The 287,646-nt window shown below is 41.2% G+C and overlaps 2 protein-coding genes and 1 long non-coding RNA gene across 5 annotated transcripts; 1 reads left to right on the top strand and 2 right to left on the bottom strand.

The window, feature by feature from the left end:
• Window positions 1–10,697: 10,697 nt before the first annotated feature.
• On the bottom strand, window positions 10,698–39,491 carry LOC138743675 (E3 ubiquitin-protein ligase NEURL3-like). 2 transcript variants are annotated; one of them, XM_069899249.1, is made up of 5 exons: window positions 39,062–39,491; window positions 38,535–38,660; window positions 19,064–19,609; window positions 14,970–15,092; window positions 10,698–13,640 (listed from the first exon to the last, which is right to left on the bottom strand). In XM_069899249.1, exons 2-5 carry the CDS (start codon window positions 38,566–38,568, stop codon window positions 13,396–13,398), a joined length of 948 nt encoding a protein of 315 aa, XP_069755350.1. In that variant the 5' UTR covers window positions 38,569–38,660; window positions 39,062–39,491; the 3' UTR covers window positions 10,698–13,395. The 2 variants fall into 2 exon arrangements, with proteins under 2 accessions (XP_069755350.1, XP_069755351.1); XM_069899250.1 differs by lacking the exon at window positions 39,062–39,491 and having other exon boundaries at window positions 38,535–38,834.
• A 14,019-nt stretch (window positions 39,492–53,510) lies between these two features.
• On the bottom strand, window positions 53,511–242,692 carry LOC138743673 (lysine-specific demethylase 3B-like). 2 transcript variants are annotated; one of them, XM_069899246.1, is made up of 27 exons: window positions 242,365–242,688; window positions 187,487–187,651; window positions 186,909–187,022; window positions 180,434–180,536; window positions 171,859–171,983; window positions 171,284–171,415; window positions 164,735–164,834; window positions 163,332–164,044; window positions 154,463–154,584; window positions 141,059–142,425; window positions 133,505–133,706; window positions 131,423–131,637; window positions 115,318–115,470; window positions 112,101–112,208; window positions 109,602–109,729; window positions 104,262–104,592; window positions 91,967–92,226; window positions 89,616–89,885; window positions 84,198–84,369; window positions 79,482–79,572; window positions 79,276–79,406; window positions 77,849–77,968; window positions 72,795–72,818; window positions 67,784–67,923; window positions 61,696–61,872; window positions 58,868–59,002; window positions 53,511–56,895 (listed from the first exon to the last, which is right to left on the bottom strand). In XM_069899246.1, exons 1-27 carry the CDS (start codon window positions 242,539–242,541, stop codon window positions 56,815–56,817), a joined length of 5,856 nt encoding a protein of 1,951 aa, XP_069755347.1. In that variant the 5' UTR covers window positions 242,542–242,688; the 3' UTR covers window positions 53,511–56,814. The 2 variants fall into 2 exon arrangements, with proteins under 2 accessions (XP_069755347.1, XP_069755348.1); XM_069899247.1 differs by lacking the exons at window positions 53,511–56,895; window positions 58,868–59,002; window positions 61,696–61,872; window positions 67,784–67,923 and adding an exon at window positions 67,931–69,117 and having other exon boundaries at window positions 242,365–242,692.
• On the top strand, window positions 242,168–264,859 carry LOC138743674 (uncharacterized). Its single transcript, XR_011345002.1, has 2 exons — window positions 242,168–242,806; window positions 264,732–264,859. It is a non-coding gene; the product is annotated as an uncharacterized lncRNA (long non-coding RNA).
• Window positions 264,860–287,646: the final 22,787 nt, after the last annotated feature.

The raw sequence follows: 287,646 nt of genomic DNA, 5'->3' as shown, positions 1-287,646 counted from the left end.
AGGTGGGCTTCAATTACCTCATTTTCAAAATTATTATGAAGCAGCCCAGTTGAAATTTATTAGTACTGAGGGATTTGGAACAGCCCCTGAGTTGGGCTAAAGTTGAGATGGCCTATGTTTCTGAAGTCAAGGAGTATCAATTTATATTTCGATGGAATGTAAATTTGTTGAGGGAATATAATATGCTGATATTAAAACAGTTATTAAAATTATGGATTAAAAAAATAAGATTTTAGGATCAAAAGGTAAATTGTCAATTTTAACTCCATTATATAATAATCATCTTATTTCTTTTTCAATGTTTAATAGTCATTTAAAGAATTGGGATTCTAAGGGTATAAAAACATTACAGGATTGTTTTGTAGAAGGACAGTTTCTTTCAATCAATTGAAAGAGCGTTTTGATATTGCTGAAAATTCTTTATTTGTTTATTATCAACTTCAATCTTTGGTGAAAAATATGTATGGTAGAGAAATTATTTTACCTGTATTGACAGAATTCGAGTCTTTGATTTCTTCTATACCAAAAAGGGGTTATATTTCTGTTATGTACCAAGTATTACAAGACAATATGGATAAGTCGGAATGGGAGAAGTCTAAGCTTAAATGGGAAAATGATTTGGCTTTTGTTTTTCCTGAAGACTACTGGGCAGATACATGTCATGATAGTGTTTCTAAATTGACAAATGTGCGGTATGGAATGGTTAATTATAACTTTCTACATCAATTGTATTTAACCCCAGAGAAATTGAAAAAATATGGTTTTAGTAATTCGAATTCTTGTTTTAGAAATGGTGTATGTACTGGAACTTTTTTACATGCTGTCTGGTCTTGTGTGCATGTACAACCATTCTGGGATGAAATTAAGTTAATTTTGGAAAAATTATATAATTTTAAGTTACCATTAGATCCATCTATTTTTTAATGGGTTATATGATTCCTTTAAGGGGATTAGGGTTGGATAAATTTCAAATTGCATTTATATATTTAGCATTGTCTGAAGCTCGAAAATGTGTGGCAAGTACATGGAAAGATAATATAGTGATTAATATAATGCGATGGTATAATGAATTGAAAGCTTGTATTGTTATGGAAAAAAATTACATATAATCTACATGACAAAGTTTAGCTGCTGGCAAGCCTTTTTTTGTGATTGCATCAACATGGAGGCTCCAGTACAGATCCTTGGAGATGTTGACACTCAGGAATGGGCGTGGGCATGTGGACATCTGTAGGGTGGATTATGAAGTTCACTAAAGTCAGAATGCAGAGAATGATCAATATTGAAATCTTGGATTACCTCTCCCATGTCTATTACAAAAGCAGTTGGCAACATCTGATCATCACTGCACACAAAGAGTTCTACTGAAACCCAGATCTTTGTCCAAATATTTCCAAGGCACTATGAATAAAATCTTGCAATGATTGGATCATTGCTTGTGGAACCAAGATAAACTGTTGACTGCTGCAGAACAAAGCCCTTGTCAACCTTTTTGGTCACATCTTCAAAAATCTCAATCAGATTTATGAGCCATGACCTCCCACTGATAAAACCATGCTGACTCTCCTGAATGGATTCATCCAGCATTTTTTAATCAAGACATCGTTCACCTGTTGTGGATTATGGATGATCCCATCAGGAGCGTTGCTTTCTCTCTTGTGCATGTCACACAGTTTATATCCCACAATATCACCTCCTTCACAATATTGTTCACTTTAATAAACGCGCCCATGTCCTCGATATTGGAACTGAATGATTCTCCTGGTAACGAGACAGGGCTTTCACGCTGTCCTATGTCTACCCAGCGGTGACAAGGCTAAGCATGGTGTGTGAGATATATCAATGTCACTTGAGGCTTATTATACTTTATCATTTGCCTAATGCTCCATGTCAATTTGAAATGATTTCACAAATAAATTGAGGCAGAATTAACTGACATTAAAATTGACAATGGTTAAAAGGCAAGCCAAATATTTAACCTTTTGAGTCAGGGGTCTGCTGCATCCCACATGTCTCAGTTAGTGTTACATTTGTTACAAGGTAAGAACAGAACTTCACTCTGCTGTCCAGTAGCTGTACTCATTGATGCACATGAAAACAGCATTTTATAGGCACACATCATCACAAATGATAGAGATTCCTGAATGGAAATTTTTTTGATGTGATAAAGAGGGTGGACATGGGAGAGACAGTGGATGTGGTGTACTTGGACTTCCAGAAGGCCTTTAAGGTCCCGCACAGTAAGCAAAATCAAGGAGCATGGTATTGGGGGTAAGGTGCTGATATGGAGAGAAAATTGGTTAAGAAATAGGAAACAAAGGGTGGGGATAAAGGGGTCATTTTCAGGATGTGATGAGTGGGGTTCTCAGTTTATCATTTATGTAAATGATTTGGATGAAGGGGTTATTAACAACATGAGCAAATTTGCAGATGATATTAAACTGGGTGGCAGTATAAAGTGTGAAGAGGATGTCAGGAAAATGCAGAGGGAGAGTGGACTGGGGAATAGCAGGAATGACATGAGGAAAGATTGCGCAAATTGGGATTGTACTCGCTGGAGTTTAGAAGATTGAGAGGGGATCTCATAGAGACATATAAAATTCTGGCAGGACTGGACAGAATGGATGCAGATGGGATGTTTCCAATGATGGGAAAATCCAGAACACGGGGCCATGGTTTGAGGATAATAGGCAAACCATTTAGGACCGAGATGAGGAGGAATTTCTTTACCCAGAGAGTGTTGAATCTGTGGAATTCATTGCCACAGAGGGCAATAGAGACAGGTTCATTAAATATACTTAAGAGGGAATTAGATATATTTATTCAGTATAAGGGTATTAAAGGTTACGGAGAGAAGGCGGGGACGGGGTACTGAACTTTAAGATCAGCCATGATCTCATTGAATGGCGGAGTAGGCTCGAAGGGTCGAATGACCTACTCCTGCTCCTATCTTCTATGTTTCAATGTGAGCAAATGTGAGGTTATCCATTTTGGAGGCAGTAATAAGCGAGCAGAGTATTATTTAAACAGAGTCAAGCTAGGGAGTGGGGTAGTGCAAAGGGATCTGGGTGGACTCGTTCACCAGTCACTAAAAGCTACCATGCAGATTCAGCAAGCTGTGAAGAGGGCAGATGGCATGTTGGCTTTCATAAAGAGGGGATTGGAGTATAGGAGCAGAGATGCCCTCCTGCAGTTGTACAGGGCCCTGGTGAGACCTCACCAAGAATATTGCATCCAGTTCTGGTCCCCAAATTTGAGGTAGGACACACTCCCGATAGAGGGATTAAAGTGCAGATTTACAAGGTTAGTTCCCGGGATGGCAGGACTGACAAATGCTGAAAGGTTAAAAAGACTGGGCTTCATCTGAGTTTAGAAAGATGAAGGGAGACATGATTGAGGTATATAAGATTTTCAAAGGGTTAGACAGGGTGAAATCAGATTACATGTTCCCAATGTTGGGTGAGACTAGGACTAGAGGGCATAGTTTAAGAATACAGGGAAGGCCCTTTAGGACAGAGATGAGGAGAATATTTTTTACCCAGAGAAGTGTGGATCTGTGGAATGCTTTGCCACAGAGGGTGGTAGGGGCAGATTTGCTGGATATTGTGAGAGATGGGAAAATTGACCTAAAATTATGAACATGGAAGAAACTAAAGTTCATCAGTAAAATGGCTGAAACCAGTTCAAACAGGATAAGTTTGGGGCTTAGGATGCAGGAAAGCAGAGTCAGCACGATTAACATAAGAATCTTCTATCCTTTGTGACAAGACCATAGGACTAAGATAAGGAATGGTAAGGTACAATAGAATGTAGGAAGTTGAGGTAGTCTGGATCAGATAAGGGTCTCCTAGCCCTGGACAGAAGTACCAAGTCATACATTTCTAATTAGCTAACCATACACAGATTTATACATATGAAATTAGCCAACCCTAGATAGAATGAGTCAACTCTGCATATTAAGAGACTGTAGCCCAGAGAATCAGGAAGGTGTGAATAAGGACAATGACATGATGGGGCACCCACAGGATACCCCCTGGTCCTCCAAGTGTACTGAAACTGCACGTAGGCAGGAAGAATTACCTATGCCAAACCCATCCAGGGGGCAGAAGAATGTAAGGGGGAGGGCATTCTGATACTGAAATTGACTGTATAAAAGTTGGGTGAGCCCCAGTATGTGTGTGTATTCCCAGGGTAAGGGGAAGCACCCAACTTTGCATTGTTGTAGTAATAAATGTTCTTTGTTCTCAATTTTTGTCTCGAGCAATTTCTTTAAAGGTACTTTAATTCCTAACAAATGGGGGCTCGTCCGGGATCACACTCCCTCCACTGACAGAGTACCCCGACGACGAGAGTAGGTGCACCCTGGCTGATTCAGCTGGACTCACGGGCGACGGGTGGCTGGTCAGTGGAAGAAGCGAGTGATATCCGAGAAGAGGCATTGAGAACAAACGGCGGAAGGACGCGCGCTAGAGCAGTACTGCCAGAACTCGGTAAGAGTATTTTACTTGTTCCTAAGTATGGGAATAGCGGGCAGTAGAGATGAGAGTCCTGACACAGGACGTGACCACCAGATAGCTACGTACAGCCCGCTTGGGATGATGTTATCTGAGTGGGGCACAGGAAAGACCCGCGGTAAAGACAAACTAGCGGGCAGTAGAGATGAGAGTCCTGACACAGGACGTGACCACCAGATAGCTACGTACAGCCCGCTTGGGATGATGTTATCTGAGTGGGGCACAGGAAAGACCCGCGGTAAAGACAAACTGACGACGGTCAGGTATTGTTGTAATGAATGGGTGGGATACCCGGTTAAAGGGAGCTCCGTGTACTGGCCAAAATTCGGATCCGAGGATGAATGGATGTGTGAAGCTTTGAACTCATGACTCTATCAAAACCAGCCAGACAATGTTGAGAGCAGGGAATATGCAGCCTGCTGGCTCAAGGGATCCATTGAACAGCTGGTTTTGAATGAGAAAGAATTCAGGAATAAGAGAGAGGAGGAACCTCTTGTCCCTGAACCACAGGGTTGGGATGTGTTACATTCCCTCCCTCCACCTTATGTTCCTCCTATGCCGGCTCCTATCTTTCCTTCCCCTCCTATTGCCTACCCTTCTGCACCTTCCCCACCTCCCCCACCACTAGAGAAGAGAGAAGAGAGCAGGAGTGGTATGATAACTTGCTCACAAAGCACTCGATTACCACCTCTGTTGGCAGGAGAGAGAGGTAACTTTAATTCAGAACAGCGTGAGACTCTTCAGGAAGAAAGGGCAGAACCCTTTGATTCATTTCCCAGGGAGCAGGAACCCAGACCTAATAAGCCAGAAACCAATTGGATGAGACCACTGCGGGAAGTTCCCATGAGAGAGGGTCTCGGTTTCGTAAATGTGCCCCTGACCAGTACTGAAGTGTGTAACTTTAAGAAAGAACTAACCTCCCTGATAGAAGATCCCCAGGGATGTGCCGAACAGTTAGACCAATTTTTGGGACCAAATATATATACAATATGGGGGTCTCGACATAGAATCCCCAGCAGGGGAACAATTGGTACTAACAGGTTTTGTTACCAACTCAGCCCCAGACATTAAGAGAAAATTACAAAAGACAGAAAATTGGCATGAGCAGGGAATAACCCAGCTTCTACAGATCACACAAAAAGCATTTGTCCAGACATCTGAGGATAAGCAGAAAGCAAAGGCTAACATTTTGATGCAAGCAGTTAAAGGAATAGTAGATGAGTAACATGAAAAAAAAAAAAAAAGAGGCAGGGACTGTGTGCCAGCTCCTGAATGTTGGGAGAAGTGCAGGGAGTGGGAGAGTAGAGACCAGAGATAATTTCATAAATCACGACTTCCCACTTCAGTCACTGACCAATATTGATTAAAATTCATGCTAAAAATTAAATGTCATAAATGATCGTTTTTCAATACTGTAGAATTAGCGAATTTAACTACCAGTTAATTCCAATTTATGAAATAAATTGTATTTAAATGTGATTTTGCACAGGGAGTACCTGAGAGTTGAGTGATGTTATAACATTTGCAGGGAGAAATGTTTGCGCAAATAGGGTGAGTTCTATACATCTTAACTTTAAGTGTATGTGAGATAAAGAAAGGATCTGATGTGTAAAGTGGCTGGATCAGCCAGTTGAAGGGGGAGTGTGCATGTCCCTTTAAGTACACTGTGGCACTTGAAATTGAGGCTTCAGGCTCTTGTCTTGCAGTTAGAGGTATGGAGCCCTATCAACACATTTAATACATTTCTTCTACACATTCAGCAGTCAAGGTCCGTGAGTTTAAAGATCACCCACCTCTGGAGAATAAAGATACCTCTGGGGATTCCTATGGGGATTCCTATAAGTTTAATCATTCATTTCTCTGGTGCATTTTCCTCTGGAGTGAAATTAATGCCTCAGCACAATTTCTCTGTATTGCCGCTGTTATTTAATTCATGATAACTTTCCCCCATTCATCAGGTTTATATTTAAATCCGGTAGTGCGGAAGTTACATTGTAAATAATCACGGAGGTAAATCCTGCGCAACTGGATTCAGCTTAATGGAGAAATAAACCTGCGAACTGGTCTATGGTGCTGTGTGAGTACTGCAATAGGTGGAATATGATTTAAATTGGTGGCATAGTTCAGAACAATTGGGTGCATAAGAATAATAATATCATTAAGAACTCACAGATCTTGTACCAGATGCTATTCAGTACATCTTGACTTAAGGACTGGAGAAATTGGCATGTTAGAATGAGATTGGCATGGTACCAATATTTCTTGATTCAATAATGACTCCACAAGCTCCAGGATTCATGCAGCAGAACTTTTAAGTGGAATATAATAGAAACTAGCCTGTACTTAAATTATTGTGTGTGCAATCTTCATAAGAACATCTTTTATTAACTTTTTTTGGTGCCTGTTTTACAGACTGTTTTAAATAAGGCCAGCTCCTGTGAGCTGTGGCACAAGGCATTTTACTTAAGGCAGAACTAAAGGTTGAATATGTTTCAAGTTCTCTTGCAGGGGCTCTTGTGCTGCAATGTCTGTTATGTACTCACTCTAACAAATTGGAGGGTTGTGCCCCATACAGACAAGCAGCTCCAACTGCATTTTAATAAGGTCTAACATATTCAAAACCCATGCAAATATGGTTTGTGTTTCATTTTACAATTTTTACACTAACACAAAGGAAAGTCAGATTGTTATTCATTTTATTAAAATCTAGTGATTGGTTATATGTAAAAGCATGGCAAGAGGATCAACTAAAACCTGCCTGGGATGGTCCCTTCTGTGTACTTTTAATTACAGACACAGCAGTAAGAACAAGAGAGAAAGGCTGGACCCACATTCAAAGAATTAATGACAAAGTGCCATAATGTTACAATTTTATTCGTTTTTTTAATGGTTTATTCAGTTTTGTGTATTTTATTGCTGTTTTCAATGAGCTTTACATTTATTGTGGTTTTATTCAGTTTTTGTGCATTTTATTGCTGTTTTCAATGAGCTTTACATTTATTGTGGTTTTATTCAGTTCTTCTTGCATTTTATTGCAGTTTTCAATGAGCTTTACATTTATTGTGGTTTTATTCAGTTCTTGCATTTTATTGCAGTTTTCAATGAGCTTTACATTTTTTGTGTTTTATTAAGTTCTTATTGTATTTTAATGAGCTTACATGTATTCTTCATTGTTGTTTACTAATTTCTTTGGAATATTGTTCGTTAATGTTTTAAGCCCCCCTGGAATAGGGGCAGCAGAGGTTACAATTCAGCTCCTTTAGAATGTAGACAGGGCATAGATTTAATGTATAGTCATAATGGGATATAAGGGATCCCAATACGGACCAGGGGAATTAAACAGCTTTAGTGGAGTACTCTCGATGTTTTAAGTACTTCTGGAGAAGGGGTAGCAGAGGTTACAGATTGTACTGTTTTACAGGCTAGAGAGGGCATAGAGGCAAGGTATTTAGAATACGGATCAGGGAAACACAGTGGGGATAGGCAGTCACACAGTGAGGCACCTGTGTACACAGACTAACCGCAAAACAAACAATGTACATTTCACACAAAGGGGGAAACTAACAAGCTAACCGCAAAACAAACAGACACTTCACACAACCACGAGACACATAATCCCCCACCTGGCTCTCTCTCTCTGATCATCCCTGAAGGGGAACACCTGTTTTCAGGGAGCTGCTGCTCATCTGGTGCTTATATAACGTGGAAAGGAGCGAAGTAGAGTGCAGGGTGTCAAAATCCTCACAAAGGACATTGGATTGTACATGTAGCAGAGAGAGAGAGAGTTGACACATATGCTAATGTACACAGACAGGCTGCAACTCACAAGTTCAATGAATGTTAGCAGACAAGCTGCAACACACAGTTAAATCACAAGAAACAATCCCCCCCCAGCTTGGTCTCTTTTCATCACCCCATGAAAGGGAGCACCAGTTTCCAACAACGTGAGCTGCTTGACACTTTAATATCAGGCTCCAAACAGCCTTCGGAGATCGGTGGCCCTAGGGTTCGGGGCTGAAGGGGACATCAGATACTAGCCACAATCAAACGGAACCGCCTGACTACTGCGACTCGTTCGCTGCTGAAGGCAGCGCTTCTCATAGACTGCGACTCGTTCGCTGCTGAAGGCAGCGCTTCTCATAGACTGCGACTCGTTCGCTGCTGAAGGCAGCGCTTCTCATAGACTGCGACTCGTTCGCTGCTGAAGGCAGCGCTTCTCATAGACTGCGACTCGTTCGCTGCTGAAGGCAGCGCCTCTCACAGACTTCGTCGGGACAACACTTAACAAAGGTCGTGTGCTTCAAAGACACTGCTTCCATATTTCAACGTATGGGATGGACTAGACTCTTTACTGAGAACTGGAGCCTGATACTCCAAACCCTAATAAGCAGCTGGACTCACTCCCCTGACCTTCATGGTGCTCCCCTACCTAAAGACTTTACACAGACATTACAATTCGGTTATTGACCAGCTGGGTAAAACTACACCTTACACTTGAAAGATCAGTGTTACTGATCTAAAAGAAAAGTGAGGAAGGGGGGGGGGGGGATCAGTCACACTGACACTAGTAACCAAAGATCAGTAACACTGATCATGGTGAAAGATCAGTATTACTGATCTAAAAGAAAAGTGAGGATTGTGAGAGATGGGAAAATTGACCTAAAATTATGAACATGGAAGAAACTAAAGTTCATCAGTAAAATGGCTGAAACCAGTTCAAACAGGATAAGTTTGGGGCTTAGGATGCAGGAAAGCAGAGTCAGCACGATTAACATAAGAATCTTCTATCCTTTGTGACAAGACCATAGGACTAAGATAAGGAATGGTAAGGTACAATAGAATGTAGGAAGTTGAGGTAGTCTGGATCAGATAAGGGTCTCCTAGCCCTGGACAGAAGTACCAAGTCATACATTTCTAATTAGCTAACCATACACAGATTTATACATATGAAATTAGCCAACCCTAGATAGAATGAGTCAACTCTGCATATTAAGAGACTGTAGCCCAGAGAATCAGGAAGGTGTGAATAAGGACAATGACATGATGGGGCACCCACAGGATACCCCCTGGTCCTCCAAGTGTACTGAAACTGCACGTAGGCAGGAAGAATTACCTATGCCAAACCCATCCAGGGGGCAGAAGAATGTAAGGGGGAGGGCATTCTGATACTGAAATTGACTGTATAAAAGTTGGGTGAGCCCCAGTATGTGTGTGTATTCCCAGGGTAAGGGGAAGCACCCAACTTTGCATTGTTGTAGTAATAAATGTTCTTTGTTCTCAATTTTTGTCTCGAGCAATTTCTTTAAAGGTACTTTAATTCCTAACAATATGGAGTTAAATAAGGCTTTTGTGGGCAGAGGAGTTAAGGGTTATGGGGATAAGACTGGGAATGGGTACTGATAGTGAATGATCAGATGTGATCTGAAAAATGGCAGTGCTGGCTCAACAGGCCAATTGGCCGACTCCAGTCTATTGAAACCTGAGACAACCGCTCAGGATGCAACTTACAAAGAAATCAACTGAGCTATGAGTTTTGGGTGCAAGGTGGGGAAGGGTTAGATTGTTGTAGAGTAGGTTTCCATTGGTCAGCACAACATTGTGGACTAAAGGGCCTGTTCTATGTTCTATGTTCTCCAGCAGTCACTGAGGAAGTGCATGGTTTGATTTTATAGTTTCTTTCTACATGAAACAGTGTTAGCAGATAAAGTATAAATCAGGAATGAAACAAACAGCCTCAAACCTCCTACTGGTTAAACACCTTGAAACAATCAAGGATATATGCTGCATTTTTCCAACTTCTCCAAAAGCCAGCCATTGATTCCTGGAGCTCATGGTCTTATTGAGGAACTAGGCTCCCAGCGTCCAGCCCATTGGCTATGTGAGTCCACGTATCATTGGCAATGGCCAGCAAGACTAAAGGATTCACACCCCAGCAGATGTTAACATTGGGAAATTGATTGTAACTTTCTGCAGCACAATTGGGTTCCTTTACAAATTCCCTGACCAAATTCCTATATCAAAGCCAAAACTTTCTAATAGCTTTAGCTTGGTCGCTGCATTGGTTAAAAAATTCACCAACAGGGATACCTGGGGAGGTTCAGAGCTTGGCATGAATTTAATAGAACAAGAATGATAGTTAACCCCTCTACAGACTCCCCCACTCACACTGAGGAACACACAATGGGTTAGCAGTTTCCCACTCTGAATACACAAAAGTATAATCCTTGAAATCACAAATTCTCTGCATACCTGAAACCAGAAATGTAATAATAAAGATGGCATCTCATGGTATCAAATCTATTTAATCAAAATATATATCCTTTGTACAAGAGCACCAAATTATAATACTACAGCTTCAATTACAAATATACTGCATGTGCTTGCATTATGAAACAAAATTTGATACAGGTGCAGGAGAGTTATTGGGCCAGATAATTTGGCCTGGCCAAAAGGGAAAGCATTTACAGAGTACTGGAAAGAAAGGTAATGGCTTCAGGGAGGAAATGGCAGAGATGAGAGTCATTGCAACTGAAAGACCTCGAGGAGTGAAATTAAAATTGGAATGTGCAAGATTGCAGGAGTTCACAGATCCATGACAGTTATGGGGCAGGCAAACTAATGACATGTACACAAGTCTCCAGTCATTAACATTTTACAGATGTAATGGTGGGTTTGTGATTTAAACCTAGAGCACTAAACTAAGTTTCCCATCATGATTGGTGATCCAGTATCAATCTCCAGTGTTTACAATACACACTCTAACAACCCCAGGCAGCTGAACAAAATACTATTGCTCAAAAAACAATTGCTAAGAAAATGCGTACTGGATGCGGGGAGAGTTATACCAATTGAAGCAGAGTCCACATTGTAGCTGGAAGAAGAGGGGGGAAGGTGACGATTGAGAATCAATAGGTATCATTTGAAATTCTGATCCAGGAAGGGTTGAGAAATATGCATTTCACATTGACACGTAGTGTAATCTATTTCCAATGAATGAGTACCTGTGTATGTGCATAACTGCATGCATTATTTTTTACCTCTCCGAGATCCCTCTTCAGCAATATCTAAACCACAGACCTCTTTTATTAATTCCTTGTAATCTCTTCCTCTTTAATAACATGTTGTTGCTTGCTCCAGCTTCCCTATCACCTCACTGACTAGGGGTACATCCTTTACCCCCTCACTAACCTTCCTGCTGCTTCATCCTCGGTTCATTTTGCAGCCTTCCCCTCTCCCTCACAACCTGTCCCATTTTTTCCACATTTGCTTTTCCGTCATACAATGTCAGAAGGTGTACTGTCTTGGACTTCAGTAGAAAAAAATAAAAGGCCAAACTGTTTTTGAAATGGGGAGAAAATTGAAAATACTCAGATTCAAAGGGACCTGGGAGTCCTCGTGCCTGAAGGTAAACTTGCATGGTGAGTGGGTGGTGAAGGCGGCAAATGCAATGCTGCCGTTCATTTCCCGAGGAATAGAAGAGCAGGGGTGTAATGTTGAGATTTTACAAGTGAGACCTCACTTGGAGTATTGTGAGCAGTTCAACATTTCTAAATTGAGACATACAGCAAGGTAACGGGCCCTTTCAGCCCACAAGCCCGTGCCACCCTATTAGACCCAATTAATCTATAACCCTGGTACATTTTGAAAGATGGGAGGAAACCTACGCAGACATGGAGAGAACATACAAATTTCTTTTAGACAAGGTGGGATTCAAACCCAAGTTGCTGTCCTGTAATAGTGCTGCACCAACTACTATGCTAACCATGGGTTAACCTTTTGGGTTCATCATTGAAAGATACGCTGACTTTGGAGAAGTTTCAGAAGTTCACAAACATGATTCCATCTCCAATGCCCTCTAGTAGTCAGGAGAACCACCAACTCCCAATCACCACATCCCCTTTCCTTAAGGTGTTCAATCTAGCAGAATTACATGGTAATTCAGTATTAATTTCAATTTAAATACATAAATACAAACATCAACAGCACAAATATTTTTTTTAAAGTGTGCAGTCCTCTTTCTTTTAGAGTTTTAGCCTGTCTGGTGCTTTAATAATGTGTGCAGATCTTCTAAACACAGGTGCTTGTGTCAGCTCTGATGGTCCACTACTGTTGAGCACTGGTGGTGTTTTCTCTGTTGCTGTGCAGGCTGGATCTTCAGCATGTGTCCATTCTTGCAGCATTACTTGTGTTTTCAGCAGGCTCTTTCAATTCCTCCTCAATATTTGACCCTCTTCTTTTCTGACCGTGTAGGATCTGGGATTTACTTCCTCCAGAGCAGTGGCCTTTTTGTCCCAAGTATTGGAATATCCGAGTCTCACATGTTGTGCCAGTGGCCCTAAACTTCTTGCTGACTTGGCATAGTTTGCTTTTGCATAGGGTTATCATTGGAGGAGCTTTTGACAGATTTGGTTTGTACTTGTTGGAATTTAGGAGAATGAGGGGGGATCTCATAAGAGCAATTTGCGACAAAGTAGAAATGTTATTTCCTATGGAGGGACAACTAGGGACAACTTCAGGATCAAAGAGCAGAGGTGTGGAAGAATTTCTTAGCCAGCGAGTGGAATTTGTTGCCACAGGTAGTTGTAGAGTCATTGGGTGTATTTAAGGCAGAGATTGAGAGGTTCTTATTTGGCCAGGGCATCAAAGGTTATGGGGAGAAGGCCACGCAGTGGGAATAATGAGAAAAATGGATCAACTCATGATTAAATAGCCTATTTCTGCTCCTGTGTCATCGTCTTATCAACCTCCACCTCATCCTTCTCCTAGCTTTTCTGTGTTTCGACCTTGTCTCTTAGGGTCACATTTAGAATACACCTTCATAACAAAGTGCATGGCCTGCATTCATATTGGTATCATACTTACTGGGTTATGTATCTAAATGTTAAATGCGGAATATCTTGATGATTTCTTTGATTGGTTGTCTGCAGATTGGGCATGAACATTTCTTGCTGAGGAGCTTCTGCCCACATCCATAACACGTACACATGTGTCCACATTTATATAATACAGAGTCTACTTGGAGAGAAAAACAAACAATGCATTCTTCTTCTCCTTCCAGGGACCTGGAGCTCTGGGCACAGTTACTCCCTGGTAGCTTGGAAACCCAGGGTCGGGATTCAGAATGGCCTGCAAATAAAATTTTAATTGTTGATTAGAGAGGTGCAGAACACCTCCATGACAAATCCACAATATTAGTGAAAGCAAATATTTGTACACACTGGAAATAACTTTAAAAAAAAATGGTTTCCATTTGTATTACCTGCTTAGCTGTCCTAGAGACTGGTCAATAAATATTTAAAATATGTGAAACAAGAGATGGTTCGCATTTTAGGAAACAATGACCTTTTCTGGGCAAAGGAGAAAATTCATCCATGTCTATTGATTCCATCCATGCTTATTTCAAATATTTAGAATTTGTAAATTAGCATGCATCTGGAAATAATATTGAATTCCATACAATTCTGTCAGCTTCTAAAGGATAGGGGTCATTAATCTATCCCCTGCATTGGAACTGGAGGAGTGAAGAAAGGGGAAAGACAGCTATGAATCACATGAAGGTGAGAGCAGGGTAGAAGTGGATAATTGTTGAGGTTATTGCTGAGGTGAACCATGGGAGATGGAATATCATTCAGAGACCAATCAGAAAATGCCTCTATTTACACTGTTGTCTACCTCTCGAGAGATGCACTATAATCTCTCCAGCCTGAGTCCTCCTACTCATTGAAGACCAAAGGTTTCTGTTCAATTTGTAGCCTCCAGGGATCCGCAGACCAGAACAGGGCACCAGAAATGAGGATATCACCCCCAAAAAGAAGGAAAAGCATGGGAAGGTGACCATGACAGTGGATCAGCGAGGGGCTCAGTGGAAGGACTCACTTGACTCATGGGAACCAAGTGTTGGAACCAGGATTCAGGAGGGTGCTGAGGGCAAAAAGGCTACTGAGCAACCTCAGATGCTGAAGGCTTCCTGGTCGTATCAGGGTTTTGGATCTGAAGCTCAGGCTGCCAATGGGTTTAACAGGAGTCTGTGTGGCTTCAGAGGCTGCAAGAGTGAATCCATGGATATTCAGTGTCTCCAAATGTAGCCTTCATTTCTTCTCTCTCTTTCATTGTTAGGGGCAATCCTCATGATGTCCCTTAGACTGCCTTACAGCAGTTATTAGTTGAAGTACAATAAAAGGAACCTTGAACCTTGAATTTAAAGCCAGATTCTTTATGAGATAGATGTTACTTTACATGATGCATCCCACCCCTATGTCCAGTCTAGTTTGGCAAGTTACGAAGAATGTGAAGTTCTATGTGTAACCTGATGAGAAGCTGGGGGATTCGGCAGGTTTCTGGTTGGGGGGTTAATTTCTCTCCGTGACCTGCCGAGTCCCTGCAGCTTCTCCTCAGTTTTCCACCATCAGCATTTCTTTGTTTCTAAAGCCTGAAGATTCTTCTAATTGCTCTCACCAATGTTGGGTATTGCAGGAACAACAGATGCCCGATTATGTAATGTCTGATGTTCATCTCTTCCAACAGCGATGGAAGGCTGTTTTAATAATTTGTTCTGGGATACAGGTTTCATGTAGGGATCTAAAGAAGCAAAAGGAAGAGAACTTACTTCAGCATTGTGGTAATATACAGTATGAGGCATTCATTAACACAAGAACAAGTTAGAAGCCTGGCAACGTGCAGTGACTGACATCAGGTGACTGACTTCCAGAACATTTCCAGCTTGCACAAGACTCGGTGAAGCTCTAACAACACTCAAGGCATTTGATACCATCCAGAACAAAGGGTAGTTACCATTCACTATTCTTTCCACTACTGGGCATATGGGGACTCTTGTTAAGGTGGGGGGGGGGGAGAGGGGTTGATTTACATGGGCAAATGCCCAGGCTGTTTTGCATCTCACCTCTGGGCCCAGACACAGGCCACTGCCTCCTCCGCGAACTGGCTGCCAGCACAGGAGGGCTATCCCCGACCACTCTGACCCCGCTCTGTCCAAGGCCGCTTCGTTGTCCAGAGGAAGGCCCCTTGGTGTGGGAATGATGCTACTCAGACCCTTTGATGTCATCACGCAGGAGGTTCACAGCAAGTTATTCCATCTGTCAGCAGTAGTCCTGCACCTGGGCTGCGACCGCCCTGTCACGTGACGGCCAGGCCCGGTGTATGCGCAGTGATGTCACACTGACGCTGAGAGCCATTGCCCCAGCAATGAGCCTGTTCCTGGTGGAGGCCATGGCCCATGTCTGGACCCTGGATTGGAGGTGAAATAGTGGTGCCCCAGCCGTGATGGTGTCCAGGGCTGGGACTTGGTGGGGTGGGCCACCTTTATTTTTAATTTATCGTTTTGCTTTCTCTGTCCAATTTTTTTTCTCCTTGCTTTACCCAAATTTTCTACACTATTTTCTCTGAATTTGGAAGGGCAAGTGTATCATTTTGGAAGGACAAACCAAGACATATGGTAAATGGTAGGGCATTGAAGAATGCTGTGGAACAGAGGGATCTGGGAATACAGATACATAATTCCCTGAAAGTGGCTTCACAGGTGGATAGGGTTGTAAAGAGAGCTTTTGGCACATTGGCCTTCATAAATCAAAGTATTGTTTTGGTAAAGTTGTTTAAGACATTGGTGAGGCCAAATGTGGAGTAGTGTGTGCAGTTTTGGTCACCAAACTACAGGAAAGATATCAATAAGATAGAGAGATGATTTACGAGGATGTTGCCCTGATTTCAGGAACTGAGTTACAGGGAAAGGCTAAACAGATTAGGACTTATTCCCTGTAGTGAAGAAGAATGAGGGGAGATTTGGTAAAGGTATTTAAAATTACAAAGGGGTAGACAGAGTAAATATAGATAGGCTTTTTCCACTGAGGGTAAATGAGATACAAACCAGAGGACAAGGGTTAAAGGTGAAAGGGAAAACGTTTAGGGTGAATCTCTTCACACAGAGAATAGTGGGAGTGTGGAATGAGCTGCCAGCTGAAGTGGTGAATTCGGGTTCATTTTTAGCATTTAAGAGGAAATTGGACAGGTGCATGGATGGGAATGGTATGGAGGGCTATGGACAGTGCAGGTCAGTGGGACGAGGCAGAAAATGGTTTAGCACAGGCTAGAAGAGTTCTAATCCTGCACCTGCTCTGACTATCATTTCTATAGAAGAGAAGAGTTCAAAATCTTTGAACAACAGCACTCTCTTGAACTGCAATCTCATTGTGTGAAACTTGGCATCTTCTAACTGGAATCTACATTTTGGGCTTCATGTTAGTTTTAGAGATTTGAAGTATATCAATCTACTTACAGGTTACGTTTTGCTAATTTTATCCTCCATTTAGCTTACAATCCAATAGTAAGAACATTGAGTTTTCTAGTTTCAGGCCTTCTCCCACATATTCTCATCTCTACTTTTATTCACCTTTCCCAATGCTTCCCCCATCTGGTTATCATTTGCCCATTATCCCCTCTTCATCTTGGTCCACCTATCCACTACCAACCTCTATCCCACACTCCTATGTACTACCAAATTCTGGTGATCTTTTTACTCCCTTTTCAGTGCTAATGCAAGGTCTCAACTTGAAATGTTAGCATGCACTTTCTAGCATTGACTGACTCAATGAGCTCATTCAGCATTCTGTATGCTGTACTCCCTTGCACAGGTATTGATCACTGAGAAAGTATAGTTCTGTGGTTCTCTGGAGGACCACTCAGATCCAGGTGCAAGTCTCCCTATGGTATGCCTGGATATCACAGCTGGTTGGTCATCACAGCTGAAATACTCAGTCAATATCTTCTTTTCATGGAGAGCACATGTACAGAAATGCAGGGCAATCACCCTGTTCTCGCCCAGAGGACACTCGATCTGCCAGAGGTGGTTTATCTGAAGTCCAAATTACTAAACTTGGAGCCTTTTACTCTCTATGGCAGGGGTGTCAAACTCAAATTCACGGAGGGCCAAAATTAAAAACTTGGACTAAGTCGAGGGCCGAACTAAATATTTATTGAAAATTTTCAACAACATCTGCATGTTTTCTCTTCTTTCAACATATGTAATGTTAAACTTTTTCTTATTAAAATAAATGTTTAATAATAATTTTGGATAAACTCTTTCCAGAAGCATTAACAAATGAGAAATAAAATATTCAATAAATAATATTTCTCTATAGAGGATTTGTCAAATGTTGCTAGTGTGCTGTCGAATAGTAAAATCTGAGGGCTATTGAGAATGTGGGAGAATAACATGATTCCTGAAACAATCAAATGGGTGACTGATTGTGGGCAATAACTCTAGCAGGATTATTTGCCATGCCCTTTTTCTATTGGTACAGATATCCTTTGATTTACACACTTTTCAAGTTTTATGCCTAATGAGCTTGTATCCAGGTGCAGGACCATTTTTAACCAGGAATATATTTATCACTGTGACATGAAACTATTGGAAGATCGTTTTATCCTGAGATTAAAGTTCATAATACTTACTCAGGCCTGTGTGTGGGAGGGCGGGGTTTGCGGGCGATCGAGTTGGACAACGACAGTGCGGGAGCATCGGCTCTCGCTGCAGGGCGGCATCTCAGCGGATCAGCGGCCCCGTCACCGTGAGTCGCGGGTCGGCCTGCGGCAGGGAGGGGGAGTGGGCAACGGTCCTGGCGAGGTCAGGCCCCCCCCTGAGTTTCTGCCGGACCCCCCTTGACCTGCTGAGTTTCTCCCGGACTCCCCTTGACCTGCTGAGTTTCTCCCGGACCTCCCTTGACCTGCTGAGTTTCTCCCGGACCCCCCTTGACCTGCTGAGTTTCTCCCGGACCCCCTTTTCTTTCCGTGCCGGTGTTCCAGGACCTTTCCAGGGCAATCTCCGCACTCAGGACCACGCTGGGATCCCGGTCAGCGGTGGAGGAGCAGGTGAGCGCGACTAATCCCGATCCAGCCCACGCCACTCCTGAGATTGGCGGGGGGTTCCACCAGCCTCGCTCTCCATGTGTACTCCGGCCACCCGCCACTGGTCCGGTGGGAAGGCGCAGGGCGGCCGGCGGCCGGCGCCCCCATCGCCCGGCGGGGAGCCCCAATCTTCCCTCCAGCATCCCGACTCCATCTGCAGCTCCAAGAAACGCTGTGCCACTGGGGTTCCGGGCACTGGGAAGCGGCCTTGGCTTCCCCTGACACCGGCCAGGTCGCGCTGCGGTGGGGGGGTGGGCGGGGGGACACGACAGCATGTTTATAAAACCACCCACCACTACTTTTCAAGTGCCAGGATTTTTCTCTCTCTCTCTCACCCTGGGACACAGCGGTTACTGTGCATGCGCTATACTGGCGCGGCGGCCAGCGGGCCACCTTTAATACATTTTTGATATGATCTTGCGGGCCAAATATAATTATATCACAGGCCAAATTTGGCCCGCGGGCCAGAGTTTAACATGTGTGCTCTATGGCTTAGCTCTCTATGCGTATTCCAACATGAATCCATCAGCAACATAACGTGAACCAATGTAAAACTCTCACATTATACAACACATAATGAAATATTGACTCAATGCATTATCACATCTTTCAAATGTCTATTCCCTCTTTACCTTGGAGCTGAACTCCTCGAGCTGTTCCATACACATCCATAATCACCCACAGAGGTTGGGCCACCAACAACCCTGTCATGAGAAGGTATTCTCTCCCTTCATTCACATTGTACAAGAAAAAGCCTTGAGTGTTCACCCAGAAAGAAATGACATCTCCCTCTTGTATAGAATCTCCTGGTAATGCTTTTGCCCAGAAGCCGTAAATATTCTCCAGGTCTGGGCAGATGAACTTTGGAAGTGCACTAAGATCCATAAGGGAAGGGTTGAATATGGTACAGCCTAATCGTAATGTTCCACTCCAAGTTAAGTCCATATTAGTGATCTTCAGTCTCACTTTCTCCTGGATGAGGATGGGACGGTTGGTGAAGGTGATCCCATTGCAGAATCCAGATTTTCTCCATGCAAACTTATGGAACAAATCCAGGTTTATCGCAGACCCTTTGGTGTATGGATGGAAGAAGAGAGGATTGTGTGAGATATTTACTTTTTGGCAATGCTTTGTAATTCTTTTACAAATGATCAGTTGGTTATTTCCTCGCTCTTGTTCTGCAAAAGAATCAGAGAGAAGCGATGGTTAATTCAGAACAACAGTTTTCTGTTTTACTGCTATTCAACAGTACTAATGAAATACAAAAGCAAAATACCATGGGTCCAATTTATGAAATACCAATCCCCAAGAATTGTCAGAGTATTCTGAAGACATTTGTGCCTTTAATGACCATTTATGAAAGGAGAAATAGTGTGAATGTTTATTAGAAATATAGGTGAATTTTCCCAGCAGGTTCTATTTTTAAGCAAAAATTAAAGTAAAATGAGTTTAATATCGTGCAGAATTGGGCTTTATTGATCATTTACTATTTGGAAATGTTACAGAGTTCTGTGTTGTGTATTGGCTTATGTGTTGTGTGGTTTTATGTTAAAAAGTGACCTTGGCCTTAGAGAGCCAAGGTGAAGATGGACTGCTGAGAGAGTGGGAGACGGACTGAGCATGTGCAGAAAATGATCTAAAAATTTCTGGACTTGGATGATAAACCGTCCAGTAGGGTGTGGCTGTGGAATGGAAGGAAGCCCAAGCAGAGTTATTGTCTGGAAGACAGTTTAGAATGCATTTTAAAAGGGATGAACATTTCGAAGGCAAGGATCCGGACCAAGCCAGTTCCTCTCTCTGCAAGCAACACAAGAAGACAACTTCGAATTTTGTGATCTCTCTCAAAGATCTTTTGGCTTCAGTTTACCAAACAAACTGAATTTTGTTTATGATCTTTGCCTTGGTTGAGATCGAAGTTTTGTGTTTGTTTTGTGTCTAAGTTTTTCTATGGGCTGGTTGGAAATATAACTTAGACTTTAATTACATATGTTATATTTAGGCTGGGGAATTTATTAGTTTTACACCGTTATAGAAATTTGCATAGTAACCAGTGGGCATTGTTATAAAAGGGGGATTTTGAATTAAAGTTTGAAGGTGAATTTTTGTTAATAAAGTAATTGTTCATCTTTACCCCTGTGTGATATGCCTTCTTTGTGGTGGCTAGTTTGATCTTGTAACAGGGAATAACCCAACAAAGGAAAATTAATGGATTCTTCATCAATGGAACATTTCACACTGATTGGCTTGGGAAAGCACTAATTGGAACAATATTTACATTGCAGATATAATATTATTAACTATGACAACATCATCCATCTTGCATTTATCCTTAGATTCTTCACACCACTTGTCCATGTTGATTGAATCATCCACCTAAAGTTGACCATTTGCCTGCATTTGGCCCCTTTCTCTCTCAATCTTTCCTCTGCATGTACCTGTGCAAATGCCTTTTAAACATTGTAACTGCACCAACCTCAACCACTCCTTTCGGCAGCTCATTTTGCACACCTATCACATTCCGTGTGAATTGGAGAAGTAATAAGAAAATAAATTCTCTTCATCATTTAATCATTGTAACTTCAACAAATGAATTGAACTAAGCCTTGTAATGACAAGGTGTGTAAAGTTTCCCATAAAGACTATGAGATTATATTTCTTTGGCTAGGCTTCGCGGACGAAGATTTATGGAGGGGGTAAAAAGTATATAAACTCCTGATAACTGGATACATTTGTGAAACTGGAAGTCAAAACAGATGATGGAGAAATTGAAGATTCTCAGAGAACCAGATGGAAGAGGGAAAGGGGGGGATCCTGAATACATCCAGGGAACATCTGCATAGGAGACAAGATTTAAACCAATTACATTGGCTAAAATGATTCCAGTCTCTGAGAAAAAGGATAAAAAGGGGAAGGACCTTGTTGACACACTTTGAGAAGTCAAGCTAATCATCAGGGGACGAGGAACAAGGACAGAGGAACTAGTGCCCAGCTCTGCGCATGGTCCCTGGTTTCTTTCATGTATCATTCTCAAGAATCCTTTGGAGTAACTTACAGACTTTATCTAAATATTAGTTTGCAACAAGAAAGGCTGGGTTGTAGTGGGTAGAAGGAAACTGGAATGTGTGATAACAAAGCCACAACCCCCTTGCATCTCCGCACTAGTCATTTGGTTGTTCGGTGGCTGGGACCCTTTACTCAGCTCAGCGCTACATGACTTGATGCCCGAGATTGCACATGGGAACCTGCAGCAACACCGAGACTGTATGCGGGGACCTGCTGCAGCTCCGAGACTGTATGTGGGGACCAGCAGCAGCACCGAGACTGTATGCGGGGACCTGCTGCAGCTCCGAGACTGTATGTGGGGACCAGCAGCAGCACCGAGACTGTATGCGGGGATCTGCAGGACCAAGACTGTATGTGGGGACCTGCAGCAACACCGAGACTGTATGTGGGAACCTACAGCAACACCGAGACTGTAAGTGGGGACCTGTAGCAGCATCGAGACTGTATGTGGGGATCTGCAGCAACACCGCGACTGTATGTGGGAACCTGCAGAGCCAAGACTATATGTGGGGACCTGCAAAAGCACCGAGACTGTATGTGGGGACCTGCAGCAACACCGAAACTGTATGTGGTGACCTGCTGTAACACTGAGACTGCACCCCTTTAATTGTGTGAAGACCTGAAGAGATGAAAATGTGTTTTACTTTGCCAAGGAACTCAAGGGGGCTTGGCAAATGTTGGTGGTTCTACGTCCCCTCTCTCCAGACACGTGATCTCCAGGACTTTGGTGCACTGTTAGCCAGAATCAGACACTACAAAGATAAAGACTGCACAACAGGCTTTAATCCACGAAGACTTCCATAGAGCCAGGCTGGCTGTGGCTGTAGCAACGCTGAGTGAGGCCTCGGGAGGCCGGCGCAGGCTTATATCCCGGAGGGTGATTGACACTTGACTGGGTGGGGCTTGATCCATTCAGGTGTTGTCCTGTCCCCTTACACTCCTGCAGGTACAAAGGTTGCCCCCTGCAGTAGGCCGGTGGTACAGTAGGCCAAAGGTTTCCCCCTGCAGTAGGCCGGTAGTGTACCACCACAAGGACCATGACTACAATTATCTGGAGGATTTGTATTTCCACAGGCATATTTTCATTGTCTCAGAACCAAGCAAGTGTGACACATTTCCTGAAAGCCTTGGGCATTGAGTACCATCACAAGCAGAAGAACCAGGTCTTTCTTCCCACTACTTTTCACTTGGGCACCTTCACACTGTCGATTGCAATAACAGGGACCTCCCAGTGGCCAATCATTTCAAATCCACACATTATTCCCACACCATCATGTCAGGGGAGTAGCCACATTCAAATGTTAGGGGGACTGAGCACCCCTCCCGTTACGCCACTGCAGCATGTGAGCCCACGGCCTCATCCACTGATTGTAAATTGGAGGAACAACACCTAATATTTTGTCTGAGCCCTCTCCAACCAGAGAAAATCAACATCAACTTCTCCAATTTTAGTTAACCCTCTCCCTGAGTCTCTCTCTCCCGCACCCCCCCTCCAGCTCCCTATCCCCTTCTCTTTCTACTCCCATCAGTGAGCTCATCCCTTCCCATTATGCCTCAACTCTTCTCACTTCTCCCCCTCCCACCTGTAATCATGTTAGCCTTGTGCTCCGCCCCCTGCCCCTTCCTCCCTCCCCCCACTTCATTATTCAGGTGCCTGCCTGGTTTCCCCCCCCCCCCCCCCCCCAGCCCCTTATACCTTGATGAAGGGCCCAGGCCTAAAACATTAGTCACCCTTTACTCTCTGTGGATGCTTCATGACCTGCTGAGTTTCTCCAGCATATTTGCATATTGGACTCAGCCCCCACCATCGGCACTTTCTTGTTGAACTTTGTTTCTCAGTGGGGAAGGACCACAGTCTAGAATCTTTCCGCTACTGTACATTAAGGGACAAGATCGGTAGAACAGTAGAAGGTGGACGAACATATTAGTAGCATGTGAATATTGTGAAATTAAAATAAGGAGCAAAGCCATTGAGGGTTGTGGTGAAACCATTGGGAGTGTTCAGATGAAAACTCTTTAATTTCCAGTTGTGGCAATGATTGCTAACAAAAGGAAATCGAGGTGTGTCCATCCAGAGTTTGTTGGGACACTCCTAGGGTCACCAAGGTGTCTCAGCAGATTTTTTTTTCTCCAAAAAGTAGACTTTATTCACAAGTTATTTACAAAAGAGAAAACTGTTCAACATTTCTTCACATCTTTGTGTCATGTCCACACATTCCCATCATGGTACATTGTAATATACACTCTCTATTTACACCATTGCCACACTGTGGCACCTTGTCATTTCTCCCCCCCCCCCTCTGTTTGTTTTGAAAAGCTTCTTTTTTGTCTCAGCTCCGCCTTCCCGACAAAGCCCTGAGGTTCATCTGCGCCAAGCCTCAGTGTGTCCCTCAGCACATACTCCTGCAGCCTGGAATGTGCCAGTCGGCAGAATCCCCGGCCCGACGTCTCCATATGCTGGAAGGGCAACAAGTTTTGGGCAGATGGAGTTAGTGGTCTTCCAGCAGTACTGGATGTTCGCTTCTGTGTGTGTTCCGTAGATCAGAGTCTACGCTGCGGCCGGGAATGAACCATGACAAGGACCCTTGCGTCCTTCTCCCCACGCTCTTAGCAACTACATTCTGCAAAGAGGTGGGCAAATGTCTCCACTCCACCGCAGTCATCTTGGGGACAACGCGAGTTGTGCGTAATGTACTTGTTGTACAGGAAGGATCTGACTGGGAGGGTCCTCTCAGCACCAGCCAGGCCAAGTCCTGATGTTTGTGGCAAATTTCAGATTTCTTGTCAGAGTACATACATGACATCATCTACAACCCTGAGATTCTTTTTCACAGGCAAGCACTTTTTTTTTTTAATTTTTTTTATTTTTCACACCATAAATCACATTAGCCATGATATACACTTTTTCTTTTTCACACATATACAGTGACTTTTTCTCCCTCCTCCCAGGCCACCCCCCCACCCCCCCCCCTCTCATCCATTTTAGGTATACAATCTAGGTTGCATTAAACCAGTCAGACAATGTTGTCATTCAACAAAAATACACCAGAAATTCTACTGAGTCCATTCTTTTCTTTCCTTCTCCTTCCATCAACTTAGGTAATGTTTGTCCCCGGTAGGTTTTCGCTATTGTATTTAATGTAAGGCTCCCATATTTGTTCGAATATTTCAATATTATTTCTTAAACTATATGTTATTTTTTCTAATGGAATACATTTATTCATTTCTATATACCATTGTTGTATTTTCAAGTTATCTTCCAATATCCAGGTTGACATAATACATTTTTTTGCTACGGCTAGGGCTATCTTAACAAATCTTTTTTGTGCATCCTCCAAATCAATTCCAAATTCTTTGTTTTTTATGTTACTTAGGAGAAAGATCTCTGGATTCTTTGGTATATTGTTTTCTGTTATTTTATTTAATATCTGATTGAGATCATCCCAAAATTTTTCTACTCTCTCACATGTCCAGATTGCATGAATCACTTTTGAGGAGGCATTCCACCAAATGATCTGGACAGTCTGCTTGGGCAGCCACCCCATCAAGCAGTCGTCTCTCAGTGTTTGCAGGGCCTTCCGCTGACCACTGCTGGATGGCCTTGTGCTTGAAGGTGCTTTCCTGGAAAAACCTGGTGTGGCAAAGTCCAGGTGACTGGGACATTGCGGAGCATTGGGGCCAGGCCCTTTCACCGCATTGTGTCATGTTGAGCCTCATCCTCATTGAGGTTTCTAAAATCATGTGGGACACAGATGAGTCATTGCCCTTTTCCCCAGAGTGGGTGAATCTGAAACTTGAAGCTTTAGATTTAAGGTGAAAGATTTAAAAGGGGCCTGAGGGGCACCTTCTTCACACAGAGGGTGGTGGGGATATGGGGACAAGCTGCCAGAGGAAGCGCTAGTTGCAGAATATTGCATCATTTAAAAGATGTTGACAGATTCATGAGCAGGAAAGATTTAGACGGACATGGGTTAGGTGTAAGCAACTGGGACTAGCTTGGCTTGTATGGAGAAGTTGGCCTGGTTTCTGTGCTCTTGGGATCTAAAAAATAGAACATTTGTTTTTCTCACAGGTCAATGATTGAGTTTACAGCAGGTCCAGATAATGAAGCATTAGTTTCAGGAGACGGAAGAGCCATTGGCAATTGCAGGAAGGGTCTCCACCATCAACGAGGCTGGGATCCCACCTTCAGTCAGCCTTGGTGAAATTCTGCCCAGACTTCATCTGGCTCTTTCACGTGCAGGTTTGCTGCAGCGTCTCGGTTTCCTTGGCAGTTAGTTATTTCCAGTGTCGAGGCTTGTCCTGAACTTAGGTTTTGTGCAACAACTTACTTCTTCTTTGAGTAACCGGGGCTAAACATGCACTGGCTGAAAAGTCATCATCACGTTGGATGAGGCAGTTATAATTGTGAGTTACGAGCTGGTCACCACTTTCACAGATGGAACCAACAACAAACCTGTGCATTACCTTCTGGAGAGGTTCCTTCTGATATTACTATCAATACTTCATATCCATTTGTGGAAAATCAACACTCACACCCTTGCAGTAAGTTGAAACAAGAGATTTTATTCTTTTACTTTCAGTGTGGGTGGAAGTGAAACTTGTCTGTTGAGGATGAAACCAACAGTTCAACATACCTGAGGTGTGGGGGTGGTTGATAGGAACACATGCCACACCATTCAGGTTCAAGGGTTTCCTTTAAATAGAAGAAAACTTCAAAGAAGCATTTTATTCCTGGAGTAAACCATTTCAAAACCAGAAAGCAAAACCAAAACATAGATTCTAGGAATCTGGGGGAGTCCAACTCAAGGGCACAAATTTAAGGTGAGAGGGTGTGGTGCACTAAGGTAGCAGCGAGCAAACACAAAACCCAAAAGACTGTACAACAGGCTTTATTCCAGTCTGAACACCAGTTCATGCCTTGGTGGTTCCCCGTGTGACTGGCTCAGAAGGGGCCGGCCCAGGTCCATATTCAGGTGGGCTGATTGACAGCTGGCCAGGTGGAGTCTGCCCCTTAGGTGGTCTTCCTGCAGGTACAGAGATCGCCCACTGCAGTCGGCTGGTGGTCGTATCGCCACAGAGGGAAAATATTTATGAAAGAACCAGAGGTGCAGCTCTTCACAAAGAACGAGCTCCCAAAGGAAGGGGTAACATTTAAAAGAGAGGTACACAGGTGGGAAAGATTTAGAGCGACGTGGCCGGACGCTGGCCAAACCAACTATCTTGGTCAGCACCGATGATGGGCTGAAGGGTCTGCTCTGATGATCCAAAAACTCTAAGAAAAAACCTTTTTCCTTCAGAAGTCAACAATGACAGCAGGTCCAGGAAATGAAGCATTAGTCCCAGGACACTGAAGAACCATTGGCAATTCCAGAAACGTCCTGTTTGTCACTGGAGTTCATTCCCAATTTCCCAGTTGAGAAACCAGAACACCAACTCATTCCACATCATTGCAAAATATGCTTCAAAAAGCAAGGCACACCAATCCTGTTACCTCAAGAATAATCTCATGACTCTTTAAATTTAGAGATACAGCATGGTAATAGGCCCTTCCAGTGTTTGAGCCCCCGTTGCCCAGTACACTCATGGGATCAATCAACTGACTAACCCCACCCCCCCTCCCCCACCCATGTGCGAGGAAACTGGAGCATCTGGATGAAACATAGACAAGTCTCACAGATACGGACAGTGGCGGATTCGACCCAGGTCACTGACACTGTCATCGCTAACTGTGTTGCCAAGGGCAGTGATTTGGTATTCCATCTCTCCCACAAGTCTGGGAAAAAAAGTCCCCCGTCTCTTGTATGAATAGTTTCCGTTTGTGGGGCCATTACTTATATTTAAGATGTACATTGGTTCTGAAGTGAACCCTCCTCCTCCAGCATTGCAGGATACTGGTTCTGGAGATATGTAGCTCATGTGGAGCTCATTTCCTATGGCCTCAAAATCTCACAGAATTGAGGATGGCACAGTTAGTGTAGCAGTTAGCGCAACACTGTGACAGCGCCAGCAACTTGGACAAGTTTGAATCCCGCACTCTCTGTAAGGAGTTTGTACATTCTCGCCGTGTCTGTGTGGGCTTCCTCTGGGTGCTCTGCTTTCCCTCCCACCCTTCAAATTTTCTGCGGAGGTGGTTGTAGGTCACTTGGATGTAATTGGGCGGCACGGACTTGAGGGCAAAAAGGGCTGCTGAAAAAAGAGACTGACAAATAGAACTGAAATGAAGAGAAAGCATAGATGATTCACAATCTCGCTGACTGGCATGTACTCAGTGACAATGCTCATCGGTTCAATATCTCCAAAGGTTGTATTGTACTGAGAGGTGAGAAACTGGAGAATTAGGATCAGAGATCTGTCCAGTCGATTCCAGTTGGTGTGGTGACACAATGCTTTGTCAGAACAATTTATGACTGGTTTGAACCAGAAATTGCTGTTTTTCCAAAGGCATAACATTGCTGCTGGTCATGCAACACTAAGACTTACGGTAAACAAGCAGCTGCTGTGAGCGTCTCTGTCTTTCCTGGGCTGTCACACTGGTTCAATCACACCACAGCTATCTTTGGTCAAAAATTCACCTAAAGTGTTCTACAAATTTGCCATTTGGCAGTTTAAATTCCCACTTGTTAACAGTTCCATGTTCAAGTTGTGGTTATAGTGTGTCCTCATTTCCCGTGTGACTTTCCTTCTACCTTGTTGAGCACATCTGATGTAATCCAGTTGGCAGGTGGGGAAATTCCAAGGCCACTATCCAAAATAGTGTACACAAACATCAATGAGTGGTTCTGTGTACACAATCAGTCTATTTTGATTGTGCAACAACCCCTTCACTCTTTCTACTTGTGCTTTCATTTTGTAATTAGAAATTACGTTATTGGTAATAATATTATCAGTGATAACATTATTCCACCAGAGGAAACAATGTCTCTGTTCTTTCACAAAAGCCTCTTTAAATGAATGGCCCTTGATTTTCCTTTGCAAATGCACTCTGAAGGAATCTTGGAATATGAAGGAATTACATGACTATCCTATCGATGCCCCTTCACGATGTTAGGGGCAGAGAGGTGCAGCAGGTAGTGCTGTTGTCTCCTCACCCCAACAATCCAACTTTGATCCTGACCTTGGCTGTGAGGTGTTTGCATATTCCCCCTGTGAAAGTGTGGGTTTCCTTGTGGTGGGGGAAGGAGGGCTCTGGTTTCCTCCCACATCCCAAGGTCAGTCACCCGGTTGAATGTAACTACATGTTAAAAAGTAGCTCTCCTGAGAGTTTCTAGGCGTGTTTTTTAATCCCTCAGTTATGAAGTAATATTGGCACAATTTCTGAAACTACTTTAACCAGCTCAAGCATGCTGCCAGGTTTTCCACATTTGTGAAACTCCTTACTTTGGTTTTTCCCCCGAAGTAATCACTCCCCCGAACGTGCTGTCCAATGCACGTGATGGAAGAAGACTGGAAGGCAAATTCCACACAGAACAGGTCATTCTCACAGCCTCATGAAACAGATGGAGGATTTACAAACAAAATCAAATGCTGGCCGTAGCCCTCGTGAGTTATACTGATTACATAGATCACACAGGGGCTTAATCTGTTAGTGAACTCAAAGAAAGATTTACTTAGCTTTTGCACAAATTAAATTTACAGGAAGGGACCTGCTGCTACAAATAACAACTCAAATAAGAAACACATGAATTTCTGCTCTTATACACAGTGGCCTCCACACTGTTTGGGACAATGGCATCTTTTTCCTTTATTTGCCCCTGTGCTTCACAGTTTTAAATTTGCAATCAAACAATTCACATGTAACGAAAGTGCGCATTCCAGATTTTATTCAAAGTTATTTTGGTTTGACCATGAGAAATTACTGCACTTTTTATACATGGTTCCCCCATGACAGGGCACCATAATGTTTGGGACATTTGGCTTCACAGGTGTTTGTGAGGACTCGAGTGTGTTTAATTGCTTCATTGGTGCAGGGATAAGAGAGCTGGGCTTGTTTCGAAGCTTTTGATCACCTCTAGAGTTTATAGTTGCCATTTTTCATCATGAGGACCAGATTTGTGCCAATGAAAGTCAAAAGAAGCCATTATGTGGCCGAAAAACAAGAATAAAACAGAAAGAGACATCGCCCAAACCAAAGTCAACAGTTTGGAACATCAATAAGAAGAAAGAGCGCACTGGTGAGCTCAGTTATTACAAAGGGACTGGTAGGACAAGGAAGACTCCACTGCTGATGACAGAAGAATTCTCATCATACTGAAGAAAAGTCCCCACACACCGATTCGACAGATCAGAAACACTTTTCATTAGGCAGGTGCAGATGTATCAATGATGAATATCCGTGGACAACTTCATGGCAAAATGAATTCTGAGGTGTTTCGAAACATCTCATCTACTAATCAAGTTTCAGCAAATCCCTCCAAACTCATTGGACGGTGCTTCACCCTACGATGATCCCAACCATACTGCCAAAGCAACAAAGGAGTTTTTCAAAGCTTAAATACTGGGAAATTATTGAATGGCCAAGTCAGTCACTCGATCTAAATCCAATTGAGCATGACTTCCATATGCTGAAAAGTTAAGGGTACAAGCCCCTGAAACAAGCAGGAGTTGAAGATGGCTGCAGTTGAGGCCTGCCAGAGCAACACCAGGGAATAGACCCAGCGCCTGGTGATGTCAATGAATCACAAACGTCAAGAAGTCACTGCAAGAAAGGGATATGCAACAAAGCACTAAACATGACAACTTTAATACACACATAATCGCTACATCCCAAATACTATGGTGCCTCGAAAGGAGGGAATAATATATCAAAAGTGCTGTCATTTCTACATGGTCAAACCAAACTGTGTACAAATACCCTTGAATAAAATGTGGAATGTGCATTTTAATCAAGTGAATTGTTTGATTACAATTATAAAACTGTGGAGCACAGGGGCAAATAAAGGAAAAAAGGTGTCTGGTCCCAAACATTAAGGAGGGCCCTTTATCTTGCACACATGTGTGCGCGCGTGTAATCTGATCTATTTATATTGAAACGTTTTATACCAGCTCTTAATGAGATGGAATGTATTTCCCCTGCCTTGCTTGCAAGTGCCCTGTGAGAACCCTGTGTGAAATGAGATCATTCATTTTAGAATGGACAGTCGATTTTCTCAATGATAGAGCTGAGAAGAATGTAGAGATTGGGGCTGACCATACTATATGGCCATTCTCAATGTCACAAGTACCTTTGACGTTAGATAATCTTTCTCATGTCTGATGGATCTCAGAAACACGTCTCCTTTCTCGCTCCACTGAATGGACATGCACATCATGATTCTGACCAATGGTTCCACTGCAGACAATCCAGATTGGGGTCAAGCAAGGCCATGCCTTCATACCAATCTGCTTCACAATCTCTTACTGTGATAGTGACGGTCACCTCCAACAAACTCTGCCTTGGGATAGAGCTGATCTACAGGATGGCTCTGCTCCAGAATCAAAGTCAATCATTTATGCAGGTCCACGTGCAGAGGTAATCAACGCTCACCAAGAGAAACGGCCTCCACAAAATAAAAGCCTCAACCAAGCTGTCCTCAACAGCAGTGCCATGACAATGACCCCTTCCCAATGTGAATCACTTTCTATATTTAGCGAGCCACTGTGAAAAATGAAATTCACTGCAGCCTTAGTACACAAGACAACACGGTTCGCGCAAAACTGTTTCCGTGCCGGCGAGTGAGACCTAGGTACAAATCCAGTCTGTAGGGGTTTGTACATTCTCTCCGTGTCCCCAGGGGCTCCGGTTTCATCCCACTGTTTGAATCGTACTGGGGTTTGTAGATTAATTGGGTGGTGCGGGCTCATGGGCCAAAATGGCCTGCTACCATGCTCTATGTCCAAATTTTAAAATTTAACTGTCTCATGGGAAAAAAACTTCAAAGATGTAGATTTAAACTTCTGTACAAAGTTGATGGTTTATCAGACGGCAGCGATTCCTGGTCTCCTCAGACAGACAGCTAAAAGTTCAGACAGTTCCACTAACACTGTCCCTCCAAATCCCCTGGCAGGGGAGGTAAACCAGTAACTCACTCCAAAAGGTCACTGACTGGTGGGAATGGCCTGCTATTCTAAGGCACATTGTTGTGGAGAGCATAAAGAGAATTTTACCATCCATCATGGTAGATACATCCTTGACCACCACCCCCACCCCACCCCCCCCCCCCCCAATGATGTAATCTCCTTGCCTCTTGGACAACATAAAACCAATGCAAGTGTTATTTCGAGTTAAAACATGTTTACCAGTACTGGCACACAAGAAATTAAACCCCTCCTATCCCTCTGCAGATGGTTCAGGAGCTATCAATACTTCACATTAAACAGAGAATAGCCAGGCAACAGTGTAAGATGAACCCAGGTAGGAGAAACAAACAAAAGCATGATCCAGATGCACAGTTTAAAGACAAGCACTGCCCAGTGAAAGCCTGTTAATGTTTAATGGGAGCAGCTGACAGGTGGTCAGTGACTGTTTCAGCCCAGTGAGGCATTGTTTCTCTGGCAGTTGCCACTGAGGTATCGACCATACCTGGGAACAGAACAATTTATTAACAGACATTATCAAAACTGCACCTAGATTTATGGTTGATAGCATTTCAGACCCTTTGAGATTTTCTATTTAACATCAATGGGGACAAGGTGTGCATAAATTAAAGGCTATAAATGTAACCAACATCATATGAATGTTATATTTACCAGAACTCCATAAATTGGGAGAACTATTAGATTTTTAAAATCAAATAATAAATATTATTTGTGTACTTATTTAATCTATCGACCACTGAAACTTTCTGATCTGTGTACGGATTCATTTTAGGTTACATTTTCTTGATCTCTGAGTCGATTTGCATCTATTTAGTCAAGGTGATTTGTCTTTTGTGGAAGCGATGGAGAGGGTGTAGAGGAGATTTACAAGGACATTGCTTGGATTGGAGAGCTGGGACGTTTTTCTCTGGAGCGAAGAAGAACAAGAAGAGACTTCATAGAGGTTGACAAAATTACGAGAGGCTGGAGAGCCAGCACCTTTTTCTAAGGATGAGAGCAGCCAATACCAGAGGACCATTGCACACAGTGAGGGGAGGAGAGACACAGAGAATGGTGGGTTCCTCGAATATATTGCCAGGGGCGCTGGTGGAGGCTGGTACAACAGGGGTATTTAAAAGACTCTTGGAGAGGCACATGGATGCAAGGTAGGGTCTAGGGATGGTTCAGTAGGTTTTCATAGGTTGGCACAACACCATGGGTGAGAAAGCCTGTTCTGTGCAAAATCATTGTTTAAAAAAAAGGAAAGGGTAGATACTGCTCCCCCAATCCAGAACAATGGCCAACTGAAGTACACACATAGTGGAACTGTCAGTAGTCACCCATCATTGAGGAAATATGACAATGGTTATCCCATTCCCAATCTCCCTCTGTATCTCTGTTTCTCCTTTGCAACTCTCCAAAATGAATCAGTGTATATGACCACGAGAAATATTAAAAAAAAATTAAAACAGCTTGCTCAAGTAGAGCTGCCTTCATACACTTCAGTGCTCTTGGGTTCAATCTGACCCTCAGTGTTGTCTGTTCAGTTTTCTTGTTCTAACTGTGATTGCGCTGGTTTCCACCTAGACCCCAGAAGCATGTGGGTCAGCAGGTTCATTGTCCTTTGCATGTAGCCCCTAGTGTGATTGAATGATAGAACCCTGAATTGTCAACAGGAATATGGAAAGAATCAAATGGGTTGGGTGGCCCAAATGAGGGCAGGATTCTGCCAGAGTGCAGTGAAATGGAAATTCTGATTCGAAAGGAGATCACAAAGGAATTTACACCAGTAATGAATTATTTACTTCAATCGAGCACTCCTCAGCGGGAGTGCTATAAATCAAAACAAAATGGGAATCTGACTCAAATATCATTATTGATGATAAGACTGGCCCAATTTATGTTATGACTGAATGACCAACACAATTAATGTAAGATATAGCCTGGTGCAATATGCATAAATTAAATTCTAATATACCCTGTCTATTTTTTAGTAGCGGGGAAGAAACAGGTACCATTTTACATTCTACTTGGACATGCTCTAACTCAAATTTAAGAATTTTATTAAACCAGATTATTCGGGAGCATTTGCCACCAAATCCAGAATTGTTTCTTCTTGGAAATATTGTGGACATAAGACCTAAAATGAGGCTGCCCAAGTGTTTTTAGAATTTATTAAAATTGCATTGACAGTGGTCAGGCAATGTACTGTGGTTACCTGGAAGTCTGATTCCCTTCCGGACATAGCCCGATGGAATGTGGAAATGCACAGTTGTGTTCCCCTGGAGAAAATCACTAAGAATTTAAGGAAGAAGTACAATACGTTTTTGCAGGTATGGCAGCCAGATTTACACAATGCAGGGTTGAATACTTTAGGCACTCCCACTATTTTTGAATCCCATATTTGAGAGCTAGGTAGAAAAAAAACCTGGACTTTCTGAACTGGATTCCAGATCCCAACAGTTCCTTTTTCCTTCTTTCTTTCTTTTTCTTCATTCTATTTCTTTATTATTTCTTTCTGTTCTTTCTTTTTCTTTTCAAGGGGCTTTTGTTTGGGGAGGAGGGATGGGGTCTATTCTTTTCTTTTATGGAAATTTGAAGAGTCTGTATCAGTGAGTCCTTTTCATTTATGTCTGACTTTGTGATGGTTAATTCTTAACATTTGTTTGATCATAAAACTAAAATAAAATATTCAAAAAAAATCAAATGGGTTAGAGTATAGAATGTGTGTAAATGGGTGCTTGGAGGTTTGCATAGATGTAATGGGGAAAGGGACTGTTTCCATGCTCCAACACTCCACAGTGGTGGAACAATAGAACATTACAGCACAGGAACAGGCCCATTCAGCCCTTTTTTTGCCTAGTCCCTCTGACCTGCACCCAGTCCATAGCCCTCCACACCTCTCCAATCCATGTACCTGTCCAAATTCTTCTTAAATGTTAACATTGAACCCATATTCACCACTTCACCTGGCAGCTCATTCCACACTCCCACCACTCTCTGTGTGAAGGAGTTCCCCTAAAAATTTTCCTTTTCACCCTTAACCCATGCCCTTTGGTTGTATCTCACCTACCCTTAGTAAAAAAGCCTATCTACCTTTACTTTGTGTATACCCTTCAATTTCAAATCCCTTGATCAAACCTCCCCTCATTCAGAATCAGACTATTGCATTGAACAAGTCATGAAATTCGGTGTTTTAGAGCAGCATTATAGCGCAAGCATTCATATTCTAAACCATTTTACAACATACCAAAAGCTCTCTTTATAACCCTATCCACCTGTGACATTATTTTCAGGAATTGTGTATTTGTATTCCCAAATCCCTCTGTTTTACCACTTCACAACAGAACTTTGATTCATTGCTTCTTGGCCTTTTGGCTAAGATCAAGTGCAGAACTTGGATTCAAATGAAATTGTTTGATTTGGGCACTGTATAAACAGGGTATTATCTAATTGTAGAGAATCACTTACAGTTCACATTCACTACCCTACCAGCACGATAGGTTGAGTTAGGTAAAAACAAGTTTCTTGCTGATACGTTATTGTAAGCATTTCACAACTAAAGGTGAAATGTTCAAGCAAAGACATTAATAAACATTGTTTGATCAAAGAGAAACTCAATTGAGAGAAAGTGAAGTCACTTTGAGAACATGTCAAAGTGACAATATTATCAGCAGCACAAATAATGATTTTATTGTCAAACATACAAATAAAATATAGATATTCCTGAAATTCATAGTCGCTGTTACCCAAACAGGTATTTGTAAAAAAAAACCTTCAGATAATTTCACCAGGAAAATCGTCTTTAAAGATGGGGAGTTTACTGAAGATCTGAAACCAAGGAGGGCCACTATCAAGGCCGTTTTATGGACAGAAATGGAGCATTTATTGCCCAGAGCAAGGTGATGATCGGCTGCCTTCCTGAATGCTGCGCCCCTCTGGTATAGGTACTCCCACAGTGTGGAGAATTCTATGATTCAGTACTAATGGTAAGGAAGGATGGTGATATTTTCCCAAATCAGGGCAGCAAGGGATGCTGAATGAGTCACTATGGTTACATTCACATGACAACTGGACATGAAGTGCATCAAGAGATATGGGGATAATGATTGAATAGAGATAGAAGATCAGGTGCAATTTCAATGAACAGCAGAGCAGGTTCAAAGAGCCTAACAGCTCACCCGTGTTCATGTCTCTGATGTTCTGATGTTCATAACTACTAAAATGGTAGTGGGTAGTCTTTTGTCCTTGCTGTAATAAGTCATATTCAAAGAAAGAAAAAAACATTTGAGCAAAATCATTGATGTCCTAATGTATTTTGGAATTAAAGGCAGAGTATATGGTTAATGGCAGGATTCTTAATAGTGGAGAAGGACTTTGGGGTCCAAATTCATAGATCTCCCAAGGTGGGCATGAGGGTTGATAGGGGTAGGTAAGGCAGCTAATGGGATTCTAGTTGGGGAATTGAGTTCAAGTGTCAAGAGGTAATGTTGCAGATCTATAAACGTCTGTTAGACCACACTTGGAATATTGTGTTCAGTTCTGGTCACCTTGTTACGGGATGTGGAGACTTTAGAGAGGATGCAGAGGAGATTTACCAGGGGGTTTCCTGGATTGGAGAATGAGACTTCTGAGGCAAGGTTAGCAGAGTTCTTTGGAGAAACGTGACTGTAAGATTATGAGAGGCCAGCACCTTTTCCCCCCAGGGCAACAGTAGCAAATTGTTAAAGAGAGGGCAGGAAAGTTTAAGGGAGACATCAGTGGTAGTTCTTTTTAAAAATACACAGAGAGTAGTTGGTGTCTGGAATGCTTTGACAGGGGTGGTGGTGGAGGCTGGAACAAATGGGAGATTTATGGGTCAGGCGCATGGATGCAAGTAAAATAGAGGTTTATAGGTGCAAGGTAGGGAAGGATTAGATTGTTGAGTAGGGCAGCATAACATTATGGGCTGAAGGGCCTGTACTGTGGTGAAACATTCTGTGTATTTCTCAAACCGTCAGAGGAACCGATCCTATTCTGCCAATGGAGAATCTAATTAATGACTTCCAAATTACACTCCGTTTCTTCACTTTGATTTGATACTTGTCCTGGAGTCTACAAAATCAAAGTTTTAGGTTTATTAGCATTTATGTAAATACAATGTACAAATGGAATTAAAGTCTTATTGTGAAGATGTTGCACCCGCAACGATAGATGCAGCGTTCAGAAGGATGTGCATAAAATCACAAGATTCTTTTTCGTGTGGGTGAGGCTACTTACTTCCATTTACACATCAGACTCAATGCTTACTCCAAATCAGCTCCCATAACACTGACATCATTTCTCAACAGCTGCACAAAATAAAAGATTTAGCCTGGGCTTAATAGTAAATTAGAAGCCCTGAGTTTCCATTCCACTTATGCTCCAAAGATATGTGTATATACTTTAGCACTCTAGATGTGTGTGTGGGGGGGGGGGGGGGGGAGTGTCAGAGAGAAAGAGAAAATACACATGCACCAATGTCATACAGTCACACATCAGGCAGACAGGACCTTCAGCCCTATAAGGTCTGGGCCGAACATCACTCACCTATATACACTTATCCTGTTTGACTCTCCTCCCGACATTCCCAAATTCAACCACTCTCCCATATTCTGGGGTAAGCAATAGCAGCCAATTAAGCATCCATGAGGGGACACTTGAACATCCAGCAGTACCCATCAGTCACAGGGAGAACATACTCCACAACACTGGTTCTCACCCTTTCTCTTTCCACTCACATCCCACTTTAAGTCATCCCTAGGCCCTTGGTGTTATGTGATTAGTCAGGGATTGCTTCAGGTGGGATGTGGGTGGGAAGCGAAGGTTGAGAATCACTGCTCTAGACCCAATTGTTACTGAAATATTTGGCTTGAGAAAAATGGCCATGGGCCCATTTCCTTTGGAGTTCTGAAACCGTGCACATGAAGAGTCAATGAGGTACAATTAAAACAATGGTTTTCAAACTTTCTCTTTCCACCCATATCCCACCTGAAGCAATCCCTTACTAATCACAGAGCACTGATAGCATAGGAAATACTTAAAGTGGGATGTGAGTGGAAAGAAAAAGGTCGAGAACCACTGTGTTACACCACCACAGGGACAGAGGTACTGTATTTCCAGAGAGAGCTTGCATTGTCCTCTCAAGGCCAATTAAGAATGGCTTCACCACAAGATTACATTCCAAGAATGGAAAAGTGCATTTGTCAGTTAAACAAACTAGTCATGTCATTGTTACATTGGCTTCCGGGAAGTTCCCCTGATGCAAATTGGTTCTCATGTTGGCATGGAAAATAACAACAAAAAAAAGAGACATCAAGACGCACTTATTTGACAGAGGGGCAGGTTGAGAGTCCCAAGGAGGTTCGATTCCTCGCACAAATGCAAATTCTTTAAAGACAATAAATAAGGGGAAGATTCAAAGGACGTTTCACTCACTACACTGGAATTTCCGTTGACACTTCCATTAAGGTGACCAATGAGACGTTTTTTGCAGAAAGTTCATTGTTTTTGCCAGTTTAATGGAACAGCAAAGACTTCTGCGCTAAAAATACTCATTTACAACTTTAAGAGCTTTTTAAATGACCATAGTTTAAATGCTGAGATCACTGAAGAATCTTTTAAAAAGTGCCTCCTTTTAGATTTCTTTATTAACGTTTGAGATTAGAACATTTCAAATGAGCCTGGAAATAATAATTAACAACAAATGTACTTGATTTGTACCAGGTCAAATAACAGGTTGTTACAAACCAGGAATACATTTTCAACACATTTAATACAGGTATCAAGGTGTGTAGCTCGATTCACACAAGCCTGCTGGTATCCATCCCCTTTGGAAGGAAGGTATGGATGGGACTAATGCAACAGAACTAGGACGATTTCAATGTCAGAGAGTTTTTTAAAAAACACGAACTTCCCAATTACACTCTGTATATTCTAACAGTCACGGATACCGCCCCGTCTTACCTCTGCGATCTTCTTTGACGCTGTTGTTCCCCATCGTGCGAGCGTGTCCCGTCCTCCTGTGTCGATGCTGCGGGCTGGCCGCGAACACTGAGAGCAGCAGTTACCAGCGGCCACGACGAGGCGGAGCTGAGTGCAGAAAATGAAACGCTTATTGTGCAATCAACGGCTCTCATGTTGAGACAGTGGGGATTTTCTGTGAGTGTTGCCTGCTGCCCACATCTGCCCCGGGGTGACCTTGTTGGAAATCTGTAAACCGGGCTGATTCGCTCCTGCAAAACGTGTCCCCTTTGCTCTTCCCCGCGCCCGGTGTCTCCGGCTCGACCCGCGCCGGTTTGCTCTCTCATCCCATTCACACGCCCACCCCGCTGCCAGGACCACACGTTTCCGCGACACTGTTGGCGAAATCAAGCCTTGCCCGCGCCCGGGAACCAAGTGGACGCTGCAGGTTCTGAGAATCCCACGACCAGAGTGTTTTCACCACTTTTTTCCCCTTTCCTTTCGGACACACCCGGTACCTGTAACTTTACCTTTAACGTTGCTTCGCTGCCGAATAATTCGGCCTGGTCTTCGAATTGGACCAACAGGGTCAACGCCGTGGTGAAGCCCTGCACCATCGTTAAAATAAAACCGTGCCTCTCCCTCAAGGTCCTCGAAAGGGATATTCACGCCTGTATCTAGACTACACTAATTCTCTGTAAACTGGGATTAGCCAGTCCTCCCCAACCCGCCTCCAATCGGTTCAGAATGCCACCAATAGGGTCCTGACAGGTGCCAAGAAGAGAGACCCCAATTCTGGCCCCCCTTCCAGTGGCTGTTGGTGCGGCTCAGAATCCACTGAAAGCTGCTGGTATTTACATACGAGGCCCTCAATGACCTTGCCCACCCCCAATATCTCCAATCTGTTTATGACCAACTCCACTCCCAAGCAGCTGAGGTCAGCTACTGCAGGACGCCTGGCTGTTCCACGCACACAAAGGGGAGACGGGCCCCCAAACTGTGGAACAGCCTTCCCCTGACCATTAAACCAGCTCCCTCCCTCCACCGCGTTAAATCCGGGTCATTAGCGTTTAACTTCTGAACCCCTATGTACGTTCCTGGCCGCCGACAGCACTGCACTATTCACTGCAAATATGGTCAAGAACATCTTAATCCGTTGATCGGTAAATAGTTAGGGTTGGGGTTGATTGCCTTGTTTTGAACAGCACTTTGGTCAATGCAAGTTGAAAAGAATAAATAAAGAACTTGAACTTGAACATGTGAGTGACCTGAGGTGGAGGGCTGCAGAAAAATCCCCCAGGGTGGAGTGAGGGCACAAGAGATCAAAGTGCAGCCAGTGGAAGAGATGGCATTGATGGTGAAGCTTCAGATAGGACTCGCTGTAAGAAAAGGATCAGACAACTCTTGGCCCATTCGGTTCAACGAATGGGGAGGCATATTTCCAATTACCCAGCTAAAATACTCAATGGACAGAAGTGGGTGAAAAAGGACAATTCAAAGGAATGAAGAAAGGGAGAGAAAACAAAATAATCATTTAGAAACCCCGACCTTTGGTATGTACTTACTGGTAAACAACAGAGCATGAATGTTCTGGTGGAGAGGGTCAAGAACTTCAAATTCCTGGGTCTCAACATCTCCAAGCTGCCAACCCTCAGGACAAGAAAAACTCCAGAGGGTTTTCAACTCACCATGCGACATCACAGGGACTAGACTTCACTCCATCGAGGACATTTACATGAAGCCGTGTCTTAAAAAAGTAGCCTCTATCCTCAAAGACCCCCACCACCCAGGCCATGCCCTCCTCACTCTGCTACCATCCGGAAAAAGGTACAGGAACCTCAGCGGCACAAGGACAGCTTCTTCCCCTCTGCTCTCAGATTTCTGAATGATCAATGAACCACAGACACGGCCTGACTTTTCATGCCCTATTATTTTATAGTAATGTTGAAGTTGGTCAATGATATAAACGTTTTCACTCTGACGCTGCCACAAAACTGAATGTCATAACAATTAAATCCTGATTCTGATTCTGATTCATGACCTGAATGGAGATCACAAAGCAAATACTGGCCGTACTTTTATAAAATCTTTTATATATGATTGCACCGACAATAAACTTCCTCAATTTAATATTTAACCCCACCCCACCATACACACACATTCTAAAAGTATTTTTAATGAACATAGAACCCTGATTTCTGAAGTTAGGGAAGGTTTTCAAAGTCACTATGTGGAAATACAAAATAACTTACACATAGAATGCACATTGAAGGCAGGCAGGAGGGATAAATGAGTTCAAGAAGAAAATTGCAGACCAGTGGAAAGTTTGCCTGCAGATTATAAGCACAGAATTAGGAGTGGATTTGAACCATTTGACCCACTGAGTTTGTTCTGCCATTCGCATCAAGGCTGATGTATTTTTTCTTTAACCTGATTTTCCTGTGTTCTCCTCATTACCTTTGACATGCTTACTCATCAAGAACCTATCAAATGAGCTAAACAAACTGGACAGAAAGTCTTCTTGCAGAACAAGTGGTACATTAGAGGAAATTTTAAAATTGTATAGATGGTTCAAGTTTAAATTTAAATAAAAAAAAATTAGAGATGCAGCATGCTAACAGGCCTTTCTGACCCAGATGCCCACGCCTTCCAAATGAACCTACAAATCCCGTACATTTTGGAGGGTGGGAGGAAACCCATGCAGACATGGGTGGAATTATACAAACACCATACAGACAGCGGCAGATTCGAACCCAGAACCTTACAGAATGTAGCTAAAACTCATAAAGAGGGAAAAGATACCTCCAAAAAACATGCTGTATTTATTCCCTAAGTTGTAAGTAATTTTCTCAAGGGGAACATTTCAGTATTCCAACAGGGTCTTTCCAAGAGAGAATCAGACTTCCAGGTAACTGCAATACAACATGGTTTTGCAGGTATGGAAACTCTACCAATTAAATGGAGGGTTGAATACTAAATAAATAAAATACTTATTCTATTTATTTTTCTTCCCTTTATTGAAATTTAGATAAAAATAATTGGGCCTCTTCTTTATTGAATTGGATTTCAGATGTAGATTGTTCCTTCTCTTTTCTCCTTCTTTCTCTTGTTTCCTTTTTCACCTTTTATTTCTTCATTACAGGTTCTGTTTGGAGAAGGGGATAGGGGTCATATTTAGAACATGCGTTAACTTACTTACTTATCTATGATGATAACTTGGTATCGGTTGTTGATAAAATAAAATATTCAAAAGAAAAGAGGGAAAAGATGAAGTATGAAAGTAGGCCAGGAAATAATATCAAAGAGGATTAGAACAGCTTCTTCAAGTATAAAGAGTAAAAGAGAGGTGAGAGTAGATATAGGCCCACAAGAAAATGACACTGGAGAAATAATAATGGGAGATAAGGAGTCGGCAGAGGAACTAAATGAGGATTTGCATCAGTCTTCACGGTGTAAGACACTAGCCGTGTGCCAAATGTTGAAGTGAGTGCAGTTACTATTTCAAGGGAGAAGGTACTAGAAAGCTAAACGGTCTAAGGATGGTTAAGTCTCCTGGACCAGATGGATTGCACCCTCACGTCCTGAAAGAGGTAGCAGTAGATTGTGGAGGCATTGGTAATGATTTTTCGGGAATCAATAGATTTTAGAGTGGTCCCAGAGGAGTGGAAAATTGCAAATATCACCCCATTATTCATGAATGAGGCAGCAGAAATGTAATTATAGACCCGTTAGCCTGACATCAGTGGTTGGGAAGATGTTGGAGTTGATTGTCAAAGTTGAAGAATACTTGGAGACACATAACAGGACAGGCCAAATCCAGCATGAACAGTTTCCTCAAGGGAAAATCTTGCTTGTCAAACTTATTAGAATTTTTTGAGGCGGTAACAAGCAGATGTTAGTGGAGATGCAGTGGATGTCATGTATTTGGATTTTCAGAAGGCATGGAATAACAGGAAACATACTAGCGTGGGGAGAGCACTGGCTGATTGGCAGGAAGCAGAGAGTTGGAATACAGGGATCATATTCTGATTGGCTGCCAGTTGCTCCTGGTTCTCCACAGGGGTCGTTGTTGGGGCTGCCTCTGCTTAAGTTGTAAATTAATGATTTAGATTATGGAAGCCATTTGGCTTTGTGGCCACATTGGCAGACAACACGAAGGCAGGTGGAGGAGCAGGTAGTGTGGAGGAAACAATGAGGCTGCAGAAGGCCTTGGACAGATTAGGAGAATGGGCAGAGAAGTAGCAAATGAAATATAATGTCAGAAAATGTCTGGTCATACACTTTGGTAGAAAAAACAAGTATTTTAAATAGGGAGAAAATTGAAAATGCCCAGATTCAAAGGGTCCTAGGAGTCCTCATGAGGGATAGCCTGAAGGTAAACATATGTTGAGTTGGTGGTGAAGGTGGCCAATGCGATGCTGGCATTCACTTCAAGAGGAGTGGAATATAAGAGCAGGGATTTGATGTTGGGGTTTTATAATGCCTGGCTGGCGTAGTGATTAGTGCAGCGCCTTTACAGCACCTGTGTTTGGGACTGGACCAGGGTTCAAATCCCATGCTGTCTGTAAGGAGTAGGTACGTGCTTCTCGTCTCTGCATGGGGTTTCTCTGGGGGCTTCGGTTTCCTCCCACTGTTCAAAAATGTACTGGGAGTGTAAATTGGGTGCATGGACCCATGGGCCAAAACTGCTTTGTTTCTGTGCTGTAGGTCTAAATTTAAAATAAAAAAGGCATTGGTGTGACCTCACTTGGAGTATTGTGAGCAGTTTTGGGCTCCTCCTTTGGGAAAAATGTGCTTATATTGAAGAGGGTTCAATGGAGGTTCACTTGGATGATTCTGGGAATGAAAGGAGTGTTTGACAGCTCTTGGCCTGCACTCATTGGAATTTAGGAGAAACATTTCAAATGTTGAAAGGTATGGACAGAACAGATGTAGAAAGGTTGTTCCCCATGGTGGGAGAGTCTAGGACAAGAGGGCACAACTTCAAGAGAGAAGGGCATCCACTTACAACAGGTATGCAGAGGAATGTCTTTCATAACAGGCTGGTAAATCTTAGGAATTTGTTGCCACCTCAAGATGTGGAGACCAGGTCATTGGGTTTATTTAAGGCACAGATTGATAAGTCCTTGTTTGGCCAGGGCATCAAAGGGTATAGGGAGAAAACCGACAGTGGGGCTGAGTGGGAAAAATGGTTCAGGACGTGATTGAACGGCAGGACAGACTTGATGGGCTGAAAAGCCTATTTCTGCACCTATGTCTTATGGTCTTATAGATCACTGGCACTGTAATAACATTGCACTAATGGCTGCAATAACAGAAACAACAGTACATGTTTTCTGGAAATAGAATAGAAGTGGTTAATTTCATTGCCTAATCAGCATGGACTTTGATTCTATGACATAGGCTAATTGACAGGCTGACAGTTCTTGACAGGTATATACCAACCACCTTTCTGACCAATCAACATAGATGTAAGTTGGATTTGATAAGTTCCAGCAATTTGTAAAAAGACCCCTTATGCAGAAAATGTCAAAAATTAGTATTTTCCCCCCCAATGCTATTGCCTGGTAATACCATAAAGGCCACCAAGGAAACCTTTTATCTTTTTCTAATGGTGCCATGATCTTTCACGAGATGAGAAGCACGTACTAACTCCTTACAGACAGCATGGGATTTGAACCCCGGTCCAGTCCCAATCACAGGTGCTGTAAAGTTCATCAAGACTGCAACTTTAACTGTCAGCAAATAGAGATAATCTAACTTGCATATTTAAATCCTGAAGTTGAACTTCAACTAAATATTCTCTAATTCCAGTGGCAACAGTCCTATCCCAAACTCTGGTATTCATGGCTTTTGTCAAAGAAATCAATTCTCGGCAGCTTGGCTGGCAAAGCAGTTAGCACAACAACTTTACATCGCCAGCGATCGGGACTGGACGAGGGTTCAAATCCCACGCTGTCTGTAAAAAGTTTGTACATTCTCCCCGTCTCTGCTTTGGTTTTCTCTGGTTTCCTCCAACCATTAAAAACTGTACCGGGAGTGTAGTTAATTGGGTGTAAATTAAACAGCACAGATTTATGGGCTGAAATGGCCTGTTACTGTGCAGTATGTCTAAATTTAAAAAAAATACTATCATAGGATCCTCTGGTGTTTCTCATGTTGTTAGTAGGAAAGTGTGTAAGTTTTTTTTTGACATGAAATGAGGCATGTGCAATTTCAACACAACTGGAAATAATATATGGGAGCAGAAGTAGGCCATTTGGCCCATCAAGTCAGCTCCATCATGAGCTGATCCATTTTCTCATTCAGCCCACTCCCCTGGCTTATCTCCATAACCTTTGTCCTGGTGCACTATGACAACAGACACACTGAAGCCCACTCCTGAAATATTGAGAGATGAAGTCGGGGCATATTACTCTTGTACTGAAAACTCTAATGTAGTTGACGTTAATTATACCCAGAGAAGGCTGGTTAGTGCATTGTAACTGAGCAGATCCTTGGAACTTTTACCAAATCAGTCAAAAGTCTCCACAAGTGCATTACACACCAACTATTAAATTTTTCTTTTTCTTTGGCTTGGCTTCGCGGATGAAGATTTATGGAGGGGTATGTCCACGTCTGTTGCAGGCTCGTTGGTGACTGACAAGTCCGATGCGGGACAGGCAGGCATGGTTGCAAGAGAAAATTGGTTGGTTGGGGTTGGGTGTTGGGTTTTTCCTCCTTTGTCTTTTGTCAGTGAGGTGGGCTCTGCGGTCTTCTTCAAAGGAGGTTGCTGCCTGCTGGTGAGGCACCAAGATGCATGGTTGGAGGCGATATCAGCCCACTGGCGGTGGTCAATGTGGCAGGCACCAAGAGATTTCTTTAAGCAGTCCTCGCACTTCTTCTTTGGTGCACCTGTCTCAGTGGCCAGTGGAGAGCTCGCCATAGAAACCAATCTTGGGAAGGCGATGGTCCTCCATTCTGGAGATGTGACCCACTCAGCGCAGTTGGGTCTTCAGCAGCATGGATTCAATGCTTGCGGACTCTGCCAGCTCGAGTACTTCGATGTTGGTGATGAAGTCATTTCAATGAATGTTGAGGATGGAGCGGAGACAGCTTTGATGGAAGCGTTCTAGGACATACAATAGAAAGTGCTGAAAATACTCCAGATTAGGCAAGTGAAATAGTTAATTCACCTTGTGGAGGTGAATACCAACATGCGCCATCTCCCTTGGACCAACAAACTTGAGTTGCAAGTCTTTGCTTTATCCTCTTTCAGTCTTCCCATGCAGTTCAATGCAAGTTTGAAGGATGATATTACACCCTGATGACCAGGAATGTTACCATCTACTTAATTCCATAATTCTTATTAACCTGTTACTTCCACATGCATCTTCTCTTGGATGAAGATTTATTTATGCCATTTGTTACGAGCCCAGCGGACCCCAAAACCCAACAGCAATAGATATTCCCCGAGACAAATGTTAAACAAAAGTTGCTTTTAATTATATTTAAACATGAAACCACAATCACACTTTAACTATCACTATTGACTTAACTAACCTACTTAACCCTCTTCTAGTTCTAAGCACACATGCATGTAATGTGTGTGTAAGTTCAGAAAGGTTCTTTGATTCACAGTCCAATCTCACTTCTCATTCCTCCAAGTTCACTGGTTGCAGGCAGTTCTTATACAGTGCACAGAATTTAACATTTATAGAATTCACCTGAAAGGTAAATGGTTACCACTCAGGAAGGTTCATCAGTTTTCATGGAGAGATTTGTTGTTCATGGGACACCCAGAACTGATTCCTTTTTAATCAGCCACTTCAGTGTCTTGCCGAAGAAACTTGTCCCCTCAGGGTTCTCCAGATGTAGGTCACCATAGAGTTCCTTTTTTTGCTTCTCTTATTTCATGAAACATTAGACAGCCAGTCCTCTCTTCTTGCATGGACCACAAGGGGTTTGATCAGGCTGAACTAAACACTCACAGCCCATCTTCCAAATTGGGGTTTCCACAAGCTTGCCAGCTTGTCCTGTTCCAGTCCCAGCTGCTGTTGCTGACTGTAAAACTGCAGAACTGATCTCTCTGTTTTACTCTCTCTACTTGCAAGACAACATGACCCTCCTAGAACACCAAGTTCCACTCCACAGTCTGCGGTTCTGACAAGTTCTTTCATCTATTGCCTTTTTGTAAACAACAATCCATTAGTGAAGTCTCATGGGCACTCTTCAAAGCTTTTGCAAAGGCTCTGGGGTCGACATGTCTAGCATTAGCAGAACTCCAGTATTTCAAATAATATCTGTTTTAAAGTGTTGTGACCTAAAAAAAAACCTTCCCCAATTTATCTCCCAAAAAACTATAAACAGTACAAACACAACACAACCCCCTTCCATCAACCCCCAACCCCCTGTAACATTATCTTTGGCATTTAATCTTTCCCATCTTCCACTCCACTTATTTTTCTTTTTTTTTTGTTTCATAAAAACATACCTTTAACTTTCCCACTTGATACAACTCTCTCCAGTATGGTGATCCAGTTGGTTTTGTTTCAAACTCTCTGCATGTGAACATTACTGTTAAAATTCCATTTTATGTGACAAAGAAATCGAGATGTGGAAAATGCATCTTGCCTGACAAATGTAGGTAGGTGTTGTTCGAGAATGTTGATAAATGAAACACAGAGGTCTGAAAATTTGATTGGTTTCATCCGGATTTTTTGGATTTTTAAAATTCAAATTTAAGGACGAATAAAGAGGCAAATTTTGATAGTTCATCCATTAACAAATACAGCTTGCTTCATTTTATCAAAGCATGCAATTTTAAAGAAAAATAAAGTCAACACTTCACAAAAATGTAAACAATTTTTTTCACTGCAAAAAAGTGCGTGCACTGCTTGAAATTATTAGAACACTATTACTCACACCATGTTCTAGTTCCTTAATTATTTCAAGTTTGTCACTCACTTTCAATGTGTTCTTTCACGTCACACCACAGTTTATCTACTTTGGTATCTATTATTATGGATTTGTAAACACATAAAGGGGAAATAGTAGGACACAAAATTATAGCGTTGTCACAGTTTGATTGGCTGTTTCAAAATGGCGATTGCGTGGTTGCTGTTGTGCACCTGTGGTACTTACACAAGGAAGCACACACAAAAGCTCGCTAAATTTTAAAAGATTGAGAGCTTTTAAAGTCTTGATTCTCGGGTGGTCAAGATTTCCGGACTTCTACTCTACAGTACAGGACAGACTACAAACTATAGGATTCCTTTTACTCCACAAGGGCTTCCTTCTTCCAATCTTGTATCTAGATTTTTAGATATTTGAGGCAATTTGTTCACAAAACAAGGATGAACTGCATTCAAATAAAAATGGAGAGTAATATTTATTGGACTGATGCTTTATAGTGTTCTTCTAGTGGCATATACATGTTTGTTGAATTTTCCTGTTGCTACTACTAAGCTACATGAAGATCCTCCATTACCCCTCCATAAATCTTCGTCCACGAAGCCAAGCCAAAGAAAGAAAACATGAAGATCTATTCCCCAGTGATATGCAAATAGAACTGTTCCAATACATTCCCAGTCCAGTGTCATTAATAAATCTGCACTTTTGATCCTCCTGTTTCCTTATCTCCCACTCTTAATCTCGACTCTATCCAGCTACATTTAGGGCTTCTCTGAGGTTGATTGCTACCACTGAACATTACAGATTCTCTGGCCATACAAATCTTCCCTTTACTTCGTGAATGTTAACAGCTTCCACCAGCATCAAACAGGGGTCCTCGCCAGGAGTAAAACACAAAAGAAACGATAAAAATACATAACTGATGATTCGGCTTGAGCCCTTCATCAGGGTACAAAGGGGTCTCAAGCCCAACATATCGGTTATGTATTTTTAACTTTGCTGTAAAAAGGACCATGGGTCCTCCCCACCTTCCTTGAAAGGCAGCTCAACTAGTTCTTCTTCTCTGATGCCTTCAAGTCTGGTTGAACCGGTTCTTGCTTTGAACACTGAAAAAAAAAATGCCACTCACTTTATATACTTTTCTGACTGCAGATATCCTAAACACCCTGTTCCACCCTCAACCAGTGTGCTGAAACTCCTCATTGAAATTAGAAAAGTTTCATGACCAAAATAGCATCCAAGGTAAAAATGTAAATGGCGGAGTTCAGGAAACATCGGTGGAAAGAGAAACAGAGCTAACATTTCAGGTCGGACTCTTTGGCAGAACCAGAAGAGATTGAAAATGATAGAGGGTGGAGCATTCTTTTCACGTAGAAGAGTGTCTAGCCTGAAACATTAATCGTTTCTCTTTTCCCTGTGATCAATTTTCCCTTTATCCTTCCTATCCATTGCTTCCTCCTCCTCTACAATTTTCAATGACCCACCTTATCTTCCTTTCTATGTTCTACCTGACCTGATCAGCATCCTGCCTTTATTTGTGATTCCCAGCTTTGGCAGATCCACCGCCCCCCCCACCCCCCCCCCCCCCCCACCCCACAGGTCTGGAGGAAGAATCTAATCCCACAAATTGATCTTCCCACCCTGCTCTTTTAGTCTGTACCACAGCCCACAAAATTATGCTTTTCATGTGAAGGAACCACATCAGAAACAAAGTTTCAAGTATACGTCTGTGGCCCAGTTCTACACATCCCTCTAACACAGGGGTGGCTAAAAATACAGCCCATTGTCCATTAGAACACAGTCTCCAACAATAAATTGCATTGTGTACACATTGCACTTAGTTTCAACACTAGATGTTGCTGGGATTTTGAATCTCTCCTCTTTCTGCACAATTAGATTCAGGGTGGGGGGGGAGGGGAATATTTTCTTTTTCTTTAAAGTGAGATGAACCTTGAGTGCAGGAAGCCATAGCTCTACAGTTCGCCTGGAGCTATGATAGGGTAACCCACCTCAAGGGAGGACAGGGCTTGGCTTGCTGTGTGACCTGATGCTGGCTGGGAGCCGGACCCAAGGCAGCTGCAATGTCTTCCCCAACTGAACGGCTCACTGGTGTTCCCCGCCTGGGTGATCACACAGAGAGCAATTGGTTTGTATCTGGGGGCTGAGCAAGGAGGGGCGAGAAGGATGGGGGTTAACTTCCGGTTTGTGCTGGTCCAACTCTGCTCCTGTTGCAAGCTCTCCCATCCCGGACAACGCAGTGAGGTGAAACAAGAGGTTGGGACACTGCAGATGTGCAAAGCCAGATGTGGGCGTGATGAGCTGGGAGGCTCCAGCAGCAGCTGGATCAGCTGTGTGGGTGCTCGAGGGAGGGCAAATGTATGAGAGGAACAGTCCAGGTAGGTCTCCCCGGATGTCCTGTAATCCGTACCTGCCAGGTGAGAAGCATAGAGGTGTGTGATCCACACACGATATTTCATGAGGCAGCTGTGAGGTGCCATGACACAAGGTGTTGGGTCTGTAATCGGTAGCAGTAATGCTGTGGGATCTTGCTGTTTCCAGGTTGCATTGGTGACCAGAACTGTGAGGTGACCAAGGGAATTGGGTCATCCTGGGGTGCACTGTCTGCTCTATTGACAGTCCGAACACAACACTCGATCTGGGTCTCGGGGGCGACAGATTTGGCAGTTCCACGTCTCCCACCCTGCGAGGCTGCCATCTTTTTGTTTTGAATATTTTATTTTTCCATACATGTAATTAATCAATCATTACACAAATGTTTAAATTGAAGCGTTTCATTCATTACATGGTTATGACCCTTCCCTCCCTCTCCAAACCCCCCAATCCCCCCATCCTTCATAAAGAATAATATATAAAGAATTATATATAGTATAAAAAGAGAAGAAACAGTGTAGTCTTGTGGATTGCCCGGAGCATCAGCCCCCAACACACTGGAAATCAACAGATTTTGTCTGATTATCTTTAAGGATAAAGGTTAACACAGGTCTTAAGAGGCTGGAGAACATATTTATACCTAAAATTCAAACATTTTGGGTATTTATTTCTCAAATTGTATGTAATTTTCTCTAAAGGAATATAGCTTTGAATTTCTGCATTGTATCTTCCCATATCTAAATAGGAGTCTGATTTCCAAGTCACTGCAATACATTTTCTTTCTGCTGCTAATGCCATTTCGACATTTTAATTTCAGTCTTGTTCCTTCTACATTTCTCAGTAGAAATAAATCTGGGTTTAATGGAAATACTCTATCTGCAACTTATTCTAAGAATTTTCGAAGATCCACCCAAAAAGGTTTTACTTTCAAATATGGCCAAGTTGAATGCAGGAAAGTTCCTATCTCTTCACCACACCTAAAATATTGATCTGATAAACCTGATTTCATTCTTTTTAATTTTTGTGGTGTTAAACATAGGTGATGTAAAAATATTATACTGAACTAATCTATATCTTTCATTAATAGTATTTATCATACTATCTTGACAGAGATCTGACCATCTTTGCTCATTAATTATAATATTCAGATCCAACTCCCATATCTGTCTAGATTTATGCACTGTCTAGATTTAGTTTCTTTTTGCAATAATAGATATGCTGCATAAGTTTTTGGTATTTCCTTGCCAAATAAAAGTTTCCACCTCACGACAAATAGGTAACCGCATTTCTAAATCTAACCTTTCCCTTAAATATGCTCCCAAATGGAAATAACAGAACAAATTGACAATCTTCAATATTTTTAATACACCTTACTAAACCAGATAATTAAAAATTGGTTATCCTTTTAAAAAGGTACAAGCTGATCTTGAATCAGGGGCATCTTAGGTCATGTTTCCTTTTATTCCAATTTCACCTTTTATCTTCTCCCAAACAGTAATGGAGTGTTTCAACTCTAACTCCAATTAATAATTTTGAATCTTATTTATATATAAATTCCTCTGCTAATCTTTCTCCTATTTTATCTAACTCTATTTTGACCCACACTTGTTTTTCTACTCCTTCAAAGAATCTCATTTGAGCCACTTGATAATAACTCTTAAAGTTAGGGAGTTGTAAGCCTCCCAATTTATATTCCCTCTATAGAAATTCTTCACATTTTACCTTTCCAAAGAAATCTTCATATATATTTATTTAATTCTTGGAATTATATTAATCTTTATGCAATTAACCTGTCCTACTAATGTTATAGGTAAACTCATTCATTTAAAAAAAAATCTTCAATTTTTTAAAAAGTGATTGCAAATAATTCAATTTACATAGACTTTTTTGGATGATGTCTACATGAATCCCTAAATATTTAATGCCATCTTTTGGCCATTTAAATTGGGTAATTCTTTGAGAATGATTATAATCTTCTGTAAGAGGCAATTTATTTTGTACCCAGTAATCTTACTATATCTTTGGCTTGGCTTCGCGGACGAAGATTTATGGAGGGGGTAAAAGCCCACGTCAGCTGCAGGCTCGTTTGTGGCTGACCAGTCCGATGCGGGACAGGCAGACACGGTTGCAGCGGCTGCAGGGGAAAATTGGTTGGTTGGGGTTGGGTGTTGGGTTTTTCCTCCTTTGCCTTTTGTCAGTGAGGTGGGCTCTGCGGTCTTCTTCAAAGGAGGTTGCTGCCCGCCAAATTGTGAGGCGCCAAGATGCACGGTTTGAGGCGATATCAGCCCACTGGCAGTGGTCAATGTGGCAGGCACCAAGAGATTTCTTTAGGCAGTCCTTGTACCTTTTCTTTAGTGCACCTCTGTCACGGTGGCCAGTGGAGAGCTCGCCATATAACACGATCTTGGGAAGGCGATGGTCCTCCATTCTGGAGATGTGACACACCCAGCGCAGCTGGATCTTCAGCAGCGTGGACTCGATGCTGTCGACCTCTGCCATCTCGAGTACTTCGACGTTAGGGATGAAAGCGCTCCAATGGATGTTGAGGATGGAGCGGAGACAACGCTGGTGGAAGCGTTCTAGGAGCCGTAGGTGATGCCGGTAGAGGACCCATGATTCGGAGCCGAACAGGAGTGTGGGTATGACAACGGCTCTGTATATGCTTATCTTTGTGAGGTTTTTCAGTTGGTTCTTTTTCCAGACTCTTTTGTATAGTCTTCCAAAGGCGCTATTTGCCTTGGCGAGTCTGTTGTCTATCTCATTGTCGATCCTTGCATCTGATGAAATGGTGCAGCCGAGATAGGTAAACTAGTTGACCGTTTTGAGTTTTGTGTGCCCGATGGAGATGTGGGGGGGCTGGTTGTCATGGTGGGGAGCTGGCTGATGGAGGACCTCAGTTTTCTTCAGGCTGACTTCCAGGCCAAACATTTTGGCAGTTTCTGCAAAGCAGGACGTCAAGCGCTGAAGAGCTGGCTCTGAATGGGCAACTAAAGCAGCATCGTCTGCAAAGAGTAGTTCACGGACAAGTTGCTCGTGTCTTGGTGTTAGCTTGCAGGCGCCTCAGATTGAAGAGACTGCCATCCGTGCGGTACCGGATGTAAACAGCGTCTTCATTGTTGGGGTCTTTCATGCCTTGGTTCAGCATCATGCTGAAGAAGATTGAAAAGAGGGTTGGTGCGAGAACACAGCCTTGCTTCACGCCATTGTTAATGGAGAAGGGTTCAGAGAGCTCATTGCTGTATCTGACCCGACCTTGTTGGTTTTCGTGCAGTTGGATAATCATGTTGAGGAACTTTGGGGGACATGCTTCCAAATTAAAGTGTAATTTCCACAGGGAAGTCTCCTGCTCTTTCATAGAATTAATTTGTTTCAGCTCCATCTACATCCAAAGTGAACTAAGATGCTTTTCTTCTCATTCACACAATATAAACAACTTTCAGTGGATACCACAAATTTTCAATTTTTTTAAAAAACATTGCAATTTTTGGTTTTGACTATATATATTACAGGCCTACACAATTAATCTGTAATGCCAACACCACACTTCCACTTCTGAATGTTCAGATAACGATGATGGTGCAACATTGTACTTACTTTTTGGAAGGTTAAATTACAGGACATTTATTCAAGTTACTCAATACCCTGGTGGACTTTGTTGGCTAAAACATTTTTAAATAAATCAACTGAACACAAATATTTTCTTTAACTTTTAATAAGAATATTGAAACCTAACCAGCCCTTCACAAAATGCTTGCAGTAAATGAAGACAAGTATTCTACATTATGTGACAGTATATTTTTTCTTCATTTTATCATTTTATTAAAAAGTCACAACAGCTTACATATCAACAAAAACATTGGATTTACGAATGGTACTATGGTACCTGCCCAAAACAAATGAAATAAAACACTTCTAGAGACAGTTTTGGTTTTAAGTACTGAATCCTGGAAGCAGTCTGTTTGGGAAAAATAAAAGTGGGTCTGTCAATGTGAACAAATGTCAAAGCTGAAAGTCTGTCATGTGATGACAGTTGATACCATCAAAGGTAATGTCCACATATTGTGCTAAATTTTTTCCTTTGAGCTGAAGTGATGTTTTAAGACTGCAGAGGGTATGGCCAAATGTACCTTCCCTCTGAAGTTAAAAAGTAGGAGAAATATATTGGAAGATGCTAGACTTGTAAAACCTTCCTTCATGAATGAAAGATTTTTGTTACCTGTAGACTTTTCAGTTTTCCTTTCAATGTTGTAAATAGTGCAAAGTATTTACTACAGTGCAGAACCTCACACTGACCCAGAGTTGACCTGTTTGTAAAGTGTGGAGTTTACGGTTAAAAGAAATCTTCTGGAAAATGAAAAACTTTTTTGATGGAGTTTACAGGCAACTGAATATAAAAAGTGAATGTCACATCCTACAACATCCTGCTAATATGCCCCATCAGGACGACATGGAAGTGAAGAATAACACTCACATGGAAGTAAAATATTTATTTTTAACTTTGAAGAAGACTGTTGAGAACTCTTTGCTTTTCTTGATTATTTTCACAACTCAGTGTTGAGAATTCCCTCACATACATTAAAAAAAAGTCTACTGAGCCAAAGATTTAAAATGAGTGGCAAGGTAACATTCCTATCTGTGAATAGGATGTGATTGTATGAATAGGGCAGGTGACCAGGTTTGCATTCTGCGCATGAACCTTTCTCACAGAAGTCAGCCACCATTCTGCATCCGGTCTCCTGCAGGTTGAAGATGGAAACCAAAACTTCAGTTTCCAGAATAAAACCATTCCTTGAACAACTAAGTATCATCACCCTTATCTCATAAATCCTGTGTTCTAACAATTCATTCCCAAAACAAAAAAATCCAAATGCTGCAGTAAAATAATTTTCAACCGTTGTAGGAAGAACCCCCACACTGATAATTACCATTGCAAGAATCAAGGGAATAATCAAGATGCTTCAAGTTCTCAATAGCCTCCTTAACGGTAAGATAATGTATTTTAAAGCCCACTTTACATAGCAATACTGAATCTTTAATGACTACTATTGGGAAAGGATCAGAATAGCTCACATATTCAAAATACTTCTGACCCACGCCTAGCCTAAACAAGTGGATAAAGGCTTAACAATGGCCACTTTTAACCACTAGATGTTATTTTGAAGCATTAGATCGGCAGTGGAAATCAGGTGAAGCAATGAGAGTGCAATACACAAGTGTGCTGGAGAAACTCAGGTCACACAGCATCCTGCTGAGTTTCTCCAGAATGTTTGTGTTTCACACAACTCCAGCATCTACAGACTTTCTTGTTTAACTCTACTGAAGCGATGAGGTCAATTTAAATTTTTTTTTGTCCTTCGTTTGTTCAGTGAGATTCACAATGTGAGTTTAGGTATCTTTGTCTTTAATTTAGGGACTAAGGAGGGAGGCACAATGTTGCAGCAGATAGTGCTGGCAACACTTGGGTCAATACTGACTGCTGGTGTCATCTCTGTGGAGTTTGTACATTCTCTCTCTCGGATCACTTGGGAGGCACAGTGTGTATCAGGTTCCTCTCACAGCACAAAGACATACTTCGAGCAAAACTGGCATTGTTAGAAGGAAATTGAAACACAATAGGGTGCAGAGAACATGTGGGAGAATGAGATTCTGGGATCTTGCTAAAAATTGGCAAGGATTCAATGGGCTGAGAGGCTTCCTTCTATGTTGTAAGATAAAATTATTATATTTTTGAAGGGGTCATGGGGATTGAAGGAGAGAAGTTGCAAAATGTTTTCAACAATCAACATTGCTTGGATATTTCTCTACAAGTTAACAGTTCAGAGGTATTACTTTAATAGCTGCTCTCCAGTATAGTATTGGGATTTTCTATGGTCATTCAAGACTTTATGTGGTAAACCCTCAAATTATGTGCACTTAGTTCCTTCCTAACTGCTCAATTTACTATCTAGTGACTGACAGTGAAATTGGTCATTTCTCCAGCTGACTAACCATATTTCATTAAATCGAAGGAACTTCAATTACATGCACCACATGCCAGTGCCTTCATGACCAGACTGTAGAGCACAATGTCTTACTGACAGAATCATTAGGAGCATGCCTCAAGCAAAACTGAGAGGAACATGAGGCATTTATGGTTTTCCTGCTTGAAAAGGTGAGGGAGCGGACTGCAGCATGCTGCTCACAAAGATTTATTTGGAAAGTGATTGCCCATAACATAACCTCTTGTTAAAAATGAAGTTGAGTCACAAAAATCCAATTTGGAAAATTAAAGAAACAAAATTAATTTCTGACAGTTCTACATTTCGGAAACCTTAACATCCACAGACATGACCAGAAATCTGATTCAGCCTCCCAACTATTTGTAATTGGGGTCTTGAGGGAATGGATATTGAGTGATCCAGATATTATTCTCAATAATAAATAGTAACATGCTAACATATCCCTTCACCTGATTTAGCAGTTAGTTTTTTTGACTCCAGTAAGATCTGCCTGCAGTTTTGAGTGACCAGGTACTATGCAGAAACAGCTTAGTAACGAGTTTCTGGAATGTTGTAAAGGTCTTTAAGAAAATTAAATTTAAATAAAACCAGGGATCATCTGAACATAGCTAATGTGAGCCAACAAAAAGTCTTGCTGTCCCTTTAAACTTACTTCTCACTCTAGGAACATGAATGAGTCTGCTATAGCCATGGGCTATGCTACTTTTTCATTACCCCAGCACTTTGTACGTATATGGATAAAGTAAGGGGAAAGGGACATTAAAAAAAACCACTAACTCAGTGCGAAACTAACTACAATGTGACACTCCCCAATCTGTTCCTACAGCTTGCTGGAGAAAACAAGCTGATACTACATTCCACTGTGATAATGTGGTGAACTTTTTTTTGAATTTCTTAACTTCCACCAAAACATCCTTTCCATTTTAAAATGCATGTAAGTCTTAATGAGCATATGTTACAGAACAGTTCCTCTGAGTCATTGATTTCCATCCGAGGATCATCTACGACTTGCCCAGTCTAGGCTCCTCAGCTTTCAGAGTCCCAACCGCATCTTTCACAGCATGGTAGATAATGTTCTTCACCTGAGGACAAGATACTTTATTCTAAACTATGGTCCACATAATGAAAACGGAACACCAACGTTCAGATCATCAACAGTCATAGAACATTAATGAGAAAAGCAACTGTTAACATTTAAATGCAGAAATTATAAATGCCTTGAGCATTCCCTCAATATTCAATTTCCAAGATAACGAATTTTGCCAATTCAGCAGGCCAATAATCTCGGCCTCGATAGCTGATTCACTAGCAGACTAATTTAACTGCATGTTCAAGTATGCTATTTTAGAATAATTGAAAGCAACTTACTCAAGAGAAAATCAGGGCATATGCAACCCCTGCATTATATGGTGGGCTTGGGGGGGGTCCCTAGAAAAATCTCCATAATCTCAATTTTCCAAGATGTGAAACCCTGCATTTCCCATTGAATCTCACATTAGAAGCAGGGATACATTTCTATGGGATGCTTTTCTCTCATTAAACCATTTTATGTTGGTGATGAAAGTGAGTCGGAGTCATTATTTAACAACTGAGTTCAACATTACACTCAGTGAGGGGTGGGTGCACTCCGAACAAGGCTTGTGCAAAAGAAACTATAAATTTGGCAAAATGTTACCTTTTGTCACTCAATATTGTGGGGCAATAAAATTTGAAGATGTTACTGGGTTAATATTGTTGTTCGTCCTTCATTGTCAAAGATGACCATGGCTTCAAAGTCAAATTGGAGATTGGTGGCTGTGGGTCCGGAAGTGACTGGTGAGGCCAATCCGGGAAGGCTCGCCCACATGTGGGACACAAGTGGGTGGGTGCTGTCGTGGCAGTGGATGCTGCTCAGGCCTTGCGCACTGCATGCTTTTGTTGCGCCTTGATGATGCACCTGACTTCAGCTGCATGGGCTCCTGTGGTGATCTTGCTGTGCCAAGCGTCTCCCACGTGTTGATGTTGACACCCAGGCCTTTGAAGGATGCTTTGAGGCAGTCTTTGTAACGTTTCGTCTGCCCCCTCCCCCCCCAACCCCCCCGACTGAGCGCTTGACCTGACACAGTTCTCCATACAGCAGCTGCTTAGGCAATCGGCTGTTTGGCATTCTGACCACATGTCCAGCCCACCTGGCTTGGGCTTTCAGCAGGAGGGTGTATGCCACTTGATGTGGTGGAATCTGTGGAGACAGCTCAGGTGAAAGTGGTTGAGCTGTTTGGCATGTCTGCTGTAGACAGTCCAGGTCTCGCACGTAAAGGAGGTTGGTAAGGACCACTGGGTTAATAGGAGTGGTGGCCACAGCTAGGTCCCTCCTTTGCTATGCTCTCTCCAGTCCAAGTACACATGAAAAGATGTCTAGTACAATGCTGACTCACCCATAATTTGTGAGGCATTTTCTCTGACATGCAATGCTCATGGATTAGTAAGGATTTAGGGGTTATCAGGGAAAGGAATGAGATTGAAGGATCAGGGATCGTGGAGGTGAGGTCGTGAATGAGTTCATAGGAGCAGTACTTTAAAATACAGTGACTATGTAGAAATGGGGTAAACGATGAGGGATTAGGCCATGGCTACTGCAGCTCCCCAAATTGCAGAATGTCAGAGAAGACACCTGTTCACACTTCTCTGACTGTGGAGGCCACAGCAATGGAGTGACTTGGCTGTGAATGCAAAGCTATTCAAGACAGTGGCATCATATCAAAATGATACTGCTCCACACTACTGAATGACTAAAATAAGAATTGACAATTTATTTAATTCCCATTTTGTGTTAATTTCCCATCCCACATAAATTCTGTAAGAGTAAATTTTATTCCATATCTCATATTTTTGTGCAATTATTTGTGAATTCCACGAAAGAAAATTTCCATGATCTTAATTGGTGTAATTTGTGGCATCATCTGGGAGGCAAGGGCCAACTTGGTTTGGAAAATTTACTCACCCACTCGGGTTTGAGGTTATTACAAAACAGGTGACTTAATTTGTTATTTGACCTAACCCTTTTTGGTATGTTACCTGCAATTTATCTTCATGGTTGGTGTGAGTGTTCGACAGGTGCCTGAATTCCTGAGTAAGACGGAAGCAGTGCTTGACGTGTTCTGGAGAGACAAAGTCTTCAGCTACTTTGATACAACTGTACAGATTGTGTACCTGAAAAGCAGATCCAGTCATTACAACATATTTTTGTTATGCATTTTATTCAATGAAAGGCTGAAGAACAAGCAATAACTTGCAATTCTTTATCCTACTCGAAAAGAGATGGGTCTTAACATTCAAATTTAGTGTCATAATACATAAACGACATCACTTGAGATTGAGACAGACAGTGGAGCTGACCTTTTAAACTACAGTGTCCTGTAGAAATCGTTCGGTGAAGGGATGAAGAACCACACTCTTCAACTTGTATGGAGAAAAAGAATGGCTATAGTGTTTAAATTTCATCCCATGAGCCCGTGCTGCCCAATTACACTTAATTAACCTAGACCACTCCCCCACCCTGGTACATTTCAAATGGTGGGAGGGATCTGCAGCCCCCGGAGGAAATCCACAGAGGGGGAAGAATGTAAAAACTCCTTATGGACAGTGCGATCCTGATTGCTGGCCCTCTAACAACTTTGTCAAACTGCTATGCTAACCGTGCCACCCCAAATGTAATGTAAAAATACATTTTTACCAACTAACTATATCATATCCAAAATATCACAATTTGTCTAAAACTAGGATTACACACAGTAAAACTCTTTATCCTGTTGGTGTTTGAATGGAAGGTTTTCTGGACTTCTTGTTAGTCCAAATTATTCATTTTATTTCACTTTTTTCAGATGTTACACGATACATAATTTGCCAACAAACCCAGTCACTTCCAAGGCGCCATGGAAACTGGGCATTGACAAAGATCATAGCTCACCTTAACACAATATTCCTCTATTTACCATATAACTGATTCCTCAAAGATCTGTTCAACATCCAAGTCTTCAAACCGCTCTTGAGTAGAGAATTTGAAGATTTACAACTATCTAGATAAATAATTTTTCTCGTCTCAGCCCTGAATGAGTCATCCCTATTTTGAGATTGTGACATTTGTTCAGTCAGGAGAATAGTCATCCCTGTATTATTTCACTACAATTCTGTACGATTCCATTAATTTTTCTCATTCTCAGTCCGAGAGTATCGACCTAGATTGCTCAATCACATTTCTCATTGGAATCAATCTAGTGACCCTCTGTAGTGCTTGGATATCCTTGATTATGTATGGAACAACGAATTATACCTCTACCTTATGTGTGTGCCTTCCATGATTTAATTCACAGAAGTACAGATACTATCATCTCTGGGGATCCTTTACCTTTTCCTTCTATAGTTCAAAAGTTCAGATTTATTGACAAGAGTACATACATGACATCACATACAACCCTGAGATTCTTTTTCCTGTGGTCTAGGCAGAATTTCTACTTATCGATAGTGTAAACAAAAACTGTACTCGAGAAATGATATTGTACAAAAAGAGTAATATAAACAAGAAGGAAGTACAAAAACAAATATTCAATAATAAACAATGTGCAAAATAAGAGTTCTTAATTGAGTCTCTGAGAGAGGGATAGCAACTACTTGTGAACTGGTGGTGCAAGTCTTATGGCACCTATACCTCTTTCTTGACGGCAGAAGTGAGAACAGAGTGTGTGCTGGATGGTGCGGATCTTCAATGATTGCTGCAATTCTCCAAAAGCAGGTAGATTTTCTCGAAGGTGGGGAGAGTTTTGGTTGTCATGTACTGGGCTGTGTCTACTACTTTTTGCAGGGGTTTCAACTTAGATGAAGAACCATAGAACGCTACAGCATAGAAAACAGGCCATTCGGCTCCTCTAGTCTGTGCTGACCATTATTCCGCTAGTCCCATTCACCTGCTCCCATTCCATAACCCTGCAGACTGCACCCATCCATGTATCTATCCAATTTATTCTTTTAAAAAAAAATTATTTAAAGTTTTCCATACATGTAATTGATGAACTTTTTAAATAAAAGCAATAATCAAGTTAAAAAAAATTACAATGGTTACATGATGGTTTTTACACCACCCTTACCCTCCCCTCCCTGCCTCCCTATACAAAAAAAATAACGATATATCAGTTATATCTAAAGTATATGAAGTATAGAAAATAAGAATAAAATAGCTTCCTGGATTGCTTGAAGGATTGATTCGCATACTGGGATCCCACAGTATTTATGGCCATTTCAGTGAAGAAGATTAACACGTGTCTCAAGAGGCTGGAAGTACATTCTTGCATATTTATCCCTAAACGGGCTCCAAATTTGCAAAAAGGTAGCGTATTTATTTCTTAACTCACCTCCCATGTGGGACGTAATGTGTTTCAGATCACTTAATGAAGCAGAGGCAATGGATTATAAAGGGTGGGGTTATTTACACTACTTTACCATACTAATTTAAAAGGGTATGATTTTAAGAGAAAGAAAACATTTATTTTGTGCTTTTTATAACTTTAGAATTCCCAAATGCGGTAGTGCATTCATTCATTTTTGCAATGTTAAAAAAGAGTGCTGGTAAAGAAGAAATGAAATGTTAAGAACTTGAAGAAGCCGCTAAAGGTGGCAGATAAATAAATCCACCTGAAAACCTTATGGTGCAAACAGAGACTTTTGATTGGAGATGAACAAGGTAGAGTGGAAAAAAGACTTAGATTTATATAGTATTTTCAAAAGCAACAAGTTCAGTTACCACTTTCCTTCTTTTCTAAATCTAAAGTTCATTCTTTTAAATATGAATATTCAATCCAACCAAAACCTTGCCTGATCAATGGAGTCTATTGCTCTTTGACACATCTTACCTGGTGAGGTGCTCCAGCTGGAATGAAGACAGCATCACCCAAGAATTGTACAATGGCCCAGCCCTGCACACCATACTCCTCATACAGCCGTTTCCGGAGGATCTGGTCTAAGTACCAACTCTGGTCATGAATAGGGTCATGATCAGGGGGGTTATCTTGACCTTGCTCTTCCGACACCTAGCGTAGAATTGAGCATAAAAATGCCACATTTATTCAATTTTATTTTATCAACGTGACCAAGGCACAGTAATCCAAAATAAAGAAAGATAAACTGGAAAAGGAAGAACTTGACTGACATTTAAGCCCCTTTCACACTGGCACCATATCCTAGTAATTAATGGCCAACGTACTGGTTAAGAGTCCAGTGTGAACCCTTGCGAATCAGCACACAGGGGTTAAATCACCCTGGGATGGAATGCCTAGGTAGACTGTATCATCCTCAGGGTCATATGATGCCTGTGTGCCGACTAGGCCAGCATGAAAGGGTCACGGACCATCCAGGAACAAAGTAGAGACGCGTTGATGACGTTTTTGTGTGAGTGCAGGAACATGAAGGAAACAAAAGATTCAAAAGGTATAAACTTTGTACTCAATTCACTAAATCTTGATCAATGTATTATGATCTTGTATTTAAACAAAATTAATCATGCCTAATTAGAACATAATTAAGTATTATGTACAGCACAGTATGAGCCCTTCAGCCCCTGTTGTTGTGCCAACCTAAACAATTTATAAAGAACCATAGGAAAGTGATAGTGGTAATAAAACACATAGGCACACAATTTATAAGACCGTGGGAAAGTTGCAGTGAGAGAATCAGAATTTATTGTCATGAACAAATCATGAAATTTGATGTTTTGCGGCAACATCATAGGGGCAAACATTCATATTATAACCACCTTACTATTAAAGAGTAAAAATAATAGTTCACAAAAAATAAGGCAGACTTTGGTTCATTGATTATTTAGGAATCTGATGGCAGAGGGGAAGAATCTGTCCTTGTGCCATTGAGTGCTTGTCTTTAGGCTCCTAAATCCTTTTTCCGATGGTAGCAAGGTGAAGAGGGCATGGCCTGGGTGGTGGGGGTCTTTGAGGAAAGAGGCTGTTTTTTAAAGATTTTTTGAGAGAGCAATGGCAGATCTGGCCTCCCAGAATTCCAAGTGGCAGAGAAATTCCTGCACGAGTTCTCTGTACAGACAGCCCTTTCTCTGCCACATGGAATTCTGGGAGGGGAGGTCCACCATATCCTTTTCTCTCAGAGATTTTCCCACGGTCTTTATAAATTGTGTGCTTGTGTGTTTTATTGCTGCTACCACTTTTCCATGGTCTTTTATAAATTTATAAAGGTGTATGTAGGTCAGCACAAGAACTGTGGCTGAAGGGCTCATTCTGTGCTGTGCATAATGCTTAATTATGTTACAGAACAATACAGCACTGTACATGCCCTTCGGCCCTCGATGTGTGCCGACCCATATATTCCTTCCTATAAAGCAAGTACTAAACCCTCCCTACCCCATAACCCTCTATTTTCTTTCATCCTTGTGTCTGTCTAAGAGTCTCTTAAATGCCCCCAATGTTTTTGCTTCCATCACCATCCCTGGCAAGGCATTCCAGGCCCCCACAACACTGTGTAAAAAAAACTTACCCCTGATGTCTCCCCTAAACTTCTCACCCTTAACTTTGTATGTGTTCTCTGGTGTTTGCTGATCCTGCCTGGGAAACAGGTGCTAGCTGTCCATCCTATCTATGCCTCTCTTAATCTTGTAGATCTCTATCATGTCTCCTCTCATCCTTCCATGTTCCAAAGTGAAAAGTCTCAGCTCTGCTAACCTTGCCTCATAAGATTTGTTTCCCAATCCAGACAACATCTTGGTAAATCACCTCTGCTCCTTCTCCATAGCTACCACATCCTTCCTATAATGAGGTGACCAGAGTGGAACACAAGTGTGGTCCTACCAAAGATTTGTAGAGTTGTAACATGACGTCTCTACTCCTGAATTCGATCCCCCTATTAATGATTCCCAGCATCTCATAGGCCTTCTTAACAATCCTATCAACCAGTGAGACGACCTTGAGGGATGTATGGATTTGGACCCCAAGGTCCCTCTGTTCATCCACAATCTTAAGTAACCGACCATTACCCGTGTACTCAGCCTTCTGGTTTGTCCTTCCAAAATGATCACCTCACACTTATCCAGACTAAAATCCATCTGCCACTTTTCTGCCCAACTCTACATCCTGTCTACATCTTCGACAACCTTCAGCTCCATCCACCACTCCTCCAACCTTCGTGTCATTTCCAAACTTACTGACCCATCCTTCCGCCTCTTCATCCAGGTCATTTATAAAGAGCAGGGGTCCCAGAACAGATCCCTGCAGCGCACCACTAGTCATCGATCTTCAGACAGACAACTTTCCTTCCACTACTACTCTCTGCTTTCTTCCCACAAGCCAATTTTTTATACACACAGCCAAGTTTCCACTGATTCCTTGCCTCATGACTTTCTGGATGAGTCTCTCATGGGGAACCTTGGCAAATGTCTTGTTAAAGTCCATGTAGACCACATCTACTGCCCTACCCTCATCAATTCCTTTTGTCATCTCCTCAAAAAACTCATTTAGACTTGTGAGGCATGACCTTCCCTTCACAAAGCCAAGCTGACTATCCTTGAGTAGACTGTACTTCTCCAAATGCTCACAGATCCTGGCCTTAAGAATCCCCTCCATTAGTTTAACAACACGGACATAAGACTCACCGGTCTATAATTTCCAGGATTCTCCCTATTATCCTTTTTAAACAAGGGGCCTACATTTCCCATTCTCCAATCCTATGGCACCTCCCCTGCAGCCAAAGAGGATTCAAAGATCATCACTACTGCCCCAGCTATCTCTTCTCTCACTTCACATAGAGCCTGGTGTATATCGTGTCCGGCCCAACGGATTTATCAATCTATTTTTATAAGATCCAACATTTCCGCTTCCTTAATCTCCACATTGTTCAGCACACAGGCCTGTTCAATTTCAACTTCAACCTGATCAAGGTCCTTTTCTTTTGTGAATACTGATGCAAAGTATTCTTTAGAACCTTGTCATCCTTCTGTTCTTCACATACACATAGAATGCCTTGGGGTTCTCTTTAATTCTACATGCCAATGCCTTCTCATGCCCCCTTCTAGCTCTCCTAAATCCTTTCTTAAGCTCCTTCCTGGCTACCATATACTTTTCATGAGCCCTTACTATTTCCTGCTTCCTATATTTAATGTATGCTTCCTTCAACCTCTTGACTAAGTTGCCTGACCAGTTTCGCCAGCCACAGTTTCCCTTTCCTACCATCTTTTCCTTGCCCCAGTGGGACAATTAGTCTAATTAGTTATAATTAGGCATGATTAATTTTGTTTAAATACAAGATCATAATTAGCAGATCATAATTTAGACATCACCGGAGGAGAATAGGTGCCCCTCTCCCTGGGGACGTGAGCATGCAAGGATGCAGAAAACTATCCTTGAGTAGACTGTACTTCTCCAAATGCTCATAGATCCTGTCCTTAAGAATCCCTTCCATTAGTTTACACACCACTGACGTAAGACTCACCGGTCTATAATTTCCAGGATTCTCCCTATTATCCTTTTTAAACAAGGGGCCTACATTTCCCATTCTCCAATCCTATGGCACCTCCCCTGCAGCCAAAGAGGATTCAAAGATCATCATCAACAGTGGTCCAGTGTGAACATCAAAAAGGGCTTCTTTAACTGGTTCACTGAACGACCAATTTACAGTTTAGCTAGTGTGAATAACAATAGCTAGATTGCATTTTCGAAAATTTTCTTATAAGTTAGATTTGTGATGAAAGTATTGAAATTAGAATATAGAACAGAAATCAAAATTAAAGTGAAATTAAATGTTACAGCATCACAAGACATATGAAACATAGGAAAGTACTGCCATGACAAAGCCACAGATAAGTTTACCAGAATAATTTGTGGGGGTAAGAGAAAAGATAAAAAATGGAAGTAAATCTGAAGAAAAGGCATCCAATTATCCTTTTCTCCAGTTAATCATTATGTGTTAACAAGGATGATAACATTTAAACATGGAGAGCATCACACTGTGCTCTTCTGAATAAAAACAAACGTGTCACAACTCTGCATTTGATTAATTAACTGTATATTATAGCTTTAAAAGGTCAGACAAAGGTGGTGAGATCGTGTTATGCGAAGAAATTTCAAACAGTAATTGTGATTTCAATGAAGGACTTCAAAACATGCCAACAAGATTGAAGCAGGGATGGTTAGATCTCAGAGAATTAAACATGTACATTTGTCAACAAATAATATGAGCTGGATTTCCATAATTTCCAGAAGCAAAACTAAATGCAAGATGCAGTAGTGAGTAAAACCTGGTTTCATAAACAAACAATTAGAAAATAGATTTTCATTGTAGAATGTTGGTAGACATTGTGTTTAGTACAGCCAAGGAAACTCAATTATTGCGATAAGGTGATTAAGGAAAATTAGGTTGGATTAGGTTAATAATTTCCCGATGGGCCCAACACTTGGTTATTCTAAGATGCCCAAATGTGAAAACAAATCTGCATAATCTGCATTCTAAGAATGTGGGAGCTAAAAAAAAGTCAATAAAATCATTGAGAGAGAAGATAAAAACAAGAAATGCAAGAAAGCGAGGTGGTGCTAAAAATTTACTGTGATCAAGTTGAGCAATAAAATCACATAATTGTACAGCATGGAAACAGGCCATTTGTCCAGTACTTGGTCCATAACTCTCTCTGCCCAAGTGATTTAAGGCACTTCTTAAATGCTGTCAGTGATTCAGCTTCAACCACGCTTTCAGGCAGTGCTTTCCAGGTACAATTAGTGGAATCTAGTCACCAAGGTATAGAAAGGATGTGCTGGAGAAGGCGGAGGAGTTTCACCAGCAAATAACGAAAGACTGGAGAAGCGAGGCCATTTTCCCCTGATGGTTAAGATGGGACATGATTGAGGTATACAAAATTAGGAGGGTATTGATTGGGAAGCCTATAAGACACTTTCTCCCCCTATTGAATATGAAGTACTATCTTGAATTTTGAAATCCAAAAATTATCATGTTGATATGAGAATACAGAAAGAAGAAGGGAAAATGCTAAAGTACATGAGTCTTTTAAGGTGTTATCTATTGCAGTCAACTTTGGTAAGGTTAAGGGGGAACAGTTGAAGAATTTACAGATAAAAAATATATTTAGGATTTCAGTCCGTAGCTCCCCTTATCCGTAGCGACTAGTGCAATGCCTTTACAGTGCCAGTGATCAGGACCAGGGTTTGAATCCTGTGGTCTTTGTAAGGAGTTTGTATATTCTTCCCGTGTCTGCGTTGGTTTTCCTGGGAGCTCCAGTTTTCTCTCATCATTCAAAACGTAATGGGGGTGTAGGTTAATTGGGTGTACAATGGGCAGCACAGACATGTGGACTGAAATGACTTGTTACTGTTCTGTATATCCAAATTAAAATAAAAGCCCAAAAGGCTTTTTAGACCAGCCATTCTCAACAGGGCCATATACCCACCCCTGGGGGCCATAGCACATTTAAGGGGACTGACGGACTGAAACCTTAAATATTTTCTGATGTAGTCAGCAGGAGAGAAGTACAAAGGAAACCAACTAAAACTTGACTGCTTCACAGGGAAGGGGGCCCATAAACTGAGCAGGTTCCGGGGAAGGGTGGGCGCCATAGCCAAAAGATTGAAAATGGTTGCTTTACACCAGTCGTTTTCAATCTTTTTCTTTCCACTCACACAGCACTTTAAGTATTCCCTATGCCATTGGTGCTCTGTGATTAAGGTGGTATGTGGATGGAAAGAAAAAGTTTGAAAACCACTGTTTTAATTGTACCTAATTGACTCGTTATGTACACGGTTTCATAACTCCAAAGGAAATGGGCCAATGACAAATTTTCTCAAGCAAAATAGTTCAGTAACAATTGGGTCTAGAGCAGTGGTTCTCACCCTTTCTTTTTCCACTTACATACCACCTTAAACAATCCCTTACTAATGAAAAGGTTTGAAAACCACTGTTTTAGATGTTTAATCAGCTCACCTTTCTCAGCAGCTCTCTAATCTTTTCAGCATCTTTTGCTGCATAGATGTGCCAGAGTGCACCTGCTTTCTCTTTGCTTTTGTGGATTCTTTTCTTTGTCACCTCATCCACATCACCTTCTTCTATGGTCTTCATTACCTCTGATCACATATAGAATAATAATGCAATGATACACAATAGAGGACATTCAGTATAAACAAAATATTATGCGATATTATTCAGAAACAACATTACGAAAAACAATGCAGAAGATACTGAGATAACGGAAAGACTGAGATAACGGAAAGACTGAGATAACGGAAAGACTGAGATAACGGAAAGACTGAGATAACGGAAAGACTGAGATAACGGAAAGACTGAGATAACGAAAAGACTGAGATAACGAAAAGACTGAGATAACGGAAAGACTGAGAAAGTTATACATTTTGAGGGACCGAATTGCAGACTGAGACTTTGGCAACAAAAGGTATAGCCAGTAGCAATGTAAAAAGCCACTGAAGAATTTAAATATGGAGCTGAGATTTAAATTGGCTAAGACTAAGAGCAGAGTTAGGACAACAGATTAAGTGATAAAGCAGGACAAAGAAAGAATAGCCAAGCTTCATGCACCTCAAAATGACATAGGGTGGAAGATGGCAAGATCACAAGACAAGGATTAAACAGGTTTATCTGAGGGTGAGGCATTGCATGGGATGCAACTTCCCTGTTGAGTTGACGGACTGATGCAGGTTAGGCTCTATAAAAGCCAGTTATGTCTGCAACAATAAGCTTGTGTTCTGTCATGCTGACTTTGTAATCAAGTATTGCAAATGGTTAAACAATGAAAAATATAGACACTACATTACAACAAAATTTGAATTTCAATTCTTAGTTTGATTCAATTTGCAAAGATTCACCATTGTTTTATTTAAATTAAATATAGTGCCAAACCTCCATCCAGTTAGTTGTGTAGCACAATATTGATGAAACATTGAGTATTTTTTGTATTTTAGATGACTAAGAATCTTAATCTTCATTATTTAATCACCTGAAATATTATTAAACAAACAAAATATAATAGAGATACAAGAAAAATTATGAAGGAAACATTCTCATGTTCTGCTTTCTCAAAAACTAACTCAAGATTCCAACTGAGTAAATAGAAAAGTTTTCCTGTGCGAGACAATGAACACTACATTGCAGCTTTTGAGAATCAAACACAACTTTAAATAAAGTGTTATCTGCTTGGGTTTTCTCCGGAAGCTCCGGTTTCTTTCCACCATTCAAAAAAGGTTGTAGGTCGAGTGGGTGGCACGGGCTCGTAGGCCGAAAGGGCCTATTACCATGCTGTATGTCTAAATTTAATATAAAAACAGGAAAGGTCAGGCAGCATCTGTGGAGAGTGTTACTTTTTATTATAAGTGGAAAAGTCAGAAATCAAGTTTCAAGCTGCAGGAAGAGTGAAAAGATTATAGAGAACAAAAGGAAGGTCTGCTACACAATGTAATCTGGCAGCAGTACCAGCTGAAAGCTAATGCATATTCAAAAGATTATGCAAGTAGGTGATGATAAATAAAATCTGAAATTACCAGAGGCAGACACAAAATACTGTCTGAAATATAAAATACACAAGCAGGAATGGCCAGTTTCTAACAATGTTAAGCCCTGAATGTGGCAAATTATCAAGTTTGCAGCCAAGGTTTGGTTTTATGATCTTCATCAAAACAAGGTAGGAGGCCAAAACAGACTGGGAATGGGATGGAGAATTAAAATTACAGGCAACTGGAAGCTCACCCTTGCTGACTGAACAGAGGTGTGCTGTAAAGCATTCCCCCTTCTGCATTTGATTTCCCCAAATGAAGAGACCACCATATTGTGAGCACTGAATGTAGTATACTGAATTGGTAGTACAAGTAAATTGCTGCTTCACCTGAAAAGATGGGAGAGTAATGTGGTAGTTAGGTTACTGGATCCGTATCCAGAGTTCTAAACCACTGATTAAGAGACAAGAGCTTTAATTGAACTGTGACACCTTCAGAATTTCAAACCAAATAATTAAATAAATTGGAAACAAACAAAAAAACTAGCTGCAGTATGATTCATCTGCCAGACTGTCATAACACACACTTGCTTCATTAACATCCTTCAGTGAAGGAAATTTGCCACTGACAAAGCTGGCCAATAATTGACTCCAGCCCTACCAATGTGGATGGGCTTCTACTGTTCTTTAGTTCTGGGGAATTAAGTATGGACAATAAATATGAGTATTGTATATACCTGATGGGTACTTGAGAAGATGTTGTGAAAGAGTGGGTTTGGGAGATGAAAGTATGCTAAAAGGGGGGAAAACAAAATGCATCCAGTGGGATGATTACACTGGAAGTACTGGAAATGACAGAGGATGAGTCACAGAATGAGAAGGTTGGTCACAGGTGAGGACATGAAGCATTATGCAAGTTCTGTATGAGAGTAGGAAGCCACACCAACAGTTTCATCAATATATTAGAAAAAGACATGAGGAAGGACTTGAATAAGGAATCTTCAATGCATCACAGAGTCAGGTACATCTTAGACCCACATGGGTCCCATGCTTTTATTGGAAGTGAGTAAAGGAGAAGTTGCTCAATATGAGAATGACTTCAGCCAGACAAAGCCATACACCAATGGTAGGGAAATTATTGGAGAAAATTCTAAGGGACAGGATTCATGTACATTTTGAAAATCTGGGGATGATCAAGAATAGTCAGTATAGCATTTTTGGGGGAAAATTCCTGTCTCACTAATTGAATTTTTTTTTGAGGAGGTAATGAAGATTGGTGAAGGCGGTGTGCTATATTGTTCATACAGACTTCAGCAATTCATTTAACAAGGTCCCACAAGACAAGATTTCCATGAAGGTACATGGGATCCAAGGTAATTTGGCCAATTATGTACAAAATTGGTATGTGCTACAAGGCAGTGAATAGTCGTAGGATACCTTTACATTGGAATTCAGTAACCAGTGACTTGGTATTGCAAGGACTGGTGCTGCAGCCTTTGCTGGCTGTGAATATAGGAGGCATGATTTGTGAACTTGTAGATAACAAAAGTTGATGGTATTGTGGATAGTGACTAAGCCTGCAGCAGGATACAGATGAGATGAACAGCTGAACAGATCTTTGGAGATGGTGTTTAATCCTGATAAACCAAGGTGAAGCATTTTGGCATATCAAAAATGGATGGGAAATGTACAGTAAATGGGAGGGAACTAAGTTGATGAACAGAAAATTCATGGGCTTCAAGTCTAGTTCCCTGAAAGTAGCAACACAGGTAGGAAGGGTGTAGGACAAATATGGCATGCTTGTATCATATGTCAGGGAACAGAATATGTTATGCTGCAATTTAAAACACTAGTTGGACCCGACCTGCAGCGTTGCGTGCAGTTCTTTCGGAACTGGATAGAGGATGCGAGTGCCCTGGTGAAATTCCAGGTGAAATTCACCAGGATGTGCCTATATTGGAGGATATTAGTTATTGGGAGCAAAAGGGCTTGTTTTCCCTGGAATGGAGGAGGCCAAGGGCTGAGGTGATGTGGGATGTAAAATTATATGACATAGATTGGGTAAATTGAATCTTTTTTCCATGGTAGGAGTATAAAAAACAAATAAAATTTAGCTTAGCACTTGGCAAGATTAAGACATAGTCTTAATGTGAGGGACAAGAAGGATAGAATTGATGCAATGAGCTGAATGGGCCAGTGTGCTGTAGGACTCAATATCTCTCTGACTCTAAAGAATGGTCATAGTTGAGGGCCTCTGTTCTCAGAAGAAACAAAGAACGCCCAAACTAACCTGGTGTCAAAAAGAAGAGTTGAAGGATTAGACATCCATTGCTCAGTTCGGGTCAGAAAACTGTAAAATATTTAGTGGTGGAGAGAGTCTAAAGTGTCAAGGATCTAGATGGGCAGTGACTAGATGAAGGAAGAAATAGGGTCAAGGTGGAAAGATAGATTTTATGGGATACCAGCAGGCTGACACAATTGGCCTGCAGGGTATGACCCATTTGTAGATTTTGAGAAGGAGTTAAGTTGTGCATGGTTGGGGACAATAGGGCTGGATCTGTGTAGGAAGATCTCAGAGAAAATGAGGACAGTAGCTTTTTAGTATCGCCAAGGCTAGGTCTAGTGTGGTTGGCACTCAACTATGCAAGAATGGTTTACCCAACAAAACATGGCTCTAGTTAGCATATTTGATAACAGTTATTGTTGGTTCTTAGAGAGTAAGTAGAGTGTTGCACATTCAGGAGTGTAGGCTAATGTAGGTAAGAGAATGGCTAACAAAGGACATTGGGATTTTACAATGTATAGCTCTGGAAAGGATAGTGGCTGTAGTCCATATGGTTTGGAAATTCTAACTAAGAAGGCAGTGGAAGAAAAACACAAGATATTGGGGTTGGAATTCACTGAGGTGGGAATGGAGGATGAGGCAGAGCTTTGGTTGAGGACTGGAGGCTGGGAACCAGCGGGAGATCAAAAGGGACAGAACAAAAAGATAGATTAGAAGAGTGTTTGAATTTAAGTTTAATTCTAGCATTTACAGACTCTGCTTTTGAGAAATATAGATCCAAGAAATCAGCTAGGGTTAATAGATAGATGTTATTATTAGATTAATAATAATTACTCCTAGTAGGACAGAGTGAGCACAATTTGAATCAAAATCAGAATGAAGAATTGGCCCAAGATATAAATTTGAGCTTTTCTAAATTTCCTGACAGACAGATTGCAGCAAAGATAGAAATGAACTTGCGTGATAGAGAAGGACCTCTTGACCTTTTAAGCCTGAGCACATAAAAACTGAAAAACACAATTCTCTATTTTCCAGAGAGAGAAATTGTTAAATATCAGAGATTGGTTGTTACTCAACGAAAAACAACTATTTTCAGTCAAATTTAGAAATGTGCCACCACCACCTGATCTTATGAGCAATGGAGAAAATAAATGAGAAAAGTTACAGCAATGAACTCTATGCCTCAAAAACAATGAAAATACACAGACCTGCTACTCCACTGTTATCTGTATCTGTGGAGGAGAAAATTCATCATGTGACTAAAACAATGAATTCAATTATTTTCACCCCTTAACCAAAAACATCCCACATCTTTACTCAATTTAGGCTTAGGTAACAAGTTTCCCAACTAATTCACTGCCTGTAGATCAGCCTGTTAAATAGTCAGAACCAAAATTTATTGTCCTTGTTTGCAGCAGCATCTTCGTGGAAACGTTCACATTATTATAACCATCTCACAACATTATTGTAAAAATAATAGCATACAAAAAGAAAGGTGGTGTCTATGGTCCACTGATCATTCAGGAATCTGATGGCGGAGGGGAAGAACCTGTCCTTGTGCTGTTGAGTGCTCCTCTTTAGGCTCCTGTATCTTTTTCCCTGATGACAAGAGTAAAGAGGGAATGGCCTGAGTTGTGGGGGTCTCTGAGGATAGAGGCTGCTTTAAGATACCCCTTCACGTTGATGTCCTCGATGGAGTGAAGTCTGGTGCCCGTGATGTCGCAGGCTGAGTTCACAACCTTCTGAAGTTCATTCTTGTCCTGAGAGTTAATGCCTCCATACCAGGCATTGATGCAACCAGCCAGAATGCTCTCAGGATATATTTCAAATTCTCCCTTTGCAAAGGTTCTGGTATTTAGCCGTACAGTGCCACAGGTAACAGCCAGTACCTCAGCAGAGTCATGATTATTCCTGGGTTTGCCTTGATCTTGCTACATGGGCATACAATATCCATTATGTCTTAAAGTTGATTCTATGATTTATCAAAATTAATCGTTTCCCAATACTAATTCTGCACTTTTGATAATCTATTCACTCGGATGAATAAATGATTTGCAAGTCAAACCCAATAGTAAAATCTCCCAACCGAACAGACAGCCCACAATCATGACGGATTAAAAAGAAAACAAAGTTGTAGAGTTCAACCACAAACATCAGAGCCATTGAGTTACAGTTATGTCATATTCTGCTTTAATTAATTGAAAATGTAGCATTTTTATTGCTTTTTGAGGAGCGACTCCTTTAACTCCATTCAGTAAAAAACGCAAGTCATTGGCCCTGACTGTGATAATGATCAGAGAACAAACAGCTATCTTTCAAAGTGCCACATCACTATATCAAGAAAGTGCAGCAAAATCTTCCAATTGGCATGATTAATAAGATGAATTTCAAACATTTCTAAATCAATCGTAAAATGCGATTTCAGTGTTGCAGTGATGGTCGATGAACTGATGAGGGGCAGTGGCACAAACTTTTCTGAGTCAGCAAATTCTAAAAAGTATAATACGCTTTATACGTCTTCCGACATCAGGAAAGAGGGCTTATGCCCAGCTGTATCCCAACTTACTCCGGAATCAACGTGTCCGAGGTATCAAACAGCGGTAGTTAATTAGAAATACAGAAAAACAGGTAAAACCATTTTTAAGTTGGGACAACCAACTCAAAGTTACATGCAAAACAAAATTAGCTCAGTACCTACCATTACCAGCTGGTCCTTAACTTTCATTATGTTCCTTGTAGTATTTAATAAATTACTTTCCCAAATAATTATTAAGAAAATAAGCAAAACCTTTTAAAAATCATTTTACAGTAATATGTGGGGTTTTTATTCCATATCTCTTACCCATTGTTGGAGTATCAGAATTAGGGAGTACTTCATTCAGTAATACATTCATGTAGTATTTACTATTTAGTAAAAGTGTCAAAACAGCTTATAGCTGCTAAATATGACAAGTTGAATAAAAAAATGTAAATAAAAAATACAAATTTGGACAGATAACCGAAAGATAATTTCAAGTAGCATCATAAAACCTATTCTGTTGGAGAAGGATGTGGTGTGAAAAACTGCAAAGCGTGGGGCTTAGCTGAAAACATCACCACCAATTACATCAAGAGATACAGAGTATCAGAGCCAGTACCACAAAGCTGAGGAATAGCTTCCCAGGGACAGTGAGAAGGCTGAACGAGAAAAGGAACTGCCCACACTAACCATCCAAGACTCTCAAATTAATGAAACAATGTTTATTTATCTGCAAATATGAATACTTGTCCTGCATATCTCCCTGTATCGTCTCTAGGTGTGTTATGTCTGGTTGTGTGTCTGTATGTTTTGCACCGAGGACTGGAGAACGATGTTTTGTGGGGTTGTATTTGTGTAATCGGATGACAATAGATTTGACTTGAGGGACATGCAAAAGGTCACAATCCAGACATCTTAGAGTTGCAGGACAAAATGATTACAGAACCAATGGAGGGTTTAAATATCAGAAACGTTAAAACGGAGACATTGCTGGAGTAGGAGCTAATGTAGAACAGCAAATTCACTAAGTTGGGTAAACAGAACTCCACACAAGTTAGTATCATGGCAACGGAATTGAAAATGTCCATGAAGGATGGAAGATGGGCAGTTGGCCAGTATAGTACTGAAGCAATCAAGTGCAGTTACAAACATGAAAAAAGATTCCAAAGTATGAGTTCAGGGAGTCTGTCTATGCTTTGAATGAAAAGGTAGGACAGGCCGCCAGGGCACAGTAAGCTACAGACCAAGTACAGTACTAGTCAATGGGATTAGCATGGAAAAGACCTTGATAACCACAGTCAGGTTGACATGCTTCTATAGAAAAGAACATTATGGCACTGTACTGGCCCTTTGGCCCATGATGTTGTGCCGACCTCAATTAATCTACTCAACCATCTAAACCATTCCTACCTCACATCCATAACCCTGTAGCGAGTTGTGCGCGAGGGCAGTGAAAAGACTGAGATAGCAGGCTGTGAACTCATTTAGCACAAGTGATTTCCTTTGAAGTTCGCGCCATAGGCTTTAAGGTTGTCCTCAGCCCGCCCCTTGCATTCCAAAACTTACGTCACGCTGACAAAAGTGAGCACATACTCTTACAGTCTGCACCGGAAGAGAAGGTCCCGCGACACCATCTTTGCTGCGGCTGCCCTGCTGACTGTGTGTGACAAGCGGGGCCAGTTTGTCCCTGCAACTATTTTTCTTGCATCCATGCACCTGTCAAAAAGTATTTTAAATGACCCCATTGTTTGACCCTCCTGGCAATGCATTCCAGACACCCACTGCTCTGTGCGTAAAAGAGAAACTTACCCCTGCTGTCTGTCCTAAACTTTCCTCCCCTCACCGTGAACAGATTTTCTCTAGTGTTTGTTACTCTCACCCCATGAAAAAGATGCTCGTCCACCTATGCCTCTCCTAATCTTGTAGATCTCGATTAAGTCATCTTTCATCCTTCTTTGCACCAGAGAAGTAGCCTTAGCTCTGTTAACCTTGCTTATGAAACACATTCTCCAATCCAGGTAACATCCTGGTAAATCTCCTCCACACCCTCTCCATAGGTTCCACATCCTTCCTGTAATGATGTGAACAGAACTGAACACAATATTCCAAGTTGTGTGATGAAGTGTGCAGTTCTGGTATTGCAGCTGTTAATGCCTAAATGATGACAGCACCAAAATGGCAAATGGTCTGAAATGGTTTCACACAGTTGTGATGGTGAGAGATAGAACTGGTGTCATGGGAACAGAAATTGTGACACCCACAAAACAATGGTTTCCTCTCTATTGAACTTAATGGATGAAATAATGGCACCCAGACAACCTAAATTATAGTACTAATAAAAAAAATCTGTTTCTGGGGAAAAAAACCCAATAGGGAAGATTACTTCATTTGCAATATAATGCTATTGTAATTAGGGTAATTAATTTTACAAATTTATGGTAATTAAGATGATTAAGCTAAACAAGAGGGGACTTATCAATATAAGAATTAAAGAAAACTTGAAGAAAGCTAGAAAAAACAAATGAACAAATCACAAATTAGTGCAAGCAGCAAACTAATAGGTTTCTGGAAAAAGACAGTAGCTTTGAAGAATAGGTTAGGCGGCGGGACTAAGATTCATTTGAAATAGCAAGTCATGGGCAAATTGGCCATAACCCTGTCTCCCAAAAGTCCCAACGAATGCCACAACCTTTTTTGTTAACCTCAGGAAAAAAGTACCAAGTATCAGAAAAATACAGTGGTTTTTCCAATTTGCAACAAAATATAGGTTCAATAAATAAACTTAGAATTACCTTTTCCAAGACAAGCAACTTCAATCCTCATTTTTAATTCATCACTTTGCCCTTTCATAAAACTTCCCTTTCTCCCTCATTGCTGTCAAATACCAGATGTAATAATGCTCTTTGTAATAATGATTTATTCCATTGATTTTTGTGTACATGTGCATTGACTTTTAGAACCATACAATACTACAGCACAGAAAACAGGCCATTTGGCCCCTCTAGTACCACTGACCTGCACTCATTCCATAACCTTCCAGACCTCTCTCATCCAATTTATTTAAAAACTGTATTTACCATGTCAGATGGCAGCTTGTTCCACACTCCCACCTCTCTCTGAGTGACTTTCCCCCTAATGTAACCCCCAAATCTTTCCCCTTTCACCCTAAAGCCATGTCCTCTCATATTTATTTCTCCTATTCTAAATGGAAAGAGCCTGCTCGCATTTACTCTGTCTAGACACCTCATAATTTTGTAAACCTCTATCAAATCTCTTTCTTCTATGCTCCAAGGAATAAAGTCCTAACCTGTTTAATCTATCCCTGTAACCTAACTCCTGAAGACCTAACAACATTCCAGTAAATCTTTTTTGCACTCTCTCATCTTACTGATATCTTTCCTGTAATTTGGTGACCAGAACTGCAGACAAAACTCCAAATTTGGCCTCACCATAACATCCCAAGTCCTGTACTCAATACTTTGATTTATGAAGGCCAAGATGCCAAAAGCTTTCTTCACAACCCCGTCTACATGTGACAGTAATTTTAGGGAATTATGTATCTGAATTTTGTGAGTACAAATTCATGAATGAAGCCACAAGGAACTGTTGATTTTGAGCACTATTAACATTTACATGGCTATGTATCAGCAGGAGATGCGACATAATGTTAGGGCTTATTGACAAATGTACCACAACCATACTAGAATAAAGTGGTTTAGGATGAAAAACCACAATGGAACTTACCCTCTTCGTGGTTGTTCTCCCCTATTGGTATACCAACATAAACCATCACATTCACTGCATCAGACACATCAAGATGGAGATTTGTTGTTCCAACTTTTCGATCTTCTGTGGTTATTAACCCTAAAAGAAACAGGGTTTATACTGTGTGCCACTTAGAATCAACAAAACCCACAGGCCCAAGGATCTGGCAAACAGCAAATATTATTTGGAAAGAATAGTGAAATGATGCTCCGGAAGTTTCCCACTTGAACAAGGATAGTTACAAACAACCCCAGAGGTTTCCTTCAACCTCCACAATATGTAGAAGATGTCCTAAAGGCTGAGAAATGCCTTCCCACAAAGATTAAGGAATTTGGCTAATTAGCAAAAACTAATTGCTCGAGAGCACCTTTGATGTTATCGTAGGAATCTAGTGAACGCAAATTAAACCATTCAACAATTAAAAACACATTAGTCACGGAAAATTAAAAGACTGACTACACTCAACAGGAGAGAGACTTGGATTTAGAATTAAAATAATTAAAAATTAAATTCCCCTTCAGCAGTGAATTCTGACAGCAGTGTCTAATGAGTTAAATCAGAACTTAAAAAGATTCTTGTCAAAATAATGCCATTGCATTGTAGGGCAACCCAGATATAAGATAGATGATACTCAACAAGCAAAATCTAAATAGAAATCACAAAAAAGAATATTGATTTGCAAAAGAATGAGTTTTCCCAATCAATTTGGAGCATCATGTCATCTGTATCATCCTACATTGATTTCTGTTAAAACATTCAACCTTCGAAAAATGAACAGCCACTACTCAGCTGCTATTTATGGACCAATTCTGAGGTACATTGTAGATATCTGTCAAATGCAGCTGCCATTCATATAGAGTGAAACAAGATTATCAAGAACCTGAGGTTAACAAATTAATTAAAATGATTACAAATGCTCAATCAAGGTTACAATATTTACATGATATAGAGTAGATGATTTTATTAAAATTTAGAATTAACAGGTCCTTTTGGCCCATGGATCCATGCCACCCAAATACATCAATTAATCTACAAAGCCCAAACGTTTTGGAGGGTGGGAGGAAACCAGAGCACCCAGAGGAACTACACGCACTCTCTTGGAGAATGTACAAACTCCTCACAGACAGTGCCAGTTTTAAATACAGATTTCTGGTACTGTGAAAGCACTGCACTAACCGCCACGCTAACCTTGCCACCCTTAGGTTTACGACTTGCCGTGACACATGGAGTCTGTTATATAGTTACTTTTGGTCTGATTGTTGTGCAAAAAACTTGGGTCGTAGGAGATTTCGTACATGGAAATTTCAGGCTTAGTAAGTAAATCTGCAGTGATCAGCAAATTTATGGCCAAGGCTCAAGATAAATCTGAACTAACAGAATATATAACTGGAACTCACAATACTTACCATAGGCATTGTACATCTTTGGCCCAAGATCAGGTCGCACAAAATAGTTTGGGAGTCTGGAAGCCAGATTTAACCTCCCATCTCTCTTTGTGTATTCAGGGAGAGGAAGGTTGTTCATCAGGTCATCAAACCTGAAAACCAAACAATAAGATTCTAATTTCTGCATTTAACATCCAAATGTTTATAGAAATTTCAAACCTTATTACCTGGTTGGCATCATATCCCTAAAATCTTCACCCGGAGGCCAATCTTTAAGTTTCAAGACCATCGGATGCCCTTCCTCAGACTTTAAACGTTCTGTTAAGACAAAAGAATTAAAATCAGGAACATTAATCAACTTAGTTACAATGGGCAAAATATTCTGTGTAACATGTCTCGATTTGCTGCTCACATAAAGCAACACACGAATATGAAAAGGGATTAGAGTACAGAAACTTCAAATTGTTATGGACATCCTAACTTCATGGACAACAATATGGCAGATGAAATACCATGTGGGAAAAGGCAAGGGGAAAAAAAACGTTGAGTATTTTCCTAAATGTGCGATTGGAAAATATGGGTTTTCTGGCACATAAGTTACCGAAACAGTCATTAAGAATTGGTATTTCTTTCAAGACGAGGATTTGATGAGATGTCTTCTTGCACTTTGCCATGGCATGGCCACACGTTGATATATGTGCAATTCTGCCGAGAAAAGAATGCATTTCGTGTGGAATGGAGGTCAGTAAAGACTCTTTTCTGGGATAGTGGATTTGCATAAGAGGAGAGAATGAGAAGGCTAGGCCTCTATTTTTCAGAGTTTTAAAGAATGAATGGTGACCTGATTGAAGTTTCTTGGAGGAATCAGCAAGATACATGGGGGTGGGGAAGGGGAAGTTATTTCCCCTGGCTAAAGATTTTAGAATTACAGATCAGTCTCAGGATGAGTAGTGTTAGGTCTGCTTTGTTCATGAATGAGTGAGACAAACACCAGACTGAGTCGAAATCAGGGTTCTTTGTTCTTTATTACCGGATTGTAACACTTGCGACTAACCATGTTAGTCGGAGAATGCATTCTGCCGTTATCAGCAAAATGGTGATTTTTTATACCCTTGGATATGTGCTTAGAACATCATCATATCATTACTTGTCCAATGACTAAAACTGTTGCTATCCTTTCCCTGCTAGCTTCCTGCCTCTCAATCCATCAATGTCTCTCTTATCTTGTAAGTACAAGGATGCATTCACATCTTGTTACAGCCCTGTACAGGGTAACTCCTTACACATTCCCATCTCATGATGTTTTACCTTACAGTAGGCCATTTATAACTGAAATAAGGTGGATTCTTCATTCAGAAGGTGGTGAATATTTAGAATGCCCAAGAGGAACTGGAGCTCTGTTGCTGATTTCAGTTCACATTCCTTGTTTTCTCCATCACTGAACTTGACTTAATGTGAACCTACTAGTAGGGTAGTATCCATTGTGTGTGTTGCCAAGTTTTATGTAGTGCCCCAACTGATGGCTGAACATGCCATACATTTTCTTTACCATCCTATTCACTTGTGTTGTCACTTTGGGGAGGAAAAGACTCACCCCAAGCTCTTTCGACACTTCAATGGTCTGAAGAATCTTGCCATTTACTGTATACATTCTTCTGCATTTGACCTCTCAAAATGCCACACCCACACTCACTTCTCCATCCACATTTCCAACTGACCTGCCTGCTGCTGTATCATTTGACAACCTTCCTCGCTATCCACATCTCCAATAATTTTCATGTCACGGAGTGAAAAATCTATCTGCCCTTCAACACAACTATTCCACGTTGATCGATCGGGTTCCATTTTGCTGCATATAATGCAGTATTAGTCTATTTGAAAATATGACAAAATATGTAAAAGGAGCAAGGCATTACTCAAATGTATTTCCTTTGAAAAACAGGTATTGTAAAGGAATGAAACTTGTAGTGACTACTCCATTAGAGCTACTAAATGAATACACATACACTGGTTTAGTCAGCAAAGACTGATTATTTCAGGTTGCTTCCTCCTTTTGTATCCCTCCCAGTCTGGGCTCCATGAGACCAGGAGTGATGTCACCATGTGCTTACCACTAATCTACAGGCTGGCGTGTTTAAAGTAAACGTTTAAAGTAAAAAGAGGCACCATGGTCCAGTGTGCCATTTCTTGGCTCGCAGCGCCATGTGCACACAGTTTCTTGCCCAGATGAGTGAGCAACGAACCAGCCCACAGCTCTAAGTGTCTATTCGGCGAGCCTCCCCGGTGATGGTTTGCAATACTGCGCTTTGCGCTCAAGCCAGACAGTCCAGGCTCCGTGCCTTTGTAAAAACTTTGAAGAATGCCTATAGAGACTTCACAAGTAGGTGTTCATTGGAAATGCTGTGGAGTAATGGATTATTGTTTTGGAAAGCAACAGATGAACAGATTAGAACAGGGGTGTCAAACTCAAATTCACGGAGGGCCAAAATTAAAAACTTGGACTAAGTCAAGGGCCGAACTAAATATTTATTGAAAATTTTCTGGGATCCCGGTCAGCGGTGGAGAAGCAGGTGAGCGCAGCTAATCCCGATCCAGCCCACGCCACTCCCGAGATTGGCAGGGGGTTCCACCCTACCTGCCCGACCAGCCTCGCTCTCCACGTGTACTCCGGGCACCCGCCGCTGGTCCGGTGGGAAGGCGCAGGGCGGCCGGCGCCCCCATCGACCGGCGGGGAGCCCCAATCTTCCCTCCGGCGTCCTGACTCCATCTGCAGCTCCAAGAAACGCTGTGCCACTGGGGTTTCGGGCGCTGGGAAGTGGCCTTGGCTTCCCCTGACACCGGCCAGGCCGCGCTGCAGTGGGGGGGTGATTATAAAACCACCCACCACTACTTTTCAAGGACCAGGATATTTCTCTCTCTCTCTCACCTTGGGACACAGCGGTTACTGTGCATGCACTATACTGGCGCAGCGGCCAGCGGGCCACCTCTAATACATTTTTGATATGATCTTGCGGGCCAAATATAATTATATCCCCCGCGGGCCAGAGTTTGACATGTGTGGATTAGAAGATGGGTCCGATGCCGCAGTCTGTCTGAATGCAGTTTGCTATTCTAAGAGGGTCATGTGGTTTTCTCTGTGTGTGAGAGAGAGAATTCAGTTCTACAGTTTAGCAACAGCAGTAGCTGGGACTGGAACATGTCAAACCTGCAAGTTTGTGAAAAAATCCCATTTTGAAGATGGGTTGTGAGTTCTTAGTTCAGCGTTCAAAGCCCTTGTGGACTAAACAAAAGGAGATATATAATGTTTCACCTGGGATAAGGGAAACAGAAAAGGAACTTTGTGGTGACTTGAAAGAAAGAGGTTATCATCTGGAAAACCTTGATGGGGAAAGTTTCTTCGGCAACGCACTGAAGTAGCTGATCGGAAGGAATCAGCTTGTGTCCAACGAGCCACAAAGCTCTCTGAAAAGCGACAAGAACTTTCCTGAGCAGTAACCATTGACCTTTCAAGCACCAAAGCCTGGTGAAATTCATAAATGTTAAATTCTATGCACAGTATAAGAATTGCCTGATATCGGTGAACGTGGAGGAGTGATAAATGAGATTGGACCGTGAATCAAAGAATTTTTCTGAATTTACACACACATTACATATGTGCGCTTAGAATTAGAAAGGGGGTTAAGTTAGGTTAATTTAATAGTAATAAGTTAGAGTTTGATCCTGTTTTCATATTTAAAGCAACTTTTGTTTAAGTAACCATTTGTTCTGGTGAATTTATATTGCTGCTGGGTTTTGGAGACCTCTGGGCCCATAACGGTACTGCTAAAGCAACAAAGGAGTTTTTCCAAAGCTAAAAACAGGAATATTATTGAATGGCCAAGTCAGTCACCTGATCTAAATCCAATTGAGCATGCCTTCCAAATGCTCAAGTGAAAATTTCAGGGGACAAGCCCCTGAAATAAGCCTGGCAGAGCATCACTAGGGTTGATGCTCAGCACCAAGTGATGTCTGTGAATCAAAGACGTCAAGCAGTCATTGTATGCAAGGAATATGCAACAAAAAGTACTCAACATTACTACTTCAATATGCATACAATTGGTATGTCCTAATTATTAAGGTGCCTTGAAATGAAGGGATTATGTATAAAAAGTGCTGTAATTTCTACATGGTCAAACCAAAATATTTACAAGTAACCTTGAATAATTCTGGAATGTGCACCTCAATCATGTGAATTGTTTGATTAAAATTGAAAACTGTGGAGCATATGGGGCAAATAAAAAAAATGTGTCCTGTCCAAAACATTATGGTATATTGTGTTCTTACTCTAATGCCACAATAGCACGAGTGATTTGAGACTGCTGCTTGGGCTCATGAGAACCAGGAATGAGGATTTGAGAGGGTGCTGAGGGCAAGGTCTCCTGAAAGGCCCGATATGCTGAAGTCTTCCTCATTGCGTCAGAGGTTTAAATCTGGGCTTAGCTGCCGACCGATGATTTGAACTGAACTGATGGCTGTGGGAGCATTGGAGGCAAATCCATGGGGACTCAGTGACTCTGAAGGGACTCTCTTTGTCTGCCTTATTACAGACCAAAGGCAATTTTATGTAATATTACATTTCATTATTTCACAATAAATAGTATCTGATCTGAGATTGACTGTAAACATTTTTCCAGTGCTTTACATTAAAACTGCTTCATTCATTACTATGAGTTTCTGCAAAGGGTTCAGATGTTTGTGAAGAATAGTGATTGAGGGGAAAAATCTCAGACATGGCAAGGTTACTCAAATTCATGATATTCATGCTCGGAGCTATTTACTGTATGTGACCTGTCCTATCATCTCATTTGTTGTACCTAACAGACACCAAATTTTCAAGAAATTCATTTTAGCCTATGATAATTTTAAGAAATTATTTATTTTGTTAAGGTGATTTTTGTACTTACTTGCAATTATCTCAAAACCATCCCAAAAGTCGCGAACTTTGACATCAGAGATAATAGCACAATTTCTACAGTTGACTAGATCAACTTCTTGGTCTCCAAACTCCTGGCTGAAAGCTTCAGGTTTCCAGAGAGCTGTGTTCAGCTTCTTGTGTACACCAGATACTAACACAGGCTGAGAAGAATAAAACATTGTAAGAAAATTGTTTGGTGAAAGTTCAGAGAGTTCTCTTATTATTTTGATCTTTCTAACCAATTTAAAGTAAATAATTGCTCCCTAACATGGTTAGTCAAAACCAAAAGAAAAACAGGCTCGTGTGTTGACCATATTTTTTTTAGCTCAATTATATTTAAAAAAAACATGTTTATTTGTCTAAGGAGATCAAAATAAAAAGCCTAAATTTTAATACACACACAAGTTAGTGTGCTTTGAATACAAAGATTACAAACTGGAAAAAATCCATCACTTCATAAGGCATTTAAAACACAATTTAAATTGAATCATAATTGAATAATTCTCAATGAAGCCATGTGAATTAATTCACACACTTGCATTTAGATACAGTAGAATCTCCATTATCTGGTACATATGGGAATGTAGATGTCAGATATGCAGATTTTCTGGTTGACCCTTCCAATGCTTAACTAATACACCTGCATTAAACACACACCGTTTAAAAGACAAAAGACAGTGCAAAATGGAAAGTAATTTGAAAAAAAAAATCAGAACAGTAGGTTTCCGATTATTCAAAATGCTGGGGACTGGACATTTTCTGGTTAACCAGATTTTTCGGATAGCTGAGAAATTACTTGTATCAGCATTTAAACAACAAAAAACTACGGAAGGTTTTTTCAAGCATGAAATAATGTTTAATTCTTACCAAGAAACATGATCCCTGCTTACAAAATATGATAAATGCATAAATTTAAGAAAAGGTCATTTTTTAAAAACTTGTTATGTTATGTCGCTGCCAAAATTTTTTAGGTAACGGAAAATTTTGGTTGCGGTTTTCGGATAATCTGAAACGTACTGTATTGTAATCTTCAATTATGTAAAGTTAATTTTAATCAAGTAATTCCCATAATTTACAAAAATTAAATTCAAACCGCAATGGCTGGCACTGTAACAGGGTTCTTGAAACTTCAAAACACTACTTCAAAATCAGGGTCATCTTATTTGCTGGTCTAAAATATGAACCTTGACACTGAAATCTCAACAGCACTACCATCTTCCCCCTCCCCCTCCATATCCTAACCCCAGCCCGCCAACTCTGACTCAAGTGTCTCGGCCAGGCTTTAGGTGCACTCACGCTAACCCAGCTCACCCCCACACAAGTGTCCCAGTCAGGCCCTCAGGACACCTTCCTCACACTGATAACCCAACTCACCCCCACACAAGTGTCCCAGTCAGGCCCTCAGGACACCGTCCTTACACTGATAACCCAGCTCACCCCACACAAGTGGCGACAGTGAAAAGAATGCGCACGCATTAAGAGGCATTGCTAGTTCAGCAGGGCAAATCTGTGCGTGTCCAATGAAGTCTCTGCCCCCTCCACCCCCTTTTGCAGGGTCCACATAACCAGTCTTATATACTTGAAACTTATTTATTTGTTTGTTTGTTTCTTGATTGTTTGCCTAGTGTTTGTGTTTCCAGTTCATTGAATTCTGAATAATGGAAATTCTATTGTATTTGAACATTGGAGAATTCTGAAACAGTCATCAAATGACAAGATTGATAATTGCTAAAATTGAGCAAATTATGTAAAGATGCCTAAGTGATTAAAAAGGTCTGAAAGCTTCAGAATTTTTTTCTATTTAGGAGGGGATTGCAAAAATACATCAAGTGGAAAGAAAAAATCCATGGGAAAATCAACAACTAGTATAATAAATAACATAACATAACAATTACAGCACGGAAACAGGCCATTAGGCCGTTCTAGTCCGCACCGAACCAAACACCCCTTTCTAGTCCCGCCTCCCTGCACAATGCCCATAACCCTCCATCTTCTTCTCATCCATATACCTGTCCAACCTTTTCTTAAATAATACAATTGACTCCGCCGCTACTATTTCTCCCGGAAGATCATTCCACACGGCTACCACTCTCTGAGTAAAGAAGTTCCCCCTCATGTTACCTCTAAACCTCTGCCCCTTAATTCTTAACTCATGTCCTCTTGTTTTAATCTTTCCTCCTCTTAACGGAAATAGTCTATCCACATCTACTCTGTCTATCCCTTTCATAATCTTAAATACTTCTATCAAATCCCCTCTCAACCTTCTACGCTCCAAAGAATAAAGACCTAATCTGTCAAATCTCTCCCTATACTCTAGATGCTTAAACCCAGGTAACATTCTGGTCAACCTTCTCTGCACTCTCTCCACTCTGTTTATATCCTTCCTATAATTAGGCGACCAGAACTGCACGCAGAACTCCAAATTAGGCCGCACCAACGTCTTATACAATCTCAACATCACCTCCCAACTCCTATATTCCATGCAATGATTGATAAAGGCCAGCATACTAAAAGCCTTCTTCACCACCCTATTCACGTGAGTTTCTACCTTCAGGGAACGATGTACCGTTACTCCTAAATCTTTCTGCTCTTCTGTATTCCTCAATGCTCTCCCATTTACCACGTATGTCCTATTCTGATTCTTCTTACCAAAATGAAGCACCTCACACTTATCAGCATTAAATTCCATCTGCCATTTTTCAGCCCACTTTTCTAAGCAGCCCAAATCCCTCTGCAATCCTTGAAAACCTTCTTCATTATCTACTATTCTACATTCACAATTCTACATCTAACAAGATTTTATTTTTTTCACTCTCATTATTAATTATAAAATATTTAAGTTAAATAAGAAAATCTCCAGACACTGTGAATGTATACAGATGCTGAAGAAACTCAGAAAGTTACACAGCATTCTTTAAAGATACATAACCAATGTTTCGGGCCTGAGCCCTTCATCAATGTATGAAAAAAAAAGCAGGCAAATAAAACGGTGGAAGGAAGAGCACAGGGTCACAGGCAAGAAATTTATAGGTGGATATGGGTTTGAGGGCAGAGAAAATAGTTGAGGTGATAGAGCGGGGGGTAGCATTAAATGGAGAGGGAAAGGGGTGGATACAGAAGGAAAGGAGACAGACAAGTGGGGGATCAGAAGAGTTGTAAATTAGAAACCAGAAAACTCGATGTTAAAATTAATGAACCATATCGGCTCCAGTCTGAGTGGCAATAAGGATCCATTCCAATTTGCTAACCGCAACAACAGGTGCAATTTCACTGATTTCACTGACTCGAAGTAAAACCTGGACAGCAAAGATGCAGACATCAAGATGCTCTTGATCAACTACAGTTCAGAATTTAACACTATCATCCCCTCAAACCTGATCAGCAAACACCAAGACCGAGGACTCAACACCCGACTGCATATTTGGATCATGGATTTCCTCACCTCCAGACTGCTATCAGTGAGGATTGGTAAGAACATCTCCTCTACAATCTCCATCAGTACCAGAGCATCACAGGGCTGTGTTCTCATCACCCTGCTCTACTCACTTTACACCTATGACTCTTGCTCGGTGCGACCATCTACAAATTTGCAGTCAATACCATGGTAGTGGGTTGAAAAAAAGAGGACATGAGCTAGAGGAAGAGAGATTAGAAACTTAGCTGAATGGTGCAGTAAACAATGATCTCACACTCTAATGTCACCAAAACCAAGGAGCTGACTGTCGTCTTTGGGAGGGGAAAACCAGTGGTGTACGATTCAGAGGTTGCGAGTTTGAGAAAATTTAAATTCCTGGGAGTCACCATCTTGGAGAACCTTTCCTGGACCCAACACATGAATGTCATTGTGAAGGAAACACATCACCATCTCTATTTTATCAGGAGTTTGTGAAAGTTTGGAATAACATTGAAAACCGTCGCAGACTTCTATAGATGTGCAGTGTAAAGTGCACTGACCAGCTGCATCAGGGTCTGGTATGGGGGGCACCAATACCTCTGACTGGAAAGCCCTGCATATCAGTATATCACAGGCAAAACTCGCCACCATTGAGAAAATCTACACGGAATGCAGCTGTCGGAGAGCAGCAGCAATCATCAAGGATCCACTCCACCCAGCACACGCTCTGTTCTCGGTGCTGCCATCAGGAAAGAGGTATCGGTGCTACAAGACTCATACCACTAGGTTCAGGAACAGTTGCTACCTTTCCGGAGACTCATTCAAAGACTCTCATTTTGCATTTTATTTATTTTTAAATATTTATTTGTTCGCACTTCTTTTTTTATTTACATTTCTCTCTTTTGTCGATGTTTCTTTTCTTGTGTACAGGTTATTACACTATCGATAGGCAGAAATTCTGCTTGGCCTATGATGTTTGTACTCTGACAATAAACTCGAACTCTGACAATAAACTCGAACTTTAAGTTTAAATCTGTGGGGGTCACCTACTGCATTTCAAATCTCCTGCTTCTTCAATTAAAAAAAATTAAATTAGAATACGATCTGAGAACACAGTCTTTGCCAACATCTCGGGAAGATTTAAATTCCAGATCACTATGAATCAAAGTTTATTGTCATGAACATGTCATGAAATTTGTTGTTTGGCAGCAGCGTCACAGGAACAAATATTACTATGAATTACACTTAAAAATAATACATGAGCGCAAAAAGAAGAGAAAGTGAGGCAATGTCTGGGGTTTATTGTCTGTTCAATGACAACTTCTTCTGAGGGGAAGAAGTTGTCCTTGTTCTGTTGGCTGTTCGTCCTCAGGTTCCTGTACCTCCTTCCTGATGGTCGTGGTGTGAAGAGGGCTTGACCTGGGTGGTGAGTGTCCTTGAGGATAGAGGCTGCTGAGAGATGACACAGACTTGGAGATCGCTTCTCTAATCACCTTTGCTCTGTCGGCAGCAATGGCGGGTATCTCTAGTGGCCAACCATTTCCATTCCCCGTCAACACTCCCAAACAGACATGTCAGTCCATGGCCTCGTACTGCCAAACCAAGAACACCCTTAAATTGAAGGAGCAACATCTAGTATTCTATCTAGGACTCTCTACTGGATGGCATTAAAAGAGTTCTCCGGTTTCCATTAGTCCACTTCCATCTCCCTCTCTTTCCCACCTTCTGTGTCTGGCTCCCTCCATTCAGAGAACTATCTCCTCTTCCCTACCAATTCTCATCTCCTCTGCCCTTGTACCCATATCTATCTCTGACTGCTTGACTGTGACCCTGTGCTCCTACCACCACTATTTTATTTAGGTGCCTGTCTACTTTTTGCTCATACCTTGATGAAGGGCTCAAATGTATATTTATCTTTGAGACAAAGAATGCTGCATGACTTGCTGAGTTTTTCCGGCATACAAAAAATTCAAAGACTTGTGTGCCAAATTAAGTAGGATCAAAAAAGTGTACCTGACCCTGTTTCCAGCACTCCCTGAAGATCTTCCAGTTATTTTTGTTGCTAGGGTCTTGCAGGCAGAGAAGGCGACCATCACAGAGCCAGCAGTGTTGTGTGTTTGGGTCGAGAACACTCATTTCCATTACACCTTGCTTCTTGGTTTCCTTCATTGCCTCTGTGGTATTCCCACTTCGCTTTGATGTGTCAGTAGACATTTTGTTCTCTACTACTGATGCAATTATGTGATCCAGGAAGTTTGGCAGCCCTCCCTTCCCCTTATCAGTCTATTAAAAAACAAACAAAAAAGGCTTGGAGTTTTAAAATAAAGGCAACAATTGTTAACAAAAGCTATTTCAAATGGTACAGCCCAACGTACAATATATTGTTTGGATCATTCTATATATAACAGGAATTAAAATATTTTAAATCCTTTAGATATTTATATCCCTTCCACTCTGGTTATCCCACTTGTAGCGGAGGGAACTGACGGGATTTGGACAACTCAAACTAATGCCACTCCCAAGCTAATACTGATATTGGATATTGAAGTCCACTCCTCAGAAGATATCGTGGAGCGCAGGAAGAATGAAAGCCAGTAATTGTGCCTATGTTAATTTGCCTATAGTATATGCATGAGTACAGTGATTATGGTGACTGTTGTAGTCCTGAATCTGATAATACCTGCGGATGGTGAGGGTGTTGGCAGAAAGGTATGAATACAAGAACATGAACGTGATATGCTATTGGCTGATTCATGCGAGGTGGATGAAAAAAATAGCAGTACTACTGCTGGCACAGATCCACGAGAGTGGGGTGTGGAAACACACCACTGCTTTACAGGGCCCTATGCTGACGGTTCCGCAGAGGCTTCAAAGGGTCTGTTAAAGGAGTCGACAATAGTTTTTTTTATAAAAGAAATGCTGCACCCGTGGGGTCTGTGACCAAGATAGCGATGCCTGTGCTGGGCAGTGTACCACGAGGGGTTGCACTCACCCGGGGGAACAGCACAGGGCACCAGAAATGGGAAGAACCACCACCCACCCCTATTAGAGAAGATGAAGCATAGGAGATGATGCTACAGGACAGTGACCATGGCAAAGGACCAGCGAAGGGATCAGCGGCTGAAGGACTCAAACAGGCTGTGGGCGACTTGCAGACAAAAGACTCAGAGGCTGCAGGCAACTTGTAGTCGAAGGCTGCTGGAGTCTGGCTCATTGGAACCAGGTATCAGAACTGATATTTGAGAAAGTGCTGAGGGCAAGAAAGGCTCCTGAAGGGCCTAGGCTCTGAAGGCCTCCTGATTGTATCGGAGGTTTGGATCTGGAGCTCTGATGGTTTGAAATGGAGTCTGTGAGGCGACAGAGGCTGCGGGAGCAAATCCATGCACTGTCTCTGAAATAACTCTACTTCTCTTTCTCCTATTGTTAGGGGCAACGAGAAATGCTCATAGCCTTAAAGCAGGTGAAAGTTGAAGTGTACCATGTATGTATATTACATGTATTATTATGTGACAATGAAAGGAACTTTTGACCTTTGGGTGACCCAATTTAAACAACATTCCTTAGATACAATTGAGAAGAATTTTCAAGTGAACTGGGAAAGTTCTGCCTTTCACTATCATTGGTTGATCTAGTTTTTTTAAATTTTTAATCTCAGAGTTGATTGTTGTGTTAAGTTCTATAGTTCACACATAGACCAGATTGGAAAGAGAGCAGATTTTCTTGGTTGAAAGACATTGGTGAAGCAGTTCAAATAAAAAAAAGTTCAAACACAAAAGAAGAGATGGAGTTGGCCACCAGGCCCCTGAAGTATACTCCAACATTCAATATCCCAGTTCCCCATAATACTTCAACATTCAATTATTTATCCATCTCTGCCTTAAATGCATCTAATGATTTGGCTTCCACCGCTCTCAGGGGGCAGAGAATTCCAGAGATTTACCACTCTCTGAGAGAACACATTTCTATACATCTCAGTCTTAACAGCTGCTCATTTAAAATGTCTGCTTGTTACAACTCCTCCACAAGTGAAAATTATGAATTTCATTGTCAATATTAGCACAAAAAAAATTAAATTCCCAAGCGGCTATGCTGGAATTTGAGTTGATCAGCTCCCCATGCCTGATCACTTGTCCAGCCACATAACTACATTTACAAATATGATAACCAAAACTCGACAAAGTACATTATGTGTGGTTTCAGAAACTTGTCTTTTTACATGAAAGTTGGCAGACTTTCAAATCAATATTTTTTAACTTTAATATCTGTTGTTGAATTATACAACCGTATGATCAATTATATCTACATTGTTCATCTATTTTTTAATTTCCAGAATTTCAAATAATACATTGTTTAGACATACTTACTGTTGGGACAGATGTGAAGGCTGATGGAAAAGGGAGGTTTGTTTCAGTAGCACCCCGTTGCAATTTTCCTGGGGCAGAATTTAGAAGATCCCTAAGGCTTGAGCCTTCAGTCTTGCTCGATGAAGGGCCTCCAGATAAAAGACTGCTGAAGGGTTCTAAAATGGAGGGAGGCTTGGACAAAGCATTAAATGAGTCCAGAGCTAAGGGAGGTTTAGAATCTTGATTCTGGCTCAGCACAGATTTCAAAGAATTACTGCTTTCTGGGAAGAAAGGAAAAATAAAATGTTGAACCAGCAAATCATAAAATGCATTAGTGAAAGCAATAAGGATGTGTTGGCCAACATTGTAATTACTGTAAATGAATGTGTCCTTTGCAGATGCTAAGCAGCTTAAAAATCTTTATGTACTTTGGAGACGACCTCCAGATAACTGATGCACAAGATCTGAGAGCGTTATATCATCACTCCCACAATAAATAGCTGCAAGTTACTGTTACCATGTCCAATCATCAGCGATGTTTGTCGTGAGCTGCCACATCAACTATCACCCAAAATACAGTACAACTCATTAAAATTTCGGATAAATGAGGATATCTGAAAGAAATCAAATATCCCCATTTATCCAAATTTTTTTTGGCGCCAAACTGACCTTACAAGTTGAAAAAAAATTCACCCAACATGAAATTAGAACGACGATTGTCCTCATTTCAGGTAACCCCCTCCCGTTTCTTTTCATTTCTTCTTTGCCTAGGCCTATTGACTTTTCTCTTCAAATCTCTCTCTCAAACTGCATACTACTGTCTCCCAGCTGCAAGTGGTAGGATTTTCTAGCAAAACTTGCCCCGTCGTCATTAAGGAGAATGGCCTCCTGGCAGCAGCGAGATGTCAGTGATCGGCGGTGGCCAGCAGTTTTTTTGGTGAGAATTAAACATTATTTTAATGCTTAAAAAGCCTCTGTTACAGCTGATGTTACTGGGCCGTTTTTAAAAAATGACCAGTTATCCAAAAAAACTGTTTATCTTACATAGGCCCGGTCCCGACCATTTCAGATAATTGGAGTTGTTCTGTACCTCTTAACACTTCTCAAAAGGCACAATTAACACCAAATCACCAAATTGAGTAGGCTTGCATTTGTGAATGATATTTGCCATTATCCTAATACCAGATTCGTCTAAATTTCTTTTTATGTAATTTGCTAGGTTGGTATAAGAATAAAGAGTCAGATATAGGAATGGAAATTTCAGTCTTTGGTGAAAAAATACAAAAATGCTGAAAATCTGAAATAAAAATACGGATGACGAAGCGGTTAGCCCAAAGCCTTTACAGCGCCAGCGATCTGGACTGGGAGATTGTACGTTCTCCCCATGTCTTTGTGGATTTGCCCGGAGGCTCCGGTTTCCTCTCACCTTTTGAAACGTACCGGGGGTGTAAATTGGGCGGCCCAGTCTCATGGGGCGAAATGGCCTATTACTGAGCTGTATGTCTAAATTTAATATAAAATTTTTAAAAAATGATGTGCTTGACATACTCAGGAGGTCAAATATGGAAACAGAAATACCACAGCTGTGCTCAGACAGGACAAACTAGAGGGCCCATCAACTGAGGCTACAAGGGAGGAGCTGAGGAATGAGAAAGGTATTGTCTGTATTAGTCAGTGAAAATTGGAAGAGCAAATCTGCAGAGAGGTAGGAGACAGATGATGGAAACAAAGTAGTGATAATTTACACAAAAATGCTGGAGAAACTTAGGATGTCAAGCAGCATTCTTTATGTAGTGAACATTTTGAGTCTGAGCCCTTCTTCAAGATAGGAGCTAAAAGCAGGCAGACACCTGAACAAAATGGTGGTGGGGTGGCGGGGTGGGGGGGGGGGGAAGCGGGGGCAGGAGGGCACAATAGAAAAACACTGAGTTGATAAGGGAGGGGATAGCTCTGATTTGATAGGGTGGGGATATCGAAGAGGGAAATGGAGGATTGGGGTGATGGGGAGGAGGGGGGGGGGGGGGTTGATTCACGGAAATGCTGGAGAAACCAGCAAGTTACACATCATTCTTTACATAGCAAAGATAAAGATACACAGCCATGGTTTCTGGCCTGATTCCTTCATCAAGGTATGAGCTAAAAGCAGATAGGTACCAGAATAAATGGTGAGTGCAGGGACAGGGAGGAGCACAGAGCCCATAGGAAAACAGCTAGGAAAGCTCAGAAGAAAATAGGTGAGGTGACAGGAGGGAATAGCTCTCTGAATGGAGGGAGTGAAGTGGAGGTTGGGTGTGGGGGAGAAATTGGGGGGGGGGGGGGGTGGAATAGATAATAGGTGTAATATTAACTTTTCACATATTGAATGGGACTCCCATACTGTAGAAGGGCTGGATAGCTTTAGAGTTCATCAAATGTGTTCAGGCAAGTTTTTTTTTAAATCGACTCAACGAGGTACCAACTAGAGAGAGTGCAATACTGGATTTCCTATTGGGGAACAAGTCAGGACAGGTAACAGAAGTATGCAGCAGGGAACACTTTGGGTGCAGTAATCAAAATGCCATTAGTTTCAAGATAAGTTTTAGATATACAAGTATTTAGACAGCCAAGGACTGATTAGGGATAGTCAGCATGGCTTTGTCTGTGGCAGGTCATGTTTAACCAAGGAGTTTTCAAAGCGATTTCCAGGAAAATTAATGAACGAAAGGCTGCAGATGTTGACGGCATGGACTTTAGTAAGGCCTTTAACAAGGTCCCACATTAGAGGTTAGTTACGAAGGTCAGTCACTCAGTATTCATGGTGAGGTAGTAAACGAATTCTAAACTGGCTTTATGGGAGAAGATAGAGAGTGGTAGTGGATGATTGCCTCTCTGACTAGAAGACTGTGACTAGTGGTGTGCTTTAAGGAACGGTTCATTTTTGATTGTCATTTCTAGATCAGTGGTTTTCTAACTGCCCCCTTAAACTCACATTTCACCTTAAGCAATCCCTATGCCATAAGTGCTCTTTGATTAGTAAGGATTGCTTAAGATGGTATGTGAGTGGGAAGGGAAGATTGAGAATCAATGCTCTGGATCCAATTATTACTGAAATAATTTGCTTGAGAAAAATTGTGATGGGCCCATTTCCTTTACAGTTATGAAATCGTACACATAATGAGTCAATTAGATATGATTAAAATCGTAGTTTTCATTCTTTTTCTTTTCACTCATATACCACCTTAGGCAATCTGTTAATAATCACAGAGCACCCATGGCATAGGGATTGTTTAAGACGAAATGTGAATTTAGACGGGCAGTTTGAAAACCACTGACATAGATGATAATGTGGTAAATTGGATCAGTAAGTTTGCAGATGACACAAAGATTGGAGGGATTGTGGACAGTGAGGAAGGCTTTCAAAGCTTGCAGAGGGATCTGTACCTACTGGTAAAATGGGCTGCTAAATGGCAGGTGGAATTTAATGCAGACAAATGTGAGGTGCTGCATTTTGGAAGGACAGGCCAAGAAATGGTAGGGCACTGAGGAGTGTGGTAGAATAGAAGGACCTGGGAATAACAGATACAGAATTCCCTGAAACTGGAGCTTTTTGCATATTAGTCTTCTTAAATCAAAGTATTGAGTATAGGAATTGGAATGTTATGGTAAAGTTGTACAAGACATTGATAAGCCATATTTGGAGTATTGTGTGCAGTTTGGTCACCTAACTAAAGGAAAGATATCAATATGATTGAAAGAGTGCACAGATTTGCTGGGATGTTGCCAGGACTTGAGGAACTGAGTTACAGGGAAAAGTTATAAAGGTTAGGACTTTATTCTCTGGAGCGTAGAAGAATGAGGGAATATATGATGAAAGTATACAAAATTATGATGGATATAGATAGAGTAAATGGAAGAAGGCTTTTCCCATTGAGGTTAGGCGAGATATAAACTGGAGGTCATGGGTTACGGGGAATTTCTTTCCAGAGAGTGGTGGGAGTGAGGACGAGCTACCAGCTGAAGTGGCGAATGTGGATTCAATTTTGGCATTTAAGAAAAATATGAATAGGTACATGAATGGGAAGGGTATGGAAAGATATGGACTAGGTGCAGGTCAGTGGGAGTAGGCATAACAATAGTTTAGCACGTACTAGAAGGGCAGAGGGCCTGTTTCTGTGCTGTAATGGAGGAGCGCTGGACAAAGTGACGACTCTTTGCCTGCCTTACAGTGGACAAAATTTAAAGAATTTCATTTATGTTACATTCTAAATGTAGAATTACATGACAATAATGAAACTTTTATCTTTAATGTTCTATGACTTTTTAACTGTTAATGTTTCAGATCTGAAACATTTTGTCAGAGGTTAACCAAGTCATTTGTGAATGTTGGTTGTCCAAAGGGAAAAATTAACAATGGTACAATTTCTTTAAAATATTTTAGACATTGAGCAGTCAACATTAGAAGAATTTTTAATTTCCTAAGAGAGGCAGAAACATAGTAAGTTTTTAAATAGCAAAATATTTGGACTTAAAAATCCAGTAAAATCAGGGATCTGAGATGGGTCAAAGTGTCTAATTTGTAAATATCTAAAAAAAATTAGATAAATTAAATTTTACCACCAATTATTCAAGAGATGCAAAATTGTTGCCAATAAAAAGGTCTTTGAAACATTTAATACCCGATCTGTGCCAGTCATCGAAGGCAGAGTCTTGTAAAGAAGGTGGAAAAAAGGTGTTTGGATATAATTGGGCTGGTGAGAGAAAAACTCTGAAATGCAAAAAAACCTAAACTGTGTCCATATTCGCAGACTGTGTTTAATCATCGGGTTATCAGTTAGTTTATATAAAGAAGAGGATAAAGGCCCTAGAATTTCCAACGTGGAAGTATCCTTAAAGTTCTACCCATGAGTGGCGGTCAACTCGATTATCAAATTGTAGCAGGAATCAAGTTACATATTGATTTTTCTGGAATCCACAAGGCGACTGTTTTTAACACTTTTGCTGATCTACAATCTTCCCATAAAGGCTTAACATCTCTTATTTATGATATTTGGCTGATCTAAGACCAGCTCCATTATTCAAAATCAAGAATGCCTGGGAGCAGGATTTGAATTTTTCATTGCCTGATGAGGTTTCCATTTTTAATGTGAGTAACTCTACTTCCTTTTGTGCACTGCCTTGTTTGCTGCAATTTAAAGTGGTCCATAGAGCACGTGTCTAAAGATAAATTGTCCCTTTTTATTCTGACACAAATCATTTGTGACAACTGTATAATTAGGCGATGCTTCTTTAGTTCATGTGAGCTGGAACTGCCCAAGCCTAAAATAATTTTGGAAAGATGATTTTTCAAACATTATGAGTAATTCTTAAGTTAAAATTGGAACCTTGCCCTTTAATTGCTCTTTTTGGACCACCTCAAGATGTTGACTTCAATACAAAACCAAATTTTATCTTTTACTTTACTGACAACCAGATGCGCAATTTTGATTAAATGGAAAGAGAATACCCCACCTACACATACACAATGGCTAAGGGATATTATGTCTTGTTTAACTTTAGAAAAAAAATTAATTTTTGAATTAATTTTCAAAAGATTTGGGGCCCATTTATAGACTATCATCATAATCTCAAGAATTAGTGTTGTTCTGGAATTTTGGCGCTGTGTTGTCCCTCTCTAAGTTGGTGTCACTTGATTTATATCTGTCAACTTTCAACCTTGCTTAGAGAATGGGGCTTAGAATTTTTTTTCTTTTCTTGTTGATAAATTTAACTTTATTGTCACGATTGTGCTCTGGATTTCCTTATCATGAGAATTATTTCTAACAATTAAAAAAAATCTTGCATCACAAAGTATAATTGTAATGTTTAATTGGATATACTGTAAAATATCAAGAAAATATTTTAAAAAGAAAAATGCAGTAAAGAAAATGATGGCTCAACAGAACAAAAATTCTACATCAGGTTCATACAGTTGGACCACATTTACATATTCTCTAATTATATCAAACTTATAATCCAAAGAATATCACAAAATACTACATCAAAACAGCAAACTGTGCACTCCATGAACTTGTTCTGGATTCGTGTTAGAAGGTGAAGTGTTCAAAATGACAAAATCATCTGATCGGATGGTGGGCACAAATAAACCATTTTCACTGGTGAGGGAATCCAAAACATTGGGGGGGGGGGGGGGGAGAAAAACCAGGACTAAAATCTGAAGATATTTTTCTTAAAAGGGGCAGTGAAAATCCTGAACACTCTCTGTGCTCAACTACTACCCATTCTAAATAATCAATTGTTAATTTTGAAGCTGAGATCAGTAAGCATTTTGGAAGCTAAAGGAATTAAGAGTTCATTTAAGGGGAGGAAATGAAAGACAAATTATATCTAATAAATGAAGCTCATAATCAGAATGGGCAATTCCTGTTCCTTAGTTCCTACACAAACCAAGCACACATAGGACAGTTATGTCCCATGAGACAGAAAATACTCGAATCAAGGAGATCATCTCTTCAAATTATTAAATACAAAGATTTTTCAAGCTCTCTCTTGCACTAGAATTTCCCTTAATTATTGCTGCAGTTAAGTGAGTTTCATTCCATTCCAAATAATCCCACAGAAGTACAAGACATTTTTATGAACAGTGTGGATGAGAAATGGGTTGAAATGGATACTTTTTTTCAGGCTTCTACCAACTATTTCACAAAATAAAACTAGAAGAGGTTTTACAGCAGGTAATAACTGCTTAATAAGTTTTAATTAAAAAAAAAATTAATATAAGGCACAGTAACAGGCCCTTTTGGTGCATGAGCCTGTGCTGCCCAAGTGAATCCAACTGACCAATAACCCCAGTACATTTTGAAGTGTGGATGGAAAGGACGAAATCCACACAGACACGAGGAGAATGTACAAACTCCTTACAGAGAGGGCCGGATTCGCACCCCAGTTGCGGTGCTGTAACAGCATTGCATTAACCGTGCCACCCATATTTATATTCAAGAAAAAAGAAAATCAATTTACATACCTTTTTCAGGGAACATAAGGAAAAGTCAAAGGAAGACATTTAAAATGATGGGCTGCAGGCAAAATGCTGGAGCTTAACTTGCAATGTGGACCAGTTAACGTAATTGGGCTGTCTTTGGGTTGTACTCTTACGTAATTAATTCCCAAACACTGGCAACATTTTTGACATTAAACTGCACTAATGTAATGGTGGTCTGATGGAGATAGAATCTACTAAACAAGATGTTGACCTGACGTCCAAATAGCCTTTCTGGGTACTCTTATAAGACTTAATGATGCTATTGAAAATGCAACGGAAAACCCCTTAAAAGCAGCAATGAAAAGCAGAAAACAAGTAACTAATTCTATTACTTACTGTGGGGCTTTACCCAATGCAGACTTGCTGCTATTCTATTGAAAAGTGAATACAGTTCCAAAATAATTTATCAAGTTATGCAGCACTTTTAGATATTTTGAGGAAGTCAGATATTGCTTTATGTCAAACCAAGACCACCCATAAATTGGAGGTGCTACACCTAATATTCCTCCCAGCCACTCTCTAACCAGATGGCATTAACATTGACCTTCATTTTTTTCTAGCCTACTCCCCATTCTCCCTCTCTTCCAACCATTCACTGAAGTACACCCCCACCCACACCTTGCTTGCTGGTGTGCTCTCCCTCCCTTATCCACCTATTACTTCCTACCTGTGGGATTGTACTCCTCTCTGCCCCACCCCCCTCTATTTTGTTCAGGCATCTACCTACATTTTGCCTTGATGAAGGGCTCAAGCCCAAATGTTGGTTATGTATCTTTATCTTTGCGATATAAAGTCTTTAAAACGAGTCTTCAAACCTTCCCAGTACCATGAGCTGACTTGCTTCTCAGTGACCACCACCTGGTGACTGAAGATAGGTAGTGCATCCACATAGAATTATCACACAGTTCATTCAACCCAATTTCTTGTTCTTTTCCCATAAATTCTCTCTCAAATATCAATCCAATTTTCCATCAACCATATAGACCACATTTCTAGATCATAACTACTTGGGAATAAAACTAGATTTTCTTATATTTTCCTTCTAATTTATCTTGGATTTTAAAATTATACCTGCTTGTCTCTGATCAAATCATTTACCAACCTAGTTTCCCTTTACTTATCTGATCTAATCCGAGCATTCTTGTCAATCATCTCTGCTGTAATCATTTTCTGCAGTTTCAATTTATATTATGTATTCCTCAACCATGGAACCATTCCAGTAACTCTCTTCTGAACCCTCACTCCCCATGACTTTTACAATCTTCCAAAGATGGATTGTGGCACTGGAGTTAGTGCTGTTATTTTGCAGCTTCAGTGACCTAGTTTTGAAACTCTCCAGCTTCCTCCCACACCAGTAGGTTAATTGCACAAACTAAATTATCCCTGGCAGGAGAATTAGGAGGAGAGGAGGGGTGCAGTTGATGGGGACATTATAGTGAAAATAAGTGGGGGACTGGAATTTATGAGAATAGACTGAGAGACAGTATGGATTTGATTGACCAATACCTAAAAAGATGAGAAAGATACTACAATATGCTAGTTGTAACAACAACTTGACAATGTTGAATATAGCTTCCTTACTTTTTAATTCTATATTTCTATTGCTGAATCCTATGTTTTCTTTCACCATGCCCTGCCCCTGAACATTCACGTGTTTTTTTGCATACTCTAGAAATGTGTCATTTAGTTCATACCGTCTCTCATTCTTTTACCAAAGTTATCACTTCACACTTCTCTGTATTAAATTTCATCTCCTTGGATGGCCCTTCAGTCATACAGTCTATTCTCTTCAGTTTACCACACTTCCAAGCTTGGTATAATCTGTACATTTTACACTATACATCCATGGTTAAGAACAAGTTTTGAAAATCAATCCAAGTAATAGTGGGAGTATTTCAACCAGCAAATTTTGTGGTTACCTCATCTGTAGCATCATCAAAAAAAAATTCAACTTTCTGTGAAAACATTTGTAGCTTCCCAACTTGATGATATTTTCAATTGGACCCAAAGCCCCTGTCCACTGCATTCCCACAAGAAGTCACAAGATTGGGGGCAAATTATTTCCCAGATGACTGGTTCACGATCGAATCAGAGACTAGGTTTATTCTCTGAGAGAGCAGCAAGTACCATATATACGTATGCAATTGTCCAATTTCGGGGAGAGTTTTGCCTGTGATGTGCTGGGCTGTGACAACAACCCAGGCCTTTCTGCTCCAAGGCATTGGCCCCCATACGTGATGCAGCCAGTGAGCAGACTTTCCACTATACTTCTGTAGAAGTTCACAATCATTCAGTGTCAAACCTCTGTGAACTCCTGAGGAAGTAGAGGCACTGATGTGCTTTCTTCACAATGACATTGACATGTTGTGTCTAGGAAGCGTCCTCCAAGATAGTCACCCCCAGGAATTTTGATTTGCTCACCCTTTCCTCTGATGATCACTAGATTAAAAAAAAAGAGGACGACCAGAAGAGTTTAAAGTCCACAATTAACTCCTTGGTTTTGATGATATTGAGTGCAAGATTGTTGTTGGTGCACCATTTAGCCACATTTTCAATTTCCCTCCTGTATTCCAACTCATTGTCCCCTTTTATACAACCCACAACCGTGGTATTGTCAGCAAATTTGTAGACGGAGTTATTGTCAAGACACACAGTCATCGATGTACAGCAAGTACAGCAGGGGGCTAAGAACAGAGCCCTACAGTGCTCCAATGATGATGGAGATTGTGGAGATGTTCTTACCTATCCTCATTGATTATGACTTGGAGGTGAGGAAATCCAGGATCCAATTACACAATGGAATATTGAGGCCCAGGTCTTCGAGTGCGCTGATCAGTTTTGAGGGGATGATGGTGTTGAAAGGTGAACTGTAGTTGATAAAGAGCATCCTGATGTATGTATTTTTGCTGTCTAGGTGTTCCAGGCTTTATATCTAGCCAGTGAGATGGCATTTACCATAGACCTATTGCTGTAGTAGGCACATTGGAATGGATCCATGTCACCGTTCATACAGGAGCTGATATGCTTTAATGCTTGTCTCTCAAAACAGTTCATCACTGTTGATGTGAGTGCCATAGGTTTAGTTATTTAGGCAGGTTACTACACTCTACTTGGGCAAAGACACGATTGAGGCCTATTTGAAACAGGATATCTGTGAATACATTGGCAAGGTGGTACGCACTGGTTTTCAGTACTTGACCGCGTACTCCGTCCAGACCGGATGCTTTCTTTGGATTTACTCGTCAAGACAGCCCGCAAGACATCTTTCAATACCAACTGCAGAAGATCATCAGGGAAATGGGGGATTCTTCCTTGTTCTGGTGGTCAAATTGGGCATAGATGCCATCGAGTTCATCTGTCTCCTACTCCACTGGTTTTGTAGTAGGCTATGTCATTTAGGGATTCTCATTTGGAATCTCCACTTTGCCCAGGAGATGGCTTTTCATAGGTTAAACCTAGTCCTTGTGTAGGGTTCTGGATCTCAGGACTGAAATTCCTGTGATGTGGCTCTCAACAGGTTCTGGATTTCAATGTTTATCCAGGGATTCTGATAGGGACACACTCGTCCACAACTGTTGTAATGGCCCTAGTGTAATCATTTAGATCCTCAGCTACTAAGTTGTTGAACACTGCCCAATCCAATGACTCAAGGCAGTCCTCTAACTGTTCTTTAAGTAGTGAATGAATCAATGCCTGGGCTTCTTGTATTTTGAGTAAACATTAACAATTTGGCAGCAGCTAGTGCACCAATTAACGTGGCTGCCTCACAGATTCATGTACCTGGATTCAATACTATTATTGTATAGGATTTTGTCAATTATTCTGAATTTCTCTAACATCTGAAAGTAGAGTGACAGATTTGCTTGGTTACTGCAAATTACCTTTTAGGCAAAAGCAGCAAAAGTTAGCTGAAGGACATACGAGCGAGAATAAGGAAACTGAAATAAGGGAAAGGAGAATAGAGAGAATTGCTTTGCTGGGAGCTGGCAAAAAATAATGGGCCACTAGGGGCTCTTTGAGCATTAATAGAGAGATGAAAGGACTATCAGTAAAGCTGGAAAGTGAACAGTGAGAAGGATGTAAAGAAGTTGCAATGTGCTGTTGACAGAGTATGTGACGTGATCAGAATTCAAAATTAGATAAAATGGTCATTTAAAGCACCCCCCCCCCCCACCCCACCCCATCTCATAAGAACAAAGTCAGATCGTGTAATGACCAGAAAACATCGGGCCTCAACTACAGGATTTTAAATTTCAAGTTTTACACATTCAACATGGTAACAGGTTCTTTTGGCCCATGAGCCTGTGCCCCCCAAATTGAACTACATTCTCTGTATGCTTTTTTTTGAAGGGTGAGATGAAACCAGAGCACCTGGAGGAAACGCATAGATACACAGGGAGAACACACAAACTCTTTACAGACAGAGTCCATTCGAACTTGGGTTGCAGGCGCTTAGGTTGTGTTAACTACTACACTAACTGTGTTACCCAATTTCTTATATAGGTATGCACCGCTTGACATCCTCGATACGTTCTGTGAAATTGGGCTTTGTGCGAACACCATATTATAAATTTAGCATAGGTATATGGGATATTGTAGTGTACCTGTAAACCTTTTATTTTTAAGTAGGGATCAGTGTAGGGACCGACAATGGGCTGTGGGGAGAGAGCAGGGCAGTGGGATCAGTGTTGGAATTGACACAGGGCTGTGGGGAGAGAGCGGGACAGTGGGATCGGTGTGGGGATTAACAAAGGGCAGCGGGGAAAGACCGGGACTGTGGGATCAGTGTGGGAATTGACAAAGGGCAGTGGGATCCATGTGGGGACTGATACAAGGCTGTGGGGAGAGAGTGGGACAATGGGATCAGTGTTGGAATTGACACGGAGCTGTGGGGAGAGAGTGGAACAGTGGAATCAGTGTGGGCACTGACATGGGGCTGTAGAGAGAGAGCAGTGGGATTAGTATGGGGATTGATTCAGGGCTGAGGGGAGGGAGCAAGGTAGTCAGATCAGTTTGGGTACACAGTAGACAATTTCCTATAACTGGTGATCACTTTTTCTAAATTGCTGCAGACTTGCTCACGGTAACTGAATAATTAAGGAACCACAGATGAATATGCGGTTGGACTTTGCCCGAATGGACGTTAAGCGACACATACCTGTACCTAAAAAGGTACCAATATCCTACAATTTTCACAGTACCCCAAAGAAATGATCAGCATTCTATTCAATCACAGAAGAGTCCAACTAACTATAAAGAGAATTCTCAGGACAGTTAAAACACAAAGTGAAACCTGACCTTTTTTCTCTTCTTTAGCTTTTTGTGTGGCCAAATCAGCCAACCAGTGCAATGCAGATGTAGTGTCTGCCGAACTCAGGGTGGTGTCCTTCAATGTCGATGTGGCACAGTACGCTTCATTATCGCTTGCAAAACTCACGCTATTGCAATTATCGTCACCCAAGTTAATATCAGTGCCTTCTCCAAGTTCACAGTTACTTGTGTCTGCCGACTCAGGTTTCACCCCTGCTAAGTTGCTATCTGATTGAGGTCGCATCAGAGAGCCTCCACCAGTGATCGACATTTCATTGGAAATAACTGTAGCAGCAGGGCTTTGAAGACTGCTTGAAAGCTAAAAGAGACCAGAATTTAAAATGACACATCAATCATATTTTTTTATAAATGTAATACTTAAATGCTCAGCAATTATAACACAGTAAAATAAAGACTATTCGGCCTCAAGTCAATGTTGGTCCCACACAAACATTAAAATAAATTGTTTAGGATTCAGCAATTAACCCTCAAGTGAATTCCTTAACCTCAAAAGTACTCAGAGGATTTTCCTCCTATTTTATTCTAAATCTTGCCCATTTAATCTTATATTTGGAGTCTTTCATTCTTAAACCCTTGTCTGGAAATCATCTTTTTCAAGCTACTTTGCTGCTCCCATTCAGAATTTCCAACTATTTCCCCCCCCCCGTCAATTTTTCAGTGTTTTAGAAAATAAAAAGTCATCGTCTCAAGTTCTTTTCACAAAACAATCTTTTCATTTGTCCTATAACTTGAAGCCCCACAAATATCAACAGTGTTAATATTGAATTAAACCAGCTGTGGCTGGTGGGTTTGAAGGAACTTAACAGGCAAGCTCCAAAAGTACAGTAGGATGTGAATGAACAATGCCTGTGTTTTCCAGCGATAAACTGACAAGCTCTAACAGGAGGTGAATTAGTGCCCTCACACAGGATTCCCAGACTGCACCTCAACACATGCTGTGTAATTCAGTTAATTTAGCTCTGCTCTACTGGCCTAGGCAGGTGTGTTGAAATAACTGGGGCAAGACTGGGTGGTGGAACGAACCCAGACTCGATGGGCTGAATGCCCTATTTCTGTTCCTATGACTTAAATCACTTTATTGCATTGAGCTTTTAGTTAGGACAACACCACCACTTATTTTTGTTTAAATCACTTCTCTGGAGGTGCAATCTGGAACTTGAGTTTTTGTACAGTGTAAAAAGCTTCAGGTGGTCTTTAAAGTTCATGAACATGCATCCATTTGGATTCTGTTTTTCCAAAGCATGAGTTTTATTTCCTTAAAGAAAATGCGATTGCCATTGCTTTTAGGAAAAATGCATTAAAAGGATCCTAAAATAATAAATATTTATCAGAATGGTTAGCAGTATTTCCCAACGCTCTTTTCCCTTGAACCAAAATGAAGCAATATTACCCGATTTTCTGATGCCGACCACCTTGCATTCGCCCATCTATATCCAGATCCTCCAAATCTATCATACTCATTACAATGTACCCTTTGCACAAATCCATCAGTGAATCTGCCATTATTTTAAATTTAGACATACAGCACACTAACAGGCCATTTTGGCCCATGAGTATGTGCTACCTAATTTACACCCAATTAATGTACACCCATGGTGGGTGGAAACCAGAGCCCCCGGAAAAAAACCCAACACAGACATGGGGAGAACATACAAACTCCTTACAGACAGTGTGGGATTTGAACCCTAGTCCCGATCGCTGGCGCTGCTCTTCCGTTAGAAGAAAATTGTGTAATTCCATACAAGAATTTCAGTGGTAACTAGTTGAACTAAATCCAATAGCAAAATATTCCAGCACTGTATTTATAGACTGCCCAATAGTTGGAGAAAATTGGAGGAGCATATCTGTAGAGAGATAGCAGACCGAAATAGAAACAGAAAGTTGTGATAGTAGGGGATTTTAACTTTCCACATATTGACTGGGACTCCCCTACTGTAAAAGGGCTGGACAGCTTGGAGTTGGTGAAATGTGTTCAGGAAAGTTTTCTAAATCAATATGTAGAGGTACCAATGAGAGAGGATGCAATACTTGATCTCCTATTGGGGAACACTTGATTTCCTATTGGGGAACCAAACAGTTTAAGTGACAGATGTATGTGTAGGTGAACATTTTGTGTCCAGTGATTAGCTTCAAGTTAATTATGGAAAAGGAAAAGTCTGGTCCGCATGATGGGATTCTAAATTGGAGGAAGGCAAATTTTGTGGAAAAGAGAAAGGATCTACGATTGGGATAACTTGTTTTCTGGCAAGGGTGTGTTCAGTAAGTGGAAGGCCTTCAATGGTGAAATCTTGAGAGTACAGAGTTTACAAGTTCCTGTTAGAATTAAAGGCAAAATTAACAGGCATAGGTTTTTAAGGGATATTTGTGATCTGGTTAAGAAGAAGAGGGAGGTATATAGCAAGTATAGGCAACAAGGAGTTAATGAGGTACTTGAAGATTAGAGAAAATGCAAGAACATACTCAAGATGGAAATCAGGAAGGCAAAAAGAAAACATGAGGTTGCTTTGACAGATAATGTGAAGGTAAACCTGAAGGGTTTCTACAATAATATTAAAAGTAAAAGGATAGTAAGGGACAAAATTGGTCCCCGAGAGAATCAGTGTGAAGATGGTGGTGCTGCTGGAACCACTGGAGCAGACCCACAGGGAGCAGAGATGCAGAGCACCCGCGGGGCCCAGCTGCTCAGTCGACTGTCAGTTGCTCCGCACGGGCTTTGAACAACCCATTGAGGAAGCCAATGGTGATTTTTAATTGAGATCCTGCGACCTCGGGGTCTTTGCCCAAGATGCAGCAGCCACGAGAGGCTTCAGATTTCAGGGAAGCAGAGGAATGGAACGGGGCACCAAAAAACTGAAAGACCAACCTCAGACTAAGAAGGAGAAGCTGAAGAGATGAGCCACAGGACTGTGACAGCTCTGTGCCAGGCTGCTGGTGACTCGAGGCAAGAAATCCACGGAAGCTGCAAGCTGCTGGAGAATGGATAGAACTGGGTGGAGGGGTATCAGGTATCGGAACCAGGGGATTTGAGCAGGTGCCAGTGGCGCCTGACTGAGCTGGAGGTTTGGATCTGGATTCTGGGAGGCTGCAGAAGTGCTAGACAAATCTGCAGACACTTGGTGATTCTGGGTGGGGGGGGGGGGGGGAAAGGGACTCTCTTTTGCTTCTCCTTCTCTGACTGTAAGTAAGAGGTACCTAAGCAATTCCTGTCGATGATGAATCTGTCGGCCTTGCAGCAGGCAATAGGACACTTTTTTATTACCATGACAATAAATTGAATCTTGAACTATGCATGTGTGGAGCCTCGTAATGTGGGAGATCTTAAAAGTTTTGCATCAATATTTACTCTGCAAACTGGCAGAGTGCATAAGGAAGGCAGGGAAACAAACAGAAGTGTCATGGAACATGTGGAGATTAAAGAGGTGGAAGTGAATAAAGGTAGATAAATCCTATGGGCCGGATATGATATTCCCTCAAACCTTGAGGAAAACTAGTGTAGAAATTGCAGGGGCAGAGATATTCAAAATGTCCTTAGCCACGGGTGAAGTGCCAGAGAATTGTTGTTCTGTTGTTTAAAAAAGGCTCCAAATATAAACTAGGTAATTATAGGCCGGTGATCCTGACATCAGTCATAGGTAAGTTATTGGAAGGAGTTCTGAGAAATAGGTTATATAGGTATTTGGACAGCATGGGCTGATTAAGGACAGTCAGCTTGGCTTTGTGTATGGTAGGTCATGTTTAACAAATCTTGTAGAGTTTTTCAAGGAGATTACCAGGATGGTAGATGAAGGAAAGACTGTGGATGCTGTCTCCTTTGACAAGGTATTACTTGGGAAGTTAGTCAGAAGATTCAGACACTAGGTACCCATAGAGAGGTTGTAAACTAAATTCGAAATTGGCTCTGTGGGAAAAAACAGAGAGTGGTATTGGATGGCTACTTCTCAGACTGTTATTAATGGTGTGCCTCAGGGATCTGTGTTGGGAGCATTGTTGCTTGTTATCTATAATCAATGATCTGGATGATAATATGGTAAATTGGATCAGAAAGTTTTCTGCTGACACAAAGATAGGAGGTGTTGTGGACAGCAAGGAACATTTTCAAAGCTTGAAGAGGGATCTGTTCCAACTGGGAGAATTGGCCAAAAAATGGAGTTTAATACAGACATGTGAAGTAATACATTTTGGAAGGGCAAACCAAGGTAGGATATTTACTGTAAATGGTAGGGCACCCAGGAGTGTGGAGGAGCAAAGAGATCTGGGAATACAGATAAATTTTTCCTTGAAGGTGGAGTTGCAGGGGGACAAGAGGGCAAATAAAGCTTTAGGCATCTTACCATTATAAATCAAAGTATTGAGTATAGCAGTTGGGATGTTATGTTGAAGTTGTTTAAGACACTGATGAAGCCAAATTTGGAATATTGTGGGCAGTCTGGTGGCACAACTACAGGAAGGATATCAGAAAGATTGAAAGAGTGCAGAGAAGGTTTTCTAGGATGTTGTAGGGTCTTAAGAAGTTGAGTTACAGGGAAAGATTAAACAGGTTAGGACTTTATTCCTTGAAGTGAAGAAAAATGAGGGGAGATTTGATAGAGGTTTACAAGATTATGAGAGGTATAGACAGAGTGGATGAGAAGGTTTTTTCCATATAGATTGGGAGAGATAAATTAAGAGGTGATAGTTTTAAGCTGAAATGGGTAAGGTTTAGGGGGTCATTAGGTGAATGCTCACTCAGAGAGTGGTAGAGTGGGCTGCCATCTGATGTGGTGAATGCAGGCTTGTTCTTGTTTTAAGAATAGATTGGATAAATATATGGTTGGGAAAGGTCTGGAGGGTTATTGAGTGGGACTAGTAGAATAGTGGTTGGCACAGACAAGGGCCGAATGACCGGTTTTCTGTGCTGCAGCATTCAATGGAACCACTTGTTTTAATAGCTATATTTTTAGATCCATTCTTGTTTTTAACGTGAACAAAATATTTATGTAAATCAGGTTGAAACCTAAAAATGTATTTTTACAGGAATGTATAAATACACAAAAATATGCACGATATGGTTCTCCTACATCTATCCAATGCCTTACCCTTCAACACATCTCTTAAGAAATCTTACATCCTTTCTATCAATCCTTTCACAATGACAAATCCAATCATGTCTAGTTCTGACAGAAACAGCTTCCAATCTCCCACTTGTAAACATGACCGGCCATACAATATGGGTAAACTAATAATGCTAATTTAATTTTGGTCACCAGAATAGAAACCCATGGATTTTAAAGTGGCTACCCATGAAAACCTGGTTCTGAGCAACAATACCTGTGATACTCCATTTGGTGGTGCTGGCTTGGATAAAGGCTTGAGTTGCTTGGTAATACATGGGCAATTTGCTTTGATACCCCATTTTCCCCTTGTTGCATGGACCATGTCTCCAATGTCATACAGAGCTGTTGATAAAAAAATTAAACTTTTTCAAAATTAATCAGATCAAGCTTTTTTTTTAAAATACAAAAGCAAAAATGTCTCAAATCTAATTGAGATTTTTGAAGATTTGACCAAGAAGATTGACAAGACATTCGATAACGTTCTGCACAGCAGGCGGTTTTGGAAGGGTTTGGTACTGTTTGTCATCTCTAAAAAAAATTAAATGGCATGATGAGAAAGTTAGCAGATGACATTGAAATATCTGGTATCGCAGATAGTTAAGATGGTTGCCAAAGATTGCAGTAGGATCTTGATCGATTTGGCAGCAGAGAGATGAAAGTTTAATGTAATTTAATACAGTAAAATGTGGTGTTACATTAGGGTAGTCCAACAAGGGTAGGATCTACATAGTGAAGGGTACGAATCAGGGGAGTATGGTAGAGCAGCAGGATCGCCAATCATCATATCTTAAAAATTGTGTTACAGGTAGATAGGTGGTCAAAATATCTTATGGCACATTGGCCTCCAAAAGTCAGTATTGAATGTTGAGGCTGGGAGGTCATATTGAAGTGGTACAGATGTTGGTGAGGCCCTATATGGAGCATTGTATTCCATTTTAACCATTTTGTCAAGCTAGAGAAAGTGCAGAGAAGATTTACAAGGATGTTACCAGGACTTGGGGCCCTGAGCTAGAGGGAGAATTGCACAAGCTTGGGCTTGATTACTTGGACCACAGGAGAAGGAGGGGTGAACTTGTAGAGGTGAACAAAATCAAAAGAGGAATAGTTTGATTCACCATGGAGAGCCTTTTGCCCAGAGTAGGGGTATCACTAACCAGAGGACTTAGGTTTAAAGTGAGGTGGGGGGGGGGGAAGATTTAACAGGAACCCGAGGAGGAACTTTTTTTTTTTACAGAGAATGGTGGATGCATGGTATGGGCTGCCAGATGAAGTGGTTGAGGCAGATATTATTGCAGTGTTTATGAAAAAACTGGATGGAGATATCAGGGGAATATAGGCCAAATGCTCGAAAGTGGGACATTTTGGTTGGGCAAGTTGGGCTGAAGCGCCTGTTTCCATGCTGTATGTCAATCAGATATTCTCTGTACTGATAATTATTTTCAGTGTGCATTTTCCTTTGAACCCCTGATTGTTCAATATAGCCCATCCTTGTAACTTTATAATGCCGTGTTGAATGCAATAAAATCAAAATAAACATTCTGCTATTCATGTAAAAACACAAAACTGCTGGAGGAAACTCCAGCATTTTTGTGTTTAATGCAATCACAGTCTGCAGATTCTTGGGGTCCACTCTTCTAATATCCTAAATGCACAGCCAAGGACATCTAACTCCTTCGAGTCATTGCAGCTTTGAAAGATTTAAGGAGAAAAATGCTCTGCAGCATGTTGGCATGCAAGCTCAAAAACTAATTTGATTTATTTTCTAAATTTAAATCACTGAAAATCAGAAATAGTGTTAAAGACTTTGCAAACAAAATTTAACTATTAATTTACTGAGAAGACATCAATATGTTGGGTGAAACATCAATATAAAGTTACTTTACATCAATATATAGTTGCTTTGACAAAGTAAAAATCCATTAAACTATCAGAAGATAATATAACAAAATCTAAAGAATTACCAAAATACAGCCATGTCGATGGTTTAATTTATCATGATTAGAAATGTTCATGCCCAAGATTAATTTAATAAAAATGTCAGTTCTTGATCTCGTCAGGACAGAAGCAAGCCCCAAAAAATTGAACACAAAAATCTGCAAAGGCTGTGATAGTAATTTACACAAAAATTCTGGAGAAACCCAGCAAGTCATACAGCATTTCTTATGTAGTAAAAAAATAAAGATACATAACCAACATTTCAGGCCTGAGCCCTACATCAAAGTTGGAGCTAAAAGCAGGCACCTTTGTGCTCCTGCCCCCCCCCAAATCACTTTTCAGCTTTCTTTTCTCTTGTGCCCTCCCTCCCCTATCCACCTATGAAATGTGCTGTACCCCTGTGCTCCTCCCCACCATCTCTTTATTGGACACTTGCCTGCTTTTAGCTGTTACCTTGATGAAGGGCTCAGGCTCAAAACGCTGGTTATGTCACTTAATATATGCTACATTAAGAATGCTGTACAACTTGAATTTCTCCAGCATTTTTCTGTAAATCAGAAGATAAAGGCTACCTCTACAAGCCTGAATGATAAGGAGAGGATTCCATAGACAAATTAATTAAAAGGTGAGACATTTATCTAGCACATTGCAAAAAGCAGAAAATAATTTGAAAAACAATGATCGAATAGAAAGAGGAAATCTCATGAATTTTATGAAAGTAAAGTTCATCAAAATCTTGTGGTAAGCCATTTCATGAACTTGCGATACATGTACTAACCAGTGCTGGGTATAATTTGTGTTGGCATTAAATTTGCTGGGTCATGGGTCTGTCCTTTAGCACATTTCAGCCAGGAGAAAACTTCATCTTCAAGAATGTCATCATCCACTGAGATATGGAGGAAAAAAAAAATCAGACAATGCAGAAAAGGATAAACAGACTTTGGAGCTGCCCTTTCAAACTACAGTGTCCTGTAGAAATCATTCAGTGAAGGGATAAAGAAACACTCGCATGGTCGTCCCATTAATGTTGGAGAAACAGAATTACTATAATGTAAAAATACATTTTTACCAACTAGCTTTATATCACATCCAAAATATCACAATTTGTCTAAAACTAGGATTACACACAGTAAAACTGTTTATCCCGCACACTTTGGATTTCCTTGATGTCTGATTGGAAGATTTTCTGGACTTTTTGTTAGTCCAATTAATTCATTTTATTTCACTTTTTTCAGATGATACACAGTACATAATTTGCTAACAACCCCAATCACTTGCAAGGGGGCATGGGAACTGGGTATTGACAAAGATCATAGCTCACCTTAACACAATATTCCTCTATTTACCATATAACTGATTCCTCAAAGATCTGTTCAGCATCCAAGTCTTCAAACTGCTCTTGAGTAGAGAATTTGAAGATTCACAACTATCTAGATAAATAATTTTTCTTGTCTCAGCCCTGAATGAGTCATCCCTATTTTGAGATTGTGGCGTTTGTTCAGTCAGGAGAATAGTCATCCCTGTATTATTTCACCGCAATTCTGTACAATTCCATTTAAGTTTTCTCATTCTTAAAAATCTGAGAGTATCGACCTAGTATGGACTGTCTCCAAAGCCAGTATATCCTTCCTCAAATATGGAGACCAGAACTGGACACAGTACTCCAGGTGCGGTTTCACCAGTACCTTATACAGTTGCAACATTACCTCCCTACTCCTGAATTCAATTCCTCTAGCGATGAAGGCCAACATTTCATTTGCCTTCTTAATAACCTGCTGCACCTGCAACCTAACTTTTTGTGATTCATGCACAAGCACTCCCAAGTCCCTCTGAACAACAGCATGCTGTAGTTTTTCAGCTCTTTTATTTTTCTTTGCAAAGTGGATAACCTCACACTAACATTGTACTCCATCTGCCAGACCTTTGCCCACTCATCCAGCTTAACTATATCCCTCTGCAGACTCTCCACATCCTCATTACAATTTGCTCTTCCACTCAGTTTGGTGTCATCCGCAAACTTGGCTACACCACATTTTGTCCCCTCCTCCAAGTCATCAATGTAAATGATGAACAGTTGTGGGCCTAACACCGACCCCTGCGGCACCCCACTTACCACTCTCTGCCAACCTGAAAAACTCCCACTTATCACAAACAACCCTGAGATTCTTTTTCCTGCGGGCCAGGCAGAATTTCTACCTATCGATAGTGGAAAAAAATGCACTCAAGATACAGTACAAAAAGAGAAACGAAAACAAGGAAGTGAAAACAAGCTGCAATACAGAAAACAGATATTTAATAAATAATGTGCAAAGTAAGAGTCCTTAAATAAGTCTCTGATTGAGTTTGTTGTTGAGGAGTCTGACAGTGGAGGGGTAGCAACTAGGGTGGTCACATGTCCGGATTTAGGCCGGACAGTCTGGCTTTTGAACCCTCTGTCCATCTGGCACCACCTTGAGCCAAATAGAGGACAAATTAAGGGGCAGAAAGGGCACTTACCTTTTAATTCTGGTGTTCGTGGCCATGATCTCGTGCACATGCGAGTGTAGGCTCACGGTGGCGCACGGTTGGTAAGCCTCACTGAGAGAGTTTCTGATGTTGCCCTTGCATGCCCTCTGATTTGGTAAATATGAAATGACCACCCGAGTAGTAACTGTTCCTGAACCTAGTGGGACGAATCTTGTGGTACCTACACTTCTTTCCTGATTGCACCAGTGAGAATATGATTGTTCTATTGTTATCAGATGAATTTCAAGGTTGATAGCTCAGAGGTACTTGGATGGTTTCCTATCACCAATCACTTGCAGTGCCTCATTTATCTTCCCAATCTTTCTAAACATGCCCACTAGTTGTTTGCCTCCACCCTCCTTTATATAAGCAATTGCCCATTCTATTCTTGTTTTTCCATTACGCAAGACATTTTTTGGAATGCAATTTTTAAGAAAATCCTTGTTGTGCAAAACGTTATAAATGGTTTCTATAAATGGGATACATCATGGGAAATTTCCACTGCCACCAGGTTGTTCCATATGCATCTTTTCTTTTTGTTCCCATTAATGACTATGGCCTGAATTATAAAATATCTAGACTTTAAAATAATTCTCACCTACCTCCCTTGAATAAATCTCTTCACTCCTAATGCTAGACTCCTTTTCAGACCAAGCAAAATTTCTTTTCTTCTCTAATAAAAACTCAATACATCAGCAACATCACAGGGTAAACATATTACTATTGAAAATTGCCTACTTTATGGATAGGATCCTTGACCATCAGACATAGTAACAAATACAAACCCTAAAATATCTTCTCCATAACAAGTTTAAATTAACTAATTACCATACTTGATGGCTTATAAGACTCCCCATTTCAGCAGGGAATAGTAAGATTTAAACATTTTTTAGTGCACATGTTTTATTGTATTTATGGTTAAGCAGGTCCATATTTTAGCATATTACAGGTAGGCCAGGTCTCCTTGGTGACCACCACATTTTACTTGGTGTTGTTTCACTGAGGGAGAGTGCTAGAACGAATAGGTAAATGTATGTTCTATGTCCAGGAAGGCAGGGGTGCTTGGAGGGGTTCGGCAATTGGGGGGGGGGGGGTTAGGGTTAGGAGCAGTGGTGCTCAGGTGGCTTCAACTGGTGCCCCAGGCCTTGGGAGGATTCCTCCATCCCTGACTCCGGGGCCAGGCAGCAATACTGGGCAGATAGCAGGGGATCTGTCCCTCCTTGATACAGGGGCCAAGCAACGGTACCGGGCAGACAGCAGGAGAATCCCTCCTGCCCTGATACCGGAGCCAGGGAGCAATACCATGCTCTCCAAAATGTCACCTTCACATGCAAGACCTGGGGCAATTTTTCAGGTGATTTTTTTTTGGGGGAAAGGGGGGGTGGGGTCTTATATTCTGAAAAATACGGTAGGTCTACATGTGGACACCAAAGGGAATGGCTTTAGCATAGCATCACAAACTTTCTCTGCATTTCACATCTTTGCCATACCTTGTGGCAGTCGACTCTTCCTCATCCTGTAACAATCAAGGCAAACACCAAAACCACATTTGCGACAGACCCAGTGGATGTTAAAGAGAGTTGTCTCACAAGCATCACACATCTCTCGAATACCACGTACTGCTCGTTTCCATGCCATTTGCTCTTAAAAATAAAAAGAATACTATAATCAATGCACATCAGAGAAAAGCAGAGCTATAAAACAATTGAAAGAGTCTGTGTAGATTGAATGCAGACCTTCAAAATAATAATTGGAATTGTGACTGCCGGATTTTCTTAAACAGTCCCAATAACTATGAACTATGCAAGATAGTACTGTTGTTACTTTATTCAACTAGTATCGACAAGTCACTACCATTGATCTTGAGAGTTGAGTTGAAATGTCACAAAGGCAGGTGGGGAATTTAAATGATAATTATTAGTGAAATGCTACCATTGGTAATGATGACCTTAAACCTACATATTTTTTTGAACATCTCCATCTACTTTACTGATGTAATTGAGGGAAGAAAACATCTTACTCAGTTTTGCTTAAAGTTACAGTAAATCCATCAATATAAATCACTCAACCGCTAACTCAGTTCAAGGGTAATTAGTAAAGGATAATAAACATCAGTATCGACAGCACTGTCCACAGTCCATGGACAAAAATAAACCACGAAGAATACTTTAAAGATCAGGATTCTCAATCTTTCTTCACAAACTGTTTTACAGACTAGTTTTTTCAAACTGCATATTTAAATATTAATTGCCTATGAATTCTGAATCATTGATCATCTCTTGTCTCATGCTGTTAAATTTAATTTGGATATTGGGAAGGCCATTCCAGTATCACTTCAGTCATTATACCAGCCATCAGATAAGCAGGCAAATGTTTGTACCTGTTATGAGCAGTGGGAACCACAAGACATCATTGGATCAGGATGCCCAAATTTGTGTTTTTTTAAAACTTCCTGTATCATAATTGTGACATATTCTTACTCTCTGAAAATGTGCTGGTACCTGAAATCACACCCAAAAGTAATGTCAGGTTACATTACCTTCCGTAGGACGCATCACCTCTGCAATACTGATCTTGATTCTTCCACATCAGGTGGTAATACTGCCTATTTTTAGCATAACTGCATCTAATCAGTAGAAGCCCTCAGCTCAAACTTTCTCACTCTCAATTAGTCAACAGACATTTCAAATTAGAAGCTTGTATACATTTTGATAATACACTCAAAATTGTTTTACCACATCATGTTTATCAACTTTCCTCCTGGTGCCACTGCAATACAACTAATATTGATAATCTAGTCTCCAAATGTTTAAAACATGTTCTTTCCCTACCTGAAAAAATTCCAGATTTTATCCCAAAACCATATAATACATCTGCAAATACTCACTACTAATCTGAATTTGAAACACTCACAATCAAGATTATATATATTTACTTAACTAGGATTGAAAAGGATAAACAATCATGAGAGGGTTAGCAAGAGATGAGAATGGAAGGAAAAATAAAAGGAAATTCAAAGGATGAATTGAAGGGTGTTGGATGAAAGCACGAAGCTGCAAGGTGTGACTGCAGCAGAAATGTGCCATGGAGACCACAGTTGGCAATAGGGTAAGTAACTGTGAAAGGGAAGTCAGCTGGAAATAGTCAGCATGAAATGAAATGCAGATAACCACATCACTGAGCAACCAAATTTTGTTCAGCGGAGGTTGATGTACAATGTGGAGCATTCAGGATTTATTTTAAATGAAATAGGAGGGCAATTGATAGCTAAAAATCTTCAATGGTTGGTTAAGTTTGGAGGGGGATACAAGAAAAGAAAAATTCAAAGCAGAAGCCATTTGGAAGGTAAGAGGGAAAGTTTTGTTCATATTGCAAGGAGAGGGGGAAAACCAAAAAGTCAATTTTATGCTGGGAAAAAAATGGATGGTTCAGGAAAAACTGTTGTTCAGTTGAGTGCACTTGCATTTGTTTCTCCTTGTTCCTGTTGGATAACCATTTCCTTAATATAGGATGACAGTGTTGCCCATGCATTTAAAGTAAGTGCCCAATTTAATTCTATTCTTTACACTTTGAACTTCCTAGATTTATGAACTAAATATTTTCTTGGGATAATCAATGTACTGGGAGATTTTCTAGTTAATATAACAGCTGTATTTCATGTGCTATACTCTCATCAGCCATCATAGTTTGAAGTTCAAAAAAAGAGACATTCTTTGATCAGCAAGCTGAAATGCACAAAGTGAAATGATCCAATGGCAAGTTTTCAAATACTGTAACCACTTCTAAATTTAGAGCAGTAGTCATTGAAGTACAATGTCAATGGCATCCCAATATCAAATGATGTATCCAGCCAATCATTAAGTTCCATAGGAGCCTTACTCGTGAAACAAAACAGCTCTATATTATTCCAAGCCAATGGAAATTGCCCTTGCCAAGTTGGGGGGAAGGGGGGGGGGGTCTGGGTGGTGATATTATAATTAGTGATAGAGGTTCTTTCAAATGATACTGGCAATGTTGTCTGCAATGGATAACTCCCACATCATTCTTGCAATATTCATACAAAATTATGCACAAATCCAAGATCCCTTTTCCTTGCAAAACAATAGGCCATTTCAGATCGGGACCGGCTATGGGGTGCATCTTCAGGCTGCACCCCATAAAGCAGGGGTGTCAAACTCAAATTCACGGAGGGCCAAAATTAAAAACTTGGACTAAGTCGTGGGCCAAACTAAATATTTATTGAAAATTTTCAACAACATCTGCATGTTTTCTCTTCTTTCAACATATGTAATGTTAAACTTTTTCTTATTAAAATAAATGTTTAATAATAGTGTTGGTTAAACTCTTTCCAGAAGAAGCATAACAAATGAGAAATAAAATATAAAATAAAGTTTGCTGTAAAACCAGACTTCCTTTCATCTCCTCCATCTTCTGAAGCTTTTGCTTCTCGTTCAGATCCTTTTACCTATTCTGGTGTTTCGTTTCATAGTGTCGTCGTATGTTATATTCTTTAACTACAGACACGCTGGCTCCGCACACAAGACAAACAGGGTTGTCTTTTAAAATGATCAACATATAGTCTGCCTCCCACCTGTCTTGAAAGGTCCTGTTTTCTGTCTTTCGTTTGGCCATTTTTCGTAAGGGGTTTATTACATGTGAGTTGGGCGACAGGTCGCAGATGCTAATGAAAGTAAAGAGAGGAGGTGGGGGCGATTAGCGGGCCAACGGGCCAAAGCCAAAGCCAACGCATTTGCAAAGTATTCTGGGATTTGTAGTATTAGCTGTACATGTACTGGTGTGGTGGCCAGCAGGCCAGCTCTAATACATATTTGATATGATCTTGCTGGCCAAATATAATTATATCACGGGCCAAATTTGGCCCGCGGGCCTGAGTTTCACATGTGTGCCATAAAGGCTCCTCTTCAAAGGAGAGGTGCCTCGAAGCGCCCTCCCCATCCCCGTGGAGGAGGGCTGATTGGTGCTGTAGCACCAACTGCCATCAATATGCAGAGAGCAATGGCCTTCTTCCCTACCCATAATCCCCCACACAGCTGAAACCACCCTATGGTTCCCAGAACAGTTCCAGCTGCGTGGGGGATTATGGGTAGGGAAGAAGGCCATTGCTCTGCCGCGCTTTGAGCTGCAGAGAGCAGCCCCGAAGGCTGAAGTGGCCCGGTATGGCTGTCCCAGCCTGCACCGGCTGCTCCCCGACTGTCCTCGCTACCCCCACTGGTCCCCGCTGCCCTGACGGTTCCTGCTGCTCCAACGTTCCCCGCTGTCCCGAGGGTTTCCCAGCTCCCCTGACTTGGAGGGAGAGGGGTGAATGGGGAGATGAGTTGCGGGCCAACAGTATCATCAGCCCGCCCCCAAACAGCCGCCTAGCGCAACTGCCAATTCAGATTGATCGGCAGAGGGCTGAGCCATGGAGATTATCCCTCTCGGAGAGGGGTTGGATTGTGTGGCTCGGAGACCGTCTTCGCACATTCAGAGGTAGATCTTTATGCGTTTTGACGGATTTTTTCCGCCTTTACATCCCGAGTTTTTGCCTATCTGAAATGGCCTAGTGTCAAAACATTCAACCTTTGAACCAGAAACTTGTTCAGATCAAAGAGTTGTCACATGACTGCTGCAAAAATCAGCTGACCCATGAGTTTCTCAAGCCAGCTTCTAGTCACCATAAAACGATATGAGGGATATATTGGCCAATTTAATTCCTATTCCTCAGCAAACGCTTGTTAAATTTAAAAACTGACATGAACTACAACCCCTTCCATAATGTTTGGGACAAAGAAACATTATTTCCATTTTATTTGCCCCTGTGCCCTACAGTTTTACATTTGTACTCAAACAATTCATGTCATTAAAGTGCACATTCCTGATTTTATTAAAGGATATCTATATACATTTTGGTTTGACCATGTAGAAATTACAGCAGTTTCTATACATCATCCCCTCATTTCAGGGCACCATAATATTTGGGACATAGCAATGGTATGTATATAGGTATTAAAGTTGTCACATTAGGTACTTTGCTGCATATCCCTTGCATGCAATGACTGAAGTCTGTGATTCATGAGCTTCATCAGGTGCAGAGTATCTTCTCTGGTGATGCTCTGCCAAGTCTCTATATTGCCATCTTCAGCTCCTGCTTGTTTCAGGGATTTATCCCCTTTTGTTTTCACTACAACAAATGGAAGGCATGCTCAACTGGATTTAGATCAGATGGCTGAGTTTGGAGGCACTTGCTTGAATTTGAGGAGTTATGATGTTGTTGAGCAGGTAAGATACACCTGAGAATTAATTTTGCTACTGCCATCAGCAGTTACATCATCAATGAAGGTAAATGTGCCGTACCTGTGGCAGCCAATAACATTCCCACTACCATGTTTCATGGATGAAATGGTATGCTTGAAATCTTGGGCAGTTCCTTTATGCCTCCACATTTTACTCTTGCCATCAGTCTTGATACAGGTTAACCTTGGTCTCATCTGTCTACAAGACCTTTTTCCAGAAATCTCCAGGCTTTTTAAAATACTTCTTGGCAAAATGTAATCTGGCCATCCTGTTTCTATGGCTAACCAATGGTTTGCACTTTCCATTATATTTCTGTTCATGAAGTCACCTGTGGATAGTAGTCATGGACACGTTGACACCTGCCTCCTGAAGAGTGTTCCAATCTATCAGCCAGGCGTTTGAGGGTTTTTTTTCCCACTGTGAGGAAAATTCTTCTGTCATCAGCAGTGGAGTCTTCCTTAATCTACCAATTCATTTGTGATTACTGAGCTCACCAGTAGGTTCTTTCTTCTTAATGATGTTCCAAAGAGGGTCAGGGCTGGGGGGGGGATGGGGGACATCTGTGGGCATTGCCCCCCCAATATGGTCATGGCCATCCCTGGCTGTCAGACCTAACCCATTCCCTCCCGCGTCAGTAGCGTCTAGATTGATGCATGCTAGTGACATGGCCAGGGGCGGGTGGAGAGTCATTAGCATGCGACAAGCTTGACGCAATAAAAAGAGCGCCCTCAGCACCCTCTTGTCCCATGTTGGATGGATGGCCTCGATAACAGGTAGGCTTCTATGCACCCCCCTCTAACTTGAGAATGCCCTCCTCTATCATATGTCCTGACGCCGACTCTAATTTCAAAAAATTGATTTTGGTAATCCTCAGGTTTGGGTGATATCACTTACTGTTTTATTCTTGTTTTTCAGACTCATAATGGTATCTTTGACTTTCATTGGCACAAATCTGGTCCTTATGATGAATAATGGCAACTACGGACTTCAGAGGTGATCAAAAACTTAGAAGCAAGCCTAGCTCTCTTATACCCGCACCAATGAAGCAATTAAACATGTCTGAGTGCTCAAAAACACCTGTGAAGCCAAATATCCCAAACATTATTACCCTGAAATGGGGGAACTATGTATAAAAAGTGCTGCAATTTCTATTACAAGATCCTGTTTTAGTAAAATCACTGAGGGATAGTATAGACAGCAGGAACTGAATGGTCACAGTTAACATTTCACACAAGCACCATCACAAGCCACAGCCCAACAGTTTGATACATTGGAGGAACTGAGGAAAGGTTTATCTCAGTCTGTTCCAGATTCGATACATTTGCAAAGCCATTATGATTTTACAGCAGTCCTTGTATCTCTTCTTTGGTGCACCTCTTCTCGGTGGCCAGTGGAGAGCTCGCCATAGAACACGATCTTGGGAAGGCGATGGTCTGCCATTCTGGAGACGTGACCCACCCAGCGCAGTTGGGTCTTCAGCAGCATGGATTCGATGCTTGTGGACTCTGCCAGCTCGAGTACTTCGATGTTGGTGATGAAGTCATTCCAATGAATGTTGAGGATGGAGCGGAGACAGCGCTGATGGAAGTGTTCTAGGAGCTGTAGGTGATGCCGGTAGAGGACCCATGATTCGGAGCTGAACAGGAGCGTGGGTATGACAACGGCTCTGTACACGCTGATCTTTGTGTGTTTCTTCAAGTGGTTGTTTTTCCAGACTCTTGTGTAGTCTTCCAAAGGCGTTATTTGCCTTGGCGAGTCTGTTGTCTATCTCTTTGTCAATCCTTGCATCAGATGAAATGGTGCAGCCGAGGTTGACCGTTTTGAATTCGGTGTGCCCGATGGAGATGTGGGGGGGCTGGTGGTCATGATGGGGAGCTGGCTGATGGAGGACCTCAGTTTTCTTCAGGCTGACTTCCAGGCCAAACATTTTGGCAGTTTCCGCTTAAGTTTCTGCTTAAAGAAATCTCTTGGTGCCTGCCACATTGACCACCGCCAGTGGGCTGATATCGTCTCCAACTGTGCATCTTGGCGCCTCACAGTTCAGCGGGCAGCAAACCTCCTTGAAGAAGACCCCAGAGCCCACATCACTGACAAAAGACAAAGGAGGAAAAACCCAACACCCAATCCCAACCAACCAATTTTCCCTTGCAACCGCTGCAACCGTGCCTGCCTGTCCCGCATCGGACTTGTCAGTCACCAACGAGCCTGCAGCAGATGTGGACATACCCCTCCATAAATCTGCTACAGATTCAAGCCAAAGAATGATTTTACAAGGGAGAACCATTCTGACTGCTGAAGAGAAAACAACCTTTTGAAGCAGCTCTTGTGGCCAGTCATATTTTGTGGAATTCAGAGCAAAGCATGGTCTGTGAATGACTGGACCTTTTCGGTGGATTGACCTGTGCCAGGAGGGTCTTTTGGGAAGAAAAGTGCTTCATTTTGAGTGTGACTAACAGCGAAGGTCACGAAGAGACTGCTTCATTTTGAGAGATGGGTGCCAGGGCCTTGGAATCTTCGTGGAGGCTGCCCAGTTCGAGTCTTGCCTAGGAAAGGACCAGGAGTGTTATGACCACAGCTCACATGGATGGACATTTCTTCAAAGGCCATGCAAGGAGAATTTGTGAATCTGTAGCAGTCACAACTCCAGTCTTCCCATTAGTTCAACATTAATTTTGGGCATCAAATTTCAAAGGCCTACGCTTCAACACTGAATTTAAAAGACTGAATTTTGAAGTAACTTTCTAGATTTTGCCCTGGATTATAATAGTTTAGCTATATCACACACACGCACTAGTACAGCTGCGCATAGTTTGGGAATAGATTTATTGTTAAGGATAGTTAACACTATAGTTTAAGAGATAGAAATAAAATTAGTATTTTAAAATTAAACAGTCTGGTTCATTGTCTATTGCTGCTCGTTACACACGGTTCATAATAAAATTGGGAGCTCATCCATGATTTGATCACATTTGGAACAAATTGGGAAGTTTATATTGTAAGTACTACAGAATTTGAAGCTTTGTAATCGATAAAATTTCGATTGGGTGGTTAAATTCCTTTTTAAAAGCTAATTCAGAGGCTTGGGTGTGTGTGTGTAAAAGCAGCAATGGATATTGAAGGATTTTTGGAGTCACCATCTCCTGCAGAGTTGCAGAAGGAAAAAAAAATGATGATTTGGTGAATATTGCTCAACAGTTGGGACTTGCTGAAGGAAAATTATCCCTGAGAAAGGAGAGAAAAAAGAAATTATAGTAAGGAAATATGTAGAAGAGGGAAAGTTTGAAGAGGCGGAGTTAGAGAAATTTACTGAGAGTAAATCCATAAAGCAGCAGCTGGTGTGGGAAAAGGTTGAATTGAAAAAAAAGTTGAGGCAAAGACAGTTTGAGTTAAAAAGAATACAAATGGAGTTAGAGGATGCAGAGAGACAAAAGTGGTATGAGGCAGAGGAAAGAGAGACAGATGGTTAAAAACAGCAGACACAAAGCAGAGTTCTACCTTCTAGTCCAATTGAGGTTTTTAGTCAGTAGGGAGGTGAGGCTAGTTCCTCCATTTGATGAAAGTGAAATTGATAAATACTTAGAGCATTTTGAAGAGGTAGCTGAAAGTTTAAAATGGCCACGAGAACAATGATCCCTCATGTTACACAATGTAATTAAAGGATAGGCAGAACATGCCGGTTATTGAGATAGTAAAAAAAGCCATGCTTAACATTTATGAATTGGTTCCTGAAGCTTACAGACAAAAATTCAGGACTTTGAGGCGATAAATCAATCTTTTATGGGTTTTGCCTTTGAAAAAGCTGTGTGCTTTGTCCGACGGTGCACATCAAAAGAAATAAAGAATGATTATAACAGATTAAGAGAACTGATGTTAGTTGAAGAAATCAAAGGATGTGTTCCTAATGATAATAAATCATACTTAGATGAAAGAGAAGTAGGAACTTGGCAAGAATCTGCAAAGTTAGCCGATGAGTATGTTCTGACCCACAAGGTTAAATTTATACCCAATTAAAACTTTAAAGAGGTTAATGTGGTTTATTCCAGTAAATTTGAAAATAAATCAGGAAATAATGTGAGAATTAAAGATGAAGGGAAGCAGGAAAGGGAAAAGCCTTTTGGTCCCTTTTGTCATTATTGTTGAAATTCTGGTCATGTGGTGACAAATTATTATAAGCTGAAGAAAAAGAAAGAGGCAGCACCAGATGCTGGTATTCAAGAAGATGAGAGACCTGGAAACAAAGAAAGTTTCAGATCTGCTGACAACATTAGGGATGAGTTTAAATAAGGGTTTGGTTTCGGTAAAGGAAGGAACATCATAAGTGCCAGTGAACATACTTCGAGATATTGGGGCTGCCCAGGCACTTGTTGAATAGCATTTTGGAGTTTAGTAATGAGACTGCCAAGGGTGAAATAAATTTAATCTAAATGGAGCCAGTATCTTTTCATAGGATATTGTTGAAGTCAGAAATAATTAATGGGATTGTTACTATTGTGCATTCCAGAGAGTTTACCAATAGTTGGAGTTTCATTGATTTTGGGGAATGACTTGGCAGAAGATCAAGTGGGTCCTGTGGTGAAATTGAGAGAGAAGCCAGTTATTGATAAGGTAAAGACAGATGTTGAAATCTATCCGGCCTGTTCAGTGTCTTGGGCAATGGTAAAGAAACTTGATAAGGGAAGTTAAAATTATTGATAAGGCAGAACAGTTTTTAGATTGTGTGGATTTGTCAGAAACTTTTCTTGTAGACCGAGCTATTGATGTTGAACTTGAAAGTAAGGATTTTTCTTTATCATGAAAGGAATTTATAGGAAAACAGAAATTGATCTTACTGAGGTGAAAAATAAGTTTTTATCTGAGGAGGAAATTGAGAAAGTGGATATTATTTTAAAGATGGTGTGCTTATGAGAAAGTAGAGACCAATGAAGAATGGATATTCATCAGGTTATAGATCCTAAAGCATACAGGAATGAAATTTTAAATTTGGCCTTTTACACCCTTGGGTTGTCATTTTGGAGTAAAGACTGCAGGTAAAATAACAAAATACTTTCATTGGCCTGGTTTAAGGAGGGATATTGTGACATTTTGCAGGATGAGTCACATTTGTCAGGTTGTGGGTAAACCTAATCAGGGGCTGCCAAAGCCAACATTACAACGTATACTTGTTTCTGGAGAATCCTTTTCTAGAATTATTGTGGATTGTGTTGGTCCACTGCCCCAGACAAAAGCTGGAAAACAGTGCTTGTTAACTGTTATGTGTGGAGCTTCCAGGTTTCCAGAAGCTATTCCACTTAGAAACTTAAAAGGTAAATCCATAACCAAAGCTTTGGTGGGATTGCCTAAGGAAATTCAATTGGATCAAGGAAGTAATTTTATGTCAGGACTTTTACAACAAATTATTTATAAATTGGGAGTTTTACAAATTACATCATCTGCATATTATCCTGAAACTCAAAGATCCTCAGAGAGATTTCATTTGACACTCAAGACCATCCTACCTATTGCTGTGATAATGAGAAGGATTGGGATGAAGGTGTCCATTTGCTTCTGTTTGCAGTAAGAGAATCTGAACAGGATTTTTGAGTTGGTTTGGACCATCAAGTTAGAGGACCTTTAATGTTGTTGAAATAACAAGGGGTTAATGAGGATGTGCAGTGAAATTTATTGGATTATGTTTGTAACTTCAAAGACCAGTGGCATAGTCTGGGAATTGGCTCAAGAGATTTTGAAAGTGGATCAAGGAAAGATGAAAACCTGGTGTGGTTGGAAAACTAGAGTGAAGAATTTTAAGAAGGGAGATAAAATGTAAATTCTTTTCCCAACAAACTCTAATCCACATAGGGCTAGATTTTCAGGACTGTATGAAATAGAATCCAAGATTAATGAAGTTGATTATGTGGTTTAAACACCTGATCAGAGACACAAAACACAAAATTGTCACGTAAATAAGTTTAAACCATATTTTGGGAATTCAGGTTTTAGTAAGGAACAACCTTCCACAGAGGTATTGGTTGTTGACAAGATTAAGGAATCTACGTATCATGTACAAGCTGACTCTTGTGAGAGTCACTTTAAACAAAACATTGTTCCAGTTTGATTGTCTAATTCAACCATTTTGCAGAATCTGGATGACAAGTTGTTTCCAGATGTGCCTCTAAGAACGTCAGTGATTTGTCATGATGTGTTTGTATGAGAAGCTCGTCCTATAAAACAACACCCCTATCGAATAAACATTGAAAAGAGTAAAATAATAGATACATGTCGGAAAATTATATTATTAGACCTTAAAACTCAAATTGGAGTTCTTGTGTTCTGGTACCTAAAACAGATGGAACTGTTTGTTTCTGTACCGATTACAGAAAGGTTAATGAAGTATCCAAAACAGATGCTTATCCCATTCCTAGAATTGATGACTGTATTGATAAAATTGGGAAAGCTAAATTTCTAACTAAGGTGGATTTGCTGAAGGGTTACTGGTGCGTACCACTAACTGAAAGAGGAAGGGTTATTTCTGCATTTGTGACATCATCAGGCTTGTACAAATATAATGTGCTACCTTTTGACATGAAAAATGCCCCAGTGACGTTCCAGAGGATGATGAGTTCTGTAATCCAAGGTTTAAAACATGCAGATGCTTATATTGATGACGGCACAAAAAGTGATACATGGGAAGAACATCTGATGGAATTGGAAAAATTGCTTGCTGAAGCAAACTTAACTGTCAATTTAGCTAAAGGTGAATTTGGACATGCTACTGTGACATACTTAGGACATGTAGTTGGTCAGGGCAAAGTTGCACCTATTTTCTTTAGCCGTGGAAGAGCTGAGTGAAGAGGCTACAGGAGCAGTGTTAATCCAGAAAAATGAATGTGATTGTATTGATTATCCAGTGGCTTACTTTTCCATGAATTTCAATAAACATAAAAAAAATTCTACCATTAAGAAAAAAAACTATTGTATAGACTTTGCAGCAGTTCGATCTTTATATCTGCAAAGCTCAGGGTGTACACTGACCATAATCCCTTGGTGTTCTTAAGTAAGATGAAAAGCAAATATCAAAGATTATTGAACTGGAGATAAATTCTGCAATAATATAATTTAATAACCTACATTAAAGGCAAAGATAACATAATTGCTGATTGCCTTTCCAGATGTTAAGTTTGCAAATGTTTCACAGCAAAATGAAACTTATTAGTTGTATACACATAAAAGAATGTTACTCGTTTGTATTATGTAACATAGTAAAGGTATTATTTAATGTTGTTGATTGTAGTTAAAAATTTTGCTCTTACAACTCAAATTTTTCTTTGTTGGGGGAAGTATTATGAGCTCTCATTTTAATAAAATGGGATTATCACTGTAAGGGATAGTATAGACAGGAGGAACTGAATGGTCACAGTTAACATTTCAAACAAACACCGTCACAAGTCGCAGGCCAGCAACAATTCGATACATTGGAAAAACTGAGGGAAGGCTTGTCACAGTGGTTCCAGAATTTAATACATTTGCAAAGACATTGTGATTTTGTAAGGAAGAACCATTCTGACTGCTGAAGAGAACACAAGGCTCTTTCAGGTGGACCCTCCACCTTGAGGGCGGTGGCAGGAGCAAATCTTAACTTGCGGACTCACCTTTCAGGAGGCAGCCTGAAAAGGCTGCTTGCAGCATTGCTTGGTCCGCCTGAAAGGGTCTATTCATATCCAGAGGTAGCACCTCCGGATCTGATGGAAGCGGGGCAATTGGTGTCGCAGAGCCATCCATCAAAAATGTGACATAGCAGAGGCCATCTTCCCTACCCATAATCCCCCATGCAGATAGAACAGCTCTGTTTCCCTAAAAGTTCCAGCTGCATGGGGGATTATGGGTAGGGAAGATTGCCATTGCTATACCACGTTTTGAGCAGCAGAGGAGCAGAAGTGGCCAGCAAGCCTGTGACTGCCTACCGGCTGCCCCCTGATGTCCCACACTGACCGCTCCCATTCACCACAGACCACCGCCGCCCGTGTTCCCCACCAACCCTCGCCTCCCCTGCGTTCCCCACCGGCCACCCCTGTGTTTCCCGCCGGCCACCCCTGCGTTTCCCGCCGGCCACCCCGCATTCGCCACCGGCCACCCAGCGTTCGCCGCCGGCTGCCTGTCCCTGCCGGCCGCCCCTGCCCCAATGGCCCCTGTTGATATCCCCTCCCCAGTGGGGCGGGGGCTGTCAGGTAGTGGGGTGGGGGGGGCTGTCAGGCAGCGGGGAGTTGGGTCGTGTGCTAATGGAGTCATCAGCCCACCCTCAGGCACCGCTTGCAGCAGCTGCACATTCAGGTGCGTCGGCAGAGCGTGGCACTCCACCGATTATCCCTCCTGGAGGATGGTTGGCTTTGGCGCTTTGGAGGCGCTTCTGCCACATTCAGGTGAGTAAGTCTTTAGCTGCAAGGGGGGAGATTATGCAGCTTTACAAGAGGGTGTTTAGGCCACCTGAAAGGGCCTATAGCCTTTTGAAGCAGCTCTTGTGGCCAACCATTTTTTTGTGGAATTCAGAGCAAAACATGCTGTGACGCAATGGGCTAATTCAATATGTGTTTATGAGGGATTAGAATTGGATTAGCTGTTAGGTTGCATGCATTTCACAGACATAGCCTTGCAAGTTCCAAGGGCAGATATAAACAGAAGGCTCTAGGCTTTAGCAACATTTGCAAGCTTGGAAATGACAACATCTGCAAACTGAAACCAAAAAAAAGAAGTCTGAAACATCAGGAGGGGAGGGGCAGAGAACGAGAGAAGGCAATTAGCAGGAGGCAGTCTGCTAAGGGGTGGGCTGATGACAATCATTCCCCAAGCCTGGCAGCCCCCCCTTCCCGCTGCTCCTGCCCCCGGGGAACACAGAGGTGGCCAGCGCTGGACTTTGGGGCAGGGGCAGCCGGCGCGGGACGGTCAACTGATCAAGTCATCAGAATCTCGGGAATTTTGTAACTCTCCACCTTTAACTTTTCCACTGTGTCAATGGTCAAACTTCTACAACAATCAGTTAGGCCCAGCTGAAAAATCATGAGCTAAATATTGTGAACCACAGGTCCTGCTGTACATGATGAGCTCAAAGTTGACAAATAGGATCCAGTAATCTGTATCTTCATTAATTTGAGGGTGATGGCAATGGAGACAGTGGAAACTTTGGGCTAGGGGACGAAAATACTAGAGCCTAGAATGTTTCCTCGATAGAAGGAAGCAAATGTAAAACCACTAATTAAGAAAGGAAAGAGATTCAATTATAAACCAGCGAGCGCAAGGTAAGTAGCTAGGAAAAAGTTGGTATTTATTATTATGAACTATATATCCTGTTAGTTAATAGCTCAAAAAGATTCAACAGTTTTTTCAAATATACAGTGCCCTCCATGTTGCTTGGGACAAAGACATTTTTTCCTTTATTTATCCCTGTGATCCACAGTTTTAAATTAGAATTCAAACAATTCACATATAATTAAAATGCACATTCCAGATTTTATTCAAGGTAATAACCCTGTATACATTTTGATATGACCATGTACAGCACTTTGAATAGTCCCTCCCCCATTTGGATTCACAGGTTTGCAAGTATTCAGGTATGTTTAATTGCTTCATTGGTGTAGGTATTAGAGACCAAGATTAACCGATATCAGAGTGATGGCAAGAGCAAAGTGTGGAGGCATAAAGGAACTGCCCAAGATCCAAAGCATAACCATCTTTGTATGATTTGCAGCTTGCATTGAAGCCTCTGTATTTCTGTTCATGAAGTCTTCTGCAGACAGTGGTCATTGACACATCCACACCTGCCTCCTGAAGTGCAATTCAGATCTGTTGGACATAGGTTTGAGGATTTTTCTTCACGATGGTGATGATGATTCTGTCATCAGCAGTGGAGTCTTCCTTGGAATACCAGTCCCTTAGTGATTACTGGGCTCACCAATATGCTCTTTCTTTTTAATGATGTTCCAAACTGTTGATTTTAGTCATCCTTACTGTTTTATTCTAATTTTTCAGCCTCATAATGGCTTCCTTGACTTTCATGGCACAACTTTGACCCTTGTGTTGAAAAGTGGCAACTGGACGCAAAGTTGATCAAAAACTTAAAAGCAAGCCTAGCTCTCTCATACCTGCACCAATGAAGTAATTAAACATACCTGAGTGCTCACAAACACCTGTGAAGCCAAATGTCCTAAACATTACGGTGACCTGAAATGGGGAACTATGTATAAAAAGTGCTGTAATTTCTACGCAGTCAAACCAAAATGTACACAAATAAACTTGAATAAATGTGCACTTTAATTACATGTGAACTGTTTGAATCCAAATTTAAAACTCTATAGCAAAGGGGCAATAAAGTGTCTTTGTCCGAAGCATAATTGAAGGCACTATATCCCCATCCACGATGACACACGCCAATCCTGTTAATGTTTCCTGAGATTTCTTGTTACCAACTGATAGAGAATGGACAAAACATTTGAAGCTCTTTGGCTTATGAATGAATTGGCTGAGAAAAATCTGATTTTATACAATTATCACATACATTATAAAGCATTTTTTCAGGCTAGTAATAAAACGTTTCATTATATTCACTCTTGACTAGATTTAGCAAATTTTCCATTAATTCAGGGCAAAGAAACAAAATGGAAAGTGAGCATAAGTGATGGGATGTGCTACTATGGAAGATGGATTTTTGTGACTTTAGAAGAAATCAACTAATGGAAAATTCCCAGAAACAGAATCCTACCTTATATTTGTTATGATTCTTTCAAATGAATAATCACTCAAATTAAATCTTTAATTAAACCCAGTGTCCTGCATGCAACTTTGATATATTCACATTAGAGGGAATGCAGTGATAGTTCATTACATGACTACAGTCTTGTCATTCACTCAGTCCTGACCCACCTGGAGAATGACACTTCACACGCCAGAGTGCTGTTCACTGACTAGCTCAACATTTAATACAATCATTCCCCAGAGGCTGGTGGAGAAGGTGTCCTTGCTGGGACTCAACACCCCTCTCTGCAACTGGATCCTGGACTTCCTAACGGAAAGACAACAGTCTGTCCTGGTCAGAGCAGAATGTCAAGCACCGTCATGCTGGGTACTGGTGCATTAAGGGCTGTGTGATTAGTCGCTCCTGTTCATGTAACTGACCCACAACTACATTGCCAGATCTAACTCCAACTCAATGAAAGGCAAAGCCTTTAAGGATAATTATCTATTGAAATCAGCCCATGGAAGAGTTGATTTAGCTGGTGGATGAGTAATCCTGTCAATCTACAGATAGCATTGCCAATAATAAAATTAACTTACGGTGTGGTTCTACCAGAAGCATTGCTTCTTTCTCGGACATCACCAGCTGACAGAATTGGTCACCGACATTTGCCAAGATGTACTTGGATGTTTCGAGATCAAGGCCTTCAGCAGGTGTACGTGATGGAATCCAAAGACTTAGAGCTTCAGTATCACACTGCCTAGGATTTAGAAACCCTCCTACTCGGAGGACACCTGTTCTTGTAAATGCTAGTCTGGAAAAAGAATGAAAAACTGTTCAGTTCATACATAATATTTAATTTCTATATTTGTGAGTTGGGAACATTTTCAAGAGTAGCATTTTAAAACAGATGAAATATACACCATGTGTGTGTGTGAATCTATGTGTGTGCGCACACATACACATAATCTATATTTGTACTGTTTTAATACATATATTGGCTAGTGAACGAAAATAAAACCCTGCTATATTAAAGTATGCAATATGCAACAAGTAACTTATCAACCAAGGTAAAGCTGTGATTGCATTATATGCTGAATGGGGAAGAGCCACCTCATTTTGCTTTTCTGATTGCACGGTAGACTGAAATGAAAAACAAGGCAGTTAGATTATTCAAATTGGTATTAAGAGGAAGTTAGCTCTGAAGAATTTAAGTGTTGAAATAAAAAAGTTGCAAGGGCAAGCTTTAGGTTTCATATCCACAATTAGTCTTGAACCACTTAAAACAACACTGAAAAGTTTTCGAATTCATTTGAATGGACATGCTGGGCTTGACAGAATTTCATCCACAACTATACAACCGTTTATCACTACATCACTGGTTAGTATTCATTATGTGCTTAAATCCTCGTGGGAGCATGAGGCAAAGAATGCTCTTAAAAATGTCCCTCATTGCAGTAAACGTCTGAATAACTACAAGAAGCAAGTCTTCTACTAATTTGACCATGAGTTATACAAGCAAGCAACATTCTACACCACCACCAAAATGAAAGGGCTCAAAACTGTTAAGGTCCCCTGTAAAATGATGGAAAATACAAATAACCAAGTTTTAAAAAAATCTTAAATATATAATAATGTGGAACCTACTGTATAGTTTTCCAACATCAGAAATGTACACATTTATTGAGATGGAATGTTCAAAGTCATGAATTTGGTCTATTATTTGGGGCGGCGTGGTTCGAAACACTGTTACAGTGCCAGCGATTGGGACTGGGGTTCGAATCCTGCGCTGTCTGTGAGGAGTTTGTATGTTCTCCCTGTGGTTCTGGTTTCCTCCCACTGTTCTAAATGTACCAGGGGTTGTAGGTTAACTGGGTGTGATTGGTCAGCACAGGCGCATGAGCCAAAAGGGCCTGTTACTGCCTGTGTGGGTCCCTCAGACCCCGCTAAAAGTATTCATGTCCTCTGATTGGACCACATTTTAAAAAATTTTAACATTTAAAAGATGTGGTCCAATCAGAGGACTTGAATACTTTTAACAGGGTCTGAGGGTCACAGGTTGCAGTAGATGGTGAATGGGAACAACGTTATTGAAGCCAGAATTTGAGAGTATGCTGAGGGCAAGAAGGGCTTCCATCGGGCCTTTGGTGATGGCTTCCTGACTGGAATCGAACAGTTCGGTCTGTACGGCTGCAGAAGCTGCAGGAGCGCTGAAGACAAATCCACAGACAACCAGGCCTCTCTTTCTCTATTATTGTAAGGAATGTCAGTCGACATTGATGGTGACTCTATATCTGCCTTATGCAGGCAGAATGCAACTTTGTGTAATATTACATTCTGTACAATTACACGACAATAAAGGAATGCAGAGTCTTGAAATTCAGCTGAGTTTTCTTTGGACTTCAGTCTCCTATCTTGCAAATTTTATAAAAATCTTTACAGGGACACCCGACTTGTACTACAAATAGAGCTCCAGTTGTAATAAATGAAATGCTGTTTAGTTTATTGGTCAAGCTGAACATTTAAGATATCCTCATTAAAAAAAAATTAAATTGAATAAGGGTGGTGGAACAATCACAGAATGAATAAAATATAAAAATGGAAAAAAAATTAAAACACAAATAATTTTTAGAACAGAATGCACCAAGGACCTGTACTGTCTAATTTCCAAGTGGACTTACTTTCTAAAGTGAAAGAAACGACATGACACTGTTGATTCATCGTGATCTTTAAACTTTCTGTAACGCACCAAGCGGCATTCTCTGCACTTGTGAAGATGTGGAGCAACATTGATACAGGAACCATCTTGCAGGAAGGATTCTCCAGACTGCTTCAGCTTTCTGACCTTACATACATCCTTTAAAACTGACTGATCCACAGAAACTGATGGGTGGAAATAAAACCCAAGTTAGAAACCACAACTACATGGAAAAAAACTTCCACAACTCTTGCATTAGTTGATACGATAATTCAATCATCGATTTGCTACAATCAATCTGTATCAATTCAGTCCACAAGTGAGCCAGGCATGAAGTGTAAAAAAAAAACATCCAAGATAATGGAATCAAAGCTTTGGCAAGCAAAGTCACTTGTTCCTCTAAAGCAATAAGCTAGCAGATGGTGTGTCAAATTACCCAAACTGGTATTTCAAAACACTCATATTTAAACTTCTAAAATGGCAGCAGTTTCACAGTGCAATAATCATCAGTACCTGGAGCAGTTTCTAAAAAAATCATGGATTGGAGCTGTGTAAAGAAGACCCATGCTGCTCCAAATGGCTACAAAACTAACCATAAAAATTACTGTCAAAGTCAACTGGCTTTTAACAGTGAGTAATCCCCAATATAGGCTTATGTTTGTAGAAACAATTTTAAAGGAAGAAGAACGTGTTTAAAAACTCAACCCCAACCAACCAATTTTTCCCTGCAACCGTGTCTGCCTGTCCCGCATCGGACTTGTCAGCCACAAACGAGCCTACAGCTGACGTGGACTTTTTACCCCCTCCATAAATCTTCGTCCGCGAAGCCAAGCCAAAGAAAGAAGAATCCCCAATATAGGCTTATGTTTGTGGAAACAATTTTAAAGGAAGAAGAACGTGTTTAAAAACTCAATCTTTCATTTATATGCTGAATTTCTCCAACATTGTTTTATTTTCATTTATCTTGCATATTCCACTAAATAACCTGTTTCAAAAAATTCTCCCCATTTCCAGAAAAAAAATCTTTCTTAAATAAAAGCAGAATTCATTAACAAAAACCCTTCAGGTACATGGTAGCTGAACAGATCAGTTTAGATAACATGCATAAAAGCTAATCCTTGACTCATGAATGACCAGCGGGCAGTGTAGTTTCCTTGCCTCATCAGCTTTTCCACATTAATACACAACATCTCAAGTCTTCTACACTCTTTTGGTCTCTTGGTGCAAACAACCCAAAGGCCTTTTATTCTTAGATCGAGTTCACTGCATTCTCAAGAGGGAGGGTGAGCAGCCAGATGTTGTGGTCCATATAGGGACCAATGATGTGACAAGGTTGAAGGAGAGGACCTTCAGGGTAGTGATCTCAGAAATGCTACCTGAGCCACTTGCTAGTGAGTTTAGAGGATAATGCAGCTCAACATATGGCTAGAGGCATGGTGTGGGTGGGAAGGCTTCAGGCTTTTGTATCACTGGGATCTCTTCTAGGGAAGATGGGATCTGTACTGACAGAATGGATTGCATCTGAACTGAAAGGGGACAAATATTCTTGCGGGCAGGTTTGCTAATGCTGCTCCGGTGGTTTCAAACTGGATTGGAAGGGGGATGGGAACAAGTGTTAGAGTAGATAGTGAGATGGAGAAGGATAAAGGTCATGCAAGGACTACATGTATAGACAGAAAACAAAGGCTTGTAAGAGACAGAAACTTTCTCAGGTGTATTAATTTCATGCAAGTATTGTCGGAAAGGCAGACGAGCTTAAGGGGTGGATTGGCATGTAAGATTATGACATTATTGCTATTAGTGAGACTTGGTTGCAGGAGGGTCAGGACTGGCAGCTTAATGTTCCGGGATTCTGTTGTTACAGACATGATAGAGGGGGAGGGATGAAAGGGGGAGGAGTGAGATTGCTATTAAGAGAAAATATCACAGCTGTGCTTAGACAGGACAGCCCAGAGGACTCATTTACAGAGGCCATATGGGTGGAGTTGAGGAACAGGAAAGGTGTGACCACACTGATAGGGTTCCATTACAGACCGCCCAATAGTCAGGGTGAATTGGAGGAACAAATATGTAGAGAGATAGCAGACTGATGTAAGAAACAAAGTTTTAATAGTAGATTTTAATTTTCCACATATTGACGGGGACTCCCATACTGTAAAAAGGCTGGATGGCTTGGAGTTTGTCAAATCTGTTCAGGAAAGTTTTCTAAATATAGAGGTACTAACAAGGGAGAATGTAATACTTGATCTCCTATTAGGGAACCAAACAGGTTAGAGGACAGAAGTATGTGTAGGTGAACATTTTGGGTCCATTAGTTGCAAGTTAATTATGGAGAAGGATAGGTCTGGTCCTTGAGTTGAGATTCTATATTGGAGGAAGGCCAATTTTGTGGAAATGAGAAAGGTTCTAGGATTGGGATATGATGTTTTCTGGCAAGAATGTGTTCAGTAAATGGAAGGCCTTCAAAGACGAAATTTTGCATGTTCCTGTCAGGATCAGGATTAAAGGCAAAGTTAACAGGCATAAGGAACCTTGGTTTTCAAGGGATATTGGTGATCTAGTCAGAAGAGAGAGGTGTATCGCAGGCATAGGCAACAAGGAGCAAAATGAGTTACTAGAAGAATATAGAAAATGTAACAAAATACTTGAGGAAATCAGGAAGGCAAGAAGACATGAGGTTGCTCTGGCAGATAATGTGAAGGTAAACCCAAAGGGTTTCTACAAGTATATTAAGAGTAAAAAGATAGTAAGGGACAAAATTGGCCCCTTCAAAGATCAGGAAACTGGCATAATGTCTAAGGAAAGAAGAGAAACAAACAGTAGTGTCATAAAACATATAGTGATTAAAGAGGTGGAGTGCTTGCTGCCTTACAGTGAATAAAGGTAGATAAATTCTCCAGGCCTGACAGGATATTCCCTAGGTCTTTGAGAGACTTGAGTAGAAAGTGCAGGGGCCCTGGCAGAAATACTTAAAATACCCTTATCCACAGGTGAGGTGCCGGAGGATGAGAGGGGAGCTCACGTTGCTTAAAAAAAGCAAAAGTAATCCAAGAAATTACAGGCTGGTGAGCCTGACGTCAACAATAGGTAAATTATTGGCGGGTATTCTGAGAGATTGGGATACAAATATTTGGACAACCAAGAACTGATAAAGGATAGTCAGCATGTTTTGAGCATGGTAGGTCGTGTTTAACGAATCTTGCATAGTTTTTCAAGGAGGTTACCAAGAAAGTAATTAAGGAAAGACTGTGGACGTTGTCTACGTGGACTTTAGTAAGGCTTTTGACAAGGTCCGACACTGGAGGCTAGTTCAGAAGGTTGAGACACTAGGTATCCATGGAGAGGGTGCAAAATGGATTCAAAATTGGCTGAATGGGAAAAGACAGAGTAGTAGTGGATGATTCCTTCTCAGACGAGAGGCCTGTGACTAGTGGTGTGCCACAGGAATTGGTGCTGGGACCATTGATGTTTGTCGACTATATCAATGATCTGGATGATAATGTGGTAAAAAGGATCAGCAAGTTTACTGATGACACTAAGATTGGAGGTGTTATGGACAGTGAGGAAGCCTTTCAAAGCTTGCAGAGGGATCTGGACCAATTGGAAAAATGGGCCAGAAAATGGCAGATGGAATTGAATGCAGAAATGTGTGAAGTGTTGCATTTTGGAAGGAAACACTAAGGTGGGACATACACAGTAAATGGTCAGGCACTGAGGAGTGCAGAGGAACAAAGGGATCTGGGAATTCAGATACATATTTCCCTGAAAGTGGGGTCACAGCATGTGAAGAAAGTTTTTGGCATCTTGGCCTTCATAAATCAAAGTATTATAGGGGCGGGGTAAGATAGTGTAGGAAGAAGATGTGTGAAAAAAACCTCTCCCCAACTGAGTAATTAATACCCAAATTATAAAGACATTAAGAACTTTTTGAAAGTTGTAAGAAATGGATTAAAGTTTGATTGCAGCAAACAAAATGGCAACTAGTGAAGAAACTGACTTTTAAACGTGCAGATAATGCTGAAGAATTACGGCCTACCTTCCAGAAAGATCCACGGGAGTTAAATGGAGCTGTTCCCAAGCAGCAGAGGACCTTACTGAGCAAGTATAATACCGGCACCCTCCCCGCCGACACTCCTACTCCCTCCATGGAGCGAGCGCAAGGTCTGACACGTGCCCAAAGTGGCCGAGGGACGCGATCGCGCGTGTGTGTGGCCGGCGGCTCAGCTGCGTGCAGTGATGTGTCTGAGGACACTTGCTTGCATGCGTCAGGTGAACTGGGCATGCGTGAGGATTCACGCATGCGAGCGATCCTTGACTGGGTCCGGGCTGCAGTGGGGTCCAAATCCACAGCCAGGTCGCTCGGGCAGAGATAATGGTAGGTGGAGAGGGAGAAGAAAGCCCTGCTTTGTTGGATGAAGAAAAAAAAAGCAATACTTATGGAAGCAGCCAGAATTATGGAAGGTAGGCCTCAAACTTTAAAAATTATTTCTCCACAAACTTTAAACACTACTTCTGCTGGAACTGAAGCAGTTAACCCTATACTAGAAGATATTGCTAAACAAATGGAAAATATGGTTTTTCAAACGAATCAAGGTTTTTCAGATGACAATGTTCAATTTGATGAGATATCAAAGTACAGGACTTGGGATGCTACAGTGAGGTTGTATAAGACATTGATGAGGCTAGATTTGGAATAATGTGGGCAGTTCTGGACACCAAACTACAGGAAGGATATCAGAGAGATTGAAAGAGTGCAGAGAAGATTTACTAAGATGTTTCTGGGTCTTCAGGAGTTAAGTTACAGGGAAAGATTAAACATGTAAGGACTTTATTCCTTGGAGTATACAAGAATGAGGGGAGATTTGATAGAAGTTTACAAAATTATGAGGTGTATAGACAGAGTAAATGCAAGTAGTCTCTTTCTACAGATTGGAAGAGGACATGGGTTTAGGGGGGAATGGAAAAGATTTAGGGGGATCATTAGGGGGAAGTTCTTACTCAGAGGGTGGTAGGAGTGTGGAATGAGCTGCCATCTGAGGTGGCAAATACGGGCTCACTCTTAAGTTTTAAGAATAAATTTGATAGATACATGGATGACAGAGGTCTGGAAGGTTAAGGAATGAGTTCAGGTCAGTGGGCCTAGCAGTATGATGTTTTCAGTACTGACTAGAAGGGCCAAACGGCCTGTTTTCTGTGCTGTAGCATTCTATAGTTCTATTCCTTCTCTTATATATTGCCTTTTTGGGGGAAATTGGTAAAAACCCTGTTTTTTTTGTGTGGTTACCTCCCAATCTTTATGTACCACAAATTCTGAGTCTAATATCCCATCAGTATCATTCATCAAATGGCATTGTTGCATTATCTTAACTTGGGATTGTGATACAATCAAGTGGTGGAATTTTCAACATTTATTCATTTCTATACAATAACCATTTGCAATGAAATAGCAAACATTGACTAACATTGAAACACTTGTTATCTTCCACAAAATTAATCAATTCCTAGCTTTTGCAATTACACAAACTTTTCTCGAAACAGCAAGTGTGCATAGCTATTTCTTTGATTAGACTGGACCAGAAAGCTTTTGGTCGTATTTAAATGTTAACATGTCTATCCATACCAGTTTTAAACATTAGAACAATAGAAAACTAAATTACAGAAATACACCCTTCAACCAATAGAAATTCTATTGTCTATGTTGAACTACGCTGCCTCGTCTCACTGACCTGCACCTGGGCAATATTCCTCCCATACATGTACCTGCCCAAATGTTTCTTAAACATTAAAATTGAGCTTGCAGACATCACTTCAGCTGGCAGCTCATTCCACGCTCCCACTACTCTGTGTGAAAAAATTCCTCCTCTTAAACTTTTCCCCTTTTACCCTGAACCCATGTCCTCTAGTTTTTAGTTAAACAAGAAAATCTGCAGACGCTGTGATAGTAGTTTACACAAAAATGCTTGAGAAACTCAGTAAGTCATGCAATGTCTTTATGTGGAAAATATAAAGATATATATCCAATGTTTCACACCTGAGCAGTTTATCTGGGAGGAAGGGCAAGAGGAGCAGCACAGGCAAGAGGTGAATATGGGTAAGAGGGCACAGAAAAAAGATGAGTTGATGGGGGGGGGGGGGGGGAGAAAGCTCCGTGAATGGTGAGAGAGAAGGGTGGGGAGGGAGAGCTGGAGGAAAGGAGACAAGGGGGATGGGGAGACAGGGGAGTGGCCCAATAGAAACAGGAGAACTTAATATTAATGCCACCCACTGGAAAGTGCCCAGATGGAATATTCTGTGTTGTTCCTCCAATTTATGGGTGGCCTTGGTTTGGCAGTGGACAGATATGTCCGTGCGGGAATGGGGTGTGAAAATGAAATGGTTGACCACTGGAAGATTCCCGCCATTACTGTGGATAGAGCGAAGATGCTTAACGAAACAATCTCTCCACCTGCATCCAGTCTCTCTGATGTGAAGAAGGCCACAACGGGAGCACCAGATGTAGTCGATGTCCCCCAAATATTCACAAGTGAAGTGTTGCATCACCTGGATGGACTGTCCGGGGCCCCAAATGGTGCCGAGGAAGTTGGTGTGGCGCAAGTGCAGCATTTCCTGTAAATACGGAAATTGCAGAGGCTTGAGGAGTGGCTGGTGAGGAGAATCCTGTCCTTGTAGTGTCTAGGGGCAGAGGGGGCCAGGGCAGATGTGCAGGAAATGGAAGACATGCGTGTAAGGGCTGAGTTGATGGAGGTAAAGGGGAAGCCACATTTTTTGAAGGAGGACATCTCGGATGAATTGGTCTGGAAGACTTCATCCTGAGAGCAAATGCGACAGAGAAGGTAGAATTGAGAAAAAGGAATAGGGGACAGGGTTTTTATTTCACCTAACCGCAGTGGATAAAGCCTGCTTACATTTATCTGTACCATCCCAATTTTGAACACCTCTTTCAAATCTTCCCTCATTTTTCTACCCTCCAGGGAATAAATCCCTAACCTGTTTAACCTTCCAAATTCCAGAAACATTTTTTGAATCTCTTTTGCACTCATTCAATTTTATTGATATCTTACTTGTAGTTAAATGACATAATACTCCAAATTTGGCCTTGTACAATTTCACCATAACATCCCAACTACGATAATTACTACTTTGGTCTTTGAAAGCCAATGTGCCAAAATCTCTCATTATGACCCGATCTACCTGCGATGCCTTCTCAATTAGCATTTAAAACATGACAAAAAGCAAACAGACACACTGCTGAATCTTTTCCAATTAATGATGTGAACATGCTACCTTATTAAAGAATGCTGCCAAGTCTGGCTAGTTCTAAAAACTCTCTTCCATATTGAAAAAAAATAATTACAAATACTTTCAAGTCAGCTCATATGTTGTTGGTCCTGGAATGGTGCACTTGTGACCAGTAGTAAAGGTTTTATACTTTGTGAGTAATAAAAAAAAACAAGGCATATTATAAACTATTGTTTATAGATTAGTTATTTAGTATTATTTCAATTTTTACTTTTCGCTAATGGTGCTGTGAACTCACTTTTTGGAGGCCTTCCTCGGGGACGCCCTCTTCCACGGCCCCGTGCCTTCCCTATTTGTTCTTTACTTCCTTCACCATTTGGCTCTCTTCTTTCATGCATATAAGACAGAAATCCTTTCAAACCAGACTTTGATTGCAATCGCATATGCACCTCAGAATCACTGAGATCTGATAAATCGCTGTCAGAAGCAGAGTCTGACTCCTGCTTGATACCCAAGCTCCGTTCATCCAAGGAAAATCTCCTCTGATCAAACAGAGATTGCTGACTAGATGGACCATCGACACCATTATTAGATGAACTAAAGGCAAATGGAGCCTGCTGCTGCTTTCCAGAATGGGATGTGTCAGAGAATACCCGCAGATGTTGATTGTCTGAAGTCATGGAACTAGAAATCGGAACTGAAAGGCCTGGAACTTGATCTCCTGTTGGACTTGTGGATAAGGTTGGCATCTCAACATTGGTCGCACCAAACTGGGTTTCTGGAGAGTCTGGTCTAGCCGTACTTAAATAAGATGCCTTTTGAGTAGATGATGAAAATTGGGATGAAAAAATCTTCGGAATTTCAGTTTTGTTGCCACCTACATCTGACGTCACTGTATCAGTTTTCTTCCAGTTAGTTAGTAATGGAGGCTTCACAATAACTGATGCTGGAGTGGAAGCCATAGGCCGTGTTAAGTCACTTCTGAACAGATTTGACTGTGACCTGTTCGTCAAAACATCTCCATTTCCCTTGAGATCTGCAAACCCAAGAAATGGATTTGCTGGTGGAATAGTAGGCATTTCTTCCTTCAGAAGATCTGGTGGTTGTACTGACTGAAGAAAGTGAAGGCTTGATGTGCCCCTTGGAAAAGCTGGAGTTAGAGTTGGCATGACTTCAGAAGCTCCAAGAGGTTTTTTTTTCTCTGAGTCTTGTCCAAGTTTACCTCCAGGGTTCAACCCAACAGTGGGAGTTCCAACTGCCTGCCCCATAGCACTTTTCTGACCAGTAGCATTAGAAGCCACTTTGAAGGAATTGAAACTGAGAGGATCATTTGATAAGCTTTCGGAAATTGCAGTGAAGTAGTTGCTTTGTGGAACATTCTGAGGCATGCACTGGAAAAACAAATTATTTGATAAGCTACCCAAGTCTGTGGAGATTTTATTGTCAACTTTACTGCAAGGTGTATCAGCTACATTCCTGCCAAATCCAAATCCAAATGCTCTGCTTTCTTGGACAAGTGTTCCATTGGTTCCCTCATTGCCATTTCTTTTTGACTCATCCATAAGGATTTGATTCTTATCTGATAGTTGAACAGCATTATCTTCAGTTGAGACTGATTCTTTTCTAGTCTGGGTGGAATCTCCAAACCATTTCTTCATTGATTCCCTAAAAGTGTAACAAAACATCAGTGAATTAATCAGGTAGGTTTGAAATTGAACTAACAGACTACAAATACGCCTCAAAACTGCTTCGAGTACAGATATGCACCACTCAACATCCACAATACGCTCTATGAAATTGGACGTAATGTAATATGGATGTTGAGTGAACACCCTATTATATATAGTAAAACCTTGTTAGAACGCGGTAGTTGGGGTCCAAGATTTCATACTGCGTTACAGTGGAGTCGCGGAACAGATACATATATGTTATGATACAGGAAGCAGGAAAACAGAATACTGTGATTCAAACCCTATAATAAGATCTTTAAACTCCACATAATAACATGCATATCTTGTAAATGAGTCATAAGAGCCCATTTTTGAGTTTGTGGCTGTTAGCCACTGTTAGCCTAGCATCCTAAAATCAATGTTTGGGGTCCACAGACACCCGTGCTTATAAGTAATTCCGCAGATTAACGAATCGCGTTCTAACGAGGTTTCACTGTACTGTACAGGTACAGAATGTACCTGTAAACTTTTTATTTTTAAATAGGGATCAGTGTGGGGACCAATACGGGACTGTGGGGAGAGAGTGGTGCAGTGGGATCAGCGTGGGGACTGACACAGGGCTGTGGGGAGAGAGCAGGGCAGTGGGATCAGTGTGGGGACCGACACAGGGCTGTGGGGAGAGAGTGGTGCAGTGAGAGCAGTGCGGGGACCAACATGGGACTGTGGGGAGAGGGCAGGGCAGTCGGATCAGTGTGGGAACTGACATGGGGCCGTGGGATCATTGTGGGGACTGATACAGAGCTAAAGGGAGAGAGCCAGGCGGTTTGATCAGTTTGGGTATATAGTATGCAATTTCCTATAGATAGCAACGCCATTTCTAAATTGCTGTGGATTTGCTTGTGGCAACCGAATAATTAAGGGACCGCGGATAGTATATGCAGTCGAACATTGCCTGAATAGACGTTAAGCAGCACACATTCCTATACTGACAATGCAAGGATCTCATTAAAGCAAAAGTGTTTTTTTCACAAATTTATAGTGATGAGATATTGAAATTCAAATTTTTTGCCTGATTGAAAATTGGTAAATGGTACAGTACATTTTCTTGTGACAAATTTTCAAATGCAGTTGAGTATTAGGTTTTCAGATTAAGTAGTGAACAGTCAGCACCTGAGCCAACGTATCGCATGAAATAAGGTAAAATCTAAAATGAAGCAATGAATCCAATCCATTGGACCAACAATCATATAGACTTTCTTGATAGCATGTGAGCTTTGTTGTACTTATTAAGTTTTCCCCAAAACCTGTAATTTTAGCTTAATCAAAAACAGCTGAGATCACTAGCTTCTCGTGATTTGTACCTGAATCACTTCAATAGCAACGAAATAGTAAAATGATTCTAACATGGTGAGGAAAATATTTTTGATATCTTAAGGAACCAGCAGTAATTTATACGAATTTGGATCATTCACAGTCATCAAAAACTTAAAAAACTTCATTAAAGTATGAATAAACAAACATCTTTTTGGATGATTGCACTTTAAAAATTTTTTAATAATATGCCTGTGCTGCCCAGTTACAGCTAATTTACCTACACCTCCAGTCCGTTTCAAACATGGGAGGAAACTGGAGCATTCGGGGAAAACCCACGCAGACACAGGGAGAACGTTCAAACTCCTTACAGACAGCACTGGATTCAAAGCTCGGTCCCAATCGTTGATGTTGTAACAGCATTGCGCTAACTGCTATTCTAACCATGCCTCCTTATTTTGATAAAAATGGATTTGAAATAGTGAAAAATAACAAAAAGCTCAGGTTTCCCATGTTTTTTCTCGAGCCTCTTTCAAATGAATTACTTGAACATATATAGAATACACACCTTCAGACTACAATTATAAAGAGCAGCTTACAAATGTTTCAAGGTTTCAAAATTTGACCAACAACCACCATGCATGTAACTGAGATAAAAGATTATTTTTCAATCTACAGCAGGTATTTATTCTCTGGAAAAATATGACCTGGAGCCATATTTCAGTTTTGTGATCAGAAGGGAATTTTTATCCTCTTTGGTGGGAGGATGCACAAGCACAGCAATCGAGTTTATTGTCATCTGATTGTACCAGTACAACCCAATGAAATAGCATTCTCTGGTCCTCAGTGCAAAACCTGCAGACACAACCAGACATAACATACATGGACAAACAATACATATGCAGGACAAGTATTTCATTGATACAAATACATTTTTTTGAACATATGAGTGTCTCAGGTGGTTGGTGTGAGCAGTTCCTTTGGTCGTTCAGCGTTCTCAACGCCTGCAGGAAGAAGAAGCCTAGTGGTGCTGGCTCTGATACTCCTGTGTCTCTTCCCTGACGGAAGCAGTTGAAAGATTCTGTGTGCAGGATGGAAGGGGTCCTCAATGATTTTGTGTGCCCCCTTCAGACAACGATCCTGGAAGATCAATGGTGAGAGGGGGAAACTCCAGTGATCCTCTCTGCCACTCTTATGGTCTTCTGGATTGACCTTTGATCCATTTCTCTGCAGCAATTTCAGGACCGTCACTGAAAAGAGGAGCGAGGGACTCGGGATTGCTATGAGTGTTGGGAATCAGTTAGAGGAGAGTACAGTTTAAAAGGGAGTGGAGCAGGGACTCGGGCCATTGTAATTTTGGACCATTTCTGAAAGAGGAAGAGCAAGGGACTCAGGAGAGCTGTGGGTATAAAAGGTTCCATTGTTGTCACGTAATACTACATTTAGAATGTAACATGCATGAAATTCTTAACTTTATCTACCTAAGGCTTTGTCTGCCCCTTTCCAGCACCCCTTGCAGAAACCTTCAGTCTCCCTTCCAAGTACTGACTAGTGCTGTGCCTGCTTAGCTTTCAAGATCAGATAATCCCAGTATTCAGCTTATTAAGTGCTGTGAGTGTTGGGAACCAGCTGGAGGTCAGTGCAGTTTAAAAGGGAGCAGAGGGAAAGTTAAGGGTTACAGAGAATGGTGATTGGTGGGAGGAGTAATAAAGATAAGGGCATGACAAATAAAAAGAGGGCTAGTTCAAGTGGAGCGGCCAGTACATGAATGCCCAGTGTAGGAATGGGACTTAAAGGCTTTGGCTCACTAGGTTTTGGCAAGACTGAGGACAAGCTTGATTCTAGTGAGGCAAGGCCAGATATTTGTATTTAAATTAGGAAGAGTTAATGGAAACAGCTAGGGCAATGGAATGCTCCAACTGCAGGATGTGGGAAATCTGGTACAGCACAATTGTCTCTGATGACTCCACCTGAAAGAGGCGTAATCAGGCTGCAGCTCCTGGGAGATTGAGTTAGAGAGCTGGAGTTGAATGGACTCCAGATCATTTGGGAAGCAGAGGCAGTGACAGAGAGGAGCTTCAGGGAAACAGTCACCCTCAAAAGTCAGGAGGCAGGTAACTGTTAGGAGAGGGCCTTTTCCCTCAACAATAAGTATTCTGTTTTGGATACTGCTTGTGGGGGGGGGAAGGGGAAGAAAAGAAAACCATCTACCAATTATGGTGCAGAGGCTGGCCCCTCGGCTCAGCAGGGGAAGGAGGACAAGAGAAGAGCTATGGTGATTGGGGATGAGTGGGTAGGAGGTTATGTGAATGAAATGGAGGATCCCTGATGACATGTTGTTGCCTCCCAGGTGCCAGAGTTAGGGATGTCCGTCATTCTGGAGGTGGAGGGAGAGCTGACAGATGTCGTGGCCTACGTAGGGACCAATGTTATAGGTAGAAGTAAGGATGAAGTCAACAATTTTACTGAAGTGGAAAGATGATTCATCCCCCTACTCATACACAGTGGTTATATATGATGTAATGTCCAAGATCGTGTTATATGGCAAGCTCTCCACTGGCCACCGAAACAGAGGTGCACCAAAGAAGAGGTACAAGGACTGCCTAAAGAAATCTCTTGGTGCCTGCCACATTGACCACCGCCAGTGGGCTGTTATCGCCTCAAACCGTGCATCTTGGCGCCTCACAGTTTGGCGGGCAGCAACCTCCTTTGAAGAAGACCGCAGAGCCCACCTCACTGACAAAAGACAAAGGAGGAAAAACCCAACACCCAACCCCAACCAACCAATTTTCCCTTGCAACCACTGCAACCGTGTCTGCCTGTCCCGCATCGGACTTGTCAGCCACAAACGAGCCTGCAGCTGACGTGGACATTACCCCTCCATTAATCTTCGTCCGCGAAGCCAAGCCAAAGAAGAAAGAAGAATGTCCTATTTAAGTTTGGAGAAAATTAGATATATTAAAGATAGAAAGTTTCAATTTATAAAGTTGTGGGGTCCATTCTTAGAATTTTATTAGAATTATCATGCACTCCAAGAGTCACTGTCCAATGAGCCGAGGGGCCAGCCTCTGCGCCATAATTGGTAGATGGTTTTCTTTTCTTCCCCTCACCCCCCCCCACCCCCAAGCAGTATCCAAAACAGAATATTTATTGTTGAGGGAAAAGGCCAAAGGGGTGCTCTGCTCCCCTTCCCTCTCCTAACAGTTACCTGCCTCCTGATTTTTGGGGGTGACTGAAGCTCCTCTCTATCACTGCCTCTGCTTCCCAAATGACGTTATTTATTACATAAGGTAACCTTGATTAGAGGGAGGGAGTAGATTAGATGTAGATTTCAGGTTTTTTTCCCCCTTTTTTTCACTTTCTAAAGTATGGCTCAACTCAACAAACCTGTTTAACATGGCTATACAGATCAATTCAAATGATTGTTTCCAATGTTTATGAAGGAATTCTATACTTTGTTTCATCTTATTTTTTTCTTTTTTGTGTCCTTGTATGTATACAAATGATTTGTAATGTTGTTATGTGCTTTCTTTTCTAAAGCTCTGGAGTAAGCTTATATGTTAAACTCAATAAAAATATTTTAAAAAGAAAAAGCAGGACCTCAAGGGTGGTCAACTCAGGATTGCTGCCTGTGCCACATGCCAGAGAGGGTAGGAATAGGAAGTTGCGGCAGATGAATATGTGGCTGAGGAGTTGTGCAGGGGCAGGAGTTCAGATTTCTGGATCAATGGGATCTCTTCTGGGTGAAGGTCTGATCTGTAACTAAGGACGGGCTGCACATGAACTGGAAAGGAACCAATATCTTGATGGGCAGGCTTGCTAGAGGTACTGGGCAGGGTTTAAGCTAGTTCGGCGGGGGGGGACCAAAATGTTAGTGCCAAGAATAGGGCAGAAGGTCAAAAGTATGAAGCTATGTGTTTTGAGTTTGTGAGGAAGATCAGTGCATGGAACTACAATGTTGTGGCCGGATTGGCTGATGCTAACTTAGCTTTAGAACCTTTGGCAATTGCTATCAGAGAAGCACCCAATATTACTGGTATTATTCGTTGCAGGGATATTCATAAAGTATCACTATATGCAGATGATTTATTGTTATATATTTCCAATCCTGAAAATTCTATTCCTGCAGTTTTATCTTTATTAGCCCAATTTAGTAATTTTTCGGGATATAAACTGAACTTAAATAAAAGTGAATTATTCCCTTTTAATGGATGGGTTCCTATTTATGATAGTTTGCCTTTTAAAATAGCTAGAGACCATTTTATATATTTAGGGATTAAGATTACTAAAAAACATAAAGATTTGTTTAGGACTAATTTTTTCCCTTTATTGGACCTGATCGGCAGTTTACTTACCAATTGGTCACCATTATCCCTATCCATGATAGGCCGAATTAAAGATGATGATCTTACCTAAATTTTTATATATATTCCAAGCTATACCTATTTTTGTTCCTAAATCTTTTTTTGATAAGGTCGATTCTAAATTGTCCTCGTATATCTGGCAAAACAAGAATCCTAGATTGGGGAAAAAATATTTACAGAAATCTAAACTAGAGGGAGGGTTGGCATTACCCAACTTTAGAATTTATTACTGGGCAATTAATATTAGTTACTTAAGGTATTGGTTGAATTATTCAGAATTATCTCTAAATCCCCATTGGGTAAATTTAGAAATTAAACTGATACAAAATTTTTCAATTAGCTCTATTTTGGGAGCTGCTCTCCCTTTTACTCTTACTAAATTATATAAACAAATTGATAATCCAATGGCTAAACATACACTACGTATATGGTTTCAATTCCGGAGATTTTTTGGCCTAAGTCATTTTATCTTGGAAACTCCTATTATACTAAATTTCCTTTTTCATCCCTCTCTAATTGATCAAGCTTATTTACTCTGGAAAGTTAAAGGTCTAACATGCTTTTCGGATTTATTCTTGGATAACTCTTTCATGTCATTTGAACAATTATCCATGAAATATGATTTACCTCGATCTCATTTCTTTTGATATTTGCAGATTAGGAGTTTCTTAGTTTCGACTTTATCCTCTTTTCCCAATCGGGAGACTACGACTGTTTTAGAGGATATACTATATTCAAAATTCCCTCCAAAAGGTGTGATATCTAAATTATATAATATAATTACAAAAATAAATTCTGGGACTTTTGAAAAATTTAAAAATAATTGGGAAAGAGAACTCAACCTTCATATTTCCAATGAAAATTGGAATAAAATTCTGCGACTGGTAAACTCTTCTTCTCTATGTGCAAAACATTCACTAATACAGTTTAAAGTTGTTCATAGAGCTCATATGTCTAAAGATAAACTCCATCGCTTTTATTCTCATATCGATCCTATATGTGATAAATGTCAATTGGAAATAGCTTCCCTTACACATATGTTTAGGTCCTGTCCCTCTTTACAGAATTATTGGAAGGAAATTTTTTCCATTATATCTACTGTTTTGAATATTGATTTACAACCACATCCCATTACTGCAATTTTTGGATTACCTATGATAGATTTGACTTATTTATCTCTTCCTGCGGATCGTATGATTGCTTTTCTTACACTAATGGCTAGAAGATCTATACTATTGAATTGGAAAGAGGTTAATCCTCCCACTGTTTTCCAATGGTTTACCCAAACTATACTATGTTTAAATTTAGAGAAAATTAGAAACTCTGTCAATGAATCCCCTTCTAAGTTTGAGTTAACCTGGCGACCATTTATTCAATATTTTCATTTGTGGTGAGTTGATCTGGCTCTGTTTTCTTTCTATGATTATGTATGATAATTGGGCTGTAAGATGAGATCGGAGTGATCGGCGTGGTTTAGCTATATCTGTAGGTTTTTTTTTCAAGTTTTTTTTGTTTTTTTAATTCAGATTTGTTTTTTCTTCTTTTTTGGGTTTTTTTTTCTCTTTTTTCATATATTGTTATTAATTATATCTTTTTTTTAGAGATAGTTCACACCCTAAACTGATCTAAAATTTTTTTTTATGATATATTTTTATTCTGTAATATTATTGTTTAATATCTCTGTATTAATTCATTACTTACTATGTATTTTTTATATCTCTTTGAACTGTATGTGTTTATAAATTATAATAATAATAAAAAGATTGAAAAAGAAAAGGATTGGCTGATGCTGGTATCAGGTTTAGATTGTGGGATGGGGATGGGGGGGAGGGGGTGTTGGTGAGAGGAGTCGTATTACTGGTCAGGGATAGTATCACGGCTATAAAAAGGGAGGAGGCTTTGAGGGAGTGTCCACTGAGTCAGTGTGGGTGGAAGTCAGAAACAGGAAGGGAGCTATCACTGTGCTGGGAATAGTCTATAGGCCCCCAAATAGCCCTTGGTACATAGGAGCAGAAAAGCAGGCAGATTTTGGAATGGTGCAGGAAATACAGGGCTCTAGTCATGGATGATTTCAACTTCCCTAATATTGACTGGCACCTCTGGACTGCAAAAGGGATTGATGGGGCTGAATTTGTCAGGTGTGTCTAAGAAGCATTCCTGACAGTATATGGACCAGCCGATGAGAGGAGAGACCATACTGGATCTAATTTGATCAAGTGGAGGACCTCTCAGTGGTGGAGCATTTTGGTGAGAGTGACCACAACTCCGAGCTTTAGCAGCACTATTGAAAAGGATAAAAGTAGACAAAATAGGGAAGTGCTTAATTGGGAAAGGCCTAATTATGAAGACATGAGGCAGGAACTAGCGAGTGTTCAAGGGATAAAGCACAGAACTAATGTGGAGAAAGTTTAGGAACCACTTGTGCTGGGTTTAGGATAGGTTTGTCTCATTGAGACAAGGAAAAGATGGAAGGATAAGGGTTGATGAAACAGGTGGGGCAGCTAGTCAAGAGGAGGAAGAAAGCAGACATTAGAGATAGGAAGCAGGAAATAGGAAGGGCTCATGAGAAGTATATGGGTGCCAGGAAGAAGCTTAAGAAAGGACTTTGAGAGAGGAGAGCTCAAAGTGGGCATGAGGAAGCCTTGGCACATAGGATTAAGGAGAACCCCAAAGCTTTCCATGCATTTGTGAAGAAGGACGATGAGAATGAAGGTGGGCCGCTAAAGGATAAAGGAGGCAACATGCGCCTCGAGAACGGAAGGGGTTGTGGAGGTCCTAAATTAATTCAGTACTTTGCTTCAGTATTCACAAGTGAAAAGGACCATGATAAAGGTAAGATCAGAATAGAACAAGCTTGTGTGCTGGACAGCGTTGCGATTACGGAAGAGGAAGTGTTGATCTTCTTAAAATCTTCAAAATTGATGTCCTCAGGGCTGGACGTGATATACCCCAGGTTGCTGTGGGAAGTGAGGGTAGAGATAACAGGGGCAGTAGTTATGATCTTTGAGTCTTCTTTGGCTGCAGGAGAGATGTCAGAGGCTTGGAGAAGGTAATAGGAAGAATCCTGGGAATTATAGACTGTCAAGTGATATGCAAACTATTGGAAAGGATTCTTAAGGATACGCTCTATCAGCATTTGGAGAAGTAGTCTACTCAAGCATAGTCAGCATGGCTTTATGAAGGTAAAGTCATGCCTCACGAGCCTAATTAGGATTTTTGAGAAAGTAACAAAAGAAATTGATAAGGGTAAGGTGGTAGATGTGGTCTACATAGATTTTAGTAAGGCATTTGACAAGGTAACCCATGAGAGACTCGTTCAGAAAGTCATGAGGCACGGGATCTGTGGAACCTTGGCTGTGTGGATAAAAAATTGGCTTACATGTAGAAAGCAGAAAGTTGTAGTGGAAGGAAAGTATTCAGCCTGGAGGTCAGTGACTAGTGGAGTACTGCAAGAATCTGATCTTGGACCCCTGCTGTTTGTGATATTTATAAATTACCTGGAATGAGAAGGTGGAAGAATGGGTCAGTAAGTTTGTGGATGATATGAAGGTTGGAGGAGTTGTGGATGTCAAAGGTTACAAAAGGATATAGACAGGTTGCAGAGTTGGGCAGAAAAGTGGCAGATGGAGTTCAATCCAGATAAGTGTGAGGTGATACATTTTGGAAGGACAAACCAGAAGGCTCAGTACAGGGTTAATGGTTGGTTACTTAAGAGTGTGGATGAACAGAGGGACCTTGGGGTCCAAATCCATATATTCCTCAAGGCCGCCCATTGGTTGATAGGATTGTTAAGAAGGCCTATGGGATGCTGGGCTTCATTAATAGGGTGATTGCGTTCATGAGTAGAGAGGTCATGTTGCAACTCTACAAATCTTTGGTGTGACCACACTTGGAGTATTGTGTTCAGTTCTCATTACATGAAGGATTTGTAAGCTATGGAGAGGGTGCAAAGGAGATTTACCAGGATGTTAACCTGGATTGGAAAATGTCGTATGAGGCAAGGTTAGCAAAGCTGGGGCTTTTCTCTTTGAAGCACAGAAGGATGAAAGGAGACTTACTAGAGGTCTACAAGATTATGAGAGAATCGATAGGGTGAACAGCCAGCACCTGTTTCCCAGGGCAGTATCAGCAAAGACCAGAGGACACGAGCTCAAAGTGAAGGGAAAAAAGTTTAGGGGAGACAACAGGGGTAAGTTTTTTTTAATAAATGCAGAGTTGTGGGTTCCTGGAATGTCTTGCCAGGGATGGTGGTAGAAGCTGAAACATTAGGAGCATTTAAGAGACTCCTAGACAGGCACATGAATGGAAGAAAAATAGAGGGTTACAAGATAGGAGAGCTTAGTCTTAAGGAATATATGGGTTGGCACAACATTGAGGGCCAAAGGCCCTCTACTGTGCTACAGAGTTCAATGTTCTGTGTTCTAACAACCATATCACACTGTGATGCAGCCGGCCAGGACGCTCTTGATAGAGCTCCTATAGGAGGATGACATAATGGTAGCTGGTAACCTTACCCGCTTCAGTCTTCTCAGGAAGTGCAGTTGCTGTTGTGGCTTCCTGACAAGTGAGGAGATGATGAGTGACCACGATAGGCTACTAATTAAGTGAACTCCAAGAAAGCTGGTGCTCTCCACTCTTTCTACTGGAGTCGTTGATGTATAGTATCCCTAATTCGCAAGGTTGACTTGCAATCCGTAATAGTCTTGATCCCTTGCCACATGTGCCTTGTGCTGCCGAAGTTGCACAGCCGTCTGTGAATCTTCTTTGCATACCCTCACTTTGCCTTCTGGATTACACGAGAGACTTCAGCCTTGGCTGATCTTAGTGCCATCCCATCCCCTGTCCTAAAGGCAACAAAATGAGGTCTGAGAAGGGCTGAGACCTCTCATCTAGCCATGGTTTCTGGTTGGCTCTGGTTGTGAAGTATTTGATCTCAGTGACATCGTCAATGCACTTGCTGATCAAGCCAGTCACTGAGCTTTGTTTACATGACCATTGCAGGTGTTCGCCTGTCTGAAACAGCTCCAGTCCGTAATCTCAAAGCATTCTTGCAGAGCTGCTATGGTCCCTCCCCTTCCCAAACCCCCACCCCATCCATGGCCACGTCCTTATCCCCCTGTGAACTGACCTAGTTTGCTTTGCTTGCAGTCTGTATGCTGGGGTTAGCAGGACAGATATGTGATCCAAGTAAACAAGTTGAGACGAGGTGCAGCCTTGGATACACCAGGACTGTGGGATGTTTCATTTTCAGATAATAACCAACCCAAAGACTCAATTACTTTCTCTGGTATATAATAGACACACAAAACTGACAATGGCTGTGATTAGGGAAATAAAAAGTAAGAGTGGTATATTCAACTCCTCCCTTCCGACTGTGAAATATAAAGTGTTCACGATCACTACTCTGGAGACAAAGTCTTGGAGAACAGGTTCAGCTTTATTTTGAGTCTGCAGTCGGGTATCCCCGGTCTGGAGACACACCGGAGGTTCAGAATCATCACTCCTTTGTACAGTCCCGCGCGCAACATCACCCCACCTTCATTTACCTTCTTCCAATCAGAATCCCAATATATTACAATATTCTCAGTTTACAATATCACTCAGTTCCTCCCTCTTCATACATCGCATGTTATGTTAATTAGTTCTTTCCCTCCTTAGGGGCGTCTAAGTTAATATTCACGTCTCTATTAAGCAAGCGCAGTACTAGTTATAGACTACCTTAGGTCACTGTACCAGCCTGAACTAGATCCTTGCATCCTCAGGGCTCGAGATAAGAAGGGGCCCACTAGCTAGTACTGCCTACTCTCAAGCTCTAATCTACATACTTTGCATTCCATCACTTTTCACAGAATGGTACGAGTTTAATTACTTTCAACCATTTTTCACACTACTAAATCTTACAAAACTTTATTATGATATAGGTTCTTCAGAAGGTTTACTGAAATAAGTACTATAGTTGATGCTGCAGGTGGTTGTGACCAAGATTTGATTCTAGCCTGCAATGTTACCTGCAGATAATTTGGATCTTACAAAGTTCCGAGAGGTGTTCTGGTGTCCTTGCACATCACAAAGAAATGTAAATTAAAATGCCACTGCACACTATAGTGTAATGACTGGTGGGAGAATCAGGGGCATTGATGGGCATCTGTAGAGAGTTGGTTACAAGGAAATAAATGGGTGATTGTTTCAAGAGTTGGTCTAGACTTGATGGACTGAATGACTTCCTTCTACGTTGAAAAAAAATCAGACACTTGTTTGACAAATGATAATAGAATTACAAATGAACCCAAACCACAGAATTAAAGAATTCCAACAACCTCAATACAAAGGCTACACAGAGTAACAGGGTTTCCCTACCCTTTTGTAGTGTTGCATGTCACTGCCTGCTGCCTTATTGAAGACTCCAATGGTGAAGAATTTCCCAAAGAATTCTCTGATCCAATAGTAGCTGAATTGGATGCCTGTAGACTTTTAACTCCCTGAAATAAAGAAAAACATTAAGTATCAAATTAACTAGGAACATCAACAAAGACAAATATTTCTTATTTTCAACCCATATCAACATTTCTGAATAGATATTAAAATTTTCAAATTCCTTAACATGCCCAATAAATACAAAGATCAAAAATTGCATAAAAGAAAAAAAACATGTTTAAGATCTTTCACTTATCATTTTCACAGTATCCAAAAAGAAAGGTCGATTCAAAATTAATGACATTTTGGTAAGGGACTGGTATTGGTTTCTTATCCAAATCAGAGTTCATATGCGGTCATCAGCAGAGAAAGATTTCAGATTTATTGTCAGATACATACATGACATTCACATAAAACCCTGAGATTCCTTTCCCCCGCAGACATGGCAGAATTACCATTAATTGGTCGCGAAAAAAACCAAGCAAAAGAACTGTAAACAGATACTGAATGTAAACAAACTGCAATACAGGAACAGCAAAAATCAATAAAGCACACAAGAGTCCTTAAATTAGTCCCTGATTGAGTTTGTTGTTACCAATCTTTACTGATTTCTTTAGATTTTGCAAAGCTAAGATTATATTTCCCCTGCTTTGATTACAGCAATGGGAATCACTTCTGCATTAAATATAATTAACCAGTGGTTCTCAACCTTTCTCTTTCCACTCACTAGACCTAACTGCTACGGAAATATTTTGTTGAGAAAAATGGTCATTGGCCCATTTCCTTTAGAATTATAAAACTGTGCACACAATGAGTCAATTAGGGACGATTAAAACAGTGGTTTTCAAACTTTTTCTTTCCACCCACACACTACCTTAAGTAATCCCTTACTAATCATAATCACAGAGCACCTGTGGCATAGGGAATACTTAAAGTGGTATGTAAGTGGAAAGGAAAAGGTTGACAACCATTTCAATGAAGTGTCTAAAAGTTGACCTCAACCCCCCCCCACCCCATTTTTGGCTCCAAGCACCTGCCCATCTGAGCTCCCCAAACCCCTGACAGCAGACCCTTGTCCCAGCCGCCCACCTACCAGAGCTCCCGAGGCCCCAGCAGTGGACCCACATTCCGGCCCACTGAAGCTCCTAAGGCCCAGCCGCAGTCCCATGCATACTCCCAACCGCAGATCCTTCACCAAACTCCCGACTGGGGATCCTCACCCTGGTCATCTATCCATCCGAACTCCTGACTGTGGATCCTCGCCCTGGCCACCCATCTATCCGAGTTCACAATGCCTTGACTGCGGACTTTCTACCCAGTCCCACCATCTGAACTCCTACCACCTAAATGACACATAGGTCAAACGCTTGACCTATGTAAAAGTCGACCCCCCCCCCCTACTTTTTTGCCCTGAAAAAGTGGTCCAAAAAATTCAATGATTACCACATTATGACAGTGATTGCACTTCAAAGGACTTGCTTGAAACCTTGCATTCATTATCTAACCCAACATATTCAGTGAATATGTTACCACAAACCAGATACAATACACAGAAAAAAGTAAAGCCTGCAATTCTCCAGAAAGGGTCTTGGATGATCATCTTGACTGCACGTAAATATTCTAAATCCTTATCATTCCAACTTTTGACTTGACTGATGTTAGAGAGCAATATTGATTACAATAAAGGTACCAACCACTACAATAGTGGTCTCAAACTTTTTTTTAAGAATGCAGGACCATATTTTACATCAATTTGCTTAAATTCAATAAACTGGAAATATTGTCCATTGTACTTTACAATGGAATATAGTTGGATGACTGCTTTAGCAAACACTTCAACCAACTACACAATTAGTTTTCTGTGCTGTTCAAATAAGGCTCAATACCAAGTTCAGATTATACTTTTCCTCATTGAATATACAGCCTCTGAAGTTGAAAACTTTTTCTGTTGCCTTCATTTATTTAAAAAAATCATGGTTCCTAGTACTTTGGCACTGCTAGTGCAAGGGTTGGCAGTGAGGGGGCAGGGAATGTCGCTGGGAAACTGATGAACAGTTGGGATGGAGACACTAACTGAATTTCTTATTCTCACTTTGGCACCAAGATTTATCATTCTCTATTTTCAAAATTACTCCTAAGCCAGTTTATGAAAGAGTTATTGTGGGAGAGAAGCTATTAATGGATTTCTAAACCAGAATTACAGATGAGTAAATTCATCCGCATGTAAATACTTCAGGACTTTTTGCATTTCAAAGAAGTATCAAAGTATAAAGTTCATGAACTTCCTTCCTGATTTGCAGTCTATAAGAATTCTTCAATCTGAGTGACAGCCTGATTGCCTAATATCAGGAAACAAATTGATAACAGAAACAGGAAAAGCCAATGGTGGAGATCGCTTTATCATTGGGGCAGCTTTCTTTGAGATACCAGAGAAGGACTGGCTGCAAAATACAGGGCTAAGAAATTTCACCCTAATGTTTCTGCCATTAATCTGCCTTCAAAACATTGCAATTTAGAACCATAGAACATTACAGCACAGAAGCAGGTTCATTCAGCCCTTCTAGTTTTGCCTAGTCTCACTGGCATGCACCCACTCCATTGCCCTCCATTCCTCTCCCATCCATGTACTTGTCCAAATTCTTATAAAATATTAAAATTGGGCCAGCATTCACGAATTCAGCTGGCCCTCCCAACACTTTCTGTGTGAAGAAATTTTTGCCCTAAACTTTTTCCCCTTTCACTCTAACCCACGTCCTATAGCTTGTATCTCACCAACTTTCAGTGGGAAAAAGTCTATCTACATTTACTGTATCTAGCCCCCTGTGTATTTTTAAAATACACTATAAAATTATGAGGGGGATAGAGTAAATGTTGACAGAGGCATGGTTGGTGCAACATTGTTTCATTGCCAGCGATCGGGACCGTGGTTCGAATCCAACGTTGTAAGAGTTTGTATGTTCTCCCTGTGTCTACGTGGAATTTCCCCTGGGCGCTCCAGTTTCCACCCACTGTTCGAAATGGATCAGAGGTGTAGGTAAATTGGGCGACACAGACTTGTGGGCTGAAATGGCCTGTTACCATGCTGTATGTCTAAAAAATCTCCTCTCATTCCTCTACGTGCCAGGGAATAAACTCTTAACTCTTTCCCTTTAACTCAGTTCCTGAAGTATGGGCAAAATCCCAGTAAAAGTTCTTTGTACTCTTTCCATCTTATTGATATTTTTCCTGTAATTAGGTGACCAAACTGTACAGAATCTTCCAAATTTGGCCTACTTTACCATAACATCCCAACTCCTATACTTCGTACTTTGATTTATGAAGTCCATTATACCAAAAGCTGTGACGCCACTTCCATGGAATTATGTATCTGTATTCCCAGATCACTCTGTTCTATCGCACTGCTCAGTGTCCTACCATTTACTGTACAAGTCTTTTCTTGGTTTGAACTTCCAAAATGCAACACCTCACACTTGTCTGCATTAAATTCAATCTGCCATTTTTCATCCCATTTTTCCAGCTGGTCCAGATCCTTTTGCAAGCTCTGAAAACATTTGCTGTCACAAAGCCTCCAATCATCATGTCATCTGCAAACTTGCTGATCCACTTTACCACATTATCATCCATATCATTAGATCCAAATCAATGATCCCAGCACTGATCCCTAAAGCATACCACTGGTCATTGGCCTCCAGTCTGAGAAGCAATTATCCACCACTACTCTCTGGCTTCTCCCATCCAGCCACTGTCACTACATCATGAATACCCAGTGTCTGAACAATCGTAATTAACCTCTTTTGTGGGACCTTGTCTACATGGACTTTAGTAAGGCTTCTGACAACACCCACAGCCTTTCCTTCATCAACTTTCCTAGAACCTCCTCAAAAAGCTGTATAAGATTGGTTAAACATGACCTATCACACACAAAGTCATGTTGACTATCCCTAATCAGTTCCAGGCTATCCAAATAATTGTATATCCGATCTACTGACATCAAGCTCACCAGCCTATAATTTCCAGGGTTACCATTGGAGCCTTTTATAAACAATAGAACAAGAGCAGCTACTGTCCAATCCTCTGGCAGCACACTCATGGCAAAGAATATTTTAAATATTTCTGCAGAGCCCCTATAATTTCTACACTAGCCTCCCTCAAGGGAATATCTTGTCAAACCTTGGGGATTTATCCAGCCTTATTTGCTCCATGTCACCTTTCACCTTCTGAACCAGATCCCAAATATCCCTCAAGAACCAAGGTTCTCTGTGCCTTTGCCTTTAATCCTGTCATGAACATACAAACACTGTACTCTCAAAATTTCACCTTTGAAGATCTTCCAATCATCTTGCAAAAAAAAAACAATCAACCCCAATCCATGCATTCTAGATCCTTTCTCATTTCATCAAAATTGGCCTTTCTCTAATCTAGAATCTTAACCCAAGGCCCAGACCTATCCTTCTCCATAATTAACTTTAAACTAATGGAATTATGATCACTACACATTCCCCTACACATACTTCTGTCACCTGTCCTGTTTCATTCCCTAACAGGGGATCTAGTATAGCACTCTCTTGAATTGGCACTTCTATATATTGATTTAGAAAACTTTCCTGAACACATCTGACAAACTCCAAGCCATCCAGCCCTTTTACAGTATGGGAGCCCCAGTCAAAATATAGAAAATTAAAATCTCATACAATCATAACCTTATGCTTCCTGCATAATCTCTACAGACATGTCTCTCTACAGATTTGCTCCTCCAATTTTTATTGACTTCTGGGCAGTCTATAATACAACCCCATGAGTGTGGTCATATCTTTCCTGTTCCTCAGCTCCACCCATTTAGCCGCAGTAGATAAGCCCTCTGGTCAGTCCTGCCTGAGCACAGCTGTGATATTTTCCCTGACGAGCAAAGCCACTCCTCCTTCTTCTTTCACTCCCTATTCCATAACATCTAAAGCAATGGAACCCCGGAACACTGAGCTGCCAGTCCTACCCTTCCTGCAACCAAGTTTCACTAATGGCAACAATGTCATAATTCCATGTGCCAATCCATGCTCTAAACTCGTCTGCCTTTCCTACAATACTCCTTGCATTAAAATAGATGCATCTGAGAACATTTTCATCATGTACAACCTTTTGACTTCTAACGGTCCATGCAATTTTCACATCACCTTTCCCCTTCTCTCTGTGTTCACTTCCCCCTCAAATCTAGATTAAACCAACCAGAGCAGCACTAACAAATTTTCCTGCAAGGATATTAGTCCCACTCCAGTTCAGATGCAAATAGTCCCGTCGGAATATGTCCCACCTTCCCTGGAAGAGAGCACAATGATCCAGAAACCTGAACCCCTCCCTTCTGCACCATGTCTTAGCCACATGTTAAGCTGCATTATCCACCTATTTCTAAATGGACTAGCATGTGGCATGGGTAGCAATCTTGCGGTCACAACCCTGGAGGTCCTGTCCTTCAACCTAGCGCCCAACTCCCTGAACTCTCCTTGCAGGATGTCCTCACCCTTCTGACCCATTTCACTGGTCCTTATATGGACCACGACATCTGGCTCCTCACCCTCCCTCCTGAGAATACTGTGAACTCGATCTGAGCTATTTCAGACCCTGGCCCCAGGGAGGTAATATAACACCCAGGATACTCAATCTCTTCCACAGAACCTCTTATCTTCTCCCCTAAGTATGGAATCCCCCTATTACTACAGCTCACATCTTCTCCTCCTTCCCTTCTTATTCACAGGACCAGACTCCATGCCAGAGACCTGATCACCAAGGCTTGTCCCTGCTAGCTCATCCCCCCAACAGTATGCAAAATATATACTTGTTATTGCTTAATTTGTTTAGGATTGGTTGACTTTTACCCATGGGCCACTGAGATCATGCCAAGAATATTCAAATGCACCAGCAGGGCCCATAATTGCCTGTGTCTTTTTCTTTGGCTTGGCTTCGTGGACGAAGATTTATGGAGGGGTATGTCCACGTCTGCTGCAGGCTCATTGGTGACTGACAAGTCCGATGCGGGACAGGCAGGCACGTTTGCAGTGGTTGCAAGGGAAAATTGGTTGGTTGGGGTTGGGTGTTGGGTTTTTCCTCCTTTGTCTTTTGTCAGTGAGGTGGGCTCTGCGGTCTTCTTCAAAGGAGGATGCTGCCCGCCAAACTGTGAGGCGCCAAGATGCACGGTTGGAGGTGATATCAGCCCACTGGCGGTGGTCAATGTGGCAGGCACCAAGAGATTTCTTTAAGCAATCCTTGTACCTCTTCTTTGGTGCACCTCTGTCTCGGTGGCCAGTGGAGAGCTCACCATAGAACACGATCTTGGGAAGGCGATGGTCCTCCATTCTGGAGATGTGACCCACCCAGCGCAGTTGGGTCTTCAGCAGCATGGATTCAATGCTTGCGGACTCTGCCAGCTTGAGTACTTCGATGTTGGTGATGAAGTCATTCCAATGAATGTTGAGAATGGAGCGGAGACAGCGCTGATGGAAGCGTTCTAGGAGCTGTAGGTGATGCCGGTAAAGGACCCATGATTCGGAGCCGAACAGGAGCGTGGGTATGACAACGGCTCTGTACACGCTGATCTTTGTGTGTTTCTTCAGGTGGTTGTTTTTCCAGACTCTTTTGTGTAGTCTTCCAAAGGCGTTATTTTCCTTGGCGAATCTATTGTCTATCTCTTTGTCGATCCTTGCATCCGATGAAATGGTGCAGCCGAGGTAGGTAAACTGGTTGACCGTTTTGAGTTCAGTGTGCCCAATGGAGATGTGGGGGGGCTGGTGGTCATGGTGGGGAGCTGGCTGATGGAGGATCTCAGTTTTCTTCAGGCTGACTTCCAGGCCAAACATTTTGGCAGTTTCCACAAAACAGGACGTCATGCGCTGAAGAGCTGGCTCTGAATGGGCAACTAAAGCAGCATCGTCTGCAAAGAGTAGTTCACGGACAAGTTGCTCTTGTGTCTTGGTGTGAGCTTGCAGGCGCCTCAGATTGAAGAGACTGCCATCCGTGCGGTACCGGATGTAAACACGGTCTTCATTGTTGAGGTCTTTACTGGCTTGTTTCAGCATCATGCTGAAGAAGATAGTAAAGAGGGTTGATGCGAGGACACAGCCTTGCTTCATGCCTTTGTCAATGGAGAAGGGTTCGGAGAGCTCATTGCTGTATCTGATCCGACCTTGTTGGTTTTCGTGCAGTTGGATAACCGTGTTGAGGAATTTGGCGGGGGGCATCCGAGGCGCTCTAGTGTCTAATTCTTGTTAAATACACCCATTTCATTAGATAAAAACATTGATTTGAAATCACCAAAATTAATCCTACATTGATGATCTCTTTCATTATTAACACAAGCACTAAATGTGACATTTACACCCTACCCAACCTGAGAGCCTAGAATTATGATTCAACTTAATATTATTTCACCTCCTCTTCTGTGACCAATGAATCTAAAGAATCATAAAAATCAATCTAAAATAGAAAACAACAAAGGGGTGGTCTTGCAAAACCTCCAAGAGGAAACCCAGAACCTCATGGAGAGATGTAAAAAATTTAAAAGAATAGAAAATTGTTTTTCAGGAAGTAGATTCTTATCCTTTGAACAAATGAGAGATAAGTACAATATAACTGGAGATACAGCGCTGGCATATTACCAACTGAGATCCTACTTGAAAGATAAATTAGGAAGCAATTTGAGTTTACCAGAGGGAAGTAACCTTGAATATGTGATTACAGATACAATGTTAATCAAAAGATTTATAACAAATATGTATATTAAACTGCAAGAAAAGGAGAATGAGGAAACAAATGGTAAAACTAAACAAAAATGGGAACAAGATTTAAATATAAAGATAAAAAAGGAAACATGGGAGAAGTTATGCTCTGGAACGATGAGAAATACAATAAATACGAGGCTGCGTATGATACAATATAATTGGTTACACAGATTATACATTACACTGCAAAAGTTAAATAAATGGGACCCAACAGTATCTGATAGATGTTTTCGATGTAAAAAAGAAAGGGGAACAACAATTCATGCAATCTGGACATGTGAGAGAGTAGAAAAATTTTGGGATGATCTCAATCAGATATTAAATAAAATAACAGAAAACAATATACCAAAGAATCCAGAGATCTTTCTCCTAAGTAACATAAAAAATAAAGAATTTGGAATTGACTTGGAAGATGCACAAAAAAGATTTGTCAAGATAGCCCTAGCCGTAGCAAAAAAATGTATTATGTCAACCTGGAAATTGGAAGATAATTTGAAAATACAACAATGGTATATAGAAATGAATAAATGTATTCCATTAGAAAAAATAACATATAGTTTAAGAAATAATATTGAAATATTCGAACAAGTATGGGAGCCTTACATTAAATACAATAGTGAAAACCTACCGGGAACAAACATTACCTAAGTTGATGGAAGGAGAAGAAAAGAAAAGAATGGACTCAGTAGAATTTCTGGTGTATTTTTGTTGAATGACAACATTGTCTGACTGAATTAATGCAACCTAGATTGTATACCTAAAATGGATGAGGGGGGGGGGGGGGGGGTGGGGGGGTGGCTTGGGAGGAGGGGGGGGGAGAAAAAGTCACTGTAAATGTGTGGAAAAGAAAAAGTGTATATCATGGCTATTGTGATTTATGGTGTGAAAAATAAAAAATTAAAAAAAAAAAAGAGATGTAAAAAATATTTTCTTAATTAATTCAGACAACTACCAGTAGAAAATACAGATAAATCACAACCAATAATTGCTCATAATAAAATTGAGGGTTCATTAGGGGTTGTGAAAGACTGTTGAGAGTCGAATACCTGAAACGTAGCCTGCAACCGATCTTGAGGTGCTGAGAAGTTGCTAGGATTCACCAAAGCAGACGTAGGGCTTTCATTCTTGGATTCAGGCGTTACATTCTGCAACCTTTGTTGGGATAATGAATTTACACCATAGTTTTCTTTTATTCCTTGTTCAGGCATTCCAGTACCCATTATCGTTTTCCTCTCTGCATTTGTTGTATCTTTAGAAAAATGTGAAGGCTCCATAATCGGTACTTCAGAGATTCTTCCAGAATCAGAAGTTAGTAAACCCTTCTTGCTCTGAGGGTTCAGAGACTCTGCATTGGAAAATGGCACTCCAGTTAGCCTGGGTACAGCAGTACTAGCAGCAGCAATTGGCACAAAAGGCTTCCCATGTATTGGTTCATCCTGGACAACCAAGGTCCTGCCATTCTCTTTGGTATAGGTGGCATAACGCAAGCCTGCTTGTGGCTGAGGTACAAAACGAGATCGATCAGAAGCACTGTCTGCATTTCCCCAGGACAAATCTCCAATTTTCTTGGAGTCAAAGTTCCCTTGCTCCACATCAGGATTGTCAGTCTTTGGCAGATTGTGGCCATTTCCTCCAGGACCATGAGAGCATACACTACTGCTGTCAGACTCTATTTCTTCTTTGTCTTTCACTTTTTTTTGTGCAGGTTCATTCTCTCCATCAGCTAAATTTTTTCTTCTCCGACTATCCTTATTTTTATCTAAAAAGAAAACACAAATTTTGTCATCTTATAACTGTGTTTTTAATTATTAGATCCAGGAATTAAAATTTTATAAGCCATTGCTGTCTAAAATGTAAATACACTTATTTCAGCATTCTGATTTGATTACAAAATTTCAATATTGCATAATTTATCAACAATTTCTCACACTGAATAATTTCTGTACAATAAAGACTATATGGTTCATCAACTTCATTCCAGTGATTTCCAAGTATGTAGTAAAATTACAAACACAAAGAGTAAAATTTAAAATGCTTTCAACAAATAAACCAAAATCCTAAACTGACGTCCATAGTGTTTTCAATTAATATACAACATTGAGTGTCATTTAAAGAATTTTTAAATACTAATTAAATTGCTGGTACAATAATTTCCTAAATACTGACTCCTAGATTATTAATATATATTTTTTTTAAATCAAGAGGCTCTGCAGGTCCACCAAGATTCTCTCTGTTCACTGATCACACCTCACACATTTGTGTTGGTGACATGGTAGTATTGTCGGAAGTCCAAACATATGTGGTCCAATAACTCTGGTGCAAACCCTTTTGCTTAGTTGACAAAGTGAGCCCCACACATTCCCTCCCTCCAACATCAGTAAAGACCAAAACAAAAATCAATTTGCTTACAGATGTCTGAATAGTAATTTTCAGGAAGCTCTTGCCTTACCCCTCTCATCAACTTCTTTAGTTGGACTATACGGTGGACTTCCTTCCGTTCCTCTCTTCCGCCTATTTCTGTAGTTTTGAGAAGCTTGTTTTTGAGCAACCTGTTGAAATGAAAAAAATTAACAGTGAACTTACAATACACAAAAGTGCAGCATCTAGAGGACAAAGGGTAACAAAAACTGAGCCTGAGCCCTTCGTCAAGGTTTGTGCAAAGAGCAGACGGGAGCCTTGAAAGAAAAGGAGAGGAGTAAGGGGCAGTGGGAGGAGTACAGGCTAACAGTTGAGAAGTAATTGATGCATATGGATGGGAGGGTAGAAGAGAAGAAAACTGAGGTGATAGGGTGAGAGGGGAGCTCTCTGAATGGTGCTGGAACAAAAGGAAACAGAGAGATAGGGAAAGAGAGGGTAGGGGAGGGGTTTAATGAAAACTGGTGGTTGATGTTAATGCCACATCTGGTTGGAGAGTGCCCAGATTCAATATGAGGTGTTGTTCCTCCAATTTATGGGTAGCCTCAGCTTGGCAGTGCACGAGGTCATGGACAGATAGGTCGGTGTGGGAATGAGGTGAAGAATTAAAATAGTTGGCCACTGGTAGGAACCTGTTGTTGCTGTGGACAGAGCGAAGGGCTTCAGGTTTCTGGATCATTGGACTCTCTCCAGGGAAGGTGGGACCTGTTGAGACAGAACAGTTTGCATCTGAACTGGAGGGAGACAAATATCCTTGCGGGAAGGTTTGCTTGTGTTGCTCAATTGGGGGGGGGGGGGGGAGCGGAGGGTTTAAACTAGATTTGCGGTGGAAAGGGAACCAGAGTGCCAGAGCACATAGGGGAGTGGAGGAGGGAAAAGATTATGTGAAAATTGCATGCAATGTCAGAAGCCAAATGGTTGTTTGTGGTGGAAATGCTCTCAGGTGCATCTATTTCAATGTAAGGAGTATTAGAGAGTGGATTGGCACATGGAATTATGACACTGCCCAGTTGTGAAAGGAGGGGCAGGACTTCAGCTCAATATTCTGGGCCTCTATTGTTCCAAGCGTGATTTGGAGGGGTGGGGGGGGGGAGGAGGAGGAGGAAAGGAAAGGGGGAGTATAGAAGTGGTTGGTTGAATATAGAAATGGTGGTTGAATTAAAAGCACAATGCTGGAGAAACTCAGCAGGTCACAGTGTACTTTATATAGCAAAGATAATGGTACATAACCAACGTTTCAGGCTTGAACCTTTCATCGAAATGCAAAAAAATGTCGGCAGGCGCCCAAACAAAATGGTGGGGGAAGCCCAAAGGCAGGAGGAAACAGGTGGATATGGGAGGGAGGGCACAGGAGGAAACAGGTGAATAAGGGAGGGAGGGCACAGCAGCAAACAGAGGGAGGAGGGATGGCTCTGGGAATAGAGAGGGCAGTGGGTGGAGATAGGGGAATTAAGGCAAAGGAAAAGGCAAGGGAGGGAGAGCAGAGTCAGTAAGAAGAAACTGGAGAAGGCGACATTAATGCCATTGGGTTGGAGAGTGCCCAGACAGAAAATCAAGTGTTGTTCCTCCAACTTTCAGGTAGTCTTGGTGGGATTGTACACAAGACCATGGACAGACATGTGCCATGGGAGTGGGGATCAGAATGCAAATGGTTAGCCACTGGGAGATTCCTGTCACTGATGTAGATAGAACAAAGGTGCTCAGTGAAGTGATCTCCCCAGTCTGTGCCAGTCTCTCCAATGTAGAGGTCACAAAGGGAGCACCAGATTCAGTAATGACTCCTGCGGACACACAAGTGTTGCTTCACTTGTGTGGACTGTTTGGGGCCCCAAATGGTGGTGAGGGAGGTGGGGTGGGCGAAAGTGTAGCACTTCCTGCATCCATGTGGGAGGGTGGGTGGGGGTGGAATTGTTGGGAAGGGATGAAAGGTCAAGGAAATCATGGAGGAAGCAGTCATTCGGAAGGCAGAGAGGGGAAGATGCATCTAGTTGTGGGATCACGTCGTACTTGGCGGAAGTTACGTAGGATAATGTGTTGGATGCGGAGGCTAGTGGAGTAGTAGGTGAGGACAAGGGGAATCCTGTGTTTGCTACATCTAGGGGCAGAGAAGGCCTTGGTAGATGAGTGGAGGGGAAGCCTTGTTTCTGGAAGGCAGACATTTCAGATGACCTGGAGTGGAACGCCTCATATTGGGAACAGATGAGGAGGAGGAGTGGCATTGCTTGTCAGGGAAAATATCAAAGTCTCAGGCAAGACAGACCAGAGGGCTTGTTGACTGAGGCCACATGGGTAGAGATGAGGAACGGGAAAGGCATGACCACATACATTGATGTATTAGAAGACAGCTGCAAGAAACACAAGGTTGCGATAGTAGGTGATTTTAACTTTCCACATATTGACTGGGACTCCCATAGTGTAAAAGGGCTGGACGGTTTGTAATTAGTCAAATGTGTTCAGGAAAGTTTTCAAAATCAATATATAGAGCTACCAACTACAGAGAGTACAATACTGGATATCCTATGAGGGAAGGAGACAGGACAGGTGACAGACGTATATGTAGGAGAACATTTTAGGTCCAGTGATTATAATGCCATTAAGTTCAAGTTAATTTTATGGATAAAGGTAGGTCTAGGCCTCAGATTGAGATTCTAAACTGGAAAAAGACCAATTCTGAGGAAACGAGAAAGGATTTAGAATGCGTGGATTGGGAATAGTTATTTCCTGGCAAGGCTGTGTGAGGTAAGTGGAAGACCTTCGAAGGTGACATTTTGAGAGTACAGTGTTTGTATGTTCCTGTCATGATTAAAGACAAAGTGAGCAGGTACAGATAACCTTGGTTTTTGAGGGATATTGGGGACCTGGTTTGGAAGAAAAGAGAGGAAATCAGGTACTTGAGGAGCATTAAAAAAATGCAAGAAAAATCTCAAGAAAGAAATCAGGAAGACAAAAAGACATGAGGTTGCACTGGCAAACAATGTGAAGGAAAATCCTAAGAGCAAAAGGGTAGTAAGGGACAAAATTGGTCTCCTGGAAGATAAGAGTGGTAGACTATGTATGGAGATGGGGTTAATGGGTTTTTTTATGTATTTACTCAGGAAACTGGCACAGAGTCAAGGGAAGTTAGGAAATCAAGCTGTGAGGTCATGGAACCTATGCAGATTAAAGAGGAGGAGGTGCCTGCTGTCTTAAAGCAATAAGGGTCGATAAATCATCAGGGCACGACCAGATATTCTTTCAGGCCTTGCGGTACACTCGTGTAGAAATTTCAGGGGCTTAGCCATGGGTGTGGTTGGGTAGCTACTCTTGTTCCATTGTTTACAAAAGGCTCCTAAAGTAACCCTGGACATTACAGGCCAGTGAGCCTGCATTGGAGAGACTGGATTCACACCATAGAACTATAGAACATCACACCACAGAAACAAGCCCTTCGACCCGTCGAGCCATCAGTAGTAGGTAAATTATTGGAAGGTGTTACAAGAGATCAGATATTCAAGTTTTTGGATAGCCAGGGACCGATCAGGCTAAGTCAACATTGCTTTGTGCATGGTAGGTCATGTTTAACCAGAGTTTTTTGAGGAGGTTACCAAGCAAAATGAAGAAGGCTGTGGATTTTAGTACAGTCTATGACAAGGTACCACATGGGAGGTTGGTCAGGAAGGTTCAGGTGTTCATGGTGAGATAGTAAACTGGATTCAACATTGGCTATATGTGAGAAGTCAAAGAGTGGTGGTGGATGATTGCTTCTCAGGCAGGAGGCCTGTGGCTGGTGGTGTGCAAGTATGCAGCTGACACAAGATTAGAGGCATTGTGGACAGCGAGGAAGGCTTTCAAAGCTTGCAGGGGGATCTGGACTAGCTGGAAAAATGAGCTGAAAAATGGCAGATGGAATTTTAATGCAGACAAGTGTGAGGTGTTGCATTTTTAATTTAAATTTCTACATACAGCATGGTAACAGGACATTTTGGTCCAAGAGTCCTTACCACCCGATTACACCCAATTAACCTACAACCCCCAGTATGATTCCAACAGTGGGAGGAAACCAGAGCCTCCGGAAAAAACTCACACAGACACAGGGAAAATGTACCAACTCCTTACAGACAGTGCGCCGCCCCTGACAAGCATGATGAATGGTAAGGAACTGATGAGTGCAGAAGAAGACGGATCTGTGAATGCAGATACATGATTCCTTGAAAGTGATGTCACAGGTTGATAGGGTTGTAAAGAGAGCTTTTGGCATCTTGGCCTTCATAAATCAAAGTACTGAGTGTAGAAATTGGCATGTTATGGTAAAGTTGTAGTCACTGGTGAGGTCAATTTGGAATATTATGTGCAGTTTTGGTCACCTAACTACAGGAAAGATATCAATAAGATAGAAAGAGTGCAAAGAAGATTTACTAGGCTGTTGCTGGACTGTTACAGGGAAAGGATAAACAGGTCAGGACTTTATTCCCTGGAGTGTAGAAGAGGGGGTGATAGGTTTTTTAACATTATGGAGGGTATAGACAGAGTAAATTAAGGAGGGCTTTTTACAGATAGGTGAGATACAAGCCAGAAGACACGGGTGAAAGGAGAAAGTTTAAGGAGAAAGTCTTCACACAGAGTGTGGTCGGAGTGTAGAATTAGCTGCCAGCTAATTTTCACATTTAAGAAGAACTTGGGAGAGGTTCATAGATGGGAAGGCTATGGAGTGGGTGCAGATCAATGGGACTACGCAGAAAAATAGTCAGATGAGAAGGGTCAAAGGGCTTGTTTCTGTGGTGTGATGTTCTATAGTTCTATGGTGTGAATCCAGTCTCTCCAATGCAGAGGAGGCCACAACGGGAGGACCAGATGCAGTAGATGACCCCTGGAAATTCACATAATGTTGCTTTACTTGGAAGGACTGTTTAGAGCCCCGAATGGTGCTGAGGGAAGAGGTGTGGGGCAGAAGTGTAGCATTTATAGAAATCACAAGGGTATGCACCAAGGCCACGAGGCATGGGAAACGATGTGGAAGAGGGAGTCCTGGAGGGAGCGGTCCCTGCGGAAGGCGGAGGGGAAGATGCATCTGGTGGTGCGATTATGTTGTAGATAGTGAAAATTGTGGAGGATATGTTGAAAATGGAGGTTGGTGTTGTGGTAAGTGAGGACAAGCAGAATCTCGTCTTTTGAGTCTTATTTTATTTATAAATTTACTGATTCTTATTAACCCAGTAGTATATTGGGAACAATCCTCAATCCTCCCCTTTTACAGATCATTGTTTATCGAGTTCTTACTTTTTCCTTCTCTTCCCCCACCACTGCTGTCATTCACCCTCCCTCCTATTCAACGCAGCCAAAAACGTATCCTTGAGTCTTGGGGGTGCGGGGGGCGCTGGAGAGGGAGGCATGGCATATGTGTGGTAAGGGCCGAGTTGATGGCAGTAGAGGAAAAGTCATTTTTTTTGATGCACGAGGAAATCTCAGATGTTTTGAAATGGAAGAATTCATCCTGGGAACAGAAGCAACGGAGGCTGAGGAATTGAGAGAAAAGAACATTATCCTTATAGGGGACAGAATGCAAAGAGGTGTAGTCGAGGTAACTGAGAGTTAGGTTCGTAGAAAATATGTGTGAGAATTTGTCTCCTGAGTTGGAGACAGAAAGATTGAGAAAGGGGTGAGTGTTGGCAGAAATGGATCAAGTTGAAAGTTAGCAGTAACATGGATGAAGTTGACTAGTTCATCATGGGTGCAGGATGTAGCACCAACATAATCATCAATGTAGCAGAGGAAGAGTTGTGGAGTCTTGCCTGTGTAGGCTTGCTCTTAAATGTTTTTTTAAACTTTAAATTTAAATTTAGACAAACATCATGGTAACAGGCCCTTTCAGCCCACAAGCCCATGCCACCCAATTACATCCAATTAACCTATAAACCCTGGTACATTTCAAACGGTGAGTCCCCGGAGAAAATCCTCACAAACACAGGGAGAACATACAAACTCCTTATTCTTACACAAAAGTGCTGGAGAACTCCACAGGTCACACAACATCTATAGAAAACATTACACAAGTGTTAGAGAAACTTAGATGAACTTATAATGGCTTACATTTCCCTCAAATGTTTGTCAATGATACCCCAGAAGCAAAATAAAATATTTAATATTCCAGACAAGTTTCTTTCCCACAGCTACATTTTCTCCAAAGAGGCCAATAAAGAATGAATGTCAAGAACCCAAAAAAATAGAGAATGTAAGAAGTATAAAGGATCAACCTAAAGGAAGATAATGTTTAAAAAAATATCTACAGTTTTAACATCAATTAGGCCAGAAGAAAATATCTTCAATTTTAATTGCTTTATAATACATCATCATACTTGTTATAATTTAATGTACATGGAAATGAGGTGCTAAGTTGCTTAATGTATTCATCTAGCACAAAGCACCAAGCATGAGTGGAACAGATCAAATCCATTGTTACTCATAGGAAACCAAAAGCTTCATCATGTGGAGGAAGAAGTTTCAATACTAATTTTCTAAAACTTGGATAACTTGTAAAAGCAAAGGGCCAGGCATTCACTTTATCCAAGGCTAATAACAGAAAATAGAGCAACCTGCAAACACTCACCATTGATGGATTGATCTCACTTGTCCCAAAGCTTTGAGATGGTATGTCAGTTTCCCCTTTCAGTAATTGGAGTGTTTCATCCAGAAGTGTAATGTAGATTCGCATAGGATCAATAGTCTTTCTCAGCTGCTCCTATTAGGAAAGGCATGTCGAAATGTGCAAACAAATTTATTGAAAAATTATACCTTTTCTTTCTCTCTGTTCTTAACACATTCTGTCAATTCTGCTTTCTCCAGAATAATGAAGGTGCACAATCTGTTTTTTTTTAAACCAGCTGTTTTTACAACTATTTTGTTTATGATTCAATGATATCGTTCTTATTTTATTAAAATTGTTGCCTTAAAATTGCAAACCCACAAAATCTTAAACAAGGAAGGTGTGAACAAAGATTTCTTTAATACCAACATAATTTACTTTTCACACACTTTCATACCCACCGTAACAAATGCCCGCAGTTTCTAAAGATACTGCCAAAGAAATTCAATCAAGTGCATATGATCCCAACATTCAAATTTGTACCATCTCCATAGATAGAATAGCAAAAGCACATGTTTAAAGTTAGCACCATTTTATACCTGTTCTGTTGTAACCACCATTGTGCGCGTACTTGGGTCATGATGTGCGACAACTGCGAGAATCCATTCTTCTGAAGAATCTGGTTGGTAGATTTTAACTCTGTGCCCTTGCAAACTGCATGGACCTAATAGACCATAAGAGTATAATAAAATTAAAGTGAAATGGTTATGGAAAGCATGAACATCTTGCCAATATTTAAATTATAATAAAGCAACAAATAAATGTAAACAAATGGCAGCCATCTAAAACAGGTTTCAACTTCTACTGATATGGTTTCTCAATTCAATGTAATTTTGTACTGTTTGTACAACAAACATCTTTCATATAACACATCACAACAGACTATGATAGGTGGCCAAACTACAGCTAATGAATCATATGCGACAACTTGTAATATGCAGCTTGCAGAAATATGTTGGCTGGAGGAGATACCAGCACACCTGAAGCTGACCCAGGACACTCAGCATCCCTGCAGCCATACCAGGGAGTTCCAGGTCAATCACAGCAGAGGCTGCATGACAAGCAGAGAGAAGAGGGAGTGGGCACAGGAGGAAAGGCCCCTGCAGTGGAGTGGACAGCACACGCCAGTTAGATTTTCCTTGCTTGGGCTGGGCCACACCACAGCAGAGCACTGCCAACATTGGGTAAGCGGTAGGAGGGTCGAGCAAAGCTTTGGGTCCACTGCAGAGAGTGGCCGTAGAGATTGGGAAGCCGGGGATGGGCCAAGAGAGCTCTGAGGCAAGGCATGACCCAGAGGCGGTAGTCTGTCTAGGCCCTCTGGGGGTGGGGGTGGGATGCAAGATGATGGAGACAGGGAGGAGAGGCTGGAAGGGGGTCCCCAATGAGGACTTCATGCTGGTGCCATTAGGACAGAACTGGAGCTGACAGCAACAGTGAAAATCCTGTCAGTGGCCACGGACAAGCCCTGGTCCCAATGAAGAGTGGCAACAGGCGGTGGAAAGGTTAGACTGCTCCATACCCCAGGCTCCACTCCCCCCATCCCACTGGCAATTGGGAAGAGGGGAGTGGAGGGTGGAATGGAGAGGAGCAGGGCTGTGATCCCCCTGGCCTGGCTCCCTGCTGCAGGAGGCAGCTTCCCACATTGTGTGTTCAGCTGTGGACGCTGCAATGGTGCAGGTATCTGCAGAGACCAGTGGCAACAGCGTTCCTGAAGAGAACACATCAGAAACCGGAATAGGGGTCATCCATCTGGCCTGTTAAGCCTGCTCTGATGTTCATTGTGATCACAGCTGATCTGGCCCTGGACCTAGCTCCACCTTTCCCCATAATTCCCCTATGATTGCAAAAATCTATCCTACTGTCTTTTAAATATATGTAATGAGGTAGCCTCTACTGTTCCCTTGGACAAAGATTTCCACAGAAAATCAGTAAGGTTTTTGAAAATATTTAGCATATATACTTTTTCATTATTGAACCATATACAAATTAGCAGTTTAAAAATGACATACATGAATGAAAATGAAAAGGGGGTAGCGGTTAGCGCAACATCTCTACAGCATCAACGATCAGGAACAGATCTGTGTTCAAATCCCAGGCGGCCAGTAGAGTTTGTACATTCTCCCCATGTCTGTATGGGTTTTCTCTGGGAGTTCCAGTTTCCTCTCACCCTTCAAAAACGTACCGGGGTGTGGGTAAATGGGGTGCAATTTGGGCAGCACAGATTCGTAGGGACAAATTGGCCTATTACAGAGCTGTATGTCTAATTTAATTTAAATATTATTACATACATGTATTTATTTATTCAAAATGTGCATGTACTGTGTATGTGATATTTTTTCATGTCTTGTGGCTCTCAAACATCAGAGGTTTATAATATGTGCCTCTTACATTAAGGAAGTTTGGCCACCCGTGATAGGGGAAAAAGACTGGAGAATTCAGACATGAAATAGTACTGAACTCTGGACTCATAATAATTGTAATCAGAAAGATGATCTTCAATCCACTGTGTCCATGTCGACCATCACATTAAACCGCATTTGTTCTGTGGTCCACTCTGCCTTGATGTTTCAAGTGCTCAATGAGATAAAACTTAAAAGGTTCATGTAGTGCATTCCAGATGACAAGCAATTTCTCAGTGGAAACAAATTATTCCTCAGATCTTCTCTACACCTGCCTTACCCCAAACCTTGTCCCTCAAGCTTTGGACACTTTGTTTAGAGAAAATCTATGTCATAATTTTGTATACATCTAATCACAAAAGCATCTCTCCGCCATCACCCCATCTCCTATTGCCAAGGCAACTCTAGATACAAATCAACAATTTGGCTTGGATGTCACAGGCCTTTTGGACCAGTCTCCCTGGGAGCTTCTCAAGCCCATGTTGACTGCACCAACCATACTGCCCTCATCAATATACTTTGTTTCCTCTTTCAAAAGTTCATTTGTTCAGGCAGGATCTTGCATTAATCCCTACTTTTCAAGGGTAGATGAATCCTGTCCTTCAGGACTTTTTCCAATAACTTCCTTATCATTAATTTAGACTCACTGGCATTTAATTACACTGGACAACAATTTTTCTTCCTGAACACTTTTGGGTGTGTTTTATTGGATTTTGGACTGCTGAACACAAAAATCACCCGAAAAATTAACCATAATATACTGTTTTCTTAGATTTAACGTAATAATATTAATATTTGGGGAGAATTTATAAGATTTAGAGAAGGTCACATACATACCCACATTTTAAAACAGATCTTTTTTGAAAGACTGAAGAATACACATTGCAGGATCTCTTGGAGAATGTAAGCACCTTTCACAAGTAGGTGTTAATTGAACTGACCTCATAAAATGCTTGATCATTGTCTTTCTGGAATCATGCTATCATATCAGTATCCTTTCTGTAACATGCTCATAGAAAAGTCACTCCTGGATTTTGTTTATCTAACAACAGAAGGGAGATGGGAGCAGAAGAAAGAACTCCTGCTCAGGAAGGTGGGGGTTTGGCAAGACATAAGTCACATGCTCTCTTTGGAGTTTCAGTTGGAAAGAGAGAGTTAACAGCTCAGTCAGTCAGTGTGTGGGACACTGACAAGTAACTGAAAAGTGTAATCCAAGGAAAACTGTTTGAAACTGATGAAAACAAGTTCCAGAGCAGTAGATGGCTGGAAGTGCTATCTGTCTGATGTTTCTCTTGAAATACAGGAAGGAATGGAACTCTGTGGAAGCTTGAAGAAAGAGGTTACCATCTAGAAGATCCCGATGGGGCAAGTTTCATCAGCAAGACCTTGAGGTACCCCAGTTGTGGAAATCCTGGAGCAACAACTATCTCTGCAAACCCTACAAGAACCTTCCTGAGTGGTAAACATTTACCTTTCAAGCACCAAGCCTGGTGAACTTTATACATGTTAAATTCTGTGCACAGTATGGTGATTGCCTGCAACCAGAGAACTTGGAAGAAGGAGAAGTGAGATTGAACAGTGAACCAAAGAACTTTTCTTGAATTTACACACACATATTATTTGCGCTTAGAATTAGAAGGGGGTTAATTTGGGTTAGTTAAGTATAGTGTTAAGTTAATGTTTGATTCTATTTTCATGTTTGAAGTTGATTAAAAATAACTTTTATTTTGAAAGCCACTTGTCTTGGTGAATGTCTGTTGCTGCTGGGTTTTGGGGTCCTTTGGGCTCATAATAATATTTCATCTATTATTACAGTATAATGTGCACAAAGCAAGCTGTTTTGGTCAGTCCAAGCATGCCTGGGCTTGCACTCAGTGCAGGTGCTATGCAAATATTGGCTTTAGGCCTGGGCATGCTCAGTCAAGGTAGATGCAGACAGGCTACAAAAGCAGATCACATATTTAGATGCTGTGCATTACATTGATTATTGATTGAATGCATGTTGATGCATATATTCTCCAGGCAAAAGCATAGTGAGTATACTTAACAATAGCATTTATTGTCTTCAGGAAGATTCAATACAGCTGAAATATCTCGTCAATACATTCTGTTATTCTTGAGGCGAATATATGCTTAAGGCTCAAAGTTGCAGTATGTTTGCACTTGTTAAGAATGCCTACAAGCTCCATTTCGGTTGTAATATTAGTGATCAAGACAAACCCTGGGCTCCTCACATTTGTTGTGCAACATGTGCAATCAACCTGAGAACATGTAAATTCAAAAAAAGTTAATTTAATGTTTCTCCAACTTCCTACGTGATATAGAAAATCTGAAATTATCTTTATGTTCAGGTTGAAGCTATCTATCATAATCCCCATTTTTTTTTGTCCAGAAAGCAAACCTTTTGGAAGAAAATTATTGCCTAGTGTTACCTGGCTTATCCCTCCATCCCTTCTTGAATACAGATACGAGTCGTCTCTTCAAATTCTTAACCATGGTTTGACATTCACATTTTCTTAGTTAAAAAAAAATCAATTCTTCCATTGTGTGCAAAGTGATTTGAACTGCATTCGATATTCAAACTGCTGTATAAATACAACCTCTTGTAAGCAATTCAAGATTCACTGTTGTTGGGAAGAGGGTGAAGATTTGTTGGTTGACTAGCAAGGTGGGGTAATGAAAATTTGTCTTTTAACGCATCTGTTGTCAAATCAAAATAATTGCAAGACCCAGCTTCCAGAAATTAAACAACTCAGAAACAGCCTAATGTTTATATGGCGTGTACCATCTCTTGATCTACTTTTGCAATTCACCAGTACATATTGCAATTTTTATTCATTGGCTCTCAATTAATTTTTCTCGCTAAATTTCATGTCTGCAATTTAAGATGTTAATATGTTAATAACTAACAAACACAGGTAATTACCAACAATGCATTAAACATATCTTGGATTAGATTCAAGCTTAGAGCCCTTACCCACAATTTTTCCTGCAAAATTCTGCAGCTCGGGTAACCTGAAATAATTTGTTCAGTTTTCTACTACATGTGCTGAGGAACCAGAGGTTTTGAGACAATTGGGAAGTCAAGACTGTGGTAGCTGGACTTGCAGAAATGTTAACTCTGTTCATATTGGTCACTTTTTAGAGCTATACCTCCAATCACAAGGCATAGATTTCAGTTTTTAGGTTTAGAATTTCATGCAGGAAAATAGGGCAGATACTGATCTGAGAATTATCAATCAGGTTCCAGGTGGCAATGGTGATTTTTTATTTCCTCCAGGTACAGAGATGAATTGTTATTTTCAGAGAGGATAAATATATATAAAAACTGTTTTGCAAACTAGTTTCACAGCAACTCAATCAAAATATTTACAATGGAAGAAATGTTTACAGGCCTGGGATTGGATACAATGGATATGGTATGAGAATTGATAGATGTATTTCATGCAAGTACTGGGCCCTCCATGATTGGAAAATTTGGTTTCATGGGTGTTTGTGAGCACTCAAATGTGTTCAATTGCTTCAATGGTGTAGGTGTAAGAGAGATTGGCTAGCTTTTAGACTTTTGACAACCTTTGGAGTCTGAGTTGCCATTTTTCCAACATAAGGGCCAAAGTTCTGCCAATGGAAGTCAAAGAAACCATTATGAAGATGAAAACCAAGAACAGTAAGAGATATCACCCAAACCTTAAGATGACCAAAATCAACTGTTTGGATCATCATTAAGAAGAAAGCGCATACTGGTGAGCTCAGTAATCACAAAGGGATAACCTGATGACAGAAAATTTTTCTTAATAATGAACAAAAATTCCCAAACACCTCTCCAACAGATCAAAAGGAGGCAGGTGTGGATGTGACAATGAATACTGACCACAGTAGACTTCATGAACTGAAATAAAGAGGCTACACTGAAGGATGCAAACCATAGTTAGCCACAGAAATAGGATGGCCAGATTAACCTGCCATGAAGTATTTAAAAGAGCCTCCAGAATTCTGGAAAAAGGTCTTATGTACAGATAAGAATACAGTAAATATTAGTGTATAATGTGTTCCGTGTAGAATGCAACCCCCCATTTTTGAGGGGAAAAATTTTACCCCCGTGTATAATACAAGCCCCGTCCCCTCCCAAATAGCACTGGTATCTCTCCGGTCACCTGGCCTCCCGAGTCACCCTCACGTCTCTCCGCCCGCTTGCCGCCTGAGTCGCGCTCACATCTCTCCGCCCGCTTGCCGCCTGAGTCGCGCTCACATCTCTCCGCCCGCTTGCCGCCTGAGTCGCGCTCACATCTCTCCGCCCGCTCGCCCGCCCGAGTCGCACTGCCGACTACCATTCACCCGCCCACCAGCCTGCAGAAAAAATTATTTAAAATTTTACTCTCGTGTATAATGCAACCCTCCCCCCCCACCTATTTTTGAGAGGAAAAAGGATTTTTTTTCCGCATTATACATGAAAATTTACAGTAACCTGTCTCAGAGTGATGGCAAGAGTGAAGTGTGGAGCATTTCATCTGTGAAACATGGTGGTGGGGGTGTGGTGAATCTGTGTCGTGCTGTCAGTCTCTTGCTGTGCTTAGTCTGATTTACTGACATTGGACGTTTATAATCTCTACCACTAAAGACACCCTCCCCCTTGGGTATAACTGTGTATGCACCCTTTATCTTTCATTACTGTACCACTAATTTCTGCTAATAAAAGCCATGATTCCTGGTTAACTACACAGCCTTCGTCTTATTCATTAACTGGCACTTCAGGGGGTGTTCTGGCCTGGGCATGTATGGTTGCCACAGGTATTGGTGCACATATCTTCATTGATGATGTAACTGCTGATGGCAGTAGTAAAATTAATTCTGAGGGGGTCTTATCTGCTGAAGTTCATGCAAATGCCTTCAAACACATTGATGGCGCTTCATCCTACATCATGACAATTATCCTAAACATACTGCTAAAACAACAAATGAGTTTTTCAAAGGTTAAAAACGGGAAAATTAGTGAATGGCCAAGCCAGTCACCCGATCTAAATCCAACTGAGCATGATTTCCATCTGCAGAGAGGATAAGCCCCTGAAACAGGAGCTAGAGATGGCTGCAGTAGAGGCCTGACAAAGCATCACCCAGCACCCGATGATGTCAATGAATCCTCTCCTATTCCATCTGGTCTCTTCCATTGGCAAGTATCACATCAATTGTCCTGTTCAGGTCTGACTCATTTCATTCCTCTTTATTCTGATGAACTGGACTATTGACTATCAGCATAATCTCCATTTTCTATTTCAAACTTGTTATTGCTACTGGGCTAATAAGCTACATGGAAGGATGGAACTAATTGCTCAGGCCAAATCATACTTTCCATTGATATCTGATAATTAAATTGCATCAGTTAGCTATTTTTCCGTCTTAACCTAAGCCTCTGATTAGAATAACGATAGCAGAGTTATTATTTCTTGTGTCAGCAGAACCAGCTGGCCATTAATATATAGTTTCCAGATTACTTGTCCTCCAAGTCCTTGGCTCTTAGCAATGCAAGCTGACTTACTTAATGGCTGACATTTCATGAAGTTGAGAGAATGTTGCATGGGATAACAGACAATATCCAATGTTTCTGATTCAAAATTTTGTAAATCTATTAATATTGGAGATACACTTAAATTAAGTTATCAATCTCCTTGCTTGTATTTTTACAACATTCTTAGAGAATTTTATATTTGATTATCCACTTTTACAAGGCAGCTTCTAAACATGTGTAAAAATAGTAGAAACCACCGAAGCTTTTAAGTTGCAATGGTCATTTTAACCTCCTGAGTTGTAAATCCAATAGTTCTATGGTAGATCCTATAAAACCAACAGAAAGTTGCAGAATGTCTGGCATCATCTGCTGCAATTTTCGAACTAGACTTTATAGCATGGAAGTCAGGAACATGCTGCAGGGTGTTTGCGCATGACCTTGACCTTTTCGCCTTTTGTTTTAAAAGGAGAATCAGGAGCTTTCGTCAAAAAGCCGTGGACAGATGCACTTCATTGTTTGTCCCTCAGCTACATACCTGCCATCAAAGTGTGACCCCATTCAAATAGTTGGAGTCTTTGGCCTTTATTTGAAAGGCTAAGTAATGTCATGGTGCTTTAAAAATAATTAATAGAATTTCATGCATCTTCAAACCAATATTTCTTTACATTTTCATTTTTTTCCCCAATTATTTCAGCAAGGGAGCCCTTTAACAGCTTGTGTGCCAGGAATCATTCAGTATCCATGCATCCATGAACAGGGCCCTACTTTTTGCCCCTGCAATCAAGTCTCTAATCGTAGTCCACCACACCTCTCAACACTGTGCAATGACAATGTTTCCAAAAGGACTGGAGATGTGCAGCCACAAAAATTTAGTTCAGTCAGAGGGTGACACAGCTGGTGGTCATGAATTACAGCCCCCTTATCACCATGATCCTGCCCAATGAGACCTTTCAAGTCAATTTACAGATCTAAATCTTAAATAAAAATGAATGCCAAACTTCTCAATGATTATGTCAATTAAAAATACATACATTTTAGATAAATGAATGAAAAAGGATAGAAATAATAGTTGTAGCAACTACCAATTGACAAATTTGCAAATATTTGCATACCACACATAAATTCAAAGAATTTATCAAAAATTTGTTTCCAAAGAAAAGCTTTCCGATAAACAAAATTGATGTTAGAAAGATACTATTTGCCTACAATTACCTCTGATGATTTCTTGAATTTTCTTTTCTTTTATCCAAGACGTCATTGCTTCCTGGAGCTTTTGGTTATCCTGAACAATGGGATTTTGGCTATCAGAATCCTCCTTCAAAAACAAATATAAATACTGCAGATAAGGTGATGGGAAAAGAAACAAACAAATGAGACTAAAAGGATTATATATGTCTAACAGCAGACTGTACACTGTCAGCTCTATACATATTTACACGAGGTTTGTAAAGACACTTTTGGTGTTCACCGACATGTACGTAACATTATCAGCAAAACTTTCCTCGCTTCCTTTCTTGCCTTAAATGGTTTTGTCAGTAGTGCAGCAGATGTGTTTGTAGCATGGTTTCAACAAAAAATAATTTTACACAAAAATTAGTCCACAAAAGTGCAGTCATAAGGGTAAGAGCCAAAAAATTTGGAAACACAGGTTAGTTAGAAACGCCTAAGTGAAATGAGAGGGCCCTTACTCTGAATTGTAAAACAAAAAATTAACATCCTGAAAGTAAAGAAGGTTGAAAACTAGTTAAAACAGATAACCTCAGGACATTTTTACTTATAATGATCTTATTGTCATACATTATGCAATGTACATTTGCATCAAAATTCTTACTCAATGTAAAAAGCTACAATAGTATACTTAAATTAATTTAAAAAGACAAACTCACAGATATTCAGTTATCTTAGTGCAAAAAAAAAGTGACTGCAATAATACAGACAATTCTTTTGTGGAGTTGGAACAGCCCATGTTAATGAAACAAGGGCAAGTTCAAGAACCTGATAGTTGTTGGAACAAAATTGTTCTTGAACCTAGAGGTGCTGGTCTTCAGTCTTTTGTAACTTCTACACAAAGGTAAGAGTGAGGAGAAGCTATAACCAAGGTAGCAATTGGCAGCATCTCAAAGATCCATTCAATGGATGGGAGATTGGAGCCTGTGATGGACCTGGTTATGCTTGTTACCTTTTGTGTTCCTGTGCTTTTCAATTCTAAATCCAGGCTGTGATGCAACCTATCAGTATGCTTTTGACAATTTGTTAAGTATTTGATGTCATGGCAAATCTCCTCAGAGTCTTTAGAAAGTATCTGTGTACCGTTTTCACATTTGCACCAAAGTGCTGGCCCCAAGAGAGATCTAAAATATGGACTTCCAACAATTTGAAGGTTCCACCCCTCTTTACCTCCATTGCAACAATGCAGACAGTTGCATGGAGCCTCAGCCTCTCCTTCCTAAAATCAACAATAAGCTCCTTGGTCTTGGTAACATTGGTCAACCAAATTTTTGATTTCTGATCTATATTCTGACTCATCACTTCCAGTTGCTTGGTGTTATTAGTGAATTTGTAAATCGAGTTGGAACTGGACCTGGCTATGCAGTTATGCATGTACAGTGAGTGCAGAAGGGGAATAAGCATGGCAACCTTGGGGTGTTCATGTCGAAGATCAGCATGGAGGTGGCCATATTGCTGATTCACACTTATTGGTGTCTGCTGATGAGGTGTCGAAAATCCAGATGCAGAGAGACAGAGTCGTAGAATCTTTTGGCTTGATCATGTTTTTTCTAGTGATATACCGTATTTTCACTCATTATAATGTGCACATATATAATATGCAGAAAATCATAAATTGTGTAAAAATATTTTTGTATAACACGCACACGCATATAACTCTGACTAATAAAAATCAATTTACATTTAAATGGGACATGAGACAAAGCACATACTCTGGTATCTGCCACAGTTAATCTCCCGCAATTTTCTTTGGCTTGGCTTCGCGGACGAAGATTTATGGAGGGGGTAAAAAGTCCACGTCAGCTGCAGGCTCGTTTGTGGCTGACAAGTCCGATGCGGGACAGGCAGACACGATTGCAGCGGTTGCAGGGGAAAATTGGTTGGTTGGGGTTGGGTGTTGGGTTTTTCCTCCTTTGCCTTTTGTCAGTGAGGTGGGCTCTGCGGTCTTCTTCAAAGGAGGTTGCTGCCCGCCAAACTGTGAGGCGCCAAGATGCACGGTTTGAGGCGTTATCAGCCCACTGGCGGTGGTCAATGTGGCAGGCACCAAGAGATTTCTTTAGGCAGTCCTTGTGCCTTTTCTTTGGTGCACCTCTGTCACGGTGGCCAGTGGAGAGCTCGCCATATAACACGATCTTGGGAAGGCGATGGTCCTCCATTCTGGAGACTTGACCCATCCAGCGCAGCTGGATCTTCAGCAGCGTGGACTCGATGCTGTCGACCTCTGCCATCTCGAGTACTTCGACGTTAGGGATGTAAGCGCTCCAATGGATGTTGAGGATGGAGCGGAGACAACGCTGGTGGAAGCGTTCTAGGAGCCGTAGGTGGTGCCGGTAGAGGACCCATGATTCCCGCAATTAACACCCAATCAACTTCCCCAGAGGTGTCAATCACCCATTATAGAGATGATATCCTGCTGCAACACTAACAATTTTTGGAGAGGAAATCAATTCAATAGATTGAAGACGGATTGAAGAGTTTAAGCAGGATTTTAATTCTAATGTTGTCTCAAATCAAGAGGCACTTGATATGTTAATCTCCTCCCTCAGGGATGGCACTGGCCAGAATGTCCTGTTTATAGGAATATCATAGCATTCAGTACAAAGAGATATTCCCAAGATCAAAATTACCCATGTCTGTCCGCTATAAACTGTTCCCATTCTTTCATTGCCACTATTATATTCTCATACTCACTATAATATTCCCACACTTGCTATAAATTGCATCTTTCCCATGTCCACTATAAATTGCCGTTTGCTATAAATTTCCAGCACGTTTCCCACGCCCATTATTAATTTTGTGCATTCTTTCAACATATAAAAATATTCTCATACAGCGCAAACATGCACATATTGCACGGGGGAACCTAGTTTGTAAAATACCCATATAACATGTGCATTATATGCGTAAAAATACGGTAGTGTTGAACACTGAGTTGTAGTCAATGAACAGCCTGATAATGTGAGAAATTACAGGAACAATGTAACTATCATCTCTGACCCTGATAGGACTCAGAAAGAACCGATTAGTCCAAATTCTTCAACTTTTACCCCCGTGAGATGGTTATTTCTCTTTTCAAGAGTTTCATCCTCTTTAGAAATTTACAGTATTTTTGGTACATATTTAGGATTTATTTCAAAATATAAAAATCTCTCTGCTGAAGCATAAACACTTCAACACTGAGGAAATTATATTATTTTGGAACCTTTCATACATTTCAAATTAACTTGCAATATCATTACATAAAAGGTACTAAATAATTTTTAGTTGTCACCCCCCCACATCCCTAACCCCTACAGATAGAAAAAGATAGAAAATAAAAAACACATTCATCGTAATAATTAAACTACATTAATAATACCATAACACATTTCTTGATGAAAGTACTATATTTTCGGGGGGGGGGGGGGGTGGTGGGAGGAATTGGATTAGAAGTTCTGGATTAATCTATATTCATAAATCTCAGATATGGCTCAAACATTTGACAAAATTTGTCATAATCATCTCTCATTTTATGTTTTTTTTTCTAATGGGAGACGATATTTTATTTCATTAAACCATTCTATTTTTACTTTACTTTCCAATTTCCACATTTTAGCTACACACTTTCTCGCTATTGGTGTTGCTAGTCTCAAAAATCTCTTTTTATATTCATCTAGTTCCAATTTAATGTCTTCATATATATTACCCAACAAAAAAAATTACTGGATCTAATTTAACCTTCATTTTTAATATCTTTTCTAACTTAATACAATTCTTTCCAGAAATCTTTTACCTTTTCACACAACCATACTGAATGCAAGAAAATACTATCCTCTTTTTTTACATCTAAAACAAGGAGCAGAAAAATTTAGATTAAATTTATTCAATTTATAGCATGTGTAATACATTTGATGTAAAAATGTATAAATTGAATTATGTACCACTTTTAAAAAGATTGAAGGAAGATTTAAAAAGATGAAAGGAATTACCAATAAAGTTAATAGGACAGGTGAATTGTGGTTAAATGAATATTTTTCCAAGAATTCAATACTTATTTCAAACATTATCAATTCGGGTGCCTGAAATGTTTTTTAGATGATTAAATAAGAATATTAGGGAGTTTTTATGGAGAGAAAAATCGGCCATGGTAGTATGGAAAAGTTGACATGGAAAAAAGATCAAAGAAGTTTGAGATTACCAAATTTTAAAAGTTATTATAAGGTAGCTCAATTGGGATTTTTGTCTTCTTGGTATCAAAGGGAAGAAAAAACATCTTGGGTAGATATTGAGATGAATAATATGGGAGAAGAAAGTCCAGACCAAATATTGTATAAATGGAACTATGAAAATTTTAAAGGTAGAAAAGTAGTACCAATTTTAAAACGTTTTGAATATGGAATGAGATACATGTTGAAAGAGGAATAAGGAATTATCAGTTGGCTCAAATGACTTTAAGACAAAATCAACTTCTTCCGTTTACAATGAATAATTCTTCATTTGACAATTGGTATGAAAAAGGTATACAGAAAATACGATTGTTTTAGAGGTTCAATTTTTATGACATTTGATCAATTAAAGAAAAAATATGGGATATTACAAAATACAATATTTATATACAGGTACCCAATCCTTTATCCGGACATCTAAAATCTGGAAAGCTCCAAAATCCGGCAAGTGGGACCGACGGTCAGGGGAGGCGGCCGAGGGACCGCGATCGGGGGAGGCATCCGAGGGACTGGAGGTTGGGGGAGATGTCCAGGCGGCCGAGAGACCAGCGGTTGGGGGAGGCGGCCGACTGGAAGGGGGTGGGGATGGATATGGCAGGACAATTAGGGTGGGCTTTCTGAAATACAGAAAATTCCGAAATTCGGAACACACCAAGGGCTCCGGATAAAATCGCGTACTTGTATTATCAATTACGACCATAATTGAAGAAGAAAGTAGGAATGGACTTGAAACTTCCGAAGCATAGTCAATTTGAATACATTATAACAGATATTTTTCTTATTTGAAGATTTGTAACTACTATGAAAAAAATTTACAAGAAATAAAGGAAAAGAAAGATTTGTATAAAACTAAACTGAAGTGGGAACAAGATTTAAATATACAAATTCAAAAAGACATATGGATGAAATTGTGTAGAGATAATGTAACTAATACAATCGATGCTAGATAGCCAATGGTTCAATATAATTTTTTACATCAGTAATTTACACTTGAATCTGCTTTTTCACAATTAGAAGCAATGCCTTCCAGAATATTTGTTCTCAAAATAGGGTCCTCTGGTTAAATGACCCTTCAAGCTTTGGATCAGTTGCCCCTTCGATCAAAACTCTTCTTGGCTTTGAACAGCACTCCTTAACCTTTGTTCTAGCGAAAGCACTAACAAATTCTTTAAGCTAGTAATTTATCATATTCCACATCACTGGACAAGATTCCAAACTATTTCTGTGCACCCAAGGAATTTTGGTAAAGTTGCTCTTGCAATGAGGAGATATTATATTAATTCTTGGAGATGCAAAAATTGTCATAATTGTAAAGAATTTGAGCAACACCTTTGTTGCCTCTCTTTGTCTTACTAGGTGTGACCAACAGTCTTCATTTTTAACTTTCTGCCAAATTTGCAGGCTAGATGTAATTGTTTTATTTTATTTCTTTTTGTATTAATCAAATGCTCTCTAACTAGAATTCTTTCTTTGACGCCTTACTGGACTGATATGCAGCACCACTTAACAAATTTGCCTTTCTTCCTGTCTTCTGCTCTATTTTTAATTCTCTTTTCCCTAAGTGAGAGTTTGAAAATACAGGTTCAGTTCTTAAGGGTGAGGCCCACCATTTCTATTTGTTTCAGATTTGATGTTCACTTTTTGCTTTCCTACTCTAAATGGGGAAAAGTATTCACATCATGGAGATGTGAAACATGATTGTCAAGCACCATCTCCAATCTTAAAAGAGTGGTGGGTGACTTTTGCAGAAGAGAAGTGCACTGCACACTGAAGAAATTCTGTATCTAAAGAGAAATAATTTTCTGTGAAGTAACACATCATTTTGGTCTTTAGCACTCCAATTAATGTGTCGTAACCATAGTAGTAAAAACATGCTGAGTTATCTACACTCACTGTTCAAATAATGAACCAACAACCTTCACTCCCTTCAATTAAAAATCTGAACTTCAACAATCTGGTATCATCCAAAGAGCACAATGTGAAAAGCCAACCATTTCTACTTTAAGAATCTCAATGAGTTATCAGAGCAAGATGGAAAAGTGAGTTGCATTGACTAGTCAGAATAGGACTTCAAAAAGGCAAAATATTATAGTAAATTTTTATATAAACATGTGAGAAATTAAAATCAAAATTCATTTTCTAATACGCATTGCAGTTTGTACGAACAAGTAAACAGGAAACAACAAAGGCTACAAAGTATGATGTTTATACAAAGCATTATGATTTAAGGTTGGTCAATAAGGGAACAAAATTACCTTAAACAAGCGGAGTTCAGCACCATCAGTGGCAAAGTTCTTTACCCTGTCACCAAAGAACTCAACTGGAATGATGGAACCCAATCCTATTTTATCCACCAGTGCCTTGTAGGTCTGCAAATACAAATCAAATTTGACAAAAGGATGATGCAATAATTGCAGAATGTTCTTAAACATAAACTGATGCTATGTGATTTGTTATGTAAATACAAGACAAACTCCGAGAATGTGCAAGCAAAGTTAATTGGAAACTGATAGTCATTGCTCCGATGCACTAGAACAGAATAGAACATTACAATACACTTACAGGCCCCGACAGCCCTTCCAGTCTGTGCCAAACCAGATTTTTTTTTTGCCAAGTCCCACTGACCTGTACCCAGCCCTCCATACCTCTCCCATCCATATATTTGTCAAATTCTTCTTAAATGCTAAAATTGAGTCCGCCTTTAACACGGAGTTAGAATTTAACATGAAGTTAACATTAATAGTTCAACCACCAGTCCAAATCAGTCAAAGATGCAGAGAACATGTATCATTAGAACATTATTCTTAAGTGGAGGAAAAAATAATTTACTCACCAATGCAGGCCACTGATTAGCATTAAGCCTTCCTCCTTGTTGGGCTGGTTCTTTCCTGGGCGCCCACACTAGAGTATGCTCCACGAGGAAAACAAGGACATCTTCAGCATAAACCTTCACCCAGGCATGCTTCTTCCACCGTGAATCATCAAAGTCAACGTAAACCTGCAATCCAAATTTAATTTCCACACCAATCATATTTAGATTCAGATTTATTATCAGACTACATTCATGACATCACATATAACAGAAATTCTTTTTCAATTTCACTGAGCCAAGTGAAGAATACATAATGATCCAAATTCTGAATATAGTTTATATAGGCTTTTGTTACTTCCCTCACCTCAATGTGGCGATATCAGGGACAACTAGCCCTCACACTGCCACAGCACTGGACCTCGCTGGCCTTGGCCTTCAGCGGACCCCTCCTGTACTTATTCATGACTGTCCATGGCCTCATGTATTATCCCACAAAGATTGCCTGCAAATTGAAGGAACAACTCCTGATTTTCCATGGGCACTCTCCAGTCAGATGGCATTAACATCTACTTTAACCTGCTCTCCTTCCCCCCTACCCCCCTCACTTACCACTGTCAGCTCTCCAACCCTTCCCTTCTCTATCCCCTTGCGTGGTGCTGTGCCCTTCCTCCCTATCTATTACCTCCTGCTTTATCCTTTTATTCAGATGCCTGCTGACATCTTTTCCATACATAGATGAAGGGCTCAAGCCTGAAACATCAGTTATGTACCATGACAGGTTATTTAGAGGTGGTTTGAGAGGAATTGTTAGAGCAGCTTGCACACACACATTTTAAAACACAGAATATTTGCAGGACTTTTGCAGAAAGTATCGACAGCAGCTTGCCTGGGAGAGCATGTGATCTTTGCAGGCAGAGGAGAAGAGTTTTACTCTCAGAGAGGGAGGGTGAGAAAGAGACAGAAATCTGTTCCAGAGGGGCAAGCTGGCAAACTTTGGAAGGCTGCCTGGTCAAAGGAGGAGATTGGCGGTCTGAAAAGTGACCTGAAAGAAAGAAAGAAGATCATCTGGGGAACCCTGAAGGGGGCAAGTTTCGTCAGTAAGGATGATTGAGAAGGAATCAGTTGCAGATGTCCTGGAAAAGGAATCTCTCTCTGAAAACCAGCAAGAACCCTCCTGAGTGGTAACCATTTGCCTGTTAAGAACCAAAGACTGGTGAACTTTGTTAAAGCTAACTTCTGTGCACAGTACAAGAATTGCCTGCAACCAGTGCAATTGGACTGTGATCCAAAGAACTTTTCTAATCTTAAATATACATTACACACACCTGCGCTTATTATTGGGGGGGGGATTAAGTAGTTAGGTAGGTTAAGTAATAAATTAAAGTTTAATTCTGTTTTCTTGTTCAATTATAATAAGAAAACTACTTTTGTTTAAGTAACCCTGTGTTATGCATATCTATTGCTGTTGGTTTTTGGGGTCCTCTGGACTCCGTAACAGTATTTTTATCTTGCTATATAAAGGACACTGTTTGACCTGCTGAGTGTCTCCAGCTTTGTGTTTTTACATCTAACCACTTCCTGCAAACTTTCATGTTTTAATTTTGTTACTACTTCATGATTAACTTAATCTTCATTCAGACAAATTCTAAATAATATCGAAGATGCCACACAGATAGAATTAGGAAAAAAAATCTTAAAACTTTTTAAAGAAATAGCCACAATGGTAGCAGTTTTAAAATATACAAAAAGATTTTATCAGGTGCATTACACAAAGTGACATTTTTCACTTGTATCTCATCTGCAGTTGAGCTTACTGAGAACTTCTGATTTGCATAACTAAACTAACTTTATTAAATTATTCTAAAATTTTATTCACATTATACTATGTCACTGGAGAGATGCTACAAATTCTTGAAGACACTGAATCAAGGAAAATGTTTTACTATCCATCAATGGCTTTATAAAACATTGGTAACCCTAATGTTATGCATAAAGATTAGGTTCTTTCAGGCTGAAGTGTAAAATGGGGTTAACTGGGCAATTTGCCTGATTAGTGCCCAACTCTCGCAGCAGCTTGAAAGGGTCCGACCCAGTCAGTGTGGTCCTAATCCACCTCTGAGGTAGTCAAGGAACCCAATTAAACTTAAACAGGTAGTGTCCACACTGGCGACTTGAAAACGTAAGTGGCTGACCAGATTATTCCCATGACATCAGCGCAAAAGTACTGACACCACAGGGAAACTCCTGGCTGAAGTGCCTTCCGCGATCAGGGGGAGAGAAGTCGCTACCATGGCAGGGGAGAGGGTGGAGGGGGGGGAAGAGTGGGGGGGGGGGGTATGAACTGCCACTGCTGCAAATGCCACTCCAGTTCGCAGTGACAGCTCAACATCCATGCCAGCAGGACATTACGGAGTGGGCGTGGTGACTGATGGGGGGGGGGGGGGGGAGAGAAGAGAGGGTGACTGACTGGGGGTTGTGATTGACAGTGGGTGGGGTGGTAACTAACGGGGGGGCCATGCGACTGACGGCCAGTGGGGGCGGGGTGCAGGGACACTTAGTCCCATGAGTACGTGACTTACCGTGTCATCGCGGGGGCAGGATCCCCCCTGTAGTTTAAAAGGTGCTTCCAGCACATTTGCCCCAGTAATTGCACCCAGGTTCCAGGAGGGCTACCCAGGTGCTGCAGTTTAAAAGTGCCTATTGAGATCTTCAGTTGCAAGTTTTATACATTCGCACAGTTGGCATAGCAAAATGCTGTTACAGTGCCAGCAATCGGGATCAGGGTTCGAAACCCACGCTGTCTGTAAGGAGTTTGTATGTTCTCCCCATGTCTGTGTGGGTTTTCCCTGGAGGCTCTGGTTTCCTCTCACCATTAGAAATGTACCAGGAGTTGTAGCTTTATTGGGTATAATTTTGGTTCATGGGCCAAAATGGCCTGTTACTGTGCTGTATGTGTAAAAAAAGAACATTGGTTTCCCCAGATGAAATCTTGTATTAACTTTCAGCACTTTACGTCTTAACTGTGATATTTGCAGATAGCTTTAAAGGGGACACACTTACAAGTAACAATATTCCAGCTGCGAGAGAATGTTGATAATGAATAAGCAAGATGTTGTAGTAATGGAAAGATGATAATGGATAGAACAGACTATAGGGGCTGAATTGCCTGGTTTCAGTGCTGTAGTGTTCTATGGTTCTAAGACAGAAGATCCTGTTCTCCACAGGAAGATTAAAACAGTACATGAAAAAGAACAAAGAAAAAGTTTTCAGCTGCTCCTGGAAAGATGTTGCTAGGAAAATGTTTCAAAGCCAAAAGTCCACTCTATACTGTTTGCACTTTGGAGAAACCTGCAGTGCTGACAAATGCCAATGGCAACAGTCTGGAATGATCCCAGTTAGGAAACTGAGAGCAACTGGAATGCTGTTCTCTTAGGGCAGATCAATAAGAGTCTGCTATCTGACTGAGGTCAAAGAATTATAAAGGTTGGGGATGAGGCTGTGTGTTGGCTCTTTAAATATCCTGGTTTCAGCAGAAAAAAGTCAAACTGTACTAAATAAACAAGCTCTTATTCCCACATCAACAAGTAAATGTTTTGTACCACTATTTACAATAACTGCAATGCAATAAAAAGTTGCAAGGTCAAACAAAATCTTGGTAAAATATTACAAGAATTAGACACTGAGAAATGTGTGCCAAATTGTATTACTCAGAATTAGCCAAACCTGTGAATTAGATGGATGCCCTAATAGTTCAAAGATTTTATTTGAAAATATTTTGTTTTGGAATGAAAGTTACCCGTATCTCGTCACCAATGGAAGACTAGCATTATGTGTCGATAAGTGTGGCAAGGACATTCATAAACTGGGTTACAAATCCCTTTTACACAGTCACTTCAGCTCAATGAACCAGTTAGAATCCAAAGATTTCCAAAATAGCTTGTGTACCACCAGTATAAATTTATGGACAAAATCTGAGGCCTGATGAAAAAAAAGCCAAATTTATAGTGCACTCTTCACCACTTCAGGATGCCTTAAGAACTTTAAAACAAGAAGTGTAGAAACTCTTGAGACACCACCCCACCCATTCTATCAATATAATTTCAGGAATTTATATGTCCACTAGTAGGGAGACAAGCTCTGTTGATCAACTCAGCCAGCATTTAGCGTTTCTTTATGTAGAATGTCTAGTCCTTAATTATCAGTTTCATCGCCTGCCTTACTTGAATTATTGAACCAGATTGTAGGATGTGTTCAGACAAACTGTTTGATTTGCCAGCGCAGAAACACTGCCAGCATCTCTGGTGTTTTCTGTAAACTGCTACATTTACTGGGAGAAAAAATGTACAGCAATAAAACTTCTATTAAACATCATGAAATCTGCGATGTTTACGAAAGCTCATAAAAATGAGCTAAGTACATACTGATTAATCAACCCACTTGTTTTTGTGAACAACAGAAGTAAGTGTCTTTGTAAAAATGGGTCCACATTGCTGTTCAAGCCTGATAGCTTTCCTAAACATTGAAGAAAATAAAGGCTGAGAAGTTTTCAGGGGCTTTGACCAAGCTACTTACATCAATTTGCAAGTTTTTATAAAGATAAACATACACACATCATAGTAAGAGCAAATTTATAAAGACTTGTCAAATTGGCAATGATCCAATACAAATGTGGTGTCACAAGCTATTTCTGACGTTTCAGGAGAAATTATATCATGTCCAATCTCTGTTGATGGTAATGGTGAACTAAATCCCCCCTCACCTTTACTTATTTCCCTGGTTCCTACAGTAATTTTCTCTGACAGGTCCCCAACTTCCCTTTGATTCTTTTGCAACTTCCCCTACACTAAGGCATAATTTATTGCAACTACCAGCATATCTTTCACAGTACCTAACAAAAACATGTAGAAACAAAGGGAGCATGCAAACTCCTTACAGACAGTACCAAATCAAGATCCCTGTGAGCTATGATACCATATTACCAATTACTCTACTATTATGTCATTTTAGCAGATTAGCAGTAATGCATTAAACACAGAAAACAAAACTGTTTTATGTTAAACAGTTTATCACCAAACTATTTCCAAGATTTCTTAATGTGGACATGTTTGCCTAAAAAAATATTTTAACTGTGACTTCCCATTGTCAGGAGGAATATGTGGTGTTTAGATGAGTTACTTAACATGAAGCAGCATCAAAAATGTGTTTTTAAAAAATATATTTAGAGATACAATATGTTAACAAGCACTTCCGTTTCAGGCCACCCAAATACATCAATGTAATACATTAATCTTCTAACCCAATATGTAAAATAATGTCAAATATTAAGGGAGGGAGCCTCTGCTTTGTGTGTAGACTAGTAAAGATTTGCTAGTCTTACAGATAAAGATTCACAAACAATAGAATGAGCAAAGTTTCATCAGTACAAGATTCCTTGCTATGTCTGAAAATAAAAAAAAAAGATATGGCTCAAATAGACAAATATAGAATGACCAAAGTTTTGCAAGATTAGCCTTTCTAAAGTCGATTAAGTTGCATGTCTAGAGAAGCAACAAGGACAGATGTTATGAAAACAGGAAAAATCAGTTGCAAGAAACTGTGCAAATAACTTCTGAAATTACATGTTTATATAAGATGTACCTAAATGGTGAATGAATGGAGTGAGGCTCAATGCAGGGAACGAGTGACATTGTCCACTCATTCTTTGTACCCTCATTCCCGCTAGCGTTATCAAGGCTGAATAAAGAAACAGTTGTACACTTAATTGGTTCTGCTGTTTGTCTTATTACAGTGCTGGATGATTTCCACACATGACTTTGCATTGTGGGAGAAAACTGGAGTGCCCAAAAACAACCAAAGCAGACACGGGGAGAACATACAAACTCTTTACAGTCAGCATCAAATTCAAACCCAGGTCTCTGGTGCTGTAATAGCATTATGCTAGCCACTACCCTAACTATGTCGCCCTTCTACACTAACTGTGCCACTTAATTTATTGAGACACCATTTGGGGTGATCCAGTGAGTCAAGCAGCTGACTGTATGAGGGCTCAGGTTCAATTGTATCTCAGATTCTGTGTAGTAACCATTTCCTCCAGATGCTCAGGTTTCCTTCCATATTCCAAAGATGTGCAGGTTGGCAAGTTAATTGGCTACCAACTGCTTCATAATGTCCAAATTAACAGTTGGACTGAGGGAAAATGGTGAGAATATGGGGAGAATGAAATGACATTAACGTAGGATGAGTGTAAATGGGTGTTTGTTCCAGAATTGGTATACCAAATGCGTGTTTCCATGTTGTATCTCTCTACAACTCAATAACCAAGAGTGAAAATATCACATATCTCCTTTGAAAATAAAATCTGAAAGTACTGTAAATACTCAGCAGACCTATCTGCAGCATAATTGCAGAAAGAAACCTGGTTAAAGTTTTGGATCACAAATCTTTCTTTCATAAGAACTCAAAAAGAGAATACATTTTTTAAAAAGGAAAGTTGGCAGTAAAACACAAAAGTCTGCAGACACTATGGTTGAGTAAAAACAAATGCTGAAGAAACTCAGCAGGTGAAACAGTATACTTTATATATCAAAGATAAAGATCATAACTAACGTTTCAGGCTTGAGCCCTTCATCAAGGTATATCTTTGGAGATTTACAGGGATTACAGATTGGGAGTTATAATAGAGAATCCGCCAGAACTCCCTTCGGAGAGCAAAGGAGAACTTCTTCAGGGTAGGCATCCCTTGAAGAGATTTCAGTTTTATAGAGACAGAAGTAAAACACAAAAGTCTGCAGACACCATGGTTGAAGTGAAAACACAATTCTCGAAAAACACAGCAGTTCCGTGTACTTCATAGTGCAAAGATAAAGATACATAACCAACATTTTGGGCTTGAGCGCTTCATTAAGGCAAGATGAAGGGCTCAAGCCAGAAACGTTATATTGTGGCAACCCGGCACGGCAGCGATCAAGCTGGCGCTCCAAGTGGCAAGCATAACCAAAGGCCAGCAGCCCAACAAGCGAATCGGTGGATGAACGGCAAGGGCAGATTAAAGGCACTGGCCTTGCTGCGCAGCCAACAGACAGGAACATCGCACAGGGAAGAAAGGCATTGTTACGTAGAAAAGTACCCATGCACGGGAAACCCACTTTGTTATACACGTTGTGACATCAGTCAAGGGGGCCATAGGAAAAGTATAAAAGTTCGGCCTCAGTCCTAATAAATCTCAGAGCTTAACCTGACTACACTACATGTGTGACTTCTTTTGAGTAGCACGCCATTACAATTGGTGTTGTAAACTCAGTGATGAGCGAACAGGCAGCAGTCAACGTGGTCACTTTCAAGCTGTCGAACTTCAGGACGAATCAACCATACATGTGGTTTGACCAGTCTGAAGCACAGTTCCAGATCTTCAAATCACAGCAAAATCCACGCGGTACTACCACGTGGTGAGCACCCTGGACCAGAACAGAGCAGGCAGGGTGGCCAACTTCATCCAGGAGCCCCCATCGGAAGGTGTGTGCACCGTCTTCAAGGACTTGCTGATTGAGACCTTCAGGTTCTCATGGAGTGAGAGAGGGGCATGTCTGCTCCACCTGGACTGGCTAGGGGACAGGCCCCCTTCAGCCCTCATGAATGAGATGCTGGCCCTCTCAAGTAGACACGAGCCATGCATCATGTTTGAGCAGGCCTTCCTGAAGCAACTGCCTGAGGACATCCGCTCCTGGCTGACATAGATTTCAGCGACCCCCAGAAAGTTGCAGCTCAAGTGGATGTTCTGTGGAAACAGAAGAGAGTGTGCTTGGCATCCATGGGGCTTGTCACTAAACCCAGCAGCCCGCCGGTGCAGGCTGTCATTCACATTTCACTAATAGCCATGGGGCCGTGGCAAGATGGCGTAAGGAACAGACGTGCCTTCCAGTCCTCTCCTGACTCTTTGTTAGTGTTTTGTCTATAAGTGCTCCTTAAAACTTTTAAAAAGTTTAGAAATAGTTAGAGGTGTTGAATTAGTTTCTAATGGTACAACTGCTGAAAAAAAGTAAAAAAAAACGACAACAGATCGTTAAGAAATTGCATTTCCCAAAGTTATCTGAGCCTACCTGTTTACAAGAAGCCAGGACTCAGCGTGGAATGGATCCAGGAAGAGAGGTACAAGATTCGGCAACGGAGCTCCGCTCTTTATCGGCAGGGCTCTTTAAAGATGGCGCCCGGCAGCCCTCGGAACAAAGGGTTGCCCAGGCGCGTGCGCGTGAATCAATGCCTGCTGTGAGCGCTGTCAGTGAATCTTTGACAGCTAGAACAGCTGGGACGCTGCCAGCTGAAGACCCGACTCTGAAAAGACACTTACCAATTGATGTAGCGGTGGCACTGCGAAATGCACCTCCAGTAATGAAGACTTCAACAGACATCGATGTAATGAAGGCATTTGATATAATATGGGTTAAGGATAACCCTGGCCACCAGCCTCCAGATACTGCTGAGGAGGTTGTGGCAGGGGTTTCCACATGTAGTCATACTATAAGAAAAGCAGTTAAACCAAAGGAAATAGAAGACCCTTTTGCTATACAGAAACAGCAAGATCCTACTGTGCCTGAATCTATTCCAGTAGATATGCTTATTAAGAATCTTGAATCTAAGTTATCCTCTACAATAAAAGAAATAGGTAAGGCTTTAGTTCAGGTTAATACAAAACTTAATACTTTGGTGGACATTAATACTCAACAGATGGTTAATTATGGAGCTTTTAAGCTTGAAACGAGTGAAAGACTTGATGGTTGTGATCAAGGCATAGTCGAGGTACAAGACCAAATACAAGATGTAAATAAAACAATTGAAATTTTACAAATTCAGAATAAAAATTTGGAGAAAAAGGTTGATTATTTGGAGAATCAATCTAGACGGAATAATATAAAAATTGTTGGTTTGCCAGAAGATATGGAAGGATCAGATCCAAGAAAATTCTTCACTGAATTTTTATGTTGATATATCTTCTATTTATAAGAATGTAATACAGCAAATTTATAAAACTTTTCAATTATCTGAATCTTGTTCTAATGCAATAATTACGGTTATACCAAAAAATATAAAGATCCTTTACAGGTTTCTTCTTATCGACCAATATCGTTGTTAAATATAGATTATAAAATTGTGGCTAAAGTTATGGCTAATAGATTGGCTCAATATTTACCTAAAATAATACATAAAGATCAAACAGGATTTATTAAAAACAGATATGCGTCTGATAATATTTTGCGATTAATTACTTTGATAAATAAATTTAAATCTCAAATGAATTATCCAATAGTGGTCTCATTAGATGCAGAAAAGGCTTTTGATAGAGTGGAATGGAAGTTTTTATTTAAAGTACTTGAGAAATTTTGTTTTGGTTCTTCGTTTATTGGATTGATAAAGGCTTTATATAATAGTCCGAAGGCTAGAGTTGCTACTAATGGACAGATTTCAGAATCTTTTGATTTAACAAGGTCTACTAGACAAGGATGTCCATTGTCACCTGCTTTATTTGCTATAGTTATTGAACCTTTGGCACAGTTAATATGTCAAAATGAAAATGTTAAGGGTATGAGAGTTTTGAATGAGGAATATAAGATTAATTTATTTGCAGATGATGTTTTATTATACCTGATAGATCCTGATATTTCCTTACCAGCAATCCAAGAATCTTTAGAAAATTATGGTCAATTATCTGGCTATAAGGTAAATTGGGCTAAAAGTCAAATTTTGTAAATTTGTAAAGAAGATTATTCGATTTATAAAAATATTACGAAATTGAAGTGGACAAAGCAAATTAAATATTTGGGAATTAACATCAATACAGAATATCAAGATTTATATTCAATTAATTACCTTCCTTTAATAAAAAAAGATTAAACTAGATTTGATTAGTGGAAGGATTTACCTTTAGGTTTATTGGGGAGGATTAATACTATAAAAATGAATATTTTTCCTCGGATGCAATATTTGTTTCAATCAATTCCTTATTTAAAAAAAAAGTTTTTTTAAAGGATTTATATAAAGCAGTTAGAGAATTTTTATGGAAGGGAAAATTTCCGAGGGTAGCAATGAAAAAATTGATGTGGGACTTTCAATTTGGAGGTTTGAGATTACCTAATTTTCAATATTATTATGAGGCAGCTCAATTTAAATTTCTTAGCGCATTAATGAATATGGAGGATCCGCCCAGTTGGGCAAAGATAGAACTGGCAGTTATTTTAGAAAAATCTCCACATGAATTTTTGTTTCGATGGAATAAAAATTTGTTACGAACTTATGATGTACCAATATTGAAACATTTATTGAATCTATGGACGAGTAAACTTGATAAAATGGGGCTTAAAAATAAATGGTCTGGGCGATTGCCATTATATAATAATCAACTTGTTCCTTTTACGGTCTCCAATATCATTTTGAAACAATGGGAAAGGAAAGGAATAAAAAACTTATCTGATTGTTTTTTTGAAGGACATTTTTGTTCTTTTGAGGAATTACAAAAGAAATTTGGTATTAGTGGAAATTCTATATTTGTGTATTATCAGTTAAGATCATTTGTAAAACAAATATGTGGTCATCAAATTACTTTATTGCCCGAAACTAGTTTTGAGAAATATGTACTTTCAATACCAGAAAAGGGGTATATATCTGATTTGTATTGTATTTTACAAGAAAATTAAAGTAAGAAAGATTGGGATAAAGATAAGTTGAAATGGGAAAAAGATTTAGGTTTTACAATAGCCGAAGAAGCCTGGATGGAAATTTGTCAAAACAGTATTCGGAAATTGATTAATGCTAGATTAGCGATGATTAATTATAATTTTATACATCAATTATATCTAACACCAGAAAAATTTGGTCTTAGTAAGTCAGATTGTTGTTTTCATTGTGACCAGACAGCTAGTACTTTTTTTTTTTTTACATACTGTTTGGTCTTGTGACCGATTGCAACAGTTTTGGAAAGGTATTCAATCTATATTTAATAGATTATATATTTGTGTTGTATTAGATCCTGATATATTTTTATTAGGGAATATGCAATCATTAATTGATTTAGGGTTAAATGATTATCAGATTTCTTTTATCTATTTAGCTTTAGCAGTGGCCAAGAAATGTATAGCATCTACTTGGAAAGATAGAAATATACTAACTTTGGATAGGTGGTATTTAGAGATGAAGTCTTGTTTAATTATGGAAAGGATATCTTTTTCAATTCAAGATAAGATGTCTTTTTATAAGTTGAAGTGGACTCCATTTGTTAAGTATATGCAATTAAGTTTGATTTAAGTATGTTCCTAGATGTGAAATTTTAGATCTGATAAATCTTTTTTTTTATTATTTTTATTTGTCATATTTTTCTTTTTCTTTGTGTGTGCTTTTTAAATATATAATATTAATTTTATTAATTCTTCACTCTTTATTTTGGGGGAGGGGAAGGGTGTTTTTTTTAATATATAGATTTTTTTAAGTTCTTGTATATGTGGGAGGGGTTAGGTTGAATTAAGTTAGGTTATTAATGTTGTATTGTAATTATATTATTTTATTTTATATCTTTTCTTTAAATGTAATTTTTCTTTTTATTCCTGTGATAAAATCTTTAAATAAAGTTTAAAAAAAAAACTAATGGCCATGATAGCTGGCCACCAAGATAGCCTCCTGTATATTTGGGATTGCCAGTCTGGGTGACGCTTCCTTGTGGACACAGGAGCAGAAGTCAGGATTCTGGGCCCAGCAGGAACAGACAGTTGGGCCCCATGCTGAGGGCTGCCAACAACAGCATGATCCGGACCTACGGTACCCGCAAGGCCCAACTACAGTTGGGAGGCAGCCTCTTCTTGTGTTGTGTCCACGCAGGCTCCCAGCATTCCACTTGGTCTCCATACAAAGATCAAAAGAGTACGCCAGGTCCTGGCTGAGTTCCCTCCAGTGCTCACCCCAAATTCACCACAGTGATGCCCCGCCATGGAGTACAGCACCACATCTTGACCCAGGGCCCACTGCTCTATGCAATGGCAGGACGCCTTCCCCTGGAGAAGCTCCAGCTGGCGAAAGAGGAATTCAGGAAGCTGGGGGAACTCAGCATCGTACGGCAGTCAGACAGCCCACGGGTATCCAAAGCAACAGGGGGTTGGGGGGGGGGGGAGAGACCATGCGACAACTACCATTGGCTCAGTAAGGCCACAACACTGCATCTGTACCCCCTGTTGCACATCCAGGACTTCATGGCTAACCTGCACGGCGCAAGAATCTTCTCCAAGGTGAACCTCGTGCGGGGATATCATCAGATCCTGGTACACCCCAATGATATTCCCAAGACTGCCATCCATTCAGCCTTGTTGAATTCCTCCGAATGCCATTCCAGCTAAAGAACGCCGCACAGGCATTCCAACGACTAATGGACGCAGTGGGCCAAGACCTGATTGGAATCTTCATGTATCTGGTCGACATCTTGGTGGCGAGCAAGACCCAACAGGAACACATAACGCAGCTCTGCAACCTCTTCACACGACTGAGCGACTTCTCCCTGACAATCAATCCAGCCAAATGCCAGTTCAGATTGGAGGCCATCGACTTCCTGGGCCACAGGATAACCAGGGAAGGAGCCACACCACTACCCAGTAAAATGGAGGCCATCTGGAAGTTCCTCAGACCTAACATGACCAAGGGACTACAGGAGTTTGTGGGGATGATCTATTTCTATCACAGGTTCATCCCCTCAGCTGCCCGGATCATGCGACCCTTGTTCGCCCAGATGGCAGGCAAGGCGAAGGACATTACCTGGGACTAGGAGTGAGCGGAAGCCTTCATGAAGGCCAAGGAAACCCTGGCAGACGGTGCTCTCCTGGCACATCCCAGGACAGATGCTCCAACGGCCCTGATGGTGGATGCCTCAGGAATGATCGGTGGAATTCTGGAGCAGCAGATTGAAGGAAGTTGGCGACCACTGACTTACTTCAGCAAATATCTGCAGCTCTAGAACTGAAGTACAGCATTCTCGACAGAGAGCTACTGGCGCTGTACTTAGCCATCCGCCACTTCATGTACTTCCTAGAGGCTTTCACAGATCACAAGCCCTTGACTTTGGCCTTGGCTTAGATCTCTGACCCCTGGTCAGCCAGCCAGCAACAACATCTGCCTTACATCTTGGAGTACACCACAGATGTAAGGCACATCTCTGGCAAGGATATAGTGGCCGATGCACTGTCCAGGCAAAGTATCCACGTGCTACCAAGGGGAGAGGACTTCATGGCATTGGCGGAGGCGCAACAGAGATGCCCCAATATAGGACTGCCATATCAAGAATGCAGCTCCAGGACATAGCAGTTGGCACAGGTAATACCACCCTCCTGTGTGACGTGACCACACAGGTCAGACCCATCATCCCAGCAGCATAGAGACTACAGGTTTTCGACTCCATCTACGGACTGGCTTACCCATTCATCAGGATCACAGCCAGCAAACACGTGTGACGTGGATTGCTGGAAACAGGTCAGTAGGTGAGAGTGAAGGCATGCACGCAGAGCCAAACAACTGAGGTACAGCAGCACACCAAAAGTGGGTTTCCCACGCACGGGTACTTTTCTGCATAAAAATGTCCTTCTTCCCTGTGTGCTGTCCCTGTCTGTTGGCTGCGCAGCAAGGCCATTTTGAGGTCACTGCCCTTGCCGTTCATCCGCCAGTACACTTGTTGAGGCCAGTGCTGCTGCACAGGCTGCTGGCCTTTGGTTGCACTCGCCACCTGGAGTGCCGGCTTGATCGCCAAGGCAACTTGCCGCCACATGACCTATCCACCCACCCCCCAAAACCGGTGGTATGTCCCACCTCAGCACTTTGAGCCTGCAGAACGAAGATTTAACCACATCCACATGGACATAGTAGGTCCCTTTCAGGCATCCCAGGGTTTCCGCTGTATGTTCACGATGGTTGACTGCTTCACCAGGTGGTCAGAAGCAGTCCTGCTGGCATGCACGTTCACAACCTCATTCGCCAGGCCCTCATCTCATCCTGGGTGGTAAGTTCAGGTTACCGACCAACATCACATCCAACAGAGGGGCCCAGTTCTCCTCCAATCTATGGACCAACTTCGCCAGCCTGAGGGGTGCCTAGCTGTATCACACAACCCACCCACCTACAGTCCAATTGATTGGTGCAGCACTTCCACAGGCATCTCAAAATCATGCTCATGACCAGATTTCAAGGACCCAACTGGGTAGACGAGCAATCATGGGCGCTGTTGGGCATCTGCACAGCACCCAAGGAGGACCTCAACACCTCTTCAACCGAACACATCTACGGAACTCCACTGGTGGTCCCGAGAGAATTCGTATCACCCCAGGTGGACAGCAGGACAACTCTGCAGCATTCCTCAGCAGGCTAAGGGAAAGAGTCAGCAACCTGGCCCTGATTCCACTTTCCAGGCACGGACACGCAAGGACCTGCAGGACTGTGATTATGTTTTCATTTGCAGGGGTCCACACCGTCTACTACTTCAGAGGCCATCAGCAACAACAGGGCCACGTTTGAGCTGGATGTCAGAGGCAAAGAAAAGGTCTTCACCACAGACAGGCTGAAGCCAGCACACATGGACCCGACACACCCAGTCGAGACACTAGCAGCATGCCGAATAGATAGGCCACCGAAGGCTGCAGAGACTTTGCCTCTGGGCCCCAAGGACAATACCACCGGTTTTGGGGGGGCGTGGATAGATCATGTGGCAGCAAGTTGCAAGCCAGCAGGAACAGGTATAAAAGACAGGCCTGAGCCCTAACCTGACTACCCTACGTGTGTGTGTGTGTGTGTGTGTGTGTGTGTGTGTGTGTGTGTGTGTGTGTGTGTGTGTGTGTGTGTGTGTGTGTGTGTGTGTGTGTGTTCTTTCGAGTAGTGCATGGCTACAATCTATCATTTTCTTTGCTCCATAAAGTGCACTCTTTGATCTGCTGAGTTTCCCTAATATTGTGTTTTTAATAAAGCTTAAGGTCTGTGATAGGGTGAAAACAAAGTGAAATAAAAAATGATGCTAATGCACAGCAGAAATTTGAAATTGAAACTCAATATTGAGCCCAAAAAGCTATAATGTGCATATTTAAAGGGCAAGATACCATAATTTGAGCTTCAACAGAATAAAAACAGAAGCTAAGGAAAGAGAGCTCACAGTGAGGGAGATGGAGAATGATAATGACCAGTAATTAAACTCTGGAGGTCATGACTGCAGAATGTTAGTACAGTAAAACGCCTGGTATCCAGAATTCATGCAACCAGCAGCCTCAAGCAACCAGTGAAAAAAATTGAGGAAAATAAATTAAAAAAATTAAAAACAAGAATAATCGGTAAAAATACACGCAAGTTTTAAAGTGGTAAAAGTAAATGTTCTCTGAGGCAACACACAAACCTTTGGTGAAGGTCAGACCAAATATCCGGCCAGCTGAGTGCCTTGGTCGTGCTTTGCTCATAGCAGCTGTTTGAATCATCTTCTTTCTTTTTTGGCTTGGCTTCGCGGACGAAGATTTATGGAGGGGTAATGTCCACGTTAGCTGCAGGCTCGTTTGTGGCTGACAAGTCTGATGTGGGACAGGCAGACACGGTTGCAGTGGTTGCAAGGGAAAATTGGTTGGTTGGGGTTGGGTGTTGGGTTTTTCCTCCTTTGTCTTTTGACAGTGAGGTGGGCTCTGCGGTCTTCTTCAAAGGAGGTTGCTGCCCGCCGAACTGTGAGGCGCCAAGATGCACGGTTTGAGGCGATATCAGCCCACTGTCAATGTGGCAGGCACCAAGAGCCTTCTTTAGGCAGTCCTTGTACGTCTTCTTTGGTGCACCTCGGTCTCGGTGGCCAGTGGAGAGCTCGCCATAGAACACGATCTTGGGAAGGCGATGGTCCTCCATTCTGGAGACGTGACCTACCCAGCGCAGTTTGATCTTCAGCAGCGTGGATTCGATGCTGTCGGCCTCTGCCATCTCGAGTACTTCGATGTTGGAGATGAAGTCGCTCCAATGAATGTTGTGGATGGAGCGGAGACAACGCTGCTGGAAGCATTCTAGGAGCCGTAGGTGATGCCGGTAAAAGACCCATGATTCGGAGCCGAACAGGAGTGTGGGTATGACAACGGCTCTGTATACGCTAATCTTTGTGAGGTTTTTCAGTTGGTTGTTTTTCCAGACTCTTTTGTGTAGTCTTCCAAAGGCACTATTTGCCTTGGCGAGTCTGTTGTCTATCTCGTTGTCGATCCTTGCATCCGATGAAATGGTGCAGCCGAAATAGGTAAACCGGGTAACCGTTTTGAGTTTTGTGTGCCCAATGGAGATGTGGGGGTGCTGGTAGTCATGGTGGGGAGCTGGCTGATGGAGGACCTCAGTTTTCTTCAGGCTGACTTCCAGGTCAAACATTTTGGCAGTTTCTGCAAAACAGGACGTCAAGCGCTGAAGAGCTGGCTCTGAATGGGCAACTAAAGCTGCATCGTCTGCAAAGAGCAGTTCACGGACAATTTGCTCTTGTGTCTTGGTGTGAGCTTGCAGGCGCCTCAGATTGAAGAGACTGCCATCCGTGTGGTACCGGATGTAAACAGCATGTTCATTGTTGAGGTCTTTCATGTTATGTTATTCTGTTTGAATAAAGTTGTATGAAACAGCAATTGCGTCACTCAGGATGAAAATCTGGTTGATGTCAGTTACCTTTGGGGTGACTCTCTAAAAGTCTCTCCTTAACCCTGCTTATCAAGAGTCGACCCAGTCAGAGGCTTTATCAATAAACTTGGGCGGGGGGGAGGGGGTAATTATCTATAATGTTATTGCTCTTCTTTCGGGTGGCTATGTGGAGGGGGCGGAATCTGTAGATGCACTGACAGTTAAATGTTTCTAAAAGAATCTGACTGAAAATAAAGTAAAATGCTTTAAGGTTTATATATTACTGCAAGTGCAGTTTGCTCATTGCAAGTACAGTATAGTGTTTTCATCTTTTAAACTGTTTATTCTTAATGCAGATATATTACTGAGGTATTGTAAGAGTAAGTCTCAAGTAACCAGAAAATACACTTATCAGGCATCTATCAATCCCCATAAGTGCCGGATACCAAGGGTTTTAGTGTATGAAACAAACAGATTTCACAATCAATTTTTAGTATCCCAAATGTAGAGAATGAAGAATAAGCAGCAGACACAATATTGTAACTGAAAGAGGTACAAGTAAATTGTTACTTTTCATGTGCTAGTTTTGTTGGGATCTTGGATTAAAGTTTGGTGTTTCATATACTGCGGTTGCAGGGAGAACTGATGAGTAGGAAAGCAGTAAGCTTTGTACTCAAATCATGAATCAGGAAGCCACAGAGGAAACAGTTGCTTGGAATGCTGAAAGTGAAACTGAAAAATATTTAGGCTGGTAGCACAACAGAGAGGCATAAGAATTATTTGCTGACTCCAGACAAAGGGAAATGTAATATTTGTTCTGACCAAAGGATCAATCAGGACTTTTAGAATCTTAAAACCATATGGCACAGACATGAAAATGGGCTATTCAGCCCATCAAGTCTGCCCTACCATTCAATCATGAGCTAATCCATTTTCCCACTCAGTCCCACTGCATTCAGTTCTCCCCATAACCTTTGAACCTCTGGCTAATCAAGAAACTATCAATCTCTGCCTTAAATACATCCAATGACCTGGCTGTCACAACTGCCTGCAGCAGCAAATTCCACATTTACCACCCTCTGGCTTACTCTTACCCTTGAGACTTACTCTTACAATACCTCAGTAATATATCTGCATTAAGAATAAACAGTTTAAAAGATGAAAACACTATACTGTACTTGCAATGAGCAAACTGCACTTGCAGTAATATATAAACCTTAAAGCATTTTACTTTATTTTCAGTCAGATTCTTTTAGAAACATTCCTCTGCATCTCTGTTCGAAGTGGATTCTCTTCAATCCTGAAATTGTGCCATTTTCGACTAAACTCTCCCATCATAGGAAACAACCTTTATACATCTGTTCTGTCTGTGCCTTTCAATATTCAAAATGTTTCAATGAGATCCCCCCCCCCCCCTTTCTGCTAAATTCCAAGGAATACAGACCAAGAGCTGTCAAATGACAACCCTTTCATTCCTGGAAATATCCTTGTGAATGTCCTCTGAAGCATCAGCACATCCTTTCTAAAACAAAGACCCCGAAACTGCTCATAATACTCCAGTGAGGTCTCATTGGTGCCTTATAAAGCCTCAACATCTTATAGAATCATTGAACATTACAGCAAAGAAAATAGGTCCTTAACAGCCCTTGTGCCTAATTAACATTCTACCCAGTCCACCTGAACCATCCATGTGCCTGTGCAAATTTTTCTTAAATGTTAAAATTGAGTGCATATTCACCACTTCAGTTGGCAGCTCGTTCCCCCTAAACTTTTCCCCTTTCATCCTTAACCCATGTTCTCTGGTTTGTATCTCATCTACGCTCAATGGAAAAAGCCTAGTTGCATTTACTCTATCTATACCACTCAATTTTTTTTACACTGCTATCAAATCTCCCTTAATTCTTCCAAGTTCCCAGGAATAAAATCCTAACCTGTTTAACTTTTCCCTGTAACTCAGTTCCTGAAGTTTGGGCAGCATCCTAGCAAATCTTCTCCACACTCTTTCAATCTTATTGATAGTTTTCCTGTAGTTAGGTGACCAAAACTGTACACAATATTCCAAATTTGGCCTCACCGATGTCTTATACAACCTTACAATAACATACCAACCCCTGTACTCAATACCTTGATTTATGAAGGTCAATATGCCAAACCTATCCACCTATGGCATCACTTTCAGGAAATTATGTATCTGTTATATTATATTTCCAGATCCTTTTGTTCCTCCGCACTCCTCAGAGCCCTACCATTTATGTCCTTTCTTGGTTTGTCCTTCCAAATTACAACACCTCACATTTGTCTGCATTAAATTCCATCTGCCATTTTCTGGCCCATTCCCCCCAGTTGGTCCAGATCCCTCTACAAGTTTTGAAAGCCTTCCTCACTGTCCACAACACCTCTAATCTTTATGTCATCTGCAAATTTGCTGATCCAATTTACCACAATCTCATCCAGATCATTCATATACATGACAAACAACAATGGTCCCATTACTGATCTCTCTGGCACACCACCGGTTACAGGCCTCCACTACCACTCTCTGGTTTTTCCCGTATAGCCAATGTTAAATCCAGTTTACCACTTCACCATAAATACCAACTGTCTAAACCAGTGGTTCTCAACCCTTTTTCTTTCCAATCATGTACCACTTTAAGTAATCCCTAAGCCATCAGTGCTCTGTGATTAGTAAGAGATTGCTTAAGGTGGCATGTGAGTGGGAAGGAAAGGTTGAGATTCACTGCTCTAGATCCAATTGTTACTGAAATATTTTGCTTGAGAAAAATTGTCATTGGCCCGTTTCCTTTTTTTTTTAAAAGTTTATTAAAAATTTTACAGAATACAAATGTAAAATACAAAAAACCAAACCCATCTAAATCTACCCCCTATACCCCACCCCACTATCCCACTCCTTACTATCACATCACCCTCCCCCCTCAGAGCTTAACATACAGAGAAAATATTCATAAACAAACAAAGTGGGTTAGGTTGCAATATATTAATTTGCCAGTCAAAATAAAAATTAAAAATTACTAGCGTCTCGACTGGGTGTGCCGGGTCCATGTGTGCCGGTTTCAGCCTGTCTGTGGCGAAGACCTTCGCTTTGCCTCTGACCTCCAGCTCATCTAAATTCATACATTTCAAATACGGGGTCCACATTTTCTCAAAAAAAAATTTATTTCGCAAATTATATAATTTTTTCTAAACATAAACATGATTGAATTTCATTATGCCTTCTTTGTATATTTAACTCCATATCATTTTTCAAGGTTACTGCTATACATTTCCTAGCCACTGCCAAACTCAATCAAATAAATGCAATCGAAGTTTATCCAAACGCATTGTTAATGGATTCATATAACCTAATAGACCTAATAGGTCTTCACACAACCATGGATGGAGTAAATCTTGCAAAAATGTTATAATCTTTACCCAAAAAGGATAAACTTTTACACAATTCCACACAGAATGAACAAAAGTACCTATCTGATCTCCACACCGAAAACACAAATCAGAATTGCTAAAACCATATCTCTTAACTTTTTGGGAGTTAAATATAACTGGTGCAGAAAATTATAATTAACTAAACTTTAATGCACATTAACTAATTTTGTAACATTATGCAAACACAAATAGAGGTAGATAACGCCTGCTCCCATTTATCTTATTCTCAATACACCTACCTTCCTTAATTTTACCTGCAACAACGAATACAAACAAGACAAATCCTTTCTTTCCCTTATCCATAAGTAACATTTCAAACTTCGATTGCGTTGGCAATAGTTCATTAAAAAATCAAAAACTTGATAATAAGCAAACAATGTGTTCTGTGATATGCCAAACTTCTCTCTAAGCCTAGGCCCATTTCCTTTGGGGTTATGAAACCGTGCACATAACAAGTCAATTAGTTACAATTAAAACAGTAGTTTTCAAATAACTTACAAAGTTCAGATTTATTTTCAGAGTACATACATGACATCACATACAACCCTGAGACTCTTTTGCCTGTGGACCAAGCAGAAGTTCCTTTAACTGTACACTGTACTTAAGATGAAAGAAATGTACACAAAATAAAATTAAACTGTCCAAATACAGAAATAAATAATGAGTAAGGTAAGAGTCCTTAAATTAGTCTCTAAGTGAATCTGTTGTTTAGGAACTATTCCTCCTTTCTGATGGTGGCAGCAAAACAGAGCATGTCGGGGGTTGCGTGAATCCTTAAAAATTGCTGTGGCTCTCCAATGGCAACATTCCATATTGATTTTCTTGATATTGGGGAGAGGTTTGCCTGCAATGCTCAGGGCTACGTCCAGTACCTTTTGCAAGGTTTTCTGTTCAGAGGTATTGGTGTCCCAATGCCAGGCTGAGTTGTAGGTTGTCAGCACACTTTCCATAACACATCTGTAGAAGTGTGCCAAGGTTTCGGATGACATACCAAACCTCAATCTCCTGAGGAAGTAGAGGTTCTGAAATGCTTTCTTCATAATAGCATTAAAATGTTCATCAAGGAACTATCCTTTGAGATAGTGACTCCACCCCCACCAAAAAAAATTAAGTTGCTCACCTTCTCCACCTCTGATCACCTAAAGATCAATGGATCATATACCTCTGATTTTCCTTTCTTAAAGTCAGTTCCTTAGTCCTGGTGACATTTGGTGATATCCAACCAAATTTTCAATCTCCCTCCTGCATGGTGACGCATCACCCCTTTTTATACACTTACCCACTTCTGATGTCAGGCTCAGCGGTCTACAATTTCCTGGATTCTTTTTGGAAATATTTTTTAAAACAATGGAACAACCCTTCGTTCTCACCCATGGCTAAGGATATTTTAAATATTTTTGCCAGGCCCCCTGCAATATCTACATTAGCCTCCCTCAAAATCAGAGAATACTTTATCAGGCCCTGGGGGTGTATCCACCTTATTTGCTTTAAGACATCAAGCATCTCCTCCTCTTTAATCTGTAGATTGCATGACTTCACTGCTTATTTTCCGAACTTGTCTCGACTCGGTTTCAGTTTTTTGAGCAAAAAACTATTTAAGATCTCCCCCATCTCTTCTGGATCCATATATAGATATCACTCTGATCTTCAAGGGGATCAATTTTGTCCTACTAACCTTTTGCACTTAATATACCTGTAGAAACCCTAAGGATTTTCTTTCACATTTTCTGTCAAAGCAACCTCCAGTCTTCTTCTAGCAGTCATGATTTTACTTATTAGGCTTTTTCTTGCATTTTTTAAATATTCCACATGTTTCTTATTTGATCAATGCCTTTACCTGCTGTACACCTCCATATCTTAACCAGATCCCCAATATCCCTCAAAAACTAAGGTTCCTTATGCCTGTTAACTTTGCCTTCAATCCTGACAGGAACATACAAATACTGTACCACTGTACTCTCAAAATTTCACATTTGAACACCTATCCAGGTTCTAATATGTCCTAATTTCAAAAGGTGTCTTCTTCAAGGAAACGCAAGGACGATATATTCCAAATTATTACCTTATTAATCCAATAAACCAAACTTTGTAAATGCAGCTTTGTAGCTTTAATTCATTGACAAAAAGGATAAACATTTTGCATAACTTTGCATTATGATTTTAATAACATGAATAAATAAAGCATTCAGCTCTAATTAAAAACATAATGATATTCAACTTCAAAGAGATATACAAGAAGAAATAAGACAACTAAGATGAATTCAAAGAAAATTATCTCAAGCTTACATCTCCTTCAGGATTCATTGAAGAATGAGAAGCAAGCTTTTAGTTTGCCTGGATATTACGACATATTACGTCATAGTCACTATGGTAACATTACATATAATACTCCTTCTTAAAAAGATAGGCACAAAATTAACTAAGAATCAAAACACAAGATTTTAACCTCTACATTCTGATCCCTAATTATAAGAGATTAATGATAAATATATATTAATTAATATTACAGATACAAAAGTAAAGAAGTCTAAGATTAGAAATCAAAACTTTCTGCTTCTTGTAAAAGACAGATTTTAGTAATAGGTCGATTTAAGTAACCAGTCTTGGTTTTAATCCGCACTTGCTGAATGAAACCTTTCTTGTCCGAAACTGTATCCACGATTTTCACCAGCAACCAAGAATTTCTTGGTGCAGAATCGTCCATGATAATTACAATGTCTCTGCATATAAAATTGCATTTAGCTTTAGACCATTTTTGTCTTTCTTGTAATAATGAAAAATATTCTTTAATCCATCTTTTCCAAAATAAATCTGCACTTGTTTCCATATGTGTCTTATATAAATATCTTCTTTCTGAAATTGACCCAGAGGCATTGAATGATTAGATAATTCTCATTAGATATTTGAATAGTGTTGATTAGTGTTTTGGATTTCTGGATACTCCATTGAAAATTCTTTTAGCTCTTCTGGATTTTGAAGCCATTCTTCTTGAGATTGCAAAAGTAACTGAGGACAGGACACCCAAGTGTTGGCTCTTTTCAGAAACAATTGAACTTTTGATCCTCGTGAAGCCATATGTTGGATTATTCACTGTTTTAACACATCTCCAATGATTAGCATGCAAAACCTTTTCGATCTCATTCATTCTATTAGTCACAAAGGTAGGAAACCTCATGGTTTTGTTATTAATGTGTTTAAGCACTGATGTACTATCAGTCCAAAATATAGAATCTGCTCACTCCATCTGTAATTCTATTCTTAACACAGTATCCATTTTGCTCACTATAGTAGCGGCAGTCAATTCCATTTGAGTTATGGTGACTGGTTTCAATGGAGCCACTCTGGTTTTTCCCATTACTCATCTACAGTGTACTCATTCTTGGTTACTTTGCAGCACTAAATAACTGACAGTAACAAAACCATCTTTGGTTGCATCAGCAAAGTGGTGTAACTGAGCAAATGTGGCAACTCCGAAGTCTGTTGGTTTAAAACATCTGTTGACTTCAAAATTTTCTAATATTTCAAGACTCTTAATCCAATTCATCCAATCTTGTGCAATGGAATCTGGTATAGTTTCATCCCATCCAAATTTTCTTCTGCACATTTCTCGCAGAATTTTCTTGGCTATTAATACTACTGGTGCCAATATTCCCAAAGGATCGTATATCGAGCTTACGATGGAAAGAATACCTCTTCTTGTTAAAGACCGTTCTTTCAAAACAATTTTGAATTTGAAAACATCAGATTGAACACATGTTCGACAGGTAGAACATCATAATCCAAGTCAAGATGTTTCACCTCCTTTGCTCTTTCTGCCTCAGGAATAACAACCAACATATCTCGACTGTTGCTAATCCATTTCGTAAGGAAGAAACCTGCTTTATTACAGATTTCTTTTAACTCATGATAAAGATTTATTGCTTCTTTTTCTGAAGCCACTGAAGTAAGATAATCATCAACAGATAAATTATTTCTGATAATGCTCATAGCTCCAGAAATAAATTGCTTTTCATTACCTTCAGCACATTTCCTGAAATCAAAATCTGCACAGCTTGGTGTCAAAATTGCTCGAAATAGATGAACTTTCATTCTATATTCAATCATATCTTTACTGTAATCGCCATGAGGCCACCAACAATCATAGATCATAGAAAATCACGATCTTCTGATGATACTTTCACTTGATGAAGCATCACTTCAATATCTGCAGCAATTACAATAGTCTCTACAAAATCTTATCAGGACACCTATTAAAGTACTGGTTAAGTCTGGACCTTGTAAAAGTTGAGAATTCATTGGAACTCCTTGAAATGATGCTCCACAATCAAATACTATGCGTAATTTCTCCTTTTGTGGATGTATAACTCTTGAGTTGGTAAATACCATTTTCTACCATCTTTACAATCCAAGATATCTTCAGACAGCTTTTCTACATAACCCTTGGATATCATGTCCGACATGACATTGGTATATTCCAAATGAAAGGAAGAATTTCTCTTGAATTTTCTCTTCAAATTCAGGATACGCTGCTCTGCAATTATTTTATAGTCTGACATACAAATTTCTCTTCTTCAAAGGTAATGCTACACAGTAATGACCATCAACACGTTTAACAGAATTTAAAACCAAATCCAGAAAATGCTTGTCCTCCTTCGAAGGTTCTTGAATATTTCTGAAATATTCAGAGAAATCAATTTTCAACTGTTGTTCCCACAGATCATTAAGTTTGACAACTGAAATTCTGTTGACATTTACATTCGATGTCTCTTGGTCATTATTCATTTTTCCTCCTAATGGTCCATTAATTGTCCATCCAAGCAATGGTCTCATGGCATAAAGTCTGTCATTTTCACTATTTAAACTTCTAGAGGTTCGAGAACTTTTGATACATCTAATTCAATTAACATCTCAATTTTAGAATCAATCTTGCATAAGCAAATGTTTTTAAAATGATCCCACTGTTTGATATCATCCTGAAAGGGAATATTCTCCTTATTCACAGGCATAGTCTTCTGAGTATATACACTTGGAAGATTGCAAAATTCATTGTTATTCATTCGGCAATCTGTAAACCTGAAACTTTATTAGTTTCAATGTTCTTTTCATCATTCATTGTCTTTAACAAAATATGTGCTCTTTATCAAGAAGATTAAGTTTATTCATTAATTCAAAAGTACAAAATGAGACGGTACTTCTTGGATCACGAAATTCGTAGGTCTTCAGTATGAAGTGTTACTGAGTCGAGAGGACCCCAAAAACCAGCAGCAATAGATATGCACCACGTCACAGAGTTACTTAAACAAAAGTAGTTTTTAATTATATTTGAACAAGAAAACAGAATTAAACTTTAACTTATTACTTAACCTAACTACTTAATCCCCCCTCTAATACTAAGTGTAGGTGTGTGTAATGTATATTTAAGATTAGAAAAGCTCTTTGGATCACAGTCCAATCTCACTGGTTACAGGCAATTCTGGTACTGTGCACAGAAGTTAGCATTAACAAAGTTCACCAGTCTTTGGTGCTTAATAGGCAAATGGTTACCACACAGGAGGGTTCTTGCTGGTTTTCAGAGAGTGATTCCTTTTCCAGGATATCAGCAACTGATTCCTTCTCAATCAGTCTTGCTGACGAAACTTCTTCAGGGTTCTCAGATGATCCTCTTTCTTTCAGGTCACCTTTCAGATCGCCAGTCTTCTCCTTTGACCAGGCAGCCTTCCAAAATTTGCCAGTTTGCCCCTCTGGAACGGATTTCTGTCTCTCTCCTCTCTATTTTACACCCACCCTCTCTGAGAGCGAAACTTCTGCTCTACCTGCAAAGATCACAGCTCTCCCAGGCAAGCTGTTGTCAATACTTTGTTGCCTCCTGCAAAAAGCATTCTGCAAAAGTCCTGCAAATATTCTGTGTTTTACAATGTGTGTGTGCGCAAGCTCCTCCCAAACCACTTCTAAATACTCTGTCACAGAAGCTTCCTTTTTTTTTAAAGCTTTAACCTGCACAAGAACTATTGAGAGAGCTTTGTCACTGACCCCAATAAGACTGTTTGTCTGAACCAAAGCTAATGCATCCTCTTTGACTCTCACACTAGTCTTGGAATCAGATTGTTTGACATCTTTCTCAACATTACTTTATTGAGTATGCAGTCATTTGGGATGTTTTAAACTGCATATATCACAACTGAGTGGCTTATTGCAAGTTTTGCTGATGTGTCCTTTACACAAGCAACCGGAACATATTCCATTCTTCTTAAAAAGGTTAATTTCTCATCATACGACTTTTCCTCCAATCGTAAAGAGCTTATCTTTGCAATACAAACAGCTTTCCTGAACAGTCTGATCTTATTTTTCCTTTGTTTCCTTGTTCTTTCTTGTGCTTGTATCTGACACAGCAGTAACAAAGGTACTTCCCTTTGGTTTCTGTTCAGACGATGATTTAGATTTCTTGACATCTCTTGGAACTATCAAAAGTGACATCCTTTCCAGGAATCATTTTAAGCTTTGCAGCTTTGGTTCTCCAGAATTCCCTCAGCTTATAAGGTCATTGTCCTGGGTAAACTTATACCTCTCATTTTGTTTGTTTTAGATTGGTCATAGTGTTTGAGCTACCGAAAGAAAATAGACACACACACCGAGAGCAGTTCAGATTATACAAATGTTTATTACAAATTCAAAAGCTGATTTCAAACTACAATATGCAAGCCCTTCCCAACTATACTTATCAACGCTTGGACTGGTCCCAACTGCCGAAGCGAGGCAACGACTGCACACTTGTAGTAGGTTGTCAGGGCGCCGGTAGCAGCTTCTCCACCTCCCCTGACCGGGACGTTGGCTGGACTCTAGAAGTTCTTCTTCTTGCTGAGAGATGTTGCCACCTCTCGGAGAGTCTCCCACTTCAGCAGCGGGACCATGGCTTATATTACCCAAAAACTGCTTACCGAAGCACCTATTCCCAGCACAGCAAGAAAGATAAGCGAGCAAGCTAGCATGCTAGGCTTCTAACGAATAACATAATTTTCAGCTTATCACTTTGAATACAATGGTTTATTTTGCATCAAGGCTAGGCCTCTGACAGTCTGTGACCAAAACAAGCAGGAAGATTAAATGTTCTTGGTACACAGATGTCCTTTCGTCAGATAACAGCATCTCTGGCCCCTTGGTGGAATTTAGCTTATGTCTGCTGATTCTAAAACACAAGCAGGTTCTCAGCTTTGCAGAACTCAGAGCTGCAAGTTTAAAAAAACAGGTTAGAATCTTCCATTACAGTCATTTATTGACAATAATCGACAAATTAGCAAGCAAATTTAGCTCTTGCAAATGTACACTACTTCCCATTAAGTTAAAACATCCTCTCAGAAAGAGTGCATATGCTTGTACACCCTTTGTGTTGCCTGATTTTATTGATGACCAAGAACAAATTTTGTCTATGTGGCCCCTTGCAATTTTAGGTTCATTGCCATAATGATGATCCAATAAGTTTTTTTCCCTTTTAAAATCTTGGTCTGGATTCATATATTGGCAATTTTTCACTAACTCCTTCACCTGTCCTCCAGTATACTGTTCCAGGTAATACAGACAATCTTTAACTTTTTTAGTATTACTTTCAATGAGACGTTCAAAGGATTTCATGAATGTCAGATAATGGATCTCCATTAAAAACTGGAAATTCCTTCTTGGATAAACCATATTAACTTTGTAGCTGTGATAACATAGCAGAAATTTCATTTTGTTTTGCCAGGAGTGATATATTGTCTTGTCCACCATGGCTTGCGACTGGTTGTCTTGTGAATGGATCTTGAACTGGTGCCATAGGTAGGACCTTGATATGTAAATGATGGCATTGGTGGGGATCCTTGGCTCATCGCTGGTTCCCCAGGAACACGAAGAGACATCAATGGTTGAGTATGATCAACTCGCATGGTTGAACCTTTTTGAAATACTCTCCTTTCGGGAAGATTCATAAATTGTGTGCTCTGAAGAGATTGAATACTGCTGGCTCTTTCCATAGGATTGGTCCTTGTCATTGGAGCACTAGCAACAACACCCGTGGCTCCTTGCTTGAGTCGACTCTGTTCTTGTGACTACGGTACCCATTGATCTGCTGGAAGGTTAGTGGTGACCCCTTTGGGTATTTCACTTTGAGTGATAGATCATGCAGAAGCCTGACCTAATGCTTTTACTTGGGCCATATTCGTAGCACATTGTTCCTCAAGCTCTAGTCTATTCTTTATTTAATAATCTATTTTGTTCTTCTTGCTGATTCTTCATTTCAGCTTCTTGCCTTTGTTGCTGATTCTTCATTTCACACGAAGCTGTACTTGCTCTCAATGCCTCTGAAGACTGAAGATCTTCCTGTGCTCATAACTTTGGAAATACTATTATCAGAATTCACATCGAACTTTCAGATACCACTGATTGAATCCATCTTCTGCATTTCGCTTGGTACAGCACCAATGGGGCTTTGCAATGTACATTCATCTGTTCCAGTTCCACTAACCTTTAAGTCGAAATAAGACGAATACGATGAATAAGACAACTAAGACAACAAAGAAAATTATCTCAAGCTTACTTCTCCTTCATGGTTCATCAAAGAATGAGATGCAAGCTCTTAGACTGTCTGGATATTACAACATAGTCACTACAAACAATACTCCTTCTTAAAGAGATAGGTACATAATTAACTAATAATCAAAAACACAAGGTTTTAACCTTTACAGGCCTTCCAATTACCAAACACATCCTTGCCAGAAAATAACTTATTCTAATCAACACTTTCTAGAGCCTTTCTCAAAATTGCCCTTTCTCCAATTAAGAATATCAACCAGAGGACCAGACCTATCCTTATCCATAACTAACTTAAAACATTATGATTACTGGACCCAAAATGCCCCCCTACACATACTTACTTCTACCACCTGTTCTGTTTCATTCCCTCATAGGAGATCCAGTATTGCACTCTCTCAAGTTGTTACCTCTATATAATGATTTAGAAAATTTTCCTGAACACATCTGACAAACTCCAAACCATCCAGCCCTTTTACAATATGGAAGACCAAGTAAATATGTAGAAAGTTAAAATCTCCTACTATCACAACTTCATTTCTACAGCTGTCTTGCTATCTGTAATGGAGGATTTAGACCATGCTTTTGCTTAAGCAAGGCTGAGTGTCAGTAACCTACTTTGAGAATAATGTAAGAATCAACAGATACAAGCTAAATTCCACCATGGGGCCCAGAGATGCAGTTATCTGACAAAAAGACATCTGGTACCAATAACGTTTAATCTTCCTGCTTGTTAGCCAGTTGCTGTTTGAGATTGATGGGATTTTGTTGGTCGCAGACTGTCAAGCGAGACCTCGCTTCAAAGTGATTCAAACTATTCAAAGTGATAAGCTATAAAGTTGTGGTATTTGATAGAAGCCTTGGCGTGCTCGGTTATCTTTTTTTTGTGCAGAGAATAGGTGCTTAGGTAAGCAGTTTTTGGGTAATATAAGCCATGGTCCCACTGCTAAAGTTTCAGACTCTCTGAGGGGTGGCAACATCTCTCAGCAAGAAGAAGAACTTCTAGAGTCCAACCAACGTCCCGGTCGGGGGAGGTGGAGAAGCTGCTACCAGCACCCCGACAACCTACTACAAGTGTGCAGTCGTTGCCTTGCTTTGGCAGTTGGGACCAGTCCAGGCGTTGATAAGTATAATTGGGAAGGGCTTGCATATTGTAGTTTGAAATCAGCTTTAGATTTAGTAATAAAGATTTGTATAAACTGAAGTGCTCTCGGCGTGTGTCTCTGTTTTCTTTCGGTAGCTCAAACACTGTGACCAATCTAAAATGAACAAAGTGAGAGGTACAAGTTTACCCAGGACAAAGTTAAAATCTCCTACTATCACAACTTTGTTTCTACAGCTGTCTTGCTATCTCCCTACAGATTTGCTTCTCCAATTCTCACTGACAATTGGGCAGTCTATAATACAACCCTGCTGGTGTGGTCATATCTTTATCGTTTCTCAGCTCCACTCCTCGCACCTTAGTAAACAAGCCCTTTGGTCTGTCCTGCTCCTCGTGAATATATTACACTACAATACCCCGTATCCAAAATGCTTGGAATCAGACAGTTTAGTTTTTTTTTGGAATTAAACAGCACAGTAGCATCAGCAGAATAACCTGTATCAGTGGTTCGACAGCAACAACAAACAAAGGCAGGCTTTTTGAGCGCCGATTTGATGCCACAAGTGGAAAATCCACATGAAATAATGTTTAGTACTTGCCAAAAAAAAACGTTCTCTGCTTACTGAAGATAAATGCACCAAATACTAGAAATTCTCCTCGATGCTTTTTCAAATGTTTCCTCCAGTGTCATCTGTCGCATTAACAATGGTTTTTGTCTTTTTCCACCACCAGTCCACACATCTCCCCACTGTCGGTCCCTGTCACAACCCCACCGCTGTCGCTTGCCCCCAATACCTCCCTACTATCGCCGTTGGTCCCCATTCCTGCCCGAAGCCCTTGATGACCTCTTTGATGTGGATGGCATTGCACCCAATGTTGAGAATGGAGTCAATGACTCCACTGCAGCCGATGGTGAAGACTTGGACCCGGCTCTGTAGACATTTTCCTGGCCAGAAGCAAAGATTTCAATTTTGTTACTGTTATTATAATCAAACTGGCACCAACAGTGCCCAAGAGTGGCAAGTAAGGTGTTGAATTTTTTTTCATTTGTGACATCATGTCAGTGATTTTAAAAAAAGTTCAGCTTTTGGATTTTTTCAGTTTTTTGAACTTCAGATATGTGGTACTCAACCTGTTTATTCTATTTTATAATTTGATCTTATACTCTAGTATTATTATATTCTCTTCATATAGTCTTGTATGTTATTCCTCTTGAAATGAATGCCAGTATTGCATTTACCTTCTTCACCACGGACTCAATATGCAGCTTTAACTTCAGGCCATCCTACACAAGGATTTCCCAGTTTTCTTTGCATCTGGGAATTTTCATTTTTCTCCCCATTTAGAAAATAGGGTGCCCATTTATTTTTACCTACCAAAAAGCATGACTGTACATTTTAAACTTTCCAAGATTGTATTTCATTTTCCTCATCTAAGTCCTTCTGTAGCCTCCCTTTCCTCAACACTACCTGCTCCTCCATCTACCTTCATATTGCTACAAATTTGGCCACAAAGCAATTCATTCATAATCCAAATCATTAATATACAACATAAAAAGCAGCAGCCCCCAACACCAACCCCTGTGGAACACCACTAGCAAATGGCAGCTAACCAGTATGTCATCCCTGTTTTCCAACTCTCTGCTTCTTGCCAATCAGCCAATACTCTACCCATGCGGGTATGTTTCCTGTTATACCACAAGCTCTTACTTTGTTAAACAGCCTCATGTGCGCCTCATGCCAAAGGCCTTCCGAGAGTCCAAGTAAGACTGAGTTAATCTATCAGGATAGTTTTCAACATTAGCACAAACATTTTTAGTTAGAATCAGATTTATTGTCATGAACATGTGTCATGGAATTTGTTGTTTTGCGGCAGCAGGATTGTGCAGAACAAGGTGGAAAAATTACAATTTTGTAAATGCAAGATTTTAAAAATACATAACTAGTGCAAAACAAAGAAAGTGAGGTAGTGCCTATAGGTTCATTGTCCATTCAGAAAGCCTTTTGTAACACTGAGTTCTCAGCAGAAATCCAGCACATGGGCAACTAATTCCTGGAAGACAGTTTCAGTATTTTGTAACATACTTGCGCAAAAGACAAAACACACAGGGATAGTCTTCAACATTGGGATCCTTGGGTTCTCAAGGGCAACATTTTCTGAGCACAAAATTAAGCCAGTGTGTGTTAGTCTGACAAGAAAATCATTGCTGCCTCAAGGCCACACGGGCTGGGCAGACGGGCATGGGTTATATCATACGGTTAAAGATCAAGGGTTTGAGCAATAAAATGAAACAATTTTCAAATAGGTAAACTGTATGAACATTAACATTTTGAAACTGTTGACAGTCCCATGCTACGCTAACAGATAAAAGAGTAAAATAAAAGATCTCCTGAACCCAAGGGGCAAAGTTAGCAATTACATCGCCAGCGATTGGGACCATGGTTCGAATCCCGCACTGTCTGTAAGGAGTTTGTACTATGACAGAATATAGATATGTTTTTGGGAGATAAGTTGGGGCAGGTTTGTTAGTATAGGTCACATACAAACACTTTAAAACAGATCTTATTTAAAATACTGGAGGTCTGCTCATGCTGGACATGTCAGGGCTAACAGCCTTTGCAGAAGCTTTGGAGAGTGCCCAAGAAACTTCTTGGGAGAGAGAGAGAGAGAGAGAGAGAGAGAGAGAGAGAGAGAGAGAGAGAGAGAGTTCTACAGTCAGCAGCAGCAACTGGGACTAGAACAGGACAAGCTGGCAAACTTGTGGAAAACCCCAGGTGGAAGATGTGTTGAGAGTTCTTAGTTCAGCCTGCTCAAAGCCCTTGTGGTTCATGCAAGAGGAGAGGACTGGCTGTCTAATGTTACACTTGGAATAAGATAAACTAAAAGGAACTCTGTGGTGACCTGAAAGAAAGAGGTTATCATCAGGAGAACCCTGAGGGGACAAATTTCTTCGGCAAGACACTGAAGTGACTGATTAAGAAGGAATCAGTTGTGGGTGTCCAACGAACAACAAATCTCTCTCTGAAAACTGACAAGAACCTTGCTGAGCAGTAACCATTTACGTTTCAAGCATCAAAGCTTGGTGAACTTTAGAAATGTTAAATTCTGTGCACAGTATAAGAATTGCCTGCAACCAGTGAACTTGGAGGAATAAGAAGTGAGATTGGACTATGAATCAAAGAACTTTTCTGAACTTACACACACATTACATACATGTGTGCTGAGAATTAGAAGGGGGTTAAGTTAGGTTAGTTAAGTCAATAGTGATAAGTTCAAGTGTGATTCTGTTTTCATGTTTAAAGATAATTAAAAACAACTTTAGTTTAAGTAACCATTTGTCTTGGTGAATATCTATTGCTGCTGGGTTTTGGGGTCCTCTGGGCTCATAACAATACAAGGTAATAGTTTCATGCTTATATTTAAAAGTAATTCACTGGAAGGACAAAGTAATGTGTACACTTTCAAAGTCGAAGATATTTTAAAATATTTTCCTAGAATTGTTTATCAGATTTCAGGTGTTGTCAGAGTACATATATGACATCACATACAACACTGAAATTCCTTCTTCCTGCGGACACGGCAGAATTACCGTCCAAAAAATAAACTGTATAAAGTGTAAACATGTAAATACAAGAACCTGTTATAGATCCAAAATATCAAACATTATAAAAGGATCAAACCACTACTAATTGCAAAACTCAATAAAAGAGCCACTAAAAATATAAATAAGCAAAATTGAAACTACTAAAATTCCAAAGTTGCTGGAATCTTGGGACTTACCTGGAGGAGCACTACAAAAAATACAAGTAGATCTGTTTAAAACATGAAAGTCTGCAGAAGCTGTGATTGTAGTAAAAATACACAGAAATGCTGGATGAACTCAGCTGGTCTTTCAGTGTCCATAGGAGATAAAGACATACATCAGCAATATATCTGTAGCAAGGAATGCAGATTCTTCATCAATCTTATTTTGAGGAAGTCACAAGGGTTTTGAGGACTTGCTTCCAGTTTTAGTGGTGACTGACAAGGTCACGAGAAGAAATGAGTGAACAAGAGAACCCCCAAAAAATGGGCAGATATTTTTGTGAAACAATGTGAGTAAACAATTTATGCTGGTCTTTCATGTGGCCCTGATGAATATACCTTTGTAACTTAGGGCCAAGGATTCCAAAGTCAAAGGAGATATTCCTCGAGAACATCCGTGAATTTTTTCCTGTCCGCCTGATAATCTTATTCCAGGACAATAATGGAACATCTGCTTCAGCAAACTGGTGTGAAAGACAAAAGTTTGCAGACACTGAGGTTGTAGTAAAAACACACAGATACCCTGTAAGAACTCAGCCAGTCTCACAGCGTCCATAGGAGGTAATGAAATATTGTAGTGGCTACTACAGTAGAGCTACTGAAGTAATACAGAAAAACTCGCCAGACTAGTCAACTCGAGACTAATTTATTCAGGGTTTAGTCTTCTTTTATATACTGCATGTCCCGGGCTCCACAGGACAAGGTATGACGTCACTACGAGATTGCTGCAGATCCACGGGACCAGCAGGTTTAAATTTAGCCTTGTAAATGTCCCATACCTTCCGGCAGGAGACTCACAGCTCAACGTGCCATTCCTCGGTACTCTGTATCTCTCACGTGCGGTCCATTAGGTAAGTGTGCAAACATCCGTATTATGGTTCCGCATGCCACAATTCATGTTGCTGCGCTGTGCGCCTGCTCGTCCCGCTGCACAGCTGCTACATCACCGCACCCCCCCCACCCCAGAATTGTCGCCAGAAATTAAAACAGCAGTTGCATGTGCCTTAGGAGGATGCCCACGCTGTCTGGGCTGGGAGCATTGAATGGGTGCAGTCGGATGCACATGGCAGGCTTGAGTCTGTCTACACTAAACAGCTGCGAATGTCCCCCAATGTCCAAAGTAAACACAACTCTGTCCCTCATACGGTCGTTATAACGGCACTCCTGAGACCTGTCTGCGTACAAAAACAAAATCAGTGTCCAGGAGTTGTGGGGGCAGATGTTGTTTAGGGGCTCCATGCCAGCTGGTAGGAACAGGTTTCGTGCTAGTGATACCGCGTTGAAGTTGCTGAAGGTCATCCAGATCAGAGTTGGTTGCAAAATGAATGTCCCCTGGAACAGTAAGGACCGTGCCATAAACCATCTCTGCAGATGATGAAGAAAAATCTTCCTTTTGGGGTTGTGCGAACTCCCAGTAGAACTCATGGCAACTCATCAACCCAATTGGGACCGGTGAGTCAGGCTTTAAGTGCGGACTCTAGTTGCAGGTGGAAACGTTCTACGAGGCCGTTGGACTGTGGATGATATGCCGTAGTGTGGTGCAGGTGTGTGCCACAAAAGCACATAAAGACAGACCATAATGCAGAGGTGAATTGTGCTCCGTGGTCTGAAGGTATGTGCGTTGGGACACCAAATCTAGTGATCCAATTGACGATGAACGGCCTAGCACATACTTCAGCGTCACTTGATGGCAAAGGGAAGGCCTCTGGCCAGCATGTGGAATGGTTCACCACTGTTAAAAAGTATCTCATGTTCTGAGATACCGGCAATGGCCCGACCAGGTTCAAACCTCCTGCGTACTGCTGGAAAAGGCTGAAGAGGTGCCTTGATGGGCCGCTGAATTTTGGCTGTCTGGCAGGAGGCGCAAGTATGTGCCCATTGAGTGATGTCGTTTCTTAGTCCATGCCATACATATTTATTTGACATGAGCTTGACTGACGTCCTGATGGATGGATGAGACAAGCCATGTATCTGGTCGAAAAGGCGTCACCTGCATGATGCCGGAATCAATGGTCTAGGGTAGCCCAAAGACACTTCACAAAGAAGGGTTGGGCTGCCCTGTTTTGGTGCCACTCATTGTATGTCCAAGTTAGTAATGGCCGTATTGTATGCCTGAACATCGGGCTCTATGGCCTGTGCACTGGCCAATTCAGGAATATTAATTCCACTCTGAATATGATATACGGTCTGACTGGACAGCATATCTGCGACGAGATTCTTTCCCTAAAACATGATGCACATCCGTCGTGAATTCTGAAATGTACAATAAGTGACGCTGCTGTTTTGCTGACCATGGATCAGTTATTTTGCTGAAGGCAAAAACGAGTGGCTTATTTCACTGTAAACACAGTGAAATGGTGATCTTCCAAAATCTATCGGAAGTGCCATGTGGCTAGGGACAATGGCAACAGTTCCCGATCAAATGTACTATATTTCACTTCCGCTGGCCTCAAATGCCTGCTGAAGAAAGTGAGGGGTTGATAATGGCCATTGACATACTGCTAGAAAACCACACCCATGGCCGTACTCAAGGCATCAATGGTAAGTCCCAAGGCAGCCTCAGGGTTGGGATGGGTGAGCATTGCTGCTTTGGCTAATGCCTCTTTGACAGTCGTAAATGCAACCTCCGCCTCTGATGTCCAGGTAATGTCCCTGAGCCTGGTGAAGAGGATCTGAAACAGTGGCCGAAGAATGTCAGCAGCTGCGGGAATAAACTGGTGATAGAAGTTTATTAGACCCAGAAATTTCTGCAGTCCCTTAACCGTGGTAGGTTTGGAAAAAGCACAGACTGCATCTACCTTGCTGGATAAGGGAAATATACCGTCCGCCGTGATCTTGTGTCCTAGGAAGTCAATGGGGGAATCTGCCAAATTGACATTTGCCAGGGTTGATGGTGAGACCAAATTCTTCTAGCCGTTGGAAAAGGTGGCGCAAATGCAGGTGGTGATCTTGCTCAGTTTGACTGGCTATGAGGATATCATCCAAGTAAATGTATGCAAATCCCTGCCTTAAGTGTCCATCATCCGCTGGAAGGTTTGAGCAGCATTCTTCAATCCAAATGGCATTCTAAGAAATTCAAAAAGCCCAAAAGGAATAATAATTGCTGTTTTAGGAATATCATCCTTATGGATCCTTATGGATCCTTATCCCTTGACCAGATCAACCTTGGAAAAAAATGTGTCAATGGTGTAAATGGCAGCAAAATCCTGTATATGAGGAATTGGGTACCTGTTGGGTGTAGTTATCGCTGCAGGGTCTCCATCCACCTGTTTTCTTGGATATCATGTGTAATGGTGATGCTCAAGGACTGTTGGAGTGTTGAATGATACCCAACTCCTCCTTCGCCGTAAACTCCGCCTTTGCTTGCAGCAATTTATCAGGTGGAAGTTGACAAGCTCTGGCATGAATTGGTGGGCCTGAAGTGTCTATGTAATGAGACACACCATGGACTATTTTTGAGGCATTGAAACTAGGAGTGAGAATATGGGGAAATACGTTGATCAGGGCAGCATAGGCATTCTTGTGCAGCGCATGTACCCCGAGCTGGGAAACACTCCCTTTGCTGCATGCCAACGGGCAAGTCTGAAAAGTGGAGGCATGAACCAATTTCTTCCGTTTCATGTCCACCAGTAAGTCATGGGATTGCAAAAAGTCTGCACCCAAAATTGGCTGAGCAACAGAAGCTAAGACGCAATTCCAATGGAATGCGGTCCCACCTATTCTAATTGAGATCTGTCTCGTGCCGAAACTTGGAATGGTAGTTCCATTTGCCACTCGGAGAGCCAGATATTGTCGTTTATGCGTTCTTTCAAAATAGGTAGGTGAGATTAGACTGACCTCAGCACCTGTGTCGACAAGAAACTTGCGCTTACCTGCTTTGATAAAATAGGCCAGTATTGCGCCAGCTGTTGAGACCACTAATGGCAGCCAGCTCTTTTCGTTTCTTGCCTTTTTCCTGCAGTAGGTACCTGGCTGGACACATTTATGGGCATTTTTTCCCCAACGGCGGTGGTAAAAACACCAATCCCGACGCACATCAGCACGTTCCTCCTTCTTTGATTGAACTGCCGAATCAGGAGGCTCGTATGACGCGGTAGATGTATCTGCTGCCAAAACAGGCTGTATTTGAGCAGACTCTTGTGTAGGAGTACGATAGAGCCTGTCAGTCTCCGTGCTATGCCATGGGGATGGCAGAAATCCATGCTAATGATAGGTATGGAGACATGGGCTGGGAGCTTTGATAAGAATAGAGTTTCAAAGAGCAGGAAATGAGAATGACCATCCGCCAATGCAAGCATTTCATTCATTAGGTCCAATGGATTCCTTTCACCCCGTCCTTCCATATTCAAAAGCCGCATGCCGCGCTCATGGTTGTTAATTCCAGTGTATCCAGAAGAAACTGGCGGAACCTGGTGTCCTCCGCCATTATGCCTTGAAGATGAAACTGGGTTTGAGCCTGAATAAGCCAAACCCGAGGTTGATGGGTCCAGAAAGAAGGCAAGCGAAGACCACTGTGTTAACTGCCGCCGTGGCGGCAGCTGCTGTAGTTGTGTCCATTATGACTGTAGACTCAGGCTTCGGATGAATCTTGCAGTCGGGGTCACCAATTGTAGTGGCTACTATAGTAGAGGTATTGAAGTAAGACAAAAAACACATGCCAGACTAGTCAACTCAGGATTGATTTATTCAGGGTTCACAGGCTTCTTTTATATACTGCATGTCCTGGGCTCCATGAGACAAGGTGGGACGTCAGTACGAGATTGCTGCCAATCCATGGGACTGGCAGGTTTAAATTTAGCCTTGTAAGTGTCCCACGCCTTCCGCCAGGAGACTCAAAGCTCAACGTGACGTCCCTCGGCACTCGGTATCTTTCGCATGCGGTCCATTAGGTAAGTGTGCACATGTCAGTATTATGGTTCCACATGCATGCAGAACCCCACCGGCGACAGTTCGCATTGCCGTGCTGTGCATCTGCTCGGTCCTCTGCATGGCTGCTACAATACTACCAACATTTCAGGCCTGAACCCTTCTTCAGCAGACTGATGTTGGATGTGAAAACATTCCAGCCTACGTCATCATTGATTCATTTATCCTTTCAGTATTTTGTGCAGATGGCACCTTCTAGCGTCTGCTGCAGTTGTGCAAGTCTCAGATGTTTATAGAAGGGAAAGGATCACTGTTACATTCGGTAAGTGATCACACAATTTTGTACCAGGTTTGAGATGTTGAACTTCAACCTCTTGGTACAGTTGGCGTAGCACTTAGCGCAAAGCTGTCACAGCACCAGCGATCAGGACCAGAGTTCGAATCCCGCGCTGTCTATAAAGAGTTTGTACATTCTCCCCATGCTTGTGTGGGTTTTCCCCAGGGGCTCCATTTTTCTCCTTCCATTCGAAATGTATTGGGGATGTAGGTTATCTGGGTGTAATTGGCGGCACAGGCTCATGGGCCAAAATGGCCTGTTACCATGATGTATGTCTAAATTTAACAAAAAATTAACAAATTTAACCAAAGCTGTACAAGTACCCTGAATGAGTTGGCAAATTTCATCATTGGTGTCCACCCTCAGTTGTTCCCAAGATAATGGAATTTATCTAAATTTTTTCAGGTCACAGTGAAGATTTGTCAGAGGGCAGCATTGCACAAGGAGAGCAGTACAGAAACGATGTCTTTGGAATTTTGAGCTTCCATCACTGATTTTTGTTCTCATGCTTCTATCCATCACACACTTCACTCACCAGATACCCCCCACCCCAACTCATTTCAACCACCTTCTCCTCATCCCTGATTATACTTCCTCATCAGATTCCCACACTGGCATTGCCCTCCTAGCTGTCTCACGCTTCAGCTCCCCTGGATGCTTTCCTTATCATTCTACCACTTGCCTACCTTTATACCCAAACAAATCCATTTGCTTGTCATCTGCCACCTAACTTTGGTCAACCAATCACTCACTTGGCCCTTCTGAAACACCCTATCCCTTTTCTCTTTATGCTGGTCATCTTTCCTCTCTACTACTTCTGCTGCAGGATCTCAAACTGGAATATCGACAGAGGGGAGTAACTTGGTGGGAGGGGGTACATCAATGCTAATGATGCTATCAATGGTTCAATGTGCAGTAACAAAATGAGCATATGGCATAATGTATGTTAAAAACCCGTTTTTCCTGTGATGTCAAGTATGTACTCTGACAACATCAAAGTGACCCCTATATTTAACAGGAGGACTAAGATTGTTATTAGATAAAATTCTTTCACTGGTTTACATAACAAAAGCAAATACCAGTCATTTAAGCACCAATTGCAGTAGTAACAGAAACACAAAAAGATTGGTTTTCTCTGGTTCCTTTATTTGCTCTCTTCCCTTCACCCAGATTTTTGCATAAATGAGAAATGCTTTTGGCTGGCTGTAGCTAACTAAAATGGATCTGAACCAAGCTTACACTTCACTTTAGATATTCCACTATGATCCAACTTCATGTGAAACACAAATCTTCCATATGAAATTATCTTGGAATAGCTCATGCATAGTGAGTTGGGAATTAAATACACAGAAAGAAGTTGGCATATTTAAGACTATGGTGAGGCCACTGGACAGTTTAATTAAAAAATACAACATTCACAACACACCAAGTTTGAAGCAAATAAATACAGAATTGTACATGTCAAAAAGTAAGCAAATAATATGTGGCAGTGTGGACTTTCAACAAGATTGAAGGTGACAGCTAAATTATCTATGGTGGATTGAGTATTTTTTTCATCAAATGGAAATTCAACTATGTTTTGTCATGACATTGCAAATGTATTCTGAAATTCAATCAAAAACTGGAACAGGATAACGTTGCCATAGCAATGGTAAATATTGACTAAAACTTGATAAAATACAAATGTAAAATGAGTTTATAGACCAAAAATCACACTTACAACAAAAACAAATTGCACACGTGGCCATTGATGAAATTTAGCACAGGTTTCAATCATTGCAATTCACGAACAAATGAAACATTTTAGCCAAGGGCCTAAAATTGACAAAAAGACCATCCAGTATAAACAGCAAGATTCTAAGTGGAATGGACCCTTTGAAAATAAATTAATACAAATTTCAATGCAGCTACTTCTTGACTTACTACAATGCAAAACAAATAACTTTCAAACACACATTCAAATGCCACAAAGTGCTTCAGTGAAATAACAGATTTATCTGAAATACAAGCAACTGACAAAAAAAATTGTGGAAAATAAATAGGTTAAAAAAAAATGGAACTTTAAAATTGGCGCACCTTGACATTAGTTTGCCAAGCATGCAACACACAACCTCAAGCAACTGGAAAATGCACTTATCTGGCATCTACCAATCCCCATAGGTGCAGGATATCTGGGGTTTTACTGTAGATTGCTTAGTTTATCATCATCAAATTATAATCAAACACTTCTTAATCTCTACCACCAAGCAAAATTTCTCAGCTTTTCCTTGACAAATGTAATTCTTGGTTATTTTAATAATAAAAAAGATGCTTTTAATCTCCTCTGTACTTGCATAGTCAAAAACATAATTGATCAAAAATACCACTCCACAAATACACATTGCCATGTCTGGAAAATAAATGGTGACGCTGCCAGAGACATGGTAAAGGCAGTGCTGCTGTTGGTGCGGACCCAGGAGAGTTTCTCAGGGTCCTAATGCTGCAGTTCCATACAGACTTTAAACAGCCCGTTAAGGGAGCCAACAGTTTTTTTTTAAATACTGGAACCACAGGGGCCGGTGTCCAAGATGGCAGCGCCTGTGATGGGCAACATACTACAAGGGGTTGCAGACTTTTGGAGGAGCAGGATATTGGCAGAGGCCACCAGAAACAGGAGAACCCCACCCCTCTCCAAGAAGCAATATAGGAGACAAACATATAGGACGGCAACCATGGAAGTAGACCAACAAGGGGTTCAGCGGTCAAAGGACCCACACAGGCTGTGGGTGACTTGCAGCTGAAGGGCACTCACAGACCGCGGGCAACTTGTGATCAAAGGAGCCACAGAGGCTGCGGGTGACTTGCAATCAAAGGACCCACGTAGGCTGCTGGCGACTGGGAACCAGGTATTGGAACCGGGACTAGAGAGGGTGCTGAGGACAAGAAGGGCTCCCGAAGGGCTTCAGGCACTGAAAGTTTCCTAATTTTATCAGAGATTTGGATCTGGAACTTGTGTTGAAAATGGTTTGAACTGGAGTCTGTGTGGCTGCAAAGGCTGCAGCAGCACTGGAGGCGAATCCACAGACATTCAGTATCTCTGAAGGGATTTCCTTTCTTTCTCCTATTAGGGGCTCTGGGCAATGCTCACGGCAACTCTTTGTTTCCCTTACGACAGACAAAAGTTGAAGCACATCATGTGTAAAAACTTACCTTCATGATCAATTCAATCTATTAAATTGTTTAATACCTGTATTAAATAAAAAATAATTTTTACATATTTTCTGTATCAAATGATCAAAGAAATCCTGCATGGAAATTTGTATTTATTTCCCCAAAAAAAGTTCAATATCAGTTTCAACTCTCATACTGGCCAGTAGGAAAATTGGCCATTGTGAAATGCCACTATTGTGAAGAGCAATGGTTAAATCTGAGGGGGGTGGTGGTAGAAATTGATGGGAATATGGCAAGAATTAAGAATGGGACTTGTGCACATGAATGCTTGAAGGATGCCATGGACAATGGCCTGAAGGACCTACTTCTTTGCTGTAGGCCTAACTTTAAAAAAAACACTCCATAAATATGCAGACTTTCCTGGAAGATAACTGGTGTCATGCTTTTTCATGTAATAGTTATCATTAAGTATTATTTGGTTAAACTGAAATAATTTGTATTAGAAAATATTATACTCCAACCCTGATATTAAAATTAATCCTTTTTCATAATTATTTAAGAAAATATTGATGAACTTGAATTGAATTGGGCAGCACAGCTGGCATAGCAGTTAGCGCAATGCCTTTACAGTGACAGCGATCAGCACCAGGGTTTGAAACTCATGCTCTCTGTAAGGAGTTTGTCCGTTCTTCCTGTATCTGTGTGGGGTTTCCCTGGGGGTACTGTTTCCTCCCACCGTTCAAAATGTACCGGGGTGTAAATGGGGTAGAATGGACTTGTGGCCGAAATGGCTAAATTATATATATATATATATATATATGTATAAAAAATTAAAATATGTAAATTTAACATCAGAAGTCTAACTTAATATTTATATCCTTAATTTTGAATTTGTTGTTCTAGCAGAATTATTGGTACAAGATACTCCAACCACAACTTCACTTAACCTAAAAGGTTGCAAGGGTTAATACAGATGGCAAAGAAATAAATAAATTTTTGAGCTACCTGCATAAACTTAGAAAAGATTTTTTTTTCCACAATAACTCCATTCTTCCAGACCCATTGGGATGCTTATGAAGAAACAGAAAATTAGACCTTATTTATGGATAGAAAGAAAGAGTTCAAGTTTCACCTTAATGATCAAGCTGTAGAGAGCGGAGCAATAAAAAGACTAATGACAGGGTGGAGACCTAGATTGTCCAAATGAATTTAAATTAAATTTAGACACACAGTATGGTAACAAGCCATTTCAGCCCATGTGTCCGTGCCAGCTAATTACACCCAATTAACCTACACCTTTGGTCCATTTTGAATAGTGGGAGGAAACTGGAGCCCCCGGAGAAAACCCACAGACACAAGGAGAATGTACAAAATGCTTATAGACAGCACAGGATTCAAACCCTGGTCCTGCTCGCTGGCAAAGGCATTGTGCTAACTGCTACACCAACTGTACCACCATGACGACTGCTTTTGATGTCATCTTTTTAATAGTTACTGAATTGTCTGGATAAGTAAACACAAGGAGAGGGGAATAAGAAAAGAAAATTGTGAAAGGCATAATACAAGTCGCTGCGATCCAAAATAACAGAGGATGCGAAAAATACACTGGGAAAACTAAGTCTACATACAGGCTGAAGAGGGAAGATCTACAGGAAAATAAAGTTATTGAAACGATTAAGGACCAAATTTCTCATCGTAACAGCATTACAACAGAATTGGTGGTGAAAATAAATCTATCCCACATGTTCCTGATATTAAAACTAACAATAAATTCAGTAATTACAACAGAGATAAGAAAATATGCCAGATTAGGGACTAAAAAAAAAACCGGACACACAATTCAAAATTCATAGTGGAAGTGTTCATATCCTTGTTTATTTTGTTTCCTTATTTTAAAATAACCTTCCATTTCATACAAGTGGAAATCTTTACTTTCATTAACAAACTTCAAGACAACTGTTTCTTAGTGCTCTCACTAGATTCATTAACAAAGTGAAAAGGGGATAAAATATATTCACAAAAACCAAATATTTACACATGTGCAAGTTGGTTTGTGTTTCTGTTACCTTATAGAGTCTTTTCTTTGAAGTAACTTTCTGGATTTTGGCCTGGATTGTAATGGTTTGGGTATATCACACACACACACAAACACACCCTCCCGCGCCACCCCCCCTCCCACACCCGCCCCCTCCCACACCCGCCCCCTCCCACACCCGCCCCCTCCCACACCCGCCCCCTCCCACACCCGCCCCCTCCCACACCCGCCCCCTCCCACACCCGCCCCCTCCCACACCCGCCCCCTCCCACACCCGCCCCCTCCCACACCCGCCCCCTCCCACACCCGCCCCCTCCCACACCCGCCCCCTCCCACACCCGCCCCCTCCCACACCCGCCCCCTCCCACACCCGCCCCCTCCCACACCCGCCCCCTCCCACACCCGCCCCCTCCCACACCCGCCCCCTCCCACACCCGCCCCCTCCCACACCCGCCCCCTCCCACACCCGCCCCCTCCCACACCCGCCCCCTCCCACACCCGCCCCCTCCCACACCCGCCCCCTCCCACACCCGCCCCCTCCCACACCCGCCCCCTCCCACACCCGCCCCCTCCCACACCCGCCCCCTCCCACACCCGCCCCCTCCCACACCCGCCCCCTCCCACACCCGCCCCCTCCCACACCCGCCCCCTCCCACACCCGCCCCCTCCCACACCCGCCCCCTCCCACACCCGCCCCCTCCCACACCCGCCCCCTCCCACACCCGCCCCCTCCCACACCCACCCACTCCCACACCCACCCTCTCCCACACCCACTCTCCCACACCCACTCTCCCACACCCACTCTCCCACACCCACTCTCACACTAGACACCTGCGCATAGTTGGGGATATATTTACTGTTAAGGATAGTTTAAGAGTTAAGACTATGAATTAAGAATTAAGAGTTAAGACTTATGCACGGCCTCAGCTCGCCGATCCTCCTGGGCCTCGACTTTCAGAGTCAGTTTAGGAGCGTGATTATGGCGTTGACAGGTTGGATTGCGATGAGGTATGGTCCAACCTAGGAGGGGAGGCAGGTCCCTTCAGCCCCGGTAAGAAACCTGCATATAAAACCTACGACCCAAGGACCTCGCTGCCATGTCGCAGCTTGCATGGCCACTGCACACGAACCAGGGGTGTATAGGGTGGGGCCAGTACTGCGCACACTGCACTCCACCTAAAACCTCCATTGCGCAGGCCCGAGGACAGGTCCACGTCCTCCCCCTCCACGTCCTCCCCCTCAAAAGATGCTCACAAACTCAAGCTAGCATGCTGGAACATCAGAACCATGCTAGACAAGGCTGACAGCCACCGACCTGAACGTCGGTCTGCCCTCATCGCACATGAACTCCTCAGACTTGACATCAACATAGCCGCTCTCAGTGAAGTCCGCCTTGCAGATGTAGGCAACCTCCAAGAACGCGGTGCGGACGACACACTCTACTAGTCTGGCAAGTCCATGGATGAACGACGCCTATCTGTCGCATGTCCATGCGACTCCCCCTTCAAAACAAGCGTCGCATCACCCTCATCAGTGTCTATGCTCCAACCCTCCAGGCGGAACCAGCAGAAAAGGACAAGTTCAACACTGATCTGCGCAACCTCATTCAACGCACCCCTACAGCCGACAAGGTTGTCATCCTTGGCGACTTCAACGCTAGCGTCGGCAAAGACTCAGAAACCTGGCCAGGAATACTGGGCAAGCATGGTGTCGGCAAGTGCAACGACAATGGGCGCCTCCTGTTGGAGCTCTGCGCAGAACAGCGGCTTGTCATTACAAACACCCTTTTTCAGCAGAGGGGCACCCTGAAGACTACCTAGATGCATCCCCGATCCAAACACTGGCACCTCCTGGACTACGTCCTGGTGCGAGAAAGAGACAAATGAAATGTGCTCCACACCAGGGTCATGCCCAGCGCGGAATGCCACACCGACCACCGGCTTGTTCGCTGCAAGCTCAACCTTCACTTCAAGCCAAAGTCCAGGAACAGTAAAGCCCCCAGAAAGAGGTTCAATGTTGGAAACTTGCAGTCAGACGAAGTGAGAGGAAACTTCCAGGCAAACATCAAAGCAAAGCTCAAAGCAAAGCTCAAGGATGCAATCCGCCTCACGGACTCGACCCCTGAAACCCTCTGGGATCATCATCACCCTGCACAGAAACAAGGGCGAGAAATCAGACTGCTCAAACTACAGGGGAATCATGCTGCTCTCCATTGCAATCCACTGAAGAGATACTGGGCTTCTCCTCCAGGAAAAACAAGGACTGGTTCGACGAAAACAACCAGGAAATCCAGGAGCTGCTGGCAAAGAAGCGAGCTGCCCACCAGGCTCACCTTGCAAAGCCGTCCTGGCCAGAGAAGAAACAAGCCTTCCATCGCGCATGCAGCCATCTTCAGTGCAAACTCCGGGAGATCCAAAATGAGTGGTGGACTAGCCTCGCCAAACGAACCCAGCTCAGCGCAGACATTGGCGACTTCAGGGGTTTTTACGAGGCTCTAAAGGCTGTGTACGGCCCCTCATCCCAAGTCCAAACCCGCTGCGCAGCTCAGACGGCAAAGTCCTCCTCAGCAACAAGATCTCCATCCTCAACCGATGGTCAGAACACATCCAATCTCTTTTCAGTGCCAACCGCTCAGTCCAAGTATCCGCCCTGCTCCAGCTCTCTCAACAGCCCTTAAGGCTAGAGCTGGATGAGGTCCACACCGGGGAAGAGACATAGAGGCAATTGAACAACTGAAAAGTGGCAATGCAGCAGGTATGGATGAAATTCCCCCAGAGGTCTGGAAGGCTGGCGGCAAAACTCTGCATGCCAAACTGCACGAGTTTTTCAAGCTCTGCTGGGACCAAGGAAAGCTGCCTCAAGACCTTTGTGATGCCATCATCATCACCCTGCACAGAAACAAGGGCGAGAAATCAGACTGCTCAAACTACAGGGGAATCACGCTGCTCTCCATTGCAGGCAAAATCTTCGCTAGGATTCTCCTAAATAGAATAATACCTACTGTCGTTGAAAATGTTCTCCCAGAATCACAGTGCGGCTTTCGCGCAAACAGAGGAACTGCTGACATGGTCTTTGCCCTCAGATAGCTCCAAGAAAAGTGCAGAGAACAAAACAAAGGAGTTTACATCACTTTTGTTGACCTCACCAAAGCCTTCGACACCATGAGTAGGAAAGGGCTTTGGCAAATACTAGAGCGCCTCGGATGCCCACCAAAGTTCCTCAACATGGTTATCCACCTGCACGAAAACCAACAAGGTCGGGTCAGATACAGCAATGAGCTCTCCGAAACCTTCTCCATTAACAATGGCGTGAAGCAAGGCTGCATTCTCGCACCAACCCTCTTTTCAATCTTCTTCAGCATGATGCTGAAACAAGCCATGAAAGACCTCAACAATGAAGACGGTGTTTACATCCGGTACCGCACGGATGGCAGTCTCTTCAATCTGAGGCGCCTGCAAGCTCACACCAAGACACAAGAGCAACTCGTCCGTGAACTACTCTTTGCAGACGATGCCGCTTTAGTTGCCCATTCAGAGCCAGCTCTTCAGCGCTTGATGTCCTGTTTTGCGGAAACTGCCAAAATGTTTGGCCTGGAAGTCAGCCTGAAGAAAACTGAGGTCCTCCATCAGCCAGCTCCCCACCATGACTACCAGCCCCCCCACATCTCCATCGGGCACACAAAACACAAAACGGTCAACCAGTTTACCTATCTCGGCTGCACCATTTCATCGGATGCAAGGATCGACAACGAGATAGACAACAGACTCGCCAAGGCAAATAGCGCCTTTGGAAGACTACACAAAAGTCTGGAAAAACAACCAACTGAAAAACCTCACAAAGATTAGTGTATACAGAGCCGTTGTCATACCCACACTCCTGTTCAGCTCCGAATCATGGGTCCTCTACCGGCATCACCTACGGCTCCTAGAACGCTTCCACCAGCGTTGTCTCCGCTCCATCCTCAACAATCATTGGAGCGACTTCATCACCAACATTGATGTCGACAGAGGCTGACAGCATCGAATCCACGCTGCTGAAGATCCAACTGCGCTGGGTAGGTCACGTCTCCAGAATGGAGGACCATCGCCTCCCCAAGATCGTGTTATATGGCGAGCTCTCCACTGGCCACCGAGACAGAGGTGCACCAAAGAAGAGGTACAAGGACTGCCTAAAGAAATCTCTTGGTGCCTGCCACATTGACCACTGCCAGTGGGCTGATAGCGCCTCAAACCGTGCATCTTGGCGCCTCACAGTTCGGCGGGCAGCAACCTCCTTTGAAGAAGACCGCAGAGCCCACCGCACTGACAAAAGACAAAGGAGGAAAAACCCAACACCCAACCCCAACCAACCAATCTTCCCTTGCAACCGCTGTAACCGTGTCTGCCTGTCCTGCATCGGACTTGTCAGCCACAAACAAGACTGCGGCTAACGTGGACATTACCCCTCCATAAATCTTCGTCCGCGAAGCCAAGCCAAAGAAAGAATTTATTGAGTCATAAATGCTTGCTCCCAACATGGTGTATTTGAATGTATAAAAAGCAATTACAAGTTGTACCTCTCATGCAGTGAAGTTGGGACTTGGCCATTGCCAGTCTACAGAAAATACCAGAAAACAGAAATTGACCCCAAGGGAACCCCCAATGTAAACATATCAAAGGTAACACAAAGCTTAAAACAGGAAATAATACTGTGGTTAGTGAAAAGGTTAGTTCAACACATTTACAGTGCTAGCGATCGGGACATTAGTAAGAGTCCTTAGAGATAACACGGGACTTGAACCCTGGCCGATCATGGCAGATTCAACTTTTACAGCACCAGCGATCAGGACCGGGGTTCAAGTCCCGTGTTGTCTACAAGGAGTTTGTACTAACAGCAGCAGATTCAAATGTGTCAGACAATGGGAGTGGCCACACCACAGAGTGTCAGATAAGAGAGGTACAACCTGTACTTCACCCCCCCCCCCCCCCACCACCAACCCGGAAAACAAGGATATGAACACTTCCACTATCAACACTACAACATAGAAATAGACCCCTTCCTTACCACTCCTATCCCATGCCTGTCCACATTCTTCATAAATGTTAAAATTGAGCCTGCATTCACTTCAGTCGGCAGTTCATTCAGCACTCCCACCACTCTGTGTGCAGTTCCCCCTAAACTTTTCCTCTTTTATCCTTAACCCATGTCTCTGGTTCGTATCTCACTTATCCTGAATGGTAAAAGCCTATCTACATTCACTCTATATATACCCCTCACAATTTTAAATACCTCTATCAAATCTCCCCTTATTCTTCTACACTCCAGGGAATAAAGTCCTAAACTGTTTAACCTTTCCCTGTAACTAAGTTTCAGAAGTTCAGGCAATACATCCTAGTCAATCTTCTTTGCACTCTTTCTCTCTTACTGAGATCTTTCCTTAAGTTTGTGCAAAACTGCACACAATACTGCAAATTGGGCCTCACCAACATCTTAAACAACTTTACCAGAACATTCCTACTCCTATACTCAATACTTTTATTTTTGAAGGCCAATAACTCTCTTTACAATCATATAACTGAAATCAGATTCTCCAAAATCTTAATTTATCCAAAATTTTATCAGAGCCAAACTGACCGGGAACGCTGGGCTCCTGGCAGCAGCGGACCTCAGTCTCCTGGCGCTGTCAGCAGCAGACCTCAGGCCCCCATCACCAGCAGCAGGGACCTCAATTTCCCAGGCAGGAGCGGGACCCTTGGCCTCCCGGCACGAGTGGGGCCTCAGTAGGAAAGTGTCAGTGATTGGCATTTTTTTGGTGAGAATTAAACTTTATTTTAGGCTTAAAAAGCTATACCACATCTAAGGTAGCACAAAGCTTAAAACAGGAAATAATACTGTGGTCGGCATGGTTAGTGAAGAGGTTAGTGCAACGCATTTACATTGCCAGCGATCGGGACATTAGTAAAAGTCCTTACAGATAACACGGGACTTGAACCCTGGCCGATCATGGCAGATTCAACCTTTACAGCACCAGTGATCAAGACCAGGGTTCAAGTCCTGCATTGTCTATAAGGAGTTTGTACTAATGGCAGGCCTTCAAAGGGGAAATTTTGAGAGTGCAGAGTTTGCATGCTCCTGTCAGGATTAAAGGCAAAATTAACAAGCATAGGAAACCTTAGTTTTCAAGGGATATTGGAAGGGAGAGAAACGGGAGGTGTGTACCAAGTAAAGGCAACAAGGAGCATTGAAGTACTTGAAGAGTATAAAAACATGAAAGGAAATCAGGAAGGCAAGAGGAAATGAGGTTGCTTTGGCAGATAATGTGAAAGTAAACCTGAAGGGTTTCTACAAGTATGTTAAGAGCAAAAGGATAGTAAGGGACAAAATTGGCCCCTTAGAAAATTAGAGTGGTCAACTACGTGTGGAGCCTAGCGAGATGTTTTTTGCATCAGTATTATCTCAGGAAACTGGCAGAGTGTATAAGGAAGGAAGGGAAACAAACAGTAGTGTCATGGAACATATAGGGATTAAAGAGGAGGAGGTGCTTGCTGCCTTACAATGAATATAGATCAATCCCTCTGGCCTGACATGACATTCCCTCAGATCTTGAGGGAGACTAGTATAGAAATTGCAGGGGCCCTGGCAGAAATATTTAAAATGCCCTTAGCCACAGGTGAGGGGCTCGAGGATTGGAGGGTAGTTAATTTTTTTCCATTGTTTAAAAAAGGACCCAAAAGTAAACCAGGAAATTACAGGAGAGTGAGCCTGACATCAGTTGTAGAAAAATTATTGGAGGGTATTCTAAGACATTGGACTTAGAAGTATTTGGACAGCCAAGGACTGATTAAGGCTATCAGCATGGTTTTGTGCATGGTAGGTCATGTTTAATGAATTTTATAATAAAGTTTTTTGAGGACGTTATCATGAAAGTAGATGAAGGAAAGGCTGTGGATGTTGTCTACATTTACTTTAGTAATGCCTTGGACAAGGTCCCACATGGGTGGTTATTTCAGAGGTTCAGACACTAGGTATCCATGTAGAGGTTGCAAACTGGATTTGAAATGGGTTGAAAGGGAGATGACAGAGAGTGATAGTGGATAATTGCTTCTCAGACTGGAGTCCTGTGACTAGTGGTGTGACTCAGCGATCGGTGCTGGGACCATTGTTGTTTGTTGTCTATATCAATGATCTGGGTGATAATGTGGAAAATTAGATCAACAAGTTTCCTGCGGACACAAAGTTAGGAGGTGCTATGGACAGCAAAGAAGGCTTTCAAAGCTTGCAGAGAGATCCGGACCAACTGGGAGAATGGGCCAGAAAATGGCAGATGGAATTTAATGCAGACAAATATGAGGTGTTGCATTTTGGAAGGGCAAAACAAGGTTGGGCATAAGTGGTAGGGCTCTGAAGAGTGCAGAGAAACAAAGGGACCTTGGAATTCAGATACATAATTCCCTGAACGTGGCATCACAGGTAGACAGGGATATGAAGAAAGCTTTTGATGTCTTGGCCTTCATAAATCAAAGTACCGAGGGGTTGGGATGTTATGGTGAGGTTGTATAAAACATTGGTCAGGCCAAATTTGGAGTACTGTGTGGAGTTCTGGTTGCCTATCTAGAGGAAGGATATCAATAAGATTGAAAAAGTGCAGAGAAGATTTACTAGGATATTCCTGGGTCTTCAGAAGTTGAGTTTCAGGTTAGGACTTTATTCCTTGGATTGTAGAAGAATGAGGGGAGATTTGATATAGGTTTACAAAATTGAGGAGTATAGACAGAGTACATGCGAGAAGGCTCTTTACACTTAGATTAGGAAAGAAAATACGAGAGGACATTGCTTTAGAGTGAAAGGATTATGGGGAATTTCACAGAGCGATGGGAGTGTGGAACAAGATGCCATCTAATGTTTTAAATATGGGTTCACTCTTAAGTTTTAAAATACATGGATAGGAGAGGTCTGGAGGGTTATAGAATGGGCACAGGTCAGTGGGACCAGTGGAATGATGATTTGGCACAGACTAGAAGGGCTGAATGGCCTGTTTTCTGTACTGTAATGTTCTATGGTTCCCTAAGCCTGCTAACATTGCTGTTAATCCTGACAGGAACATACAATCTCTGTATTCTCAAAATGTCACCTTTGAAGGTCTTCCACTTTCTGTGCATATCCTTGCCTGGAAATAACATCCCAATCCATCCATTCTAGATTCCTTCTCATTTCCTCAAAATTGCCTTTCTCCAAATTTATAATCTCCTCCCACATAGGAACAAACTCCTACAAATCCATGTTCATCATGTATCAAGTTTATTGTCATCTGATTGTACAAGTACAACCAGATGAAACTGTATTCTCTAGTCCTCTGTGCAAAACCCAGACATAACTCACATACAAACAATGCAAGACAAGTATTTCATCTACACAAATAAATAAATTTTGTTTCCTGAATGGTTCATGTCTTGGATGGTTAGTGTGAGGAGTTCCTTTGGTCATTCAGCATTCTACCTACCCATGGAAAGAATTTGTTCCTCAGCCTGGTGGTACTGGCTCTGATACCTCCATTACTTTCTGTAATTCATATTTTCTCCAAAAATTTGGAAGGTTCTTCAAGGAATTTACTAAAAAATGTTACTGCAGTGGAGTTTTATCTACTGAGAAAATCCAAATACAAATTTCAATGTAGTAGTAATTTACAACAGATATGGATCAGTGAGAACTCATCTTGTGTAGAATCAATCCTAAATATGTTCTCATACTACTACTAAAGGGGATTAATTAATTAATAAATAGCCCTCATTTCCACCAATAATATTCCCCTAATGAAACATTTAATCTCCAGAAATAAAATAGGATTACAGCTTCCAAATCATTAAAAAAAGCAAAAATAAGTTGCAAACCTCTCATTAAAAGAACACTGCTAATATGATTAGTGATTAGAATAATTAGAGATCTACTAAGTGCATGCAAATTCTGAATGATTTGATATATTTCTAGCAATATAAACATACCGAAATGCTGGAGAAACTCGGCTGGTCTTTTCAGTTGCTGTAAAAAGCAAAGATATATGGACGCTGAAAAAAAGCATCCGAGTTCCTCAGCATTTCGATGTGCTTTTACTACAATCACTGCAGACTTTCATTTCACCATGTATTTCTAGCAATTTCTATTGTTTCATTTCCACAAACAAATAAAATAGAATGACCATTATCAGGAATTCAATCAACTAGAAATTCAAACAACCGGCAAAATAATCAAGGAAATAAATAAATTAATAACAAGTTTATAAAATGGGCAGATGGACTCAGTGGGAGAGCGCTGAGACTTTGCTGGATGCGCGCAGGTTTACCCCACTGAACTAGCAATGCCCATGAATGCGAGTGCATTGTTTTTGCTGTCGCAATTTGCGTGAAGGTGAGCCAAGTTGCACCGAGGGCCTGAACAGGATACTGATGTGGAGGTGAGCTAAGTTGCACCGAGGGCCTGACCGGGACATGGACATGGAGGTGAGCCGAGGGCCTGACTGGGACCCTTGAGTCTGAGTCAGTGTGGTAGGGATAGGGAGAGGGGGAACATGGCAGTGGTGTTCGGCATATAAGGTGACCTTGATTGTGAAGCAATATTTTAAAGTTTCAGGCCATCATAGCTATATGCCAGTAAAAAAAATGTTTAAAATTGCCAGGGGTTACCGATAATTTTGATGGTGGCATGGTTAGTGTGGTGACTAGAGCAACTCTGTTGCAGTGCCAGCCAAGTTACAGGAATTACCTGATTTAAGTGAACTTTACATAATTAACAGATTACAATATTGATCTTTAAAAAAAAATTTCTTACATTTTGCCTTGTCTTTTAAATGGTGTATTTGTTAATGCAGTTGCATTTGTTAGGATCTGAAGAATGAATCTCAGTCAACGAGAAAATTTGCAATATCCATCATCCGTGATCTCCATTGTTGCCAGATAATGGGGATTTATATATACTAACTGATTCCTATGGTTTGAAGATTTTGATCAATAATGATCTAACTGTATTGTGAAACTAACTCAGCAGCTGTATGATCTGCTACCTTGACTACTTATTTTTCAGAATTAAATGCCCATTTTAAAACAGATTTCACAGTAAAACAAACATGAGTATGTGTCTGTGCTCTTCTGCTCATGTGACATCCCAATACAAATAGTGTGAACTGTAGGAAATAATCTTTTGAATTGTTTCCATGGTTTACACATACCCTGACAACAAATTCCAACAAAAAATCTTCTGATAACAACAGTGTTTTGCCATCAGTGAAGTCTTAAATCACTGCTGTTAATCAGGTGAGAACTTCAGTAAAATTCAGCTGAATTTCCACTTTCCGAACTTATGCCCAACCGAAGTCAAGCTAAAAGAACTAAGCTCACCAAAGACAAAGTGGCCTTCAAATCATCCATTGTTATCCAATTTTAAATCTAGTATGTGTTTCCAGCAGCTTGGAAGTAAATAATCTTCAACTGAAGTAATTTAGAATTAAATACTCCCTTGATACAACGTATAACAACAGACACTCACGAAAGCATACAGCAGAGAACTGATGTCCCTTCGCCTGAGGACACATTTGCAGTGCCCTTTGTTGTTTGTTAATTTGAATATGTGTACACACACAAGGTTGGGTTTGGGTGGGGGTACGACGCCAGTGTTCTCGTACTTCTCCCAAACCCCAGCCTCTAAGTTAAACCCAAGACTTTCACCAGTAGGGAGGCTCTAGGTGGACAGAACGTACTACACACCGTCCCTTCAGTGTAAGAGTCCATTACACGTTACTTTCAACAATGAGGAGGGGGGTGGGGGAGCCTTCCTTCCCATCAATGTGTGAATGGCGGCAGCTTCACCGCCTTATTCCACCTTCCAAACTATTCCCTCTCAGCTCAACTGAAGCACATCCTGCTCTCTCCCCCGCCCAATTCGTGACCCTCACAAATGTGTCCTCGTCCCAATGCTTCCACCGCACTGGACGGGCCGGGCCGGGCGCCGTCACTCACCGTTAGCGAAGGCCCCGAGATGACGGCCCGGATGAGGCCAGCGTGCCAGTCGCGGTCCCGGAGTGAGGGGGGTTGCTGGTGGCTGGGCCCAGTCCCGGCCCGAGCACCACCAGCGGCCGAGTCCCCGAACAGACACAGAAGCCGCTTGCCCGTCAGCTCGGTTCCCGCCGTCGCCATGGAGAGGAGGAGGGCTGGATTCGTCCCTTTTGCCCCCTCCCAACAGGCACGTTTACTCCCTATCAAAACCGATTCACAACCATTCCGCCATTACACTTTCTGCACCAACACCGCAGACGAATCGACGGAGCCTATCAGAACAACGCCCCACCAGGCTGGAGGACCTGTGTGCAGCTCGGCCGCGGTTGGCGTTGTCAGCGCCCCCTGCAGGGCTGGAGGATGACATTGATGGGAGAAAGACGAAGGGCCCCAGCAGGCTGCGCAGGTACGTGGTGTTCAACCTTTTCAACACCCTGAGCAGAAGCTCGATTCGAAATGTGCACATCAGTACCAGTTCCAACCGAATCAGGGCGTCTCTACCCTCTGTTGACGACGTTTACCGGGAGTGTGGCTAAAATAGGGCTCAAAGAATTATTGAGGACCCTTTGTCCAACGCACAGTGTCTGCGACCTCTCTCATCAGGAAGGAGGTCCAGGGGCATCAAAATCAGGTCTGGACAATGGCTTCCTCCCATAGGCAGGGAGATTGATGCTGGAACTGAGCAATCATTCCCAAAATATATTTGTATGTCTGTGTCCGTGCATATGTACCTATGTGTGTATACAGTATATATGTACCTATGTATGTGTGTGTGTGTATAATAATGATATTGGTCATGGTTGCAATGCCTCATCGGTGGATTATACTTGGCTGCCACCAGGGGCTGACACACAGCAAGATACAAAGTATGCAAATCTGTAATGGAGATTTGCAGCTTCATGGTACTGTTTACATCAACTTTAAAGTAAATAACCTTTTCCTTCATCCATGTGTTGTCTAATAACTAACACATACGAATACAAGATGAAACATGGTGTCAGAAGTGGGATGAAGGAAATACTTTAAAAGGTAAAATCTAAAGTCAGCAACTGATCGGTGAGGAGAGCTAACGCAATGAAAATGGAAGGATTACATCCACCAGTGAAACTTCAGTTGACAGGTAACGTAGCTGAAAATTGGAACAGATTTAAACAGCATTTTGGATTGTATTTAGTGGAAGTTGGAGCTGATGAGAAAAGTGATAAAGTCAAAGTGTCAGTTTTCTTGCATGTCATGGGTGATAAAACCCTGGAGGTGTATAATAACTTCACATCTGCTGCTGAAGGAGACAAAATGAAACTGGAAAAAATAATGGAACAGTTTGAGGCACACTGCATACCTAAACGTTATGTGATATTTGAGAGGCACAGATTTTTCACATGTATACAGAAAACAGAAGAAAGTATTGATCAAAATGCGACTAAATTGAGAAACAGAAGCAAAATATGTGAATTTGGTGGACTGACTGACTCGCTGATAAAAGACAGATATGTGTGGTATTCCAGATAATCTTCTTCTTCTTTGGCTTGGCTTCGCGGATGAAGATTTATGGAGGGGGTAAATGTCCACGTCAGCTGCAGGCTCGTTTGTGGCTGACAAGTCCGATGCGGGACAGGCAGACACGGTTGCAGCGGTTGCAGGGGAAAATTGGTTGGTTGGGGTTGGGTGTTGGGTTTTTCCTCCTTTGCCTTTTGTCAGTGAGGTGGGCTCTGCGGTCTTCTTCAAAGGAGGTTGCTGCCCGCCGAACTGTGAGGCGCCAAGATGCACGGTTTGAGGCGAAATCAGCCCACTGGCGATGGTCAATGTGGCAGGCACCAAGAGATTTCTTTAGGCAGTCCTTGTACCTTTTCTTTGGTGCACCTCTGTCACGGTGGCCAGTGGAGAGCTCGCCATATAACACGATCTTGGGAAGGCGATGGTCCTCCATTCTGGAGACGTGACCCACCCAGCGCAGCTGGATCTTCAGCAGCGTGGACTCGATGCTGTCGGCCTCTGCCATCTCGAGTACTTCGATGTTAGGGATGAAAGCGCTCCAGTGAATGTTGAGAATGGAGCGGAGACAACGCTGGTGGAAGCGTTCTAGGAGCCGTAGGTGATGCCGGTAGAGGACCCATGATTCGGAGCCGAACAGGAGTGTGGGTATGACAACGGCTCTGTATACGCTTATCTTTGTGAGGTTTTTCAGTTGGTTGTTTTTCCAGACTCTCTTGTGTAGTCTTCCAAAGGCGCTATTTGCCTTGGCGAGTCTGTTGTCTATCTCGTTGTCAATCCTTGCATCTGATGAAATGGTGCAGCCGAGATAGGTAAACTGGTTGACCGTTTTGAGTTTTGTGTGCCCGATGGAGATGTGGGGGAGCTGGTAGTCATGGTGGGGAGCTGGCTGATGGAGGACCTCAGTTTTCTTCAGTCTGACTTCCAGGCCAAACATTTTGGCAGTTTCCACAAAACAGGACGTCAAGCGCTGAAGAGCTGGCTCTGAATGGGCAACTAAAGCGGCATCATCTGCAAAGAGTAGTTCACGGACAAGTTTCTCTTGTGTCTTGGTGTGAGCTTGCAGGCGCCTCAGATTGAAGAGACTGCCATCCGTGCGATACCGGATGTAAACAGCGTCTTCATTGTTGAGGTCTTTAATGGCTTGGTTCAGCATCATGCTGAAGAAGATTGAAAAGAGGGTTGGTGGGAGAACACAGCCTTGCTTCACGCCATTGTTAATGGAGAAGGGTTCAGAGAGCTCATTGCTGTAACTGACCCGACCTTGTTGGTTTTCGTGCAGTTGGATAACCATGTTGAGGAACTTTGGTGGGCATCCGATGCGCTCTAGTATTTGCCAAAGCCCTTTCCGGCTCACGGTGTCGAAGGCTTTGCTGAGGTCAACAAAGGTGATGTAGAGTCCTTTGTTTTGTTCTCTGCACTTTTCTTGGAGCTGTCTGAGGGCAAAGACCATGTCAGTAGTTCCTCTGTTTGCGTGAAAGCCGCACTGTGATTCTGGGACAATATTCTCGGCGACACTAGGTATTATTCTATTTAGGAGAATCCTAGCGAAGATTTTGCCTGCAATGGAGAGCAGCGTGATTCCCCTGTAGTTTGAGCAATCTGATTTCTCGCCTTTGTTTTTGTACATGGTGATGATGGTGGCATCACGAAGGTCCTGAGGCAGTTTTAACTGCAGAAACTGTAAAATCACAGGCAAAAGAGCTGTTCAGTGAAACTAGCTGAAATGTGGATGCAATGAGCAAGAACAGACATAAACTGTTTAACAAAAGCTTGCCAAAGTGGAAAGAGAGGCATGGCCAGCGAACAAAAATGAAAGGGACAATCTAAAGCCATGTCATTGACCTACCAGAAAAGTGTCCAGCATATTGTAAAACATGCTATATGTGCAACAAAAGCAGCTATTATGCCCGTTGCAGTAGGAACCAAGTGCAACAAAGCAAGGTTCATGCAGTAGATGAAAGGGAGATAGAGGAATTCTATGTCGATGTGGTGACTGAAAACAAGAAAGAAAACAGAGACTGGATGTTGAGATTAAAAGTGAATGACATATACATTTCAGTTAAATTGGATACTGGAGCACAAATTAATGTAGTATCAGAGACTGATTTTAAGAAGATTAGACCAAGACCAAGGATGTATGGAACAAAAGTGAAGGTGACCGGGTATTCAGGTACCAATATACCAGTGTAAGGAGAATGCATGGTCAAAGTGAAACCTAAGGACAAAGAGCACATGCTAGCATTCATCATGGTACCAAAGGATGTACAGTCCATGGCTCCATTGAGAAGATTAACAGAAAAGAACATCGAATGGGAGTGGAATCATGAGCATGAAAAGTAATGGAGCAAACTAAAGAAACTGCTCACAGAGGAACCAGTTCTGAGGTTTTATGACCCAGCGAGACCCATCAAGATATTATCAGACGCATCACATAGTGGGCTCAGTGCAGTTCTTCTGCAAAAATATGATGACTGGCAACCCATTCTGTATGGATCACACTCAATGACAGACATGGAGGCGCAATGCACCCAAATTGAAAAGGAGCTGCTCAGCATCACAAACACCTGTGAAAGATTTCATCAGTTTGTGTCAGGACAAGCAATCAGTGTAGAGACTGACCATAAGCCCTTAATTGTATTGTTCCAAAAGCCATTAAATGAATGATGTAGTGTACACTCTGGGTAAGCTAATATACACAACAGGCACATTGTCTAGAGCTATTGACACGAGAGCCTGTAAACATAAAAATGAATGAAGACATGAATGGCTTCGTGGATATGATCACAAGTGCACTGCCCATATCAGATGCAAAAATGGAATTCATAAAGTCCAGAGACAAACAAAGGTGAAACACTGAGACAACTGGATGGATGGCCCAACATGAAGCAGGACTGCTCACCTAACGTTTCAGACTACTGGAACTGCAGGGCGAAACTATCAGTGGTTGAAGACATCATATACAAAGGAAGCAAAATTCCTATCCCAAAGAGTATGAGAAAAGAGATGCTGAAAAGGATCCATGGAGGACATCTCAGAATTGAAGTGTTAGAAAAGAGCACAAGAGGTGATGTACTGGCCAAGAATCAACAATGATATAACAAATGAAGTGTCAACCTGTACAATATGCTGGAAATATCAAGCAAGTAATCCTGCAGAACCACTAAAGCCACACCCAGCACCATACAGACATTACAGAAGTTAGGCACTGACCTATTCTTGTAATCACAGACTATTACTCCCTGTATCCAGAGGTGTGTAAACTGAACATCACCACTGCAGATGCTGTAATAACAGTTATGAAAGCCATATTCTCCAGACATTGTGTGGCAGGCGAGGTCTTCACAAACAATGGACCCCAATTTTGCAATTTAAAGCTCTGAGAGTTTGCCAAAATGTGGCACTTTGTACACACTACATCAAGTCCAATAGTCTAATGAAAAAAAATCAGTACTGACAGTGAAAAGACTGATGTAGAGCATGCTAGTGTACTGCACAATGCTACTCGAATGTGGTATGTCACCAGCACAACTCCTTATGGGACGTAGGCTAAGATCAAACCTACCATTCAGGAGTACCTCCTAAAACCAAAAGAGGGGGAGAAAGTGAGGAAGTTCAAAGAACAACAGAAAGAAAAGCAAAAGTATTACTTTGACAGAGGAACAAAAAACCTACCAGAACTCCACTCTGGTGACTAAGTAAGACTAAAAGACAAAACAAACTTATGGACTCAGAAGGGAACTGTCCTTAGTGAAGTCCAACTAAGATCATACACCATTCAGACAGATGAAGGTGCTGCTCTGCAAATAAATCATCAAAATCTTCAAATGCAACCAGTCACAGTAGATGGAAAGATGGATACTGTTGAACATTCTGAATACACAGCTGAGAAGACATCATCTGAGGCAACATCTCAGATTCAATGACAATCAATCAGGAGATCGTCAAGACATGTGAGTCCTCCTCAGAGACTCATAGAGCAAATTTAAAGACTCCTGTTATAGAATGAAGTAGTGCTATCTTATTCGCTCTTCAAGTTTTAATGTGAACACACAAACAAGTTTTAAAAATGTTAACAATGTTGATAATAATGAAAATGTAAGTTCTTGGTGTTCAAGTTAAAATTGCTGAGTTATACAAAGAAAACATGTTAAAAGTAAGCTACTTTTGTTTTAAGAAAGGGAGATGTAATGAGGGTGATCATGGTTGCAATGCAACTAACATTAATTAGACTTGGCTGGTATGCAGATCTGTAATGGAGATTTGCAGCCTCATCGCCTGCCTCATGGTGCTGTTTACAACAACTTTAAAGTAAAGAACCTTTTCCTTCATCCATGTGTTGTCTAAAAACTCACACATACAAATACAAGATGAAACATATATATATATATACCTGTGTGTGTGTGTGTGTGTGTGTGTGTGTGTGTGTGAGAGAGAGAGAGAGAGAGAGGCTGCTGAACGTCATGTCATCACAATGTGGTGATGTCATCGGGGTGCGTGACGTGGGTTTTTAAAAAGGTTGCACGTGTCTGTAAACAGTTTTATTTGAACTTCCTCTCAACTGAAACTTGTTACTCTCTCCTCCCGAATTAACCACTGCGACATCAGTGATTACAATTGGTGACCCCGATGGGCCCAAAACAAAATTTTAGAGCAGCGATGGACTGCACAACAGTATCCCTAAAACTGCCTGTCTTCTGGATGTAACAATCCGACAGGCAGAGGCACAATTCCACATCAGAAAAATAGAGGTGGACGCCACCAAGCATAACCATGAGGTGAGCGCCTTGGACCAGGACACAGATGGCTGCATTGTGGATTTCCTTCGGGAACTACCAGCCCACAGCAAGTATGAGGTGCTGAAAGCAATTCTCCTGCATATTTATGGGTTCTCCCAGCGTGAGTGAGCCGCATGGCTCCTCCACATCAACAGCCTGGGAGACTGTGCCTCTTCAGAGCTATGAGTGACTTGTTGGCACTGCCGGACGGCCACAAACCATGTTTGCTCTTTGAACAGCTATTTCTAGAGCATTTCCCAGTAGACATCTGGCTCGTGTAATCCAATGAGGGTTTCAGCAACCCACGAGCAGTGGCTGCATAGGTGGACATTGTGTGGCACGCGAAGCAGCAGCGAGTGTAGCCCATTGAAATAAATGCAGCGTCACGCCCCAAGGCACTGACCCTTCAAGTCCCAACAATGAGAACACGGTCTCCACCAGATAGACGTGACTCAGAGACTAGCAGCTGATGTTTCTATCACCAACGTTGGGGTGCTGGTGCCCACAAATGCCCTGCCCCTTGTGGTTTTTCAGGACAGCTGGCCAATAGCTGCTTTATGTCTGGGATGAGCTCTCGGGGCAAAATTTCCTCATGGACAGTGGTTCTGATGTTAATGTCCTTCCTCCTTCAGGTTTTGACACTCACACCAGAGGAGCAGGTCCCAACCTCACAGCTGTAAATAACAGGACTATTCATATGTACAGGTCCAGAACCGTGGCTGTAAAATTCAATAGCAGCAAGTTTACATGGAGGTTCACTCTTGGTGCCATGTCCCGGCCGTTGCTGGGAACAGACTTCCTCCGCACCTAATCCCTAATGATGAATACAAAAGGATGCCACTTGGTGGGCAGCACGACTTTCCAAATCGTCTTCGAAGACTTTGTTGACGTTGTTGCTCCCAAGTTCTCCACTGCTACTGCAAAACATGGTGTTAACCATATAACAGCACGGAAACAGGCCATGTCGGCCCTTCAAGTCCGTACCGGTTCACTTGAACAACTCCACTAACTCCTCCGCAAACTCCTGAGGAAGTAAAGGCTTTCTTCATGATGCCATTGGTGTGTTGGTTCCAGGAAAGATCTTCCGAGATAGTGACTCCCAAGAACCTCATCCTCTGTTCTCAGTTCATAAATATACATATCAAAATTTTCCAAATTATAACTTACTTTAAACAAAACTGCTAACCACCATATTTTGACGCAGGACTGCCTGAATGCGCCAGAGCTCATCAGCTGTCACCTGAAAAGTTGGGCCTTGCGAAGCAGGAGTTCACTAAAATGGAAGAGTTAGGCATTATACGCAGGTCAGTTAGCCCATGGGCGTCACTATTGTATATGGTGCCCAATGCCATGGGAGGCTGGAGACCCTGCGACGATTACAGACTCCTAAATGATGCAACAACAGCAGACCGCTATCCTATGCCCCACGTACAAGACTTTACAGCAATTCTTTATGGGGCCAGGATTTTCTCAAAAATAGATTTGGTGTGTGGTTACCAGCAAATACCTCTTAATCCAGAAGACATGCCTAAGACAGCAATGGTAACGCAGTTTGGCTTATTTGAATTTTTACAGATACCCTTCGGGCTGAAAAATGCTGCACAAACTTTTCAGCACCTGATAGATGCTGTGGGGCATGGTATGGACTTAATTTTCATCTACTTAGATGACATTCACATCGCCAGCTACACTCACGAAGAACATTCAAAACACCTGCGTTTACTTTTTAGCCGCTTGTGAGAGTTCAGTTCACGGTCAGTCCAACAAAGTGGCAGTTCGGACAATTGTCTGTCAAATTCCTGGGACACAGAATCACATGCAAGGGCATGGTTCCACTACTTGCTAAAATGAGGCCATCACAAGATGCCCAGAGCAATCAATGCTCAAGGATCTCCAAGTGTTCCTTGGGATGGTAAATTTTTACAGCTGTTTCATTCTTACTGCGGCACGTGTCATGGAACCCCTTTTTGACCTGATGTCTCAGAATAAAAAAGAACTTTGATGGATGGAGACAACTACAAATACCGTTCAGGAGACTAAAGATACTTTAGCAAGCGCAACCACGCTGAGTCACCCGCGAATGGACGTGCCAACCACCTATCAATGGATGCATCTTACGTGGCCATTAGAGGAGTGCTAGAAAAATATGTGATGAACAATAGAAGCTACTAGCATTCTTCAGCTGACATCTTCACCATGCAGAGACCAAATACAGCACCTTCGAAAAGGAGCGACTGGTGCTTTAATTCGCAGTCAGGCACTTTCGGTACTTCCTCGAAGGCAGAAACTTTACGGTCTTTACAGACCATAAACCATTAACTTTTGCTTTCAGTAAAGCTTTGGACCCTTGGTCAGCCCATCAGCAGCGTCACTTATCCTACATTTCTGAGCTCTCCATGAAGATAGAGCACAACTCCGGAGAAAGGAATGTGGTGGCTGATGCTCTCTCCCATGCTGCTTTTCAACAAGTATTTGCACTTTCTCAAGGTGTTGAATATTTCACCCTGGCAGAGATACCTGACTACAAGATGGTCATTACAGATCTATAGCTCCAGGACCTGCTTTCGGACCTCCAGGCAATATGCTACTTTGCGATGTCTCGACAGGATAACCACATCTATTGTTCCCGCCTCATGGAGGCGCCATATTTTCAATGTCATTCATGGCCTATCGCATCTCTCCATTAGGTCAATGGCCCACCTAGTATCTGATAAATTCATCTGCCATGACCTGAAGAAAGACGTCCCTCACTGGATGAGGACGTGCATGGACTGGCAGAAGTCGAAGATACAAAGACACATAAAGGCTCCACTCCAGCCATCCAAATCACCAAAGCGCAGATTTGACCATGTACACTTCGATATCGTTGGCCCAATCCCAGTGTGCAGGGATTCATATATTTATTCACCATTATTGACAGGTTTACCAGGTGGCCAGAGGTGATTCCCATGATTGACACTTCAACTAAATCGTGCTCAAGAGCTTTTATTTTGTCCTGGGTCGCTTGTTTTGGTCTGCTTGCACATGTAACTTTGGACAGAGGTCTGCATTTTATCTCTGCCATCTGGAGTGCTTTATCCAGACTCTTTGGAACACAGGTCCACCATACCACAGCCTATCATCCCCAGTCCAACGATATGGTGGAACAGTTCCATAAGCACATATAGCCTGCTTACAGGGATCGGATTGAGCAGATGAACTTCCGTGGGTGCTACTAGGTATCAGAACAGTGCCTAAAGAAGACTTCAACTCATCATCAGCAGAATTGGTCTATGGAGAATCTCTGCTCGTCCCTGGAGAGTTCATGCTGTCTCCTTGTGGACGAGAAGACCAGCCATCAGTGACACTGTGCAAGCTGGGAGAGGAAATAGGAAAACTAGCTCCCAAGCCAGCTTCTAGACATGGCACACAATCTTCCTTCATTCCCAAGGAACTCCGAGATTGTGAGTATGTTTTCGTCAGAAGGTGTGCACAGAGATCACCCTTACAAACACCTTACGAAGGACCATAGAAAGTGTGACGAAGCTCTTGGACAACATGCGTCTTAGACATTGGGGGATAACCTCAAACATTCACAGTGGACTGGTCATTGCCTGTGCCACACCCAACAGTTCCATGGTGTAGCCAGCTGCCAGTTCTGTGGGGGGGAGGGTAGCAAAGGGGCCATGTAGTGGCACTACAAGTTCCAGCAAACCACTGTTGAACATCACAATGTCACGACACGGTAACGTCATCGGGGTGCATGATGTGGGTTTTTGAAAAGGTTGTATGTGTCTGTAATGTAAACAATTTTGTTTGAACTTCCTCTCGACTGTGACTCGTTACTCTCTTGAATTACCCACTGTGACATCAGTGGCTACATGTGTATATATTTATGTTTGTGTGTATATATATATATATATATATATATGTATATATGCGTATGTGTTTGTATATTTGTGTGTGTGTGTGTATATATATACATGTATTGTTACGAGCCCAAAGAACCTCAAAACCCAGCAGCAATCGATATTCACCAAAACAAATGGTTACTTAAACAAAACTTGCTTTTAATTATCTTGAAACATGAAAATAGAAACAAACTTTAACTTTTATATTATTATTAACTTACTTAACTTAACCTAACCTAACCCCACCCCCTTCTAATTCTAAGCGCACATGTGTGTAATGTGCAGTAAGTTTAGAAAAGTTATTTGGTTCATAATCCAATCTCACTTCACATTCTTCCAAGTTCTCTGGTTGCAGGCAATTCTTATACTATTCACAGAATTTAACATGTATAAAGTTCACCAGGCTTTGGTGCTCGAAAGGTAAATGGTTACCGCTCAGGAAGGTTCTTGTAGGTTTGCAGAGAGAGATGTGTTGTTCCAGGATTTCCATAACTGAGGTACCACCATTAGTCACCTCAATGTCTTGCTGATGAAACTTGCCCCATCAGGGTTCTCCCCAGATGGTAACCTCTTTCTTTCAGGTCACCACAAAGTTCCTTTCTGTTTCACTTATTCCAAGTGAAACATTAGACAGCCAGTAGTTTTAGCCATCTTCCACTCTGGAGTTTCTGTTTCAGTTCCAGCTCTCTCTCACACACACTCTGACACTCAGTCAGACACAGCTTTCTCCCTCTGCTTGCAAAAACCACCTGACCTTCTCCATTAAACAATAGGAGCCAGTCTTCTGCTTCATCTGTTGTTTTTAGGTAAACGAGAATCCATCAGTGACCTCTCTGAGCACTTTTGTGAAAAGCCATCATGTCTCTGCTATTGCTTTGAAGACAATCATCCATTCATTCCACGTCAGTCCAATTAACACCTATTTGCGAAGTCTCCATAGGCATTCTTCAGAGTTTCTGTAAAGTCACTAGATATGAATTCTCCAGTATATAGGCATTCTTCAGAGTTTCTGTAAAGTCACTCTAGATATGAATTCTCCAGTATTTCAAATAAGATCTGTTTTAAAGTGTTTGTATGTAACCCACTCTAACTTTATCCAATTTATCTCCCAAAAATATTTCTATATATTCTGTTACAGTATATATACTGTATATGTATGTGTGTGTGTGTATATGTGTGTATACTCTATGTGTGTGTGTGATTATACTGTATGTGTGTGTGTATATATATATATGTATGTGTATGTATTTGCATACACTATATATACATACATATATATTGTGTGTATATATATATATATATATATGTATATATACACATACACACACACACGCACCCACACATATATATGTGTGTGTATGAGTATGCTGTATATGCATCTATATATGTGTGGGTGTGGGAGTATGCATATATATGTGTATGTCTTTATGAGTAAACTGTATATGTAGCTGTATATATGTGTGTATATATTATATTTGCATACACACACACATACATGTTTGTGTGTGTGTGTGTGTGTGTGTGTGTGTGTGTGTGTGTGTATACACTGTTTATGTGTCTGTATAAATGTCTCGGAAAGGAATCTCCCAGAGGCGCAGTGCGGCTTTCAGCCAGAACAGAGTCCAGTGGACATGATATTTGCTGTGAGACAAGTTCAGAAATGCATCGAGCAGAACAGGCCTCTTTAGTCTGTCTTCATTGACCTGACAAAGGTATTTGACACTATAAACAGGGAGACTCTCTAGATCATCCTGTGACATTCCAAGGAAATTCATAAAAGTAATTCATCTGCTCCATGATGGAATGACAGGGCAGGTCCTCTGCAGTGGTGACACATCAGCTGCATTTTCCATATCTAATGGGGTGAAGCAGGGCTGTGTACGAGCCCCAGTCTTGTTCAATCTGTTCTTCACTTGCATGTTGTCATGTGCTGTCCAAGGTCTGGAGGAGGGAGTGAACATCAAGTACTGACTGGACGGCTCTCTCTTTGACCTTTGGCACTTGAACACACAGACGAAATGCCTCTACACAATCATTCAAGAAACCCTTTTGCTGATGACTCTGCGCTCTTCGTGCACAAAGATAGTGATATACAGTTAATGGTGAACAAATAGAAGCTGCTACACTCTTTTGCCTGACCATCAACCTGAACAAGATTGAAGTACAACACCCAGCTGATAAATGTAAACAGCTTCAAATACCTGCAGAGCATCATCTCAAGTCATGGGTATTTGGACAAAGAAATTGACTCCAGTGTTCAATGAACACAATGTGAATATCTCCACAAACCTGAACATCTACAGAGCTGTGGTCATCTCTTCTCCCTATAAGGATGTGAGACCTGGACTCTATACCGACATCGCATCAAACAACTGGAGAAATTCCACATGCGTGCCCTCCATTCCATCCTTGGCATCAGTTGGCAAGATCATGTCTCCAACCTGGAGGTCCTAGGTCATGCAAAGTCCGCTAGCATTGAGTCCCTGATCATCAGAGCCCAGATGCGGAGGGTGGGACAAGTCATCAGAATGGACGACTACCGTATGCCTTGTCAGCTGCTCTATAGTGAACTTGATACCAGAAGGAGACCTCCAGTTCGTCCACGCAAATGCTATAATGACGATGTGAAGGAAACCCTACACTACTGTGGCATCCAGACAAGAAAACTAGAAACTGTGGGCTCTGACAGGTCCCATTGGCGAGCCCTGTGCGATGAAGCCCACCCCAACATACACACACAAACACACACACACACATACACACACACACACACACACACACAAACATATACACACACACAATACATACTGTGTGTATATCTTTGGCTTGGCTTCGCGGACGAAGATTTATGGAGGGGGTAAATGTCCACGTCAGCTGCAGGCTCGTTTGTGGCTGACAAGTCCGATGCGGGACAGGCAGACACGGTTGCAGCAGTTGCAGGGGAAAATTGGTTGGTTGGGTGTTGGGTTTTTCCTCCTTTGCCTTTTGTCAGTGAGGTGGGCTCTGCGGTCTTCTTCAAAGGAGGTTGCTGCCCGCCAAACTGTGAGGCGCCAAGATGCACGGTTTGAGGCGATATCAGCCCACTGGCGGTGGTCAATGTGGCAGGCACCAAGAGATTTCTTTAGGCAGTCCTTGTACCTTTTCTTTGGTGCACCTCTGTCACGGTGGCCAGTGGAGAGCTCGCCATATAACACGATCTTGGGAAGGCGATGGTCCTCCATTCTGGAGACGTGACCCACCCAGCGCAGCTGGATCTTCAGCTGCGTGGACTCGATGCTGTCGACCTCTGCCATCTCGAGTACTTCAACATTAGGGATGAAAGCGCTCCAATGAATGTTGAGGATGGAGCGGAGACAACGCTGGTGGAAGCGTTCTAGGAGCCGTAGGTGATGCCGGTAGAGGACCCATGATTCGGAGCCGAACAGGAGTGTGGGTATGACAACGGCTCTGTATATGCTTATCTTTGTGAGGTTTTTCAGTTGGTTGTTTTTCCAGACTCTTTTGTGTAGTCTTCCAAAGGCACTCACTGACAAAAGGCAAAGGAGGAAAAACCCAACACCCAACCCCAACCAACCAATTTTCCCTTGCAACCGCTGCAATCGTGTCTGCCTGTCCCGCATCGGACTGGTCAGCCACAAACGAGCCTGCAGCTGACGTGGACTTTTTACCCCCTCCATAAATCTTCGTCCGCGAAGCCAAGCCAAAGAAGAAGATTTGCCTAGGCGAGTCTGTTGTCTATCTCATTGTCGATCCTTGCATCTGATGAAATGGTGCAGTTGAGATAGGTAAACTGGTTGACCGTTTTGAGTTTTGATTCTCCTAAATAGAATAATACCTAGTGTCGCCGAGAATATTCTCCCAGAATCACAGTGCGGCTTTCGCGCAAACAGAGGAGCTACTGACATGGTCTTTGCCCTCAGACAGCTCCAAGAAAAGTGCAGAGAACAAAACAAAGGACTCTACATCACCTTTGTTGACCTCACCAAAGCCTTCGACACCGTGAGCAGGAAAGGGCTTTGGCAAATACTAGAGCGCATCGGATGCCCCCCAAAGTTCCTCAACATGGTTATCCAACTGCACGAAAACCAACAAGGTCGGGTCAGATACAGCAATGAGCTCTCTGAACCCTTCTCCATTAACAATGGCGTGAAGCAAGGCTGTGTTCTCGCACCAACCCTCTTTTCAATCTTCTTCAGCATGATGCTGAACCAAGCCATGAAAGACCTCAACAATGAAGACACTGTTTACATTCGGTACCGCACGGATGGCAGTCTCTTCAATCTGAGGCGCCTGCAAGCTCACACCAAGACACAAGAGAAACTTGTCCGTGAACTACTCTTTGCAGACGATGCCGCTTTAGTTGCCCATTCAGAGCCAGCTCTTCAGCGCTTGACGTCCTGTTTTGCGGAAACTGCCAAAATGTTTGGCCTGGAAGTCAGCCTGAAGAAAACTGAGGTCCTCCATCAGCCAGCTCCCCACCATGTGTGTATATATCCTCACACAAAAACACACAGTATACACACACACACACACACACACACACACACACACACACACACACACAACTCATACTGTGTGTATATATCCTCACACAGATACACACACACAACACATACTATGTGTATATATCCTGACACCGACACACACACACACACACACACAACTCATACTGTGTGTATATATCCTCACACAGATACACACACACAACACATACTATGTGTATATATCCTGACACCGACACACACACACACACACACACGCAGAGTATACACAGACAACACATACTGTGTGTATATATATATATATCCTCACACAGACACACACACACACACAGTATACACAGACAACACATACTGTGTGTATATATCCTCACACAGACACACACACACACCCAGTATACACAGACAAAACATACTGTGTGTATATATATCCCCACACACACACACACAGTATACACAGACAACACATACTTTGTGTATATATCCTCACATAGACACACACACAGTATACACAGACAACACATACTGTGTGTATATATCCTCACACAAAGACACAAACACATAGGCACATATACAGTATACACACACACATGTACTGTGTGTATATATCCTCACACAAAGACACACAAACACATAGGCACATATACAGTATACACACACACAACACATACTGTGTATATATCCTCACACAAAGACACACAAACACATAGGCACATATACAGTATACTCACACACAATGCGTACTGTGTGTATATATCCTCACACAAAGACAGGCATATATACAGTATACTCACACACACACACACACACACACATATTCGATGAGCAAGTTTGCACATGACACTAAGATTGGAGGTGTGAATGGCGAAGAAGGTTTTCAAAGCTTACAGAGGGATCTGGACAGCTGGAAAAATGGGCTGAAAAATGGCAGATGGAATTTAATGCAGACACGTGTGTGGTGTTGCATTTTGGAAGGAAAAACCAAGAAAGGATGTACACTGAGGAATGCAGTAGAACAGAGGGATCTGGGAATACAGATGCATAATTCCCTGAAAGTGGCATCACAGATGAAAAGGGTTATATAGAGAGCTTTTAAAATATTGGCCTTCATAAATCAAAGTATTGAGTATAGGAGTTGGAATGTTTTCGTAAAGTTGTATAAGACATTGGTGTGGCCAAATCTGGAGTATTGTGTGCAGGTTTGGTCACCTCACTACAAGAAGGAAATCAATAAGACTGAAAGAGTGCAGAGAAGATTTACTAGGGTGTTCCCTGGAATTCAGAAACTATGTAACAAGGAAAGGTTATTTCCTTGAGAATGAGGGGAATTTTAATGGAGGTATTTAAAATTATGAGGGGGATAGACAGAGTAAATGTAGATAGGCTTTTTTTCTACTGAGGGTAGATGAGATACAAACCAGAGGACATGAGGTAAGAGTGAAAGGAGAAAAGTTTAGGAGGAACATGAGGGGGAACTTCTTTGCACAGAGAGTAGTGGGAGTGTGGAATGAGCTGCCAGGTGAGATGGTGAATGCTGACTTAATTTTAACATTTAATAAGAATTTGGACAGGGACATGGTTGGAGAGGTATGGGGGGGCTATGGACTGGATACAGGTCAGTGTGACTAGGCAGAAAAAATGGTTCAGCACACCCTGTGCTGAAATGTTCTATAGATCTATAGTTCCATATCTTTATTTTATCAGTTCTCCCAAAATATGTCACTTCACATGATTCAGGATTAATTCCAACTCCCCTTTCTTTGTCAACTTTCCCATGATAGCATACCGTAGCCAAAGATTCTTCTCCCCCCCCATCTTAATTTATAAATGTATTACTCATCCAGATGTTGCATTCACAACCAGATCATTAATCATATGGCAAACAGTAAGGGTCCCAGCACCAACCCTGCTGTTCATCATTGGTGTGAAACAAGATTGTTGTACAAGTGCTGGAGAAACTCAGCAGGTCTTACAGCATTCCAGAGGAGGCACAGATATATGAACAACGTTTTGGCCCTGAACCCTTCGTCAAGATATGAGCAAAAAGCAGAAAGCCACCTTTAAGAAAAAGACCACAAGACATAGAAGCAGAAATAGGCTATTCAGCCCATTAAGCCTACCCCAACATTCAATCATGAACTGATACATTTTCCCAGAGCTCCACTGCACGGTCTCTCCCAATAACGTCCATGGGGCAGCACAGTTGGTGTAGTGGTTAGTGCAATGCCTTTACAGCGCCAGCGATCGGGACTGAATCCCACGCTGTCTATAAGGAGTTTGTACGTTCTCCTTGTGTCTTTGTGAGTTTTCTCTGGGGGCTCTGGTTTCCTCCCTCTGTTCAAAATGTATCAGGGGTTTTAGGTTAATTGGGTGGCATGGATTCATGGGCCAAAATGGCCTGTTAATGTGCTGTATGTCTAAATTTAATTTTTTTTTAAATTTAAATTTAAAATAATCTTTGATGACTAATCAGGAACCCATCAATCTCTGTCTTAAATACACCCAATAATGGCCTTCACAACTGCTTGTGTAAACAAATTCCATAGATTTATTACCCTCTGGCTCGAAATTTTTCCACATCTGTTGTAATCAGACACCCTTCAATCCTGAATTTGTGCCCTCTTGTCCTAGACTCTCCCACACTGGGAAGCAACCTTTCTACATCTACTCTGTCCACACATTTCAACATTCAAAATGTTTCAGTGACATTCCCCTTCATTCTCCTAAATTCCAACGTGCACAGACCAAGAGCTGTCAAACACTCATCATGCGATAAACTATTCATTCCCAGAATCATTATTGTGAACCTCCTCTGAACCTTCTGCAGCGTTAGCACATGAGGAACCCGAAACTGCTCACAATACTCCAAATGACATCCTGGCTCTAATATTCTACTCCTTTTAAAATGAACATCCCACTATCTAAACATGAAAGTTTCCCTTCAGATTATCCTGCACGAGGACTCCCATGTCCCTTTGCATCTGGGTATTTTCAATTTTCTCCCCATTTAGAAAATAATCTGCCCATTAATTTTTTTCCATCAAAGTGCATGACTGGGGAGGGTGGGGGAGTGGCTGCATGCCACATCATGACGTGGAGTTAGTAACAGAATCTCTACTCTCCCGGAGAAAGTTTAAAAAAGAGTTTAAAAAATATAGAAAAGTTCAAAAGGACACTGAAAGAAGCCGTCAAAAGAGTTGAAGAAAAGAACAGAATGCCATCAAAGAAAGAAAAATTTGTTACTACAGCATCGGAACTGGAAAAAGAAACGGTCAAGGAGCCTTGAGCTGTCCAGACGCTGGCTCTCCGCAGTGAACGCCAGGGAGCTGGGGAGACCCAAGGTCTCCCCAACAATAGCCGCTGCTAACTGAAGAAGAACATCTACTGCACAGGCGTGAGGAGTTGCGATTGCACAGAGAAGATAAAACAAACGGAGGCACTTAAAAAAAATTCAGAAGCTGACAGTTCCGGGGGTGAACCTAGTGAAGAATTAATAGAGGAAGAAGCTGAATTAGACTCAGAACAAGGATTCATATAAGTTGGTAAGGAAACTTGCCTACTGGCTTTGGAGATTAAAATGTATGTTGACAATTTGCAACAGACTTTGGCAGAATCACTGCAACAGACTCTTAAAGTTATATCTGATAAAGTGACAGAAACTAGGGATGTGACCGGCCAGATGCAGAGTAGCTTAAAGCAAGTGGATAAGAAATTAGAAGTTATGGAAGAAAGAATAAAAGGAAAGGAATTTGAACTGCAGCAATTAAAAGATCAAGTAAAAAATCTGCAAGCAGAGTCAAAAGTGATGAAGGAACAATTTAGTAAGAAGACGGATATTTTGGAAAACTGAAGTAGAAGAAATAACATTCAAATCATGGGGCTGAGAGAAGGTGATGAAGATCTGGATGTAAAGAAATTTTTACAAAGTTGGATACCACAAGTATTGGGATTGGAAGAATTTAAAGGAGACATTGAAATTGAGAGAGTGCTTAGAGCTTTAAGACCAAAACCACAAGAAGGGCAAAACCCTCATCCAATATTGGTCAATTTCCTTTGGTATGAGGTGAGAGAGAAAGTCCTGGAACTAGCAGCAAAACATATGAAGGCAAGACAAACCCCAATTATCTACAATGAAAGCAAGCCTTTTTTCTACCCTGATATAAGTTTTGAACTGTTGAAAAAATAGAAAGGAATTTAATGTAGTTAAAATATATTACGGAAGAAGGGTTATGCATTTGTTTTGAGGTATCCTGCTGTATTAAAGATTTTCCTTGTTGATAAACATACATTTTTCTCAGATCTCAATGAAGCCAAAGCTTTTGCTGAATCTTTGCCTTCTAAGCTGGGAAGTAAGGGGTAAAGAGATTTATTGATTGGTCTGACAGTAAAGCTGGAAGATTAATATGTTTATTTGACTTTTCTTAATATTATAAGGGTATGGAGTTAAGATCAATTGGTAGTTAAATAAATGACAAGACATATGTAGAGGCTAGTTAGCTCAAGATTTGGGGGAGCAAAGGGAATGTTTGCTGGCTGCCACCAAATCATGGTGCAGTTATAGGTTTGGCTACTATTCCAATAAATAAGGGAGATTAAAAAAGGTGCCTTGATAATGTGGGCCTTTTTGGGGTTTTCTATCTTGTTTCCTAGCTTTTCTATTTTCTACATATTTATTTGTATAATAAACCCAACAAGCTATAATGGCTTTGTTATGTTAGAGGGGATCTAGAAGATGAAGGCTGGATGAAGGGGATTAATGTGATTAAAAATGATTGAGAAGAATAATTTTATGAGTTTTAATGTCAATGGGTTACAAAATCAAATATAACATAAAAAAGTTTGTAATTTTGAAAAAGAACATAGATATAGTTTTTTTAAAAGAAACACATTTAGTAGAGATGGAATTGATAAATAAAAATCTACCAATAAAAATGTTAAAAAAAAGAAAAAGATCCAGCAGGAAGGTAGATTTTGGTAGAATGTCAAATATACTCTGAAAATTGGACCTTGTTGAATTTGTATGCTCCAAATGTAGAAGACAATAAATTTATGCAAGATGTTTTTATGAAACTGTCAAATGCCAATAGTAAGATTTTGATGGGAGGAGATTTTAATTTGACATTAAATTTGAAAATGACAGATCAGATCAGGAAAATATACAGGAGATAGAAAAGTGTCTAAAGAAGTAAAATAATTAATGATAGATATGGGATTGACAGATATTTGGAGAAAAATAGATATGAATGATACAGATTATTCATTTTATTCCTTTCACCATAGGACATATTCATGAATTAACATATTTTTACTGACTGCTCAAGTTCAACCCAAAAATCAACAGGTGGCACATACCATCGCAGACCATTCTCCTTTATTATTGTCAATTGTATGCGAAGAAGAAAAACTTAATGTATATGGGTGGAGATTGAATAAGGTATTATTGAAAAGGAAAGATTTTTGTGATTTTGTAAGAAAACAAATAGTTTTTTAATGGAAAATAATAAATATTCGGTAAAGAATAAATTTGCAGTAGATCAATTAGAAAAAGAAATAACTGATTTAGAGAAAACAATACAAATTAGTCCAAATGAGGAAAAGACAAAATTAATGTAAACAAAAAGGTCAAGCTGAATATGATACAAACATACAGAGTTGAAAGAGATATTATGCGAACTAAACAAAAGTATTATGAACTGGGAGAAAGAGCTCATAAGGTGTTGGCATGGCAGTTAAAGAAAGTACAGGTATCTAGAACTATAATAGCATGAAGGACAAAAATGGTCAGATGGTTTATAAGGAGATAAATGAAAATTTTAGAGAGTTTTATGATAAATTATATAATTCTGAGTTAAAACAAGAAATTAAAACTGAACAATATTTGCAACAAATTCAATTACCAAATTTATGTGAAGAGAAAGAAGAATTATCTAATTCCTTTGCAGAAGATGAGATAAATGATGTTTTGAAAACATTGTAAAATAATAAAGCTCCAGGAGAAGATGTTTTCCCAGTAGAATTTTATGAAGAATTTAAGGAATTGTTGGTGCCAATTTCTAAAGGGATATTAGATCAAATGAGAGAATCCTTTAAGATGGCATTGATAATGGTAATACCAAAAAAAGGGAAAGAACCTCTACAAGCAGCTTAATGTAGAGTAATATCTTTGATAAATGTAAATTATAAAATTGTATACAAATTGTGGGCCAATCATTTGGTTAAGATTCTTCCAAAATTAATCAATATGGACCAGATAGGGTTTATGACAAAAAAAGATTGCTGATAATATAGTGAGATTTAAAAATTTGATAAATGCAGCTCAAAAAAATAAAGTTCCAGTACTTTAGATGCAGAAAAAATGTTTGATAGCTTAGAATGGAACTTTTTATTTAAGGTGTTATATAAATTTGGATTTCCTGAGATATTTATAAAAGGAATAAAGGTATTGTATAATGAATGTAGTAGTAAATGGTCAAATGTCAAGCTTGATTAGATTAGAATGGTCTTCTAGCCAGGGTTGCCCGCTTTCACTATTTCTATTTGCTTTGGCAATAGAACCGTTAATTGAAATGATTCAAAGAGATGAAGAAATTACTGGTTTTGAGATAGGAGATAAAGTTCATAAAATTAATCTTTTTGCAGATGATGTTATAATATATTTGACTAAACCAGAAATCTTATTGAATAGATGAAATGAAAGATTAATAGAATATGGATTAGTATCAGGCTATAAGGTCAATGTGGATAAAAGTGAAATGATGCTGATGGTTAATGCAAACTATACATAATGCAAAAAGTTAGTAAAATTTAAAAGGCAAAATAAGATGGTTAAATGTTTGGGGATAATAGTAAGTAAACAATTGAATACTTTGTATAAATTGAATTATTTACCACTTTTAAAAAGATTAGAGAATGATTTAAAAAGATGGGTGAATCACCAATAATGTTAATAGATGGGTGAATTGAGTTAAAATGAATATTTTTCCTAGAAATCAATACTTTTTCAAAAATTATCAATTCAGGTGTCTGAAATGTTTTTTAAGAATGATTAAATAAGGATATTAGAGAGTTTTTATGGAGAGGAAAATCAGCAAGGATAAGTATGGAAAAGTTAACATGGGGAAAAGATCAAAGAAGTTTGAGATGACCAAATTTAAAAAATTATTATAAGGCAGCTAATTGGGATTTTTGTCTTCTTATTATCAAGATTGGGGGGGGGGGGGTGGTGTACCATGGGTAGATATTGAGCTCAATAATAAAGTGAAGAAAATCCAGACCAAAAACTGTATAAATGGAACGATAAAATTTTAAAGGTAGAAAAGAAGTATGAATTTTAAAACATCTGTTTCGAATATGGAATGGGAGACATGTTGAAAGAGATATAAGGATTTATCAGTTTGCTCATTTAACTTTAAGACAAAATCAACTTCTTCCGTTTACAATGAATAATTCTTTATTTGACATTTGATATGAAAAGAGTATACAGAAAATACGAGATTGTTTTAGAGGTTCAATTTTTGTAACATTTGATCAATTAAAGGAGAAATATGGGATATCGCAAAATATAATTGTACATTGTCAATTAAGGTCATATCTGAAGAAGAAAATAGGAACATTTGAGATTTCTGGAGCATAATTTGAATATGTGTTATAACAGATACTTTTATTATTTGAAGGTTTACAAGAAACAAAGGAGAAAAATAATCTACTTACCCTATCGAAGGCTTTCTCTGCATCTAACGTAACAGCTACCGTTGCCATTTTATTTATTTGTGCTGCATGAATTAAATTGATAATTTATAAACATTATCAGCTGCCCGTCTTTTTTTTAACAAATCCAGTTTGGTCTTAGACAATAGACAATAGACAATAGGAGCTGGAGTAGGCCATTTGGCCCATCGGGCCAGCACCGCCATTTTAGATCATGGCTGATCATTACCATCAGTACCCCTTTCCAGCCTTATCCCCATAACCCTTAACTCCGTTACCCACAAGAGTCTTATCTAACTCTCTTTTGAACATAGTCAGCGAATCCGCCTCTACCACCCTCTGTGGCAGAGCATTCCACAGATTCACACTTCTCTGGGTAAAAAAATGCTTTCTCATCTCCGTCCTAAAGGGCCTACCCTGTATCTTAAACTATGCCCTCTAGTCCTCGTCTCACCCATCATTGGGAACAAGTAATCAGACTTCACCTTGTCTATCCCCCTGATGATTTTGTATACCTCAATCATGTCCCCCCTCATCCTTCTAAACTCCAATGGATACAAGTCCAGTTTTTCTAGCCTTGCTGCATATGACAACCCTGCCATCCCTGGAACTAACCTTGTAAATCTGCGCTGCACACCCTCTATAGCTAGTATGTCCTTCCTCAAGTTTGGAGACCAGAACTGGATGCAATACTCCAGGTGGGGTCTCACCAGGGCCCTGTATAACTGCAGAAGGGCGTCTCTGTTCCTATACTCCAATCCCCTCTTTATGAAAGCCAACATTCCATTTGCCTTCTTCACAGCTTTCTGAACCTGCATGCTAGCCTTCAGTGACCGGTGAACAAGTACACCCAGATCCATTTGCACTTCCCCACTCCCTAGCTTGTCTCCATTTAAATAATACTCAGCTTTCCTATTACTTCCCCCAAAATGAATAACCTCACATTTGTTCACATTGAAATTCATCTTCCATTTAGCCGCCCACTCCTCCAGCCTGTCCAAGTCCCTCTGCATTTTCCTTACATCCTCCTCACACCCCACACCGCCACCCAGTTTAGTGTCATCTGCAAATTTGCTCATGTTACTAGTTTCAGTACACAGTTTGCTAGTAATTTTGCTATTAATTTATAATCTGTATTCAATAATGATATTGGTCTGTATGATGTTGGCAATAGCGGGTATTTTCCCTCTTTCAGAATTACTGTATTTATTGTTGTTTTACATGATTCTGGTAAGTTTTGGGTCTCTTCCACCTGATTTATTACTTCAAGGAGGGGAGGGATTAACAGATTCCTAAAAACTTTATAAAACTCTATAGGGAATCCATCTTCACCCAGTGTTTTATTGTTTGGTAGTTTCATTAATATATCTTCTATTTCTTTAGTCTTAAAAGGTTCTGTCAATTTATTTTCTTCTTCTATTTGTAGATGTGGTAGTTCAATATTAGATAAAAATTCATTAATTTTGTCAATTTTTCCTATATTTTCAGTTTGGTATAATTGTTTATATAATTTTTTAAAAATTTCATTAATCTCCAATGGATTATCCGTGTTCTGGTTATCATCTTTTCTTGTTGCTAGAATGGTTCTTTTAGCTTGTTCTGTTTTAAGTTGCCAGGCCAATATTTTGTGTGTTTTCTCTCCCAGTTCATAATATTTTTGATTTGTTTTCATTATCTTTTTCTCTACTTTATATGTTTGTAGTGTTTCATATTTTTTTTCTATGCCAGTTTTCTCTTTTTCTCTGTATCTTCTCTTTTCGCTAATTCCTTTTCTATAATTGTTATCTCTTTTTCCAACTGTTCTACTTCCCAGTTATACTCCTTTTTAATTTTAGTCATAAACCTAATTATTTGTCCTCTAATAAAGGCCTTCATTGCGTACCATAAAATGAATTTATCTTTTACTGATTCCATATTTATCTCGAAGTATATTTTAATTTGCTGTTCAATATATTCTTTGAAATCTTGTCTTTTTAACAGTGTAGAGTATAGTCTCCATCTATATGTCTTTGGTGGGGGTTCCTCTAATTCAATTGTTAATAACAAGTGAGAGTGATCAGATAATAATCTTGCTTTATATTCCATTCAAAACAGGCCATGAGTTAAGGGTAAGGGAGCAACATTTTAGGAGAAATATTAGAAGTGGCTTTTTCACTCAGGGAGTGGTGGCAGAATGGAACGATCTTCCGAGTGAGATAGTTGTGGCAGGGTTCCTTCTGTCATTTAAGAGAAGGTTGGATGTGTACATGGAGGTGAGAGGTTTGGAGGGTAATTGGCAGTGAGCGGGAGGTTTGAGCTAGTGGAGTTGTTCTAGTGAACCAGTGCGGACTTGAAAGGCTGATATGGCCTGTTTCCGCTCCGTAAATGATTATATGGTTATATGTCAATTCTTGAGAAGATCTTATGTCTATTCGAGTATGAATATTCTCTCTCTTTTGTGTATTGCTTCCTTCATATATCAATTAGTTTCATATCCTGCATTGCTTTTAGTGTAAATTTAGTTGCTTTATTAATCTTCGTCTGCGAAGCCAAGCCAAAGAAGAAGAAGAAGAAGTTACTTTATTCTTATTGTTAACTGTCTTCCCAGTTTTGTCTATCATTGGGTCCAGGTTGAAGTTGAAATCCCCTCCTAGCAAGATATGTCCCCTGTTATCTTTAGGAAAATGTTTTGCATAAATTCCTGATCTTCTTTGTTAGGTGCATAGATGTTGAGTAAATTCCAAAATTCTGAATAAATCTGGCGTTTTGTTATTACATGCCTGCTGGATCTGTTATTATTTCCTTTATATTGATTGGTAGATTTTTGTTGACTAATATAGCTACTCCCCTGGATTTTGAATTGTATGATGATGCCACTACATGGCTGACCCAGTCTCTCTTCAAGTTACTATGTTCTATCTCAGTTAAGTGTGTTTCTTGCACAAAAGCAATGTCGATTTTTCTCTTTTTTTTAGTCTTGTCAGTAACCTCTTCCTTTTAATTTGGTTGTGTATTCCATTAATATTTACAGTCATGAAATTTAATGTACCCATCTTATACCTAATTTTTCAATCCCTTCAACTCTTCCATCTCTTTATTTGCGATATTTAAAAAAAATTGTTTTTGGTCATCTCAATTCACAATGACACGATTAAAAAATAAATTATCCTATAAACCTATACTAAAATTAACACATAAAATATTCCGATCCAAAATAATGATAATCCCTGTAATGGAGGATTAAAACCATGTACCCAGATGATTTTTGCTTATGTGGAATTGACGACACTGGGTCCACACGCAGGTCACCTTACTTTCAGAACTAGCAGATGTAATTAAACTCAGCCATGGGGACTTATCTGAAGATACACTTTGAAATGGAATTCCACTGTGAGGCCCAGGGAAAGCAGTTGTCAAATGCAACACTCTGAAATTGACGAATTGGTCACAACCTGTCTTGCTCGAGAAGTTTTAATAAGTCTTTGTATCTACGAGATAAACCAGGAAATTATAACATCCTGGTTCCATAATAATTAATCTTCTAAATTGTAGAATGTAATGTTCAGTTTTGATTTTGACTGACAAATATTAGAAGGAGTAGGCGCATGATTAATTGTTTTTGGGGTATATAAGCCTGTGGTCCTGCTGCTGAAGTTTAGACTCTCCGAGGGGTGGGAACACCCCTTGTCAAGAAGGAAGAACAGCCAGAGTCCGAGCAACGTCCCGGTCGGGGGAGGTGTAGAAGCTGCTACCAGCGCCCTGACAACCTACTACAAGTGTGCAGTCGTTGCATCGCTTCGGCAGTTGGGACCAGTCCAAGCGTTGATAAGTATAGTTGGGAAGGGCTTGCATATTGTAGTGTGAAATCAGCTTTTGAATTAGTAATAAACATTTGTATAAACTGAACTGCTCTCGGTGTGTGTGTCTATTTTCTTTCGGTAGCTCAAACACTGTGACCAATCTAAAATGAACAAAATGAGAGGTATAAGTTTACCCAAGACAATCCCCCACCTGTACTGGGTTGTCTTTGACTCCTTGGCAGACAACCACAACTCCCTTATCTATTTGGGTTGCAGTAATAACTGCAAGCGTCAACATATTTTGCTGTAGCAGTTCTTTTTCCCTCCCCAGCCCCTCAGAGAAACACTATATATTTTCCAAAATTGTAACAAAGCTTTTTCCTCCTTTTTTCTTATTTTATCTCCTTTTCTTTTTCAAATTAAACTTTATATTTACATTATTATCTTTACAACTTATTTCTATACATTGTTTTGATAGTCTTTTTTTAGTACTTCTCATTTTGTTGTCTGTTCAGCAATTGTTCTGCAAAGTGTTGGGCATCTTTCAGGTCTGAGAGCAGTCTATTTCTTTCCCCTGGAATGAATACTTTTTTTAAATTGCTGGATGTCGTAGTGTAAAATTATAGCCTTTCTTCCACAATGTCTGTTTTGTCAAGTTAAACTCTTTCCATTTCTTTAAGAGCTCGAACCTGATGTCTGGATAGAAAAATATTTTTTGTCATTTATATTCCAATGGTTGTTTATTTTCTTTTACTTAATCCTTTTCCCGCTCTAATATTTTTTCTCTTGTTGTATGTCTGAGTAACTATTATTATGGAATGTGGTTTTTGGTTTGAATAAGGCTCTGGTGCCAATGTTCTATGTGCTCTTTCAATTTCTATTTTGTCTTGTAGTTTTTCTGCTTCCAAGACTTGAGGGATCCATCTTTTTATGAATCCCTTTATGTCTGATCCTTCTACACTTTCTTGTATGGCTGCTATTTTTATATTGTTTCATTTGCTTTAATTCTCTAACACATCAATTTTTTGAATTAACAGATCTTGTATCTCTTTAATTTCTTTGTCTCTATCTTTCAGCTTTTCTTTTATTTATTTCATTTCTAATTCCGCAACTGTCTGACTTTCTTCCACTTCATCTGCTCTTTTTCCTGTATCTGCTATGGCCAGCTCTAGTTTTTGCATTCTATCCTCTGCTTTTCCATTTTTATTCTGTTGTTAAAATGTCTTTTTATGTCTTCATTTGTTCATCAAAATATTCTCTATTAACTGTTTATCTTTATTACCTTCCACTTTTCCATGCAAGTCTTTATCTTTTTCTTCTCTCTCTAACTCCTTCTCTTGTCTTCTATTCATCACTTGCTGCAATGTCAGCTGCCCGACTCTTTCTGTCAATTCAATTTTGTCCCATTGCTGGGCCCCCCCTCCCATCAGTGTCTTTTTTTTTATGCTCCCCGCTCATGAGCGACTCTTCACACATGTGCGGTTGTGTTTCTTTTTGTGGGTCAGTGAGCCATTTTTGTAGTTCGATCTGAGGAGGGCCGTTGCACAGCTGGACATCTAATGGCTTTGGGGATCGGATGTTCTTTTTTAAGGTAAGGCCTACCTCTTTTCTTTCTGCTGTTTTCCTTTCTTCTTCTTTATCTATCTCTCTGGTCTTTTCCTTTTTTGGTACCATCTCTTGTGGTTTCTTTATTTTTCAGGCCTTCTATGTTTTTTCTGTCCAGCTTTGTTTTCTTTTCTTTTCTCTGCGAAGGGCTATTCTTCTTCAACCACTACTCCTCTGGCATGACATCACCTCCAGCAGTAATGGATATTGATGAGTTTTTGGCAGCACCAACCTTTTCAGATTTGTAGAGAGTGATAAAGAATGAGATGGTGAGTATTGCCCAAAAAGTTGGAACTTGCAGTGGTAAAACAGTCGATGAAGAAGGAAGCGATCCCTATGTAGCAGAGGGCAAGTTTGGAGAAGAGGAATTACAACAATTTCCAGCAAGTAAGTCCTTTGAGCAGTGGTCACCAGTGGAACAAATTGAATTAGAAAAACTTAGATTTAAGGAAGCAGAGAAACAAAGGAGGTTTGAAAGAGGATTGAAGGAGTTCCTCTTTCTAATCCTAGTGAGAAGTTTATGATCAGTAGAGAGGTTAGCTTAGTTCCTCCATTTGATGAGGCTGAGATTGATGAATACTTCCAGCATTTGAGAAAGTAGCTGAGAGTTTAAAGTGGCCAAAAGACTATTGTTCCCTCATGTTACAAAGTGTGATTAATGGAAAGTCCAGCAGGTTTACTCTGCCCTTACAATCAGACAAACTTTTGATTATGAGACTGTAAAGCAAGCCATGCTTAAATCTTATCAATTGGTTTCAGAAGCTGTTCGACAAAAATTCAGGAATTTGAACAAATTGACCAACCAGTCTTATATGGATTTTGCATATGACAAAATTGTGTGCTTTGACCAATGGTGCACATTAAAAGATAGAAATGGTGACTATACCAAACTGAGAGAGCTGGTGTTAGTTGAGGAAATTAAAAGGAGTGTTCCTAATGACATAAAAGCATATTTAGATGAAAAGGGAATGGAAACTTGGCAGGAATTTGCTGTTAGCAGATGAGTATGCTTTAACTGTCGTGGTTCGTCAAATGCCAAGAATGACCAGGAGATGCAGAAGGTTCTTCAAGAAGTTTAAGCTTTTATTTGCAAACAAAAGCTGTGGCAGTCAGAGAGCTAATCATTGATTGCCCACTGAACACAGCACATAGCCTCTTTTTATGTTATAGTCCTGACTTAATTGCATTATTGCACCTAATCATTCATAACCACGTAATTGCCACAACTATTTTCCACCCATTACTCTAATCTTGCTTTGAACCAGATGTTTCATCATTATCTCATGCACTGTGGCATAGTGGTGAATACATAATAAATAATTTCATAGTAAAGGACTAATGAATACATGACAAATAGTACATTGTTTATTTTCTATATAACCCACAAGGTTAAATTTGTACTAAGTAGAACTTTCCAAAAGGGTAATATGTACTATCCAGGTGTAACAGAGTTAAAAATGTGTTTTAATAATTTTTATTCTCAATTCTGTATTTGTGAATTTTATCTCAATTAGTTATTTGTATTTAATGTCATTTTAATAATGTTTCCCCGCCTCTTCTGCACCTCCTAAACCCCTCCCTTCCTGTTAACCACACTGATTATCTTAATATTTTCTTTGGAAAATGAATTGTTTATGTTATCAGTCTTATATATATTGTTTATTGCTAATATTATTACGTGTTATAGCGATTTTGTATTGTTTTAACCATTAATGTAAGTTTTATTGGAGTTTTTATCTAACTTGTATTTAGATGCTCATACATCATGTGACTTGCATAGCATTGCAGAGATTTCACAGTGTAAATTCTGTTATTTTGCATGCTTAGGAGCAAAGAGACAGTAAAGGATGGAAAACCAGAAGCCAATGGTCATGCTATTTTTGCCTTCTACAGCTACAGATTTTCCTGGTTAAATGTATGATTTTGGCCAGTTTCTCTATGCAGTTTTTAATTCACCCACTAGGTGTCACTTTTTTCACTGTGTGTGTGTGTGTGTGTGTGTGTGTGTGTGTGTGTGTGTGTGTGTGTGTTTTTATATAGTTTGAAAATATTTTAAAGTGTGAAAGATTTTCCTAGCAAATGTACAGTGCTTGTTACCTTGCCAAGGGAGAAAAGGATCAAAAACTAGAAGGCAATGGTTGTGTTATTTAGCCTTCTACAGGGAATGAATAAATGCTGGAAAACAATTTGTGAGTTGTCTTCTTTTTTAACTCCCTATGCAAACCTGTTGCAGTAAGTTAGAAATACATTGGGAAGTAGTAAGAGGAGTTAAGAAGAAGGAAGGCAAGAAAAGGGGACCCTTGGGTCCCCTTTGCCATTATTGTAAGAAATCTGGTCACATGATAGCAAATTGTTCTGTGCTGAGGAAAAAGAGGGAAAAGGAAGCCATACCAGATACCTGTATTCAAAGAGATGAAACATATAAAAACCAAAAAAGGGGCCCAGACCTGCTGGTAACATTAGGGATGAATTCAAATATTCTGTATCAGAGGGTTTGGTTTCATTAAAGGAAGGGTCACCACAAGTGACAGTGAAAATTCTTCGAGATACTGGGGCCACCCAGTCACTCGTGCTGAACAGTGTTTTGGAATTTTGTGATAAGACTGTCACAGATAAAATGAATTTTATTCGAGGCTTGGGGCTGATTTAAAAGGGATCAGAATCTGTTATAGTGCAAAACAGCACTCATGTTGCAATGATTTGTCAAAGACTTCTAAACACTCCTTATAAGTTAGCCCTTGCATTCCAGGAATTATCCTGTTCTCTTTCCAACAATATTACATCCCTTCTAAGATAAGGGGCCCAAAACTGAACACTGTCTCCAAATGAGGTCTCACCATAGAGTCTCATCAACACCTCTTTACTCTCATACATTATTTCTCTTGAAATGAATGCCAAGATAGCATTCATTTTCTTTTCTGCTGATTCAACCTGGGGGTTAACCTTAAAGGTATTCTGTATGAGAACCCCCCGCCCCCCAAGTCCCTTTGCGCTTCCAAATAATAATCAGTCTAATAATTTCCTCTTCCAAAATGTTCAACCATACATTTCTCAACATTGTATCTCATCTGCCATTTGTTTGTCCACTCTCCTGAGCTGTCTGAGTCTCTGCAACTTTCTGGTTTCTTCAAACTTGGCCACAAAACCATTTAATCCATAATCTAAATCATCAACATGCATTGTAAAAAGAAGCAGCCCCAACACCAACCCCTGTGGAACATCACTATAGTAACCAGCAACCAACCAGAACACGATCCCTTTGTTCCCACCCTTTGCTTTCTGCTTATCAGCCAAATGCTTCAGTTAACCTAATATCTTTCCTGTAATTCTATGGGCTCCCATCTTATTAAGCAGCCTTTTATGTGGCACCTTATCAAAGGCCTTTTGAAAATCCAATACACAAAATCCACAGCCTCTCCCTTGTCCTTCCTACTGAGATTTCCTCAAAAAATTCCAAAGGTTGGTCAGGCAGGATCTTACCTTCATGAAACCATGCTGGCTTGGACCTATCATACCATGCACCTTGAGGTATTTCATAACCTCATCCTTGAGGATCAACTTCAATAACTTTCCAATAATAGGCCTATAGTTTACTTTTTACTACCTCCCTCCTTTCTTAAACAGTGGAACTATATTTGTGACCTTCCAGTCCTCTGGAATCATGCCAGAGTCTTTTGATTCCTGGAAATTTATTTTCAATGCCTCCACAATCTAAAGCCACCTCCTTCAGAACCCGTGGGTGCACCTCATCTGGTCCATTTAGTTTGCCAAGCACTTTCTTTCTAGTAATCCTGACTGTACTTCATTCTATTCCCCGAAACCTCTGACTATTAGGTTTATTGTTATTGTCTTTCTCAGTGAAACTGACACAAAATACTCCTTTAGTTCCTCTGCCATCTCTTTGTTACCCATTATAATTTCTCCAGCATCTTTTTCAATCGATTTTATATCTACCTGTGTTTCTTTTACTCTTCATTTACAAAAGGATACCAAAAGTTTTTGAAATATGTTATTTGCCAACTTTGTTTCATAATTCATCTTTTCTTTTCCTAATGTCTCTTTCTGTACTACTTTTTAAAAAGTTTTCCAGTCCTCTATTTTCCCACTAATTCTGCTCTGCTATCCCTCCATCTAGCTTACTTTTCCAGTCAACTTGGGCCTGTTCCTTTCTCATCCCACTGTAATTTCCTTTGTTCCACTGAAATATTGACACAGCTGATATCAGCTTTTCCTATTCAAATTTGAAACTGATGTTATGGTCACTACTTCCTAAGGGTTCCATTTCCTTTAATTTCCTAATCATCTCAGGTTTATTACAGATCACCCAATCCAAAACCACCAATCCTCTGGTGGGCTTATCAATAAGATGCTCCAAAAAGCCATCCTGTAGACATACAAACTCTCTTCCCTGAGATCCAGTACCTTCCTGACATTCCCAATTGTCTTTCATGTTAAAATCCCCATAATTGTTTTGACATTTTCCTTCTGACATGCTTTTTCTATTTCCATTGACAGCACTTTTTATATATAATTTTCTCCAATTTAGGGCACCATAATATTTGGGACTTAGCAATGGTATGTATATTAAAGTAGTCGTGCTCAGTATTTTGTTGCTTATGCTTTGAATGCCCCTCTACCTACCTGCCTATCTTTTCTGTACACTGTGTTGTGGTTCTAACACTATGTATATAGATGAATGTATGGGGTGGCCTGCCCCCTGAACCTGTGACCTCCCTCCCAGATATCCCCATAAAGGCTGTTATGCCCAAACCCCTCCCTCAGGATCTGCCTTGGAACTAGGCCAGTTTTAAACACACTTTAAGGTGATTAAAGCCAATTCATCATAACTCTGTCTGATTGTGGTTAATTGGTGGATTGGTGGTACAATTTAATCACCTTAATTTTAAACCATGGACAAGGTAGTACAGGTGGGTAAATTAGACACAGACTCCAAGGACTTGGAGGCCTCGACTAAATTTGACCAGTGGGTGCAATGACTCAACATTTTCATGAGGCACAATGATGTGCAAAGCTAGGAAGATAAGAGGGAAGTTGGCCACCGGGTTTTCCAAGCGATAAGAGACTTTGCTACTTATTCTGAAGTGATGGAGTTTCTAAGAAGCAGTCCTGCACCCTAATGAATGTCATATATACACGATTCCTCCTGGGCAGCTGAAAACAAGCGCCAGGTGAGTTGATTGACGAATATACGTGGACCCTGTGGCAGCTGGGGTGAGCATGTGACTGCTGGCTGCCATCCTCAAAGGCCAAATACGGGATGTGTGTGTGGCTGGGTTCAGCTCTGGCTACATCAGCTAGAGGCTACGAGAAAAGGGCAATCGGAACCTGCAGGAGGTAGTGGACTTGCTAAATCGCTGGAGACTGCGCAGCGAAGCGCTGAAGCATTTTCCTCAGGTAATGCGGTCACCATGTGGGGGACACGTCACAACCGCCACTACTGAACAGCAGAAGTGCCATTTCTGTGGGCACAGGAAGCACTTAAGAGCTGCCCAGCCCAAAGAGCCACATGCTCCACTTGAGGGAAGAAGGGGCACAACACAAAAGTGTGTAGGTCCCAATGGCTGACAGCCATTGCCATCTTGGTCTGCCCCACTTCTGGCTCCTCCTTTGACGTCCCTTCCAGTGGCTGGGGATGAATTGATGGTGCCCTGGGGACAACAAACTGGGGTGGCACCACTTCCAGCTCCACTTCTGGTGACACGGGACAGCACATATGTGTGGCATGGGGCAGTCATCTTGGTGAGCGCCCCCAAACCAACACAGCAGCGACTTGGACAGCAACCACATGCTCGCCTCCATCATCCTCGATCAAGACAGCTTGCACCAACTGGCCAAAGGTATGATGAGCATTGAGGTAAACAGCCTCCCTACAAACTGTTTACTCAACATTGGAAGCACCAAGAGCTTCATCCACCTGGGTACTAAACAGCAATACTCCCTTGTGGTGACCTCAATGCAAAGTCTCCCTGGCCTTCCAATCCCACTCGGCTGAGATCAGTGGCTGCTGCACCATGACACTGACTGTGCAGGGCACGGAGTACAGGAACTTTAAACTCCTGATCAATACACACCTCTGTGCGCCAGTCATACTGGGACTGGATTTCCAGTGCCAGCTACAGAGCATCCGCATGCAGTTCAACAGCCCCCACCCGCCCCTCATGGTCTGCAACACCAACTGGGTGACTCCTCCGCACACAACCTGCAGCCTATCTACTCCCCTGGTCCCCCCACTGCCCCTGTTCGAAAACCTCACCCCCAACTACGAGCCGGTAGCCACTAAGAGTAGATGATACAAAGTCTTAATTAAAATGGAGTCAAACGACTTTTAGCAGAAGGGGTCATACAACTCAGCACCTGCCCAAGGAGAGCCCAAATAGTGGTGGTAAAGAGCAGAGAGAAGCAAAGCTTGGTCATTGACCAATTGGGGCCACCAATGTAGTGGGTGCTACAGCAGAGAGTGGAAGAACGACACACACTCTCTGCTCCTGCTTGTATAGGCTCAGTTTCCCTCCGCTAGGCCTAGTTTTCCCACCACGGTCAGTGGAAGTGGTGTCAAAGGCATTTACTAGGATGCTGCCTGGACTTCTTTCCCTGGAGGGTAAAAGAATGAGGGGAGATTTAATAGAGGTATTAAAATTATGAAGATACAGAGGAAATGTAGAAAGGCTTTTTCAACTGAGGGTAGGTGAGATACAAACCAGAGGACACGGGTTAAGGGAGAAAGGGGTAAAGTTGAGGGGAACATGAGTGAGAACATCTTCGCACAGAGAGTGGTGGGAGTGTGGAACGAGGTGGTGAATGTAGGGTAATTTTAACATGTAATAAGAATTTGGACAGGTACATGGATGGGAGAAATATGGAGGGTTATGGACTGGGTGCATGTCAGTGGGACTAGGAAAAAAATGATTTGGTACAGGCCCCAGGTGGCCTGTTTCTGGGCTGTAATTGTGCTACGGTTCTATGCCCCCCAACTCACTACATTCCACCCCTAGGAAGTCATGACATTCTATTTAATAGGCACACGGTGATTGTGGGTCACTGGGGGAGGATTACACTGATCCAGGAAACACTGGAGGTCAGGGTTATCTCAGTGTTACTGTGGGATGGTCATGGTGTTCCCAGGATCACCGGGGGAGGAGAACAATGATGCCATTGGGGGAGGGGCAGGGTGATCCCAGATTTTGCAATCAGATCAGTACACACATCTCCAGTGACCCTGGTGTCAGCTTACCATCCCTTGGTGTCTACTGTGTCTCCGTACCATCCCGCAGTGACCCCCTGGTTTTACCGAACCATTCCCCAGTGATGCCAGTGTTACTGTACCATCCCCCAGTGACCCCGGTGTTACTGTACCATCCCCCGGTGAGCATTTCATTACCGTACCATCCCCCAGTAACCCTCATGTCAGTGTACCATCCCCAGTGACCCCGGTGTTACCATACTATAAGAACAGAAGAGCATGAGAGTTTGGAACATTAAGCCATCCTGCCCATTGAGCCTGGTCTATCACTCCTTAGTGAGCAGATCCTATATTCCACTCAGCCCCACTCCTACCTCCCCTAACCTTTGAAACACTGACAATTCCCATAGCTGTCAATCACTGCCTTAAGTACACCCAACCACCTGGTATCCACAGCCACCTGTGGTAGTAGGTTCCAGAGGTTCTCTGCATCTCCATTTTAAATGTTTTACTTCCTGAAGTTGTTCCCTCTAGTCCGTGAACCCCTTGCCATGTTAAACACTTTTCCACATCTACTCTGTCTGGGCATGCAAAATGCTTCCACGAGGACCGCCCTCATATATCTGAACTCCAAGGTGTACAGTCCATGAGCCATCAAACGTTTCTCATATGCTGATCCCTTCTCCAGGAATCATTCTTGCGACTCTTTTCTGAACCCTCTCCAATGCCAGCACATCATTTCTTAAATGAAGAGCTGAAAAGTGCTTACAATATTCAAAGTCAGGGCACACCAGTGAAATTAGCACGGCTAATGTCTTCCATAGTGAAGACTGATGCAAAATCCTCATTCAGTCCCTCTGCCATCTCCTTGACTCCCAGGGCAATTTCCCTGGCATCATCTCCTATCGGTCCTTCCTAACCTTCCTTCTTTTTAACTCTAGTTTCAAAAGATTTTGTGTCCTTTTGGATATAAATTGCGAGCCTTATTTTCCTTCCTGATCACATTCCTAGCTACCTTTTGTACACTTTTAAAAGCTTCCCAGTCTTCCCTCTAACTTTTGCTTCCTTGCATGCCCTTTCTTCAGCAGGTGTATTAGTTAGGCATTGTAAGAGAAAGTCTCAAGCAACCGAAAAATACAATTATCCGGCATCTACCAATCCCTGCAGGTGCTGGATACCAGGGGTTTTACTGTATTTGCTAGCCTCCTTCTTAGTTGCCTCAGTAGCTTTTAAAAGATTCCAAGTCCTCTATGTTCCCACCAATTTTTACTCTCTGTTCCCTTTACTTTGGCTCGGACATCTCTTGTCAGCCACAGTTGTGTGATTTTTTTCATTCAAAGATTTCTTATATTTTGGAACATACCCGTCCTGCACGTTCCTTATTTCTCGCTGAAACTCCACCCATTGCTGCTCTGCCGTCCTCCCTGCTCATGAGCCTTTCCAATGACCTTTTCCCAGATCCTTTCCTATACCTGAGTTGTCCACTTTATTCCCCTGGTATACTGACACATCAGAGTTTAGTTTCTCCCTCCCAAACTGCAGGGTGAATTCGATCATCTTATGATCACTGCCACCTAAGGGTTCCCTTACCTTCAACTCCCTCATTAACTCTGGTTCATGGAACAGTACCTAATCCTGAATTGCCAGGTCCCTGGTCAGCTCAGCCACAAGTTGTTCTGAAGACATTCGATAAATCCCTTCCCTTGAGATCCACACCAATGTGGTTTTCCCAATCACCCTGCATATTGAAATGCCTCATGCTCATTGTAACATCGCTCTTTCTGCACACCTTCTCCATCCCCCTCTGCAGTTTGCACACGACACTCTGCCTACTGTTTGGAGGCCTGTGGACAACTCCCATCAGGGTCGTTTTACCCTTACAGTTTCTTTTTTGAATATTTTATTTATAATTTTTTACACAGGCCTGTACAGTCATATACCGCCTCCTGTCAACAATGGCAGTTCACAATCTCCTATACATGTACCTCTATATTCCTTTTCTCTATGACTATATATATATATATATATATATATATATATATACAAGCTCACCCCCCTCCCCCACCTATAAAACTAAACAATTCATTCATGCTACAATGTCGATAACAATAACAAACACAAACATTAAGGAAATGAATAAGAGTACAAATAATAAAAAGAAACGAGAAAAGAAACAGGGACTATCATGGCTCAATGGGCCGCTTCTGGGTCGGTGCTCATTCTTGACTTTCCTTGATCGGGATCAGTGCGGGAGAGAGGGAGCTGCAGCAGGCAACGGTAGAACAATCAATTCCATGCACCTATGTAGCGCATGTATGGCTGCCAAATCTTCCGAAAGGTGGTGTATTTGTTTCTCAGATTGTAAGTTATTTTCTCCAGGGGAACGCAACTTAGCATTTCCTTGTTCCGTCACTCGATACTAAGAATATAGTCGGACTTCCAAGACACCGCAATGTGATTAACACAAATTGGATTTGAAATTTGGACAGCTTCATTGTAAGCCTTATGTCCAATATATTTCCCTAAAGGAACAACTCCAGGTCCTGAGGGAACTGTTTACCTATAATTTTCTCTAGGACTTGGCCTAGATCTACACAAAGGGGCCTCACCTTGGCACATGACCAGGTTGCATGCATGAACATCCCGGTTGCAACACCGCACCTAAAGCATTGATCCGGGTGTTCTGGTTTTGATCTGTTCCAATCAGAGGGACCCAAACTGCCTCTTCATAGGCCGAGAGAAAGATGGGAGTTGGACTTGGGTATTACAATTGATGAGAGTTACTGGTCCAACCTGTGCCGGGAAAGCATGACCACAGTCATTAATGCAAGGTACAGGCTGGTCCAGTATAACGTTTTGCACCAATTGTACATAACACCACAGAAAATCAATAGATCAAAACCCTTACAGTTTCTTAATTCAACCCACAGCGATTCCATATCTTCAGATCTAATGTCTTCTCTCTCCAAAGATTGCATTTTGTTTTTAACCAGCAGAACCACCTCAACCACTCTGCCCACTTCCTGTCCTTCCAATACCCTGCGTATACAATGATATTCAGTTCCCATCTGTGGCCTTCTTTCAGACACGACTCAGTGATGGCCACAATACCTACTTCCAACTTCCAGGGGCGCTACTGGATCATCAACCTTAAACTGCAGGCATTTCATTACAAGACCTTCAGTGCTGTATTCATCAGCTGTTTCAATTTTGTTTCCAAAATACCACAAGTTAAATCCTTAATCAAACACTTGTATTTTGGCCCAGTTGATTGCCAATCCTTCCCAACAATCTCGCTACACGGTTTCAGTGGTTATCGTCCCTGATGATCCAATCTCTCTCCTGATAGGTAAACCCCTCATCCTTGGAATCTACCTAGTGAACAACCTCATCACCATCTCCAAAGCCAGTATATTGTTGCCCAAGGAAGGAGATCAGCACACCACACAGTATTCCAGGCACGAGTGGCCTCTCCAGAGTATGTAACCACGTCAGACGGATTTATTGAAATATTTGATCAAATAATGAAGAAGATAAAAAAGAACAAAAACAAGAAATGACAAACTAAACATAATCTAATAGAACACCTCCCTCTAATCAAGGTGACCTTATATGCTTAATAATAAAAAAATCAATAATGTGGAATCACTGGCAACCCCTGGAGAACAGACAAAGAATCAACGGAACATCCAGTAATTATTAATTCTTCCAATTATAATCAAATTCTAAGAATGGGACCCACAATTGCATAAATTGAAACTTTCTATCCTTAATATTATATCTGATTTTCTCCAAACATAATAGGACATTACATCATAATGTAGCATGCGCGCTACATGAAGTGTGGCATAAGAACCACACACACACACACACACACACACACACACACACACACACACACACACACACACACACACACACACACACACACACACACTTCCCCAATCAAGTCGAGGTCGAAGATTGATCTATTGCACTGCCTGCTCTGTTTATAATCACCCCCTGCCTCTGATGACAAAAGTGACATCATCGCAGTGCCGTCCTCCAACTCGCGGGCATTCCCGCCATTGTCCGCTGTTTCCTGCTGTGCAGGAGGTCATGTGGGATGATGGCCATTGGTCCTTACAAGGCCCTCGTAATACTGTGTTCACTGGCCATATTGTAGGGATAACAACTCTATTCACGGGCGGCTTCATGACCCCCCACCCCACCAGAACAGGTGATCGGAGTGTCCGTTGCTGCTTTGGGCAGCATAACTCTGCATTATGGGGGCTGAGTCTCTACTGCCTGGCTAATGCCTACCTGGGCAGGTATCAGGTGGTCGAGGGTGAAGGTTTCCTCTTTGCTGGCAATGTCCAATATATGTGTTGAATCATTGTGCCTGATGACACTGTACAGCCCCTGGTATGGCCACTGGAAGGGTGTTTGGTGCGCTTCCCTTCGCACAAAATATATTTGGGCTGGGCATGCAGTGGGGGTTGTGGAAGGGCTAGGGTACCTAGTCTTTTCCTTAGCTGTTTCAGTGCCACCTTGGGGATTAACAGATCCTTGGCAGTGGCCAAGAACTCCTCCAGGATTACCAAAGGTGCATCGTAGACCCTTTCCACTGCAGAGGCATTAAAATCCACTTTCAGCACGTTTTGTATCCCCATTTCATCCAGCCAGTTTGGCACCTTGAGCCAGGTCATCTGGTTTTAAGTGTCTGTGGAACAGTTCCACCAGCCCATTGGCCTGCAAGTGATATGCCATGGCATGGTGGAAACCCCTCCGAGGCCTCCCCACCCAAGGTATTTTCTTTATTTTTTCCCACCTTGAGTGCAAAAAGGGGGAAAATTATTCAAGCTGCTGCCGGTATGAATCGGTGGTCGAAGTTCATCATTCTGGTGAACTCCAGCAGTCCCTTCACAGTGCGAGGTTTCAAGAACCACCAAATAGCCGCCACCTTTCCAATGCCCCAGGAAGTCAATTTGTGTCCCGCCCGAACTGACGCTTGGCAGGGGTGATGTTCAGCCTGAACCCCTGCAGGTGGATGAATAGTTGTCTGAGGTGGGCTGTGTGCCCTGAATGGTTGTGGCTGCAAAAAGGATATCATCCAGGTAGAAGAATGCAAATGGGAGGTCCCAGCCCACCATGTCCATCAATTGCTGAAAGGTCTGAACAGTATTCTTAAGCCAGAAGGGCATTCTCATGAATTCAAACAGGCCAAGAGGGTTGATTATTGTGGTTTTGTGTATGTCCTTGGGGTGCACTCTGATTTGTTAATAACCCCTGATTAAATCGAGCTTTGAAAACACCCATGCCCCTTGTGATTTGGCGGTAAAGTCTTGGATGTGGGCCCCAGGGTACCTGTCAGTGTGGTGGCCTCTTTGAAACATCGGTAATCACCACATGTCCTCTACCTTCCTGCTGCCTTCAGGACCATGTGCAGGGGTGAGGCCCAGGGGCTGTCCAACTGCCACACTATCCCCAACTCCTCTTTCCAGAATCTCTCTAAATTTGGGAAATCCCAAAACATATGAATCAGAGAAGCTTCAAAAATGTTACATTTCTCACATCATGGATCAATATCAGCATAAAAGCAGGATAATTTAAGTTAGGACATATGAGTTCTGTGCACCACCTTGAATTGTAATAAGCAATGTCTTGGACAAAATGAGGAATCATGAGAGTGGAGAATCAATCTTCATCTGAAAAAGTTATGCTCAAGTCTCATTCCCATTCTCTTTTGATCCCAGCCATGGGGACTGAATTTAAGTCGATTAAATTATTATAATCCATCATGAAAATGAAACTGTATATTAAAAAACAGATCAAGAGTCTTAGAGTTAGAAATTCAAGGAATATCTGAAAGCTTAGACTGAACATAATGCCTAATTTGTGAATATCTAAAAACGTGCCTATTGGATTGATTAAATTTGGCTGATAATTGTTCAAAAGAGGCAAAATTATTTTGAATAAAATGATAATTAAAACTTTGAACACATTTTCTCTGCCATTCCTGGAAACCTGCATCCAGCAAAGATGGTTGAAATAGATGGTTATCTATAATTGGACCAACCAGTGAAAACTATTAATTCCAAAGAATTTGTCAACTGAGCCCAAAACTGGCACTCATTTTATAACATCTAGCAGTAACCTGTCTCCTTGTACCATTGTCTGATGTCTGAAGATTGATTGGATGTTGCATTGTATTGTCAGGCAGTTTTTGTACCGGGTCTGGTGAATACTATCTTGGTTTTAATGTTGTATGGTGTTAATTGTGATAAATAAATGATACCTGACCTGAAAATGGTGAAAGGATCCTAAAATTGCCAGCTGTAGTTTCCTTTCAGTCACGAGTCAGTGATGGCCACAATGCCTACTTCCAACCTCCAGGGACGTTACTGGAACATCAACCTTGTTCTGTGGACATTTAATTTTGTTTCCAAAGTACCACAAGTTAAATTCTTAATCAAAAACATGCACTTTGGCCCAATTGATTGTCAAACCTTCCCAACAATCTCGCTACACGGTTTCAGTGATTATCATCTCTGGTGAACAAAACACTCGCCTTTTATTTAAAAAAAATATTTAATTGTTTGAATCATTACAGGAAAAAAAATAATATTTATAAGCAATGACACAAAAAAACTTTTTAAATTTTTCTCCCCATCCCCCCTCCCACCCAAAAGTAAGAAAAAGAAAGAAAAGTAACACCTACCATTTAATACACAATAATATTCTCATCGACAATCAGTAATTGTTATTAAAAATTAATCATTAAGAGGAGTGGATAAGATAGAAGAGGTGGATGGAAAATTATCCATAAAATCCATATATTTCCAAATACTATAAAAATTTTCAACTCAATTCCTTAAAGTATACATTTTTTCCAAAGGTGTACAATTTTGCATCTCATAATACCATCTACTTAACACTTCTTCATCACCCTTCCATGATATCGCTAGACATTTCTTTGCAGTTGCTATTGCAATACTTCAAAATGTTTCTTTATAATTGTCCAGTTCCAATTTTATATCCTTTACATAAATATCTCCAAATAAAAATATTCTTGGATGCTTTGGTATCTTTATTTTCATAATTTACCCTCATAATAAACTCAGTTCATTCCAAAACCTTTTCACTTTTTTACAAGACCACACTGGATGCAAAAAGTCCCTATTTCTTTCGTACATTGAAAACACTCATTAGAATAATTTGGATTAAGTCCATTTAACTTATGTGGAGTAATAATACAATTGATGAAGAAAATTATATTGAACTATTTGATATCTAACATTTGTAACAGTTTCATAACATAACCAATCTCTCTCCTCATAAGCAGATCCCACAGGTCTGGAACCTGCCATCACCAAAGTTGCCCAAGTAAGGAGACCAGAACACCACAGAGTATTCCAGGCATGAAAATTCTCAGCAGAACAGATAGTAGAGTGGATGTATAAAAGACGTTGTTTAGCCTGCATACAAAGACAGGAACCCAGAGGTTGTGTGTGGTGTGAGTAATGTTCTGAGATGAATCTATTTCAACACAGGGATGTAGGAAAGGCAGACGAGTTTGGTGTTTGAGGGATAGTGAGGATCTGGGTAAGAAGGTGAAAAGCAGGTATGGGAAACAAGGAGCAAGTGCAGTCCGTGAGGGGCAGAAAATGCACCACTACACACCAGGAAATCAGAAGGGCTAAAAGAAGAGGGGAGGTTGCATTGGCAGACAAGGTGAAGGAACATCCTGAGTGCTTCTACACATATATTAAGGGCAAGATGATAGTGAGGGACAAAATTGGACCTCTTGAAGATCAGAGACATCCTATGTTTATGGAGCCAAAAGAGACTGGAGAGAACTTAAATGGGCTTTTGCATCTGTATTTACTCAGGAGATGGACGCAGACTCTATAGAAGTGAGGCAAATGAGCAGTGACGTCATAGAACCATGACCGATGAAGGATGAGGGGGTGTCTTGAGGCAAATAATGGTGGATTTATCCCCAGAGTCTGTCATTATTCCTTTAGACCAGGAGGGGGCTGCAGTACAAATTGCAGGGGCCCAGGCAGCTATATTTAAAATGTACTCAGCCATTGAGGTCACAGAGGGGTGATATTGTCCCATATCAGGAGTGGTTACAGGCAGAGATGGTGTCTCCCAGTACTGGCATCTTGTGAAGTGGTGTTTGGGGCCAACGATCGATCAGGTAAGATACGGTGGATGCAAGGAGCCTTAATGGCCTGCGGATCTGCAGGTTAGGGGAGGTCCAGGTCATGGTATCAACATGCTGCATTAAGGCTAGGTTACAGACACCCCATCACCTCCGCTCAGTTCACGCCTCTCCTACAGAAGTGTGAAACGTTCTTACTTTCTCAGTTAGGACCCCTCCAGCAGATGTTTTAATTGTTCATCAACCCTCCATCACCCAACTCCTGTCCTACAACAATATTGATCTTCATTTCGGGACAAATAAAATTTAAGAGCTGCGATGTGATGTTGAGACTTTACAAGGCACTGATGTGACCTCTATTGTGAGATGTTTTGGGCTCCTTGCTGAAGAAAGGATGTACTGGAGTTGGAGATGGCTCAGAGGAGGTTCACAAGGCTTATTCTGGGCATGAATGGGTTATCGTATGAAAGCGTTTGATAGTTGTTGGCATGTACTCGTTAAAATGGAGGAGAATGAGGGGGGAAGATCTCACCACGCAATTTTGAAAGTTGAAAGTCATGTACTAAGCAGATGTAGAAAGCTTGGTTCCCAAGGTATTTAGTCAAAGACAAGAGGACACAACTTCAGGATTAAAAGGCAACTACTTAAAACAGAGATGTGGAAGAAATTAATTTTGCCAGAGGTTGATAAATCAGGTATATTTAAGGCTGGGATTTGTAGGTTCACCAGGGCACCAATGGTTATGGGGAGTGCAGCTGAGTGGGGAAATGGATCAGCTCATGATTAAATGGTGGGGCAAACTCAATGGGCTGAATGGCCTATTTCTGCTCCTTTTTCTTATTTTCTCGTTGTCTCTCTGATCACCATCTACTCTGGTCTGAGTTCACACTTTGCTTTCTCCTGAAATGTTTAATGATACTAATTCCAACATTAACTTTAATATTTTGTACATTGTGCATTCTATTTTTGTTTCGTCTCCACATGTGGCCAAGTTGTTGTCTTCTTCATGCCCCTTTCAAGGCCCTTCCAATTGCTTTGCACTCATTTTACAGATTTGGAAGTGGAGTTACAGTAATAACTCAGGAACTACAGCTCGTCTGAGCCTAACCTTCTCCTACGGCCAACCACTCAGCAATGAGCTGGTGATTGAGAAGTAAAGACTGGCCAGGACATCAGGGATAACTGCGCTGGTCTTCTTCAAAATGGTACTATGGGATGTCAGCCCTGTCAGGGATTTACATCGTGGTACTGATCATGGGAAGCTTGAACCATCTGTGGTTCCTCAATGATGTAATTGAAACGGAGGAGGTACAGAAACGAATTAAAAAATATGAAGAACAATACAAACTGGAGATGGAGCAGCTCCACAAAGGATTTGTGAAGAGTTTTGTGGACAATCCATCTAAGGCTTGTCGGAATCCCACTGCCTGTGTGTTCTTCAGCCGCAGGGCCTCTCACTGGTCTGCCGCCATGTGCATGTCATTTCCTCTGCTTCCCCTTCTTAAATGATGGGTGTTCTTGCCATTCTCTGGTGCCCTGTGCTAGTCCTCTGCTTCCCCAGAGTTTTCATCCCCTTGAGACTGCTGCCAGCACAGGTGATTCCACCTTGGTCCCAGACCTAGTGGTCACAGGATTTTAAAATAAAACACTGGTGACTCTTTAAACAGAGCATTAAAGCATGTTCAGAGCCCTCGGTAGTAGGACTGGGCGGTTGAACCCTGCAAAGGAGCCCTGTGTCTCCACTCTCATTGGGTTCACCCCAGTGGCAGTGCTGCCGTTGCATCAGCTCTGACAGCACCATCAATTTTTTTATTCACACCTTTCTATTCACAATTGAATTATTTAAAATTTACATTTGATTAGTTTCCAATTTGCAATATTAATATTTCTGACCTTAAGTAAAATCAATCACCTGCTGATACCCAAACCATTCTCATCAGGAAGTGTGAAACATGAGAACCATTACAGTGAACTGACCAGGTGGGGCTCGTACATCATTTTGCGTAACTGTTGAACTTTTTATGCAAGTCTTGTGGCCCTTATAACCACCTTCTTTTGCAGCGGCATCAGCTGTGCATGTAACCAAGATACCAGGGCACCAAGTGTCACTGGTCCAGGGGTTGCGAAGGATGGGCCTGGCCCCTTTC

This window comes from Narcine bancroftii, chromosome 9 (assembly GCF_036971445.1).
Source record: "Narcine bancroftii isolate sNarBan1 chromosome 9, sNarBan1.hap1, whole genome shotgun sequence".
Classification (NCBI taxonomy): Eukaryota; Metazoa; Chordata; class Chondrichthyes; order Torpediniformes; family Narcinidae; genus Narcine; species Narcine bancroftii.
This window is presented reverse-complemented; position numbering and strand designations above follow the sequence as displayed.

What these genes read in the sequence shown, in the direction of transcription:
- LOC138743675 (XM_069899249.1), bottom strand. Translation starts at nt 38,568, where the DNA reads ATGGGGAACAACAGCGTCAAAGAAGATCGCAGAG. An exon ending in CGTCAAAGAAGATCGCAGAG is followed by an intron (nt 19,610 to 38,534) that starts GTAAGACGGGGC and finishes ATTCTTTTGCAG; the next exon opens with AACAAGAGCGAGGAAATAAC. An exon ending in TCCTGCAATACCCAACATTG is followed by an intron (nt 13,641 to 14,969) that starts GTGAGAGCAATT and finishes TTTTATTTGCAG; the next exon opens with GCCATTCTGAATCCCGACCC.
- LOC138743673 (XM_069899246.1), bottom strand. Translation starts at nt 242,541, where the DNA reads ATGGCGACGGCGGGAACCGAGCTGACGGGCAAGCGGCTTCTGTGTCTG. An exon ending in AGCTAAAGAAGAGAAAAAAG is followed by an intron (nt 92,227 to 104,261) that starts GTCAGGTTTCAC and finishes CTTTCTTCCCAG; the next exon opens with AAAGCAGTAATTCTTTGAAA. An exon ending in AGTGCTGGAAACAGGGTCAG is followed by an intron (nt 84,370 to 89,615) that starts GTACACTTTTTT and finishes TATTCTTCTCAG; the next exon opens with CCTGTGTTAGTATCTGGTGT.